At 40.2% G+C, this 288358-nt stretch overlaps 3 protein-coding genes and 4 pseudogenes across 9 annotated transcripts; 2 read left to right on the top strand and 5 right to left on the bottom strand.

Moving 5' to 3' along the window:
• Positions 1 to 49395: 49395 nt before the first annotated feature.
• Positions 49396 to 50430, bottom strand: LOC118573986 (ribosome biogenesis protein NOP53-like; the record flags this gene model as incomplete). Its single annotated transcript, XM_036174586.1, is given in 1 exon segment — positions 49396 to 50430. A coding segment is annotated over 1 exon segment (1035 nt), but the record flags the coding sequence as incomplete, so codon positions are not given.
• Positions 50431 to 68915: 18485 nt separating this feature from the next.
• On the top strand, positions 68916 to 273479 carry Slc9a7 (solute carrier family 9 member A7). 6 transcript variants are annotated; one of them, XM_036175266.1, is made up of 20 exons: positions 68918 to 69416; positions 143985 to 144184; positions 145649 to 145726; positions 154954 to 155030; positions 157854 to 157966; positions 171227 to 171332; positions 172207 to 172348; positions 174642 to 174747; positions 174913 to 175001; positions 175092 to 175205; positions 177375 to 177486; positions 178445 to 178598; positions 188969 to 189028; positions 200606 to 200669; positions 227957 to 228039; positions 232758 to 232863; positions 237326 to 238438; positions 263702 to 263796; positions 265233 to 265407; positions 272922 to 273479. In XM_036175266.1, exons 1-17 carry the CDS (start codon positions 69089 to 69091, stop codon positions 237575 to 237577), a joined length of 2184 nt encoding a protein of 727 aa, XP_036031159.1. In that variant the 5' UTR covers positions 68918 to 69088; the 3' UTR covers positions 237578 to 238438; positions 263702 to 263796; positions 265233 to 265407; positions 272922 to 273479. The 6 variants fall into 6 exon arrangements, with proteins under 6 accessions (XP_036031162.1, XP_036031160.1, XP_036031159.1 ...); XM_036175267.1 differs by lacking the exon at positions 272922 to 273479 and having other exon boundaries at positions 68917 to 69416; positions 237326 to 237526; positions 265233 to 266706; XM_036175265.1 differs by lacking the exon at positions 272922 to 273479 and having other exon boundaries at positions 265233 to 266706.
• Positions 207326 to 208704, bottom strand: LOC118573913 (annotated as a pseudogene).
• On the bottom strand, positions 239007 to 240048 carry LOC118574386 (annotated as a pseudogene).
• Positions 240041 to 240817, bottom strand: LOC118574388 (annotated as a pseudogene).
• Chst7 (carbohydrate sulfotransferase 7) lies at positions 246630 to 276682 on the bottom strand. 2 transcript variants are annotated; one of them, XM_036175270.1, is made up of 2 exons: positions 275050 to 276682; positions 246630 to 247183 (listed from the first exon to the last, which is right to left on the bottom strand). In XM_036175270.1, the coding sequence occupies exon 1, from the start codon at positions 276542 to 276544 to the stop codon at positions 275087 to 275089; it is 1458 nt and encodes a 485-aa protein (XP_036031163.1). In that variant the 5' UTR covers positions 276545 to 276682; the 3' UTR covers positions 246630 to 247183; positions 275050 to 275086. The 2 variants fall into 2 exon arrangements, with proteins under 2 accessions (XP_036031163.1, XP_036031164.1); XM_036175271.1 differs by lacking the exon at positions 246630 to 247183 and adding an exon at positions 264643 to 265900.
• LOC118573911 lies at positions 254848 to 257881 on the top strand (annotated as a pseudogene).
• Positions 276683 to 288358: the final 11676 nt, after the last annotated feature.

Raw genomic sequence — 288358 nt, 5'->3', positions numbered from 1 at the left:
TCCTCAGGCACCTGTACACATGTGGCACTTGCTCTGATTTAAAAAATATCTTAAAAAATATACAGATTTCTAGAACCTATCAGGGACATACTGAATCTGAATCCTTAGAAGGGGAGCCTGAAAATTACATTTTGTTCTGTACTTTTCTTCAACTCAATTTTTTTACTGCCTACCCTGTTTTGGTACCGTTTTGTACTTTGGAGATGAAGTGGTGCATGAGATAGACTAAATTTCTGTCCTTTCCCTATGGTAGGGATTGTGGTGGATTAGAGAGACAAAAAGGAACTAAATCAGCAAATGAATATCCTTTTGTATTTTATATCATTGTCATCCTCTTAAAAAAAGAAATAATCAAATACTGAATGCTATAAATACTCAGGAAACAGGTGAAGATTGGACACATGTGTAAAAGTAATTTGTTAGAGCATCGATTATAATAACACTAGATTTCTGAAAAGCAGTTTTTTAAAGTATAATTTAGGCACAATTGCAGAGGGCCATGGGAATGTACAGCAGTGACAACTAGTGTTTAACAGGTTGACCCACCAGAAACATGATTCCCTGTTGAGGGTCTCCACTTGGCAAAGCCATGGGGTTATTGACTATAAATGACTGGTTGTTTTCTGTCCATAACTTTCTCGGGTGGCACTGCTATGCCTCCCTAATAAGAACAGCTGTGGGGTTCTTTTTACAGCCTTTCAGTGGTGTGTTTTATACTTATTGGGCACACATTTAGCTGTGGATATTCTGGAAGATGATTTCTGTTCAGACTGTATAATTTTGATGTATAGAAATAATACTAGGATATTTTATGTTACTCAGACTGACATAGAATTCTCAGTCACAAAGACAGCCTTTTACACAGAGCTGATTTTGGACTTTAGAAGAAATTCAAAACAGATTAAGTTGCTCCTACAGAAAATACACAAAGACTAATTCCCAGGTGTTGTTTTTTGCTAAATGAAGGCCAGGCTGTTTACATTGAGACATAGCTCCTTGAAACAGTCCTTTTTTCTGCATGTACTCTAACTGCTCAAGGTTCAGCCAATTGTTTACTGTCTGGGACCTCTCACCAACTTAGAGCTACTAGCATGGGTCAATGTGACATTACTAAGAGAAACTATGTGACTTATCTTGTGTTTTGAGAATGGGTAAGGCTCTAAAAGTGTAACTTATAGTTGTCCAGAGTCTGACTGTAGGGCAGCAGTAGCCAGTGTGGAGAGAGACAGCTGTGTAGAGCTGAGTGAAAGAGCTGCTGCCATGAAGGTAGAGTTGTGTGAGGGAACTGTGGAAAGAACCAGGCAGTGAGTGAGTGTGTGTGTGTGTGTGTGTGTGTGTGTGTGTGTGTGTGTGTGTAGAAGGAACTGAGGAGATAACATGAATAGCTAGGCAGGAGAGAGAGTAAGAGAAATATTTAGAGAAAAGGGGGCCTGTGTAAGTGTGTGTGTAAAATGTAGCTGTATGGTAAAGAGATGTAACTGTGTGGAGACAGATATTTTCAAAGAGAGATTTTAAGAGAGAGGATTTCTTAAATAGAATTAAAATAGAAAGTTATCATCAGAAAGCATGTGTGTTCCCTTATTATTTACCCCTCAGATAGAAAAAGTCTAGCCTTCAGATATATATGCATTTTTCCTAAGCTCTCGCTGCATTCATGGATTTTCCTGCATTATCCTGAAGATGACCTTGGAGCAGGCTCTCTATAAGGCCACCAATACACAATGCATGACAACTATTTCAAGTTTACAAATCAATGACCTTTTAAAAGTTATTACATTTTAATTTTTAATTGTGCATATATGAGTACAGGTATGCAAGTGCCCTGGCCCATGTGTGCAGGTCAGGGGACAACTTTTCAGAGTTCCTTCCACCATGAGAAACAGGGACCAAACTCAGGTCACCAAACTGTAGCAAGCACTTTTACTCACTAAGCCATTTTGCCAGGTCACAAGTTCATTGACTTTTGATGAGCTTCAGATCCCTTTGGTTTCTATCTCCAATCCCAACTGAGTATTAATCTACTTTGCACATACTTGCACTATTTAGACTTTGTATGTATTGAGTTATAGAACATGTAATACCTTTAACTGATTCAAATGAACCACATGGTTCTCTTCAGGACATTTTTCCAATTAAATATGGAGCTGAATGTTGGGTGTAAGTTTTTCACTAACCATTTGTATTGTTTGATGTAATGTGTTGTGCAGAACAGCATGTAAGGGGAAAGGGAGCCAGGTGTGGTGGTGAATGCCTTTGATCCCAGCACTCAAGAGGCAGATACACGTGGATTTCTATGACTTCAAGGCCAGCCTGATCTACCCAGTCAGTTCCAGTAAAGCTAGGGATAGAGTGAGACCCTGTGTCTTAGTTAATGTTTCTATGGCTGTGATGGAACACCATAACCAAACAACTTGAGGAGGAAAGGGTTTATTTGGCTTACACTTCCACAGAACTGTTCATCAAAGGAAGTCAGGACAGGAACTCAAGCAGAGCAGGAACCTGGAAGCAGGAGCTGATGCAGAGGCCATGGAGGGGTGCTACTTACTGGCTTGTTCTCTATGGCTTGATCAGCCTGCTTTCTTATAGAACCCAGGACCATCAGCCCAGGGATGGCACCACCCACAATGGCCTGGGCCCTCCTACAGTGATCACTAATTAAGAAAAAAAGTGCCATAAAGGCTTGCCTATGTTGTGGCTGTGTAGCGAGACCCCCCAAAGCAAGACCACCACAGAGCCGAGATCTATGCAAAACACACAGGAGTTTATTACAAGTCCAGGCTTGGTATGCGTCCAACACCCTGGGTAGTCAGGTGAAGGAGAACGGCCCTGAGCTCTCAGGGTGAGAGGTTTTTTTAAGAGAAAAACTACAAACAGGGTTGTACAAGCCTTGGTGTCATATGATTTGGTGAGGGTGTGTAACCTTTGAATTTACTGGTTGGGGTTACAGTTATTATTTTGGGGGCTGTCTGGGACAACTCCCAGGCTTTGTCCTTGAGCTACCAAGGAGGCTGGCTGGCCTAGCATGTACTGACTGTGGGGGCTGACTCAGTGGCCCAGGCTCTGTCCTTGAGCTGCCACGGAGGCTGGCTGGCCTAGCATGTTCACATTGACCCATGCACGTAGCTCTAAGTTGGTGAGGAGTCCCAGAGAGTAAACAATTGGCTGAACCTTGAGCAGTCAGAGTATGTGCAAAAAGGAAGCTACTGCAAGGACTATGTCATAGCTCTCCCAGAAACGGCTTGCTCAAGTCTCAGGAAACTGAAGACTGAGCAACCTGTTATGGTGTCTGCTTGGTTTTTTCACCTAGAACCAAATCTTATGGAGGCATTTTCTTAATTGAGGTTCCTTCCTCTCAGATGACTAGCTTGTGTCAAGTTGACATAATACTATCCAGGACACCATGTCTCAAAAAGAAGGGGGTGGTGGAGGGAAAGGAAAGAATCCATGTATGTGCTACTATAAGCATAACTATCTCTGGCCAAAGCTAGCAATGTAAGTTGCTGATAATGGAAGGAGACTTGGGTTTCTGGGAGCTGGGGTAGGAAAGAGGCTTTTCATTGTAATCCTTTTTGTTCCTTTTGAATTTTGTGCCACCTGAGTTTATTACTGTCATTGTCCATTTGTAGTATTTTTAAGACAAAATACAAGAGACTGAGTAATTCATAAAGAAGAAAAATTTTTTTCATAGAGTTCTGGAGACTGAATTCCAAGATCAAGTCACAGGCATCAGCGCTTAACTGGTAAGGCTGCTGTCTTCTTTGAAGATAGAGTGTTATTGCTGTGTCCTCATATGGCAGAAGGTAGAAGGACAAGAAGAGCCTCTCCTTAACCTGGAGGCCTTCTGTCACAATGCCGGTCTCACCCAGGAGGGCAGGGCTTTGTTGACTTAACCATACTTAATATTGCTGCTTTGGGGATTAAGTTTTGAAAATTAATTTTGGAAAGGATATCATTGTTCAAACCATAGCACTCATCCAGTCAAACCATAATTTAAAATAATGTTAAAATCAAGAGGCTGGAGAGATGACTTATGAGTCTCCTTCTTTCTCTGGGATCATTGGTCAGAGCAGAGAGGGAGCAGAAGCAGCGAACAGGGTTCAGAAGGCTGTGAGCAGGACAGATTTCCGGGAATCTGCTTCAGAGTTAACAGCTAATCTTTATTCCAGAGTGAGGGGGATATATAGCATGGGAACAGCAGCTGGGCCATCACCTAATTTGCGTTTGTCAGCATGGTCCTACCATGCAGCTGGGAGCACAAACCTAATTATCCTATGGGCCTGAGGGGGAAAGCATCTGCAGGAATCTGTGTCCAAAGGTCATGCTTGAGATAGTCAGGCATCCAGGCTTACGGACAGCTTCCAGATAAGGTCAGGCTTCTGAGCCTTACAGACACTATCCAGGTAGGGAGGGAACTCTGCTGGAAAGGGAGTCTTTTACTGTCTGGACCTTAAAGATCTGTTTGGACATGGTGGACTGCAACCTTAAGTGTGGGGTACTCCAATAATGGATCAACAGTTAAGAGTACTTACTGCTCTCATATTGGGGTGCTCACAACCCGAAATGGCCTGTAACTCCAGCTCCATGTGATCCAACTCCCTCTTCTGGCTCCCACAAGCACTGTTGCATATGTACATACGCACACACAGACATACACATACATATACTTAAAAATGAAATCAAATCTTTTTTAAAAGACAAAATTCTAATATAGAATGAGAAATTTCCTACAACTTTGGTAGATAAAAGATTTTATAATACTAAAGAATTAAAAGCTTTAGTATGGAGGTGGTTGGTGTTCATAGATGTTTAGGATGTATTTGGTGCTTCATGCTTGTAATCTCAGTACTTTGGAGGGAGGTAGAAGTAGGAAGATCATGTAGATTTGAAGCAAGTCTGGGCTAGCTACATGACATCCTATTTCAAAAAGAGCTCAAACCTTCTAATATAAAGGTGAATAAAATTATAATTGAAGCCAGAAGCCACAACTAAACAAACAGATCCCAAAATGCATATGAGAACAACCTCAATACAAAAACAAAGATAGGGAGTCAGAATAAAATATTAAAGCATAAAACTTTATGAATGAAGTTAGCATGTGAATAGGCAGACCGATATATAAGAAGAGAAAACCCAGAAAGACACAGTGATGTACAATTGTTAAGCCTCTCGGGGAAAGGTGGAGTTGATGGGTTCCAATCATGGAAAGGGACAATGAGAATGACTCACCCTAGCTACAAGCAACAAGAGTGTTCATTTTCTAGAGCATTCAAAGCCATGATATGTCTGGGGAGATAGCTCAATGGGTTAAAAGCATTTGCTTTACAAGCCTGTTGATTGCGGTGATATTTTATTTGTGCTGAAATGTGGTGATATTTTATTTGTATGTTAATAAATAAAGCTGGCGTGGAGATCAGGGGGAAAAGGCCAGCTATTTTAAGTAAACAAGAAGTCAGGCAGCACATACCCTTAATCCCTTAGCCAGCAGGATCAAGGCCACACTAGGGAACGGAGCCAAGCATGATGACACATACCTTTAATCCCAGTACCAACCATAGAGGCCTGGAGGTCTGTACAGACAGACAGAAAGTGGTGATATTGTGTCCCCCAATATATTGTGCACCTTAATAATCTGGGATCAGAGAACAAAACAGCCACTATATTAGATATAGAGGTTAGGCAGTGGTAGCACATGCCTTTAATCCATCCAGATCTCTGTGAGCTCAAGGCCACACTGAAAAGTGCCAGGCATGGTGACACACACCTTTAACCTCAGGAAGTAATGGCAGGAAGCAGAAAGGCATGAGGGCTAGGAACGAAGTTTGTTAAGCTTTTAGGCTTTTAGCAGCAGTTCAGCTGAGATCTACTCGTATGAGGACTCAGAGGCTTCCAGTTTGAGGAAACAGGATCTGATGAGGAGTTGTCTAGGTGAGGTTGGCTGTAGCTTGTTCTGCTTTTCTAATCTTTCAGAATTCACCCCACTACCTGTCTCCGGGTTTGTTTTATTGGCAAGACCTTTTAAGATTCATGCTACACAGAGCTGTGTAGGAAGAGGAAGTTAGGTAGCTGGGATAAGATTGCCAAGGAGAGGGAAGAACAGCAAGGGAATAAAGGCGTGGGTAGACTGGAAGTAATGCACATTTGGAAGCTGCGGAGCTGGTGAGGTAAGGTTGGCTGGTGGCTTTCCCTATTTCCCTGATCTAAGGCTTTTACCTCTATATTTGGCTCCATGTTTTTTATTTAATAGGACCATTTAGAAATTCATCTGTAGTTGATTTGAACTCAATCTTTAGAATCCACAGTGAAAAAAGAGAAGTGACTCCTGAAAGTTGTCCTGTAATCTCTACATGTGCACCATGGCACACAAATGCCTACACACACACTAATAATAACAACAATTTTAAGTGGATGATGAGCAGTGCTTGGTGTTGCACATCTATAAATCCAGAATTCAGGAGATCACTTTAAGTTTGAGAATAGCTTGGGCTACATAGCAAGACCTTGCCTCAAAAAAGCCGTAAAAATGTTAACACTGACTAAATCAGCCTGATTTTTACTCCATCCTGCATTAGTGGTGTTAAGCAATACCAATGATATATTCCCTCCAACTTCAGCTGTTTGGTGGACTGCCCAGATCATTCTTATTTATTTATTTATTTATTTATTTTTTTACTGTCTCCTCCGGGTCTATGTCGATCTTGAAGGTCTGCTGCTGAAGGGTCTTCAGAGTGACCTGCATGGTGCCTGCATGGGCCTGGATGCCCCGAGGTGGCCGAGATCCTCACACTCTCAGGAGGAAGGCGGTGGGGGTGGGGGCTTGTCACATTCCCCGAAAAGCTCGGGCCACGCGGTGCTTCCTCATGCGCCAGCCACCGGGCCCGGCAGGAGGTGCAAAGGACTCCCCGAAAAGCCGCAGAGAATCCCCTACTTCACTACAGGATGGTGGCCGCCATCACTGTGACTCGCCGAGACCAGAAAAAACTCCCCCACCAGAAAAACCCGGAGGATGGGGCCAAACCCTCAGATCATTCTTTGGATTACTACTTGAAATGAATATTTAATATAGCATATTGGTACAAGTGGGTAGTACTAAAGAAAAAGATAAAATATTGTGAATAGACAGTTCAGGCTTTATACAGCTAGTGTACCTCAGTAATACAACATTATCCTGAGCCAAGGCAGAATTGGAATTGCCATAGGAAAGGAGAAGAAACCCACACATGACTTTGGTCTTGTCCCAGGTTGCATTTTTCTTTATTTGCAAGTGCTATAAAATTTACAGCAGGAATGAGTGCAATTAGGTATAGTTGTTTTGTTTTCTTGGTGTTGTATAGGACTATTCTCTGAGCCAAACTGCCACCACATTCAGGAGTTTGGCTGGGCCTGCTCACCAAAGATAATTACAGCTGACCTTGTTGATTGTTACTGTTCCCTCTTGGAAGGAGGGGCTCTGGAGAAACATGGGACCATCACCCGAGTAACCAGTCACCACTCCCTTCAGTTATATACAATTCTGCCCTAATTACATATCATATGAGAGAATCTGGGAAGGACTAGAGGATATAGATGGAGAAAAATGAGGGGAAGGGAAGGGAATCCATATACAAGGTGTGGATGAATCATCATCCATGCTGGATTCAGACCTTCCAGTGTGGCTGCTTTAAGGACATCTATGCTCCTTTCCCAACCCCCTCACCCACTGCTCTGTAAGTAATCCCAATAAATTCACTGGTTCTCTAGAGTGAACTTTGGTGGTGATATCATATCTTGGTTTGGTTTGTCATGGTGATAGTTGGAGGAGAGGCTAGATATTGTTTACATCTCCCCAAGTGAAGGAATTCTAGCAACACTAGGGATAGTTGGTATAAGATGCAATCTCATTTTGACAATGTGTGTGTGTGTGTGTGTGTGTGTGTGTGTGTGTGTGTGTGTGTATGTGTGTGAAAGAAAGAAAGAAAGAAAGAAAGAAAGGAAGAAAGAAAGAAAGAAAGATAGGAATAATGAGAACAAGACAGAGAGGTGAATGATGAAAGGAAGGAAGAGGAGAGAAGGAGGAGGTGGAGGGAGGGAACGCAGGAGAGGGAGAGAGAACTTTTTTCTTTTGTTTTGTTTTGTTTTTATTTTTGAGACAGAGTTTCTCTGTGTAGCCCCAGCTGTCCTGTAACTCACTCTGTAGACCAGGTTGGCCTCAAACTCAGAGATCCACCTGCCTCTGACTCCTTAGTGCTGGGATTAAAGTTGTGCACCACCATCACCAGGCTAGGAGAGAGAACTTTTAATCAAACCAAGGAGCAAATGTTCTGACAACCCTTGCGCTATTTGGGGTAAGTTTCTAAGGTAATGGTGGATTGATTAGTTTAAGTCTTGAATTTAGTAGTCACACAGCTAGTTTCAACTTTTCAAGACTTCAAGTTGACGTGACATCACCTTCACTCAAAATATAAAGGCTAAACAAACAGGGCTAAATAGACAAAATTTGAGACCCTTCAAAAAACAGGACAAAGGGTGGTAGTTACCTCAGCAGGTAGAAATGCCTGATAACCTGAGTTAGAGCCCTGGACCCCATGTGGTAACAGGAGAGAACCCACTCACACATGTTTTCCTCTGTTGCCCACACATGCATGGGAGTGCACACACACACACTACATATATGCATAAATGTAGAAAAGAAGAAAGAATTGATACTAGGTGGGTGGCCAAAAGTGTCATCATATAGTTACAGTACTTATTGAAAAGTGGGGTGAACATGTAGAAATTTCATTTTGTTGTATGAATCAAGTTGCTGAGGTGAGTCCCAAGAACCTGTGACCACAGGTAAATTAATGTTTCTGAGCTTTACTTTTCTCCTATGTAAAGCAAGGATATGTTGATGTGTTACAGACTTCATGGGATTGTTGTGAGGATTAAAAGAAACAACGTGTGCCACAGCAGAGTATCTAATAAGTACTCAAAATCACTAGTAAGGTACCCATGGATGAGTGAGTAAAGGTGCCTGCTACCAAGACTGACAAGTTTGATTCCCAGGACCCATCTGGAAGAAGGTGAGGACCAATTCTTGCAAGTTGTTCTCCAACCTCCACATGTGCATGGTGACACAGGCACACACATGTACACATACACAATAAGTAAGTAAATAAATAAATACATTGATGAATATAATTTAAAAATTACTACTAAGGTAATGATCCAGGATTAAAATGTTTTGTGATATTGAATTTCATTAATAATTGTTTTATTTTACTAAGATCTGATGGAATTTTTGGAGATGCTTTACACTGACTCAGTCTACTGGCATTTGTTTCCCTCTAGGAGTATTGACACATATTAATGAGAATTATTTAGCAATTTCATCACCAGAGGTTTTTTTTGTTCTTGTTTTTGTTTTTTGAGACAGGGTTTCTTTGCACCTTTTCTGGAACTCACTTTGTAGACCAGGCTGGCCTTGAACTCACAGAGATCCACCTGGCTCTGCCTCCTGAGTGCTGGGACTAAAGGCGTGCGCCACCACCTCCCGGCCAGAGTTCTTTAAGAGCAATAAATATGGCCTGGCACGGTGGCACATGCCTTTAACCCTAGCACTCTGGAGGTAGAGTCAGAAGGAACTCTGAGTTCAATGCCAGCCTGGTCTACATAGTGAGATTCAGGAAAGCCAGGACTCCATACAGATACAGAGACCCACCTCTCAAAAGAAAAAAAAAAAGAAAAAAAAAGAACAACAAAGACACTCACATGACATTACATGGGTTGATTTGCCTAGTCTTTCCACCTGAAAGTATCAAATGTATGCTGACATTTCTGTGGTGTTGGGATGGAACCCAGGACCTCATATGTGCTAGGGAAAGTGCTGTGCCACTGAGCTACACTTTTTGACTAAAACTGAGTCCAATTTCTGACCTCTACATCTGACCAGAGTATAATTGCGACATAATGTGGTAACCAATGAAGGAATCAAAGACACCTTATAATTTCCATCAGTTGGCCCCAGTTTTTGAATGGAGATCAACATTTGCTAGGTTTTATATAAATCATCAGGCACACACAGCTCTTACACAGGTCCCTAGAAGAATGCCTTTTACTACAAACTGCTCTATAGACCCTTCCTAGCAAAATGAATTCTGAAATCACTGACTATAATTAGACTTCTCCTGGATTTCTCATATCCCTTACCCCTAACTATAGGAAAGTTACTCACCGTCTTTACTAAGGCTGAATTCCTAGAACATTATCTGAATTATATCACCAACTTTCACAATCATCTCTCTCAAATTTTACATTTGTGATGGTTGGTCTTCACTGCCAAATTGACTAGATTTGGAATCACCTAGGAGACATATCTCTTTATGTTTCTTTAAGGATGTTTCCATAGAGGTTTAACTGAGGGGAAAGACCCATGTTGAACGTGGGAGAAACAACCCAAATGGGCTAGGATGGAAGACTAAATTAAAAGAGAAAAAAAGGAGGCAGCAAGCTTAGTACCAGCATTCCTATTTCTCTGACAAGCTGTCACATGTTCCTACTGTCTCACCTCACCATGATGTATCCCTTCTTAAATTGTGAGTCAAAAACAAATTATTCTATTAAGTTGCTTCTGTCATGTACTGTCATAGTTGTGAGAAAATAGACCAATATAACCAACTCAAAAAATAGTATTTCTAATGCCACTGACCTCTGTCGGGGACATGAGATGGAAAGAATATATTTAAAGTGAAGTGGAAAGACAAAGGATAACCCCAAGGGAAAGATAAAGGAAACATGTAATAATATATAAAGATGAGTTACCAATACCAGATTTTATTCCTTTACTTTCCAATACCCAGGCTCATTGCTTCTGTTTTTGCTGTTGTTTTGATTTGATTTTTAGTTTTGCCAATTCACAAATTCATTTAATTAATTTTGCTAGTTTGCTGATGTTGTGACAAATACATGGAATAAGTGGATTGAAAAATAGAAAGGATTTGATTAATCCATGGTCACTTTGGCCTGTTGCTTTAGGCCTGTGGTAGTACAGTAAATGCTGATGGGAGTGCATGGTAGATGGTAACTGGCAAGCAAAAGAGGGGCACAAGAATGGGCTATACTCTTTTTCATAGGCACACCCACAATGACTTAACTTCCTCTGAGAAGGCCACATTCCTTAAAGGTTCTACCATGCCCCAAGAGCATCACAGATTGTTGATCATGCATTTAATAAATGGTTTATAGGGGGCATTCCAAATTCAAGCCATAATATCTATAAGCCCTCAAATCTATTTTTTTAAAAATAAGATTTCACTCACTATGTAGTCCTGGCTTGCCTGGAATTTGCTATGTAGATCAAGTTGGCCTCAGACTCACAGAGATCAGCCCACTGTGTCACCCATGGATGTGTGATCCTGGGTGGTATAAAAAAGCAGGTTGAGCTGGGCGGTGGTGGCACACGCCTTTAGTCCCAGCACTCGGGAGGCAGAGCCAGGTGGATCTTTGTGAGTTCAAGGCCAGCCTGGGCTACCAAGTAAGTTCCAGGAAAGGCGCAAAGCTACACAGGGAAACCCTGTCTCGAAAAACAAAAACAAAAACAAAAACAAAAACAAAAACAAAAAAGGCAGGTTGAGAAAGCCATGGGAAGCATGTTAGTAAGTATCACTTCTCCATGGTTTCTGCTTCAGTTCCTTCTTCCAGGTGCCTACCTTGCTTGAGATTCTGCCTTAGTTTCCCCTTAGGATGGACTGTGATTGGGACCTGTAAGCCAATAAAACACTATCCTCTCCATTGGTCATGGTCTTTATCACAGCAAAAGCAAGCAAACTAGTAAGATTATTCAATTCATCTTGACTATAACATAACTGATATCAGAAAACAAATGAGAAGTGTTTTATATATATATATATATATATACTTATTTTGCAAATTGTGGCGTTCAAGTACAAAGAGTGGATTTTTTTCTTTATCTTTCAGTAAGTGTGATTGAGAATCTCTATGACTCACACAAGGTTTTCTAAAAGCTATTTATTTTAAAAACAGGTGGTCAAAATATTGTAAGGAAAAATTAATTATGTAGTTGGATGTCATATCCCATAATGCCATATGCCACTAAGGTCAGTGGCATTAGAAGGGGAAGGATTTCTTTGAATATGAAACAGTCCCCTTGGTGTCTGTTGCCAGCAGGTGGCAGCAGGAAGCCATATCAAGGGAATTCAGACTTAAGGCTGTAAATTGGGCCTGTGGGCTTAGGAACCAGTATCTGGAAGGTTGGTAGAGAATATGGTTCAGTTCCCAGTATAAATAAAAATGATGACAGGTTCCTCCAGAAACCTAGAATGAGAGCCCAATGTCTAAAATAAAGGGCTCCCGAGTTGAGGTGATTGATAGGGAACAGGGACGTGTGGAAGGCTAAGATAGGATAGAAGAGTGAAGCCATGCCTAATGCAAGAAGGAGAGCATAGGTCAAAGAGCAGAGGTAAATGTTAGCTTGTGGTATCCAGATAACAGTACAGAATAGGAAGCAGAACAGAAAGGGTGGAGATGCTTTTTGGATGGGCTGCTAATGGCACTGATTTTTAAAAGTCTAAGGGTAAGTGAACATTTGTTTATATGTATAATATGTGGTATATCCATATAATGACACTTTAGTTGCCTTAAAGGGGAAGAAAATTCTTATATTTGCTACAACATGGATGCACGATGAGGACATTATCTGAAATTAAATAGGCTGGTCATGAAAAGATCAACACTGTATGATCTTACACATTGAAAAACCAAAGTACCCCCATTTCAAGCAAGCCCCTCACCCCAGCTTGAAACAGGCCTGAGTTTCAAAATTCTCAGAGCTGCTGACATAGGTCCCAGGACAAAGTCAGGATGTTGGAAGAGCCATCTGGTAACAATTGATTAACCATAGAATGCCCCAATTCTGGAGATGGTCAAAAGTACAAACTCAGGATGTTTGAAGGACTATCTGGTAGCAATTGTTTAACCACAGAATGCCCTAATGCCGGAGATAATCTACAAAGTTTGACAAACAATCTGTTAAAACTACAAAGTAAGATAACACAGAAATTCTGAAAAGCCCCTCAAAGTTGAGCCAATCAGAATTGTACCCGTACTAGCACCCCTAAATGATGTAACCTTGTGGATTTTGCCTTTAAAAACTGAGCTTGCAGAGGGGCAGGCACCTCCTCCAGCCTCCACTGTGTTGGGGTGCTGGACCAAGGTCCCTGCCACAGCTTGAACTGCTTCAATAAACCTTGCTTTTGCATTTTGGTGAGTTCGTGTCTCTGGTGGTCTCTTTGGGGGTCTCATGCCCAGGGCACAACACCCATAAGAGGTGCCTAGAGTAGTTGAATTCATACAGAAAATATAGAATTGTGGTTGACAGAGAATATAGAGCAGGAGAATAGGAAGTTAGTTTTTTTGTTATTTATTATATTTGTGTTTTAATTTTACACACCAGCCATGGGTTCCCCTGTCCTCCCCTCTCCCATCTCTGCCTCCACCTTACCCCAGACCCTCCCCTCCATTCCATCTCCTCCAGGGTCAAGACTCCCCTGGGGATTCAATACAACCTGGTGGATTCAGTACGGGCAGGTCTAATCCCCTCCTTCCAGGCTGAGCAAAGTGTCCCTGTGTAAGCCCAAGGTTCCAAACAGCCAGCTCATGCACTAAGGACAGATCCTGGTCCCACAGCCTGGGTGCCTCCCAAACAGTTCAAGCGATTCAATTGTCTCACTTATCCAGAAGGCCTGATCCAGTTGGGGGCTCCACAGCCTTTGATTCATAATTCATGTGCTTCCATTAGTTTGGCTATTTGTCCCTGTGCTTTTCCAATCTTGGTCTCAACAATTCACGCTCTTACAGTCCCTCCTCTTTCTCGACAATTGGACTCCTGGAGCTCCACCTGGAGCCTGGCCTAGGATCTCTGCATCCACTTCCATCAGTTATTGGATGAGAGTTCCAGCACGACCATTAGGGTGTTTGGCCATCTGATCACCAGACTAGGTCAGATCAGGCTTTCTCTCAACCATTGACAGTAGTCAACAGTGGATGTATCATTGTGGATTTCTGGGGACCTCTCCAGCACTCTGCCTATTCCTGTTCTCATGTGGTCATCATTTATCATGGTCTGTTATTCCTTGTTCTCCCTTTCTGTTTTTGATCCAGCTGGGATCTCCTGCTCCCCTAAGCTTTCTTTCCCTCAAACCTTGCCCTTCATTACTCCCACTGTCGTCCAGGTTGTTCATGTAGATCTCATCCATTTCCCTGTCATTGGGTGATCCCTGGGTCTTTCCTAGGGTCCTGTTTTCTAGGTTGCCTCCCTGGAGTTGTGTAGCAGTCTAGTCATCTTTGTTTTACATCTGGTATCCTCCTATGAGTGAGTACATACCATGTTTGTCCTTCTGAGTCTGGGTTGCCTCACTCAGGATGATTTTTTCTATATCCATCCATTAGCCTGCAAACCTCATGATGTCATTGTTTTTCTCTGCTGAGTAGTACTCCATTGTGTATATGTACCGTATTTTCTTTATCCATTCTTCAGTTGAAGGGCATCTAGGCTGTTTCCAGGTTCTGGCTATTACAAACAATGCTGATATGAACATAGCTGAGCAAATGTCCTTGAGGTATGATTGAGCATTCCTTGGGTATATGCCCAAGAGTGCTACAGCTGGGTCTTGGGGGAGATGGGTTCCCAATTTTCTAAGGAAGCACCATATTGATTTTCAAAGTGGCTGTACAAGCTTGCATTCCCACTAGCAGTGGAGGAGAGTTCCCCTTGCTCCACATCCTCTCCAGCATAAGCTGTCTTCTGTGGTTTTGATCTTAGCCACTCTGACAGGTGTAAGGTGGTATCTCAGTGTCGTTTTGATTTGCATTTTCCGGATAATTAGGGATGTTGAGCAATTCCTTAAATGTCGTTCAGCCATTTGAACTTCCTCTGTTGAGAATTCTCTGTTTAGTTCTATAGCCCATTTCTTAATTGGACTGTTGGGCATTTTGATGTCTAATTTCTTGAGTTCTTTATATATTCTGGATATCAGCCTTCTGTCAAATATGGGGTTGGTAAAGACCTTTTCCCATTCTGTAGGCTATTGCTTTGTCTTGTTGACCTTGTCCTTTGCTCTACAAAAGCTTCTCAGTTTCAACAGGTCCCATTGTTTGATTGTTTCTCTCAGTGTCTGTGTTATTGGTGTTATATTTAGAAAGTGCTTTCCGGTGCCAATGTGTTGAAGACTACTTCCTACTTTCTCTTCTATCAGGTTCAGAGTAACTGGATTTATGTTGAGGTCTTTGATCCACTTGGACTTAAGTTTTGTGCATGGTGACAGATATGGATCTATTTGCAGCCTTCTACACGTTGACATCCAGTTATGCCACTTGTTGAAGATGCTTTCTTTTTTCCATTGTACATTTTTGGCTTCTTTGTCAAAAATTATATGTTCATAGGTGTGCGGGTTAATGTCAGGGTCTTCGATTCAATTCCATTGGTCCACATGTCAGTTTTTATGCCAGTACCAAGCTGTTTTTATTACAGTAGCTCTATAGTAGAGCTTGAGGTCGGAGATCATGATGCTTCCAGAGGTTGTTTTATTGTATAGGATTCTTTTGGCTATCCTGGGTTTTTTGTTTTTCCATATGAAGTTGAGTATTATTCTTTCCAGATCTGTGAAGAATTGTGTTGGTAATTTGATGGGGATTGCCTTGAATCTGTAGATTGCTTTTGGTAAGATCGCCATTTTACTATGTTAATCCTGCATATCAATGAGCATGGGAGATCTTTCCATTTTCTGACACCTTCTTCAATTTCTTTTTTCAGGGACTTAAAGTTCTTGTCATATAGGTCCTTCACATGCTTAGTTAGAGTAACCCCAAGCTATTTTATATCATTTGTGGCTATTGTAAAGGGCTATGTATCTCTGATTTCCTTCTCAGCCTGTTTGTCTATTGTATATAGGAAGGCTACTGATTTTTTTTTTAGTTGATCTTGTATCCTGCTATGTTGCTGAAGGTGTTTATAAGCTGTATCAGTTCCTTGGTTGAATTGTTGGGGTCACTCATGTATACTATCATGTCATCTGCAAATAGGGACAGCTTGACTTCTTCCTTTCCAATTTGTATCCCGTTAATCGCCTTATGTTGTCTTATAGCTCTGGCTAGAACTTCAAGTAATATATTGAATAAGAATGGGGAGAGGGCTTGCCTCGTTCCTGATTTTAGTGGTATTGCTTTGAGTTTCTCTCCATTTAATTTGTTGTTGGCTGTTGGTTTGCTGTAGATTGTCTTTATTATGTTTAGGTATGTTCCCTGTATTCCTGATCACTCCAAGACCTTTATCATGAAGGGGTGTTGGATTTTGTCAAATGCCTTTTCTGTGTCTAGTGAGATGATCATGTGTTTTTTTTTCTTTGAGTTTGTTTATATGGTGTATTACATTGATGGACTTTCGTATGTTGAACCATGCTTGCATCCCTGGGATGAAGCCCACTTTTATCACGGTGGATAATTGTTTTGATGTGTTCTTGGAGTCTGTTTGCCAGTATTTTATTGAGTACTTTTGCATCAATGTTCATGAGGGAGATCGGTTTGTAGTTCTCTTTCTTTGTTGCATCTTTGTTTGGTTTAGGAATCAGGGTAATTGTAGCCTCATAGAAGGAGTTTGGTAATATTCCTTCTGCTTCTATTGTGTGGAACAATTTAAAGAGTATTGGTATTAAGTCTTCTTTGAAGATCTGGTAGAATTCTAGGAGAGGGAGAACCTTCCTGGTGGGGATGGGGTGGGGGGTCCTGCCCTATGGCCAGAACCTGGGGCCCAGTTGGGAAGCTCTTTCCTGGAGTGTCTGGTGTCCAGGGCTGGGACCTAGGTGTGGGCCTCTCTGGGTGTGACCCCAGGCACTCACCTCTGGTCCAGGTGGGAGTTCCAGGGCAGGATGGAAGCTGGGGGCTGGTCTCTGAGTCTCAGGAAGTGGCTGGGATCTTGGGCAAATGGGTGTAGGGGCAGGGTGTGGAGACTGCAGGGTCTGCCTGCAGTCTTGGAAAAGGGGAGCCTTCCCGCAGGGCCCGCCTAATGGCCAGAAACTGGGGCCAAGTTGGGCAGGTACTCCTGGGATGGCTGGTGCCCAGGGGTGGGACCCAGGGGCAGTTGCCTCTCTGACTATAACCCCAGGCACTCACCTCTGGTTCAGATTGGAAGTTAGTTTTTAAGAGGTGCAGAATTTCTGGTTTTTTTTTTCCATGATCACAAAGTTCTAGAGATGGATGATGGTGATGGTTGCACAATAATATGAATATATTTAATATGACTAAACTCTGCAATTAAGTGGTTATAATAACAAATGTTATTCCAGACACATTTTGCAACAGTTTAAGGATTTTTTTTCTAAGCATATTGCATCTATTCTGTTCCTCAAGGTAGTATAGGCCATTCTACGCAGGGTGATAGAACAGGATGTGAGTCCAAGTTATCATTAAAGTAATAATGCCTCATATCTAGATGGCACATTGCAATTTACATAGTTCCCTTGTGGAAATGCATTACCTTCTGAAATTCTCTTAACTAGCGTATGGAATGGAATGAGTGTCTGAGATAAAAGTGAATGAGCTTTGTGAACGCTGAGTAGAAAGGTAGGAGATGACAGAGTTAACAAGGACAAATGGCAGGTGGATGGAAGAGAAAAGGAAGAACCAGTGGCTCTTGATCCATTTAATTCACCTGTTTTTCCTTGGGCATGCTAGGTAGTAGCCAAAGTCTCACAGGTTCAATTTTCTTTTACTGTTTTGGGCCCCATCTTTATTAAGTTTCATTCAGATAAGCAGTTCTGACTTATAATGAACGGTTTCTGCCTTTCAAATTTGGCCCTGTCCCTTCCTGATTACACAATCATAGGCAGTTACTTCTTTCCTTGTCTTTAATTTTCTATCTGACAGTAAGAGTTCCTGCCCTATTTCTTAGCTTTCTGACAAAGAAGAAAATGCTCTTCATTGACTGAAGTGACAGGGACTGCCACTGAGCTTTCTCTCCTTTCATCTTGTCTTTCCATATAATTTTAAACTTTATTTTTAATTATCACACAGTATTAGATTTCATGTTGCCATACTGTTCGTGAGAAGATTCCCAATGTCACCAAATAGAAAGAGACATTATTTATAATACAGGGGTTTTATGGTTAGTAAAACAGGATCAGGTTAGGAGAATGGCTTGTCTGGAGTGTGGAGCCAGCTGTTCCACAAAGCCCTTCAGAGGCTAAGTGGAAACCTTGAGGGATATTTTTGGAAAGTGGTCTCTAACAGTTTCTCTAAATATCTGATTACAGTAGCTGGGATGACATGGGTAATAAGGTGCACATTTCCATTATCTCAGCCTGTAGAATTTTAGGCATATTGAACGCTAAGAAAGTTTGGCTTTCAACTTTCCAGAGGCCTTCCTTATTACTGGGCATAGTCTGACCTGTAGAGAGGTAGGTTTTTTCTCACTCTTTCCTGATGTTGAGCTCTTCTAATTAAAACCTAAAGTAGAAGTCCTTACTCCTTCTGCTTCTTAACAATATAAATTATATTAGCTGTCACAAAAATAAATAAACTTCTTTAATTTGGGTTTCTCAAACACCAATATGTATGTACTGCTCTTTTGAGAGTATCTAGAAACATTATCTGAAAGAGATTATCTTATTTAGAAAAAAATTTCTTAGCTAAGATATTTACCTAAGATGACTTGATATGCTTTGTGACTCATATAACTGGGTGGACTTGTCTCTTGTGTTTGTTCAACGCAAAACCCAACAAAAACCTGTTGCCAACTAGATGAAATTGAAAAACATTCACACAGTATTTAGGCTCAGAAAGTGTGTTGAGTGACTAACTTCCCACTTTCCTAGATCTGTCTTCACTCTTGGATTCCATTCATCACATATTGGCATCTTGATTCTAAAAATGATACTTGGAATCTGGAAAATTCTCCTTGTCAAATCTCCATATGGGAGAATTTCTTTGAGCCATTTCCAGGTTCCTGCAGAGCCAGAGAATGCCTGAGAGCATACTCTGTAAGTGTGCACAGATGATCTTGAGCATTTAGCACAGTCAGGTTTGTAGTCTGTGCATTCTGCTTACTATTGCTCAGAAACAAATTAGCCCAAGCTTAGTGGCTTCCAATAACCATTTACTGTTCCCATGAATTTTGCGGATCAAGAATTCAGATGGAGCACAGTGGGAGTCATTAACTTCTATCCCACAATGTGTGCAGTGTCAGCTAGGAAGATTTGATGGCTCTGGTGATTCAAAGACTGGGGAATGGAATCTTAAGGAGAAATCATTATTTATGGATATTGCTGTTAGCTGAGTATACTGTCAGCTGGACATGTTGATCAGTTATCCTCTATGTGACCTGACCTGCCTCACAGCATGTTGGCCTCAAGATACTCAGACTTTGTGTTTGCTGAGTCTGGACCTCAAAAGTTAGTATCCCTTCAAAGTTTTCTCTACTAGGTATTTTGAAATGTATACACATTTGAAGTAGTAGCTATGCCAATGATCACTATATATTGTATACATATGTTAAAATGTCACACTATTTCTGTCCTAGTTTTCTCTATTGTTGTGATCAAACACCATGACTAAAAGCAACTTGGAGAGGAAAGAGTTTATTTGGTCTATACTTCCATATCACAGTCCATCCTCAGGGGAAGAAACTCAATCAGAGCAGAAACCTGGAGACAAGAACTGTAGCAGAGACCAAAGAAGAATGTTGCTTACTGGTTTGTTCTTCATGCTCACTCATTCTGCCCAGGGGTGATACTGCCCATAGTGGGCTGGGCCCTCACACATTAATCATTAATAAAAAATAATTTTATACAGACTTGCCTAACAGGCCAATCTGATAGAGGCATTTTCCCAGTTGATTATACACAATTATACATTATACACAATGTTCAGTATACAATATATTCCAAGATGCCCTTAATGTGTGTCAAATTTTCAAAAACTCACCAGAGCAGTATTTCATCAATATTTATAATTATTCCAACTCAATAATTTGTTTTGTTTTGTTTTTTGAGACAGGGTTTCTCTGTGTAGCTTTTGCACCTGTCCTGGATCTCGCTCTGTAGACCAGGTTAGCCTCGAACTCACAAAGATCCGCCTGCCTCTGCCTCCCGAGTGCTGGGATTAAAGGTGTACGCCACCACCACCCGGCTAATAATTTTTTTAAGTTTACATCACAGGGAGCAAAATAGAATCTGCATTAGTTCTTCTGACCTAGCTTAGGAAGCCACGAAGCATCCCATCTGCCTCATTCTGTTGCCTATAAGCCAATCATCATCTTGGACCAATTCAAAGAAATGGAAATAAGTCCTCCTTCTCCTCCTCCTCTCCTCCTCCTCCTCCTCCTCCTTCTTTTTCTTCTGTTTTTGAGATAGGGTTCCTCTCTGTAGTCCTAGCTGTCCTAGAACTCAATCCGTAGACCAGGCTGGCCTCAAAATCACAGAGATCCTCCTGCCTCTGCTTCCTGAGTGCTGGGATTAAAAGTGTGTATCACCACCACCTGACAAGCTATTCTTCTTGAGGGAAGGAAAATCAAAGAATTTGGGAACAATTGTCACAAGATGCTAGGCTCTATCTCTCTGCAGGATGATATGATTGTCAAACAATATACCAGGGTGGACAAAATGATGGAAAATAATAGAGATCCAATTTCAGAGATGAATGGAACTTCAGGAGCACAGAAGAATAATTCTCAGAGACTGGAATTGTGTTAAGGACTAAGGTAAGCTTATTGAAATAAGCACTGAAGCTTTTTAAACAGAGATTCTCAACCTGTGGGCCACAACACCTTTGGGGTTGTATTAGATAGGGATTCTATTGCTATGAAGAGATACCACATCTATGGCAACTCTTATAAGGAAAACATTTAATTGGGACTAGCTTACAGTTCAAAGGTTTAGTCCATTACGGTCATGGTGGGACATGGTGGTTGTTTGGATGGGAGCACTACCTCAACCCCTGGCACCCTGGCATCCCTATACCCAAAGAGTCAGGAAAGTTTGGAATGAGTCTGGTGGAAGATCCATCTCAACTCCTCTCCCCTATCTCTTTCCCTAAAGTCTCCCCTTCAAAGCCCACCAAATGCAGCTCCTCCCCAAACCTGCCCCTTCAAAGCCATCCAAATAGAACTCCTCCCCAAACCCACCCCTTCAAAGCCCGCCAAACACAGCTTCTCCCCCAGAGAGGCTCAAGACCACTCCCACAGGGTATATAAGCGGCATTCCCCCAATCAGACATGTGGTTCTTCCAGTCTCATCCCTTCTCCTCTCTGTGGGCCAGACCTGGAGAGGCCTTCTGGAGGCCTAAAACTTATCAGTGATATGCAGGCAGACATGGTGCTGGAGCTGAGAGTTCTTACATTTTGATCTCACAGGCAACAGGAAGTGGACTGTCTCAACTGGTGTGGCTTGAGCATATATGAGACCTCAAAGCCTGCCTCCGCAGTGACACACTTCCTCCAACAAGGCCATACCTACTCCAACAAAGCCACACCTCCTGACACTTGCTATGGGAGCCATTTTCTTTCAAACCACCACATATATTTACTGGACCCCATAGGCTTGTGGTCATATCATAATGCAAAAATGCATTCAATCCAACTTCAAAAGTTCATAGTTTATAATAGTTTCAAACGTATTTAAAAGCATAAAGTTCAAAGTCTCTTCTGAGATTCATTCAGTCTCTTAACAGTAATACCCTGTAAAATCAAAATCAAAAAGCAGATCACATACTTCCAACATACAATGGCACAGGATAAACATTATCATTCCAAAATATAGGGGATAGAGAATAGTGAGGAAATCCTGGACCAAAGCAACACTGAAAACCAGCTGGACAAATTCCAAACTCTGCATCTACATGTCTGATGTCAAAATGCTCTTCAGATCTTCAACTCCTTTCAGCTCTGCCGGCTATAACACATGTCTTTCTCTTAGGCTGGTTCCACTTCCTGTTAGCAGCTCTTCTCAGCAGGTATCTCATAGCTCTGACATCTCTAATATCTTGGTGTCTCCAAGGCAATCCAGGTTTCCCCTTCACAGGTTCACACAATGGCATCTCTAGGCCTCCATTCAGGGACACACCTGATACATGCCTGGCCTCATCAGCCTTCCTTAGTTACACAGGAAGATTCCATAACCCTATCCTTCTAACCTTGACTCTAAGGCCAGAACCATGTGACCAAACTGCCATGTTCTGCTGCTTGCTGGGGCTGGAACATGGTCTCCTTGTTCAATTACATCTTCATTAGCTTTCTGTTTTCCACAATTTCCTTCACTGCCTCAGCTTGGCTGTTCTGGAACTTGCTGTGTAGATCAGGCTTGCTTTAAACTCAGAGATCTTTCAATTACATCTTTACCAGCTTTCAGTTTTCAATGGTTTCCTTCACTGCCTAAGCTCAATTATTCTGGAACTTGTGCTGTAGACCAGGCTGGCCTCAAACTCAGAGTTTCACCAGCCTCTGCCTTCCAAGTGCTGGGATTAAAGGCATACACCAACACACCTGGCTCTAAGATTTTAATTCTTTTTCATGAGTTGGAAACTAAGCTAAGTAGGATCTTTCCCTGAGGTCACAACTCCCTTTATTCCATCTCTTAATCTGGTTATCTCCTTGAACACAGGACATAGTTTCATTCTACTTCTTGGAACCTCTTTTCTCCTCATATTGTATATTTTGTATTTTTCCTTGCTCAACTTTAACCTGCAATCCAAGATTAAAAAAAAATAACAAAAGTGGATATCAGCTATGATGTGAAAGAAGAAGAGGTGAATATTGAGAGTTAAAAGTTTAAGTGGGTATGGGAATATGGGTTGAGGGACAGGAATCCTTCTCTAGCTCCACTAGTTTGCAAGCTAATTAAAAATCTATTTTTAAAAGATTTTGAATAGAAGTACACATTAGTGAACAATGCTGCTCCCAGAGATACTAGCTATTAAATGAAAATCTCAATGCTGGGTATAGGTTACTTCCCTGCAAGTTATTGGACAAAGAGGTCCCAAAGGCATCCCAAACAGGCTATTGTTATTTCTCTTGGTTGTCCACCATAATTAGAAGGTAAGACCAGTTGCTGAAGACACTACACACTTTGGCTGCAGAATAAAGATAAATCCATTTGAACTGACAAGGAAACTCTCCATGCTGGCTAGCTTTCATAATGCTTGAAGATGCTAAGTAGGTTATTGTGGGGAGAAAAAATGTCAGTGGTCTTACACAGTGCTGGACCCTGCATACTACAATACTGGCCTGCTAGGCAAGATGTGCCCACTAGTGTAATCATGGTAAAATTGTTTATTGGAGTGACAAATTGCTCTCTTGATTGGATTTGAAGCCTATTGTACAGGAGGAATTTCATACCTGGTGCTGTAAACATAGTAGAAACCCATGCCTAGGGAAGTCATAGGCCCTGAAGGAGAGCCTATTGATATTGTTTTTCTAAATAGCCAGAATTATCTGCCTTCTAAATGTTTATATTTATAGCCATAGATTTGTGCTGCTCACAACCTTGGTCAGAGAAGCTTCTTATTGTCACAAGTAGTGTTTAATGAGGAGATACATTACTATTCAAGGTACTGATAGTGACTATGAGTTTTTAGTCATAGATGAGACTTCTACATCAAGCACTTCCCCAAGACTCAGAAAACATTGTGGAGAGGGAGCAGAAAAAAAATGTAAAAGCTGGAAAATGAAGAGGAGTATTGTGAAATGGTGTCCTCTGAATATGACATGGCAACAGTCTCCACCATAAGTATCCCACTGCAGAGTGGAATATTGTTACCATAAATGACCCTATGTCATTGTCATCACCCCAACTCCATAGTACAACACCATAGTTCACATTAGAGTTCTTTTGTATATATTTTAAGGCTTTAGAAAAATGCTTAATGTTATATATCCACCACTACTATTCAGAAAGAGGTTTTTACTGTACTCAAATCCTCTGCCTGCTCTCTGTTCATTTTTCTTCCTTGAACAAACAGGGAGGTTTTGTTGTCATCATAGTTTTCTATTTTCAGAATGTCATATTGCTGGAACCAAACCTATGTAATCTTTTTAGACTGGCCCCTTCCATGTGCATTTAAGCTTCCTGTGTGTCTTTTGGTGGCTTGGTAACTCATTTCTCTTTATCACTGAATGATATTCTGTTATTTGTATATACCATAGTTTATTTATCCACTCACCTACTGAAGGGTATTTTGGTGACTTCTAAGTTTTGGCAATGATAAATAAACCTACTATAAATGTCTATGTGTAGGTATTTGTGTGTATAGGGATGTTCACTTCTTCCTTCCTTCCTTTCATTCATTCTTTCTTTTTTTTTCTGAGATAGGGTTTCTTTGTATAACCTTGGCTGTCCTGGAACTAGCTCTGTAGACCAGGCTGGCCTTAACTCACAGAGATTTGCCTACCTCTACATCCCAAATACTGGGGATTAAAGGCATGTGCCACCACTGCCTGGGTGAGATGTTTATGGTGATATTTTATTTGTGCTGAAATGTGATTTTATTTGTATGTTAATAAATGAAAGTGCCTGGGGGTCAGAGCTAATAGAAAGCCATAGCAGAAGTCTGGCAGTGGTAGCACACGCCCTTAATCCCGATCACATGACAGGCAGATCTCTGTGTGTTCGAGGATACAGCCATGGAGCATGGAGACACACGCCTTTAATCTCAGTACCAACCAAAGAAGACCTGGACGTCTGTATAGACAGGCAGTGATGAGGAGGTCATATGGTTGAGTTTACAACCAATGAGAAGGCAGAACAGAAAGTCAATAAAAAGTCAGACACACAGGAAGTAGGTCTCTTTCTCAGGGGAAGGATGGCAGCAGCAGCAGATGGTAAGAAGGCAGTTTTAGTCTCAGCTCTTAGCTACTGCTCTGACCTCTTGGGCTTTTAACTCTGCTTTTGGCTCTGTGTTTCTTATTTAATAAGACCATTACATCTACAGATGTTCACTTCTTAACCGTTTGATAAGCTATGTCCTACATCTACAGATGTTTACTTCTTAACCATTTGATAAGCTATGCCTATAACATATTTTTGTGTATTAATAATTACCATACCGTATTTTACTTAATATTATTTTTGTTTTATTATATGTATTACACATGTAATGAGAGACAGTCTCATTGATGTAGCTCAGCCTATCCTAGAACTCTCTATGCAGCATGAAACTCAGGGTAGTCTTGAGCTCACAAACTTCCTCAGTGATAGCATTGCAGGAATGTGCCACCATGCCTACCTTTATTATACACACAGACACAGACACAGACACAGACACAGACACAGACACACACACACACACACACACACACACACACACACACAGACACACACACACAGAAAGTGATCAACAGAGATTATAGTATTATAGTTTGAATATAAAATATCCCCCACAGACTCATGTATTTGAATACGTGGTCCCCTTCTGGTAGCATTGGTTTTGGTGACATTGTTCTGGTAGCATTGGTTTTGGTGACATTGTTCTGGTAGCATTTGGACGTTGGGACCTAATTGGAAGATGTACGGCCATAGGAGTCAGGATTGAGAATTATACTTCAACTCTGCTTCTGGCCCAGAATCTGGGCTTCTTGATCCACTTAGACAAAACAAATCATGCTGTAAACTCCTGCTGCTGTGGACAGTGCCACCCTCTACTGATACCTGACGTGATTATATTTTTTAAACTGGAAGAGTTTAAGGAGCACTCTACTCCTTTAAGTTGATTTTGTCTGGTGTTTTGTCAGAATAAAAAGAGTAGCTAATACAAACAGTATGTATTTATCATGTACAAAATAGAATTTTGAAGCATATACACATTGTGCACATCTAAATATACTCCATGAATATATGAACTATGTTATATATACATAGCATTTTGCATTTAAATGTGAATTTAATTCAGTGTTTAAATATTTTTTAATTTAATTAATTTATTTATCTTAAGTCAGACCTCAGAATCCAGTCCTTCCTCTCCTCCCATTCCATCCCTCCACCTCCTCTCCCCCTGCTCCATCCTCTCCTTCTCTGTTTCTATTCAGAAAGGGTAGGCCATCCATGGTTATCAACAAAGCATGGCATATTAAGTTGTGGTAAGACTAAGTACTTCCCCTTGTATTTGGGCTGGGCAAGGCAATCCTGTATGAGGAATAGGTCCCCAAGAGCTAGCCAAAGCATTAGGAACATCCCCCTGATCCCATTGTTAGCAGTCCTACAAATAGATCAACATACACAACTGTCACATGTATGTAGAGGTCAGTCCCATGCAGGCTCCCTGGTTGTTGGTTTAAACTCTATGAGTTACAATAGCAGATTAGTTGTTTCTGTGAGTTTTCTTGTGATGTCCTTGACCCCTCCAGCTCCTACAATCCTTCCTCTCTTCAACATGATTCCCCAAGCTTGGCCTAATGTTTGACTATGGGGCTCTGTATCTGTTTCCATAAGTTATCAGATGAAGGCAATCTGATGACAATTGGAGTAGTCACCAATCTGATCACAGGAGAAGGCCAGTTCCGGCTATGTATCCACTATTTCTAGGAGTATTAGTTGGGGTCATGCTTGTAGATTCCTGAGAGTTTCCTTTGAACTAGGTTTCTACTTGACCCCCCAAAACCTCCACTTTCCAGTCATCTCTTTTAATACTTCCCCCCTCCACCACCCAAACCTTATCCTCAAGTTCCCATGCCTACCTGCCCCAAGTCCACCCAGGAGATCTCTTCTATTTTCCCTTCCCAGGGAGATGGGCATTCCCCCTTGGACCCTCTCTGTTACCTAGCCTCTCTGAGTCTAAGGATTGTAGCATGGTTATCCTTACTTTATAGTTAATATCCACTTATGAGTGAGTACATACCATGTTTATCTGTCTGACTATGGGCTACCTAACTCAGGATGATTTTTTTCTAGTGTTATTTATTTGCCTTCAAATTTTCCGATGTCATTGTTTTTTAACATCTGAGCAATGCTCCATTGTGTAAATGTACACATTTTCTTTATCCATTCTTTGGTTGAGGGGCATCTAGGTTGTTTCCAGTTTCTGGCTATTACAAATAAAGCTACTATGAACATAGTTTAACAAAGTGTCCTTGTGGTATGTTTGAGCATCCTTTGATTATACGCCTAAGAGTGGTATAGCTGGATATTGAAGTAGATTGATTCCCAATTTTCTGAGAAACCTCCATATTGATTTCCAAAGTGGCTGAACAAGTTTGCACTCCCACCACAGTGGAGGAGTGTTCCCCTTATTCCACGTTCTTTCCAACATAAGCCATTTTCAGTGTTTTTTGTCTTAGCCATTCTGACAGGTGTAAGATGGTATCTCAGAGTTGTTTTGATTTGCATTTCTCTGATGGCTAAGGATGTTGAACATTTCCTTAAGTGTTTCTCTGCCATTTGAGATTCTTCTGTTGAAAATTCTCTGTTTAGGTCCCCATTTTTAAATTGAAGTATTTGGCTTTTTGATGTTCTAGTTTCTTGAGTTCTTTATATGTTTTGGAGATCAGCGAGATATGGGGTTGGTGAAGATCTTTTCCATTCTGTAGGCTGCTAGTGGCCTTGGCCTTTCAGAAGTTTCTCAGCCTCATAAGGTCCCATTTATTAATTTTCAATCTTAGTGTCTGTGCTACTGGTGTTCTATTCAGGAAGTCGTCTCCTGTATCAATGCATTCAAAGATATTCCATACTTTCTCATCATGTTCAGTGAATCTGGTTTTATGTTGAGGTATTTAAATCACATGGTGTTGAGTTTTGGCAGGTATTAAATATGGATCTCTTTGCATTCTTCTACATGCAGCCATCCAGTTAGACCACCACCATTTGTTAAAGAAGTTTTCTTTATTCCATTGTATGATTTTGGCTTCTTTGTCAAAAATCAAGTGTCTATAGGTGTGTAGATTTAGGTCTTGGGCTTTGATTTGATTCTATTGATCAATGTGTCTGTTTTTATGCCAATATGCCTGGATTTCCTCAGTGTCTGTTGTTATATACCCCTTTTGTTTCTGATTTTGTTAATTTGACATTCTCTCTCCATCTTTTAGTTAGTTTTGGATAAGGGTTTGTCTATCTTGTTGATTTTCTTGAAGAACCAACTCTTTGCTTTATTGATTCTTTGTATTGTTCTCTTGGTTTCTATTTTATTGATTTCAGCCCTCAGTTTGATTATTTACTGCTCTCTTCTTGAGTTTGCTTGCTTCTAGAGCTTTCAGGTGTGCTGTTAAATTGCTCATATGAAATATCTTCATTTCTTTATGTAGGCACTTATTGCTATGAATTTTTCTCTTAACACTGTTTTCATTGTGTGCCATAAGTTTGGGCGTGTTATTCATTCATTTTCACTGAATTCTAGGAAGTCTTTAATTTTTTTCTTTATTTCTTCCTTGACTCAGTGGTAATTCAGTTGGGAGTTGTTCAGTTTCTGTGAGTTTGTAGGCTTTCTGCAGTTTGTGTTGTTGAACTCCAACTTTAATCCATGGTGATCTGGTAAGATACAGCGGGTTATTTCAATTTTTTAAGAATTGCTTTGTGGTTGAGTATGTGGTCAGTTTTGGAAAAGTTTCCATGAGGGGCTGAGAAGGTATATTCTTTAGTGTTTGGGTGAAACATTCTGTAGCTATCTGTTAGGTCCATTTGAGTCATAACATGTGTTAGTTCTGTTATTGCTCTGTTTAGTTTCTGTATTGATGACCTGTCCATTGGTGAGAGTAGGGTGTTGAAATCTCCCAGTATTAATATGTTGGGTTCAATATGTGATTTAAGCTTCAGTAATGTTTCTTTTACAAATGTGGGTGCCCTTGTATTTGGGGCAAAGATGTTCAGAATTGAATTATTATCTTGGTGGATATTTCCTTTGATGAATATAAAATGTCCTTCTCCATCTCTTTTGATTAATTTTAGTTTGAAGTCTATTTTTTAAAATATTAGGATAGCTATCCGTTTGATTGGAAAATCTTTTTTCTAACCCTTTACTCTGAGGTAATGTCTGTCTTTGATGTTGAGTTATGCAGCAGAAGGATGGATCCTGTTTTCATATCCATTCTGTTAGCCTGTGTCTTTTTATTAGCGAATTGTTTCCATTGATAGAGAGATATTAATGACCAGTGATTGTTAATTCCTGTTGTTTGTTGTTGTTGTTATTGGTGGTGGTGGTGGTGGGGTGTGTGTGTGTGTGTGTGTGTGTGTGTGTGTGGTGTGTTTCCCTTCTTTTGTTTTTGCTGTTATTTTCATGGGAGCAATTAACCTCATTGGGTTGGGGTTTTCCTTCTAGTACCTTCTGTAGGGCTGGATTTGTGGATAGATATAGATTAAATTTGACTTTGTCATGAAATATCTTGTTTTCTCCATCTATGGTAATTGAAAGTTTTGCTAGGTATAGTAGTCTAGGCTGACATCCATGGTCTCTTAGAGTCTGCAAGACATCAGTCCAGGCCCTTCTGGATTTTAGGGTTTCTATTCAGAAGTTGGGTATAATTCTGATAGGTCTGCCTTTATATGTAACTTGGCCTTTTTGCTTTGCTGCTTTTAATATTCTTTCTTTGTTCTGTATGTTTAGTGTTTTGATTATTATGTGGCAATGGGACTTTTTTGTGTTATGTAAGCTTCTGACACCTTTATAGTTATGTCTTGTTTTAGTTTGGGAAAATTTTCTTCTTCTATTCCTATTATTCTTAGGTTTGGTCTTTTCATAGTGTCCCAGATTTCTTGGATGTTTTGTGTTAGGAATGTTTTAGATGTAACATTTTCTTTGACTAATGAATCTATTTCCTCTATTGTATCTTCAGTGCCTGAGATTCTCTTTTCCATCACTTGTATTCTGTTGGTGATGCTTGGATCTGTAATTCCCTGTTGGCTTACTCAGGTTTTCCATTTCCAGAATTCCCTCAGTTTGTGTTTTCTTTATTGCTTCTATTTCCATTTTCAGGTCTTAAACAGTTTTGTTTCTATCAACTGTTTGTTTTTTCTTGATTTTCTTGGCAGTCTTTAAGAGATTTATTGATTTCCTCCAATTTTTTGTTGTCTTTTCCTCCATTTCTTTAAGGGATTTTTTTCCCCATTTCCTCTTTAAAGATCTCTATCATCTTCACAAAGTTATTTTTAAGGGTTTTGCCCCCTTGGGTCCCTTGATCTGGTCTGGCCTCTGGTAAAGTTGAAGTCTTCTTGGGTCTCTAGATCCAGCCTGGCCTTCATTAAGCCTGAGTTTTCTTTTGAGGTACCTAAGACTAGCCTGGCCTCCAGTAGAGCTGCTGGGTCTGTTCTTCTGACTGGTGCGGACTATCTCTGGGCGTATGGAGTCTGCTGGAGTTCTGGGGAAGTAGCTTGTTGACTGGTGAGGGCAGTTGTGGGTGGTGTGGTTTATGCCTCAGTGGTAGAAGTCTGCTGGGGTTGGGGGCAGTACTCAGCAGCAACAGGGCTTGGGACTAGCTGAGATGCCCTGGGGAAGGGTTGTGGGGGACAGAATCCCTGGAGGGGTACAGTTCTTCTGGTATGCAGGTCACTCACCCTTTCTGGCTTGTATGGCCTGGGCCTGCTAAACTGAAGTCTTCTGGGGTTGAGGGGAGGACTCACCAGCAGGGCGAGAGACTAGTTGGGTTGGTGTGGGCTTGGGGAAGGGTCTTTGGAGACAGAATCTAGGAAGGGGTACAATTATGGCAGGCTTGTCCTACATTCATTTTTTGGTGGGTTTGTTGTTGTTGTTGTTGTTGTTGTTGTTGTTTGAGACAGGGTTTCTCTGTAACTTTGGAGCCTGTCCTGGTATTTGCTCTGTAGACTCAGGACCGTTTGTCCCTGAGTGCTGGGATTAAAGGTGTGCACCACCACCACCTGGCTATATATATTTTAATAATTTATTTAAATTTATTTCATGTGCACTGGTGTGACGGTGTCAGATCTTCTGGAACTGGAGTTACAGACAGTTGTAAGCTGCCATGTGGGTTCTGGGAATTGAACCCAACCTGGAAGAGCAGCCAGTGCTCTTAACCACTGAGCCATCTCTCCAGCCCCCAATTTTTTTTTCCAAAAAAAAAACCCCAAAACAAAACAAAACAAAAAATACAAAGTTAGGGAGACAAAGTTTGACATGATGTCATTATGCAGGTCAAACTTGGAAGGTCATGTTGAGCATCTGTTCTGACTGAAAAGCATCTGATCCTTTGTGTATACATTGGTTTTATTGTAACAAAGCAACTTGTACACTTCAACATTTAAAATGAGCATTTTTTTCTTCCAGTAAAAACCAAAAAATAAAAAAATTAAAAATAAAGTCACCACAGAGAATGTCAACTCCAAATAAAACCCTACAGGTTCTGCTGATTCTCCCATTGAGTGGCAGGGCTCAAGTCATTGTTAGGAGATAATTTTATTTAAAAGTATCATTTTAAACTGCAAGGATGTCCATTAAACATCACAATCAAACATGCCAAAGGAGAAGCCATGCTGTCACCCTGCCCACTTACCCCCCCAGACACCTCAACCCACCCTTGCTGACCTTCTATACCCCCCCTTTTTGTCTTTTTATTAAACAAGAGAAAGTAGACAGATACATGTTGGTAAATGATAACTGTCTGTATTCACATAGAGACACAGTGTAATCTTTGAGCCCAATATACAGAGAAAGGAAAAAAGCTAGAATTCTATGTACTACTACCTGGAAGAGCAGCCAGTGCTCTAAACCACTGAGCCATCTCTCCAGCCCCCATTTAAAAAAATACAATTTATGTGGAGCTGGAGAGATGGCTCAGTGGTTAAGAGTGCATAGTTCTCTTGCAGACAGAGATTATAAACTCAGAGGACCTGAGTTTGGTTTCCAACACCCAAATCAGATAGCTCACAATTGCCTATAATTTTTAGTTTCAGGGGATCTGAAGCCTCTAGCCACCATGGGTCCTTGAACTTCTGAACATACCCACACATAGGCACACTCATATACACATAATTTAAAATAATAAAAATGTAAAAAGAATAGACATAGGGTTATCAATTATAATTACTATGTTGTGGAATAAATCTTTATTCTTCTGGTCTAACTGAATTGAAACATTTTAAAGTGAATTAATGCTTTAAAGTAAAGCATATTACTTGACATATGCTAGCTTTTATGACTAAATGATTTACATTCATATCCTTAACAAAACCATGTACTATTTAAATAGGATATCTAGGCTCTTCTAGAAAACATTTCTGGTAACAGTATGTTTCTGCTTCATATCAAGGTAGATTACAGCAGAAACACCTTATTCTTCTTCATCAGGTATTCCCATAATTGCACGTTCCTTTTCATGTGCTTTACACCCATCTCTTGTCCTGAAAGTGTTAACTGTGCAAACTTTTAAATTCAAATACCCAGCTTTTTGAATATTATATTGGCATTACTTTTATTTATTTTATTTTTAAAAGTATTTTAAAATAGTTATTTGTTTTTATTTTATGTGTATAAGGTGTTTTTTTTTTTAACCTACATGTGTTTATATGCACTACATTCGTGCCTGGTGCCCATGGAGGTCAGAAGGTGACATCAGATTCTGTGGAACTAGAGTTATACACTGTTATGTGGGTTCTGGGAACCAAACCCAGGTCCTCAGGAAGAGCAACAATTTTTCTTATTTCATCATTCACTTTATTTTCAAATGCTAAATCTTTGCTGACAAATGTGTGTTTGCATGTACATATATAAAACTTTTCTATTTTCTGCTTAGTGAATAAGCAAGCAGCAAGCACAAATGAGATAATACTGTTTCTGGCTATAATATTCTTATAATAAGATAACACTCTTTCAAGAAGTGACTGACTTCTGTTCTGGGACAGAAACATTCATAGTGTGTTTGCAAATGCTATTGAACCCAAAAGAAAGAAGTCTTTATGAAAATGATCATATTATTAAACACAAGAACAAGAATAAAGGAACATTCACCTGCCACATTTAAGAAAATTTGGATAATATTAATATTTGATTTAAAACATATTGGATGAACTGGTAAGTATAAAATATTAATTTCATTTTCATTGTTGTTAGTATTGTCCTTTTTTCTCCTTTTTAATTATTAAGATTATAACTTAATCTCTCCCTTCCCTTTCCTCCTTCTAAACACTCCCATATATCCTTCTCTGCTCTCCTTAAAATTTATAGCCTCTTTATTTTTACTGTTATTGCATGCATAGATGTACATGCATATACATATATATTCCTAAACATAGCCTGTTAGCCCATACAATCCTACCTGTATGTATGTGTGGTAATTTGTGTGTAATTTCCCCCATAAACTCATAGGGAATGATACTATTAGGAGGTGTGGCCTTGTTGAAGTAGATGTGCTCTTGTTGGAGGAAGTGAGTTACTATGGGGGCAGGCTTAGAGTTACAAAGAAAAAATAAATTGGGACTGGCTTAGAGTTCAGATGTTTAGTCCATTATTTTTATGGCCGCATGCAGGCAGACATAGTGCTGGAGAGGTAGCTGATAGTCCTACATCTGGATTGGAAGGCAGCAGGAATAGAGAGAGATCCTGGACTTGGCTTGGGCATTTGAAACCTCAAAGTAGGTTATTGGAGGAAGTATTTCAGTGGGCTTTGAGGGTTGTTTCTTCACCATGGCCCTCCCATGTATACCTGTAATGTTTTACTTACTTACAGAACTCAACTTACGTCTTTGAGTGCCAAACATTTTTCTTTAATATTTATTTTCTTTGTGGTGGTGGAAATGGAACCCAGAATCTCATCTCATGCATGCAAAATACAGGCTTTACATATGAACTATGCCTCCAACTCCTAAGACACTATATTTTAAATGAAGACTTTTGAAATAGGTTATGAAATTACCTGTCGTCTTTCAATATGTTTAAGCATGTATATACACATACATATCATACTTTTGAAGGTTTATGTTATATATATAAAACTTTTCTTAGGTATTCTATGGTTTTTATGGCTACTAGGATATGGAGATCTGGTGGGGCATGTTGGGGCCATGTTTTTAATCTCAGCACTGGGAAGGCAGAGTAAGGCAGATTTCTGTGAGTTTGAGGCCAGTATGAACTACATAGTGAATTCCAGGACAGCTGAGGCTACATAGTGAGTTTCTCTTTCTTTCTCTGTCTCTGTCTGTCTGTCTGTCTGTCTGTCTGTCTCTGACACACACACACATGCACACGCACACACGCACACGTGCACATGTACACACACACACACACACACACACACACACACACACACACACACACAAAGATATTTAGATCTGCTTGTCCTGTAGCATATTCATAGCCTCCATTTATAGTTCTAGAAGCTAGGTTTTAAAGTAACATTTGCTGTTTATCTATGATAAATGCATTGTTTCTTTATTATAGAAAATTTGAAAAAAATTAAAAGCAGAAAGAAATTTACTCATTTATATGTAGAAATGTTTTGTTGTTTCTTTTTTTCAGAATGTAGGGAGAAAAGCTCTTTGTCATTACCCTTTTGTTAAAGATTAATTTTTAAAAATTATATTTATTTAGGTGTGTCTTTGTGTAAGGGTGAGGGCACCTGAGTGTAGGTGTCTGCAGAGGTCAGAAGAGGGCATCGGATTCCCTGGAGTTGTAGTTACAGCTACTTGACATAGGTGCTGGGAACCAAATTAGGGTCTTCTGCAAAAGCAGTAAGTGCTCTTAACTGCTGAGTTACCTCTCTCTAGTCCTAGGTTAATATTATTGATTATTTGAGAATAGAGACTTTGTCCTCCATCAAACTGAGAAATAGTTCCCAGAAATCTGTTGTTGGGCTGCATAGTATATTAAATATGGCCAAGAATTCTGCTGGAATTTGTCTTCCCTTCAGTTGAATCTGAAATGGACTTGTGACTTCCTTTGTCCAGTGAAATGTGGTTAAAGTGATATTATGAGATATCTGATCCCAGGCCATAATAACTTTCCCTCTTCTTCCTCTTGAAGTCCAGCTGCTATGTTAGGAAGAAGTCTAGCTTTAACTATTGAATGAATAGAGATCCTATGGAGAGAGACTGTGGAGAGTGAGAGTCTATCTTAGAGGTAAAATTCCAATTTCCCCTTCAGGTTGAAGATCCTGAAATTAAGCTTGTGTTAATTACATTTTTCATTGTTGTAACCAAACACCTGACAAAAACAACTGAAGGAAGGAAATATTTATTTTGGCTCATAATTTCAGAGGGGTCTGTTGAGAGTCACTTGGTTCCATGGTTTTTGGGCTTGTTGTGAAGTAGACATCATGGAGGAGGAGAGCTATTTATCTCATGAGAGATGAAGGACAGGAGAAGGAGAGGGGGGTGAGGGAGATATGGTTAGAGATAGAGATGGATAGATAGATAGATAGATAGATAGATAGATAGACAGACAGACAGAATGAACACTTGGGACTATAAATAAAGGCATACTCCCACAACCTACTTCCTCTAGCTAGACCCTATCTCCTAAAGTCTTCAGAATCTCTCCAAGTAACACTGTCATATGGGGATCAGCTCTAAGTCCCCAAAGGAAGAAAATTACTCTGTTCACTTTCTCTGCTACTTAAAAAAAAACAGTAAAAGTTTATGTTTTTTTAAATTGGTACAGCAACAGAAAACTGCTACCCAGAGGTATCTCTTTCACTTATTTTTTCCTTCATGAGAAGGTAATGTTTCATAATTATAGCAAATATAAAGGCTGTATATTCAAGAATGAGTGCTTACAACTGTAATAGATTAACCTGAACACATTTAATCATATCATGTTGTCAGGCTGACAATCAGCACTGCTTCTAATACTCATTTTGTAAACTGATGTCACCAACCTCTTCATTGCCTAAATCAGAACCAGAAGACCCAGTCAATTCGCCAAGTAATTAATGACTTCTCCAAGTCTATCTCTCATCTATGTGCATTACCATTAATTTGGCTCTGTTCTTATTATTTTCTTCTGAGTTACAAAACAAGACCTCATAGCTGGTATAAACTACAGAGACTGTAACAAATAATTGTAGTTTTAATAGGTGGAAAAAAATCTTTCTTTAGCCTCTTAATTCAGACTGGTCTTGAGAGTTGCTTTGTAATGCAAACAATACTGTGTGAGCCTCATGAGCTCTTCCATTCTTCCAACATTGTTCTGAGCACTCCTACCTAAAAAAGGATGACAGATTATGTGGAATAGAGATGAGTTGTCCCATCTGAGCCATGCTAGAGCAGCCTGTCCTTAATTGACTTGGCCATTGACAACAAATGCATGAACAATTCCAGTCAAGTTCAGCTAAGCTTGACATAGTATGTGTGTGTGTGGGTTATCCACCACCCCCACATTTTCCCAGAGTGCTCTTGAGTGGCAGTGGCAGGAAATATTAGATAGAAGGATTTAGAGTGTGGAGATAAAACAGATAGAAAATACAGGACAACCTTGAGAGGGCCTGGAACCTGTTCCAACAGGCCCAGACTGTCTCTGTTCTAGGGTATTTATAGAAATGTCAAGGGGTGGAGCAAAAGACCTCTACCCCAGCACATTCAAGTGCAGAACATCTCAGACACCTGCAATCAGGCCCATGGTATAATCATCCTCTCTATGCAGACCTGCTGGGTAAAGCCACTAGGAAACCTGAAAATGGGCTCCCACAACATAGATCAGTAGAATTGCCTAGTTGAGCCCAACTCAGATTGTCAAACCATAACATTTTGAGATATATGAGTATGACTGTTTTGTAAGTCACTAAGTTTAGGGAGTAATTCCTATCACAGCATAATCCAATTGATATAGTGGGTATTGTCTTCTGGTTTTGGCTCTACTTCATTCTGCTGTTCTCACTGACACCACAAGTGGACTTTCTGAAGCACAACCCAATCACAATAAGACAGCTCCACCCTTATAGCTTTGTTAGTTATAGTCCACCTAGTCATTCTATAAACTATAGTTTAGATCTTAAATGTCATTGAAGGAATATGTATTAAAGGATTAGTTCTGGCTGGGAAGTGATGGTATACACCTCTAATCCCAGCACTTGGGAAGCAGAAGCAGATGGATCTCTGAGTTTGAGGCCATTCTGGTCTACAGAATAAATTTCAGGACAACCAGGGCTACACAGAGAAATCCTGTCTTGAAAATCAAAACATAAAAGGTGAAGGGGATTGTTTCTGAGGCTGTTTTGCTAGTGGGAGGATTAGTGGAAGGAAGATGGGCTATTGGGGGAGAGCTCTTGGAGGGGATTGTGAGACTCTTGCCCTTCTTCTTCCTCTCTTTTGTATCCCATACGGTTAACTTTGCTTTACAAGATTCCTTGTGTGAGGCAGTGCCTTACCACAGTCCCCAAAGCAATAGGACCATCCATGGACTAAAACCTTCAAAATTGTGAGCCCAAATATATCTTTTCTTAAGTTGTTCATCTCAGGTATTTGTTACAGTAATGGACAGCAGGACAAAAAAAAAAAGCCCAGATAAAAGGAAACACTACCTCTGACACTGTTGGAAGTAAAGCTCAATGGGACCAAGACAAAATGATTTTTCTAATCACATTCTAAGAGATTATTTTAAATGGAGAGAAATTAGAAGTTAACATTTGAGCTGGGCATGGTGGTGTATACCTTTAATAGGCAGAGGCAGAGGCAGAGGCAGGACAGATGTCTCTGAGTTTGAGGCCAGCCTGGTTTGAGTTCCAGGATAGCCAGGGCTACACAGAGTAGCCCTGTCTCAAAAACAGAAACAAAAAAACAAAAAACAAATAAGGTTAAATTTTGAGTCACAAGAGTATATTATTTACTGTTTGTTATTAATAAATTCATAACAGTTAAATGTCAATGAAGCACTTTACAGTGTGAGCTCAGACACTTCTTAACTAGATTCTGTTTAGTTTATCTACCTGACAGTGGGAACTTGATGGAGAAAAGATTTTTTTTTTGTCTCATGGTTTCATGGACTTTCAGTCCGTGGGGAAAGAATGGTGGCAGGAATGGTGACCCATGGTGGTTGGCACACAAGGCAGATGGTCATATTGTGCCAGCCAATCAGGAAATAGAGAGCTGAACTGGAGGTGAATATAATGATCAACGCTCCCAGTGACCTACATCCACCATCTAGGTCCCAGGTCCCAAATGTTTCACAACCTTCATCACCACCATCTGGGGAGTTTATGGGGACATTTCTCATTCAAGCCATGATAAAGTAATAGTTCTCACTAATCTCTTCAGGAGACCAGTAAGCCCTGAACACTTATAAAATAGTGATGCATCATTGCTCTGTTAAAAAAAATGAAAACAGTTCTTTGATTTGTGAAGTGTTCCAAATTAAACAAAGCAAAATAAAACAATAACAACCCCCCCCAAAAAAAACCCAATTCTTCCTCTTGGAGTAGTTTAGACCAAGAGCAGGCCAAATTTGAATTTCCCACCTCTCTACCTGTGTCGTGGTCTGTGTTCTGTCTGTTGGTGTGTGTCTGATATCTGTCCCTAACAAAGAACTTTGTTTTATATTTATTGAACAGCACAGAAAACATAGTATTGGAAAGGAATGAGGGATTCTTTGTTAGAGAGATCTTTAACAAGTTTATAATAGAAGAAGTTGCTCTATTGACCTCAACTGATCCAGGATAGCACTTGGATCTTATCAACTTGTATCTGCATATTGTTTCTGTTTCCAACATTTATGGTGGATACTTGTTTTGTTTAAGGTTGCTTTCAATCTGTTGGCTGCTTTCAGAAAATGATTACTGTATAAAGTGAGGACATGAATGCTCCAAGATATGGTTGAAGGGAAGGTTTTTATTGTAGATATGAGGAAGAGTACAGTCAGAGGCATATGGAAGAGTCCAGGGCAGGGAGAGAAAGTAGTCCACTGAAAATGGCCAGCGGAGTAGAATTGGCCCTGAGGGGAAGGGTAAATGAGAGAGGAAGAAAAGAGATGACCAAGAGAGAGGGGCAAGACAGAGGGGCCTAAGAGAGGAAGACAAAAGAGAGGACCAAGAGAGCACATGGCCAGGTTATATAGGAATGAGAAACTGTGGAAGCCCATGAGCTGGTGAAGCTTAGAGTAGGGGATGGGCTGAGAAGAGGCACCGGTACTGAGTGAGCTTGGAGGCCCGTATGTGCTTGGTATATTAATAGGCACCACACATAGCCATTTGTCCCTTTTGACAATGATGAGGAATGGTTACTTTGGTAGAGGAAAGTAGGCATCAGGATTTGAGTTAGTGGAGTTTCTTTTGGACCTGACAATTATCATCACACACACACACACACACACACACACACAAAAAAAAAAAAAAAAAAAAAAAAAAAAAAAAAAAAAAAAAAAAAAAAAAAACAACAAAAACAACAACAACAAAAAAAACATACATTATTCTGGGTCAGTGTCATGGAAGAGAACATGGTTTAAGATTAGAGCTATGTGGCTTTCTGGATCCCATTACCTATGGTCAGACACCTTGCTCACCCTTGATGCAGTGGCGGGGGGGGGGGGGGGGGGCAGGGCTTGATCCTGCCTCAACTGAATGTATCAGGCTTTCTTGTCCCCCCATGGGAGGACTTATCCTTTTGTAGGAGGGGATGGGAAGTGGGTCGGGAGGGAAGGCAGAGGGGATGCTGGGGTGGGGGAGCAGAAGGAGGGTTGAGAGGGGGATCTGTGGTTGGTATGTAAAATGAATAAAAAATGTTTTTTTTTAAAAAAAGATTAGAGCTATGTATTTGGTTTAGGTTGTAATGCTGATTTATAGGAAGTCCAAGGAATAGTAAGGTTGGTTACATTGTTTTCTTGAAAGCAAGTTAAATAGCCTGAGCACATGATAGGAAAACAGGTTAAGTACATAGTTTTGAATGGTCTCCAAGGATATTATTAACTTGGTTGCAAGGTCTGGCAAAAGTTGATGTATTGTCACTAAAAGCTATTCCCAGAGCATGAGAAAATACAGAGTGGGAAGATCACAAGAAGCGAGAGAGTGCATGTCCACTAATTGTATTCAAGTGAGAATAGTAATAAAAAGTAATTATAACAGTATCAATAATATAATAAATAAGCATGCTAGCTAAACAAAACATGCTTATATAATGGTTTTGGCCAATTTTTGACTCTTAGGTATGTTGATAGAAATCTGTACTTGATACATCCACCAGACAGACCAAATAAATGGCTGTGGCACATAGTATAGAACAACCTGTAGATAGGTCGATTTTACCTGGAAGTGGAATATATGTCTCATGCTCTGGCTTGACTATTGTAAATAAATTGATGAATGATGACTAATATAAAGAGTTATGTTGCTTTATCAGCTATGAGCAAGCTTGGCTGTAAACAATATCATCCCTACAGCTGATAACAAGAGAATTTTTCTCTCATTTCTCTCAGGTAAAGGAAATCTGGAGGTGCACTGCATGAACTCTAAAGTGTCATCATTAAGTTCTAACTGGTGACCCATCTCTTATCTTTTTACTTTATAATGTTTAGCTAATGACTTCTTTCTTCATGATTACTTTATGGTCCAAGTGGTTAGGTGGTGCTCCAGGCCTCACATCTGTTTTTCAAGCTGGAAGAAAAGAAAAAAGGGGGAGAGAATTAAAATGTTCTTTTTAAGCTAAGGTCTTACCTGGAAGATTCATCCAATACCTGCACTCACATTTCCTGCAATGGAACTTTAAATCATGGCCATGCCTTGTTGAAAGGGAGACTGAGAAATGCAGAGGGTTGTTTGCTTTTGTTGTTCTTTTTAAGGTTTATTTTATTTGTGTGTGTATATATCTGCAAGAATATTTTCATGCACGCATACGTGTATGTGTGGGCGTGCTCACATGTGCCCTCAGAGGCTAGCTAAAGTTACAGTTGTGAACTGCTCCCATGGGTTTTGGTCTTCTGGAAGGGCATCAAGAACACTTAATCACTGAAGCATCTCTCTAGGCCTTTTTTATTATGTATTTATTCTATTCTATTCTCTCTCTCTCTCTCTCTCTCTCTCTCTCTGTGTCTCTCTGTCTCTGTCTCTCTGTCTCTCTCTGTCTCTCTCTGTCTCTCTCTCTGTCTCTTTCTCTCTCGGCACATTAGTTAAGTTTCAGTTACTAAGGAAGAAAGAAATAGAAGATGCTGAATGTTCACTAATTGTCTCTGCCTTAGTTGCAGATAAGAGGTTCTTACTGAAATCACTACTGCCACAATGAGTTTCTGTGAGACCAAAACAGGAACAATATACCTTGCAAGTTAATGGTTCTGTTTGCACTCAAGACAGTTAAGAATAATTTCCTGTTTGTCCTGTGTTAAGTCCTTGCAAGTTAAGGTTTCAATTTATAGTTAAAAATAAGTTCCTGTTTCTTAGATGTGATGTCAACTGCAAAATATGTTTTCAATCTACACTAAACTTGTTACCCCATTCACATGATGTATATCCTTACCCTTGGTCCTTTCCTTTCATTGTATCTTTCTAACAATGTATAACAGCCAACACTCTAGCCCCTGTAAAGTTTATCTTCTATAAAAGAGACTGCAAGAGGTCAGCACGGGCTGTTCTCTCAAATCCTGATTTAGGGTGAGACAACCAGCTGGCCAGTCCCAGGTGCACCCCCAAATACAGCTTGATTTAATTGGACAAATGTGGATTTGGTCTTTTCTCCTTGAGATTCTTAGGTTTGACATTTATAGGAAGTGAAGTATAAATGCTGCTCAAAAAATGATTTGCATAAAGCTGCTCTTAGGTGTTGTTTTTTTTTTTTTTTACCAAGAGAAGTGAATGCTTTTTACTGAGGTGAAATTTATGTAACAAAATTCACCATTGAAAGTGTATAATTTAGTGGTAACAATCATCTCTATCTAGATCCAAAACACTTTCAAGGTAACATAAGAAAACCCCAAACCCATTAAGTAGCTATTTCCTTTCCCTCCTGCCTCTTACAAGAACCAATCTATATTATCTCTATATAGCCAAATATGAGAGTAGGATCTAAATGAAAATGAGGACATGACTGCTTTAAGGTTTGGTTGAGAAGACAGTCTTTATTGTAGATATGGGAGAAAGTACAGCCATGGGCATCTGGAAGACTACAGAACATAGAGAGAAAGTAGTAGGCTAGACATAACCAGTAGACTGAACTGGGCCATGAGAGGAGAAGGTGCAGGGGAGAGTGAGAGAGGCAGAGAAGAAAGAGAGAAGAGGAAGACCAAGAAAGGCGCTGAGGACCAAGAGAAGAACCGAGAGGACAAAGAGAACCAAGGGAGTGCATGGCTTACATGGCAAGGTCATATAGGAAAGAGAACCTGGGGGAAGGGAAGCTAAGCTGCAAGGCTTGCAAGGTTTAGGGTAGGGGGCAGGAGTGAGAAGAGCAGAGAGGAGTCACAGGTATTGAGTGAGCTTGGTGGCCAACTTGGGTTTTGGTATGTTAATAGGCACTCCAGTTAGCCATTTGTCTTGGGTTTCTTTGGGATCTGACAGTATCTTAGCAAGTGCAGTGGACCATCTCACATTCCAAACAAGGGTGCCAGCTACCTTATAAATCACTGTACTTCCCCTGAACATTGAGGAGGCAGACCTTATCAATTGCCTTCACAGCTAATAGTTTCTTGACTTTCTTTGAAGCAGCAATGGCCTCTACCCAGACAATGGCTCCCAACTCTACTAAGCTCTGTGTGACAAACCTACTCCTTGCTGTCTCAGATTCTCTTATAGCCAGAGGTACCCACTTAACTAGCTCTGAACAGTGAGATCTATGCACAAGTTGACTGGGTTCCTGAGAGGTAGGCTGGAGGAAATTTTGCTTTCTTGATTAAAGGAGAGAGATTACATGAGTCCTTTCTGCTTCTTCCTGCTCTGAAATTGGACCTCAAGCTTCTAGCTTTAGTACTTGTCAGTCAATTATAACATATCAAGAGGTGTGGTTCTTACATCCTCAAGTCACTGAGTATATACCGGCAGCTTCTTCAAGAGAGAGAATGCCTGCTAAATGAGCAAGAAGTCTCCTATTCATTTTAGCCATGGGATGCAAGCTCCTACTACTTATAGTATAAGTACATCTAGGTTCTTTTTCAGTGATCACTTTGCCCATACATAATAGATTAGAAAATGTACAGCCATCCTGGCAAGAAGGATAACTTAAGAAGAGACCTCTAAGATAGTCTAGCCCTGAATAGGGTCTGAGGTACTGCTTCTCTAGCATGGCTACTAAAATTTAAATGTGCAGGCTGTATACTTTTTGTATAGGCATGAAGGCAACAGTGTTTGGGGCTTCTCTGTATCTTTCTATCTTGTTTCTTCTTCTTTTCTTTTTTAAAAATTTTTTTAAAATTATGGTCTCATACATTACATCCCAAATGCAGTTTCCCCTTCCTCCATTTCTCCCCAGCCCCTCCCTCTATCTTACTTCCCATCCATTCCTCCTCTGTTTCCCTTTAGAAAAGAACAGACCTCCCACGGTTAGCAATTGAACACAGCATAACAATTTACAATAAGACTAGGCACAAACCCTCATATCAAGGCTGGGCCAGGAAACCTATAGGAGGAAAAGGGTCCCAAGAGCAGACAAAAGAGTCAGAGATAACCCTCACTTTCAGGTTAGGAGTCCCACAAGAACACCAAGCTATATAACCATAACATATAAGCAGAGGACCTAGCTCAGACCCATACAGGCTCCATAACTGTTGCTTCAGTCTCTGTGAGGCCCAATGAGCCCCACTTACTTGATTCTGTGGTCTGTATTCTCCTGGTGTCCTCCACCCCTCTGGTTCCTGCAAACCATCCCTCCCTCTTCCACTGGATTTCTAAAGTTCTGCATAATGTTTGGCTCTGGGTCTTTGCATCTACTGCCATCAGTGGCTAGATGTCACTCCTCTGATGACAATTTGGCGAGGCTCCAGTCTATGAGTATAGCAGAATATCATTATTAATAATTTCATTGATTTCCCCCCTAGTCATGTTTGCTTCTATCCTGCATCTCTTGGCTGTCCAGCCTCTGGTTCCTAGCCATCTAGGCAGTATCAGGCATGGGCTCCCTTTCTGTGCTGTAAGCCTCAAGTTGGGCCAGTCATTGGTTGGCCACTCCCACAAATTCTGCTCCACCATTACTGAAGCACATCTTGCAGGCAGGATAGTTTGTAGGTTGAAGGTTTTGTAGCTGGGTTGGTGTCCTAGTCCCACTTCTGGAAGCCTTGCCTAGTTATAGAGGATGGTCAGTTCAGGCTCCATATCCAACATTATTAGGAGTCTCCCCTAGGGTCACTCTTGTAGATTTCAGAGAGATTCCACTGCACTAGTTTTCCACATCAACCCCCAAATGCACCCAATTCCAGTCATTTCTCCCAGTACTCTCTCCCTCCACCCCCATCTGATCCATTCTGCTCCCATCCCCACCAGCCCCGAGTCCAACCACAAAATCTATTTTATTTCCCCTTCCCAGGAAGATCCATGCTTTCCCCTCTTTGGGCACTCCATGTTACCTACCCTATCTGGGTCTGTGGATTGTAACAGTTTACTTTACTTTTACTTTACAGTTAATATCCATTTATGAGTGAGTACACACCATGTTTGTCCTTCTGTGTCTGGGTTTCCTCACGCAGGATGATTTTTTTCTAGTTCCATCCATTTGCCTGGAAACGTCATGATGACATTGTTCTAAGAGCTGAGAAATGCTCCATTGTGTAGATGTACCACATTTTTAAAATCCATTCTTTGGTTGAGGGACATTTAGGTTGTTTCCAGGTTCTGGCTATTATAAATAAAGCCATTATGAACACAGTTTAGCAAGTATCCTATTGTAAGATGGAGTGTCCTTTGGGTATATGCCCAAGTATGGTATAGCTTGGTCTTGAGGTAGGTGAATTCCCGATTTTCTGAGGAACTGCCATGTTGATTTCCAAAATGGCTGTACAATTTTGCAGTCCCACCAGCAATGGAGGAGTGTTCCCCTTTCTTCACAACCTTGCCAGCATGAGCTTTCACTTACATTTTTTTTTTATCTTGGCCATTCTGACAAGTGTAAGATGAAATCTCAGAGTTGTTTTGATTTGTAACCCTGTAATGGCTCAGGATGTTGAACATTTCTTTGGGTGTTTCTCAGCCATTTGAGATTTCTTTGTTGAGAATTCTCTGTTTAGGTCGTTATCCCATTTTTTAATTGTATTATTTTTTGTTGCTGTCTAGTTTCTTGAGTTCTTTATATATTTTGGATGTGGAGTTGGTGAAAACCTTTTTCCATTCTGTAAGGTGCTGTTTTGTCCTATTTATGGTGTCCTTTGCCTTACAGAAGGTTTTCAGTTTCATGAGGTCCATTTATTAATTATTGATCTTAGTGCCTGAGGTACTGGTGTTCTGTTCAGGAAGTTGTCTCCTGTGCCTTCAAGGCTATTTCCCACTTTCTCTTCTATCAGGTTCAGTGTATCTGGTTTTATGTTGAAGTCTTTGATGCACTTAGACTTGAATTTTGTGCATGGTGATGAATAAGGATCTATTTGTGTTCTACATGCTGACATTCAGTTAGACCAACACCATTTATTGAAGATGCTTTTTTTTCATTGTGTATTTCTGGTTTCTTTATTAACAAAACAAAACAAAACAAAACAAAACAGGTATCCATAGGTGTGTGGGTTTATTTCTGGGTCTTTGATTCGATTCCATTGATCAACCTGTCTGTTTCTATGCCAATACCATGTGGTTTTTATTGCAGTGTGGTGGTATTGTGTTCCCCAAAGTATTGTGTACCCTAATAAACTTATCTGGGGTCAGAGAACAGAACAGCCACAATATTAAACATAGAGGATAGGCTGTGGTAGCACATGCCTTTAATCCTAGCATTTCAGAGGCGGAAATCCATCTGTTGAATATGTGTTGGATACAGCCAAGCATGGTGACTCATGCCTTTAATCCCAGAAAGCAATCCTTTAATCCCAGGGAGTGATGGTAGAAAGGAGAAAGATATATAAGGCGTGAAGACCAGAAACTAGAAGCATTTGGCTGGTTAAGCTTTTAGGCTTGGATTTTTAGGCTGAGATTCATTCTGGATAAGGACTCAGGGGCTTCCAGTCTGACGAAACAGAATCAGCTGAGGAATTGACCAGGTGAGGTAGCTGTGGCTTGTTCTGCTTCTCTGATCTTCCAGCATTCACCCCAACAACCGGCCTCAGGTTTGATTTTATTAATAAGACCACTTAAGATTCATGCTACAGTACAGCTTGAAATCAGGGATGGAGATACCTCTGGAAGTTCTTTTTTTGTGCAGGATTGTTTTACTTATCTTATGTGTCTTAGCCTTCCTATTGCTGAGAAGAGACCTTAGGACCATGACAACTGTTATAAAGAAAACATTTAATTAGGTGGCTCACTTACAGTTCAGAGGTTCAGTCCATTATCATCATGGTGGGGAGCATGGTAGAATGCAGGCAGATGTGGTTCTGGCTACATCTTGATTGGAGGGTAACAGGAAATGGACAGTCTGTCACATTGAGTGAAGCTTGAGCAAAAGAGACCTCAAAGCCCACCCCCATGATGACACATTTCCTAAAACAAGGCCACACCTCCTAATAGTGCCACTCCCTTTGAGATTATGGGGGCCAATTACATTCAAAATACCCCACTACATTTTTTGTTTTCCATATGAAGTTGAGTAATATTCTTTTAAGGACTGTAAGGAATTGTGTTGGAATTTTGATAGGGATTGCACTGAATCTGTAGATTGCTTTTGGTAAGATAGTCATTTTTACTATGTTAATCCTACTGATCCATGAGCATGGGAGATCTTTTTGTCTTCTGATATCTTCTTCAATTTCTTTCTTCAAAGAGTTGAAGTTTTTGCCATACAAGTCTTTTACTTGCTTGGTTAGAGTTACCCCAAGGTATTATTGGAGGTGATTGTGAAAGGTGTTGTTTCCATGATTTCTTTCCAAGTCTATTTGTCATTGTGTAGGAGGGCTACTGATTTTTTTTTTTTTGAGTTACTCTTGTATTCAGCCACCTCAATAAAGTATTTATCTGCCAAATCTTTGTGTGGTTTGGGCATCAGGGTGACTATGGCCTTATAAAAAGAATTTGGCAACTTTCTTTCTGTTTCTGTTTTGTGGAATAATTTGAGGAGTATTGGCATTAGCTCTTCTTTGAACCCCTGGTAGAATTCTGTGCTAAATCCATCTGGCTCTGTGAATTTTCAATGACTGTTTCTATTTCCTTGTAGGTTATAGATCTACTTAAATTGTTTATCTTATCTTGATTTAATTTTGGCAAGTGGTATTTATTGAGAATGTTATTCCTTTTTTTTTTTTTTTTTTTTTTTTAGATTTTCCAATGTTGTTGAGTATAGATTTTTAAAGGATTACCTAATGATTCTTTGGATTACCTTGGTGTCTGTTTTTATGCCTCCCTTTTCATTTCAGATTTTGTTATTTTGGATATTCCCTTCCATCTTTTAGTTAGTTTGGAAAAGGGTTTGTCTATCTTGTTGATTTTCCTCAAAGATCTAACTCTTTGTTTCATGGATTCTTTGTATTGTTCTCTTTGTTTCTATTTCATTGATTTCAGCCATTAGTTTTTATATCCTGCTGTCTACTCCTCTTGGATGTGCTTGCTTCTTTTTGTTCTAGCTCTTTCAGGTGTGCTTTTAGGTGGCTAGTATGGGAACTCTCCAGTTTCTTTTTGAAGGCACTTAGTGCTATAAACTTTCCTCTTAGCACTGCTTTCAATGTGTCCCATAAGTTTGGGTATGTTGTGCCTTCATTTTCATTGAATTCTAGGAAGTCTTTAATTACTTTATTTCTGCCTTGACCAGTAGTCATTCAATATAGAGTTGTTCAGTTTCCATGAGTTTGTATACTTTCAGTTGTTTCTGTTGTTGAAACCCAGCTTTAATCCATGGTCTGATAAGATGCAGGGGATTATTTCTATTTTCTTGTACATGTTGAGACTTGCTTTGTGACTGAGTGCTGCTGGAGTTATCTCCAGTCCTGCCCAGGCTCTCCACCACTCAGAGCCAAATGAACACACAGACACTTGTATTATTTAAACTGGTTGGTCTTATGGCTCAGGCTTCTTGTTATCAAGTTCTTATATCTTAAATTAACCCATTTCTATAAATCTATACCTTGCCATGTGGCTCGTGGCTTACTGGTACTTTACATCTTACTTCTTATGGCAGCAGTGGCTAGCAGTGTCTCCTGACTCAGCCTTTCTGTTCCCATAATTCTCCTCTCTGCTTGTCCCGCCTATACTATACTTGCTGGCCAATACTATACTATATACTATACTATACTTGGTTACTGGCCAATCAGCATTTTATTTATCAACCAAATCAGAGCAACACATTTACAACATCCCCAGCAACTGAGTTTGTGGTCAATTTTGGAGAATGTTCTTTGAGGCACGGAGAAGAAGGTATATTCTTTTGTGTTTAGGTAGAATGTTCTGTAGATATCAGCCAGGCCCATTTGGTTCAAAACATCTGTTCATTCTATTATTTCTTTGTTTAGTTTCTGTCTGGGTGACATGTCAATTGATGAGAATGGGGTATTGAAGTCTCCCACTCAATGTGTCAGGGTGGATGTATGATTTAAGCTTTAGTAATGTTTCTTTTACAAATGTGGGTGTTCTTGCATTTGGGACATTGATGCTGTGAATTAAAAGATCATCTTGGTGGATTTTTCTTTTGTTGAGTATGAAGTGTCCTTCCCTACCTATTTTGATGTCTATTTTGTTAGATATTAGAATGACTACACTAGCTTGTTTCTTAGGTTCATTTGATTGGAAAATCTTTTCCAACCATTGACTCTGAGGTAATGTTTGTCTTTGGTGTTAAGGTGTGTTTCTAGTATGTGGCAGAAGGATGGATTCTGTTTTTGCATCCATTCTGTTAGTTTGTGTCTTTTTATAGGGGAATTGACTCCATTGATAATTGAGATATATCAATGACCAATGATTGTTAGTTTTTGTTGTTGTTGTTGTTGGTGTGTGTTCCTTCTTTTGGTTTTGCTGGTCTGAGATTATTTCCTGTGTTTTCATGGGTGTAATTAACCTCCTTGGTATGGAGTTTTCCTTCTAGTAGTTTCTCTAGGGCTGGGTTTGTGGATAGATGTTGATTAAATTTGACTTTTTTTTTCTCTACCTATGGTAATTGAAAGTTTTGCTAGGTGTCTCTTAGAGTCTACAAGACATCAGTCCAGGCCCTTCTGGACTTTAGGGTTTCCATTGAGAAGTTGGGTGTAATTATGATAGGTCTGCCTTTATATGTTACTTGACCTTTTCCCGTTGCATCTTTTAATATTGTCTTTATTCTGTATGTTTAGTGTTTTGATTATTATGTACCAAGGAGACTTTCTCTTCTGTTCCAATCTATTTGGTGTTCTGTATGCTTCTTTTACCTCTATAGGCACGTCCTTCTTTAGGTTAGGAAAATTTTCTTTCATGATTTTGTTGAAAATATTTTCTGAGCCTTGGAGCTAGGATTCTTCTCCTTCTATTCCTATTTTTCTCAGGTTTGGTCTTTTCAAAGTGTTCCAGATTTCCTGCTCTGTCTTCTTCTCCATCCTCTTCTCAGCACCAGCAGGGCCAGTGGGTGAGGTCTCATTGGCCCCATCATCAGCCTCTGGCCGCTCAACACAGCCTGGCTCATCCTCGCCATCAGACCCCTCCAGCAGGCCCTCACACATCTCCTGAAACACAGACTCCTGGGTGGCAGCTTGCTCTGTGGTGGGCAGGGCCAGCTGTCGCTCCAGCTTTTCTGCCACTTTCTCACACTGCAGCTCCACCTCATGGGTCTCTCGAAGCAGGGCCTGGTGATCTTCAAAGGTCAGGTTGTAGGAGGCTCCTGCAGGAATCACCTCTACTGCAGGCACCGGGTAGGGCTTGATGTGGAGGCGTGGTGGCCGCCTCATGCCTTCTTCTTGGTCTGCTCCAGAAAAAACCGTGTCCTGACCAACCAACAGCTTGTCCAGAGGGTTGTTTGGGTTCCAGAGTTCATAGAAGGGCCACTCAATGATGTCCTGTAGCCCAGGTTTGGCCTTTGGTGCAGGAGGGCTGAGGAGCTGGGCCTGTGCCTTGTGCACCTCCCTGGGCAGCTCACCCTGCTTTGCCAGCTTCTCCCATAGCTCCTCCTTTCGCCTGAGCTTCTAGGCATTGGGGACCTGGTGTGCAAGGATGTCTTTGGGAGCAGGGATCTTAGAATGATTCTCAAGGGCAAAGTCAACCCGTAGGGGTTTCTGGAGATGCTGTGACTTCTTCTGGACCCAGGTCCTCTTCTTGCTCCGTTCTTTTTTCTTGGATCCAGTGTCCACGAAGAAGAGCTTTTCATTTGGGGCCTTGGCCAACAAGCCACAGGTCGTGCGCTCCTGCAGTCGTACATCTTCTAGGAACCAGTCTATCTCTATCCCCAGTGGCAGCTCCTCAGCGAGCCTCCTCCAGCCGGGCTTCTTGGTTCTGGGGCCCTGCTGCCTCAGAGCCACATCCATCGAGGTGGGCTGCAGCCCCAGGAAGCCAGAGTCCGCATGGCTTTTCGAACCGCACTTCTCACCGCTGTTGTTACTTCCCGCCGCCCCAGGAATTTTTAAAATTTAACATTTAGCTCAGTGGTAGAGTGCTTGCTTAGCAAGCACAAGGCCCTGGGTTTGGTCCTCAGCTCCAGTAAAAACAAACAAACAAACAAACAAACAAACTTACCATTTTCTTAGGCCAATGTATCTATGTCTTCTAACAATCTTCAATGCCTGAGATTCTCTCTTCCATCTCTTGTATTCTGTTGGTGAAGCTTGCCCCTTGTAGTTCCTATTCACTTACCTAAATTTTCCATTTCCAGAATCCCCTGAGTTTGGGTTTTCTTTATGGCTTCTATTTCCATTTTCAGGTCTTGAACAGTTTTGTTTTCTTCAATAGTTCATTTTTTTCTTGAATTTCTTTAAAGAATTTATTCATTTCCTCTTTAAGGACCTCTATCATCTCCATAATGTTGGTTTTTATGCCTTTTTCTTTGCTTCATCTCTGTTGGAATATTCAGGGTTTGCTGTGATAGGGTGGGTGAGCTCTGGTGATGCCATACTGTATTGGCTGTCATTGATTATGTTCTTACACCAGTGTTTAGGCATCTGGATTTGGAGTGATTATAGGTCTAGGTGTGGATTTCTGAGTTTGTCTTTGTTGGATGGGTGTTTTCTTCCTTGGGTTTTGTTTCCTCTCTGGTCTTTTGGCCAGAATGGCCTGTGATTGAGTAGAGGGACTTCTGATAGCCAGTGTGACCTGTGGTAGAGCAAGGGCTTTTGGTTTGAGTTGTAGGCTGGAGTTCTGGAGGCTAGTCTGGTCTATGGTTCAGCTGGAGGTCCTCTGATTGAGTTGGGGGAGGGTATATGATGATGGAGAGGAGTGGGATGATTGGGGGTAGGCTGGGTGGGCACTGAGTGAGGATAGTTCAAGGGCAGGTGACCTACCTTCAGTTCTGGTGGCTGGTGTATCCTCTGGTGGAGGGTTGGGGGGCACTTTTGCTGGAGTTGGGGGAAAGGATACTGTGACAAGGGGAGGGGGTAGGGACAGTTCAAGGTTGTATAGGTGGTCACTGAGAGAGTAGGGGCAGTTCAAAGGCAGGCGACCTACCTGGAATTCTGCCCACTGGCTGGTTTCTTGTCCAGAAGGGTACCTTTGCTGCAGTTGGGGGCCAGGATGTGGTGACATGGAGGGGAATGCTGGTTGGGGGTAGGCTGAGCAAGCATTGAGGGAGTAGGGGAGGTCTTCCTGTAGGGTGCTTACCTGGGATTCTGCCTGCTGTTGTGGCCGCTGGTGGAGCAGGAGCTTACATGGGAGTTGTAGGTAGGAATATGGTGATGAGAGAGGATGGACGGTTGGGCAGGCACTGGAGTTGGGGTAGGCTGCGGGAATAGAGCTTTACCAGGGGTACTGGAGGCTAGCAAGGCCTCTGATGGAGCAGAGGTCTTCTGTCAGTCCACTTTGCTTCTTAAGAATTGGATTTTATATTTATACCTTAGTTAACACATCGATGAACTTTCCCCAGGGGCTATTTGATCTAGCTTGCCATCAACACAAAGTGGTGCACTGCAGTGGGACCTCTGGATGCAAGCCCAAAGCTGGAGAAGGCTGAAAGGAGTTTAAATATGCAATACTTACATTTTGCTTAATGTAGTGAGACAAGAATGGGCAGACAGAGGGAACAACGTGAACCATGTGTAAAATCTTTTATGAGTGTCTTGAACTCCTAATAGGCTCTTCTTGGTTTTAAAACATTTTGTTAATAAGGGCATTATCTCAAGCACTGAAATATTTTCCAACCACTTTAAAAAATTAAATAAGAATCTGGAGGCTTTTCTTAAATGACACACAGAGGAATTTCAGTGTGTACCATGAAACACACAAAACAGAACTACAAGTATCTGGAAGTGACTTTGCTTTTGTTCTAGAGTGTCTCAAATGACTGAATTTTACAGTTGAGTCAAAAGGGGATTTTTGTTTTTGGAAATACAAGAAAGCACGAAGAGTTCTGACTTGTGGATGATAAAGCATCTGAAAAAAACCCTTTCCTTTTATATTTTAAGGTACTTTTCACTTAATTTGGTACAGATTATAGGGCTACTATAGTACTAAATATAGAAAGATATTTAAACTCTTTCCCTTTCTCAGTACTGCCCTAAGTTGTAACAATACATATTTACCCACACACAGTCAGAAACGTAAATGTTGATAGTATGGGTATAAGAATGGGTACAGAGTATATGCTATAAAAAGCAAATGATAATTAAAAAGTCATAAATTCTAAATAAAGTCATATGTATCAGCAGTCCATATGACATATGTTGGAAAAATGTAAGAAGGCCCAAATAACTCCCAATTAAATTGTGATATATATGCAACCTCTGTTTTATATATGTATGTTTATATATGTATGGATGCTGTTCTGGGATACATGGCAGAGCTAAGTCCTTCTATACCTATAAGAAGACTGTTTTTGCATCAGAGCAGGCAGGACTTACAGGAAGGTAATTGCTGTCTCCAAGTAGGACCATTATCTCATTAGAAATTGTTAATCATAACAAAGCCCCAGTTTAGTAGTATAGTATAAGGGTGACTGTGAACCACTTATGACTCAGGGGAAGACCATCCTTGCTTCAAGGCTAGGCTGTTGCTAACCACAATAAACCTCAACTGCAAATTTTACAGGACACTGTGACATTGAAACACTGCCTGGCTGTTCATATGGAATTTTATCCACACAAAAACAACCACTTAGGATGCCTCAATGCAGAGTTTCCCTCTACTGTTTTGCCTGTTACAGCTATACTACAGTGTATCTGATGAACTTCCTTGGTGAATGCATTCAGTATCCTGACAATTCTTTCTCTGGCATGGCAATATGTTTAATCAATCTTTCAAAAAATATCTTTTGAGCATCTGCTATGTACCAGGCATTGTGCTGAGTGCATTGTTCCTCAGACTCAGGAAGCTTCTAGCAGCAGGCAGTTGGTCAAAATGATTGGCAACGTAAAAGGAGGAGTCAATGCTATTTTCCAGGTATAAGACATCTTGATACACTTAGGAAAGAGGGAGGGGGAGCAGAGATTGCTAGAAAGAGAGGTTGGCAGGGGACAAATCATAGATGTTTTAGCCAGGATAGGCTAGGCGCTAGACTATAAAATCAACCTTCCTTCATCTACAGTTCCACTTCTATGGATTCAAACAATCATGAATTTAAACACTCTTAAATAAACAATTAAAGAATAAGTAACACTTATCATTGTTTCTGACAGGTAGTTAGGCCCATGATTACTGTGCCTATTATAAATATGTGTAGTTTATTTTCATCTCTTACTCCCTAAACAATGTAGTGTAATAACTAATTACAGCATTTATGTTGTATCAGGTATTATGCATAATCTTGTGTTAGCTTTCTATCAATGGAACAAATATTTAAGCTAAACAAATTAAAGGAGGATGTGTTTACTGGGGCTCATGGTTTCACAGCAGTCAATGCTGCTTCAGGCTTGTGGTGACACATCCAAGTGGGAGAGTGTGGCACAAGAAGAGGCTGTTCACCTCAGGGTGATTAACAAGCAAAGGAGAAGAGGCTAGGATTCTAATATCCTCTTTGATGGCAAGCCCCCAACGACCTAATTTCCTCCCACTAGGCCCACATCTTAAGAATTTTACCACCTCCCAATAGTGCAATGGTGCTATAACACAGATATTGGTAGTGTGGGGCAATTCAGATCCAGATTATAGCATTTCTAGATATCAAAAGGATAGGAATGGAGGTACATACATCACACACACACACACACACACACACACACACACACACACACACACAGCCATTTTACATAAGGAACTTGGACATTTTTTTTTGTTGTTCTTAGAATCAATTCCTGTGAATATCGAGGTCAACTCTACTGTGGTAAAAACCCTAAGTAAGTCAAATTATCTCCCAGACCACTTGTCCACTTTAGAGTGCTCTCACCTCTGCCTGAGGCTTCAGGACTCACAACTGCAAGTGGAGAGAACAGAGATAATCAATCATCTAGCTGCTCTTACAAATTTCTGCCTGGAAATGACATTCCTCACATCTGCCTTCACATCAGCCATAGCAAATGACTAAGGTACCATTGTTAGAATTCCTAGCCAGGTCCCCATGACCGCGCATGTGCTGGCAAGATACTTAGTCATCCCAGGGACTTATGTCCTATGTAATCCATGTACTGTGTGATCATGTAACTTGTGCGCAGTGTGATCACATAATCTATATGCATGCATGGCATAGCTAGGTAAGCCCATAAGCGCATGTGCAGGGTAATCTATAAAAGCGGGTTCCACATAACCTCCATCCTCTTCCTGCTTGTTTTTTTTTTCATAGGCCTAAGCACTTGCTTTTATTTCCTCCCCTTAATAAAGTCTTATAGTGGGCTTTGTTGTACCTCGTGGCTTTTCTCACTTGGTAAACAGTACAGCTTAATGAATAACATTGTGCCACTAAATAAATAACAACCACAAACTTCGAAGAGGTAAAAAATTTAATTCTCTTTATGTTTGCACCACAAACATTAGGGGCTACCAGAAATGTCCACTGTAGGCCTTATGCACTATGCTTAGGAATTGAAGATTTTGTCCTCAAATGCATAAATGTGAGCACCCTAGGAACCCAGGGTGAGTTAGGTTGCCCTTGACTTTATACTTTAAGTCCACAGTCCAGGAAAGAAAACAGAATCATTAGAGGTTTAATATAGGAAATCTGTCATGTAGGCACTTATTGGTGAAATTATTAAGGCCACTCCACATAGTTAAAAGGGAGGTTTATTTTGTGGGGTAACTTACAAATGAAGGGATAGGTTGCAGGGTCTGGGAAAGGTATGGCACAGTCCGGCGGTGTTCTCTGGAGAACTCTGCTCTGTCTACCTCCAGTGTCCAGGGTCCTTGAACCAAGAGAGGCCTCTCCTCTTGATCCTGGGTCTTCAGCGTCCTCCCTCAGACTTGCCTTGTGGGTGTGACCATTACCAAAGCCTCAAGGAGGTTGGAACTTCCAAGCCAAGTCTGGAATGGCTACCCACTACATCTCCACCTTTTGTCTAAATAAGAAGGTTCTAACCTAATACAAGACTATGTACAAGGAAATGGTTATCAAATATTGTCCAGGAGTAATGAGGCATAATGACCTAGATAAGTTGGAACTACAATCAATGCAAACAATATCAAGCCAAAAACACATACTAAAATCCAGGGAAGTCTAGAGCGTGGGTAGGTGGCATGTTACAAAGATCATTCCAAAAGATGTCCTATCCTAAAGAACCTGAGTCTAGTACTTGATATATTCTATCTAAGATTATATATATGTATATATAAAGTTGTAACTATAACTGCTAGACTTCAACTTCATCAAAGACCTGAGAAGGAATATAATAATACCTGAGAAATGGGAGAAGGACACAAGCAACTTTTGGAAGTCTTGCAAGAGTAGACAGAGACAGCTGGCAGCCTGGACAGTCACCTAATGTTTCTCAGCATCGTTGGTGCATTCAAATTGGCTACAGGCCTAGAGTATCTGACAGACCATTTTAAGAAGCAGGAATTCTGAAAGACCATCTTACCCTGTCTTGGCAGAGTACAGTGGTCACTTTCCTTGTGTCCTGCTTGTCCAGAACTGTCAGCAGATGAGGCAAGGGCAGTTCTTTGCCCAGTAGGCCATTTTGTGCCAAGAAGACAAACTTCCAAATGGAAATGTCTTAGAAGCCCAACATTCTCTCAGGATCAAATTGGTGCTGCCAGGAGCAATTGTGTCTCACGTCAACAGAATTCTAAGTTATTTAAATGCCATAATCTCTAGGTCCATGAAGTGTTTGAAGATTACCTGTCCATCCAACCTATGTATTTATAAGTCTGGATAACCTAACTAACATAATTATAGAGATGACAAGCATAGATGACAATAAATCTATAAGTCTTATCTACCTAAACAACCTAAGGACTAAGGCTTCATGTAAACAAGGCAGTCTGTAAGCAAATGTACAGTAAAAGGACAATGACTTTAAATTTGTGACAATACACAAAATATCTTTAACAGAGGTAGGAATTTATAGTGCAATATGCAACATGATAATAATCCTAAATATATATCAGTATACAGAATATCTTAAACAGAAGTAGAACATACATACAGTATGACAGATATAAATTTACATTTGTATCAATATAAAACATTTCAAATAAGAGTAAAAATACGTGTACATTATAACAAACATAGTTTTGTATTTGTATGAATTTACAAATTATCTTAAACAGGAATATAAAAAGTTTATATTTGTATCAACATATAAGAATTCATAACAGTGCAAATTACAGTGCAAATTATCTAAGGCTGCTATTTTACTAAATTTGTTTACTAATGTATATGATACTCTACCATAATATCTTATACCTATCCATTCCATTTCTTCTGTTCCATTTTTTTGGAGACATATTTTCTTTCCTTAAGGAGAGTACTGAGTTTAATCGTTTCTACCACCCCCAAACCTAGAACCATCACCCATAACCTTGAGAAATATGAAACCTTAGGGAGAAGGGGCATCATTTTCTTAGAATTGCTTCCTGCTGTTTAGGGGGCGATGGTATCTCTGTTGGGTATTGTGAGAAAGCTTAGTTAGTTAAATCTCAGTTAGACTAACTGTAGATTCTGCAGCAACTCTCAGAGTAATGGGTAAGATTGTCTGAAATTCTGGCAAGAAGTATATAGTATGATGATGATTACCATGGCATAATTCTGGATTGGGTAGAGTTGTTGTTGGGGCCCCATCTTCCTTCTGGAGACTTCAGAGATTGCTATTGGAAAAACTTATTTTTTATCAAAATGGAAGGTTTGGATTTAAAGATGACATGACATGTAAGAAAGGATTCCAAGAAATCAAGAGTAAGCATGGAGAGAATTAGAATCTTGAAGACAATGGTCCCTTATTATTGGTTTCCTTCTGTCTCACATCAGAGGGCTCTTCTGATATGGGACTGAAGAGTCTCTCAACCTTTTCTTTTATCAATATTCTTGGGTTTAGAGAAGGAGTGAGCCAATTCCATCTCCAAAGCCAGCTTGGTTTATAATTGAATTGGAACCACAGCTATTCTAGATTGATAGAGATATAGATGTTAGACAGTGATATTTTACCCTGTGTAGATTGGTATCAATAGATTCTTTCTTTCTGCTGCAAACATTCAAATATCCAAGGCCTTATGATTTTTGGAAGATGGGTATTTCCATTATCCTGGAAAGACAAAAACAGAACCCTACCCCAACCTTTGATTGTTAAATTTTTCTTACAACTTGAAGAGATGTCACATTGGTGGATGATCTTTTACTTCTCATCAAGAGGTTTCTCCTGTTCGAGTCAAATTTTTATTAATTTTGTTGGTATCCATAGCTTTTCTTCTCCTGTGGAAACAAAAGTAAAACCCCTTCCCCAATGTAGGACATATCGAAGTTTCCATTCTGAAGTCAACACATCTTTGAAATAAACTGGTTGGTTTAGCTCAGGAGTTTTGTCTTTCGACCAGTGTCTCTCTGCAGCTGTTGTTTCTTTCTCATCAGCATTGAGAAAATTCAAGGTTAATAAAGCACTATGCAATCTATTTCTAGGAGTTAGTGTTACCTATTGATGTTTATTTAGCATATCCTTTAAAGTTCGATTGGATCTTTCTATGACTGCTTGGCCTGTGGGATTGTGTGGTATACCTGTAACATGCTTTATATTGTAATAAGCAAAGAACTGTCTCATTTTATTGGAAACACACGCTGGGGCATTGTCTGTCTTAATTTGTACAGGTATTCCCATGATGGCCATAACTTCTAATAGGTGTGTAATCACAGAATCAGCTTTTTCAGAACTCATAGGAGTTGCCACTGAAATCCTGAATAGGTGTCAATGGTATGTTGTACTTTCTTTAATCTTCCAAATTCTGCAAAATGAAACACCTCCATCTGCCAAATTTCATTTCTTTGTATACCTTTTGGATTCCTCCCTGCAGTAATGGAGTTTGGTTATAGAAGGAACAAGTAGGACATTTTTTTCACAATATCTTTAGCTTGTTGCCAAGTAATGGAGAAATCCTTCTTCAAACCTTTGCTATTTACATGGTGTTTCTTATGAAATTCTGAGGCTGCTACACATTACCTATTAGTAACTGATCAATATCATCATTACCTTGTGCTATAGGTCCTGGCAGACCTGTATGGGATCTGATATGTGTTATATATATAGGATGTCCCCTTTTTCTGATGATTTCCTGCAATTGTAAGAATAATGAAGTTAATTCTGCATTATCAGGAATAAATTCAGCAGTTTCAATATGTAAAACCACTCTCTCTGCATATTGAGTGTCAGTGACTATATTGAGGGGTTCTGTGAAGTCTGTCAGTACCATAAGAATTTTGTACCACTTTACTTAAGTCTCCTGATTTGTATCCTGCTTTCCCTGATTTATTTGCATCAGTATAGAATGTGAGGACTCCAGTAATAGGCTTTTGTCGTACAATGTGAGGAAGGACCCATTCAGTCTTCTTTATGAATTCTATTCTCTTGCTTTTGGGATAATGATTGTTAATCTCTCCCAAAAAGTTACTGCAGGCTCTCTTTCAGTATTCATTATCTTTCCATAGTGATGAAATTTCCTCATTAGTTAAAGGTACTACAATTTCTGCTGAGTCCATTCCTGTCAACTGGCGAAGTCTTAATTTACCTTTTTTGAATCAAATCAGAGATCTTTTCTATATAAGTCTTTAATTTCTTATTTGGTTTACGTGGTAGGAATATCCATTCAAATATACCTTCCATCTGCATCAAAATACCTGTGGGGGAATGTCTGGAGGGGAGTATGACAAGAATGCATTTATGTTCTGGATCCACATGATCCACATGTGCTTCTCGAATTGTCTTTTCTACTAGAGCCAATTCCTTCTCAGCTTTGGCTGATAATTCTCTTGGACTATTTAATTCTTTGTCCCCTTCTAGAGTATTAGCCAAATTTTGTAGTCCATTTTTGGGCATTCCCATGATACCCAATAAGTTGGAAATGCTTCCTAACAACTTTTAAAAATCATTAAGAGTCTTCAATAGATCTCTCCTCAGTTGTGTGTACCTTTTGGGGTCTAATATTTTATAGCTCTAACTTATATACTAAGTAATTAATAGAATCTCCTCTTTGTATTTTTTTTTTCAGGAGCAATTTGCAGTCCCCAGAGAGGCAAAACTTTTTTTTTACTTCTTCAAACATGCTTTCTAATGTGTCTAACTTTGGATCAGCTAATAGGATATCATCCATATAGTGATAAATTATGGATTGTGGAAACTTTACACAAATTATCTCCAATGGTTTTTGCACAAAGTATTGGCATAAGGTAGGGCTGTTTAAGATCCCCTGTGGGAGGACCTTCCATTGATATCTCTTGACTGTCTGAGAATTGTTATAATTAGGAACTATGAAGGCAAATTTTTCTTTATCATTTTTTTGTAAGGGTATGGTAAAGAAACAGTCTTTTAAGTCAATAACTGTTATAGGCCATTATTTGGGTAGCAGAGAGGGCAAGGGAGCCCATCGGCTGAATTACTTTATTAATAGCTCTCAGATCTGTCAACATTCTCCAATTACCAGACTTAAATAACATATACAGGAGAATTCCAAGGGCTGGTAGATTCTTCAATGTGTTGAGCATTTAACTGCTCCTGAACCAGCTGTTCTAAAGCTTGTAGCTTCTCTTCTGTCAAAGGCCACTGTCCAACCCAGATAGGTTTATTAGTCAGCCATTTTAAAGGTAAGGCAGTTGGTACTTCTGAGAATTCAACAGCAGTTGTGCTCTGTTTGTGTACAGCCTGAGTGGTTGGTGACTGTTTTTTTATAGCATATTATGATATGATTCCTAGAAACATGCATTGGTCTGTATTCCTTTTCTGAGAGTGTGGGAATTTTAATCTGGGTATTCCACTGTTGTAGCAGATCTCGGCCCCAAAGATTTACTGCTATATTTGCTACATATGGCTTCAGCCTTCCTCTCTGTCCTTTTGGCCCTTTGCATTCAACCCATCTCGAACTTTGTTTTATCTGAGATAGGGTGCCAATTCCTAAAATTTGAACATCTACCTCTTGAAGAGGCCAATTTGGATGCCATGATTTTTGTGTAATTATAGCCACATCTGTACCTGTGTCTACCAGGCCCTCCAGAACCAGGCCATTAATTCGAATTCTAAGCTTTGGTCTTTGTTCATTTATGGAAGTCTGCCAAAATATTTGTTTTATTGTGTTCTTTGTAAACTGTGATTCATCTATCGGAGCTGTTTTATCATCCATTGCAGTATCGGTTTTTACATTAGGCATTGGTTTATTTAGTTGTCCTGGAAAGGAATTTCTTCCATAGTTGCTGGGAATGTTTTTACCACATTTGATTTGTGGGCCTGCAAGAGGCCCCCTGAGGTGTTTTCCGCCAGTAAAGGGTCGCCTCATATATCTATTTTTGATCTGCACTCACTGGTCCAATGTTGGCCTTTGCCACATCTTCTACATAATCCAGGAGGTGGTTGGGGTCTCCTGTTTAGTAATATTTAGGAGGAATATTAGTTCTAGGATTACCCCATATACAGTTTTTACTTATATGACCTGGTGTACCACATTTAAAACTTTTGGTACCATGGGGCCTTCTTTCACCTCTGGGTTTTGTCTCTCCTATCCAAGCCTCGTTACTGTAGTAAAGAGAATCAACACCATGAGTATACTGAATTCATTCTTCCAAAGGAGCTGATCTGATCTTTAATGGTGTAAGTATTCTTTTGCATTCTGCATTAGCATTGTCAAATGCCAAGGACTCAGTTAATACTTTTCTTAATTCTTTATCTGACACAGCTTTTGTTATAGCTGTGTTCAGCCTTTGTTAAAAATCAGTAAAGGGTTCGTGTGGTCCCTGAAATATCTTTGTGTATACCTCAGTTGCTTTTCTAGGTTCTGGAATTTTTTCCCAAGCATTTAGAGCTGCCGTATGGCATAGGGATATTGTATGCTCATCGTAAGTGGCTTGTACATTCCTGTCAGCAAAACATCCCTAACCAAGTATTTGATCTTTGGAGATCACAAAACCTCTGAGTTTACCTTGTTGTTCTAAATTTCTTGCCTCTTCTCCCAATCAGCTTTTCCACTGTAACTGCTGGCTATATTCTAGAACAGCTGAAATTAACTGATGCCAGTCATCTGGAATGGCTCTATGTGAGGTAGACCATGAATTTAACATGTTTTATGTATGTGGAGTGTATCCCATATGTAACTACTGCTTCCTTTATATTTTTAAAGTCCCTTGTTGAAATTGGTTATAATGTATATGTCGTATATGGTTTGGTGTGTGTCATCTGCGGGCTTCTCATGGATTATAACAGGATAAGCCATTGTATGAGAGCCATTTGGAGATGTTACAACCTGTATGGTCTTGCCCTTCTGCTTATTAGGTCCCTTGTCATGTTTATTAAGAGTTTCCTCCAGGGCTTGTAAACGAGTACCTAGGGTCTGTTCCAGGGAGTAAACCTCCTCTCTTGTAAGGGATTCCAGATTTCTCATGGAATCATGGAAGTTTTTATGTTCTTCTGAAACACATGATTCCATGGACCTTATCTAATCAATTAAAGGTAATTTTTCTTCCTTATATAGTGTCTGAGTAGCCACAACTTCACTCTGGAGAGTTAGTGTTCTATCCATTAAATATTCATATTTATCATCAATAAAATCAATTTTGGGTACAAGCCTGTTTTGTAAATTCTGGTTAGCAGATTCCAGAGAGAGAATATTTTTTATGTAAGTCCTGGTCAGCGGATTCCAGAGAAAGAATCTTTTTTCTGTAAGCCTTCATTGCTATCTTTTAAAGCCTGTAAATCCTGGTTAGCAGATTTCAGAGAGAGAATCTTTTTGTTGTTTTTTTTGTTTTTGTTTTTGAGCTGATGATCGAACCCAGGGCCTTGCACTTGCTAGGCGAGCACTCTACTACTGAGCTAAATCCCCAACCCTGAGAGAATCTTTTTTTTTGTAAGCCTTCATTGCTACAAGCCTGTAAATCCTGGTTAGCAGATTCCAGAGAGAGAATCGGCTTCAGTCACAGCGGTTTTCGCTGGTCTGGGGGCTAAGTTAGGGAACTGAGATTGGACTAGCTGCTCCCTTTTTCAGGAATGGAACCGTGTAGACGTTCCTTGGTTAAATGGAACTGTGCAGGCGGGTTTAGGTACCTGCCAGCCGGGGAGGAGGCTGAGGGTGGGAGCCACCCAGGCCTTTGGAATTTGCCCCATGTGAGCGCCAGATATTGGTGACATTATTAAGACCACTCCACGTAGTTAAAAGGGATGTTTATTTTGTGAGGTAGCTTACAAGTGAAGGGATAGGTTGCAGGGTCTGGGCAAGGTATGGCACAATCCAGCGGTGTTCTCTGGAAAACTTTGCTCAGTCTACGTCCAGTGTCCAGGGTCCTGGAACCAAGAGAGGCCTCTCCTCTTGATCCTGGGTCTTCAGCATCCTCTCTCAGCCCTGCCTTGTAGGCATGACCATTACCAAAGCCTCAATGGGGTTTGGAACTCCAGGCCAAGGCTGGAATGGCTACCCATTACAGGCACTGGAGAACTGAGAGCACACAAAAGCAGCTGTGAGAAAACCCAGAGACAGTTATTAGTAGAAACAGCTAGCTACCGTAACTAATTTTGGGAGAACAGTAGAGAAGAGAATTGTTACAAGAAACTAGGGGTTCTGTGTAGTACGTGGGTCCTGCAGAATTGATATTTGAGCCCCTCAGGAAGGGGTGCTGCTGAGTCTGATCTGCAAGAGCTAAAATAAGTTTCACTTTGGAGCAAATTAGTGTTGTTGTAGCATAGCAGACAGGAACAATGAGAATTAAGGAAGTAAGCCCTTCTTCAATCTGCCTTCCCATAAGCCCCTCTCACAAGCTGGATAAGCTGCTGAGATGCCAACTTCTCTCATATGATCCTGTTCCTGGTTTGGAAGAAAAAGTCAATCCCAACTATCAAACTCCCTCTCTCCTTTATGGCTCCAGCTTGTGGAGTTCCAGGTGCTACTCTTGTGCCACATTGTGACCTTGTTGATATCTCAGCTCCTTTTTTCACCTATAGAACCTATTATCTGCCTTCAATTTCCTCTGGTGTGAATACCCAAAGCAGTTTTAGATTTTCTTGTTAAATTCTGAGTCAATTAGTCACTCTCTGCTCTGTGAGAGCTCTTTTTTGCCTCTTTGGTTTCCTATTTGAGAAAAGCAGGCCCCTGACCAGAGTCCTAATATTCATGTCTGTGCATTTCATAATACCCTGCTGCAGATGCATGAATTTTAGGCTTCAGTTTTCCTCCTTGCCACCTCCTGCCACACTTCATTTGTAACTGAAGTCAGGGCACCTCAGTAAAGAATTTCTTAAGTCTACCACTGTCTATTTAAACCATCCCCAAACTGGAGACTATGTAAAAGCATAATCAAAAAGAGGACTTGTTTAAATTGATCTGTAGTGAAATTCACTTATACTGCACAGTTATATCAACTTAACACATGTGCTGATTCATATTGCCACCATCACAGTTATGGTACAGAACAGTTCCACCTCCCAACCTCCCTTGACTTATATATCCCAGTTATTCCCTCCCTCCCTTTCCATTGACTCCTTAGAAACTACTGGTCTGTTCAACAGAACAATAATTTTGATTTTCAAGATTGTCCTCCTATCAGGGATGTCAAAGAGAAAAGAAGCAGTGAATATGATCAATGTATGTTATATTCATATATAAAAATGTCATAATGAAACACATTACTTTGTACAATTAATATACTACCATAGGATTCATTTAATATACAACCTCTTAAAAGAATCTTTTGAGCAGGGTGTGGTGACATACATCTTTAATCTTAACACTTGGGAGGCAGAGACGGGCAGATCTCTGTAAATTTGAAGTTATCTTGGTTTACATAGTGTGATCCTGGATCAAAAGGGAAAGAAAAATTATTCTTTTGCAAAAGCTAAGCATGGGGGCTCATGATTGTAATTACAGCACTTAACACCCTGAGACAAGTGATATCCTTAAAAAAATAAGTTCCAAAATTTTCAAGTTTGATATAGTCCAATGATCAAATTTTTCATTGACTGGACATTTTATTGGGGTTGCATTATGTATGTACATTACTGTCTGGAGAGCTCCTGTCTTTACTAAGTTTAGTTTTCCAATCCATTAACATGACATATTTCTCTATTTATTTAAGTATCCTTTGATTTATGTAATTAGTGTTTTACAGTTTTCAGCATATAGATACTAAACATGTTTTGTTACATTTATATCTAAATATTTCCTTCCCTTTTCTAATGTGAATGGTATGTTTAAAATTTTTCATCTCTGATTATACATTGCTTGCATTTGGAAATATTACTGGATTTTGTACCAATCTTATATCCTGAGATACCACTGAACTTAAATATTTAGTTCTAGGATTTTATGTATTCCTTGGGATTTTCTAAAAAAAAATTCTGTCATCTGATAAGACGAAAGAAATTCAAGTATCCATTAAAATCTCTTTATCTTACGTGCAAGTTTTGCTATATCTTTTTGCCCTTTGCTTCTTTTTATCCTGCCTTACTGCACTGATTAGGAGTTATAATATAATGCTGAACATGAGTGGCAACATGGACTTTCGTGACTTTGTTGTGATCTTACAAGGAAAGATTCTGGTTTTTTTTCACCTTAACAATGATGCTATTTTTAAAACATACTCTTTATCTGTGCTGTTTTGCTGAAGTTGTTATCATGAAAGGACATCAAATTTTGTCAAACACTCCTTTGCACAGTGAAGATATTGCAGTGTAGGTTTTCTTCTTTAGACAGTTAATATCCTAGACTGCATTGCTTGATTTCCTCATGGTGAGTCAGTCTTGCAATCCCTGAGAGGAAGAACATTGCTTGTCTACAGTATATGCTTCCTTTTATTTATTACAAGATGCAATTTGTTAAGATTTTGTTGAGAATTTTTGTGTTCATGACAGATTGTGACCTACACCTTTCTTTTCTTCAGCTTTCCAGTTCCAGTTTCAGTATCAGGGTAATGCTTCTCTCCTCAAATGAGAAATGCTTACCTTATGCTTTCACTCAGCACTCAGAAGGCAGATGCAGGTGGATCTCTGTGAGTTCAAGGCCAGCCTGGTCTACAGAGTGAGTTCCAGGACAGCCAAGGCTACACAGAGAAACCTGGTCTCAAAAACAAAACATGTTTTTGGACATTTAAAATTTTATGCTATGTAGAAATATTTTTTTTTTTGTTTTAGCTTGTAATCAACATGATTTGGTTTAGAATACAAATTCTGACCTGCACTGTGTTGATTGTAGTGCCAAAGCTAATTCAATTTTCAAAAATTATGCAGAACTGCTCAGATCTGCCTTGTATTTTTGTTTGTTTGTTTGGTTTTTTTGAGTTAGGATCTCATTGTGTAACCCAGCCTGACCTGGAACTTGCTATTAACCCAGGCGAGTCTTAAGCTCAGTATCCTCCTGCCTCAGTCTCCTAAATGCTGAGATCACACACATATTTTAACCACTAGTTTGTCTAAAATCTGGAGGTCTCTTAATTCTCACAGTCTTTGGTATGCTGTTTAGGATTCGTTCCATGTCCATTCAGGTTGGAGTGAACTTAGGAATTCACAAACAACTTTTTCTTCTGAGATTCTCCACAGTCTCCCTGGGAATTTGGAGTTCCCTGGAATGCCTTTATTGGTTTATTAGAGAGAAATGTCAGTCTTTACTCTTCTTTGCTATTACCTTCTTGCAACTCTGTCTAAGTCTGACACCAACTAGTAGAAGTAGGGACAGATGAAGAGGGAGGAGGGAAGGAGGGAGAGGGGGGAGGGAAGGAGGGAGAGGGGGGAGGAGGAAGACACAGAAACAGACAGACAGACACACAGACACAGACACACAGACACACAGACACAGACACACACACACACACACAGACACACAGACACACACACACACACACACACAGAGAGAGAGAGAGAGAGAGAGAGAGAGAGAGAGAGAGAGAGAGAGAGAGAGAGAGAGGAATATGAAGCATGGGGGATTGCATCCAATGTCTTGGAAGTACAGCCACTCTAAGCAGAGCAGAGACTGTCCCCACTCATGTCAGTAGGAGTGCTTGAGGGTACTGCTTTCTTCACAGGTGAACCTGTCACAGTGTACGAGGGAACGAAGGAAAATGCTGTGGATATCGCTCTGAGTAAATAAAGTTCTGATTGGCCAGTGGCCAGGCAGGAAGTATAGGCGGGACAAGAGAGTAGAGAATTCTGGGAAGTAGAAGACTGGAGGGAGACACTGCCAGCCGCTGCCATGAGAAGCAACATGTAAAGACACTGGTAAGCCACAAGCCATGTGGCAAAGTATAGACTAAAAGAAATGGGTTAATTTAAGATAGAAGAAGTAGATAACAAGAAGCCTGCCACAGCCATACAGTTTGTAAGCAATATAAGTTTCTGTGTGTTTACTTGGTTGGTTCTGAGTGTCTATGGGCCTGGCAGGTAAGAGAGATTTGTCCTGACTGTGGACCAGGCAGGAAAACTCTAACTACAGGAAAATATTAAATGGTATTTCTTCTACGGTTTTTGAACATTAGGAGACCTATTTCCCCCTCTTTCTGGAGCTCTTTTTGGCCATGTCAATTCACCCTTCTAGGTTGGCTTGAGTTTATTTTAGTGAAGACTGGAAGAAAAATAAATGGTGAATTCACTACTAATTCTGATTTGCTTCAATTCTGGTGTTCTTCATGAAGTTACCTGTCCATGTTTTCTTTTCAGAATGTTTAAATGGCTTCTCTATGCATCTGCTCAGGTGTGTTTTGGGCTGGGAGTGGATCTTGCTTTGTTGCTCAGGCTAGCCTTGAAATCCCTAATTCAATTCTCCTCATCTCAGCTTCTGGAGTAGCTGGGATTATAGGTGTGTGCCACCACACCTGGAGAGAATTAGTTAAATGGATTAATCTGTGCTAATTGGAACCAGAACATCTGGGTTGAATAAGCTAGATTGCAAATATAAATATGTATAGCTAGCTAATGGAGTCTTTGGTGTGTATATTTGTGAATAGTCAGGTGAGTCTTTTGTGCTTTTCCTGAGGCAACTACTTTATGTAATGATTAATCTTCTGGTTGTCTATTGCTGTAGAAGAAAACTCTCTTCAAATAGTACGGTCAATTCATTTTATTATCTCAGTTTCAGGCATTGCCTAGGCTCACCTAGGGGATTCTTGCTTGCAGTTTCTTCTATATTTATGGAGGAGTAAGGAAAGATCTGGGCCAAAATCAAGATGAGGAGATTCCGTGGTGTAAAGAAGGCACTAAGCAGTCTTGGCTAAATTCCTCACCTAAAGGAAGTGTGTGTGTGTGTGTGTGTGTGTGTGTGTGTGTGTGTGTGTGTGTGTGTTCTGAACAGATTTCCTATCTTCTTCAGTGAATATTCTTAACTGCAAACTCCTCTGGGAGAGAGAGCATGGACAGTTGGTAGGGATATAAGATTCAGTAAATGTGAATAGAGTACTCAATATCAGGCAGTAACTGATTATGTTAAGCTTTCTTTTCTTCCTTCAGTAGAGAAACAAGGTGTTTTGAAAATTTTAGTTATTAGGATTTGTTCCAAGAGGTTTTATCTCTGAAGACTTTGTCATAATTCTGAGTTGGGCTTGATCCTAAAGTTCAACCTAAAGACTTCCCTGTTTTCTGAGTTAACAGGAAGACATTAACAGGGTCGTCAGGATAAATGGCCTCTTCCACCCACCTTAGGGCAGACCATCTGCTGCTCTTCTACTCAGAATGGCAAGAGTTTTTAGTTCTTTCTAATTCAACCCTCTTTCCCCCAAGGAATTAGTTGAAGTCTAGATGATGGAGGTATTTATTTTATCGATTTCACAGGTTGCCCTTACCCACCCTTACATTGAGACAGACTAGAACATAGTTCATTTGAATGATGCCTGGAAGACTCTGGGGAGTCAAGAGACTCTGGATACAGTCCAAAAGGTGACAAAAAGAGGTGTGTGTGTGTGTGTGTGTGTGTGTGTGTGTGTGTGTGTGTGTGTGTCTGTGTGTGTGTCTGTGTGTGTAGGAACGGTAATGTGGTTTTGTAACTCCTGGGAGGCCCCAATTTACTGGACTCAGGCCACACACCCATGTGACATCAAACTCTTAACCATGGCGCTAGGGATAGGACTGGAGATCTTGCAGAGAGTCAATCTGAGCTGATGTTCCTTGCCCAGGAGCAAATGACCTCTGCAGTCCCATTTAGGTAGGGTGGCGGCTACTACCCAGAAATTGTCTAGCCAACCCCAGACAGTCTGACCAGGTACTCCTGGACAGGATGATCAGTGTGGCGCCCCGGAAGAGCTGGCCGCCTGCTTGGCGGAGGAGGATAGAGCCCGCCCCACTTGGTCAGCGGAGTGGCCATGCTCTAGGCGGAGCGGGGTGGGGAGAAAGAGGGGGAAAGAACAGGTGCGCGGGCAGGGGGCGGTGCTTGGGGATCCTGCGCACTGCGTGCGCCCCTCCCCCGCAGCTTGGTGCAGCCCAGGCGGGGCGCTAGCGGCGGGAGGTGGAGCTGCTGCTGTAGCCACCAGGGTAGGTCGGCACCGCGGGAAGCTGCAGACGACCGCGCGCGGGCTGTTGCTGGTCCCCGCGTGGAAGAGGCGTGGGAGGCCCCAGCGTCATGGAGCCTAGTGACCCGGCGCAGCCGGGTCCAGGGAGGGCTGTTTGGGCGCTGTCGCCGCGGCTGCTGCTGCTGCCACTGTTGCCGGTGCTGCTGGGTCGGGGGCTGCGGGCTGGGGCCGCGGCCTCCTCTTCTGGGGCGGCGGCTGAGGACAGTAGCGCCATGGAGGAGCTCGCCACTGAGAAGGAGGCGGAGGAGAGCCACCGACAGGATAGCGTCAGCCTGCTCACCTTCATCCTGCTGCTCACCCTCACTATCCTCACCATCTGGCTCTTCAAGCACCGCCGGGTGCGATTCCTGCACGAGACCGGGCTGGCCATGATCTATGGTGAGTTTCCTGCCTCTGCCCCGGCCCACATCCCTTGGGCGGCCCGCTGTGCTCCTCCTGGTGCTGCACACTGCTCTCGCTTCACTTCCCAATGAGTTTCTTCTTTTGCGTTTCCCGCTGAGACGCTGTGGGTTTCCAAGGTCAACTGTCAGTATTTTTCTGGCTTTTTGCTATGGTTAAAAAGCATTTTGTCCCGTTTCAACGCTTCTTTACCAGGAACCAAGATGAAAGACATCGAGAGGTGGCCCCTTGGTCCCTCTGCTTGATTATGTCTCTGTTGTGCCCCTCTCCATCAATATCCACTCCCCTTTCCACCCCATGTTAGATCTGCTAGAAAGTACAGGAGCAGGAGGTGAGTGATTTCCCAGGGACCTGTCCCACCCCAGGGGACAGGCCACAGAAGGGAGAGAAAGAGGTCTGAATATGTCTTGACCTGGGCTGCTCATCATAGTCATCCCAGGTAGGTGTCTACTTTCTGAGGTCTGTGTTCTTTTTTATCTCTTGTCAATAATGTCCGAGGACGAATGAAAGATGAGTGTGGTCTAGGACCCAGAGTGGTGACACCACCATGTCAGGCCTAACTATTGAGAAAGGTATCCTTAATGTCTCATTGGGAAGTTACACCTATTTCCTTGCTTTCTGCAAGCCAAGGGTAGCTCTTGTATCCCTAAAATGGTAATATGTAGCAACTTTGAAGACACATTTCTGAGTGTGTAGAGGGAAAAGTGATTTTAATTCTGGAGTCAGTCCCCTTTTGTTAAGGATGGGCTGATATCACTATCCTTTCTGGATTTAATAGTACACAGCATGTTACACAGACAGGGTTATGACATGGATAATAACAACCACAATCTGAGTCATCCTTTTTTCTCTGTGTGTGTCTCCTGCCATTTTCCCCTCACCCTTACCCCATTCACTCCAAACTAGAGCCAAGCATATTGATTCAGGGGTGTGAAAGCCCACAACCAGCATCCTCCAATGAAATAAAAGAGCTGCTTCAGGACTGTTTCCCAAGCCAGAGCATTATTCTTCATCACAGTATACTCCACTCAATTTCCATCCAGGGATCCCTGACAGAGAATGGAAAGCAGGCAGCTTAATCTTTAATGTGTAAATTACCCTTGGTCCTGGGCCTTTATGTCTCATGGTTCTTGATTAGTTATTAATAGCCAGGGCTTATGACCACCAAACCCTTTCAGACAAATTATATAAGGGACTAGTTGGAAGTAGTGGACTACATAGATCTTGAAACCATAAAATCAAAAACCTAGGTGGTTATTGGAAATCACAGGTCTCAGGACAGACTTTGGCCTCCATACTTGCTTAAGGAGCCTCTGTGGTTTGTGTTAGTTGGTGACAAATGAGTGACATAAGGAAAGCAGGTAAACTGAGATGTTTCCTGAGCAGATAGTGAATGAGGAATTGAAGTATGCTGCCATCTTAGATGATTGTCTCAGAGCCATGTTGGAAATGAAGACTGCCTTTGTATGTTTATACAAAGCTATGAGCATTATTTGTCTTATAGGTTTCAGAATCAACTCCTTAAAGAACAGTGTGAAATAGAAAGTATGTTTGGCAGGCTCATAAATGCATGTTTAAAGACATAGAAAATAAATGGGGATAAAAATATGTGTTTTGAGGGTAATTCTATGTTCATAGAATTCAGTAATTTTTCTTTTTCTTTTGTTTTGTTCCAGACAGGGTCTTGCATAGTAGCTTAGGCTGTCCTGAAACTCACTGTGTAGCCTTGGTTGGCCTTGAATTTAGGACAGTCCTCTTGCCTCAGCCTCCTGAGTACTAGGGTTACATTTCTGAGCTACCATACCCAGCTTCATTCATCTTTATCTTAAGGTTTAAAAACAACAGTAGGATTTCCTTTCACTGAAATATACTTTAAAAATTCACCTCAGTGTTTCAGTCATTGGGATCATATGCCAATGTGCTGTTTCATTTTGTGAATAGTCATGCTATAAATCTCATAATATACCTGTATAATTTTGTTCTATGTATTTGGGTTTTCTTGTTGCTTTTAAATATATTGAGAAATTTAGTTTGTCAATGTGTGATTTCCTGGGTTATGTCAAATATTAATGTTGATGTGGGTTGTTTGTAGTTGCGAGAAAACATTTCTTTCCAAGATATTTAACTTCTGTTTCAATTCTCAACCCAAATCTGAATTCTAATGTTATTTGATTACTAAATTTTCCATTATATACTTAAGATTATTAGAGTGAGTAGAGTCTCTTGCCTAGGAGACTAACCTCTGCACATGCACATTAGTGTGCACACTTGAACACACCTGTGCACACACATGCATCCACCCACAGACAAAGAAATCAGATTTTATTTCTCAATATCAATAGAGGAAGTGAGTAGTTGTCCTCTTGTCTCTGAGTAATAAAGGGCAGGAAGGCTTAGGGGGAAACACTTGTTGAGTATCTGCTCTGTTCTGGGTATGCATATTAATTTCAGGAAGCTATAATTTAACTTCAAAATTTTTTATGAATAAATCTTTTTTATAAATGAAAATGTTCAATTTTGAAACCCAAATCCCTTAACGTTTTTAAAAATCTCTTTCCTGTCATCTATTTTATTGGCATATATTCATTGTACATACTACTGATTTTCATAAGAACATTTGACACAAGTATTTAATATACTTTGACAGTGTTTTTCTCATACCTTGCTATCCATTTTTTTCTCTTCCTGCTATTTCCCTTTGTTCCCCTTGAATAGTGGTTCTCAACCTTTCTAATGCTGCCACCTTTTAATACAGTTCCTCATGCTATGGTGACTCCCAACCATAAAATTATTTTTTTTTGCTACTTAATAACTGTAATTTTGCTACTGTTATAAACTGTAATATATTTTTGGACATAGAGGTTTGCCAAAGGGGTCACAACCTCATAGGTTGAGAACCACTGTTCTGGACATTCAAGCTTCTATTTTCATGTCATACATATATGCATGATTTTATGTTATATCTCTGAAGTCTGGGATTTACAAATGAGAGAAAATATGCAATATTTGTCTTTTTGAGTCTGACTTTATTTACTTATTGTGATAATCTGCAGCTACACACATTTTTCTGCAAATCACATAATTTCATTCTTCATGAATGAGTAAAATTCCATTGTGTATGTATACCACATTTTCTTTATCTATTTCTCTGATGACAGACACCTAAGTTGGTTCTATAGTTTGGCTATTGTGAGTCCTGCTGCAGTAAGCATGGATGTGCAAGGACCTCTGGGATGTCTTGTCTTGGAATCCTTTGAGTAAATACCTAGGAGTCTTCCACCTTTTTCTATTGAACTGATATTTAATCTGAGATGAGTATCTTTAGTTTTAAACACATAAGCTAGTACAATTATAAATATCTATAGAAGTATATGTAACAGGCTAGTCATTGGTTTCTTTAGGAGACAGAACCTTGTTAGCTGTGACATTTGAGTGGAAGGGAGATGACATCATGTACTTTTTTGTGCATTTTGGTTTTTGAACTGTAGAAGTGTAATTACCTAGTAGCATGTCTTATGCCTTCTTTGATGTGTGTGCTTCTTATATCACTCAATGTAACACCCACTTCTCCCTATTTATATCATAGTATGTTATCCCATTGTCCCCAGGGAGAAGTTATTACATTAGGAATTTGCACAAATAAAACTTGTAGTAGTCAGTATTTGCTTCGCTACAAAGGACCTAAAGGCAATAAGAGACACATTGTGAATGTTTAGCATTTGTAGTAAAAGACAAGTACTAAAGGATAGTTATAAGCATTCTTCCCTGACAAGAGGCAAAGACAGCTACAAGGCACAGTGTACCCAGACCTGACTTTCCAGGGAGTTTGAAAGCAGCCCCCAGACCTTGATATGCCAGCTATAGACATCTGGGTGAAGCATTAGCATGACACCAGTCTAACCAGTTTCATTAGGCTAGGGAGCTAGCTCCCAGTTGGCTCTGTAGGTGATTAAGCACCATCCTGAAGTTACTGAGCCCTGCATGTATGCATAGTCGAAATAGCAAATTTTTGAGGCAGGGGAAGGTAGCATAAATAGACTGTCAGTTAATTGTGGTTCTCTCATTTTTACAGTAGTTATACTTCCTCCATAGTGTTTTTGTGACAACTGATGTGTATCTAAAATAATATCACTATAGTACACTAGTCTACCATCTGCTTTTTAATTCTCCCTTTTTCATGTCTGCCAGCTTTCTGAAGACTTATTGGTCAGCCATTGCAAGTTTTTTTAGGTTGTGGGTTCCTTGCTGCTGCTCTGTTGATGACTGGACCTGGATTGCTAAGTACAGCCTGAGAGTGGACCTTACAGACAAATTATGAAAGGGCTAAAATATGATGTAGTAATTAAACTTACATTTGGGCATCTGTGTTGGTGAGACTAATTGTTCAGATACCAGAGAGAAACGACTTAAGGGAGGGAGGATTGGTTTCATCTCGTGGTTTCAGACTGTCACAGTGTGGAGGGCTTTGTGGAGCATAGGGGTTTCCATTATGTTGTCCAGGAAACAGAGAGTGTGCCTGCTGCATGGGCTAGTTCCCCATCCCCTGTTTTTTTTTTTTTTAATCTAATGTACATCCCCATCCATGGATTAGTGTTGCCTACTTTCAGGGAAAGTCTCATTCTTAGATTATCCTCTCTGGAAGCACCTTCACAGATACATTCAAAGGTACACTTCAGTATTCTAGGTGCTTCTCAGTCCAGTCATATGATTATTGGTCATTGTTACCCCTTCTGCACAATTTTACCAGTTGAGACACAACACACAAATACATCTCTTTCACTCATAACATTGCACCACAGGCCCCTAAAGGCTCACAACTATCTCATATTGCAAATAGATTTAGTCCATCTCCAGAATCCCCCAGTTAGTTCCAGCACTGCTTAAGAGTTCAGGTCCAAAATTTATTCTGAATAATGAAATCAACTTTTAGCTGTGAGCCCCCGTAGAATAATGGCACAGAGGAGATTGCCTATTCTAAAAGGGAGGATGGAGAAATAGAAAAGAAGGATCAGACAAGAGCAAGACTGAAACCCTACAAGGAAAAATGAAGTCCTGTAGCTTTATGTCTAGCATCTGTGGCATGTGGTGATGTGACATGAGGTCTGAGGGATTGGCAGCTCCACCCCTATAGCCTTGCTGGTTGTAGTCCACATGGGTTTTCTCTTGGGCTGGCTCTATTTCCTGCTTCCAGCCTTCCTTGGTATCTCCAATATTCTGGGCTCTGCATTACATCTTTGAATTAATTTTCCCAGTTTCATACATTGCCCTCTTGGGGGCTGCCTGCTGTACATTACCCAGCTTCTCAGGTATTCTTTTGAAGTCTGAGAGGAAGTTTCAATGTCTCTGAAATGGCATGCAAAACTAGAATCACTTGAATAACACTAAATCCTGCCACCTTTGAGACTCTAAATTTGTGGGTGTATGGTTATTTCCGAAGATATCCTCTGTACTTTTTTCTTATTGTCCTGTTACAAAATACTTGGCTTCTTTTAAAAGACTTTTTTGTTTTGCTTTTAAAGACAGGGTTTCCTCTGTGTAGCCTTGTCCTGGAACTAGCTCTGTAGACCAGGATGGCCTCAAACTCACAGAGATCTCCCTGTCTCTGCCTTCAGAGTGCTGGGATTAAAGATGTGTGCCACCACTGCTTGTCTTGAAAGACTTTTAAAAATAGGTTTTTAAAAAGATTTTTTAAGTATATTTGTGCGGTGCAATGTTATGAGTGAAAGAGATGTATTTGTGTGTTGTGTCTCAACTGGTAAAGTTGTGTGGAAGGGGTAATAATGATCAATAATCATATGACTGGACTGAGAAGCACCTAGAATACTGAAGTGTACCTTTGAATGTATCTGTGAAGGTGCTTCCAGAGAGGATAATCAAAGAATGAGACTTTCCCTGAAAGTAGCACCATGCACCACCACAGCCAGCTGAGAAAGGATTAATTTTGTGTGTGTGTGTGTGTGTCTGTGTGTGTGTGTGTGTACAGGTGCTAGAGGAGGCTAAAAGAGTGTGTCAGATTCAATGAAGCTGGAATTATGGCAGTTGTGAGCCACCTGACATAGGTGCTGGGAACTAAACTCAGGTCCTCTGGAAGTGCTCTTAACTACAGAGCAATCTCTTCAGCTCCTACTTTTAAATTATTTTAATATATTCAGACATCATTCCTTCCCAGGCTCTATATTTTTTCATGGATTTTTTCAGGGTTTTGTAAGGTTTTCAGACCTTTCTGGTCTTCATTTTTCTTCCAGTTCTCACTGTAAATCTGACCAAGAGCTTCCAGCAGCATTCATACTACAGCCTGAATGCTGCTAACGCTTGGAAATTTCTTCCTGCAGATTAATGTTTTGTTGTCTTTAAAGATAGTTTTCCAAGTCTCAGGACATGTATAAAAATATAGATAAGTTATTTGCCAGAATGTAACATGAATGTCTTCTGATCCAATTACTAGTAGAATCTTTGTTTCTACCCAAAACTTTGTGGCATTCTGTATCTATCCTGTTCTTCTGAGCTCCCACTGGACTCAGCCTCAATCTCTGTTTACAGGGCATCTTAGTCCACAGCTTCAGATGTTTTCATATTTCTCTCCCAAACCCATTCCAAAGGTTTCAGAACCATATTACCAGGTAGTCATGGCAACAGCCCTACTTCTAGTACCACATTTCTGTTAGTGAGACTTCCTTATTTTCTTATTGCTGATTTTGAGATAGATAGCTTAGAGGGGGAAATTTTTTTTTTTTGGTTTGTTTTTCGAGACAGTGTTTCCTTGTGTAATGCTGGCCATCCTGGAAATTGCTTTGTACACTAGGCTGACCTGGAACTCACAGAAATCCACCTGCCTTTGCCTCCTGAGTGCTGGGATTGAAGCCGTGCACCACCACGGCCAGCTGAGAAGGATTAATTTTGGACCATGGTTTCAGAAATTTTAGTTTATCATGGTAGGGAGGACATAGCCTAGTCATATCATATAAAACAGCTTACATTATTGTGGCAGGGTTGGGGGAGACACTGCACTTGTGGGATTTTTCCTTTTTCCTCTTTTTAAAAATATTTTAATTTATTTATTTTGTGTGTGTATGGATGTTTTGTCTGCATGTATATCTGTTTGCCACATGGTGTGCCTGGTGCTTGTGGAGGTCAGGAGAGGGTATCAGATCCCCTGGATCTGGAGTTATAGGTGCTTGTGTGCTGCCATGTGGGTACTGGGAATTGAATGTTGGTTCTCTTCATGAGCAGCCAGTGCTCTTAACCACTGAACCATCTCTTCAGCACCCCCTTTTCCTCTTTTATTCCATCTGGATCTCTAGCCTATGTGGTTGTGCTGCCCACGTTCAGTGTAGATCTTCGTCCCTTTTGGAAATGCATTCATAGACACAATCAGGGGTGCTCTACCAATACCCTAGGTGCTTGTCAGTCCATTCAGGCTCACAATCAAGATTAATTATCTGAATCTGTGAACAAACATGGCACACTTACCCCCCAGTTAATCAGGTATTCTCTTTAACAGAGCCTCTCACCTTGGCCCAAGTTTAGCGTAGTCTCACTTTGGTAACATATGTCCCTGGATTCAATTTCTGGTCTGCTACTTATAAAGCTATATGACTTTGGGTAAATTCTCTGAACCTTAGTTTCCTCTTTTGGGAAATGGAGATAAAATTGCTGACCTCATAGGGCTGAAGTATTCTAAAAGGTTAAGATACAGTGTCTGATACTTAACAATTTGGTAAATAGTAGTTTCCATTCTCACTTAAGAGTTTGTGATTTCCTTGGCAAGCTTTGGCTCTTGAAGTTTGGTTGTTCAAAAGAAGACATAAAATTTTAAGATCATGAAGGCACAGTTAATGGTGAGGAGAATTGCATATTATTATATTTTCTGGTGTGTTATTTGCTAATACATAGAAAAAAGTTGCAATGTGCCTATGCTTCTCTTTTATCTAGCAGTTCACTTCTTGCTCTTTATCTTCCAGAAATTTGTGTTAATATATTACATGGAATATTTGCTGCAGCAGAAGAAAAAAGAAATACCAAGAATGGAATAGTTAAATGTTGCTGCATTTCAATTAAAGAATACTATATAGCCAGTGGGAAAAAAGGTGTTTTGGGATATTCTTCTAAGGCAGCTGTTGATATAGTAGTGTTGTGGGAGAAGATAAGGTATAGAATATTATAGGTAACATTGTCTTGTTCTCCAAATAATTATATGAGGTATACACTTAAACACTATGTATAATGTGTTTATGGTTTTTTTTGAAAACATATAATTTTGGTTGTGAGCCTAGCTTTTAATGGCTGAGCCATCTCTCCAGCCTGAAAACACATATATGATAACTTAAATGTAACCTTTTACCAGGCCTGGTAGTGCCTAGTTGCAGATATTTAGGAGGCCAATGTAAGGGAATTTTAAGTTTCAAGGACTGCCTAGGCTACAGAGTGAATTCAAGACCAGACTGGGCAGCTTAATAAGACTATGTCTCAGAATACAAAAGTTAAAAGAGCTAGAGATATAGCTCAGTGGTGTAGGCCCTGTTCACCATTTGCAAGAATCTTGGTCAAACCATAGTACCACAGAAAGTTAGCCTTTTAGAAATGAGTTATCATTAGAAAATTGCTATTTTGTAGCTCCCAGTGATAACTGATTTAGATAGTGATTTTCAGTAAATTCTAGTCATAGGTAAAAGTCAGTTGTGTATCCACTGCAGAGCCTACTCATCTTCAAAGCATAGTTTCAAGCTCATGGTCACTTAGACAGTTTATCTCAGAGGGCCATAGAACAAAAGGACATGAATGTGGGAGAGGGACTTGGAAGTTAGAGGGTGTGGTATTAGGGACAGGAGAAAGATGAAAGAGGGTGAAGGGTGATGGTAATCAGAATGCATTATATATACCGATGTGTGTGTATGAAATGGTCAAAGAACAAATTTTATAAATGACAACAATTAGTAAAGTAAAAATTAAAAAAACTCCTCCTCCAAAAAGAAAAATGACAAAAATAAATTCTTTGATACATCTATATTCTTAAGAATAGTAAGTTATAGAGAGTTGACTGTACAGATTAATTAGTTGCCTGGCATCTCCTCTGCCTTGGAGTTGTGTGTGAATTGAGCAACACTTTGACAAGATGGGATATTCAGTCCTAATATTTCTTTTGAATTCTTGAGAGCATTTGGAGTTTCATGACATGTGTAGGAGCTGGGGTGATTGGATAGGTGCAAATCTCTAGTGAAGAGCAGGAAAATATGTCAGGGAGAAAGTGAATTTGTTTCCATACTTAATGAGTTAAAGCTACCTTCTGAGTAACTACATCTGGAGTTTATTTCTTAATGGAGTGAAGATAATATAAATGAATTAAGGTCTTGTGCCCATAAAAACATAAAATCTATAGCTTTAGTAAAATCACTGATATATTAACATAGTAATTTATTGTGTCCTTGATTTCTTTCATTCTTTTTTTTTTTTTATACTCAGTGCTAGTGAAGTCATGGTTATTAGAGGAGAATCCACAACCACTAATTGCTTTTAGAATGAAATTATTTCAACATGAGATTCTAGCTCTAGATCAGTGGTTCTCAGCCTTCCTCATGCTATGGCCCTTTAATACAGTTCCTCATGTTGTGGTGACCTTCAACCATAAAATTATTTTTATTGCTATTTCATAACTGTAATTTTGCTATGAATCTTAATGTAAGTGTTTTTAGAGAGAGAGGTTTGCCAAAGGGGGTTGCGATCCACAGGTTGAGAACCACTGCTCTAGGTGATACTATGTAGATAATTTTCATTTTAAAAATACATTTTATTTAGTAAAGAATTATGTGATTTCAAAAAATTAATCTGAGTCTAATCCAGGATCAGACTTCTTTCAGTTTACAAGAAATAAAGGGGCTAGAGAAGTTACAACATGGTATGAGAAAATCAGACAAATTGAGAATGTAAGCCATCTTTACATTCTGATCTCTTTAAAAAGTCACTGTTAAGGGAAACAGACAGGGTAGGGGGCTCTACATTAAGGAGGACCAAAGAAGGCTAGGTACCTATATCACAGGAAACTTGGTTAGCTCCTGGTCCATTAAAATGAATTGTAAAGGTTTGTTTTGAGAGCAGTTAGTGTTTTGTGAATGTGAATTTTTATAGATGATGTAATATGAGAAAATTATCATTTTTCTTAGGATAATTGGAACAATATGGGAGAATATACTTGTTCTATCAAGATATAGGCTAAATTGTTTAGAGGCAAAGTGAACTGGGTCCTAATACGTTCAACTTTTATAAAAGTTCAGTCAAAAACCAAACATATGTATGTATGTATAGATACAAAAAACCAAAACCAAATATGCAATATACTGGCAATTGTTAATGTAGGTGGAGGTGAAATGGTGTTCATTATATTATTGCTTAAAATTTTCTGTATGTTTTGAATTTTCAAAAAGTAAAATTTCTTGAGAAAGTGTTTGGGATGTCACTCAGATGGTAGAATGCTTGCCTAGCTGCATGGAACTCTTGATTTGATTCCCAACACTATGTAAACTAGATGTGTACATGTCTGTAACCCCAGAATTCATGAAGTCCAGGCAGGAGAAGCAGTTCGAGCAACACAGGGAGTTCAGGCTGGCCTGGGCTACATGACTTGGTCTCAAAAAATTTGAGAAAGAGTAGCCATCCTGTTAACCTGTTAGCTGTTAACCTCCCTGAAAACTAGACGCTGTACATGTGGTGCCTGTAATTCTAGTCAAGCTTTTTGATACTAACTGATATTAGTTAACAGGAGATGTTATCCCTGAGTCAAGAATCAGTAAGTTTTTAAAGTTTCACTTTCTATTTGATTTTAAATTCATGTGTCTTAAAAAAAAAATTGCCTGTGCTCTGCCAGGGTGATAGTGTATAGTTGTAATTTCAGCACTTGGAAGATGGAGACAGGGGAATGAGTTGAACAGCTACAAGCAAGTTAGAGGCCAGCTTGTACTATATGAGCCCCTATCTCAAAAACTAACAACTAACCAAACAACCAAAAACCAACAAAAAATGGGGCTGGAAAGATGGCTTAATTGGTAGTGTCTGCCACGTAAGCATGAAGACTTGAGTTTGGATCCTCAGCACCCACTTAAAAACCAGGCGTGGAGATAAGTGTCTGCAACCCTAGTATTGGGGTTGGAGTGAGACGGGCACATGTCCAGAGCTTACTGGCCAGCCAGTTTAGCCCAATTGTTGAACTCTGGGCTTGGCGAGAGACCTCTTAAAACTAGGGTGGAAAACAGTAGAGGAAGACAGCTGGCGTGAACCTCTGGTATCCATGTACATGCACATACACAAACACATTTGCACATACACAAAGATAAAAAGCATATTAAAATACAAAACAATGAAAAATTGCCTGTGTTCTTCTTGCATAAGTGTCTTCCCCATGTAATTCTCTTTTCCTTTCTCCAGTTGTCAGCTGGAGGGGGACGATTCCATGGCCCTAAAGAGTGGGAAAGGCACAAAACAGAAGGTACCTGATCCCCAAGTAACAATGTAGAGAGCCAGCCTGTCCTTCTTCTGGCTTATCATGTGTGTGAAAACGAGCTTCTCTTATGTTAGATCATGAAAACATGGGATTGGTTTGTTTTAACAATGAACATTACCCTAACACAAATACCCATACTGATTTAAAGCTAAATAGCATTCTTTAATTAAAGGAGAAAACTGCACCATAATATTGTTCCCATTTTTCAGCTGAAGAAATTGAAACTTGGTTCAAGATCTTTCTTTTTTCAAGGTCATATGTTTGTAATTGGGCAGTAGGCCTTTTTATTTATTTATTTATTTGTTTGTTTGTTTGTTTAATTTTTGAGTAGTGAGTCTTTTAAAGGATGAGATCAATATGACTTGTGATGTGTTTGCTCAAGATACAGTATAACCTGAATCCTGTCCCATTACCTGATCCAGAAAGTTTCAAGAAGATCTATACCCAGGGTATAAAACAAAGAAAAATGACCCTTTTGTAGTAGCCTACTCCCAAACTCCAATGCAGAGTTGCAAGCAGTGAGGTAGTCTAAGGTCCTTATCTAAATGGGAGCAAAATGTCTGCCCAGTTTTAGCTCAAATGTCTTTATGGTGTTAACTCCATTGATGTGACAAAGGCTACTAGTGTTTTAGGCAGGAAAACCTTTAAGAGATCTTAAAAATGAATGTACCAGGCCTTCTTTGCTTAGTATAGTGGCTTTTAATTTTTTAATTTTCTTCCTTCCTTCCTTCCTTCCTTCCTTCCTTCCTTCCTTCCTTCCTTCCTTCCTTCCTCCCTCCCTCCCTCCCTCCCTCCCTCCCTCCCTCCCTCTCTCTCTCTCTCTCTCTTTCTTTTTTTTTTGAGCTGAGGATTGAACCCAGGTCCTAGCACTTGCTACCACTGAGCTAAAACTCCAGCCCTAAATTTCTTGACTTTAGGCTTCACTGTCATAAAGGTAGGCTTCAGACAGTGTGGGGCCTGCTGTACTCTCGTGCCTCTTTCTGATAATTGTGGGCTTATCAAGAAACTCTTGGGGGAGCTTTTCCAAGATACACTGAATTGTAAGCTCTGGTGAGTGGAGAAACCTATCTTGTTTGCCACTGTTTCTTTAACTCCTAGAACATTGCCTGTCATATTGAATGTGCTCTGTAAACATTTAATCATTGTAGTCCATGGAAAACCAATATACTGTAACAGTACTTAGCATTCAATGCCTTTGTTCCAAGTTCTTGTGCTTCAGATTCATGCCAACAGGAAAGATTTAAAGACATAAATATCTGCATGAATGAGGATAGACTATTTAGGAGAATGAAAGTATATGTGTCTCCAGAAAATAGTATGTTTAATTGATAAACCACAAGGTGGTTTTCTTTTTTAATGCTAGGGAAGAACACAGGGCCTTGTACATGATACCACTGAAGTAAATCCATAGCCTTTGATTTCTTTTTTGAGAGAGTCTCACTGTGTAGCCTAGAGTAGTTTTGAACTTGTAATCTTCCTGCCTCAGTCTCTTTAGTGCTGGGCTTATAGGTGTCTGTTTTTTATTGTTTTGTTTTGTTTTTACTTTTATAAAATATATATGCCTTAAAATTACCATTTTAATCATTTTGACTTTACAATTTAGTAGCATTTATAACATGTACAAAGTCATGTGGCCATCACTACTATTTTGAAAAATTTTGTTAACATCCTGATTAGAAACTCTGTATCCCTTAAGCAGTAATGTCCCATATCTCCTTACTCTGGAGCCAACAACAGGATCTTATACTGGGAGTAAGAGTGGTTGTCTTCAGGTCTGCTGCTAAACTGAGAATAGGTTCAAGTAAAAATAGTTTTGTTTTGCTTTTGAGACAGGTCTCAATATGTAGCCCTGTCTGGCTTGGATCTCACTACATAGACCACGCTGGCCTTGAACTCACTCTCAATATTGCTTGGATTTGAGGTGTGCACCACCACACCCAGGCTGCTCTTACTTCTTAACCGTATCCTATTTTTAAAAATTAACATTCTCTGTATTTTCAGAGACATTAAAATGTCTAAAGAACAGTGTTAAGCCTTGCATTTTGTTGAACCTTTTTAACATGTTACTAAGATAGTAATTTTCCTGTGGTAAATCTATTAAGTTTACTGTTGGCTCCTATCACATGTTTTTGCTGAGGACCTGGAAAGTGAGAAACTAATAATGATGGGGGGGGGTGTAAGTTTAGGTTTATACCCAACACATTTTCTCCTATTATGCTTTTCCATATTTACCCCTAAAATATATTTTAGGCAAAGCTACATTTATTTCTATTTGTTTTGGGTTATTAAAAGGATTGGCTCCAGATTACTTTGTACTAAAAGCAGAGTTAACTAGGTGCAGAGTTGCAGTTACCTCTCAATATTGATTGTGCCTTTCCTAGTGGAATCCTGATCTTTTAGTTCAGCATGTTGCTGTGCAGTGAAAAGAACTTCTTCCAGTAGGTATAGACATGCAACTAAGTTCTGCCTAGAAGTAGAAGGCAAAGTGAAGTGTTAGGTGGGGTTGTATAAAATATCTTATTTTATACATGTTATCTGTCTGGTTCTTGGAGTATTGATGTAACTGCTAGAGCTCCCGCAGCCACATTGGATCAAGAGATGACCTTGAGAATGAGAAACACTTCTGGCAATACAGTTGCTGTGGAATAATCCTCTTGTATACTGTAAAGATTTGTCACTCCAATTGGTTTTATAAAATGCTGATTGGTCAGTAGCCAGGCATGAAGTATAGGTGACCAAACTAAGGATGATGGGAAAGAGAAGGGTGGAATCAGGAGTCACAGGCCAGATGCAGAGGGAGCAGTAGATGAATGTGCCATGCTAATAAATATACTGCCATGTGGCAAAGCATAAGTAGAAATATGGGTTAACTTAAAATGTAAGAGCTAGTTAGTAATAAGCCAGAGCTATTGGCTGAGCATTTATAATTTATAATCAACCTCTGAGTGGGTATTTGGAAATAGGTGGTTGGGACAGGAAATGTCTGTTTACATAACAGTAAAGTAGAATTTTCCAGAATCTTTGAAAGCAGAGAGCTTTCATGTTGGGCTTGAATTGCGTACTTGTGTACTCCTTGTGAGAGTAATGCATGTTTTCTATTTGCTGCTGAACCCAATTGTAATGTTTATGTCAAGCTGTTAGTGTTACTTTAATTTAAATGTGAAACATGGGGTGTTTTGAGGAGCTGATGCAGATGTTCATACCTACCATGCATATGACACTTCTTGTAGTTCTACTGGAAAATGAAGAGTAGACAGGAGTCCAGAGAAATAGTTTGAGGAAGGACTTCACATTTTAGGCACCACTTTCACTTGGTAACTGTTATTAGGCATCTGACAACCACCTGCATGTAGCACAAATCTTCATTGGTCTTAAATAATAAAAACTCGATATCAGGGTGAAAGCTGAAAGATCAGAGAAGCAGAGCCACTAGAGTTGTTACCTCAACTGAATTCTCAGCCTGAAAGGGGGTCAAGCTCCTGTCTCCTCCCTGCCTTATCACTTCCTTTCTCACCCAGTCATATCACTTTTTTTTTCCTCCTCCCAAGTGCTGGGATTAAAGGTGTGTGCCTCCACTGCCTGGCCTCTAGTGGTTAGCTCCACACTCTGATCTCTAGGCAAGCTTTATTTGTTAGATCACAAACAAAATATTACCACACCTGCATGGTAGGTGAAAAGTTCTTAGAATTAAGATACAATTTTACTCATGGCTGAGACTTATTAGAGTGAAAGGGGACACAGAAGGATCAACAAGGGAAAAACTCAAAGTGAGTGGAGTATTGAAGAATTTAGATGTGAGCTTCTCAAGTTCTTCCATAGGGGAGTTGTAACTACAACTGCACAGAACAAGCTTCATCCTCTGGCAACGTATACTTGCATTTCTGCTTAGGTAGGGTTCCTTGATCCCTGCAGGGTAGGTGGTCTAATTCAGGATCCTGCACATGCTAGGCAGGTACCCTACCATTGAGCCCTCACTCTGAAATTTCTGGCATGCAGATGGAAAACAGGTGTTTACTATAAATTACATTTGTGAAAACAACCTTGCTAGGATAGTATAACAGAGTTTAGTGTTATAGGCACACAAAATCACCTTATCTATCAACTAGCAGCATAGAGAACATTTCACAGACCACATTCCCAGGATTGCTCATATAAAGTAGTCCCTTCTAGGGATAACAACATCAAGCCTGTAGTGTGAACTTTTTTCCTGTAGACTAAGGTGATGTCAGCTTATTAGATTTTTGTGTTTATGAGACTTCCTTAGCTTTATACCTATACTCTCTTTACTTGTTATTAGTTTTTAGTTTTTAATTTTATTTTTAAAGTGATCATAAGGAAAATGAACTTTTTTACTTTGACTTGAACTTTTATGAATTTCAACATACATGTAGATATGTATAACCACAAGCAAGGCTAGTTCCATTACTCTTAAAAATAAATCATACTAAGCTAGAGAGGTGGCTCAGTGGTTAAGAACATTTGCTGATCTCCCAGTGGACCTGAGTGTGGGTCCCAGCACTCACATCTGATACCTGACAACTGCCTGTAAGTCCAGCTCTCTTCTGGACTCTTCTGATATATCTCCCTACATGTGATATTCACACACACACACACACACACACACACACACACACACACCCCACACATATACACACACACACATACAAATTACATGGAAACGGTCATACTGTGGGTTCAATTAGACTATCACTGGTGTACTGTTTTATCATTTCAGTTTTGTGTTTTCAAGTGTAATATGTAAATGGAACCAAATAGTATGTAATGTTTGGGGATTAACATTTTCAGTCGGTATAATGCCTTTGAGAATCACTCTTTTGTGTGGTTCTCTAATAAATGAATATTTATTGTCTAAAATTGGTTTTATTTATTGGAATATTTATTGTCTAAAATTGTCAAAATATTGTCTAAAATTTATTGTCTAATATTGACAAAATGAATAATTGCCTTAAATGAGTATCTAAAATAAAATATGGGATTGTATTTGGTGGATATACCATGGTTGAAGGATACTTGGTGTGGTTATGAATAGGGCTACTATACTAGTTTTTGTATGAATGAATGTAAGTTTTCATTTTTATAGTAAGGAAGAATTAATCTGCTGGGTAGTAGATTAATCATTGGTTTCACTTCACATGAAAACTGCCAAACTGTTTTCTAGAGCAGCTGTACAGCTCACCTAGCACCACCACACCCAGCATAACCATGTCCATTTTTAGAACTGAACTTTTACGTTGTGATGGCCTTGGTAACATCTGTTGGGCACATGTCTAAAAAGCTCTAGTTGACTAACCCCAGGTTTAAAGATTGTCTTTCTTGTTTTCATCTAAATGTTTTATACCTTTGCATCTAGATTTAGAATTTGTTTTTCAGTTAATTTTTGTAGATGGTATGACATTTTGGTTGAGACTCAAATTTTTTTTGTGTAGGAACACTCGGTTGTTAAAGTAATTTTGTTGAAAAGATATTATTTCTATTGAATTACATTTGCAGCATTGTCAAAAATCAGTTACCTATATTTGTGTAGCTCTGCCTCTGAATTTTCCATTATATATCTACTTATCTGTGTATTTGACTTTGCCAGAACCACATTTTTCTTATTGCTCTTTTATAATGGGTCTTCCAGTTGGGTAGTGTGAGTCTTTATTCTTCCTTTCTAAGATTGATTGGGCTGTTCAAGTTCTTTGACTTTTCCTCATCAGCTTATTTCTCTACTCTGAAAAATGTCTTGGTGGTGTTTTGATTGACATATTCAATTGGTATTTAATTTGAAGAGACTGAGCATTATCCACACAGCTCTTCATTTACGTGGGCTTTCTTTAGTTCTTTAGTTCACCTCAGCATTGTTTTCTAGGTTTTTTGTTTGTTTGTTTGTGTTTGGTTTTTCGAGACAGGGTTTCTCTGTGCAGCCCTAGTTGTCCTGTAACTAGCTCTGTAAACCAGACTGGCCTCAAATGTTTTCTAGTTTTAAATGTACAGGTCTTCACATATTTGATAAACTTTATCCTTAAGTATTTCAGGTTTGTGGTAGCATTTCAATTGCTAATGTTTTTTATAATTTTAATTTCCAGTTCTTTGTTACAAATATATATAGAAATATAATAGACTTTTTGCACTTGAATCTTGTGTCTTGTAGTGTTGCTAAATTCACATTTTAATTTCAATAGCCTTTTTGATTATTGTGTAAGATTTTGTACATATTCAACCATATCATCTGTGAGTAATGATAGTTTTACTTCTCTTTCTAATCTGCAGGATATTTCTTTTGTTGTCTTTTTTCCCTTTTTCTTTTCTATGTACCCCTAGCTACCCTAGAACTCGCTCTGTAGACCAGGCTGGCTTCAAACTCATAGAGATCTACTTTCCTCTGCCTCCCAAGTGCTGGGATTAAAGATGGCATTTCTTTTTTGTAGCCTAGTTGTGCCAGGTGGACCATATTATTATAATATTAGAGCATGTTAGAACTGGTGTGGTGAAAATGGGCATTACTGTCTTTTCTTGAACCATTCATGTTAGTTGTATGCTTATCAAATAGAGGAAACACCTTTCTATTTCTACTCTGCTAAGAGGGTTTAGCAGGAATGGCTGTGGGAGGCTTTCAAGTGCTCCTCATGCAGATGTTGAGATGGTTGTGTATTTTTCATTTCTTGTTTGTGAATACAGTATAGTATATATTTTTGAATAGCAAACTATGGATTCCTGGTATAAACTCCACTGGCTATGACATGCCACTCTTTTAATATATTATTGGAATGGTGTATTAAAATTTTGGTTAGAATTTTTGTACTTACTTTCATGTGTCAGGGTAACATTAGCTTTATAGAATGAACTGAGTCATCCTTTCTCTTCAGCTTTTATTTGCTTTTTTGTACATTTCAACACAGTATCTAAATATATAGCTCAGACTGGGCTCAAAGTTGTGGTCTTCCTGCCTTAGCCTCCCAAGTGCTACAATTATAGGCATGTGCCACCTTGCCTGTCCCTCTGTGTTTCATTTTGGACTGTGTCTGTTGCTTTGCCCTCTAGTTAGTTTTTTCTTCTGTAACTTAATTTGTCATGAGTGTTACCCAGTACATTATTTTATTTCTTAAACATTCTTGTTCTTATACTCTGAAGTTCCATTTAGATCTTTCTTATATCTCTGCTTAACTTTTTGAATATATGGGATATCTTATAATATGTTTTTAAATACCTCTCACTGCTTCACACTTCTAGCATTTGGGTCAATTTCACTTGATTACTGTTGTAGGTTTTATTTTCCTGCATTTTTAAATGCCAAGAAATCTTTATGAACTTTATTTTGTTGGATACTAGTCATTTTCTGTCTTCTATAAATCATCCTGACTTCATTCCTAGATGCAGTAAATTTGCTTAGAAATGATTTGATCCTTTATGTTAGGTGTGTCTGGAAGAATCATGGGTCACAGGCTGAGTACCCTCATTTTTGAGGCAAGATCTTGTTGGTTCTGTTGTATATTCCCTGTGAATTAAACATTGTCCCAGGTTGTTCAGTTAGAGCCACTTTTGCTGGCTCTGTGAGTTCTGGGTATTGTCCTCTTTAATCTGTGCATGTACAAATCTGCCCTTAACTTTAACCTGAAGGTTAGCTCCTCTATGGACTTCCAGAATGCTGTCCTTGTATAGCTACATCAAAATTTTCTATCCAGTGAAATTTAGGGGGCTTTGTATCTATACTCTTGGGTTTCTTGACTTGGGCAGCTTCCAGACTTCACTTACTTCCCCTCTGTCCTGTGCCTTGCAAACTCTATTGATACAGTGGGTTGGACAGTCATGACACTCACCTCATATTTTCCATCTCCCAGGAATCATTGGTATCCATTACCTGATGGTTACTGTTTTGAAAGCCACCATTTCATATACTTTGTGTAAAAAGGTATAAATCCAGTTCCATTTTCCATCTTGTCTGGAAGTGGAAGCTTTCATTTTATAAAGGAATTTTGATCTCTCAGTTTTGAAACCCTGTACACGTCCACTCTGTCATTTGATTTTATTTTCTTGAACTGTGGACTTGGTATGTGTGTTTATGTGGTTAGATATGATTATGTATACACAGACACACTTGAAACAAGCTTACCATAGACTTTTTCTAGTCTAGGACACTGTTGGCTACGGCTGTACATTTTTGCTTTGAGAGAACTAGAGAAAGAAAAGATGGCTTTCTTTCAGAGAGTAGGATATGAACTAGCCAGAATCATTCTCTTCAGTAGTATGAATAAAAGTATTGTTTTTTTCCCCAATGGCAGTACTGTGTAGTTTGCTTACAATGGCACAGAAGAGAGACAGACAAGGTGGTAATAGTGTGGTGATTTTTATCTATTACCAAGTAATTATCTAGGAAAACATTGGGCTGGAAGAGAGGGATGTGTTGTGGGAGCTTCAGCTATGAGAACATGTAGCCAGGGAGTGTCAGAGCAAGAGAGATATGGAGAGTGACAGGGAGAGGGAGAGGGAATGGAAAGAAGAAGAAGTTACCTGCCTTGACTTCTTCCCTACTACCTTCTAGTGTCTTACTCATGCCTCTCTTGGAATGAATATAACTGGCAGGCACTTGGAAGTGAACCTTAAAATGCAGTTGGCAGGAGTCCCCCTGCTGCTTTTCCTTGCAACGTGTAGCAGAGCAAGAAAAGGCAGAAAATTGGCTGGGGCTCTTAAGCCCAAGGCGAATATAAAAATCCACCCTCGAGAGCTTGGTCTGCTGTGCAATATATTCAATGTCTAGATATGTCCAGAAGAGAGGAAAAAAGTTGTGTGATCAAGGTCAAGAAGTATTATCCCTATTAGCAAACTTGGGAGAAAGGAAGTTGGGTGCTGAGGCACTAGCTGCAGCTAATGTAGAAGTTTCTCTAAAGTGTGGAGTGAGGTAATTATAACAAACAGTTGTTTGGGTTTGATTTGTTGAATCCATGCATTAAAGAAAATGCATGAGAGGCTGGGGATATGTCTCAGTCATGAAGGATGTATGCTGGGTTTGATTGCCAATACCACAAAGCAAACAAAAATCCTCACCTGAGCTATTTTGTAAACTTACCTATCAATGCTATAGTTTGAATTCCTATCTGTTATTTAGGGAGAGAATGTGGTGGTAGGTAGCACAGAAGGAAGGACCTTTTATAATATAACTAACCTTGTAATTTCTTGTTCATATTAATGTGAATAAGCAGAATGATAGCCATTTCTATTACAATGGCTTTTTGTCATGGAGCCATGCTAACAGTGATACTCTGGTACCTCCAAGACCCTTGCTGGATGAGCTCAGTCAGAGAAATTGCATTGGGAAGGTACTAATCTCTTGGAATTGGTGTTATTTGCTTTTATAGCAATGGCTCTCTCATTTCTGCAGTACAGGGACTGCTAGAATATTTCCTGATTTAAGCTGGGTTTCTGTGTGAGACATCTCTAGGGGAGAAGGGCAGCTTAGTCCCTGATGTTCTTAGATTCCCCTATTGCTATAGAGGACCTGGCTGTGCCAGTGATGCAACTTCACAATGCTAAGGTACAGGTTTGGACCATTTTGACCCCCTCAGATGCCAAATGGAAATCAAGAATTTTGTGTATTGCAATAACATTTAAGTTAATGAAAATAAATGCTGTCATTAATTGCAAGTGAAACTGATCCAAATCCTTTATTAGATATTAATGCCAGAGCTTTACAAATTTTCAGTGTCTGTCTGATTAGCAGAGGATTCAGTGAATTGTTATTTTGTATAATTTGCTTAACACACTCTTTCAGTATTGCAAATATCCAGCCCTTGTGAGGAAACCTTATTGAGAAAACCTTAATGAGACTGTGGATGTGGCTTAGTCATGTAGCATTTGTGTGTGTGTGTGTGTGTGTGTGTGTGTGTGTGTGTGTGTGTGTGTGTATATATATATATGTGTGTGTGTGTGTGTGTGTGTGTGTGTGTGTGTATGTATGTATGTATGTATGTATGTATGTATTTGAAAAACTCATACACACACACACACACACACACACACACACACACACACACACAGATATGTTGGTATGGAGAGCTCTCATCCTTACAGCTAGAAGTTGCTGGACAAGCAGCAAATTAAAGACTTTCTTGAATCCAAGCAAAGACAGGTTTCAAAGCAAATAACTAAGCCCAAATTGGGTGAGAGACACAGGTGGCACATCAGCATTTGCTTACCCAGGGCAGACACTGCTGAAAGCTGTGTAAATCATTAAGAAGGTTAAGGCAGGATTTTGAGGGCTTGCCAGAGATTGGAGGTGCATAGATTCTCATCCTTGTGCAGGCTTTTTCTCTAGGATCCCCAACAGATGCTCTTAATGAAGGACATAGAGAATCTTGAGAAAGTTTTCACTATGTGCCTACAGGAGTAGGGGAATAGCAAACATTGCCAAAATCTGCTCAGGTGTCTCTCCCAGCCCACCCCTGCCAGCTCCCAAGAACAGAAGTCTTAATCTTTGGGGGGAAGGATAACAGCATGGAGGGTATTGGTAGAAAGCCACTGGCCATAGGGCAGTACAATAGGTGAAATAATTTCTGCCTGGCTCAGCATTGCACATGGGGGATCAAGGACATGTGTGAGGGTTACCAGCCCCAAGACCCAGATTCCGTATCTGCCTAGTGTTCAGGATTTATCAGAACATCAGAGAATCCCCCCTCACCTATTACTAGGCCAACAAACATCAAGTAATAACAACAATGGAATACAACTCAGGTGGCTGCAGGAGAGAGATGGGCAACAGTGCACAGAACTCAGAGTCAAGGGGAGGTTCAAAGCCAAGGGAGGAAAAGAAGACCCTGAGAAAAGCCTTGTGGCAAATTACCCTACTACATAAAGATGAGGCATTTGAAAGCTCTTGTACTCTGAATGTAACCATGGAAACCAAGGCTTTCAAACCAAACCTACATCCTAATTGTATTAACAGAAAGATCAACAACAAAAAGGCAATCTGACATTGTTGAAATAGTCATTATAGGTTTATAATGTGTGGGTACCCCTAAATAACATATTGTTTAGTTTTGTGCCTTTCCTGGGCCTTTATTGCAATATTTTTCTTTTGGGTTGAGGTTCTTGCTGTGTTGTCCAGGCTATCCCTGAGCGCCTGGGCTCAAGAGATCCTTCTGCTTTAGACTCCTGAGTAGCTGAAAGAATCAGTATATAACAGAATGCTTTTTTTTTTTTAAAAAAAGATTGTTTTAAAAATAATACATACACATGGTCCTCATGTAAAAAGAAATTTAAAAGGGACATATCCCTTCTCAATTTCTGCTTAACACTGTCATTGGCTTGTTGTTCCAGTGGTTTTTTGATTTTGTTTTACATAAATGCAAGCAAATAGAAACATATGTGCTAATTTCCACCTGTTATGTTACAAAAGGCAGTACGCTGATGGCCACATTTAACTTGTCCTGGTGGTGTTCTATTTCATCCAAGGAGTTGTTTCTCGCCATTCTTTAAATTTGCATGGTTTTCTGTGTGGATGAGCTACAAATGAGTCCTCTGTTGGTGGCCACTAGGGTTGTTTCCAGTGTTACTGTAAATAATACCTTGTGAATAACCTCAGGTTTGTTATTCATGTTCAGGTGTATCATGTGATAGAGGTCTAGACCTTAGATTATTGGATTGAGGGGGAAATGGCTTATAATTTGGGATAATATGGTAGATGCTTCTCATTTGAAACTGAGTATTTATTTATACTCTCACTAGCTATTAGGAAAGTACCTGCTTTCCCACAGTTCTTGCTAACAGCTATGCTGTCAAACTTGTATTTTTGTCATAATGAGAGAATAGTATCATCTTATTAGGATTTGCTTTTCTTTTATTAGCAATAATGGACTTTTATAAAGTTTATAGGTGATTCATATATTTCTCTGTGAATTGCATATAGTTTTTCTGGTTTTCATATGGGCTTCTTTTTCTTGAATCTAGTAGCATTTTTGTACATTAGAGAGGTTAACTCTTTTTCTGTTATGAGTTACACTTTCTCTTCAGTTGGACCCCCCCCCCACCACCACACCACTCTGTGTTTTTTGCTCTCTTAGACTTCTTTTGTTGTTATCAGGTTGCTAGCATTTTCATGTTTTCAATGATGTCTGGACTTTGTCATTAGATGTTCCCCCAACATGGTTACTTTTTCTTCTAACACAGTAGCTGAAAAGCTCAGGTTGGCCCTACTAAAACAGCTATGTGTATTTCTAGGCTTTGTTACCGTCTTATATCACAATATCTACTCTTGAGACACTTAGATAACATTTTAAATAAGCTTGGGCCAGTGCCCTTTTCCTGCCCTTCTCTTTTTCCTCCTGAATTTTCCTGGTTCTTATTTGTTTGGCTTGGCACGTGGCTCTAGAATCAGTTTGCCTACCTCCTGGCCAAATATCTTTGGCATTTTTATTAGGAGAGCAGTGAATTTCTGAGTCAACATGGGCGGTATCATTTTTATGATTCTTCCTTGCCAGTGACCTCCTGTGCCTTCTTCTGCTCTATTCTTGAATTTTCTTAAGTTTTACACGTTTCTCAAATTTTTTCATAGATATTTTATATTTTTGTTACTTACGTTTTATTTCTTTTATATTCAATTATGAATTTTTGATACTTATAATTTTGATATTTATCATTGATGCCTTCTCATCCATTATCCTTTATTTTTTATCTATCTATCTATCTATCTATCTATCTATCTATCTATCTATCTATCTATTTATTGAGAGAGACCATTTAATATATCCCTGGCTTGTTGTACAACTGAGGGTAACCTTGAGCTTTGATTCTTTGGCCTCCACTTCTGGAATTATAAGTGTATGCGACCCCATATGGTTTATTCAATGCTGGGGATCAAACCCATGCATCCTAAGAGAGCTGGGACATACTAGCTCTACTAACTGATCTACATCTCCAGCCCATTCACAGTCCCTTTAAACTGTATGACTATTGTGATTTTTTTTTTTTTGTAAAAGTCGTTCTGGGGCAATAGAGCATGTGGGAAGTCCTGGGTTCCACCCCTAGAACCATAGAACAATTAACATAAAGAGAAAAGGCAAGAAATCAAAGTCTTGCAAATGGATTTGGGTTTCTATGTAAATGTTACCAGTGCTGGGTTGAGTACAAGTCTTTGAAAACAAGACTGAACCAAAGTATATCTTGATAGTGGTTTGGTGGAGGCTTGCCAAGCATGACCTAGAACTTGAAAGGGTTAATAGCTTGGCAACTGAATAACTATGTTAGCTAGAAGTTGAATTGGCAGGATTAAAAATCAATATTTGATCAAGGTCAAACCAAAATATTATCAACAGAAGGAATCTCTGAATTAAATAAATCAGAAATTTTATTCAGAGATCCACAATTATTCAAATGTTAATCATGTTTTTGAAGTTTGAAATTATAGAGTACAACTATTTCTCAGGATCATATTCTGTTAGATTGCATGAATTCAGTACTAAAGAGGGAACAAGTATTTAAGTCTGTGTTGTAACATCGTAAATGCAACATTACAAATGCATTAAACACTTCTGACAGAATCAGAATTAAGTTGCAATATAATATACATTATCTCCTAGTTTTATTTAAAGTTTTAGATATTTGTCAGTGTATATAGATACACTGTTTTCCTTAAGCAAGCTCCCAATTTATTGATTCATCCAACAAATATTTATTATTTGCTTATTTTTGGTGTATTGTTTAAAAAAAAAAACTTATATTTACTTACTTACTCCGTGTGTGTGTGTGTGTGTGTGTGTGTGTAATTGCTTGTGTATGTGTATACATGTATGTGTGTGGGCACATGTGCCATGGTACATATGGAAGTTTTAAGACAACTTGAGGGAATAGGTCATGTCCTTTATTTCCTTTTACCATTTGGTGTCTGGATATCAAGATAGGTAGACACCTTGCCAGCTGAACCATCTTGCTGGCCCTAAATATGTTCTTCTTAAAAAGACATGTTTATTACATAGAATGAAATTTACTCCTTTTAAATATACATTTACCTACTTGTATGACTACCACCACTATCAGGATATAGAGCATTTCAGTTCTTCTAAAAATTCTTGTACTTTTGCTGAACATGATCACTGTTATACCTGAATTCTTGGCAACTCCTGATCGCTGTGCTTTTTGCCTTTTGGGGTAACAAATAATATATCTGATAATATTGTGTGCATGACTTCTTTGATTTAGCATAGTGCTTACCAGGAATTTGTCCCCTTTTTGTTTCTGAGTTGTACTCCATTGTATGGATGTTTCACAGTTTACTTACACATTGACCATTTGCTGAACATTTTTGTTGGTTTGTTTCACTTTTGGGGTATTATAAATAAAGCTGTGATGAATACTCACAGACATTTCTTTGTGTGGGCATATGTTTGTGTTTTTCATTTCTCCTGGTATGGTAAGTGTATGCTTAATTTTGCCAAAACTTGGCAACCATTTTAAGGGTGTGAATAATTTGCATTCCCTGGAAGAGTGCAGAAGATGTCAGACCAGTCTACATCTTCACAATGTTTACTTTTTTAGAAGTTTTAATTTTACCCATTCTCATGTATCTTACTGTTTTGGTTTGCATTTCCTTACTAACAAATGACATTAAACATCTTTCTATTGCTTATTTACCACCCTCGATCTTCTTATATTTTTGCCCACTTTGACCTATTTTAGCCTTTTTTCGTAGGTTTGTATGTATTTTAAGGTACCAATTCTTTACCTGGTAATGATGTTTTGTCTATTTTCTCCGTGCCTATGGCTTATCATTTCATTTCCCTAGCAGTATTTTTTGTGGAATAGAAGTTTTAGATTTTGGTCAAGTCTGTTTCTTTCCATCTGCTGAGCCATCATCCTCTCAAACATTTGGCTATTTGTTGTATAGGGACATAGGCTCCACTTAACAAGGATGAGTATGGAAGTGCTGTGTAGAAGAGGTTATTAGTAAATTAGCTTTTTGAGACTAAGGATGTACCTCAGTGGTAGAAAGTTTGTCTAGCATGTGTGAGGCCTTAAGTTCCATTCCCAGAACTGTTTAAAAAAAGATACTGACTTAAAGATAACCTTAGTGTCTTCTTCCTCCTCCTATGGAATTGAGAGAGATTTAGTTAAATCATTTAGCATTTTCCATGTCGTATGTGTAAGGATCACTGCCATCCAGACATTGGGACTTTTAGAATCCTATAACTTTTCTTCACTGTAGCAGAATAATAGTGGTGTGAATTCATTGGTTGCTTAAATGCAATTGATATTTTGCCCAGTTTTTGTATTTAAACAAATATGCTGGATTGATGGATAATAGAAAATATAACATTTCTGCCCCCAATAAGTGACATCCTAAATGGAGTACAAATGTGTATGGTTAACCAAAGGGCAAGGCATGTTGTATGGACATATTTAGGTATATTGTGATCAGGTGTGCAAGATAAGGCAGGATTGTGGGGGCCTTCAATTGCCCTTTTGGGACCTGAAGCGCCATTCTATTAAAAAAAAAAAGTGGATTGGCTGTGGAGCCCCCAGCTGGAGCAGGCCCCCTCGATAAGTGAGACAATTAAATAGCTTGAATTGTTTGGGAGGCACCGGGCAGTGGGACCCGGACCTGTCCTTAGTGCATGAGCTGGCTGTTTGGAACCTTGGGCTTACACAGGGACACTTTGCTCAGCCTGGAAGGAGGGGACTGGACCTGCCTGTACTGAATCTACCAGGTTTAAATGAATCCCCAGGGGAGTCTTGGCCCTGGAGGAGATGGGAATGGAGGGGACGGGATGGGGGGAAGTTGGGAGTGGGGAGGACAGGGGAACCCATGGCTGATGTGTAAAATTAAAACACAAATATAATAAATAACAAAAAAGGAGAAAAAACAAGAATAAAAATACCAAACAAAGAAAAAAAAAGTGGATTGACATTCATGATTTTGGGATGATTTGTGCTTGCCTATGGATGATTTTGATCACTGAATTCTTTGAAAACAGTAGAGTTGGGGCTGGTGATCTACCTTCTTGGTGGAATGTTTGCCTAGCTTATGAAAAGCCCTTGGTTTGATATCCAACACTGTCTACAGCAGATTGGTTGATGCACAAATGCTTATACCCAGCACTAGGGAGTCAGAGGTAGAAGGGTCATAAGTTCAAGATGACCGTTGATTGCATACTGAATTCAAGGTGAATTAGGAATGCGTGAATACCATCTCAAAACACACCAAACAGAAGAGTTAAGGTATTTGGGGGGTTTGGTGTCTGCTTTGGTTTTTATATAGAGCTACCATGGGTCAGGGAGCATGTCAGTTGCCTTGTCTGAGAGTGGCAGGAAAAGAGACTGAGGCTTTTTTTGTTGTAGTTTGTTAACAAGATATACAAAAATCTTGCCTGTCCTCTCTTGCAGTCCTATGTGACCCATGTGAGTGAAGGGTGGAAGCATCTGTGTACATGGGAAACTGCTTAGCCTCCCATTGAAATGTAACTGCTGTCCCTTATTTATTTCTGTCTTGCATCCTTCTGCAAAGCAAAATAAATGTAACCAGTGACATCCTGGCTGTATCCCGGGAGTCTGTTTGCCTGCTGGACCCCACCACATCTATGCTTCTGCTACACCTTTTTAAGCTGATAAGCTAGCAGGACAAACTGGGGTTGTGTGATGGGTAAGAGATCTGAATTGGGACTAGAACAATGAGAAAGTAGGAGAATGATGAGCATCTTCTCTTAGGGAAAGCAGCAGTACTCCTGGTGGAAGTCCAAATGAGGAGGGAGGACAGAGTCCAATTTCGCCTCAGGTGAGGGGCCTAGACAGGGCCAGGGACTCTTTCTAGTTGTGTCAGCATTTTAGAAGTTTTCATTTTTAAAAATTTAAGCAAGAGCTATTAATATAGATGTTGATAAAACCATCAAATGAATTGAATCCACCTAATGTATTGCAAACCCCACCTTAGCCACCCAATGGACTGTAGGGTGCCAGGTGTTCTCTTCATGGGCTCAGAGCTGACTGGGTGATGTATCCAAGTACCCCAAGAGAGGATGTTCTGTTGCTCTGGGTAAAGATCCAAATTCAGAATACAGCACAAGAATAATTTCTGTGGGACACCATCACTTCTGTGCTATTTTGTTAAGAAATTATAAGTTGAACCATTATAAGTCAAGGAGTGTGCTAAACCCTATTCTAGGAATTTTATATTTATTAACTTACTTAATTCCTCATAGTAGCCCAACATCATTTTAATTTTTTGATGAGAAAAATGAGAGCCATTGAGGGGTTTGCCCAGGTCATCTAGCTTACTAAATGGTAAAGCAGATCTTTAAAGCAGTCTGACTCCATACTCTTTGTTCTGGGCCTTTAGAATCACTTTCCTCCATTCTTCCTCATAGTAAATGAGGAAGCTCTCATGCAGGTTGCAGCTGCACTGGGGTTGTACCACTGCTCAGCTTGTGAGGATCCTAAAGGAAGATAGCAATACCCTGTGTCTTGTATTCCTGTTCTAACCAGGCAGGGCTGCTACTATGGTTTATATACCTCCTCTCACTCATATCTGTTGACCTTTTTTGTTACTGAGTTTTTTTTCCCTAACTCCTTGTGTCCAAAGACATATTTCCCCTTCCTTTCAGCTTCCTTGGCAAGGCCCCTGCAAGCTTCTTTCTCCTTTGCTTCACTAGGAAAGTGAGCTTGCTTAGGGAGGAAATTGGGCTTGATCCATGGATGTGCACTTGTGACTTTATTGGGAAAAAGACATGCCTGGTGGCACTGTTTTCTTTCATTTTAAAATAAATCTCACTGTTAGCACCTGGGCTACTCTGCCTGGGAGCATTAGTTATCAAAAGAAAGGAAATGGTCCTTTTTCTAAGATGAACCTGGAGACACGTGCACAATTAGTTTTTATTTAAGTCCACAGACTTATTCAGTGGAGATTATTTTGTACCCATCCTTGCTAGCTGGGTAGAGTAACTTACTTTTTTATCATGATTGTCATTTCTTGCTGTAGAGGTCAGCATGGTAAGCAGCCTAATATTTTATTACAGTTCTCCAGCTCCTCCCAATTGCTAGCTGGACAGAAACTGTGGAAATAGAAAACATTTTCTCCCTCCTATTATGTTCTACACAACAAAGCAGCATGACATATTCTACTGTGAAAGAAGCTATGAGTGACAATTGGATCTTGCAGTGACTGAAAATGCCAGAATATTACCTGCTAATTAAGAAAGTGCCTCTGCTTTGAACCCGTAATTGAACTTGCATAAAGCAGGTAGTATATTGCAGACTGTGTTACAATGACTTGCAGCCACAAATGAGGACTCATTTTGTCATATGAAACATCACAAGTCTCAGATCAGCAACTTAGTGTTATTTAAACATCCAGTTCTCATTTGGTTACTTTAATACTTCAGTTCTTTATATGTAACCCAGATGTGAAACAACATAAATGGCATTAATGAAAGGCTTTTTCCCTTGCTGTACAGAATTTTAGGTTTTACAAATAACCTTAGAATAATTCAGGCAACTAAAAAGTTGGGGAAAGCATTGACTACTCATATACTAAGAGCTCTCTAACCCCTTTTAATTTTTTTCTTTTTGCAAATAGCCATATTATCTAGATTGTTTTAGCAACTGGTTTTCTTTGTTTTGAGACAGTCTCATTATATAAACTTGGCTGATCTGGAACCCACTATGCATGTTGTTTCTTTTTTCTTTTTTCCCTTAAAAAAATCAATGCACTGAGTCTAATTAATGCTGCCCATATCTGTTTGGGTGTGGGGCCTCTACTGGAGCAAGAAAACTGACTCTCTCTCCCCTAACAGCCATCAACTGTCAATAGCTTCTCAGCTAGAGGTGGGTTCTTGTGTGCCACTAAGACAGGCAGTTATTATTATGAGGACTTTTAATGGTGTTTAAACATTATGGAGGTAAAGATTTTAAAACGATGGGACTCTAGGCGAAGTTTCAAATTCATAATCACAGAATGCTTATATGTGCATTTGTGGGCAAAGTATCAGTAGGACTATTGTTGAACCTACTATCCAGTACCTCACTTCCACAAACAAAAACCAAGAAGCAGAGTTCTCAATATTTTCAGCAAAGTAGAGTAGAGTGTTTTTTAAAATTTAAATATAAGCCCTTGGAATGTGGTAGGGAGAGCCCATCATTATTCTGGTGTGTGAATTTAATAGTTCAAATGCTAAAAAAATTGTTTGGCCAGAGATGCCAGGTGCCTTCACTAACTGCACTTGCTATAGTGCATAGCTGTCTTTTTTGTTTACTTATTTATTGGTTCTTCTTCCATTCCTACACAAAATACAAGACCCTTGTTTACCTAATTCATGATTGTTTCAATAGTGGCTGCATGAGAATTGCCATAGCCTCTGATGGTGCTAGAGGTTTTTTTTTTTTTTTTTTTTTTGTGTGTGTGTGTGTATTTGTGCATGCATTATGCATGCCTTTTTAGAAGCTGTGATCATAATAATTTGAAATGTGCAGTATCTCAAGATGGCCCTAGAGGATATTGAATTTTGAAGTGATATTATTTATTTCTTGAAAGCTTAATGGCTAGATAAATTGCTCCTGCCTGGGGAAGCCAGAGAAACCAGAGGTTGAGGGGTGTGCCAGGTGTACCCTTGGTCTCTGTGTTTCACAGCTTTGATTTCTGTCCAGGGTAATAGGTCTGAGGGGGTGATGATCTGCATCTTTGAAGGTTTCAGTCCTGCTGATTGATATGAATAAAACAGTAGAAAAGCATTGCTTGTGTTCTGTGCCATTTTGAAGAATTATTATCAACATCTCTTTCTAGCAGTTTCACTAAGTGATATAATTTTAGAAGTGGAAAATCTTAGCTATTGGAGCACTTGAATCTAAATAGACTATTGTCTTGAACTCTATAAAGATTAAGAATTATTTCCTAGTCATGAAAGTAAATGATGGGATATTAGAGTTATAGAAGGGGATATGATCAAAGTACATTATATGCATGCATGCAAATGTTATAAAGAATTAGGGTTCCCTTTTGCAAGTTCTTAGTCTCATAGATAGAAGAATCTAAAAATGGATTTAGCAGGAAGGATAATTTTATTAAGAATTTGAGAGGAAAACAATGGGGCAGGCAAGCTGTAAATATTGGCAGCTGCTGAGAAGACAGACATGGATAAGAGAAAGTCATGTCTTATAAGTTAGGCTACAAGAAAGCAATCGGGCTCAGCGATGGAGGTCTGTAAGCACCTTCATGGGAAGAGGGTGATATTCAGAGAATGTTTAGAATGCCAGGTCAAACATGCTCAGGATTTTGGTTAGTAGCCAAAAAAGAGACCGCAAGAAAAGAAAAAGTACCTTTTATGCTTTTTTACTTAGAACTTGGAAAACTGAGCAGGCTTATCAGTGAGAATTTGTAAGCAGCTGCATGGATGGGGTGGTTTTGAGAGGAGAGGGAGAAGAGGAAAGGGAAAGAGAGAGGGAAAGAGAAAGTTGTGAATGAGAATGAATATTTTATGGGCCTCAACAAAGTCCTGATACTTCTGTTCTCCTTCCTCTCATCTGATACTTTAAATTGTGATGCTTCTTTCTCTGAAAACTGATGTGTTACCAGGGAAACAAATGAGATCCAAAGCTGATTGTGTGGAACCAGGTCCATCTTCAATGCCCTCTAAGCCTGCCAATACCTGTCTAGATATCTAGCAATGTTATAATGAAACCCATTTCTTTGTACAATTAATATATACTAATAGAAAAACAATTATTGACACAGTTCCCACCTGCACCCAATTGGTGGAAGAGGTGAATATCTGAATGCCTGGATAGCCCTGCTCTCTAGGTCCTACCCCCGGGGGGCACATCCTGTGGCCCTCCCCTACCCACCTCAGTCTCAGCTACTGGCAGCAGCAGCAGCAGCAGCAGCAGCAGCAGCATCTCCCATTCAACCATCCCCCACTGCATCAGCAACCACCTGAGCCACAGGTCCCACCTGCACCTGATTAGTGGAAGAGTCCCAGATTGGTAGAAGAGCAACCATCGGAGCCACAAGTCCCATCAACACCAACTGGAGGAAGATCCCCTAGCAATTGGCCAGTAGCATCCTCCCCCTCCCCCAACCATTCCCTAAAACCCCAGCAACCCCCAGAGCCACAGGCCCTACCTGCTCTGAGTGGAGGAAGAGGGACCCCCGAGGCACAGATTCTACCTGCACCAATTAGAGGAAGAGATGGGTAGATGACAGTGTCAGAATACATTAAAAAACATAAAGAGCAATATGGCAGCACCAGAAACTAGTGGCTCTACAACAGCAAAACCTGAACATCACAACACATATGAAGCAGATGAAAACGACCTTAAAAATAACTTTATGAAGATGATAGAGGCCCCTAAAGAGGAAATTAAAAATTCCCTTGGAGAAATGGAGGAAAAGTGCTCACTTTGGCAACACATGTACTAAAAAAATTGGAATGAAGAAATAGAGGAAAACACAAACAAAAAAGTGGAAGAAATCAACAAATCCCTTAAAGAAAGCCAAGAAAGCCAAGAAAAAGAAAAAAAAAACAATCAAACAGGTGAAGGAAACAGTTCAAGATTTGAAAATTGAAATAGAGGCAATAAAGAGAACACAAACTGAGGGAATTCTGGAAATGGAAAATCTGGGAATGAACAGGAACTACAGATGCAAGCATAACCAACAGAATATAAGAGATGGAAGAGAGACTCTTAGGCATTGAAGATACAATAGAGGAAATAGACTTATTGGTCAAACAAAATGTTAAATCCAAAAAATTCTTAACATAAAATATCCAGGAAATCTGGAACATCATGAAAAGACCAAACCTAAGAATAAGAGGGATAAAAGAAAGAGAAGAGTTCTAGCTCAAAGGCACAGGAAATATATTGAACAAAATCATAGGAAGAAAACTTCTCAACCTAAAGAAGGACATCATGCCTATGAAGGTACAAGAAGCTTACAGAACACAAAATAGACAGGACCAAAAAAAAAGTCCCCTCACTACATAATAATCAAAATACTAAACATGAAGAATAAAGAAATAATATTAAGAGCTGCAAAGGAAAAAGGCTAAGTAACATACAATGGCAGACCCATCAGAATTATACCTGACTTCTCAATAGAGATCCTGAAAGACAGAAGGTCCTGGGAAGACATTCTGCATACACAGAGACTACGGATGCCAGCCCACACTTTCAGTCACCATAGATGGAGAAAACAAGATATTCCAGGACAAAACCAGATTTAAATAATACCTATCCACAGATTCAGCTCTACAGAAAGTACTAGAAGGAAAACTCCAACCCAAGGAAGTTAGCTGCACCCACAAAAACACAGCTACTAGATAACCTCACACCAGCAAGGGAAACACACATTACCAACATCATTAATAAAACCAAAAATAACAGGAATTAATAATCACTGGTCATTAATATCTCTCAATATCAATGGTCTCAATTTGCCTATAAAAAGACACAAGCTAACAGAATGGTTACAAAAACAGGACCCATCCTTCTGCTGCGTACAAGAACACACCTCAACCACAAAGACAGACATTACCACAGAGTAAAGGGTTGGGAAAAGATTTTCCAATCAAATGGACCTAAGAAACAAGCTGGTGTAGCTATCCTAATAGCCAATAAAATAGACTTCAAACTAAAATCAATCAGAAGAGATGGAGAAGAACATTTCATATTTATCACAGGAAAAATCCATCAAGATGAAGTTTCAATTCTGAACATCTATGCCCCCAAAACAAGGGCACCCACATTTGTAAAAGAAACATTACTAAACATTAAATTACACATTAAACCCCACACAATAATAGTAGGAGACTTCAAAACCCCACTCTCACCACTGGACTGGTCTGCTAGACAGAAAATTAACAGAAAAATAAGGAAACGAATAGATGTTATGACTCAAATGGACTTAACAGACATCTATAGAACATTTCATCCAAACACAAAAGAATATACCTTCTTCTCAGCGCCTCATGGAACCTTCTCTAAAATTGACTACATACTCAACCACAAAGCAAACCTCTACAGATACAGGGGGTTAATCCAATTTTTTTTTTTTTGTATCTTATCATACCACCATGGCTTAAGGTTAGAATTCAACAAAAACACACATTGCAAAAAGCCTATAAACTCACGGAAATTGAACAATGCTCAACTGAATCACCACTGGATTAAGGAAGAAATAAAGAAATTAAAGACTTCCTAGAATTCAATGAAAATAAATAAATGCGCAACATACCCAAACTTATGGGACACTATGAGAGCAGTGCTAAGAGGAAAGTTCATAGCACTAAATACTACATAAAGAAGTTGGAGAAATCTCACACTAATAACAGCGCACCTTTAAAGCTCTAGAACAAAAAGAAGCAAACTCATCCAGGATGAGTAAATGACAGGAAGTAATCAAATTGAGGGCTGAAATCAATAAAATAGAAACAAAGAGAACAATACAAAGAATCAATGAAACAAAGAGTTGGTTCTTCAAGAAAATCAACAAGATAGACAAGCCCTTATCCAAACTAACCAAAAGGCAGAGAGAGAATATCCAAATTAACAAAATCAGAAATGTAAAGGGGAATATAACCACAGACACTGAAGAAATCCAGAGAAACATTAGGCCATACTTTGAAAACCTGTACTCCACAAACATTGGAAAATGTAAAAGAAATGGACAATTTTCTGGATAGGTAACACATACCAAAATTAAATCAAGACCAGATAAACAATTTTTAATAGACCTATAACCTCTAAGGAAATACAAGCAGTTATCAAAAGTCTCCCAACCAAAAAAAGCCCAGGGCCAGATGATTTTAGCACAGAATTCTACCAGAATTTCAAAGAAGAGCTAATACCAATGCTCTTCAAATTGTTCTACACAATAGAAACAAAAGGAACATTGCCAAACTCTTTTTACGAGGCTACAGTTACCCTGTTACCTAAACCATACGAAGATGCAACAAAGAAAGAGAATTACAGACCAGTCTCCCTCCTGAACATTAATGCAAGAATACTCAATCAAAATACTGGCAAATCAAATAAAAAAACATGGCAAAAAAATCATCCACATCAAAAAGATGACCAAATAGACATCATCCCAGAGATGCAGGGATGGTTCAACATAGGAAAATCAGTCAATGTGATCCACCATATAAACAACTGAAAGAAAAAAAAAAACACATGATCATCTCATTAGATGCTGAAAAAACCTTCTACAAAATCCAGCACCCCTTCATGATAAAGTTAATGTAGAGATCAGGGATACAAAGAACATACCTAAACATAATAAAGGCAATATACAACAAGCCAACAGCCAACATCAAACTAAATGGAAAGAAACTCAAAACAATTACACTAAAATCAGGAACAAGACAAGGCTGTCCACTCTCTCCATATCTATTCAGTATTTTGAATATTGAATTCAAAATTTCAGATATCAGAATTCAGATTTTTCTAAAGTTCAGGAAAGAGCAAGTTCTAGCTCAAGCAAGAAAACCAAAGATCAAGGGGATACAAATTGGAAAGGAAGAAGTCAAGCTTTCACTATTTGCAGATGCTATGATAGTATACATAAGTGACCCCCAAAATTCTACCAGGGAACTCCTACAGCTGTTAAACACCTTCAGTGTTGTGGCAGGATACAAGATGAACTAAAAAAAAAATCAGTAGTCCTCCTATATACAATTGATAAATGGGCTGAGAAAGAAATTGGAGAGACATCACCCTTTACAAATAACATGAAATATCTTGTGGTAACTCTAACTAAACAAGAGAAAGACCTATATGACAAGAAGTTTAAGTCTTTGAAGAAAGAAATTGAAGAAGATATCAGAAAATGGAAAGACCTCTCACACTCTTAGACAGGTCGGATCAACATAGTAAAAATGTCAATCCTACCAAAAGCAATTTACAGATTAAATGCAATCCCCATCAAAACCCCAACACAATTCTTCATAGACCTGGAAAGAACAATACTCGGTTTCATATGGAAAAACAAAAATCCCAGGTTAACCAAAACAGTCCTCTACAATAAAGCAGTTTCTGGAGGTATCACCATCCCTGACTTCAAGCTCTACTATAGAGCTATAGTAGTAAAAACAGCTTGGTATTGGCATAAAAACTGACATGTAGATCACTGGAATCAAATTGAAGACCCTGACGTTAATCCACACATCTATGAACACCTGATTTTTGACAAAGAAGCCAAAATTATACAATGGAAAAAAGAAAGCATCATCAACAAATGGTGCTGGCATAACTGGATGTCCACATGTAGAAGAATGCAACTAGATCCATATCTGTCACCATGCACAAAACTCAAGTCCAAATGGATTGAAGACCTCAACATAAATTCAGTTATACTGAACCTGATAGAAGATAAAGTGAGAAGTAGCCTTGAATGCATTGGCACAGGAGACCACTTCCTAAATATAACACTAGTAGCATAGACACTGAGAGCAACACTTAATAAATGGCACCTCCTGAAACTGAGAAACTTCTGTAAGGCAAAGGACATGTTCAATAAGACAAAACGGCAGCCAACAGAATGGGAAAAGATCTTCACCAACCCCACGTCTGACAGAGGGCTGATCTCCAAAATATATAAAGAACTCAAGAAACTAGATGTCAAAATACTAAATAATCTAGTTAAACAACTGGGTGCAGATCTAAGCAGAATTCTCAACAGAATCTCAAATGGCTGAAAGATATTTAAGGAATTGTTCAATATCCTTAGCCATCAGGGAAATGCAAAAAAAAAAACCAAAAAAAAACCAAAAAAACAAAAAAAACCCACTGAGATACCATCTTCCACCTGTCAGAATGGCTAAAATAAACAAACAAACAAACAAACAAAAAACACTGATGACAGCTCATGTTGGAGAGGATGTGGGGGAAGGGAAACATTCCTCCTCTATTGGTGGGAGTGAAAACTTATACAGCCACTTTGGAAATCAAAATGGTTTACCAGAAAATTGGGAATGAACCTACCTCAAGACCCAGCATATACCCAAAAGATGTTCAATCATACTGCAAGGACACTTGCTCAAATATGTTCATAGCTGCATTATTCATAATACTCAGAACCTGGAAACAACTCAGATGTTCCTCAACCAAAGAATGGATAAAGAAAATGTGGTGCATTTACACAATGGTACACATTTACTCAGCAGTAAAAAAATGACATCATGAAATTTGTAGGCAAGTGGATGGAACTAGAAAAAAATCATCCTGAGTGAGGTAACCTAGACCCAAAAAGACAAACATGGTATATACTTACTCATATGTGGATATTAGATGCAAAGCAAAGGATAACCACGATACAAACTACACCCCCAAAGAAGCTATGTAAAAAGGATATCCCCCTTTTTGTAGCCCATTACCTATGGTGGGATACCTTTCTCAGCCTTGATGGGGGTGGGGGGTAGGCCCTACTTCAACTTGGTATGCTAGACTTTGTATACTACCCAAGGGAGGCCTTACTGTCTCTGAGGAGTGGATGGGGATGGGATGGGGGAAGGTGGGGTGGAGTGGACAGGAGGGAGGGGAATTGGGGATGGTATGTAAAATGAAAAAAAATCTTCCAAATAAAAAAAGAAAAGAAAAATTATTTTCTTGAATGTTGTATTAGGCTCCAACATAAATCAAATTATGTGTTAAAATAGTACCACAATGATACTCAACTCAGAAAAAGTATATTTGAGCCAATATTATCCTTTTAAATTGTTTGAACAAGAGATGGTCCTTCTGCGGCAGTGGTTACTTGAAGTCCTTTATTCAGTCCATGTGTGCCAGGAGGTTTCACCTTGAACACCCACTCATGCAGTGATTAGACCCACTCATGCAGTGATTTATCACTTTTTAAAGGATTTTGTTTTTGGAATTGATGAGGTAGGCTTGGCAGTTTATAATATGTGGTTGGCTTTGCATTGATATATCATCTCAGAGATGCCCATGGTTTATTTGGAAGATAGGCTCCATTAGCTGGGGTCTCCTCCTTTTCCCTGGTGAGATAGAGGAGGTCAGTAAAGACTATGTAGGGCGTTCTGAAGGGTGAATATGACAAACATTTATGTATAGGGCAGATGGTGGAAGATAGTGAAAGTGGAGCCAAAGGCAATAATAAGCCTTTGTGGATTGTGGGTGCCATGTTAAAGACCTTGAATTTATTTTTACATGGATACTGAAATAATGCAAAGTAGGACCATGGCATTACTAGCTGCATTTCTGGCTTGCAACAGGATTATGGCAGTAAAGAGAAGAAAAACACTTGGAAAAGTGCTGGAGAAGTAGTGTTGGCAGGGGCAGAAAAGGGCAGGATATGGGGGTTATAAGGTGCAGTGCTGTGGTCTTGTCAGCAGCAGGAATGGAGGTACAGCTTCATTCTTTATGTGGAGCAGTTTGAGGAGCTCTCTTAGTCTTCCAGAGACCTCAACTCAGAGAATACCAGCTCCTTGAGCTCAAGGGAGAAAACGATTTCAGTATAAGCTAGAATGAGGCAGAGCTGAGGCTTATTAAAAATAATAAGTTATTCAGGAAATGAGTAAGGCACACTGAGAGCATGGATGTGAGCTTTTCAATTTATTAAAAGTTATTTTAACATAGGTTTTAAACACAGGAGTTAGAAGAAGGAGAGACTAATCATATCCAAGTGTGTGTATGGGATTTTCAAGGGAGAGTCACCCTTAAGTGTGACTTAGTCATTAGGCATATATATTATTTTGGTAGCTCTCAAGCTCCATCTGAAAGGGTTAAGAAATTTCCCCCTTTTCTCTTTTTAATAAATAAGATTATAGGATAGTTCTAGAGGATCCTTTGATGAGATTATTACAACTTGATAAATTAAAAACAGGAGCCACTAGGGGTACATGCAGGGTCAGGACATTCCCTCTTCTTGTAAATGGGGTCTTTGGTGAGATTCCTAGAAAATTACAGGTATTTGCCAGGCGGTGGTGGCACATGTCTTTAATCCCAGCACTTGGGAGGCAGAGGCAGGTGGATCTCTGTGAGTTCGAGGCCAGCCTGGTCTACAGAGTGAGTTCCAGGACAGGCTCCAAAGCTACCCTGTCTCGAAAAACCAAAAAAGAAAAAGAAAAAAGAAAATTACAGGTATTTAGCCAAGAAAGGAAAAAGTAAATATTGCTAATTATATTTTAAATTATAATTTTAACTTCTCAATTAGTAAGACGCTTCAACATCCAGATTTTTGGGTGAAGGGCTCCATACTCTTCCAGTGTACCCATGATTTTCCCTGTGTTAAACTCTTTCCACATATTCCCTTCTTCATCTTCCTCTCCCCACTTGATATTCTTGTTCCAGACCCCAACCCATGCATCTATAGCTATCTATTCTGTTTCACTTTCCTATCAAGGTCTATCCCCCTAATCCCTTACTCTATACCTAACATCTAATGTTCTAGGAATTGTAGCTTGGTTATCATTGACTTAACAGCTTATATCCACATATAGGGAATATATACCACATTTTTCTTTCTAGGTCTGAAATACCTTGTTTAGGATTCTTTTTGAGTTCCATCTATTTACCTGTGAATTTCATGATTTCATTTTTTTTTAAAGCTGAGTAATACTCCATTGTGTAAATGTATCACGTCTTTATCAGTTCTTCTGTAGAGGGATATCTGGATTATTTCCAGTTTCTGACTATTATGAACAGAGCAGCAATGAACATGGTTGAACAAGTGACTCTGGTAGAATGAATGAAATGTCCTTTGGGTGTATATATATAAAATCAAGAGTGGTATAGCTGAATCTTGAGGTAGGTCAGTTCCCATCTTTCTTAGGAACCATCACATAGATTTCCACAGTGGCTCTACAAGTTTGAATTCCCACCAGCAATGGAGGAGTTTTCCCCTTGCTTCACATCCTCTCCAGCATGAGTTGTCACTTTTACTATTGATCTTAGCTATTTTGACAGGTGTAAAAGATGAAGTCTTAATAGTAGTTTTGATTTGCTAATTCCCTGATGGCTAAGGATGTTGAATATTTCTTTAAGTGTTTCTCAGCCATTCGAGATTCCTCCATTGAGAATTATGTTTAGAAATGTACCCATTTTTAAATTGGGTTTTCTTGATATCTAGGTTTTTGAGTTCTTTATGCATTTTAGATATTAGCCCTCTATCAGATATGTAGCTGGTAAGAACATTACCCATTCTGCCAGCTGCTACTTTGTCCGAATGATGGTGCTCTTTGCCTTGTAGAAACTTTTCAGTTTCATGAGGTCCCATTTATTGTGTTGATTTTAGTGAGTGTACTAAAGTTATTCTGTTCAGAAAGTTGTCTCCTGTGCCAATGAATTTAAGGCTATTCCCCACTTTCTCTTCTATCGGGTTTAGTGTATCTGGTTTTAATGTTGTTGAGGCCTTTGATATGTTTGTAGTTGAGTTTTATGCAGGGTGATAAGTATGAATCTATTTGGATTTTTCTGTACTGCAACTTGAAAGTACAGATGGTGGTACCTCCAGCAGTTCTTTTACTACTCAGGATTGCTTTGGCTATCTTGTTTTTCTTTTTTCTGTTTGTTTTCATCTGAAGCTGAAAATTGTTCTTTCAAGATCTATAAAGAATTGTGTTGGCATTTCTTCACAGACCTGGAAAGAATAATACTCAACTTCATATGGAAAACCAAAAAACCCAGGATAGCCAAAAGAATCCTGTACAATAAAACAACCTCTGGAGGCATCATGATCCCCGACCTCAAGCTCTACTATAGAGCTACAGTAATGTAAACAGCTTGGTACTGGCATAAAAACCAGCATGTGGACCAATAGAATCGAATTGAAGACCCTGACATTAACCCGCACACCTATGAACATATAATTTTTGACAAAGAAGCCCAAAACGTACAATGGAAAAAAGAAAGCATCTTCAACAAATGGTGCTGGCATAACTGGATGTCAATGTGTAGAAGGGGCTGGTTTCTATGTCTCCGGAAGTGGCTGGGGTCTTCGGCAGATAGGTGTGGGGGCAGGGCGTGGAGGTTGTAGGGTCCACCGGAGGGTCTTGGAAAGGGGGAACTTTCCTGGTGAGGATGGGGGGAGGGTCCTGCCCTATGGCCAGAACCTGGGGCCCAGTTGTTCAGGTCTTCCCTGGAGTGGCTGGTGCCCAGGGTTGGGACCTAGGTGCTGGCCTCTGATCCAGATGGGAGTTCCGGGGCAGATGGGAGCTGGGGGCTGGTCTCTGAGTCTCAGGAAGTGGCTGGGGTCTCAGGCAGATGGGTGTGGGGACAGGGTGTGGAGATTGCAGGGTCTGCCTGCAGTCTTGGAAAAGGGGAGCCTTCCCACAGGGCCTGACTAATGGCAGGAAACTGGGGCCAAGTTGGGCAGGTCCTCCCGGGATGGCTGGTGTCCAGGGGTGGGAACCAGAGGCAGTTGCCTCTTTGACTATAACCCCAGGCACTCACCTCTGGTCCAGATGGAAGTTCCGGGCCACTTTTTATTTCTAACACACAGTGTGATCTATCTTGGTTTTGCATATGGCCACATACTACAAGTATAAATATATTCTAGCAGATCAGGAATTTTAATTTGTTTTCTTCATTTATATATGTATCCAAACACTGGAAAAGTGGCTGAGGCATAGAAGGATCTTGAAACATTCAATGACTAAATATATTTTTATGTAATTGTGGAGGCAGTGGTGAAAGTTGGCAGATAACATACTGGTGAGGATGGAGGTCTTTGTAGAGTAAGTAGTAAATAAAATTTTTGGAGGGAGTTCAGTCTGGCCAGATTATATCCACAAGCTTGCTTTCGGGGAAGACTAAGGGCTTCTACACAGTAGACACATGTATTATTTTAAAAGGTGAGTTAAATTTTAGCCATAACTTACTTGCCGTCTGAACAGCTGCAGCTACTAGAAAATTTGGAATTGGAAGTATGTGAAATTAGTTCTTAGTTCTAAGTTTGCCAGTCATGTAATTTTTACAGAGCTTTAATATCCAACTTTCTTAACTGGAAAGTGGTGTTAGTAATCCCTACATCATGAAGTTGTAGTGAGAATTAAGGGCTGCTATTATAAGTTAAATCCATAGTATAAAGTGGATGTTCAATATATTGTCCTAGCTGATTTGAAACAGTACACAAATGTGCTGATTCTCTTCAGGGGAAAATGACTTAGAGTAATAGGAAAAAGCATGAAACATAATGGGTAGTATATTGGGGTAACATATTGTAGCCATGATTTAATTTTAAAGTTTTTAAAGATTGAAGAGTCAGAAATGTTAATTTCTTTGACCAGGCCATTATGTACTGTATACATGTATTGACTGATCATATGACATCCATAAATTTTTGCATATCAAATAATAATTTAAAAATATACTGAAAGGAAAAAAAACTACCAAAATGCATGTAAAAATAGAAAGGATACTATATTTGGTTGTTTACAGTTGTGAAAAAAGAAGCTACAGAAATAACCAGTTTCTTTTCACTTCTCTAAAATGGATTGAAATCTTGAAACTGGAGAGTCAAAAAGCCTTTGACATGAAGGTGCCTAATAGTGTGATCTTGGAAAATACCAAGCTACCAGGGAATCTGGTCCATTCCTCTTAGATGACTACTTGGCAGAACTTACAGGTTAACCTGCATATGGGCATTAACCTGTCCCTATATAGAAACTTTTCTCCTTATTTTGTACTGTACTGAGTATGGAACCCAGGGTCTTGTGCATGCTAGGCAAGCTCTGTACCACTGAGCTCTACATCCTTAGCATGAAAAACTGGGAATACTAAGTCCTTTACTTGTTAAAGGTGAAATAAGAATACTCCTAGATAAGTCTTGTCCTGTTTTATACAACTGGTTGTTAATGGCGTTAACCTTTCCTACTAACTGAGCTTTGTAAAATAAGTCAGCTTTGTTTTAAAATGGGGAATTGAGCAGACATTTATCTCTCTTAGCTGTTTTATTTACCCTTATCAGATGATGAGGAACGAATGGTACACCATGCTTCCTCTTTGTTTCAGTTGTCAAGAAACACCACACAATGTTTAATTACAATAGCAGAAACTCTAGGTAGACCACAGACTTATTTCTTCTTTTTATGTAGTTCAGCATTGTCAAGTTTCTGTTTTAATCAGCTTGGTGTAGAGCACTTTAAAAGTTTTACAAAATAACAAGAGTGTACCTGAGACTGATCCATATAATTTAGCATTTAACTAATTTAGCATTTTCCCTGATGTGATTTTAAAAGTAAGTAAACATATTGTGTTTAAAAGACCCAGGTGTCTTGCAGCAGGGGCATGGTTTAATAAATTGTGGTATATTCATGCACCATATTTAGAATTAAATCCTCAATTCTAAAGCAGGCCTGTTACCCAAGCTCATATATGAAACTGCAACTGAATAGCAATGCATGTGCATGACTTTATATGTTTCAACCTGAGTAACTCTTAAAAGATTACATCCAGTAAAAAGGGAGATGCTGTGAAATTTGTCTAGTAAATGTGATTTCCATTAATGAAATTTTATTTTATTATTGTTTTTTTTTCCAGACAGGGTTTCTCTGTGCAACAGCCCAGGCTGTCTTGGAATTCACTCAGTAGACCAGGCTGGCCTCGACTCACTGAGATTTGCCTGCCTCTGCCTCCCATGTGCTTGGTTTAACCACCACCTGGCCAGTGATGTAATTTTAAAAGGATGAATGGCCTCCCAGAAAAAAGACTATTTTTTTGCTTCTCTTATAGCCAGGTGTGACCATGTGACCAAATATGACCACGTACTGGCTAATAAGATGTAAATAGAGTAGTGTATGCAAATTGGAAGTCATGCCCTTAAAAGGAAAGAGAATTCCTTTGTCCTCTCACTCCCCTTTGCCTAAATGACAATATATCCAGACATGGAGCCACAGATTCATCATAGAAATGCTTACTCCATCTTCTACATAAAGGAAAAAAAAACTGTCTGCCTTGTTTAAGTTATTGTTGTTTTGGCCTTCGTTCCACAGCCACAACCTCCTGGTTCTAGAAAGTATTATTTGTATAAATTCAAACCAGGAAAGACTGGAGAAATGGCCCAATCAGTGAAGTGCCTGCCCTGCAAACATGAGAACCTGACTTCAGATTCCTGAACCCATATAAAAAGCCAGGCAAATGATACATGCCTGAAACTGTAGCACTGAGGATAGGGATTGGGGGGGATAGTAGTAGGGAGATAGATTCCTGATACACATTGGATAGCCAGTACAACCAAATTGATGAGCTTCAGGTTCAGTGAAACCCTGTCTCAAGAAATCAATATGGAGAGTGATCAGTGAGAGAGAACAACTGCCTCTGGCCTCCATATTCAGGGCCATGCACACCCACATGCACATGTGCACACACCTATACAGTAAGTACACATGTTACACAACCACTACACAACACACACTCACAAAAGAAAGATAAATAAGGAAAAGGCTATTATATATTTATAGATATGTGTATTTAGTAATCTTAGACTAGAGATATAAACAAAAATGAATTAATGGTTTTCTCAAAGGCAGAAGGAAGGTATTAGGGTCAAGAATGGGAGGTACAGTCTGTCTTCTCATTAAGCCACAAGCAAGTCTCTCTTTACTGTGTGTAGTGCTCAGCCATGTTGAGTAGGTTAGTTAAGCAATGACTCCTGAGATTCTTTTATGATTGCTTTATGGCAAACTGTTTTCAGATGGCTTTTAATAGTGACATTTCCTCTATATGAAGTGATTGGATTATAAAAAAGGTCAGAGCCATAGGAAGCATCACAGAGCTATCTGTCAAATAAAACAAGGAAAGTAGATGTTGCAGTTAGATGTTAAGGCCTGTAGCACATGTGCTGCAAGAGGCCACACAGGCAATGTAGCACCTGCCTTGGTAGAGAATTAAAACAATGATATTGCTAGCTCAAAAGTAGAAATGCCTGGCTCTGAGGATTGGCTTGAATTAACCAGGTTCAGAGTCTGAACATAACCTGAGGCTAATTGATTTGTTTCTAATGAGATATTTGATGGGTAAGACAAGCAGAATGTAGACTTAGGTGTGGTACAGTGTTTTCTCTTGTATATCCAAGTGGCAGGGAACCCTCTGTTGGTACCAGCTTGCTAAGAAACAACAGAACAAGCACAGAAACAATGGTTATGGTGTACTTATAGATAAAGATTGATGGGTCCATCTCCTTGCTGTGATGGCTTTGCCCCTTTCACACCCCTAACCAGCCAGAGGTAGTCCCTGTATCTTTGGATGGATGGCCTCATCTGTGTATGCTGCTACACAGAGTGCTGTTTCCTTCCATGCACTTCAGGTACATTCCAGGTCAGCCACCCTGTGGTTTGGGGATTCCCAGGCCCTTAAGAGCATAGAAACAGCTAAACTCCTTCACTCCTTCATTGTGTTAATTGTTTGTCACTCATATCCAACACAAGGGAAATGGCTAGGTAGTGTTAAAGAAAGCTTTCATTTTCTTATATTTAAATCTAGGTGGGGGGATGACCCTAACTGTCCTTTCCTCTAGTTCAGGTATATTCCTCAATGCATTTACTATTCATAATTCAGAATGAGGTTCTTCTAGTCATATAAGTGTGCTTCATCTACTCAGTGTCCCAATTTCACTCTGTTTAGCTAAATGTAGATGTGCCCAAGGGGTAGTCTGCTCTGATGACTTCTGCGGTCATAATTGTGGCTTTAGATATAATTTTTGCATAGCTGGTTTCTAGTTCTTTCTATTTAGTCTTGATCTTTGACTTTTTTCTCTTACTCCTCTGTGGCAACATGTCTCATTCTTACCTTTTTAATCACCATATTCCATCACTTTACTCTTGGCTTTGCATTTTGCAGGAGACCTGTCCTTTTGTTATGCTAGACTACCATCCATACCCAGCCAGATGGTGGGATGCCTTCCCCTACCACACAACATTTAACTGCTGATAGTTCCCCTGAGAGCCTTGAGCATCCCACTGCTATAATACAAACTGGGAGAACCATAGAAAGAGACTCTTCCAATGCTTTTTTTTCTCTTTTGGCAGAATTGGCTGGCTTTCAGTGGGCTTTAGACTGTCAGAGGACAGGAGCCATTGTATACCATTTTTGGCCTGTTCCCTTTTTTGGTGCCTGGCACTGTCTTATAGAGTGGGTTCTCATATTTTTGTCAAATTGATGCAGGTAGAAAGAAGGAAATGAAAGGGACATGGGAACGGAAAGGAACACCTTCTTCCCAACTGAGTGAAGTCTCTCTCCAAATGACAGTAAAGAATTCCCAGGACAACTAACACATTTTGCTATGAATATTGCCTGTATAGAGACAATATTACTTTTTTTCTAGAGACATTTCAGATAACAATGTTTAAAAAGCAACAAGTCATGCTTAAGGCCTAAGCATTCAGGACCAGTTATGGCTTTTTCCCTTTCCCAGCTCTAAACTTGCAATATTTTAAGGATTTTCATAAGATACTTCCTTTATAGTAAAAGGTAAGCCTAAACCCACTTGTGCAACCCTTGTGACTTATAGCTTTACTTTATCAGATTGTAACCCTACCCAACTCACCTCAGGTACCACTCTTTGATCTCACTTACTAAGAAAAGCGGGAAAGGGCAGAAATAAAGAAGTTCTTTAGAAACCCTTTGAACAATGTAATTTCATCTATTGGGCTACTAACACATTTAACGGCAACTTTTTCTTGAGAAATCCATACCCATGCTTTACTATGTACCATTCTTGCCCCTGATGTCTCTCTATTGTCAATGAAAGAAACATCCCTTGCCCCAAAGGAACAAATGTGAGATGGCTTATTCTGGAGCCTTATATGGCCCAGGAATATAGATCAGGTTTACTCAAATATCATATTCCAACATGGTAACGGTTCCATGAAGTTTTTATAATAACAGAGACTTAACTCATGAGATAAGACACTTTTCAAGTATATTGGTAGGTATATCAGGTAGGTAGGTTAGAGACAAACAGGGAAATATCAGCTATAGGTCTCAGATGCTGACAGCTTTTTTGGTTGATAGAAATGGGGGTGGGGGGTGTCAGGTGGTATAGTCCAAAAGATGTACCTGGTGATTACAAAGATGGTAAGTCATATCCAGAGGTGGGTAATAAATGACAATTAAGAGGAGATAGATACCCCAGATAATTTAGCTCTTGACCTGCAACATTCCAACTTCTCTATATCACTGAAGTTCTCATTAGTTGATTAGCCTTTGTAGTCATAGCTTCTTTGCTGGAGTTCATGTTCTCACTACTAAATCTCTGTTTTAAAATCCATATTAAATCTTTTCCCACCACAAACTCTAACTCTGCTTCATACTGTCCATCCTGAAATTCATCTCTGTGGCCAAGTTAAGAATCTGGGTTTCATCTGAAGCGAAGTCTCTGTAAAGAACTCCTTAGGCTGCTGCAGGTGGCAGCATGGAACTGTGTCTCTGTGCCATGCCCCACTGCCCTTGACAAAGTGATGAGACAAACACTGAGTATTATTCAAGTAATTGATGTGGACATCTTATTTTTAAACACACTAGAAAATGTGACTGTTGGCAAAAACAACTGAATGGCAAGGAGTTGAGCAGCTAACTCATATTCTATGCTATATCCTCTCTGTTTCCATTGCAACCTAACCTCTTTTTTTGCTCTCTAGTATTTCACTGTCCTACCTTGGCACCTCCTACAACTCTCCTTGTGTTATTTTTTCCTCTATCATTTTTATCTTTCCTGCTTAACATAGATATCTTATCTGAAAGGTTCTTTCCCTGTCAGAATATGAGGCCTGTGAAGAGACAGAAGAATTTGTATATCCCTTATTGACTGCTGTATTCATATTTACTGTGTATAACATCTGGGAGGTACTGGTTGCTCAGTTGTCACTAAATGGGTTATTGTTACTGTGTTGGTCAACGTTCTATTTCTGTGAAGAGACTCCCTGACCATGGCAACTCTTATAAAGGAAAACATTTAATTAGGGCTTGCTTACAGGTTTAGAGATTTAGTCTGTTATTGTCATGGTGAAACATAGGCAGACATGTTGCTGGAGAGATAACTGAGGGTTCTGCATCTGGATCCACAGGCAGCAGGAAGAGAGAGTGAAACCTCAAAGCCCACCTTCAGTAACACACTTCCTCCAACAAGGCCATACACCCCAATCTCTCTCAAGTAGTGTTACTCCCTAATGACCACTCATTCAAATATTTGAGCCTATGGGGGCTATTCCTATTCAAACCACTACAGTCACCAATCCCAGATTTTTCTATATTCTTTTTGGAATTGCTGAATCACATGGCTTTGAAGCCAGGGAAATATTTGTCATCTTTCTTAACATAAGCTTTAGTTTGGGACTGAGCAACTGAGAGGCATGTGGAAAGAAGAAACAGACACCATAATGGATGGGGCTCTGCTTTTGGTGCTGACATATGATATACCCTCTCAACACTGTCCATTTGCATTTTGCTTACCTTATTTCAGTACCTTTAATAAGTGTGATTCATAACTCTGTAATTCTCATAGTAGAGTGTGCTGATGTTTTATTCTTTACCTTTTATGATTGACGTGCTTTTTGTTTCTTTGGCTTAGATGCTGTCTCATACTAAGGAAGATACTAATAGATTGGGTTTGACTTTGAGGCTTCATCATGTCATTTAGGCTCTGTTGTGTGGCCATAGTTTGCTCGTCCAACAACTGCCTTGGGTTCTATCTCCTGGGCACAGTACTGAGAGTATGCTGGCTGGTGATGCTGACTTTCTATAATGTCTGCCTGGCCACTTTGCCTTAAGGGGTCCTGTACTATGACTGTGGGTGTCATATGGAAGATGGTTGTATCACTCATTAATCTGATCCTTAATTAGCTCTAAAACAGCTTTCACATCTTTGTGGGAATTGAGTTCACTCAGATGGCAGTGCTTAGGAGATTCTGCTTTGCTGAGCAGTTGGGCTTTTGTCCTCTAGCTGGCAAGGAGCCACTAGAGCCTTTAAGTTATGCAGTGATGTTTCTTTTAGAATTACAATCATTGCGGTGGTTTTGAGGTAGACTGCTAAGCAGTGTGTGATGGATACAGGGGGATGAAGAGGTTTTGAAGAAAAGTTCCTGAGAGAAGAATGGCTGCCAATGTGCAGAACCTTGATGGTGCTCCTGGGTGTAAATGAGTCAAGGGTGACTCACAGGGAGCTGACTGTGGCAAGGACATGGAATAGGGAAGAGAAACAATGCTGACATGGAGGAATGAGAGGTACCTCTGGGACCTATTGAGTTTGAGGTGTTTGAGAACTGATGAACAGGCAACTGGACAGAGGTTCTAGAGCAGGGGCAGGGGAATCTGTGCTCACCTATGGCTGCTAGAATGATACAATTAAAGTTTTATACTAGTTAGGTGACTTTTATTGTGGTAAGTTTCAAATTCATAAAAGTAAAGTCAATAGTATAATACATGAAACCCATGAGTTCATTATCCTGTTTCATTTATCACCAGCTTATAGTGCATTTTATTTCATTTATGCCTTCCAACCAGCTTATCCCGTGTGTGATTTTGATCCAAATCCCACACATTATATCATTTGATTTGTAAATATTTCTAGAAGACAAGGGATCTTTTACTAATATGGCTAATACATTATTAATCTTAAAAATCCACAATGATTTTGTGATACTTCTTGTCAAATATATTTGTTTAGTTTGACTTAAAATCCAAATAAGGGCCCCCCAATAGCATTTGGCTGATATATCTTAATTTCTCATAAATCGGTAGGATTGAGTGGGTAACTATTCTGAGACATGTGTGAACCTGAACCATAACCATCAAATGAATGAAAGAAAGCAGTGGAAGGATGTAGGACAATGGGGAATCTTCAGCAGAGGAATGATTTTGACATCCCCCCACCCCACATGATGATTGGTTTTGTCAACTGGACACAGTGAAGATTTACCCAAGAAGAGAGTCTCAATGAGGGGTTGTCTATATCAAATTGGCTTGTGGGCATGTCTGTGGCATATTGTCTGGATGAACTGATACAGAGAGATCCAGCATAAAATTGGGTAGCACCATTTAATGGGGGGGAGGGTAGGCTTTTAACTGTATGAATGAAAAAAATGTGAGTTGAGCAGTTCGGGCCTGCACACGTTTATTATTCTCTACTTTTGACTTTGGATATGATGTAATTAGCTGCTTCAGGTTTCTGCCTTGACCAACCTGGAAGTGTAAGCTGAATAAATCCTTTCTCCCCTAAGTTGCTCTTTGTCAGGTTTTTTTTTTTTTGTTTTTTTTTTTGTGTTTTTTTTTTTTTAATCCCAGCAACAGAAATGAAACCAGGACACTCTGAACTGTGATATTTTTGGGAGAGCTGCTAAAGTTCTTGAACTCATAACCTGTTTCTCCTGCTGTTCATTTTCAGTATTTTTGCTATGGAACCTTCTAAAAGTCAGATTTGGTTGTATGTGCCCCTTTCTTGGCCCACAAGTTTTGATGGCCTCTGTTTCCTGTGTGGTAAATGCTGATCTTGTGATGCTGGCTCAAAGGTATGGAAGCTGCTTTCCACATGACACTTGGGGCCCCACCCTTCCCCTTTCTCCCCAGCATGAGCCAACTCAGGCCCATTTGATATTCGTTTACCAACCACATGCTGTGAGAATTTTCTCTGAAGTCTAGTTTCTAGCTTCTTTCCCTCTCTGTATATTTTCACTCCTCTTGTACTGCCCAATTGAGGAGTCACCATTTTTCTAGTTTTCCTCAACAACTTTTTTTACATGAAAGGAATATTCATTCTGTATCTTGTTGTGTCAACCTTTTGTGCCTTTCTTGTGGTGCCTGGCACGATTTGATTGGCTTTATTGTAATGAGTATCCAAGTAGCTCAGGTGTGTGTGTATGTTTCTGTGTGTCTATAGTGGGACTGTGGAGGGCAGGTTCTGTATCAGCCAGCTTCTGACTTTCCTGTGAGTACCCAGCTCAGAGTTCTCACCTCCAGGCATGCAGGGTCCAGCTATTGGGAACTACTCTTTGCAGGATGAGCAACACATTTTCTATTAAAGCTACTCCACTCTGTTTTGTTTTAAAATTATTTTATCAAGTAACCTGTTGAATCAATGTAGTTGTGAGCTAAGCTGAATTAATAGGCAGTTTGCAACTACATCTTATTCTTGCCCTTAGAAACACATAAATGATTTTGCTGGATGTATGATGTGAAGCATATCTTGTGTCATTAATATGTAACTCCTATTGTTGACTTTGGTTGTTTCCCAGATACTAATGACTCAGGCAGGAGATTACAGCAAAAATACAGAAATCTGTCATCTCAGTTAGTGATGGGAACTGGTGAGTCCCTCCCCCTTCCATACTAGAATATTGAATGGCTTGATCTTATCAAGGTCTTGTGCAGACAAACACAACTGCTGTGAGGTCATGAGTACAGTAACCCTGTTATGTCTTGAAGATGCTGTTTCACCCTGGTCCTTCCTGACCTCTGTTTCTGTAGTCTTTCCACTCTCTCATCTTTGATAGTTCCTGATATTTAGTAGCAGGAGTTGGCAGGTGCACCAGTTTTTAACAGGGAGAACAGAGATATGCTAGTTTCATGGTTAGTGCATTAAGGTAATTTTTTTTAAAGTGGAATTCATGCCAGGAGGTCCATGTGACCAACATCTCCTTTGGAGGATCAAGAAACCTCATTATGATGGTGATGCAAGAAAAGTTAAAGCAAACAGAATACCTCCCAAGTGGTAGTTAGGGACATTGTATTACATACAATTTCTCATCTATAAAGAAAATGTTTCTTATTTGGGAGGTGAGGTTTGAGTTAGCTGTGGGGGTATTGTTGTTGGTCCTGAGAAGCTACCTGCATTCTTTCCAAAGATAGCATAGTAGTTGTCTTAGTTAGGGTTTCTACTGCTCTGATGAGACACTGTGACCATGGCAATTCTTATAAAGGAAAACATTTAATTGGTGTGACTTACAGTTTCAGATGTTTAGTCAATTATTATGGCGGAGCATATGGCAGCATGCATGTTGCTGGAGAAAGAGCTGAGAGTTCTATATCTTGATCTGCAGGGAGCAGAAATGAATTGGCTTGAGCTTCTGAGACCTCAAAGCCCACCCCCCCTAGTGATGCACCTCCTCCAAGAAGGCCACACTTACTCCAACAAGGCCACACCTCCTAATAGTGCCACTCCCTATGGACCAAGCATTCACACATGAGTTTATGGGACCATTCTTATTACAACCACCAGTAGTCAAATTGGGCCATCTTGACAAAACCTAAGTTGAATATTCATTTAATTGATTGGACCAGAAGTATTTCAGCTTGAGCAATTTGTTTTAGATTTTCTAACATTTGAATAGGTTGAACTGATTGAACACCCTTTATCCTAAACCCCAAAAGTGAGATACTCCAAAATCTAGAACTTTCTGAGAGATATGTCAGTATTCAAAGAGTTTTCTATTTCAGAGCATTTTGATTTGGGATTGTTTTTGAAAGATGCTCAAGCCATACAATAGTCTGTGTGACTTAAGAGAAATATATTGTCTCGCTGTTCTGAAGGCTGGAAGTCTGAGATGCCAGCATGGCCAGCTGACTGTTAAGGAAGGACCCTCCCTCTTCCACATGATTGCTCCATTATGATTTGGATAATGTTTAACCTGGTAAAGATGGTTAGGGTACCTAGAGTAGGAAGAGGGTTCCAGGAATGGACTCAGAGGAAAGGTTGGTTTGTTTTGAAATGTAGTTGGTGTTTAGCTGAAGAACCTTTTTCCCCCTCTTTTTTCCAGACAGGGATCATTCTTCTACTTTAGCCTCCTGTGTTCTGGGATTGCAGATGTGTGTCACCATGTTTAGCTTGCTCTCTCCCTCTCTGTATGTGTGTGTTTAATCATATGAATGTCTGTCTTGAGTGTAGTCAGATGTTCACAGTTTTCTTTTTAAAGAAAAGAACTAACAATGTGCAGATTTTTTATTGTACTATCTGCAAACCTAGCCAGCTACCCATGGGAAGGAGAGGTCATAGACCTTAGAGAAAAACCTACTACTGACACTTTCCTAAGCCAGTATTATTTCCTGACTGCACCCTAAGTATACCTATGCCCACAGGTAAGTATAGCTCTCACCCCACATCAAAGAAATGTATATGTATTGTTTCTTATAGCTTACAAGTTCAAACCTTTTAAACCTTAAAAGGTCAAAGTTCTTAAAGTATATAAACATACCCACATTAGTAGCTCAAGCATCCTGCAAAATAAGTCATGGCCCAGATTAAGTACCCATATCCAGTCTCAGGCTTAAGAGAAAGAAAAGCATCTTTGAAAGCTAGTTTTTTAAAAAATAAAGAAATATTTATGTTCTATGTATTTCAACATTTTAAATTAATCAAGACTGTATCAGTAAGAATTTTTGAACACTTAATATACCAGATACTTTCATGTACTAAAGATACAGATGAAAATTCATACATTTATTGTGTAAAACTTGTTTTGTAATGTGTATACATTGTGGAATGGTAAAATTGAGCTAATTTGTGCATCACATCATACACTTGTCACTTTTTGGTGGTGAAAACACTTAAACAGTACTCTCAGTAATTTTAAACGGTATAATACACTAAGTATTTGACTCTTCAGATTGTACACTTCCTGAGAGCTGAATACTGTAGGTGGAGTTTTCTTGTCCTGCAGCCACTCTCAAATAAACACACTGAGGGTTACAGTAATTATAAATGATCAGCCAATAGCTTAGGCTTGTTGATAACTAGCTCTTACAACTTAACCCATTTCTATTAGTCTATGTGTTGCCCTGAGGCTCATGGATTTTAAGTCTACTCCATTTTGTGTGTCTGACTAGTTCTCCATCTGGCTGGTGACTCTTCTGACTCTGCCTTCCCTCATGCCATCATCCTCAGTTTGGCTTTCCCACCTAACTTTATCTTGTTTAGCTATTGGCCAGTTTGTTTATTAAACCAATCATAGTGACATATATTCACACAGTGTACAGAAGGATTATTCCACAGAAGAATACTTGTTATCTGTCCACTTTCTTAGACCTTCTACTGAAATATTTTGGATGCCTGAATGAGTGATTAAAAAATAATCATTCATCCATTTATAATAAAAGAAGGAAAAAGAGAAGGAAGACAATAGGGATTATATAAGGTATCTATTTTATTACTTTAATTTCATCATTGTACATTGTGTGTGTAAGAAAGAGACAGAGACATAGAGATAAAGAGGTGTACACACCATTGTGTGCATGTGGAGGTCAGAGAAAAATTTGGGGAGTTGGCTCTCATCTTCCACTTTGTGATGCTAGCATGGGCTTTATTGTGTGCATACTTCACTCTAGGCTAGCTGGCCTATGAGTTTCCAGGTGATTCTCCTATCTCTGCCTCCCATCTCCCTCTAGCAAGGCTGGGATTACAGATGTACACCATTGCATCTGTCTTTTTATGTGGGTTTCAGGGATCAAATCCAGGTTGTTAGACTTGAGAGGCTAGACCATTACCTGCTTAACCAACTCCCTGGTGTGTGCATGTTTTTTGTCAGAGATGGCTTTGAAGTCTTGATGTAGTCAAGGATGGCATTAAATTTTTGATTCTCCTGCTTCTACCTCCTTAGTGACTGGATATCAGACATGTACTACTACACTTGGTTTATATTAATGAACACAAGGCTTCAAGCATACTAGGTAAGCACTCTTAACAATTGATCTACAGCTCCTGAACTATGTGTAGCAGACAAAACTTGGGCTATGATATTTTTCACAGGCTGGGACTGTGGGCTTTGTGTATATGTGTGGCTCTTATGCCCCTTGCAGGTAGCAGCTTTCATGTAATGGAAAAGTTGAGCTTTCAAGGGGGTAGCAATGAGATTTTCATTTGAGAATATCTGTGATTTAAAGACACTAGTTTTCCTGGTTTATATTTGTTGTTCAGGTGGCATTGTCTTTATTTTAAATTTATAGAAATGAGTTCCAGAATTCAGAAATGTTTCCTCATGGCTCCAACTTCCTTTAATATACATTTGAGTGTAATGCTGCCTCTATCCAATTGCCACTCAACAGATTTTCAACACTGAGTACACTAGATACTTAAATGTGCAGAGGAGAATTCAGTAAATACCTCCCTCTGTCCCCCATGGAGCTGACATTTGGGCCAGCTAGGCAAACAGACTATGAAAATCTCCTAAGAAAGGGTGGTATGTTTATCAGGGAACTATGCAGCACAGCGAGAGTACAGTGCTGTGCTTTCCTAACCTAGGGAGTCAGAGAAGGCCTCCTTGAGAAAGTGACACACACAGTGACCCCGTGAAAAAATGACAGTAACATTAAATTTAAATGTACCACCTAAATAGTTAACCTTAGTCACTGCTTCAGTCATCTTTATGTCACTCTGTGTTTGTTCTAGAATTCTGAAGGATTTAGGCTTATGTAAAGTATTTGGCCTGTCAAACCTCTATTTATTGTGAAGCCTTTGAAATAAAATATGTACACTTTGCTACTCTTATATTGGTTTCACTTCCCTTCAAGAAATCTTAATGACAGTTTCAGAACTTGAGAGACTAAGGCAGGAAGAATCTGAATTTGAGACCAGCTTGAACTACATAGTAAGTTTGAGGCCAGCCCACTACCAGGCATGTCCAACATGTGGTTCAATAGCTACTTGCATCTCAGGATAACTACAAATGGGAGCTAACATAAAATCCTAAACTTACTTAAAACATGATGAGATTTTTTGGTGCAATTTTTATAACTTGATTGTACAGTTCTTGATCATGAACTTGGTAGAAGACAATGTCATGTTACAATGTCAAAAGTTTGGAGACCCCTATAAACATACAACCTTGTTTCACAGAGATTTGAATGGAAAAGCCTAGAATGGCAGCACTGGAAGGAATTGTGGCTGTATTACCAAGACTCATTATTTATACTTGTTGTCTTTTTAAAACTCACATATTATAAATGTCATTTTATGTATGCCTTTTGGTTAAATAGTAAGTCCGTGACCATAGTCCAGTTTTAGACTATTGTTCCAGCAGAATCCCTTTAGCACTAGCCTCTGACCGCCACTACACTTTCCATCTCTATGAATATGTGTTGTTGGAGTTTTTCTGCCTGGCCCAGTCAGGACAAATCTCTCTTACCCGCCAGTCCCAAAGTCGCTCAGACCCAACCAAGAAAGCACATAGAAACTTACATTGTTTACAAACTGTATGGCTGTGGCAGGCTTCTTGTTATCTACTTTTTCTATCTTAAATTAACCAATTTCTGCTTATCTATACTTTGCCACATGGCTTGTGGCTTACCAGTGTCTTTACATGTTGCTTCTCATGGCGGTGGCTGGCGGTATCTCCCTCCAACCTTCTACTTCCCAGAATTCTCTTCTCTCTTGTCCCGCCTATACTTTCTGCCTGGCCACTGGCCAATCAGAACTTTATTTACACAGAGCAATATCCACAGCACTTCCCCTTTTCTTTTTTCTTTTTTTAAGGAAGGTTTTAACTTTTACATAGTTTAATTACATATAATAAAACAATTATCAAGCAAGAATTACAGTTACAATATTAAAGAAGATATCCTATCTATCTTATATTTGTGAGTCTAAGGTTTTATATCTAACTTATCTTGTATTATAACTGAGGAAATTATAACTATCTAGTCTTCAACCACATCAAAGACCTCAGAAGGATATAATATTATCTGAGAACCGGGAAAAGGATGCAAGCAACTTTTGGGAGTCTTGCAGGGTAGACAGAGACAGCTGGCAGCCTGGACAGTCACCTAATGTTCCTTTGTAAAGTTGGGGCATTTGTTTTTAGCCCAAAGGGCTAGAGTCTCTCGGTCAATTTTCTCAGTGTCCTGTAGATGGTTTGGCAGTTTCCTCTGCGAAGCAGGAACCTGAAGGACCATTTTGTCAAGCAAAGTTTAGTGGTCACCTTTCTATGGATCCTGCATGTCCAGTCGATCAAGCAGTCCAGGAAAGAACAGTTTCTTCTCAAATGGCTATTTTTGCCAAGGTGAAGATAAACTCCATATGAAGTGTCTTTAATGCCCATCCTCCTCTCTGAAGTAAATCGGTGCTGCCAGGAGTAGACATGTCTCACTGTCCAGAAAGTCTAAATTTTAAAAATATTTTAAATGTCATATTCTGTAGACCTTTGAAATTTTTGAAGATTACCTGTCTATCTGAAATACCTCTGTGTATACCTAGAAGACTTAACTAACATGGCTATGAGTATGATTATCATAGATGACCAGTTATTAATCTATTTTTAATTATCCATTACAATTTTAAATGAGCTGTACAAACATAATACCTTAAACAAGAGTAGAAATATATACACAGTATAACAAAATTAACTTTAAGTTTGTATCAATAGACTAAAATCTATACCAATGTAAAACATTTTAAATGAGTTGTTGCTCTTTAGAAGTAAGTTCATTAATCTACCCTTTCATCCTATCATATCTATATCATATCCCCTTTTTATCTTTAGAAATAGATTGCATTTATAATCAACCTGTTTTAAATAAAATATTGGTTTTGCTCTGTCCCACACCAGAGGGCTCTTCTGATTTGGGACACAAGAATCTCTTAACCTTTTTTTTTTTTTTTTTTAACAATGTGCTTGGGTTTAGAGAAGGAGTGAGCCAATTCCATCTCCAAAACCAGCTTGATAATTTTGGGAAATTGGGCGCAGTTTTTCTTACTACTTCCTGCTGGAGGGGGGCGCTGTATCTTATGGGGACATAAAGAAAATTTTAGGATTATGGAGTAGTCCGTGAGGGTAAACCTCTGAGCCAGTTGCCTTGAAACCATTCTGGATGTCGGATCATCTGGGCCATTGTGTCATCGGAGACCTTTCAGGTGGTCTTGGCTGATCAAACCTGATGTATCTTAATCTGGAACAAATCCACAGCCTCTGGCTTTCTGTGGAAACAAAAGCAGAGACTCTTTTCCAAAGCAACATATCCTTATATCCAAATTTTGAAGTCAAGTTACCTTTAAAATTTACATATTTATTTAACTCAACAGCTTTTAAGATAAAATCTTTTTCTGCAGTTAAAAGTCCCAAAGACAAGACAAATCAGATTTTCTGTGTAATATCCATCTTTGTAAGATTGAAATGCCTCTGTGGCTGCTGGCTCCACCCACCTCAGCTTCCCAACATGGTGGTGGTTCAGTTTACTACCAGCTCTGTGTCTGGAGCCATGTGTACCATCAACTATCAGAAGCAGTTTTATTAAAGCAGCGCATAGCCCAGAAATCTTTTTTTTTTTTTTTTTTTAACTACCAAAGGCTAAATCCACCATGCAGCAGAGTAAAGTGTCGCTTATAGAGTCCTCATTCCTGCCACAGTGCAGGTCAGACACACACGCCAGGAACCTGCCATAGTAGCTCAAACCGGCAGGCTGCCACTAACTTGAGGGAGACAACTAGGAAGCTGTTTTTAGCTCTGTTTAGAATCTTTTTTTCCTCAGGTTTTAGGTGGAAATTCTTGCCCCACGTTGGGCGCCATTTGTTGTTGGAGTTTTTCTGCCTGGCCCAGTCAGGACAAATCTCTCTTACCCGCCAGTCCCAAAGTCGCTCAGACCCAACCAAGAAAGCACATAAAAACTTACATTGTTTACAAACTGTATGGCTGTGGCAGGCTTCTTGTTATCTACTTCTTCTATCTTAAATCAACCAATTTCTGCTTATCTATACTTTGCCACATGGCTTGTGGCTTACCAGTGTCTTTACATGTTGCTTCTCATGGCGGCGGCTGGCGGTATCTCCCTCTAACCTTCTACTTCCCAGAATTCTCTTCTCTCTTGTCCCGCCTATACTTTCTGCCTGGCCACTGGCCAATCAGAACTTTATTTACACAGAGCAATATCCACAGCAAATATGCTTATCCTAGGCACTTCATAGAAGTGGAATTACACAGCATGTTTTCATTGATGGGTTTCTCTCACTGAACTTAAGCACTCAGTTCCATTCATGTTGTAGCATATGTCAATAGTCCACCCCCTTTCCTGCTAAATGAATATACCATATTTTGCATATTCATTCCATCAGTGATGGACATTTAGATTGTTTCCATTTTGGGAGCTACCATTTTATATAAGGGATTTGAGAACTCTGAGATTTTGGTATCTGTAGCCATGTCCTGGAATCAATCTCTCATGATACCAAGGGTGTGATTTCATGATAAAAGGATTAGAAAAGAGCTGTTCTCCAAGGTCTACCTAATGTTTGGCTGTGGGTCTCTGCATCTGTTTCCATCAGTTGCTGGGTGAAGCCTCTCTGATGACAGATAAGGCTATGAGTATAGCAGAGTAACATTAGGAATCATTTCATTGATTTTTTTTTTTTTTTTGCCAGTCATGTTTGGTTTTATCCTAGGTCTCTGGGCTATACCACCTCTGGGGAATCCTGTGGAAGACAGGAAGGAAGGATTGTAGGAGACAAAGGGGTCAAGGGCAGCACAAGAAAACCCAGTGAATCAACTAACCTGGGCTCATGGGAGCTCACAGCGACTGAATAGACAACCAGGGAGCCTACATGGGACTGAACCTAGGCTTTCTCCCATATATGTTACAGTTGTGTAGCTTGGTCTTCTTGTGAGACTCCAATTAATGGGAGCAGGGGCTGTCTCTGACTTTGTTGCCTGTTTTTGGGATCTTTTCGTCCTACCAGTCTCCTATTAGATGTAACTTGATATACCATGGCTGGTTGACATCTATGGGAGACCTGCCCTTTAAAAGAAAAACAGAGGAGGAGGAATGGATGGGAGGGGGGAAGAGGGGAGGTGGGTGAAAGGTAGTGGGAAGAGGAGGGAGGGGAAACTGTGGTTGGGGTGTAAAAATGAAAAAATAAAGAACAAAGGAAAGCAACAGTTCTCATTTCTAGATGTGCATAGGAGCTGGACTAAAAACCCAAACAAGCAAAAACCCCACCCAGACCAAAAGATCAGAAGCTATATGGAAGACCTTGGGGTCTGTATTCTAGCTGATTCCCCAGGTGATTCTGAATACCACAGCTTAAGGCAGTATTTTATAAATGTGATGGATAATTACACTTATATTATCTCTTGTAATTGTGATATGAGATCTGGATAAAATGATTGTGGGGACATCATAGCTATTCCTTAGGTGTGTAGGAAACAAAAAGCAAAGGACTTTTCAGTGGACAAGTTGTTAAGGATCTATGGCCCTGTTCATGATGGGTTTCAGATCTGATGGCCAAAACTAGATCTCAAGCAATTCTGAAATACCACCTGAATTTAAGTGAGCCGAACATTTTGCATAAACCAAATAATAAAACCAATGGTGTGTGACTCTTATATCAGGTTAAACCTTTTAAAAATAGAATGGACAATTATTTACTATTTAAATGGGATTTTTTATGTTGAATATTTTATTTTTTTAAATTTTCAAAATATTTTGTCATATTCTTTCTCCTTTCCCAACTCATCCCAGATCTTCCCCACCTCCCTACCAACCCAACTAACTTAGTGTTCCTAATGACTCTTTTTTTAAGTATTTTTTTTATTATATTTGTGTTTTAATTATACACATCAGCCATGGGTTCCCCTGTCCTCCCCCCTCCTGCCCCAGGCCCCACCTTCCCCCCATCCCCTCTCTTCCATTCCCATCTCCTCCAGGGCCAAGACTCCCCTGGGGATTCATTTAAACCTGATGGATTCAGTACAGGGAGGTCCAGTCCCCTCTTTCCAGGCTGAGCAAAGTGTCCCTGTGTAAGCCCAAGGTTCCAAACAGCCAGCTCATGCACTGGTCCCACAGCCTGGATGCCTCCCAAACAGTTCAAGCTATTTAATTGTCTCACTTATCCAGAGGGCCTGATCCAGCTGGGGGCTCCACAGCCTTTGGTTCATAACTCATGTGCGTTCCTTCGTTTGGCTATTTGTCCCTGTGCCTCTCCAATCTTGGTCTCAACAATTCACACTCTTACAGTCCCTCCTCATTCTCGACAATTGGCCTCCTGGAGCTCTACCTGGGGCCTGGCTGAGGATCTCTGCATCTACTTCCATCAGTTACTGGATGGGAGTTCCAGCACGACAGTTAGGGTGTTTGGCCATCTGATCACCAGACTAGGTCAGATCAGGCTTTCTCTCAGCCATTGACAGTAGTCTACAGAGTATGTAACAGTGTGGATTTCTGGGGACCTCTCGAGCACTCTACCTATTCCTGTTCTCATGTGGTCATCATTTATCATGGTCTGTTATTCCTTGTTCTCCCTTTCTGTTCTTGATGTAGCAGGGATCTCCTGCTCCCCTAAGCTTTCTTTCCCTCAAACCTTGTCCTTCATTACTCCCACTGTCCTCCAGGTTGTTCATGTAGATATCATTCATTTCGCTGTCATTGGGCGATCCCTGTGTCTTTCCTAGGGTCCTGTTTTCTAGGTAGCCTCCCTGGAGTTGTATACCAGTCTAGACATCTTTGTTTTACATCTAGTTTCCTCCTATGAGTGAGTACATATCATGTTTGTCCTTCTGAGTCTGGGTTACCTCACTCAGGATGATTTTTTCTATATCCATCCATTAGCCTGCAAACCTCATGATGTCATTGTTTTTCTCTGCTGAGTAGTACTCCATTGTGTTTATGTACCATATTTCTTTATCCATTCTTCAGTTGAAGGGCATCTAGGTTGTTTCCAGGTTCTGGCTATTACAAACAATGCTGATATGAACATTGCTGAGCAAATGCCCTTGTGGTATGATTAAGCATTCCTTGGGTATATGCCCAAGAGTGCTACAGCTGGGTCTTGGGGGGGATTGATTCCCAATTTTCTAAGGAAGCCCCATATTGATTTCAAAAGTGGCTGTACAAGCTTGCATTCCCACCAGCAGTGGAGGAGAGTTCCCCTTGCTCCACGTCCTCTCCAGCATAAGCTGTCTTCTGTGTTTTAGATCTTAGCCATTCTGACAGGTGTAAGGTGGTATTTCAGAGTCGTTTTGATTTGCATTTCTCGGATAATTAGGGATATTGAGCAATTCCTTAAATGTGTTTCAGCCATTTGAACTTCCTCTGTTGAGAATTCTCTGTTTACTTCTATAGCCCATTTCTTTATTGGACTGTTGGGCATTTTGATGTCTAATTTCTTGAGTTCTTTATATATTCTGGATATCTGCCCTCTGTCAGATGTGGGGTTGGTGAAGACCTTTTCCCATTCTGTAGGCTGTTGCTTTGTCTTGTTGACTGTGTCCTTTGCTCTACAAAAGCTTCTCAGTTTCAACAGATCTCATTGATTCATTGTTACTCTCAGTGTCTGTGCTAGTGGTGTTATATTGAGAAAGTGCTCTCCAGTGCCAATGCATTCAAGACTACTTTCTACTTTCTCTTCTATCAGGTTCAGAGTAACTGGATTTATGTTGTGGTCTTTGATCTACTTGGACTTAAGTTTTGTGCATGGTGACAGATATGGATCTATTTGCAGCCTTCTACACATTGACATCCAGTTATGCCAGCATCATTTGTTGAAGATGCTTTCTTTTTTCCATTGTACATTTTTGGCTTTTTTCTCAAAAATTATATGTTCATAGGTGTGCAGGTTAGTGTCAGGGTCTTCAATTCGATTCCATTGGTCCACTTGTTAGTTTTTATGCCAGTACCAAGTTGTTTTTATTACTGTAGCTTTATAGTAGAGCTTGAGGTCGGGGATCATGATGCCTTCTGAGGTTGTTTTATTGTACAGGATTCTTTTGGCTATCCTGGGTTTTTTGTTTTTGCATATGAAGTTGAGTATTATTCTTTCCAGATCTGTGAAGAATTGTGTTGGTAATTTGATGGGGATTGCATTGAATCTGTAGATTGCTTTTGGTAAGATTGCCATTTTTACTATGTTAATCCTGCCTATCCAAGAGTATGGGAGATATTTCCATTTTCTGACATCTTCTTCAATTTCTTTTTTCAGGGACTTAAAGTTCTTGTCATATAAGTCCTTCACATGCTTAGTTAGAGTAACCCCAAGGTATTTTATATCATTTGTGGCTATTGTAAAGGGTGATGTATCTCTGATTTCCTTCTCAGCCTGTTTGTCTATTGTATATAGGAGGGCTACTGATTTTTTTGAGTTGATCTTGTATCCTGCTATGTTGCTGAAGGTTTTTATAAGCTGTATCAGTTCCCTGGTTGAATTTTTGGGGTCACTCATGTGTACTATCATGTCATCTGCAAATAGGGAAAGCTTGACTTCTTCCTTTCCAATTTGTATCCCCTTATTCTCCTTATGTTGTCTTATAGCTCTGGCTAGAACTTCAAGTACTGTATTGAGTAAGTATGGGGAGAGGGGACAGCCTTGCCTTGTTCCTGATTTTAGTGGTATTGCTTTGAGTTTCTCTCCATTTAATTTGATTTTGGCTGTTGGCTTGTTGTAGATTGTCTTTATTATGTTTAGGTATGTTCCCTGTATTGCTGATCACTCCGAGACCTTTATCATGAAGGGGTGTTGGATTTTGTCAAATGCCTTTTCTGCATCTAGTAAGATGATCATGTGTTTTTTTTCTTTGAGTTTGTTTATATGTTGTATTACATTGATGGACTTTCGTATGTTAAACCACCCTTGCATCCCTGGGATGAAGCCTACTTGATCATGGTGGATAATTGTTTTGATGTATTCTTGGAGTCTATTTGCCAGTATTTTATTGAGTATTTTTGCATCAATGTTCATGAGGGAGATCAGTCTGTAGTTCTCTTTCTTTGTTGAATCTTTGTTTGGTTTAGGAATCAGGTTAATTGTAGCCTCATAGAAGGAGTTTGGTAATATACCTTCTGCTTCTATTGTGTGGAACAATTTAAAGAGTATTGGTATTAAGTCTTCTGTGAAGATCTGGTAGAATTCTGCAGTGAAACCATCTGGTCCAGGGCTTTTTTTGGTTGGGAGACTTTTAATGACTGATTCTATTTCCTTAGCGATTATTGGACTATTTAAATGGTTTATCTGCTCTTGATTTAACTTAGGTATGTAGTACCTATCCAGAAAATTATACATTTCTTTTAGATTTTCCAGTTTTGTGGAGTAGACATTTTTGAAGTATGACCTGATGATTCTCTGGATTTCCTCATTGTCTGTTGTTATGTCCCCCTTTTCATTTCTGATTTTGTTAATTTGGGTGCTCTCTCTCTGTCTTTCCATTAGTTTGGATAAGGGCTTATCTATCTTGTTGATCTTCTCAAAGAACCAACTCTTTGTTTCATTAATCCTTTGTATTGATCTCTTTATTTCTATTTTATTGATTTCATCTCTCAATTTGATAATTTCCTGGCATCTGTTCCTCCTGGGAGACTTGCTTCTTCCTGTTCAAGAGCTTTAAGGTGTGCTGTCAAGTCACTAGTGTGAGATTTCTCTAGCTTCTTTATGTGGGCATTTAGTGCTGTGAATTTCCCTCTTAGCACTGCTTTCATAGTTTCCCATAAGTTTGGGTATGTGGTGTATTCATTTTCATTGATCTCTAGGAAGTCTTTAATTTCTTTCTTTATTTCTTCCTTAACCCATTGGTGATTCAGTTGAGCATTATTCAGTTTCCATGAGATTGTAGGTTTTGTGTAGTTTTTTCTGTTGTTGAAATCTAACTTTAAACCATGGCAGTCTTATAGAACACAGGAGGTTATTCCAATTGTTTTGTATCTGTTGAGATTTGTTGTATCTTTGTGGCCAAGTATGTGGTCGATTTTAGAGAAGGTTCCATGGGGTGCTGAGAAGAAGGCATATTCTTTTTTGTTTGGGTGGAATATTCTGTAGATATTGATTAAGTCCATTTGCGCCATAACATCAGTTAACACCATTATTTTTCTGCTAAGTTTCACTTTGGTCGATCTGTCCAGAGGTGAAAGTGGGGTGTTGAAGTCTCCCACTATTAATGGGTGGGGTTTTATATGTGATTTAAGCTTCATTAATGTTTCTTTCACATATGTGGGTGCCCTTGTGTTTGGGGCATAAATGTTCAGAATTGAGACTTCATCTTGGTGGATCTTTCCTGCGATGAGTATGTAATGTCCTTCATCATCTCTCTTGATTGATTTTAGTTTGAAGTCTATTTTGCTGGATATTAGGATGGCTACACCAGCTCGCTTCTTAAGACCATTTGATTGGAAAGTCTTTTCCCAGCCTTTTATTCTTAGGAGGTGTCTATCTTTGAATTTGAGGTGTGTTTCTTGTGTGCAGCAGAAAGATGGGTCCTGTTTTCGTATCCATTCTGTTAGTCTGTGTCGTTTTATAGATGAATTAAGCCCATTGATATTAAGGGATATTAATGACCAGTGATTGTTTGTTCCTGTTGTTATTTTTATTTTTTGGTGGTAGTGTGTGTGTACTTTGGTTCTTTGGGGTTTACAGCTGTGGTGTTATCTATTGCCTATGTTTTAATGGGTGTATCTGCCTTCCTTAGGTTGGAATTTTCCTTCTAGTGCTTTCTGTAGGGCTTGGTTTGTGGATAAGTATTGTTTAAATCTGGTTTTGTCTTAGAAGGTCTTGTTCACTCCATCTATGATGATTGAAAGTTTTGCTGGCATCCATTTTCTCTTAGTGTCTGCATTATATCTGTCCAGGTCCTTGTGGCTTTCAAAGTCTCCATCAAGAAATCGGGTGTTATTCTGATGGGTTTGCCTTTATAAGTCACTTGGCCTTTTTCCTTTGCTGCCCTTAATATTCTTTCTTTATTCTGTATGTTTAGTTGTTTAATTATTATGTGGCGAGGATTCTTTTTTGGGGGGAATCTAGTATGTTTGGTGTTCTATAGGCTTCTTCTATCTTCATAGGCATTTCCTTCTTTAAGTTGGGAAAGTTTTCTTCTATGATATTATTAAATATATTTCTGTGCCTTTGAGTTGGTATTCTTCTCCTCCTTCATCTATCCCTATTATTCGTAGGTTTGGTCTTTTCATGGTGTCCCCAATTTCTTGGATATTTTGGGTCATGACTTTGTTGGTTTTAGTGTTTTCTTTGACTGATGAATCTATTTCTTCTACCGTATCTTCAACACCAGAGATCCTCTCTTTTATCTCTTTCATTCTCTTTCATTCTGTTGGTTATACTTGCATCTGAAGTTCCTGTTCATTTACTCAGATTTTCTATTTCCAGCATTCCTTCTGCTAGTGTCTTCTTCATTTTTTCTATTTCCCTCTTCAGGTCTTGGACTATTTCCCTCATCTGTTTCCCTTGCTTTTTCATGATTTTCTTTCAGGGACTTATTGTTTTCTTCTGCTTTAATTGTCCTTTCCTCTAGTTTTTTTATAGCGTTCTTGCCATTTTTTTGTCTGTTCCTCTACTTTATTTGTGTTTTCTTCTATATAAGGCTCTAGCCTCTTCATGATGTTACTTATAAGGTTGTTTCTTCTTATTCTTCCATTTCATGATGTTCAGGTCTAGCTGTTGGAGAAGGGCTAGGTTCTGGTAATGCTCTATTGCTCTTTATTTTGTTGTATGTACTTCTGCCTTGGCGTCTGCCCATCTCCTCTTGGGTTCGTTCTTGGTCTTATCAGTGTACTTGGTCCAGAGAGAGCTGACAGATTTAGAGAGCCTCTCTCTGGTCCAGATGGAAGCTCTGGGCCTGATGGGCACTCTGGTCTAGATGAGAGTGCTGGCCAGATAGGAGCTGGGGGGCTGGACTCTGAGTCTCAGGAAGTCCCTGGGGTCTCCTTATCTTGTCCAGATGGGAGCTCCTCTTGTTCAGATGGGAGTTCCGGGGCAGGATGGAATACTATATGCTGGTCTCTAAGTCTCCGGAAGTGGCTGGGGTCTCCGGCAGATGGGTGTGGGAGCAAGACGTTGAGGTTGTAGTGTCCACTAGAGGGTCTCTCTGGTCCAGATGGGAGTTCCAGGGCGGATGGGAGCTGGGGGCTGGTCTCTGAGTCTCAGGAAGTGGCTGGGATCTTGAGCAAATGGGTGTGGGGGCAGAGGGTGGAGACTGCAGGGTCTGCCTGCAGTCTTTGAAAAGGGGAGCCTTCCCGCAGGGCCTGCTGAATGGCTGGAAACCTGGGCCAAGTTGGGCAGGTCCTCCTCGGATGGCTGGTGCCCAAGGATGGGACCCAGAGGCGGTTGCCTCTGATTATAACCCCAGGCACTCCCCTAATGACTCTTAAATGGGAATTTTTAATAGTATATTATTGACTTCATGCCGCCCACCTTCCTTATAGTCTTTAATTCTGTGGGTGTATGTATACATGCATGTTCCTCATATGCGTGTGTGCACATGTACACGTGGGTGTATGTGAAGACAGCAGAGGTGGTTATCAGGTGTTTTTCTCAATTGCTCTCCACATTTGAGACAAGGTCTCACTGAACCTGTAGCTCATCAGTTGCTAGGCTGGCTGTATGGCCAATGAGCTCCAAGGATTCACCTGTTTGTTCCTCTCTCCTTTCCTGCCTCAGTTCTGGTATTACAGACACTTGCTGTTCCACTTGCCTTTTACATGCCTGTTAGGGGATCTAAACTCAGGTCCTCATGCTTGCACATAAAGCAATTTACTGACTGAGCCACAGCCTGACAGTCTTCTAGTTCTTCTATAGAGAATAACCTTACTTGTAGGAAAACTGGTAGAGTTCCTTATTTTCTGTTTGTTTACCATGTCAGAGTGCTGCATGCTGATGCATCATATGGCTGTATCATTTTGTTACTGACTTTTGCCTGCATGTATGTCTGTGTGAGGGTGTCAGGTCCCCTGAAACTCAAGTTATAGACAGTTGTGAGCTCCCTGCCATGTGGGTGCTGGGAATTGAACCCAGGTCCTCTGGAAGAGTAGTCACTGCTCTTAACCACTGAATCATCTCTCCAGCCCTATTACTGACTTTTATGTGTTTTGATGAATCCCTAGGACAATCTTCTAAAGTAAAGATCAGCATCTATAGAGACTTATGCCTATTCTCAAAATTCTCCTCTGACCAAAACCCTTTAGAATGGTAAATTCTTATACAAATGTTCTTTGTATTAACACTCATGAAGCTGCTTGGGGGCAGGCAAATAAATTATGACACCTGGCCCCTCTATTGGACAGGATGACTTCAATAAGGGAGAACTCTACTCTGCTCTAGCCCACACATCAACTCTCCTTCCAAATTCGTGATTCTCTAATATGTGGTATCTTTATAACAATTGAGATAATGTAAGGAAAGTGATTCATCCAAAAGATTTGTGGAAATGCAGCACTGGGACAGCAGTTTGTACTTCGCAAAGGATTTGCATGGCAACTGAGGCTTAAGTGTTGCAACACACCTAGGACTCCTGTGGAGCCCACAAAATTCTCCTTTCTGCTGCCAGGTAGAGCATGTTGTTAGGGTGGGTGATCCATAGCAACAAAATTGGACAAAACTGTTAAAAATAACAATGTAAAATCTATTGAAGTGGACAAATAACAAATTGGGGAACATGTATTTTTAAAAAATCTGCTGAACCTTAGCAAGTACAATGGTTGCCTGTAGCTTTTAGCCTAGAGATGACATCCATCTCCCCAGATATGTGTAACAAAAGACTTACTCTGGGCAAGTGGAGGAAACTGTGATGACTTTCAGTTACTACTTCCCCCTCTCCCAACCCATATCAGTGATTAGTATAGCTGTTTAAGTAGCAGAGTGAATAGAAGATGACATTGAAAAGAGCTATAACAATCCATTCTCAAACCAAAGCCTTGCCAACCACCCCTAACTCTGAAAAGTGATGGCTACTGCTGGAATTCATTGGGTTCTTTTTTGTTGAATTTGACATGTAGGTTGAGCATACCTAAATTGAAAACCTGAAATCTAAGATCTTTTGAGTGCTGACACGACAGGTAAAAATGATTTGGATTTGGAACATAGTAAGCTTTGGATTCCAGATTAGGGATACTCAATTGGTAAAGTCTGTGCAAGAATCCCCAGTCAAATGACTCTGAAATCAAAGACACCTCTAGTCCCAAGCATTTCAGGTAACACATTCTCAACCTATAGTTATTTCTACTCCCCTCCTCTGTGTATGTGTGTGTGTGTGTGTGTGTGTGTGTGTGTGTAAGTACATGAGAGAACACATGTGTGTGAGTATAGACACGTGTGCATGGTGTACACATGGACAACCTAGGGTGTGGTTCTTTGCTTTCTACCTTGTCTGTGGCAAGGTCTCTTGATTGCCACCATATATTCCGGATTAGCTGGCCCATTAGCTTTTTGGAATTTTCCTTGTCTTTTCCATCTCATTGTAAGAACATTGGATGTCACTATTTTCAAATGCTTTGTGATTTGATGCTTTCTTACTGTCTCAAATGAAGCTTTAGAACTTGGAACAACCCTTATTATATTCTACATAGTTAAATGGTAGTGGCCAAACCAAGTTGGTGATCCTTTACCCTCAGTAGCATGCATAAGGGATGTTCTCATTCACTAGAGAAAAATATATTCATGTACTTGTTCCCATCCTGCTTTTAATAAAGTCCTTTTTTTTGGAGACAGGGTTCCTCTGTGTAACCCTGGCTGTCTTGGAACTTGCTCTGTAGACCAGGTTGGCATTGAACTTGGAGATCTACTTGCCTCTGCCTCCCAAGTGCTGGGTTTAAAGGTATGTACCACCACCACTACCAGCCCAGTTAATAAAGTCTTATTAATATCGACATTTTTATAATGCAGCTGGTGGATGGCTGTCTATAATTACACTTCTCCCCATGTCTACTTGTTCACTTATTCTCTTAACAGCCTCAGTCACAAAATAGAAACTGGCTCCACACTAATGGGGGTTGGCATCTTTATGACCTTCTGGAATTTGCACTCACACTTGGCTCATATTCCTTCCTCATTCCACCAAATTTTAGATGAGCACATATTTAAATATCCATCCATATATATGTCTGTCTATACATGTTCACAGTCCTTTGGTTATATCTTAAAATTGGAAGAACTGGCAGTTGTATAACATTGATAGAGTTGGGAAGTAGGTTTTGCTCATACCCACAAGTTAAAGTCTTGAGTTTTTGTTCTTTTGAGTTCACCATTTGCTTTCAGTGACATAAAATGTCAAAGTAATTCTATCCATATTTGCTTTCTGTAAAAGTTGAAATTAAATTATTTCCTGAAGTTTGTCATATGCCTGTAAAATCAGTAACCATCCATTTCTCCTCAGCTGGTGTTAGTCATATGCCTGTGAAATCAGTGACCGTCCATTTCTCCTCAGCTGGTGTCTACTGTGCTGTTTTTCCACAGATGTATTTATTATTTCTGTAATCTGGAGCACTGTGTTGTTGAGCCAGTCAGATCAGTGCCTTTGTAGCTCTCTGCATTGTTTGGTGTGTATGTGTACCGAACTTTCTGAGCTTTAAACAGAATCCCTTACATGTTTTAACTCTTTGCAGTTCTGGTCTTTCACACTTTTATATAAGAGGATGTCTTCTGATCCAGCAAATGAATTACGCTGTTCATGTTGTCTCCAGATTTTTAAAAAAGTAATTTCTTCAAACACAAAGCAAAGCAACAACAAAACATCCTCTATCGTCCTTTTATCCTGTTCTTTCTTCAATCGAAAAATGCTCATTGTGAACTTAGTATCATGGCATAGAGTGTGGTGGTGGTAGATAGAAATCTAAACTGAGAGTTACTCAGAGTGTAGCATGAGTTAGCAGTGTACTGTGGGGCTTGCTTAGGTCAAAATCTCAGGATGGGGCTAACCATTTACATTTGCTGTGGTTGTTTATGCTGCTATGTTTAAGCATAACATCATTTCTTTTACTGTTTCTCTGTGTTCATATGGGTGCATTGAGCCCAGAGCAGAGAAAGTAAGATTTTCTAAATTTAAACACCAACATTCAGCATCTGCTAATGAATGTAGACATTTCCTGGAATTAAAGAATTTGTACAAAATGTATGCCTCTTTTTTTAAAAGGTTTGTTTTATACACTCATACACACACACACACACACACACACACACACACACGAGAGAGAGAGAGAGAGAGAGAGAGAGAGAGAGAGAGAGAGAGAGAGAGAGAAAAGTACTTGTGGAGGCCAGAAGAGGTCACTGAATACCTGGGGCTGAAGTTATGTTGTGAGCTGCCTGAAGACAATATGGGTTTTTGGATCTTCTGGAAGAGTAGAATGTGCTCTTAATCACTTGGCCATCTCTCCAGACTGTAGACCCCTTCCTTTGTCAGTATTCATTGTGAGGATCTAGGAGAGTGCAGCTTACTTTCTTCATTAGCTCAGCTAATGAAATTAATGAAGTCAAGAAACAGTAATGTAAAGCAAGTTTTAATGGAAGCAGTTTCTGTAAATACTGTGTTTTGGTTTTTCTTTATGAACATGTTTAATATAAACTGTGACAGGTCACTTTTTTAAGGCAGTATAGTTGTGTATCATGACACATGCTGAAGAGCTTTCTCAAGTAAAACTTCATCAGAACGTAACTGTCAGATAAAGGACTGAAATGAGGCTAAAAGACACTATAAAGATCTGGATGGTAAAGCCCTGAGAGCACCAAGCAGTCCCCACCTACTGCCCTCAGTGCTACCAGCAGCCTTGGAAGGAAGTGCTGTTGCCATAGCTCATCTTAGTCATTTTCAGCATGACCTCAACCATGAGCAACATGATTGAGGCACTTAGTATGGCACGATGGGCACAGAAATGTCACTGTAATGAAAGTTTGGAAACAACAAGATGGTTCCAGGGAGGTGGCTCAGTGGGCAAAGCAAGTGTCAGGATCTGAGTTCAAACCCCCAGAATCCACATAAAAGCTGACTGTGGTGGTATATCTGTAATTCTAGTGCTTCTGGAGATGAGAGGTGGAAACAACAAATTTCCCAGAATCTTACAGGCCAGCTAGCCTGGAGAATGCAGGAACAAAAAGAGGTCTCATCTCAAAGTAGAAGGCAAGGACTGATACCTGAAGTTGTTCTCTGATCTCCATGCATTCACACAGACACCCACAGACACACAGACTTAGACACAGACACAGACACAGACACAGACAGACACACACACACACACACACACACAGAGAGAGAGAGAGAGAGAGAGAGAGAGAGAGAGAGAGAGAGAGAGAGAGAGAGAGAGAGAGACATATATGGTTTTACTCACAGGATACCAATAGATGTAACTTGTTGACCAGATTGTCACAGAGAAGAATAACCCCCAAGGAACATCCTTGCAACAAAGAGGATAGAACATTCGTGGAGTTCTGCATTGTTAGAGAAAAGAGTGCACAGGCAGCAAAGATGCAGGCCCTGGTGGAGTTCTAATGGTGGGATATAAATACATAGCACATTGTAACCATAAGAGAGATTATCTGTGGTGTGGGACCTTGCATACAGTCATCAGAAGAAGGAGCAGAATAATGTAAATGGGGCTATGTGACTTTTCTTCTCCTTAGATAAGGCTCTGGTAACAGGCCAAAAATACAGTTCTATTGGTATAGCTTAGTGAACCAATGAGTTTAATTGGGGGTTATTTATAGGATCATAAATGAAAGGGTTACCTATATGAGCATGGGCAACTTGGAGACAACTGTACCACTGAAGAAGAGTGTCCCCCGCTAGAAATTATTATAGATATCCTGGTGGGGGAGCAGCTTCCACAAGGGTGTGTTTGTTGGCCTAATCTTGTGAGGGTCTTGTATGAGTAATCACAGCTGCTCTGATTTCAAGTTGGCAATATCCATATCACACCTGGAGGACAGAGTTCCACTGCAAAGGGATTGTTCATTGCCCCTAGGACTGACTAGGAAGCACTAGGACCAACTCTGCACATGACTTACTTCCTGGTTCATGCAAAGGACCCCTAGATGTTTATCAGGGTTCTCAAGGCCTCCTTATGAGGGAGAATTGATAGAGACTGATAATGTTATCAGACCTTCCTTGCCGGAGCAGCAATGAAGATAATAAAAATATGTGACTAGCAGCCACCGTGCTGTAGGTAACTCATAACTTCACTTACCAGCAGATACCCAGAAAGCCTGAACCAAGATAGCATGATAGTGCCAGCTGAGGAGCATGTTCCCAAGGCTGAGCAGAGCAGAGCTGAGCAAATTCTGGCTGGCCATCCCTGCCATCATCTGATTTGGCACTGGATGTGAAGAAACAAATGGAAATTCATCTATAAGACCTGGCTAGAAGATTAACAATGAAGAAGTACTTGTCTTTTGCCTGTTTTCCATATAATTTGAAGCATTTGCATTATGGACTTCTTCATTTTCTTTAGATGTCTCTTTTTGGTAATGATAAACATGCTTTTTAAAATAAGTATGGCATTTCTTATTCCTTTAAGGTTTTAAGGTTGTTTCACAGTTGGTCAGAATGAGATCATTAAGAACACCATTTTAAATGTGTAGACTCAAAAAGCAGCTCCTTGGCCCCAGAATCATGACTACTTAAGCTTACACTGCAACATTTAGCCTCCCAGCGGGTGTAATTACTTTCTCCATGATCCTTAGTGCTTGGAATGACCTAAGAAAAACTATTTCTTTTTCCCTCTTTTCCCTCTGGTGTATGGCAAAGCATGTTACATTTATAGCAACTAAAAATTCCAGTGGTTTTGTCCTCCCTAGCAGATGGCAGCAGGACTGGTTTGAGGGATGCTCTGGGGAAAACAAAGGCTTAGTAGTTCTTCCTTATTTTGTTCAGGGCAGAAAATGTTACACTTTTTCTCCATCTCATACTTCTCCACTAAAAGCCTGAGAAATGAGACATGAAACACAAGCAGGTATTAAGTCTGTTCATGGGGCCATATTAACCACTGTTCTCTTTAATCCTTCCAGTGACTTAGGGACTTAAATCAGAAGGGTTATCACTTCTATACTTTATGTTCTGCCACATGACTGGATTTTGTAAAGTTCAACTATGATTTTTATTAATGTTTAAAACTCTAGGATAGGCAATCTGGAAATCTCAGCATCTGCCCAGAGGTGGTAGATTGAGAAGGGGAAGAGAGAAAGCCATGCCTTTTTGAGTTAGGCATGGAAGTTGGGCAAACAGCCACATGGCAAAAGGGAGGTAGGTTCAGAGTGAAAAAGAATACCAGAGAAAGCATACTTAGGCTCACGCCAGCATCTGAAGGAGAAAAACAAAACAAAACAAAACAAAAAAAGGAGAAATGGCTTTTCTGAATTATTCAGAAAAGTGGGCAGGTTTAGCCCAGCTGCATGGCTGCACCTCCATAAATGACTGTATAGTAAATCAGGACTGATTTTTCTTTTTATATGTGACACCCTATTTCAGGGCTCATTGTCGGAGTGATCCTGAGATATGGAACCCCTGCTACCAACAGTCATGATAAGTCACTCAGCTGTACTCAGGAAGACAGAGCCTTTAGCACCTTATTAGTGAATGTCAGTGGGAAGTTCTTTGAATACACTCTGAAAGGAGAAATCAGCCCTGGCAAGATCAACAATGTGGAGCAGAATGACATGCTGCGGAAGGTGAGCTGGTACGACAGCAGTCTGGGACAAGGTTGTTGATTCCCTGGCTTCATCTTGACCTTGAGAGAAATCCTTCCCAACTGTTGGAACATTAGTTACATTCTTGGCTCACAGTTTTCTAGGGTGCTTGTGTGTCAGGATGAGGAGAAGGAAGAGCCAGATTGTACCTTTGTTGCTTCAGCCTTCTGACTGTCTTAACTGGCTAGGATCTATAGACATGGGCTATTGATTGCACAACATGTTTGCATATCCCTCCTGCCTTGTTTTCTCTTAACCTTGCTGTGGCTTAGAAATGAATTATAAAATAATATTAATTTCCCTTTTAGCCTAGTCAGTATTCTGAACTGCAATCCTTAGTTCTTCGTGGCTTTCTTCACATAGTCTGCAAATATTTGAATGCTTAAACTTATCAGTGACTGATGCCAAAGACTTACCTAATCTTCAAAGGAAGAAAGGCTTGGTTTAGAATTGAAGTCCAAGCACTTTTTTCTAATTTTAAAAAATCCATTTTATTTTCTTTTGTGATAGTGTCTTAAAATGTAGCTCAGACTGATCTCAAATTTACAGTCTTCCTGCCTCAGCCTCCTGAATGCTAGAATTGTAGGCATTCTTCACTATGCATGGCTCAAGCATTGTTTTTCATTTGACTATGGAGCAGCAAAAATGCTCCAGGGGGAAAAAAAAGATTATGTGTCTCTCATGTGGGTGATTTCTGGGATAGGCAAGAAATCAGTATTAAAAGATTTATTCATGTTGGGTAGATTAATTGACTTTTATTTCAGTTAATCATTTTAAATATTTAGCCTACCCCCTCTTCCTCCTAAAAAGGTTAGCATGTTTAGAAATGCTTAGTTCCTTTGACTGTACTATAATTGGCTATGTAGAAATGTCAGTGTGAGTTCCTTATATCAACAACTGATTTCAGTCTCTGTAGAGTTACTGAACTTCTGTTGATGATCAGGAAGCTGCTGGCCTTATTGGTAACTTTGTCTAGGCCACATAAAATATTTCAGAAGGCTATTCACTTAAAAGAGACTTATGTAGTAGAATTACAGCTATAAAGGATCACATGAATGGGAAGTTAATAAAAACTCATGACAGCTTTTTTTTTTTTTTGCAATTAAGCCTTCATGAATGTGTGATAAAAATCAAGATGTTTTTATTTTCTGTTGAAAAACATTGGCAGCAGCTTTCTGTGAATTTCTGAAATTGCCTCAAACTGTTGTGACTTAATATGTATTAAGATAGAACACTGGAATCTTATTTAGAAGTGCTGGGGAGGGGGAGATGGAGAGGGAGAACATGCCAGTCAGTAGGGAAATTATGGCTTCACTGCTGTAATTATTTAACACATTAGTGGCTTTTGTTCTAAATAGGCACTTTAGTCAATGGCTTTCAATATTAAATAAATATTACCAGTTTATCTTTATCTAAAATTTGACTTTTTTCTTTTTAAACTTTCAGGTAACATTTGATCCAGAGGTATTTTTCAACATTCTGCTGCCTCCAATTATTTTCCATGCTGGATACAGTTTAAAGAAGGTATGAACATTTTGCCAATAATTTAAGAGATTTCTTAAGAATCTCAGTGTTAATTGACCTAGATAATTTTCTAGTTTTCCCCTTAAATGCTTAGATTTCTGTGTTTTGTACCCACTCAGAGACCTTAGGTGGCTCATCATCAGGGACTTGTTCCAGTTTTAAAACCTAGAGCTCTTCCATACCACCAGTAGAAATATAACATTGTATAGCCACTTTGGCAAGCAAAGTGATAGTTTCTTGTAAAACTGAAGTCAAACTTGTCTTAAGGCCTAAATACTTCACTGCTGAGGATTTCTTGAAGAGAAAGTAAATTTATGTTCACACAAAAATCTATGTCTCATTCTTCATACTATCTTATTTATAAGACAAAACCAAAAAACAACCAAAATGCCTTCCTGTAGGTAATGGTTAAACAAACTGTAGTGAATACACACCATAGAAAAATGGTCAGCTTTCACATGGAAAAATGTTTGATATACAAACTGGATAGACTTATAAAGAATTATGCTGAGTCACACAATCCAGATTCAAGGTTATATGTTGTACTACTTTATTGATGTAGCATTACAGAAATGACAAAATTATATAGCTAGAGAACAAGTTCATGGTTGCCTGGATTAGGCATGATGGAAAAATAGAGTTTGGGGAGAGAGACCACAAGGAACATTTTTGTAGTCATGGATTATTTTTGTATGTTAAACAGTATTTTTGTGGTGCCTAGGATAGGATGCAGAGCCTTGCATAGATGCTAGATGAGTGGTATACCCCAGGCCAGTTCTGTATCTTGACTGTGGCAGTAGTTACACAATCTGCACATGTGATAAAATTACATTGACGTTGCTCAGGCTAGGTGTAAGGGCCACTCTCCTGAGTGCTGCAGCTGGTGAGGGACAGGGACAGCTCTCCAACCTACCACAGGCCTTGTAGGGGAAAGGGGGTGGGGCATGTCTCCTCAGTCTATGCCTCCATATGGTAGATGAGGGCCAGATCTCCCACACTAATGTTCTCGGGGCCAACTCATCTGTGCCCCTGTCAACAGGGTCAGCTCTGCTGTGTTGCTCAGATGAGGTGCAGGGCCCACTTTCTCAAGTGTTGCAGCTGGTAAAGGGGAGGGTCAGTTCCCTTGCCAGCTGGAGGTAGTTAGGGGCATGGGGGGAGAGCATCTTTCCCTCACCCCCGCTGCAGAGGAAGGAGGCCAACTCTGCCCCTCTTATGCCTCAGGCCTGGCTTATCCATGCCCCTGCTTACAGGGTCAACTCTAATGTGCTGCCCATGAAAGGTGCAGGGCTTGGAGTGCAGCAGATGGTGAGGGGTTGGGTCACCACCAGCCCCCCCATCCTGTGCAGGTGGAGATGGTCGAGGGGAGGCTTCTTTACCTTACCACATGGCAGGGGTGACCTGCTCTCCTGTTCTCACACTCTTGGGCCTAGCTTGTCCATGCTCCTGTAAACAGGGTCAGCTCTGTTGTGCTGCTCAAGTGAGGTGTAGAATCATCCCTCCTGAGCTTCAGCTGGTGAGGGACAGAACCAATTCTCTCTAGTGTTTCAGCCACTGAGGGGGTGGGGCCAACTCTGTACAGCCCCATCCTCTCAGCTTTTGGTGGTATCAAGAACCATGTACATCAACAGAGACCTGGGCTGCATCAGGGCCATGAACCCAGACATGGGCCCAAGCAGCAGCCAGGCCCAGACATCAACTCATAACCCTGGTTCTGGACCTGCACAGTTGCAGGGTTGCTCAGCCTACCAGCTCTCCCTTGTCCTCACCTCCAGAGTGATCTCTTCAGCATTGTCTGGCTATGTGGCTGGATGAGCAAGGGGCGGGACCAGTTCTCCTGCTTTCACATCGTCAGAGTCAGTTCTCCCACACACACCCCCGCCCCCACTCTCTCTCATTGTGGGAATATTGTGTGAAGATTATCTCCCCAAAGGCTTTCTTAGGACAACAGCCTATTTCAGCTCCAAAGGAGGACTAGAGACAAACCTTTCAGGCCTACAGAACAGAGATCTTGGCTGACAGTAAACATAGCATCTTTATGAACTAGAAAATGACTTCTAAATGGAAAAACTCTGGATAGATAATTGGGAAAACTATATTAGGAACATAAGAGAGGGTATCACTATAGAATTTCAATCAATAATAAAGGAGTACTCAGAACAATTTTGTGCCAGTAAATTGTATGGGGAAGGAGAAGTCAATCTCAGGTGTGATTCTTCAGGCACCATACACTTCATTTATTTTTGAGACATGGTCTTTTACTGGCCTGAAACTCTCCAAGTAGGCTAGACTGGCTGATTAGGGAGTTCCAGGCATCTGCTTTTATCAACCTCCTCAGCACTGGGATTACAAGTGTGCACCACCATGCCCACCTGTTTTTCGTGTGTGTGTGTGTGTGTGTGTGTGTGTGTGTGTGTGTGTGTGTGTGTGTGTGTGTGTGTGTGTACACATGAATGTACAGGTATATGTACCTGGTTTGCACACATGCAGAGGCCAGAAGAGGATGTCCAATGTTTTCTTCTGTTGCTCCCTGTCTTGTTGCATTGAGATAGGGTTTTGCATGTAACCAGAAACTTACTGTTTGGCTAGGGTGGCTGACCCGCAAGATCTCATGAGCCACTTGTCTTCTGCCTCCCAATGCTGGGGTTGCAGGAACACACAGCTGTGCCCAGATTTTTCATGTTTGTTCTAGGGATTCAAATTCAGGTACTTATACTAGCAAAGCAAGAGATTTTACCCCTGAGCCATCTTCCCTGCCACCCTACAGCCTTTTGTTTTATGTGGACATTGCTGATCAAATCCAGATCTTCATGCTTGCATCAGGAAACACTTTATAGACTAAGATGTCTTCCTAGCTCTTGTACTAGTAAATTTGACAAGTGACATGGACAGATTCACAAATAAATAAACCTGACTAGAGATAATATAGAAAACCTAGACAGCTCTATATTAAACAAAAAACTGAATTAAGAATTAAAAATCTACTACTAACCTTACATGGCTTTAATAGTGAACTCTACCAAGCATTTAAGGAAGAAATAAAACTGTCCCTGCAGAAGTCCTTTCAGAAAATAGAAGATAGAATACTTCTCAATTCCCTTTAGGAGAGGATGCCTGCCCAACAGACTAGATTTTTCTGTCAAAGCCACTCCTTGGTTTTAAACCATTTATGGAGCATCAGCTAGGTACAGTTAACTCAATATACTTATTTCTGTTTATATATCTATATGAATTTTCATGGGAACTATAAGAAAATAACGATGGTTGAATATAGACACAGGAGTTAACTCATGATTCAATAATTAATTTATGATTCAAAGTCCCTGGCAAACATATTAGAGTATGAAGTATAGATAGAGTTTTTATCTCTGGGTCCCGCCAAGCCCCGGCAGTCCCATAGCCTACTTATAAAATAAACATATAGACACTTATATTATTTAAACTGCTCGGCCATTAGCTCAGGCTTGCCATTGTCTAGCTCTTACTCTTATACTCAGCCCATTTCTGTTCATCTATATGTTGCCACGTGTTCCGTGGCTTTACCTGTAGCCTTTACATGCTGCTACCTGGACAGCAAGCTGGCGTCTTTCCCAGACTTCCACCTCCCAGCCTCTCCTCTCTGTTTGTTCTGCCTATCCTGTACTTCATGCCTGGCTACTGGCCAATCAGCGTTTTATTTATTCACAACATACAGGACATCCCACAGCAATGAAGTTTAGCTCTTAGTAATGGTACTCCATAAGTACTTCATGAATTGAAGACAGAGACAGTGGCTGTTTAGCTACTAGTCCAGTCAGTCAGAGGTAAGGAGGCTGAAATGGAGAGATCCTAGAAACTGTTGTGTAGGACAAGGGCTGCCTCATTCACTCACAGTATGGAGACTGGAAGAACAAGTGTAGTGGGTAGCCATTCCAGCCTTGGCCTGGAAGTTCCAACCCCCATTGAGGCTTCGGTAATGGTCATGCCTACAAGGCAGGGCTGAGAGAGGACACTGAAGACCCAGGATCAAGAGGAGAGGCGGTGGTGGCTCACACCTTTAATCCCAGCACTTAGGAGGCAGAGCCAGGCGGATGGATCTCTGTGAGTTCGAGGCCAACCTGGGCTACCAAGTGAGTTCCAGGAAAGGCACAAAGCTACACAGGGAAACCCTGTCTTGAAAAACCAAAAAAAAAAAAAAGGAGGAGAGGCCTCTCTTGGTTCCAGGAACCTGGACCTGGAGGTAGACTGAGCAGAGTTTTCCAGAGAACACCACTGGACTGTGCCATACCTTTCCCAGACCCTGCAACCTATCCCTTCACTTGTAAGCTCACCCACAAAATAAACCTCCCTTTTAACTATGCTGAGTGGCCTTAATAATTTCATCAATAAACAAGAACAGTTATATGCTAGTACAAAAGGACTAAGGTCAAGGTCAAACAAGTGTTCCTTTCATAGATCGAGTGAGCCCTCCTTACTGCATCACTCTTGGGACAAGAGAGGAACATCAGAGGGCTGGGCTGCTGGATATCAGAGGAACAGGAGGCTCTCTGTTTCTACACTCACATTTCAGAATGTAGGAAGGTCCTGCAATTCACTGGTGTTGAAAACACTCAGAATGATTAGTGCTGTAGGTGAGGGTATGCAGTATATATAGAACTGAATCAAAGCTAGGCCTTCTCGGTCGAACTCCAGATCCAGAGTTGCCCCTTTGTGCTACATTGCCTCTAGATGCAGGTTTTCCATCTAAAACATCCCAAACATACAAATTTTCCAAATTGTTTATACAGTTGTTAAAGTAATCCGAATCTTTGCATCATTTATTGACCCATAATAAATTGGAAATGGTTATTATAGGTATAATATCATTTTTTCCCTCAGTGGAAAATTTGGGAATTTTTCTTTGGATCAAATGGGTGATGAATAATTTATTTTAAATAACTAATCTTAGCATATAATCAAAGTCATAGTTGCTTTAAAATGAAAGCAGATCATAGGTTATGAAAGCCTCTCTAATGGTTGAAAACATTTTGGAAGAACCTTCCCTTCATCAGCTCTGTTTTCTTAAAGGAAACCCAAATAACAAGCTTTGCCTGTTACTATTTTAACTTGTTTTTGACACTATAGTCTTCTGTATTACCAACCATTAGTGTCTTTCTTAAATAGTCCTTATAAAGTCACCAGGTAAGTGGTTGATATTGTGCTTGCCATCTCTGATTGTATCTATTATTGATTAAATGGGTAATAAATATTTTTACCATTTAATTGATGGTATATGAGTAGATAATTTGGATCATTTGATACATGTCTGCTCTATATACCTCTGCAGACACTCATCTTTTTTCTACCTTGAAAAAGTTACTATTGGATTTGCCCTTGATTTTGTGCCACTGTTTGTGTTTGTAGGGCACTTGTATTGGAAAAATCATCTAGACAACTTTTTTGTGACCATCTTACACACACATATGCACACATGAAACACACACACACACACACACACACACACACACACACACACACACACACCACAGATGATGAGGCTTGGGAGAGAACTGCTTCCCCAGAAGTAGGAATATAAGGTTGAGAATGGTACATTACTAACTGGGATGTCCAATGGATTTCTCCAAAAGTGAACCTCATTCTGGTCTTCGCTGGGCTTAGATTCTTGAAAGCTTTACTTGGGTATGCGACTATCTCCTTTTGTTCCCTCTGCTTGTCATTCTGTGCCTGAGAGAGAAGAGTAGGGACCAATCATGACTATATTGTAGACACATAAAAAATAGGAAGAAAGGTCTAGTGTTTAATTCAGTAACTCATGTCCTTCCTTTTTCTTCACAAAGCAGAGTGGTGGAAATTGAGAAAGTCATGCAAGTGAAGAGACTGGGTCTCCAGTTCTTGGTCATAGTTTTGTAAACCATGTCATAGAACCTTACATTTTTCTCATGTAAGATGATTCAAGAGCTGGATATGGCAGCTCATGCCTATAATCCCAGCACTCAGGAGGCTAAAGCAAGGGGACTTCCACTAGTTTAATGCCAGCCTGAGCTACAGGGTGAATCCCCCTGTCTAAAGAACAAATAGCAACTGATAATTTAGCTCATTGATAAAGCACTTATCTAACATGCAGAAGATCCAAAGTCAATCTCCAGTATGGCACAAACAAACAAACAAACAAACAACAAACAAATTAGAATGAAATCCCACTGGGTTGCTGTGAGAATTGGATGAGCTTGTATGTATGAAAATACTTTGTGTATTATGAAATGTGCATTTAAGTGCTTATATAATATGTGAGCCAAGTGGCATATCTTTTCAAAATAAAAATTTAGTTCAGTAGGTTTGAATAAGAAATGAACAATTTGTGTGTGGTGAAGAGAGGAAAGAAAGAGATTCTGTAATATATTATGAATGCATTTTTGTAGATTTACATTTCTGATTTTTGTGCTTTAGCTAATATTATAAATGTCAATTTAGCTAATCTGTGTTTCTATTAGCCCTGGGAATAATTGCCCATAGAAAAGCTCAGAGTTCCTACTCTAGTTGGCAATGTGAACCTGGGAGAATGGAGCCTAGAAATGAGATAGACTAAAGTCTCATGCAATATTCAACTTTATTTAGAGCATCAGATAATTTATATTCTGAGGGTTAACATGCTGGCTAATATGCTAACTTGACATAAGCTAGAGTTACCTAAATGGAGGCAACCTCGATTAAGAAAATGCCTCCATAAGATCCAGCATAAGGCATTTTCTAAAGTAGTGATCAATGGCAGGAGGGCCCAGTCCATTGTGGGAGGGGCCACCCCTGGGCTGGTGGTCCTGGGCTCTATAAGAAAGCAAGCAGAGCAAGCCAGGGGAAGCAAACCAGTAAGCAGCATCCCTCCATGGCCTCTGCATCAGCACTTGCCTCCAGGTTCTTGCCCTGTGTGAGTTTCTGCCCTCAATCCTTTTGATGATGAACTGTTAATATGGAACAGTGAACAAAATAAACCCTTTCCTCTCCAATTTACTTTGGTCATGGTGTTTCATTGCAGCAGTAGTAACCTTAACTAAGACAGTTAAGCAAGGTTACATGAACAAAGTTTACATGACTTCAAGCTATATACAAATTCAAGGATAGGCCATGCTCGGAAAAATTTTTTGAATAACAAAAGTAAGATAATGGATAATCTGAAGTAAACCCACTCCTGTTTACTACACCTGGGAGGGGCACAAAAGCACATTCCAAGAACAAACCAATGTTTAGAAGGAACAGAGGTCACAAGACTCTTGTCCTGTTTTCTTGGAGTTATCTCACTAGCTCTCAGAATTCTTCTCACACAGCTCCATTCTTAGTCCATAGTCCAACACTGAGTACAAAGCACAAGTGTGCAAGTGAGATTGCAATTTATATATGGATATGTCATCTGAATGACATTGGTCCTAGCATTTCCTCATATAAGCCCTTAATGGAACTTAAAAAAATCATTATAGCTTGGTGGTGGTGGTGATGCATGCCTTTCATCCCAGCACTTGGAGGAAGAGGCAGGTGGATCTCTGTGACTTTAAGGCTATCCTGGTCTACAAAGCTAGTTCCAGGACAGCTAAGGCTGTCACACAGAGAAATCCAGTCTTGGAAAAAACCAAAAGAAAAAAATCATTATACTTTTACTTACTTTGGATGCCTGCATGTGTGTATGTGAATGCATGTATGCTGTGATGTAGAAGTCAGAGGACAACTTGTAGGGAGGGTGATGGTATCAGTTCTCCTTCCACAGTGGAGGTCTCAGAGATGGTGACTCAAGTCATCAGGATGGTGAAAAGTGCCAAAACCTACTGAGCTATCTTACCAGCCTCTTTAATGGTGGTTTAATGGGAATTACAGTTGTTGTTTTTGAAATCTAACCTTTACCCCCAAATCCTGCTGTATAAATGCAATAGCTTAAAAAATGACTTAAGACAGAGTCAAGTAAAATATGTTCATGCTCTGTTCAGGCAGCATCTTCACATGGTGAAGGTGACATGACATGCCCTTGAAGGATTCTCTTCTGAGTAGTTCACTTACTGAGCAGGTCATTTATGAGTAGTAAATGTTCTTTTTGACATCTGAGCCTCAGAGGGGCAAGCAGTGTGGAAAGATGAGAAACAGGGTCTTGGACCCTCTGAGACACAGGGCAGATGACAATTGCAGTCCTTTGCTCATATGTCCTGATGCCACTGTGCTCTCTTTTCCTGATGTTGCTCAGCTGGCATACTGAGTCTTTGTTACCTATAAAAATAGTGGGTAAGATTTTGATGATCCTTGTTTAATTAGGGTGTTTGGAGGATTTTGTTTGTCTGTTTTTTATTAAGTAGTCCTGAATCTCAAATAGGAATTGCTTTTGCCTGTTGGTAAAAGATCTTAAGAACAGGCATAACCTTCCTCTGCCCTCATCAGGAGACCCCATGGACCTGATGACTTGTAAGAAGTGAGTGTATGTGCATATGTGTTTGTGGTGTTCATTTTGAAGGTGACTTTTGCATATGCAGAACCCCATCAAAGGGATATTGTAGTCTTGCAACTTTCTGAATAATCACTAAATTTTAACATTGGTTGTAAGGTTTTTTTCTATACAAACTTGACCATCTTGAATTGAATTCATTACCATTCTCATTTCTCCATTCCCATCTCTATTGTCTGTCTTTTTCAGGCTCTGAAGAGTAAACCAGATGAATATAAGGAAATAGCTCAAGTTCCATGAGCATGTATTTAGGAGTCTGTTTTCTGCTATCAAATTAAGTAGAAAGTTTCTCAGATGACACTTTCCCATTTATTTGTTTCATACTTACATCTTTAATGATCTAAGATTCCACTAGAGCAGGAAGTAACTGGCAGGACTGTGGAATAAGCTGGTTTGTGTCCAGTCTCAAAAAATAATTGGGTTACATATGTGTGTGTGTATATGTATGTATGTATGTATGTATGTATGTATGTAATGTATATGTATGTATATGTGTGTGCATATAGATACACTTAATACAGTTCATTATAATTAGCCAGAATTGTTTTGTTTCTTGGTAACTTGCTCAGTGATTGAAAGTGCAAAGGATATTTTAAAATCATATTGTTTTAGGCTGAATAGCATTATTTATGATTGACTACTGATATTACTAGATATGTAAACAGTATAGCATACTAGGTTTTAGAGTCTTTTAATGTGAAGTTTTTGTCTATATGTTTGGTATTTTTGGTTTGCTGACAAGAATTACTATAATCCCTATTCTTGTTTCATTCAGAGACACTTTTTCAGAAATCTTGGATCGATTCTGGCCTATGCCTTTTTGGGGACAGCTGTTTCCTGCTTCATTATTGGGTAAGTGATTCTTTGTTGTATAACCAGTCTAACATACTACCCAAAGGAATGAGATCCACCAATCTGGTGTACAAAGCAGGATTTTAATGTTGTGTGGGGATGGCAGGTAGGAGACAGAGTTATCCTGTCTAGTATGGTAGTTGTTAGCTACATGTGTGCATTAAATTTAAATTAAGAATGATTAAACTGAACTAAAATTACTAGATCATAATTTTTTTTTTTTGTTTTTTGAGACAGGGTTTCTCTATGTAGCTTTGCACCTTTCCTGGAACTCACTTTGGAGACCAGGCTGGCCTCGAACTCACAGAGATCCGCCTGCCTCTGCCTCCCAAGTGCTGGTATTAAAGGCGTGCGCCACCACTGCCTGGCTAAGATCATAATTTCTTATAGCATTCTCTGATTAAAAAAAAAAGAACCAGTGTCTCTTATTCTAGGGCTGTAACAGGAAACTTACATGAAGATAGATCATCTTTTAATACCAGAAAGTAAGCAAATGCTCAAAAGACAGACAACCATAAGGATACAAGACATGTCAAAGGAACCCAAAAGCCAACCTGGAAGTTCTCACCATAGACAGAGCCCATAAATGGCTGAAACATAACAAAATAAATAACTTTCTATTATATTATCATGTAGAATATAAAATAAATATTCCCGAGCCACACATAGATGATTTAATGAAGAAATAAATGAGAGACACATTTCATGTGCCAAATTGTAGAACGTGTTATAGATACATACCTTCAAAGTGGTAGAACTTAGTCACACCATCTCCAGATCTTCATCCCAACCTAGCTTTGAGTGTGGGCTCTATGTTGTAGTTTCTTATAAAAAGTATGGTGCAGAAAGTAGGGGAAGAAGAGAGTAGCTGAAAAGTAGAGAATATGGAAGATACTACAAGCCTTGTTATTATTATATATCCTTGAGATTTGTGCTAAGAAGGGCACTTTACCTCCCTGGTCATTTACACCAAACCTATCAGCTTTGTCTGGAGAAAAAAGCCAAAGAAATCTCAACTTTCTGGTCAGCATTGCTCAAAATTGCCAGCGTCATCAAAAACAAGCCGTGGATGAGAAACTGTCACAACCAAAAGGAGACCAGAAGATTTAATGACTAAATGCCATGTGGTACCTTAGATGGGATCTTGTAGTAGAAAGGTGATATTTTAAAAAAATGCCCAAGCAAATCTGAATGTAGTAAGAACTTTAACTTTAAAAAATTAGTTGGAAAGCTGAGATAAAGGCAAGGCAAGGACCTTCTATTCTATTCTTTTAAAAGAAGGGTCTTTGGAGTTTCTCTTTAATGAGGTGACAGATCACTAAAGAATACCAGGTTCCATGGCACGCATTAATGATGATGGGAAGCAAGATGGAGGTAAGGCTGTCAGATGAAAATGTACCACCTACGTCTAGGATTTTAGTAAAAAGAAATGGAGAAGAAAGTCTACTTTCAGGAAATATTTGCAAGGTATGGCCATGAAAGGAACCTTTGATAAGCAGTGAAGAGCAAATCAGATCTGTTCCATAGAGCTGTCATGGACTGAAGTTGAGCTGATTGGAGCAACACCTGAGCACATACTAGGCCGGCATTAAGTTCTAGCTAATTCTTCTCATAAGGATTCCATTCTGCAGTGCAAACAATTCTTTCACCCCTAGCTTAGCCAATCCACTGCTCTAGTCACTAAATACATAAAGGAAGGCAGTGACATGGTCCTTACCACCATAAATCTCATTAAATGGTTGGCTTTAGTGTACATGGAGTTAATTCTGTTATTTTTATTCTTTTAACCCTTGCAATTGCTGTTATTTACTGGTACATGCACACAGATACATACACACATGTGTAATACACGGTAGGCTGTTTTTCAACACTCATTGCTGTTTCTCATTATAATCTGCCACATAGGTAGTTTGCTCCAGGGAGGCTGAAATATTGAACTTGATGGTCCCTGTTAGGCCATGCCACATTCTGTCCACTGTGAGGGAGGCTATATAGCCAGCCTGCCTCACCCAAGGAGGGCAAGAGGCCAGGTATTTCAGTGGGGACACTGGTGATCTACTAGGACATTTCAATAAGGTTGTATCTTTACCTTCTTTGCACTAGTTCTTGATGGAGGTATTAGTAATATCAGTCTCTGCAGCTTCACCCAGACCCCTAATTTTTATGGTTTGAGAATCTTGCAATTCTACGTTTGTAGTGATTTATTATACATTATTTTAGGCTCTATCTTCCACTCTCCTCTATCATCCAGTTGCTTAAGATCCTTTAACTTCATGACTCATCAAAGACCATACCTCACAGCTGATATAGTTGTTAATGAGAACAACTTTTAAGAATGAGATCTTCAGGGGCTGGAAATGTAACTCAGTCAGTACAGTTTACCCAACATGCACAAACTTTGTGTGTAGGTGGTTTATATCTGTAATTCCACAACTTGGAAGGCAGAGGCAAGACAATCAGAAGTTCAGGGCCATAATTGAGTGGATCAGAAGTTGAGGGTCATCCTCTGCTACATAGCAAGTCAAGACCAGATTAGTTTACATACATGAGACTCTCTCTCAGCGCTCCACCCCCATGCACACACACAAAAGCAACAATAGCAAAAGAAATATTCAGATGCTTCTGCACGATAATAACTACAAAAATCATTCCTTACTGCCAAAGTTCTATTTGCCTAGGTTTCTGGTAAGTGTCCAACCATAAAAGCTGCCTATTGCTTTCCTGAATCTCCCTTAAAGTACGATCTTCTAATAGCGCTCTGTTATTATGTTTATATGTCATCAAGATTTTTTTCCCTGACACTGTTTGCCTATCATCTTACAGAAATCTTATGTATGGGGTGGTGAAACTCATGAAGATTGTGGGCCAGCTCTCTGATAAATTTTACTACACGGATTGTCTCTTTTTTGGAGCAATTATCTCTGCCACTGACCCAGGTAATTAGACATTTGGCTTGATCATTATTGTTATTTAAATCTTATGAAGTTCAGAGCAGTCATTGACTTTATTTTGTAGTAGAGAGACTGTGGCATTAATAGATGATGGAGGAAGTAAATAGTGGTTAGATCTAACAGACTTAGGCTTTCTAAGAGAAGTATATGTTTACTTTTTGTGGTGGTTTGAATAAGATGTCCCCCACAGTCTCAGACACTTGAATACGAGGTCCTCATTTGGTGGTGCTGTTTGGAAGAGCTGAGGAGGTGTGGCCTTGTTTGAGGAAGTACATCACTGGAGGTGGGCTGTGAGAGTTTTAAAAGCCTCATGTCCTTATTAGTTCACTCTTTTCTGTGCTTGGGGTTTAAAATGTGAGTTTTCAGTTTTCTCTAGCTACCATATCTAGTACTTGCGGCCATATGGAGAAGCCATAATGGTAGTGGACTCTTATCCCTCTGGAACCTTAAGCCCTAATAGACCCTTCCTTCTACAAGTTGCCTTGGTCATTTGTTTATCATAGTGTTAGAAAATTAACTAATATACCGTCTTACTGTTTTTATTTTGATAAAATGGACAGCATGCAATTTAGCATCTTAATTTCTGAGCATATGGTTCAGTAGTATTAAGTATTGTATCATTCAGCAACTAATTTCTTGAACTTTTTCATCTTTTATAACTGAAACTCTAAACTCATATAGCAACAATTGCCCTTTTTCCTTTCTATCCAGCTTCTTTCAACAATCATTCTCCTTTCCCCTCTATGAATTTGACTACTGTAATTTCCTTGTGTATGTAAAATCTTACAGTATTTATCATTTTGTCACTGTCCCATTTCACTTAGCATCCTGCCCTGTCAGTTCATCCATGGTGCAGCATATGCCATGATTTCCTCCCTTTTGAGGTTGAATACTATTTCACATTTTGCTTATTGAATCATCTGTTCAAGGACACTTGAGTTATCTCTATCTGTATTTCCCTCTTGTCTTTCACTTTAGAATGACTAATGTAGACATACTTTCAGACTGGGTTCTTTTTCAGCATTGTGCCTTCACCTTCCATTAGGAAACATACCATTTGGCTTGAATAGTGATTTTCCTCTTTGGAAACAGTTGTATTTGTAAACATTTTTGTGCAGAGTTTGTACATAACTACCATACTGTGATGTAATTTTTGTAAATCTCTTATATTCTAATTTTCAACTGTAGATGAACCATTTCCTGAAAGTGGAGTTAATGTATAGCCCTTCTTCCCCACACCTCAAAAACAAACAAGATGGCTTGACTGCAAGTTAGAATGTATAAAGCAGAGCAGGGGGCTGGAGAGATGACTCAGTGGTTAAGAGCATTTGCTGCTCATGTAGAGGACCCAGGTTCAATTCCCAGTACTTACATGGTGGCTTACAACCATCTGTAACTCCAGTTCTAGGAGACCCACATATAGGGAAAATACCCATACACATAAATTTTTAAAGTCCCCCAAAGTATCAGCTGCTTCTTTATCTAATGCCAGTTATTACAAGTCTTCTCTCCATGTCTATAGATTCAACTAACTGCAGATCAAATGCAGTTTTAAAAAAAACTCCACATGCATATATGTATTCATGTGTATACATATATTCATAAATATAATCACCTGGGTCCATATAATGTTACTCATATATATGTTTTCAGGGCTATGAAAAAAGAGACCATAAATTTGAAGGAAAGTAGGGACTGGTATTTGGAAGGAGGAAAAGGAATGGAGAAATGGTGTAATTAAGTTGCAATCTCAAAAATAAACAAAAACAATTGCACATGTATTGAATGTGTACTTTTTTTCATCTTATTCCCTAACCAATATAGTATAACAACTATTTACATAGCATTTACCTTGTACTATTACAACCAATTTAGCTATGCTTTCAAATGCAACATGGTACACATAGGTTTTATATACACACATCATTTTACATAAGGGACTTCAGCATCTATGGATTTTGGTATTTGTGTGAGGAAGTTCCTGGAACTGATTCCCTTCAGATAATGAGGATTGACTGACCATACATCTTAGAAATAATTTAAGAAGAAAGGATTGGTCTAGTCCTTAAAATGGTGGTATAAAAATCTTCATGTTTCTGTTGTTGCTTAGATGTACAGAAGCATACTTGTGTAAAATACTCTCTAATATTCTGAACAGTAATAATCTTAAAGATAGTGATAGTTCCCACTTGACCATGCCTCTTAGGGGTCCTCTAGATTAGTGTTATTCCACAGATCTTTCTGCAAATAATGTTCTATAGTCTGCTTGCTCAGTCCATTATGATAGCCACTGATCATGTACTGCTATTGAGTATTTGAAATGTGGGGTACTGCAAACTGAAGAACTGAGCTTTAGCTTTCATTTAATATTAAACAATTTAAATTAAGTGACTTCATATTACTAGTGATCACCACATTGAACAGCATAGTGATAGACAGTTGTGTAGTTCTGAAGAATCTCAGTGTTCTAAAATACAGTAACCTTTCTTATTACCATATATCATCATAGACACTCTAAATTAGTATTGAATGATTGGCTGCTTGAGGCAAATTGGTTTGTGAAAAGAAGATGATGAGATTGTGGAGTCTTAGCCTTTGGGTTCAGCTTTCACTGATCAGTCACTGATCAGCTGGCTTGGGCCCACTTTCCCTTCTCCCATTAGCATCCTCATCTATAAAAGTTCCTGTATTGGTGAAATTATTAAGGCCACTCCACTTAGTTAAAAGGGAGGTTTATTTTGTGGGGTAACTTACAAATGAAGGGATAGGTTGCAGGGTCTGGGAAAGGTATGGCACAGTCCGGCAGTGTTCTCTGGAGAACTGTGCTTGGTCTACCTCCAGCGTCCAGGGTCTGGAACCAAGAGAAGCCTCTCCTCTTGATCCTGGGTCTTCAGTGTCCTCTCTCAGCCCCGCCTTGTCGGCGTGACCATTACCGAAGCCTCAATGGGGGTTGGAACTTCCAGGCCAAGGCTGGAATGGCTACCCACTACATTCATGTTTCTAATGCTATTATGAGAATTAAATGCAACCAGACATGCAAAGCACTGAGCATAACATTTGCTGATTATGTTGGTCTCTGTGCACATCTGACTCAGGCAGAGAGTTCTGCTTTCCTAATGTTTGTTTAAAAGATAAATAATAGATCCTCATTACTCAAGCATGCTTCTAAAAAACACTCTGAAAGGTAGTTTTATTTAAATGCTAAGCTGTCTGTGACTGTGTTTAGAGGAGAATCTGTTGAGTAATAGATTCTTCAGAAGCCTGAGAAAGCTGTTTATCCTGTCTGAACATATATTACCATTTATGTTTGTGTGTAGCTTTATTACTACCATCTTGTTAGTACTATCACCAGTAATATGAGGTGAGTGTGATGAAGATTACAGATGCTGTTTTCTGAACTATTAGTGTTGCTTTAGTTAATTGGATAAAAGCCCATTTTTCCAGATTACCTATATAACTGTTTATTTCCATATAATGTGTCTATGCTATGTTATAAAATAATGGAAGGCATTGCCATGTTATATCATTTTTATTTGGACTCTGAAGATTGTCATAGTAAGAGTTCCATGTAAATAAAAGTTCAGGAAACTTAGAAGTTTAAACTTGTTAGACATTAGAACATTAACTTTAACTGCTTTTTGAATGGATAGCTTTTAAATGTAGGATGTTTTAAGTGTTTTACTAGCCTCCTAAAAATCTGCTGTTGGAAAACTGTCATAAAAGAGATTGAAACTTGAGTACAGAGTTAGAGGATGGTACTAGAAAACAAATAACAGACAAACTAAAAAGAGGCTTGTTTATGCTTACAGTGAAGTATGACAGTTAACCTACGCATTTTACAAAACAGAAGGTTATTCACTGGGCAGCTGAGGATGGAGGTGAGAGAACCAAGTCTCAAATCCTCTTCCCTGAGGATAGGGTGGGGCTGTTTATAGAATGATGGAGCAGGATAATTTAAGATGTGGGGAAATGTGGCTGGAGATGAAATAATCAGTGGTCTAAATACATGTATAATCAATCTTCATGGGTCTTCATGGAACACATGTTCAGAAAATGGTAATGCTAATATGATGTGAATGAAGACTAGGCACCTGCAAAGGCCCAAGTGAAGACTTGGTGGTATCAACAAAAATGGTCTTGAAGTTATCGCTTAAGCTGCTGCGATTATTGTAACCCTCACATAAGAGATATTAGCTACACAAAACTAGCGTGGGGGTGACTCACTTATAATAATATAATTTAGTTGTATGAATTCTAAAATTAGTCATTTTAAAACTCAACTGAGCCAGTAGCGGTGGTGGTGCATGCCTTTAATCCCAGTACTCAAGAGGCAGGCAGAGGCAGGAAGATCTCTTAGTTCTAGGCCAGCCTGGTCTACAGAGCAAGTTCTAGGATAGCTAGGACTTCACAGAGAGACCATGTCTTGAAAAAAATCAAAAAAGAAAAAAGTGGGAGTGTGGAAGGGCAAAATCACAGAAACCAGAGTAAAGTGTTGGTGGCGATAAATGGGACTAGGCCAGTTGTACTTGCTTGATTGTTTGCTTTTGGAGACAGGGTCTCATTGTAGACCAGGATGGCTTAGAACTCATTGTGTAGCACAGGCTGACCTCATTACTGCCTTGACCTTCTGAATGCTGGGATTACAGGTTTGAGCTACCACATCTAGCTGTTTTTTTAATGATCAGATTTGGGAGTTTGTTCTCCTGTGGAGTCTTGGAGACTTATTCTTTTGATAGTCCTCAGAATGGCTCGCAGGAGAGCATTGAAATGCTTTGTGAGCAGCAAAACACACATATTTACAACTTTATCACTCTTTTGATAAATGCCCAACTGATGATTATGGCCCATTGACCAAGGAGTTGGTTTTAAGGGGATCAGATTGGCTTCTTTTTTTTTTTTTTTTAAAGATTTATTTATTATGTATACAGTGTTCTGCTTGCATGTATGTCTGCAGGCCAGAAGAGGGCACCCGATCTCATTATGGATGGTTGTGAGCCACCATGTGGTTGCTGGGAGTTGAACTCCGGACCTCTGAAAGAGCAGTCAGTGCTCTCAACCTCTGAGCCATCTCTCCAGTCCCCAGATTGGCTTCTTGTTCCTAAGCTATCAAACACAATTCTAGTATGGAGTGGTATTGACTGACAGGGAAAAAAAGAGCTTCTTATCCCTGATTATACTGTACTTAAGATATCAATCTTTGGTTTTCTCATTGAAGATGGCACCATATAGGTGGGGGCAGAGCCCTCTCCACTTGTGGTTGGTAACATGGTAATATTTCATCTCTTTAGATGGTCATTTTAGATTGATCTGCCATTGAGGAAAGAAAATGTAGGATTCCATCTTCTACTGTATCTGTAGGCAGCTTCCAGAGAAAATGAGTGCTATTTCTTCCTGTGACTCATTATGAAATGGTTCCCCTAGTCTTGATTTGTATGTCCATGCATGTATGTAGGGGGTTATGGAGAACCAAACTCAGAGCACACTAGGCAAGTGCTCTACAATTGAGATGCACTCCTAACCCTGGTACCCTTCATTTTAATACTGTTTCTTATGTACGCTCCCAGAGTCAATCAGCATAGCAGATTTTTAAAATCTGTGATCCAAATTAGTTGTCCAAAACTAATTGTCTAGTTGTACCACCAAGTTGCTCACCCTTTGAGATGTATTTCCAATATGCCACCTACCTGGTCATACTTCCTAAGACTCCTTTATAACTCTTTGAATTAAGTCCATTTTGTATATAGTGTTATGGGTACTTTATAGTGAGCATTCACAAATATTAAATGGTATTTCATATACAAGTGATGTGTTCAAGAAAAGTCAGTTGAATGAACTGATCAGGTTATTAAGATGTTTTTTCTTCTTCCTATGTATGCCAGCTATTCTGTGATTTTTAAAGGGTCTTGCTGAGGTGGGATAGTCTTATTGCATGCTGTATCAGTCAGCTTTGCATCATTATAGTAAAATGCTGGAGACAGTAACTTACTAAAGAGAAATGTTTTTTGTTTGTTTGTTTGTTTTGTTTTACTTTTTCTTGAAACAGAGGTTCTCTCTGTAGCCTTGGCTGTCCTGAACTTGCTTTATAGACCAGGCTGGCCTCCTACTCAGAGATCTGCCTGCCTCTGCCTCCTGAGTGCTGGGACTAAAGGCATGTACAACCACACCCAGCTAAGAAATGGTTGATTTAGCTCACAGTTGGGGAGGTTTGGATGGAAAATCAGGTATTCCCAATTGGTTTGGCCATCTGGTAAGTGTCTGGGATGGCAGTGGTGGGGGTGCATGCTTTAGCAGGTGGTCGTATCTCAAGCCAAAGCTCAGAAATGGTGAGAGACTAGGGTCCCCCCACAACAATAATTGAAGTCCCACCTTTCAAAGATCCTCAGCATCTACTAATGCTGCTTCTTAGAGGACCCACCCATTTTATGTGAAAGTTTGAGGGGCATTCAGATTACATTCAAACAAGGGCAAATCCCTTTCTTTAAAGGTGACTTTCCCAGCCTGTTATCCTTATACCATTCTCTCTTGGATGCTGCCATTTCCTGTGGATATTTCCCCACTATGGTCAAGCATAGCCTTGCACCACAGAGTTCCTGACATGCTTTATAAGGTAATAGCAGGAATAAAGAGGAGTTAAGATTCATGTGAGTTCTATGTAACTGTCTGTTGTTAAAGATTTTAGACATGCTTTCATTGTCGTGAGCAATTAATGATGTATTGTTTTTACTATTAATAACTATAGCATTTTAGGCAAACCGTGTTTAAAAGTCTAAAAAGCTTTTTGAAGTTATATAGTATAATCCTCCACTTTGTCAAATGTGATAGTTACTTTAACTGTTAACTGATTGTTTTAAGAAACACGAGGGCGGGGCAGTGGTAGCACACGCCTTTAAACCCAACACTCTGGGAGGCAGAGGCAGGCGGATCTCCATGAATTCAAGGCCAGCCTGCTCTACAGAGTGAGTTCCAGGACAACCCTATAGAGAAACCCTGTCTTGAAAAACAAAACAAAATGAAAGAAAGAATAAAGAAAGAAAGGAACAAACAAATACTAGGACATTAATAAGGAATACCTTTGAGTATGCCTGTGAGGGTGTTTCCAGAGTAGATTAACGGAGGGGATTAAGACATGCCCTGAATGTGGGTGGCACCACTCTGTTGACTGGAGTTCTAGACTGATTAGTCAGGGAAAAGAGGCACAGTCAGCTAACAACAGCATTCATCTCTCTTTGCTTCCTGATTGTGGGCACAATATGACTAGCCACCTTATGCTCTTGGTAACATTCCTTCCCAGCAATGATGGACTATATTCCATCAAACCATGGGCCAAAATAAATCCTTCCTTCAGTTGTGCTTTTCAGGTCACAAGTATGAGAAAAGTAACCAGTCCACCAAATCTTTGCTGTGTGCTGAATTCTTCAACAGTTGATGGCTGTTTCATGTCTTCTGTTTGCCCCTTCACATTTACCTGCTGCCTTTTCCTCTTTCTTAGCCACAGAGACTGACTTATATGAAACATGTCAAAGGTTCCTTTGCTTTCTGGTCTCCCACTGGATTTGTCTATAGTGAATGCCACTGGAAGGAAAATGGAGGTACAAGAGTACTTCAGACCAGTTGTACCTCTTCATCTAAAATAACAGCTCCTATCAGGGGATCCAGTCCATACAACTCCAGGTTCTGATAACTAATCCTTGCTCTTGAGCCTTCAGAACTATGGATGAAAGTTCCCTGGTTTGGGCTTCAAGTACTATCTTCTTCCTTCTGTTTTCCCTGTACTCTTCCCACACTTTTATAAATAACCTCCTTATAAGGCTCTTTTTCTTGTTGTTGGTTTTTTTTTGGGGGGGGGCGGTTGTTGTTGTTGTTTTGTTTGTTTTTTTGAGACAGGGTTTTTCTGTATAACAGCACTTGCTGTTCTGGAACTCCCTTTGTAGACCAGACTGGCCTTGAACTCACAGAGATCTGCTTGCCTCTGCCTCCTGGTGTGCTGGGATTAAAGGTGTATGTTACTACCACCCAGCTAAAGCTCTTCTTAGTTTGCTGTTAGAGTGTGCCATTTGTTTCCTTCCAAGACCCTCTCTGACTGATAGAGTCTGATGCCCTGGATCTTCTGCTTCTAGATTGCCAAGCTTAGATATTGTTCATTTTTATTTGCTTCCATCTGTCTTGAGTCCTGAATTCCCATGCAGCTGATGTGGAGAGAGCCCCACCCACAGCAGTCCACAGTGGGCACATGATATGACTGAGGAATGAAACTTCTCTTGTGTCATCACTGAGATTTGGGTGATTTCAATACTGAAGTACAGAGCAGCCCATGCATTGCAGAGTTTGTTTTCTTACCCTTCACTGAGAGAAATGGTAATATTAGTCTCCTCACAGGGTATTATAAGAACTGAATTAAATTACAAAATGCTTAGCATGGTATCTGCTTTTTGGTAAGTCATCAGCATTCATGATTATTATTTGTAGATGTAACTGTCTTGTTAAATAAGAAACACAGGGCCAAATACAGAGTTAATAGCCAAGAGGTCAGAGCAATAGCTGAGAGCTGAAAACCTTACCCTTCACTGCTGCTGCTGTCTTTCCTCTTCACAAGAGGCCTACTTCCTGTGCCCTGTCTTTCTTATAGACTTTCTGTTTTGCCTTCTCATTGGTTGTAAACCCAACCACATGACCTCCTCATCACTGCCTGTCTGTACAGACCTCCAGGTCTATGGTTGGTATTGAGATTAAAGGCGTGTGTCTGCCATGCTGGCTGTATCCTTGAACACAGAGATCCTGCCTAGCTCTGCCTCCCAAGTGCTGGGATTAAAGGCATGCAACCACCACCGCCCAGTTTCTGCTATAGCTTGCTCTGACCCCAAGGCAACTTTATTAACATACAAATAAAATCACATTTCAGTACAAATAAAATATCACCATAATTACTTTTTCTCCAACAGCTGGATTTTTTTTAAAAAAAGCAATTCTTATACTATATAATGGTAAAGTACTAGAGTCAAAGTTTTGCATGAGGAGCTGCCCTGGCCAGTGGGGTTTCAATGGGGGCAACCCACCTGTGGGAGAGAATGAAAGAGACAGGGGACATGAAAGACGACAGCAAGACAGGATTCTGATCAAGCTGCAAATTTTATTTTCCTCAGCAAGGCTTATATAGCACAGGATGGGGAAGGGGCAGGAAGGAGGGAAGGGAGAAGGGACATGCAGAACGTGGAAGGGGTGCAGGACATGGGAGACGTGCAGATCGTGTAACTGCAGGATGTTGGCTAAGGTCACTGGTCAGGGCCCATTTGTTCTGTTGCTAGGCTACCTGACCATGGAATGCTCTTATATTCAGTTGTCATGGCACCTGACTGTAGAATGTTCTCTTATCTTTGGGAGCCACTGGTTAGTAAACAGGTGTTACTGCTCTGGGAAGGGACAGTGGGCTTATGACTTATTCTCTGGCCTAGCTAGTACTTTTCCATGGTTCATGTTTGGTTCCTGACATTTTGGTCCCTGACAAGGAGCCATAAATGTAATTCATGTAATAAGTTAACACAGAACAACTTTTTAAAAGTCCTGTCCCTAAAGATTTCCCTATTGTGTAACCTGTTGCATCAGGTTTAATGGAAGAAATTGACTTTGTGTTTTGAGATAACATCAGTGTTGTAAGAATATGTCCTCTAGGAAGCATTGCTGGCAGACATGTAGCCTGTTCCTACATGTATCATGCATGATACAGAGGATATTCTCCACATCTAAATTCATTTTTATTTTTGTAAATGAATTAAAATTTTTGAAAAGGAAAACATGTTAGAGGGAGTGTCACTTTGAGATGTCCTTTAGTCCCTAACAAGAATAGAGAAAGCAGGACAGCAAAATAAAAAAACACTCATAAAGGAAATAACAGACTATTCCAGCAGGAGCAATAAGGCTTGGACACAAAAATAGCATCTCTGCAAAGGATAAGAGGGGGTGCTGCTCATATTGACTGCTGTGAAACCCAGAAATTTCTCTCCAGTGTTTACACACTAAGGATCCCCACTTGGAATAAATATTGTTAGCCTATACAGTGACACTTGAAACTTGAGAGGGACATTTAATGTTCAGATCTATTGCTGAGTACAAGGAGACTGAAGGAGGGCAGAGGCTGTGCAAGTGATCTAGGTTATGAGGGCTCTCAGAAATACCCAGAAAATGACCATCAAGGTGATGCTGTGGGTAAAGGCTCTTGTACAAGTTTGGCAACCTGAGTTCAAACCTGGAATCCTTGTAAAGGTGGAAGGGGAAAACTGACTCCATAAAATTGCCTCCAACTTCTACATATTTGTGTGACACACAATAATAGTAATTTTTTGAGACAGAGTCTTACTATGTAGTCTTGGCTGGCCTGAAACTCATTGTATAGACCAGATTGGCCTCTAACCCACAGAGGTCCACCTGCCTCTGCCTCTCAAGTGCTGGGATTAATGGCATATGACACTATACTCAACTAATAATACTTTAAAAAATACCCAGAAATGATATTCCTGGAAGAATTGATCCATCCTCCAAAGAGGAACTGCTAGGACTTGATTGACAGGTCATTAAGAGGAAGACAGATTAAATTCTAGTTGGAGTGGGATGGAAGATGCTGGAGTCAGTGGATCTCAGAAAGTACTGGAGAAAGTGGCCATATTTAACAGTTTCAGGCAAAACTAGATTTATTAGTTGTTTGTGGTTGCTGTGAAATAATTTCATGGCTGAAGGTAAAATAAGAAAGACAGAGTTTATTTTAGTGCATGATTCTAGAGTGATAAGAGTCTGTTGATGGTGGGGAATGCATGACATGATAGCAGGAACAGGAAGCTCGATAATCACATTTTAATATACACACAGGAAGTTGAGGAAGTGGAACAAGCCTGCAAACCCTGAAAGCTTGCTGCCTCCAGTGATGTACTTTGACACACCTTCATTAAGTATAAACAACACAATCAAGTTGAGGTTGAACAACATGTAAGCATAAGGAAAAATGGAGTTAACCCCTTGCATAAGAAGCTATCATAATGAGGTCAGACTAGGAAAATATGCCTCCTTCCCAAAGGATATAACTTTCTTCATATTCCAAAAGATGCTAAGGTAAACTAAGAAAGTGATTGACAACCTGTTGTAGTGGTGCATGTCTTTATCCCAGCACTCGGGAGACAGGGGCAGGTGGATTTCTGTGAGATCAAGGTCAGTCAGGTATACACAGTGAGACCCTATCTCAAAGTGGTGGTGATGATGATGATGATGATGATGATGATGATGATAAAATAAAGGCCAGGAAGTAATGGTACACACCTTTAATCCCAGCACTCAGGAGGCAAACTCTGTGAGTTTGAGGACAGCCTGGTCTTCCGATAGCTAGTGCTATACAGAGAAACCCTGTCTGGAAATCCAAAAGAAAAAAGAAAGAAAGTGATAGGCACTACAAAAGAGCTGTATATGCCCCAGGCTTGGAAAGTTCCAACACTAGAGAACTAAACCATAAGGCACCTTGAAAAAAGAGCTCACACAAGGGCAGGGGGAGGAACATAGCAGAGTGAAAGAGGTATTTTTTTAAGTCCATTTTCTTTAAAATGGGCAGAATGAGATGATACTGTCAGAGAGTGTATATTTGGGTTATTAATCTATAAAGAAAGGGAAAAAGGTCACTATAAAATTCACACAGTGGTTATTTTTGAGTGAAGGGAGCTTTAGATTGGGATGGCACATGTGCATGAAGGGGGCTGGCAAATTCTTGAATTGGTTGGTAGTAAGAAAATTGACTTGCTTATAGTTACTCACTAAACTAAGCATTTGGTTTGGTGTTCTATTCCGTAAGTAGTTATACTTTTGGATACAAATACCAGAAAAACCTGGTTGTTACCAGCTTAAACGAAATGTTTATCTTGAATTCCCACCTGTGGTGTGGTACCTTGACTTCTGTCCTAGCCGGTCATCTAGGACCTTCAGTGGTACCTCTGCTGCCTTATGGGGGTAAGCTGGCTGCATGTGCCTGGCCTCTCTCTCTGTCCTCTTTTGCAGATAGGGTCCAGGGGTATGGCTAACCATTTTGTGGTACACAGGTCAACCCCCACAGAAAAGCCATTATCTAGTCCCAAACACCAGTAAAACTCAAGTTGAGAAACCATATTCTAGCAGTAAGTCTCAGTACATATGGTCTGGGAGTACTTGGGGGTCTCCCAAACACTTCCAGGGGCCCATCAGGTCAAAACTGATTTCATAATAACAGCAATACCTTATTTGTCTTTTTTGCTTTCATCTCTTCCACATGTAAGGTGGGGTCTTCCAGAGGCTGCATAAGAACATGGTATTATCTGTCCCTTAGATATAGAAACAATTGTGAGAAACATCTGCCTTTTGTTAATCCAAGACTTTAAAGGGGTTTATAAAAATGTACAACAATGTCCTCCTTTTCAGGTTTTTATTTCAGAAATTGTAGTTTTTTATTAAAATATTTCATGTTAGTACATTAAAAGTTAATTATTATTTTAAATGCACAAATACTTATTTTTCTGTTGTATTCAATAAAATATATATCAGTATTAGGAGCACAGGTCTTCAAATATAAAGGGGTTTAGAGATTAAAAGTTTCAGAACTACTGATCCAGAGAATCATCAGTTTTTAAATGCTTCAGAAATGTGAAAATAGGGAGAAGTGTAACTAGGGACTGGGCATGGCAATGCTTGTCTGTAATCCCAACATTCAGGGGACTGAGGCAGGAAGACTGTGAGTTGTGGGCAGCCCAGGCTATATAAGAGACCCTTTCTTAGTTATTTATTCCCTAACAAGTATAATTACAGGTAATTTGTCGTGGACAAAACCTTTATCAATCTTTTCTGCGTCTCGACTCTGTGCTGGGTTCTGGCAACACAGGGGTAAAAAAAATAGGATTTCTGTCTTTAAAATTTGCTAACCCACAAAAAGAGACAAATCATATAAATGGCTCTCCACCCCCATTTTCTATACAAAGTATTTTCAGTATATGGTGGCATTAGGGCAGACAGCAGTGTACTTAGGTGCAGGGTCATCAGACTCAGTGATCACATCAAACTTCATCTAGATTAGAAGCTTATCATTTTCCCTTTTATCATTTACTAGACAGACCATCTGTCCTTGAATTTGCTGGTTAATAAGCCACCTTGTCCCATCTAATATGCAAATAGCCTCTATAAGTCTGGAATCAGTGGTTTAAGGGCAGAAGCCAAAACTAATTTCTGTGCTTTGGGCCTACATTTCAGTGACTGTGTTGGCAATCTTTAATGAACTGCATGCAGATGTGGATCTTTATGCTCTTCTGTTTGGAGAGAGTGTCCTCAATGATGCTGTTGCCATTGTACTGTCCTCGTAAGTAACTGTTTCTGCAGGGGTGTTGGATAATGTTTCTGGCTTTGTCCTTCAGCAGAATTCAGGATGCTGATACCAGCACAGCATGGTGGCTGCAACTTAAATTAAATGTATTTGTTCTGGGCAGTGCTTGGTAGACTATATGTTTGTTGATATTTTCAGTTACAGTGAGCTTCCTTATCCTAGAGATATAGTTTAAGACCCCCAAGTGGATGCTTGAAACCATACTGAAACTTGTTTATGATTTTCACATACATACAACTACATATCTATAATAAAGTTCAGTATATATAAATATACTAGACATGTAGAAAGTTATCAATAACTAATAATAAAGTATAACAATTAAAATAATGTTTTAAGTGTAATAAAATTATGCAACAAGCTAGCTCTCTGTCTCAAATTATTATTGTACTTTTCACTAACCTGTAACATTTTATGGCTTTTCTTTGGCAGATCCAAATTTTCAGCAACACTACTCTTTTTCCTTGGAAATATTATAAAGTAAAATAATGGTTGTTTGAACATAAGTGCTGTAGTCTGATAACCTCAATGGTTTCTAAGGGACTAATAGTCAAGTAGCATATACTATGTGGATACATTAGTCCAAGTAGTGATTCATGTCATGGACAGGATCCAGCTGGATGGTTTGAGATTTCATCATGCTGTTGAGAACAATTTACAGTATACAATTTATAAATAGTTTATTTCTAGATTTTTCTACTTAATATTTTTAGATTGAGGTTGACCTCAGGTAACTAAAACTGTAGAAAGTGAAATAGTCAAGGAGGGGGCTGTTTAGTGTGTTGTGGTATAAAAGAACGGTGGTCTTTTGAAAAACAAAACTTTCTCTCTCTCTCTTTTTAAACTCCAGGTCTATTGTTGCCTATCAGCCAGCAGGACTAAATACTCACGCTTTTGATGCTGCTGCCTTTTTTAAATCAGTAGGCATTTTTCTAGGTATATTTAGTGGCTCTTTTACCATGGGAGCTGTAACTGGTGTTGTGACTGCTCTAATATCCTTTTTTAAAGTTTTGGCGCCTGCCTGGATACACATATATGATATTAAGTTTGCAAAGAAAGAGTTCTTGGTTCCTCCTTTCAGATCAGAATCTTAAATTGGTTGTTCTCCTGAAATGTGGTACTTCCTCAGCTGGGTCAGGTACAGTGATTGGGCCCCTAAGTAAGACTCTGAGAAAAAGACTGGGAAACTGGACTTACAAAAGAAGTAATGAAATGGGTGTGGGGATATGTTGAGGTGTCTGAAGTGAGATGTAGGGGTGCATATGATCAAAATACATTGTTAAAGAATAAGTAAAACAAATTCTGTCAAATGAGAATGTGAAAAAAGGAAGGAAATAAATCAATGAAACACAAAATATACTAAATAAAATTTTTAAAATGGTGAGTTCAACTCTAGATTTCGAGTTGTCCTTACTGTTGCTGCTTCTCTCCCTTTCTTATATATAGCCCAGTTGGAACACTAATTATGGGGATGAAGAGACTGAGGAACCCAGAGGAGGCTTGCAGTCAGTGGCATTACTAATGAATGTAATACAAACCACATCCATTTTATTTGTAACCAGTATAGATAATATGGGAAATTATTAGTGAGATTTTTTTTTGCTATTCGATTTCTGTTCTAGTCTTTGAGATGTCTATCTTTTGCTCTTTGCAAAATCCCAGCTATGCCTAACTATATTTTAAATGTTGAGAAGCCAAAAGTAGCTAGCAGCTACTGTGTCAGACAGCACAAATCAAGATAGCTTTGTTTAAAGGCTCTAATACTGAGGGTTTAACTGCTCAGTGAACTTATTTGTGAGTTGGATCTATGTTGATGGTGTATTAAATGGCAGTGGTGGGAGGAAGATTCCCTATGTTCTCAAAAGGAGACCCCAGCACTTTGTTGTTGTTCTAGGAGTTATAGATTTCTTTTCTTTTTCCTGTCCCATACATGGGTCAGGCCTTAATGATCCATAGGGATCAGAGCCTTAAGAGTCTGTCTTCCCAGGCCTGCCTACGGCCTTCCCAGCCCTATAAGAACTAACTTGTCAGTCAAGCCTGCAGCCAGAGATTTACTCATAGAATCACAGTAATTCATTTACTATACAATTCACCCATTTAGAGCATATAATTCACCCATTTAGAGCGTGCAGTTCAATTGCTTTGCATTCCTTATGGTATTAATTTAAAAAATCATGATAATATAATAAAATTTGCCTCAGTACACAATTTAAAATTAGTAAGTATAAGAACCAATAAGATGGCTCAACAGGTAAGTATTTTTACCACCAAGCCTGATGACCTGAGCTTGATCCCTAGAACCAACATGGTAGAAGAAAACTACTCCCTTACAAGTTTGTCCTCTGACCTTCACATGCTTGCTTATTAGCAGGCACATGTGTAACACACACACACACACACACACACAAACCATTTTAAGTTATTAAATACATTCATGGTGTTGTTTAGCCATTCCTACTACCTGTTCCCAGAATGCTATTCCTTATCTCAGACAGACACTCTGTGCCAATTCAATAACTCTGCACTCCAGCTCTGGCTCTCGTAACTGTAACCTGTATTCTACTGTAAAGTTTCTTTTATTTTGTGTGGTGGTGGGGTGATCAAACCCAGGACTGCAAACATGGTAGGCAAGCACTTACCACTGAGCTACATCGCCAGCCCCTGGAAAGCTTAATTATTTTTTTAAAATTTTTGTTACTTGAAAATTGGAGTTTGGGGCTGGAGAGATGGCTCAGTGGTTATGAGCACTGGCTGCTCTTCAGAGGACCCAGGTTCAATTCCCAGCACCCTACATGGTAGCTCACAACTGTCTGTAATCCCATTTCATTTCTAGGGGATCTGACACCCTTACACAGACATACACATAAGCAGAACACATACAATAAAAATAAATAATTGAAAGAAAGAAAGAAAATTAAGCTGTGTGTGGTGGTGCATACTTTTAAACCCCACACTTGGGAGGTAGAGGCTGGTGGATCTCTGTGAGTTTGAGTCCAGCCTGATCTACATAGTGAGTTCCAGGACATCCAAGGCTACATTAAAAAACAAAAATGTCTCAAAAAGCAAGAAAGAAACAACAAAGAGTGGTAGAGTACTAGCCCAGCATGTTCAGGGCTCTTAAGTTCCATCCAGACACTATAACATTTCAAAAGAGAGATAAGACCCCCCCCCCAGGAGGTATAGGGAATGAATAGCCCTTAGAGAGGGGCTCAGGTTAAAAGAATGGGGATTTCAAGTGTCCCTGCTGCCCATGTCCAGAGCTGCTGTCCTTAACCTGGTGCTGACGTGACCAAGTTTACTAAGCTGCACTGCTTCCCCCTGCTGGAGACGGCGCTTTTCTTCCTGATGTCCTGGAGCACATTTCTTTTGGCTGAAGCCTGTGGATTTACAGGTAGGTTTACTGCTGGGCTCAGCAGGGCCTGTAAGAGAGGAAGGGAAGGAGGGAGGGGTGAGGGAGGAGGGGTAATGCAAGGCTCACCTGCCATAAATTTTCTTGTCAGTCGAATTTTTTTCTTGCCTCTTCTTTCCCACTGATTTTTAGAAACTCTTTTGACAGGTGTTGTAGCTGTCCTTTTCTGTGGGATTACACAAGCTCATTATACATATAACAATCTGTCAGTAGAATCGAGAAGTCGAAGCAAGCAGGTAAGAGAGGCCCTTGAGCCTGCTGAGCTGCCAAGTATCACAGCAAGAGGTGTGCAGAGCTTACAGCCTCCTCTTCCCTTCTTCATGCAGCTTTTTGAGGTGTTACACTTTCTGGCAGAGAACTTCATCTTCTCCTATATGGGCCTGGCACTATTCACCTTCCAGAAGCATGTTTTCAGCCCAGTTTTCATCATTGGTGCTTTTGTATCCTTTTCTTATTCCACATTGTAGACTGAGAGGTAACCTCTGCTGGGAAAGCTGTCTAACCACTAAGAATAATCATTTGATTACTGTCTCTGTTCTGAATTGGTCAGCTCTAGTTCAGGATATTTGCAGGGAAGCTTCTTAAAGCTTGATTTCCAGGACTGGCATTTTAATGGTATTTTCTGTTTTAAGCTAGTGCTGGATAGGCTATTATTTGTTTTGTAGAGCTCTGTCCTGAGTAGATTTGAAAGTCAGTAACCATGTCAGTCCCCAGAATTATTTTTGACATGCCATTGCCATGTCACCTGTAACACAGGAAGTTTCCTGATTTTAAAGACTAGAAGGTTCCAACCCCCCCTCCCCCTCTCTCCCAGCTGCATAGTCCAGCTTGGCCAGCCATACCCCATGCTGCCCTTGTGTGTGTGTGGACAGTGACCATGCTTTCACTCAGGCTGCCCTGCTGCTGTGGATTATGTTGGCAGAGACACCTTTGATTTTCTAAAACAAGAAGGAAGGGGGCTTTGGAAGAGGGGAGAGGAGAGAAGAGGAACAGATAAGATTAGAGGGAAGGAAGAAGAAAGGAGAAGAAAAGACAAAATGCCTAGTTCTTTGACTTCAGCGACTGGGAATACAGTATTTGGAGAGGGGAAACTTTGGGTGCTTGGCTTAGAAAGGATGGATGTGAGTGCCTAGCAGTGGCTCAGTGGCTGAGGGTTTGGCTCACTTGGTCTTAGGTACTAATATTTTTATTAAAGTAAACTTTTTTGGCCCTGGATTTCAAGATCCTATCCCTATTGCTGGACATTTGCTTGTTTATTGTTGCTTATTTGTTTTGTTTTGCCTTTTTGAGACCTCATGGGAATCCTTAACTCTTAAAACGTTATCTAAAAAACAGTATTTTTCTCTTCTGGGATTTTTGTTTCATGTGCAAGAATGCAGGGGGCTACCCCTTCTTAGCTGCTAGATAGTGACAGTGCTGGAATCTTACCTAGTTCCTACTAGTGGCTTCACACATTCACTAGAGGAGCAGCTTAGAATCTGTTGGGTTAGGTTTTCTTCACTCAGACTTAGCATGTTGCTCTGATTTGTATTTCCTGCACAGCATCCTGGAAGAGATAGTGGGAGGAAGGCCTTGTTTACAGAACAGGGCCTGTTGTCTGAGTGAGCCACATCCTCTGGGAATCCTAAAAGGCTGCTGACCACTTAAGGATTTTCCCTTCACCTCTGAGATAGAATATGCATTACAAGGACTACCCATTTCCTTTTTTAAAAAACAAAATCAAACAAGGAAAGGAAGAAACACAAAAAGAGCAGGAAAACAGTTTACACTTTACCCTGGAGGAAATAGAAGATAGTTTGGCCCTGGTTTCTGTCTGAAACAGCTGTGTCTCCTGCAGCTGGTGCATTGCTTGGCGGAAGCTCTCTGTTTGCTGGCTCCTGCCTGAGTTTCCTTTTCTGACCAGGGAATTGTGCAGCTCTCTGTTGGGTGCTGTTTAAACTTGGCAAGGGAAAGATGACTGGTTTCCCTGAATTCTTTGCTTTTCACAGTAGAGTTCCTTTTTCACATTCATCCTTTTCTACTTCTTACATCCCCAAAGGACATTTAAGCTACATAGGCAGAGATTTCTCTGAGTTCATTTGTGTGAGTGAATGTCTCTTTGTGGTAAGACTACTGGAGGTTTCTTCTCTTCTATTTTTGGGTGCTCCCTGAGAATTGATTGAAGTCCCTAATGCTTTCTTGCAAATGAAGCTTGCTGGCTTTTTCCCAGCAAAGTTTCTACATTTTGACTCCAGAATTATTTTTCTTTCTTGTCGTTTTCCTTCCAGTGGACCCCAACATAGTGCATGTGTTGTTCAGTCCCCATTCTTGCTATGGTACTTTATATTAGTTCTGGATCAGTTTTAGAGAAGTCAAGGAATCTGTCAATACCAGCTCAAAAGCTACAACAATGTGTTTATAAGCTGCAAATTAATGAGCTTAAACGTGGAAAGTTGGTCGAATGATTTCCATTTTGTTGCTGGGACATTGTTCCATGGGGAATCCAGGCATTCTGATTTCTTTGGGCAGCTGCCTGCATCACAGCATTCCTAAAATCCTGTGATCAACCAGAGTGTTTTGAAGTGCCATTCTGGAATCTTGTTGGGTCCTTAACCTCACCTGGTGGTCAGGTTGCCATCTTCTTGGGCAGAGCTGCACATATCTACCCACTCTCCTTCTTCCTCAACTTGGGCAGAAGGCATAAGATTGGCTGGAATTTTCAGCACATGATGATGTTTTCAGGTAATATATACATTATATAATATATATAAAGGAAATATATATAAAGAATAAATTTTATTTAGCAAGTAATGATAATATGACTAAAATATAATAAACGGGGCTTATAGCACACATCTGTAATCACAAACTAGGAAGGGGGAGGCAAAAGGATAAGGAGTTCAAGGCCACACTTGGATGCATATTGAGTTTGAGGCCAGCCTGGGCTAAATAAGACCCTGTCTCAAAAATCCTGTTATAGGTCAACCTGTCTTTTTACTTTTCCATGAGGTACTCCCTCCTTTGCTAAGAAAAATACTGCCCTGCTTTCCACAAATGTGCATTTGAACATATTAATACTCAGCCAATGTGTCTGTTGACTATGTATTATTTAGTTAGAAGACTTAGAGAGCTTGTTATTTTGCAAGTTTCTTTTTCTTTTAGCTCACTAGCAGGAGAATCATTTAAATAGTAAGAGTAGTTAGTACTCTAGAGTGTGCTGTACAAAGTGGTGCTGTGTTTTTCTTCTCATGCTGGGAATTCTGTGAAAGCCAGTTTCAAAGGGAAGTAGTAATAAGTAAAATATCTCCTGGTAGTGGGTAACTCTGCTGATGCAATAAGCCAATCAAGCCAAATAAAAGTCCAGGTTTAATCTGAGCAAAGCATTCAGGGGAAGAGGGGAAATCATGAGGCTGCTCCCAGGGAGGGAGCCTTAAATACCCTCTAGGGCGAGGAGCAGCTGCTTGGCAGGCTTTCTTTGGCCAGAGTCTGGAATGGGAGTAGCTGGCTGAGCCCTTAGCAGAACATCTAGGTGGGGCTCGAAATGGGGCCTGAGCTAGAGACTCCCAACTAGAAGACCATCCATACCTTTAAGGAGCTTCTACCTGGGTTAAGGAGCCAGGCTCTCAAGCAGTGGCAGTGCAATTTGAGGAATTGTCATTAGGTTCCCTCATCAACAGCTCTCCCTGTTTGGTCCCCACAGGCCTGAGGGGAGCAATGGCATTTGCACTTGCCATCCGTGACACAGCATCCTATGCTCGCCAGATGATGTTCACAACCACGCTGCTCATTGTCTTCTTCACTGTATGGGTCATTGGTGGAGGCACCACACCCATGTTGTCATGGCTCAATATAAGGTCAGTTTGTAACCAAGCCAATTTTGTGTCTAAATATGTCAGTTGTCACAGTTCTTGAGAATGCTCAAAGTGCTGTGCAGGCTGTGCTTGTGAAAGGTTTTTATTCTTTTGGTTTAAGTAGTGCATGTGTGTATGTGTAGGGGGTGCATTTTAGATTTTTTTAAATTAAAATTTGGACTATTGAGTTTTTTAGGATATAAAAGTGTCAATGAATTCTAAAAAAAAATATTTAAATAGAATTATCAATATACACAGGAAACTAGGATGAGCTGGCTCTTACTAGGGCAGAAGAAGCTCCTTAGCCAGAAATCAAAAGAGGCAAATAGAGTTTTGCTTTCTTAGGAATTTGTATGCCATGTGTCTTCTTGCTTCTGTATTAAAAAAAAAAAAAAGATGGTATTTTCTATGTAACCCTCATCAGTTATAGCTCCATGACATCTTTTGTGTGTGGTCTGTAGCTTTGCCAGGATAGAGGATTGTTGACCTGAGTTTGATTTTTCTTTTATTTTTCCTTGATCCTTCTGCATCTACTACTCAAGCATTGGAATTACAGGCATGTGTCCTCACACCCAGACTGTTTTAGTTAGGGTTTCTATTGCTGTGAAGAGACATCATGACCACAGAAATTCTAATTAAGGAAAACATTTAATTGGCTTGCTTACAGTTTCAAATGTTTAATCCATTGTCAACATGCCACCATGCATGGTACCATGCAGGTAGACATAGTGCTGGAGAAGGAGCTGAGAGTAGAGAGGGGCTATATCTTGATTGCTCAGGCACCAGGAAGTGGTCTGGCACACTGGGCATGGCTTGAGCATATATAAGACCTCAAAACCCACTCCTCCAACAAGACCATACCTACTCCAATAAAGCCACACTTCCTAATAGTGACACTCCCTGTGAGCTTGTGGGGGCTAATTACATTCAAACTACCACACAGACTCAGGAATTTTCTTTTTTAAAGAACATTTGGATTTTATACTGTGATTTACAACACCATCTAATCAAAAAGACATTGACTGGAGCAGGAGTCCAGATACCCATAGCCCAGTAATGACTGATCTCTGACCCCTCAGGTCTTTGATCTCCAGTTTTCCTCAGGTTAAATGAAGCCTTATGCCAGAGTACTTCCAGGGCCTTCCACATCCAAGTGTGAAGCTCTGCCTCTGTATTCTGTGTCACTGGAGGTTCTCTGGCCACCTGTTGTAGTTTCATGTCTGCACAGAGTGACTGCAACCCATCAAGGAGGCACTTGGGTAATGTAAATGCCTGAAGAGTCACTCTCTAAAGAACCACAAGGGGGCAGTATATCTTTCTCTATTGGTCTTTAGTTTATTTTCCCTCTGGACTGTAGAATACCAAAGACAGTTGGAGCTCTTACACACTTCAGAGGAGAGAAACAGGATTTGAGAGACTAGCCTCTTCTACCTGAGGCTTTTATACTGATGGTAGGCAGGGATTCCTAGGTTTGGCCACTGCCAGTTATGCCATTTCTGAGCTAGTATGTCTCAGACTGCAGATCAAGGCAGGGGCTTCTTGGTGACCATCAGGGTCCTCACTCATGTTTGCATTGCAGGTGCCATTTGCATTTTCATGCATACATATTAAGATATGGTTCTCACAACATTTCCACAGTTGAGATAATACCACAATCTCTATTTTAGAATTGGAGAAATGAGACACAGAACAATGGTTTTGCTCTAGGTTACAGAGTTTTAAGAGGATGAGGTGGGATTGGAATTCAGGAAATCTTGCCAAGGCTTGTCCACTGTGCCATCTATCTGTAAGAAGGGTTGTGGTGCTAAAGACTAATCTCCTCATAAAATTTGTGGTGTTTAGAATTTCAACTTCCTAGCATTAATACTAAGGGTTGGATTAAAAAAAAGCACAGTCCATCCTTGGTAATATAAACCTGAAGAAAGAAATTATAGTCATGTGGCATTCAAGTTGAGACATCAGATGATACTGTCTCTGTTCTTTGTAGTAGCATGAGGATAAGACAGGTGGTTGATCCTGTGTACGATCGAGAGTCTTTGCATTCAGTGACCTGTGAAGTTACTTTCTGACAGACTTTTGGAATAGGGGTGTTCATCTTGTACAGAGTATTGTTAGACTGCTAGCAAACAAAGTTTTGTAACTTCTTCAGACTCCTTGATATTTGTATTTATCATGGGCTTTTGAAATATTGAGCACTACTATATAGCTTACCATGAAATTTTGGAAACTTGGAAGTCTATTATGATTTATTTCTCATTCCATTCATAAAAATTCACTTTATGTATTCAGAAAATATTCACACTTATGCCTAATTTTGTGAGTAATTTAAAGCAGCCCCCTAAACGCATAAAAGTTCCAGGCTTCTCATTTTTTGCTATTCTCAGGAATTGTAGTAAGCTGCATAAGAACATAGACTTCAAAGATGCGTTAAAAACTGTAACCCACCATCATGTAACTAAGAACAAATGCAAGATATCTGGCTTTTTAATTGTGATGCTAGTGATAGAGCTCAAGGCTTCAAGCATGCTAGGCAAGAACTGTACCAGTAAGACACATCCTCATCGTCTAACCTCTTTAATCCTTTCCTTACCTACAGAACACTTACAACATCACAATATAGGCACAACTATATAATTGGTTCTTTGAAAATGTTGTTCCAAGACTCCCTGTGGATAATAAACTCTGCAGATGCTCAAGGCCCTTATAAAAATGGGGTAGTGTTTGTCCAGAACCCATGCCCATCGTCTTAAATATTTTAAATGGTTTCTAAAAGCCTTTGCTACTTCCTACAATGTAAATACTATGTCAGCAACTGTAGTGCCATATTGTTTGGGGAATCATGACAAGAGAAAAGGTCTATATGCTCAGTATAGAAGCAGTTTGGGGGATTTTTTAATCTGAGATTGATGGAATTCCCCCACACAGAGCTTGCACATGTGGAGGGCCAACTGAGTACACAAAGCAAAGAGGGCATCACCCCCTGGACACAGTTGTTGGATATCAGGCAACTAATAAACTTTTGTAATGTTCTCAGACTCTGTGATATTTGTATTTATCATGTACTTTTGAAAATGTTGAATAATATTATATAACTTGTCAGGAGTTTCTGAAAACATTGAAGTCTATCATAATTAATTTCTCATCCTATTCATAACTCACTTTTATGTATTCAGAAAACATTCTCATTTATGCTTGACTTTATATGAGTAATTTAAAACAACTCCCTAAATTGTATAAAAGTTCCAGGCCCCTCAGGAATCGTCTGGTCTCCCAGGTCCCTACTGTTCAGGGCCAGATTAAATCATGTGCATTTTCATTCTATTTCATAAGTGCTTTTCTTTTTACAACCCCAAAACATATTTAGTACAAATAGAATGAAATGATTTTCCACTGAGAGTAGAGAGTTGACTGTTTTGCACTTCCTCATGATCTTTTCAAAAAGAGGGCTATTAAAATAGTCTTACCCAGAGCAGAATATGTGGGCAGCTTTCTGAGAAGCATGTGATGGCTCAACTAGGCAGGAGCTGGTAAAGAGTGAGCCGAAAACCAACAGTTCCTGTAATACTTCTTTTGTGCTTTGTGATGTGTCTACTTTTTGGTCCCTTCACTATGTAATTTTGTCATGTTGTCCATAGATAACATAGAGAAATAAAAATGAGTCTTTGGAGCATGGGTGATCAAAATTTGCTATTATTAGTATTCTAGAAAAGACTCAGTTTCACTGTTCTTCATTGTTAATGCCATGTGAGTTTTTTGAATTGTCAAATTCGGGGAAACCTCTCTCAAGTTTCTTTGATATGTGAGCCAGAATATTTCAGAGCATAAAAGCTATGCAGCATAATTTTTATTCTGAAATAGTTATAGAACATTATGGAATACATTATGCATATTTCCCTGTGCTTCCATCTTGCATAATTGTACCATTTCACACCAGGAGCTGATGTGGGTTTGTGTGTGTGGTTCTCTACCATTTTATTACATATAATGTTTTTGCAAGCACCACTGTATTCAAGGTAAAGAATTGTTCCAACAGAAATATGTCTTTAGCTCCATCCTTTATCATACTTACCTTCTACACTCACCAGTCCCTTACTCCAGCAGCCTCGAATTTTTTCTGCATCTCTATAGTTTTGTCATTTTGATAACTAAGGAGCTCAGATCTTATAGCATATGATCTTTTGAGATTGGCTTTTTCTTCCATTCAACACAGTGCCTTGGAGATCCACATAGGCCATTGTACATGTCAGTAGTCTCTCTGTTCCTTTTTATTTCTGGATAATACTCCATGACATGAATGTATGAGGGTTTGTTTAACCATTCACACCTTGAAGAACATTTGGCTAGTTTCCAGTTTATGACTATTATAAATAAAGCTACTGTCAACATTTCTGGGTAAGTTTTTATATCAGTGTAGGCTTCCATATATCTAAGATACATATCCAGGACTATGCTTGCCAGATGAGATAGAAAATGAGTATTTAATTTTCTAAGGAACTGCTGAATAGTTTCCCAGAGTTGCTGTGTTAGTGACATATGAGGATCTGCGTTCCTGGTATCCTCAGTAGTGCTGCTTTGCATTCTCTAGCTGTTCTAATAGGTGTGTGGTGCTGTCTCTTCCTGATCTTAATTTGCATCTCTTTTTTGTGGCTAATGATGCTGAGTATCTCTTCATGTGCTTATCTATTACTTACATCCTTTTCTTTCATGACTGTCTATTCAAGTCTTTTGGTTTATAATTGGAGTTATTTGTTGTTATTGATTTTTGAAATGTTTTTATTCTAGATATAATGTTTTGAAAGTTAACATGGTTTGTAAGTGTTTTTTCACTTTATTGTAGCTTGGTCTTGAAGTGTTTTTGGTAGGGTCTTTCGTAGATTAGAAGTCATAATTTGAAGAGTTGTAATCTGTCTTTTTTGGCTCATATATTTGGTGCTATGTCTGAAAATTCACCAAACCCTCTTGAAACTTTTTACTTTGTTGTTAAACACTTAGTTTTATAGCTTACATTTATGTCTATGAGCTGTCCTTTTCAACCAACCAGTGTACCTTCAGCTTTCTTTTCATATGTTATTGCTCTGGCTGACTTTCAGTCCTATGTTTAATAAAAGTAGTGTTAATGGATATCTTCACACAGCTCCTAAAATTAAAAGGGACATATTGCTTTTCATCATTGGGTGTCATAACAACTTATAAGGATTTTGTAGATATTCATCATCAGATTGAGTAAATTTCTATCTCATGTTTAGTTTAATTTCTTTTTTAAATTATGTTCCATTTATTTTGTGGCAGGACACACATACCATTACACATATGTGTAGACTGTAGACCAGGTGACAGTTTTTGGGAGTCAGTTCTTCTACCATGTGTGTCCTGGGGATGGAACTCAGGTCATCAGGCTTGGCAAAAAATGCCTTTACCCACTGAGCCAACTTGTTGGTCCTCATATTTATTTTCTCAGAGTTTTTGTCTTGGCTGGGCATGGATTTTAACAAGTGCATTTTCTGCATCAGTTGGTGTGATCATATACTTTTTCTTGTTTAGCTCTTTACTCTCATCAATTCCAAATACTGAACCAGTCTAGCTTTTCTGAAATAAACCCTACTTGGTTATGGTATATTATTTTAATATATGCATTAATACTGCTTAACTCTATGAGCAAATACTTGCTTAAGAATTTTTCTGTGTTCACAGGGTTATATAGTCTGTAGTTCTTTTTTTTGCATGCATTTGTCTGCTTTAGGTATCAGGGTAATATGGCTTTACAACATGAATTGGAATGTGTTCTCTATTCTTCATTATACTTGGTGTTATTTTCTTTTATTTTTGGTAGACTTCCCCAGTGGAACCATATAGGTCTGAAGACTACTTTTTCTTTCTTTCTTTCTTTTTATTATTAGGTGTTTTAATTTTATACATCAGCCATGGGTTCCCCTGTCCTCCTCCCTCCCGCCCCCCCCCCCACCTTCCCCCCAGCCCCTCCCCTCCATTCCCATCTCCTCCAGGGCCAAGACTCCCCTGGGGATTCATTTAAACCTGGTGGATTCAGTACAGGCAGGTCCAGTCCCCTCCTTCCAGGCTGAGCATGTGTCCCTGTGTAAGCCCAAGGTTCTGAACTCTCATCTTGGCTGAAGACTACTTTTTCAGAAATCTTTAAACTACGTAATTGATGAGGCTATTCAGATTATATATTTTATATTGAGTGAACTTTGATAGTTTGTGAAATTTATCAGTTTGATCTAGATTGTCAAGTTATTGTTATTCATAGTGTTTTGGCTAGTTTTATGTCAACTTGACACAAGCTAGAATCATCATCAGAGAGGAGGGAACCTCAATTGAGAAAATACCTCCATAAAATCCAGCTGTAAGAGATTTTCTTAATTAATGATCATTGGAGGAGGGCCCAGCCCATTGTGGGTGGTGTCACCCTTGGGCTAGTGGTCCTGTGTTCAATAAGAAAGCAGGATAAGCAAGTCATAGGAAGCAAGCCAGTAAGCAGCACTCTTCCATGACCTCTGCATTAGCTCCTGTCCTCAGGATCCTGCCCTGCATGAATTCCTGCCCTAAAGCTTTTTAAAAAATATTTTTTTATAATTAACTTAATTTCACAGATCAGCAAAGGATTCCCCCATCCTCCCTTCTCCCTCCCCCCAGCCCACCCCCCAATCCATCCCCCATTCCCACCTCCTCCAAGGCAAGGTCTCCCCTGGGGAGTCAGCCCAGCATCATAGACTCAGCCTATCTGGGATACTTTGCTCAGCCCTAAAGCTTTTGATGATGAAGTGTTAAATGGAACTGTGATAGAAATAAACCCTTTCCACCTCAAGTTGCTTTGGTCATGGTTTTTTGTCATAGCAATGGTAAATCTAACTAAGACATATAGTGACTGTTCTTTAGATATTTCTGGGCCTACTGTTTTTTGTTTTTTTAAATTTTTTTGTTTGACATAGGGTCTCATTATGCAGCCCTAGCTGTTCTGGAACTCACTATGTAGACCAGGCTGGCATAGGACTCACAAACTTTGCCTCTGTCTCTCCAGTGCTGGATTTAAATGTGTGTGCTACCAAGCCCAGCTATTAGATTTTTTTATGTAATCATTTTTTGTTGCTTTTTAAAAAATTCCTTGTTTATTCCATTTATTTTACTATACTGTTTATCTGATTTTCATTTTACTGATTTCTGCTCCTATATTTTATTTCCATCTTTATTGTTTGTGCCCAGCTCTACCTAGACACCCGAGTGAAGCAACATGTACTGTTGTTGAAAAATACATATGATGCCAGCTCATTGTATCTGGAAAAAAACACATTTTTCCAAATGTGTTTAAGTAATGATTATTTAAGTATAGACACTGACATTTACAGAAATTGCATCAAAATAAGTTCCTTCCAAAATAAGGTAATGAGAGTGATTGGTTTCTCTTGGCTTGTGGCTTATGATGTTACTTGGTGGCCTCACATAATTTCTGTAACCAGTTTCTTATTTTAAACTGACTCAGAAATCCCCTGATACTCATTGTGGGCTTTTGAACCCTGTGAACTCAGTAGAATCAGAGCTTACTTTCTTACTTGTTCCTTATTTCTTCAACTGCTGATGAGTGAGTGGTTAGGTAGCTGCTCAGAAGTAGGACCAAGGCAGGTCTTGGAGTTCTACTGTAAATAACTAGAGGTTAGCTGTGACTCCCTCCCTCCTTCCCTCCCTCCCTTCCTTCCTTCGACAGTGTCTCTCTACATAGCTCTGGCTGACCTGCAAATCGCTATACAGACCAGGCTGGTCCTCAAACTCAGAGAGATCCACCCACCCCTGCCTCCAGAATGCTGGGTGGAAGTAAAGGTAAAGATGTATGCCACCATGCCTGGCTAGCTGTGATTTCTTGACCAGGACTAACTTCAAGTCTGTTCATGAAGAAAAAAATAAATACAACTACAATTCCAAGGCCAGGTCACTTTGGTTCATAAGTCTAAATTTTATTTTTAAATTAATTTTTTATGATTGATATTTTAAGATATGGGAAATGCTCCAACATTTTAGTTAATATACAAACTGTATATTTTTCTGTCTCTTGAATAAGTGCTGTTATTCACAAAGGACATAATTTTGGCAACTTGGAGGGATTATGAAATTATATCAACAGATGAACATATATAGCCCAAAAAAATGTTATGTTGGCATGATGACTGTTCTCTTGGAGTACACACATGAAGTGGTAGTGAGGACTGGGTAGGGACATAATAGAAAGACATACATCCAGCTAGCCAAATGAACAGATAACCTTTGCATCCCACAGGGAAGTAATACAATTATTCAAAGGCAAGTAAGAATACTCTGGTATTAATTCTATTAGACTGAGATTTATGGTAAAATTCTCTTCAAGATAGCATAAAGTATAAAGATGAGAAGAAATCCTGGGCTCTTTATGTAACAGTGTTTGTAAGTTGGTATTTAAAAAGATGCAACCTTATACTTAGAAGTAGTATTTTAGCAGGAATAATGGGTCCCTGAGTCTACAGGTCTAGGAGTTGTGCCTCTACCATTTTGACCCTTTTTGGTTTTTGGTTTTTGGTTTATTGAGACAGGGTGTCTCTGTGTAACAGTCCTGGCTATCCTGGAACTCCTTCTGTAGACCAGGCTGGCCTCAAACTCACAGAGATCTGCCTGCCTCTGCCTCCCAAGTGCTGGGACTAAAGGTGTGTGTTACCACTACTTGGCCTATTTCTACCTTTGTGATTGTAGGCAAGTCATTTTATCTCTAACTCTCAATTTTCTCCCCAATTAAATAGTGACAATCATACTGTGCTGATAAAATGTGATTACAGTAAATATGATGAGAAATTCTTGCACTAGGGGCTATAGGGTACAACTCAATGACAGAATGTTAGCCTAGTGTGTGCAAGGCCCTCATTTCTATCCCTGGTTTCACCACTACTTCCAGAACCCCCCCCCCAATTCTCTCATTAAATATGCTGTTTGATACATGGCACTCACTTACTAAATTTTAGCTGTTTATAATATTACAGTCACCCAAGCAACAATAAATCTTACATTAAAGAAACCCTGGCTTGTTTTCCTGGTATTTGTTACAGCTTTTCAATATGCTATAGTAATTTAGAGAGTATGGCTTAAGGCATATTCTTATTCTGACCATGCAACTAATTGAAAGTATCACCTTACAAGGAGTTATGATCTCTTGCATTTTTCAAGGGATACAATGAAATGAGAATTTTGAGCATTGCCTATCATAATATTTCTCAATTTTTCCAATTAACTGCAGTGAAAATTTAATCAGATGTTTGCTATATCTCTTTATATTTTATGCTTTTGGATGATTTCAAACTTACCAATATGTGTTTTAGGGGGTTATTTTTGTATATGTCCCACAGGAACGAGTTTTCACATCCATAGGGATGACATTACTCCATCTAGAGTACATGATTTAGTGCAGTGTTCTCAACTAAGGGTGATTTTGCTGCCTGGAAGACATCTGTGAACATCTTTTTGGTTACCATATCCTGGGGCAGATGGGGTTGTTGCTGTTGGCATCCTGTAAGTAGAACGCAGGATCCCACAGTGCACAGGAGAATGGCTCCCCATGACAAATAGTTATTGTGGATTCAAAAGCCCATAATGCTGAGTTTGTAAAACCATATTATAGCATGATGGTAAGGTTTAATATTGTCTGAATAATCCAGAAATCATTAAGGAAAGTGAAAGGCCACTTCAAGCCAGAGACTTCAAAGGAAAAAGAAGAGTCGGAGTTTGGTCCCTGGCCTTCAGAATGAAGCAGTGAACAATGTTGTTTGCTTATATAGAAAAAAGTGGCTGTCTTTGTCTTCTAAGTATTGGATATTTTTTTGGTAATATAGTGGGTTTTGTTCTTCCTGTTAACTATGTATAAAATATACAAATACTCCAAAATATATGTTCATTGTTTAGGAACAGTTTTCTGTTTTCTTTTTTATGAACACATCTTGCTTTATGAAACAGATGAACTCCTGAAATTTTTGTAGATTAATTTTATATACTGTACATTTATTCATCTGATCTTATTGTGTTATATTTTGAGAGGTTTAACATCATTGTCAATTGTTCCTCATTTGATCTAGCTCTTAACATTACTACTTTAAATTTAGCAACTTCACTGCCTCTTGGGTTTTAGAGAACGGAGACAAGCAAAGTTGTTATGCAGCTCCAAGGTTGACACTTACATAGTGTTTTTAAGACTTTAGGTTCCATCCCAGAACTGACCAAAACAGGGACTAAGAATTTCTCTTGAAGGTGAGATAGCCTTTCTTCATGGACATGGTCCAGGTCAGATGCCAGAGCTCCTGTACTTGTGTTGTTCTATCATATTCACATTTCCTTCTTCTGCTGCCCAGAGTTGGTGTGGAGGAGCTCTCCGAAGAGGACCAGAATGAACACCGCTGGCAGTACTTCAGGTGATACAGACACTACTAAGAAAATAACTCACTGGGCTTTGATTTTCTCTTCTAACTCGAATGGTTTCTCTTTGCTGTTTGCTTTTTCCTTCCTGAGTGTGCCAATCCTCACTCCATGGGCAACATGGAAATCAGTTCTAATCATTCTTTCTGTTTTCTCTCCATGTTGATTGGTGTGTCAGTGTTATTGAGATTCTGTGCTTCCCACCCACATTTTGGACCATGTGTTTTCAACCCCAAAGCCTGAATTAATGTCTTCATTTGGTACAGCTGAGTTTAGTGTTAAGGACAGCTTATTTTTAGAGGCATCTATACTTTCTCCTGAAAACCCTGCTTCTGATCTAGTTAAGTAAGGCTTGTAATTAATACAGATAACTAGAATTTTGAATTTCAGCCTTGATTAGAGCATAGCTCACTTGATCTTAATTAAATGCTAGTGTTGTGTATTTTTAAGTATGTATTTGTATATCTATACTTTCTCATGATGGTCCAGACGACATGAAGAACATTGGTTTTTATAAATGAAACTTGATCCAAGTTTCCACTAACACAGTTTGTTTCTTAGTCTACATCCAACGGTCTATGATAAAATTGTGTTTAAGCATGATGATATAGGAGCAAAGCAAAAACTTGCAGTGTTTGTTCTTGCCTTTCTGGATCTCCAATTGATATGTTTACTTCCTGGTCTGATCTGTAGATACATTAAATGCAAAATCAGCTTGAACTCAGATCTTGTGAAAATATTTTGCTCCCTGAAGACAGGGTGAAAGAAACAATATCTATAAATGGAGTGTGGATAACCCAGCTATGTGCTGTAATGGCATGCATGAAGTTCATGAAAGTGTTGAAATGTCTCACTGGGTTCCCGCTTATTACTGTTGAAATGTGTGTGTGTAAACTAAAATGTTTACTTGTGGAGTTTCTACTGAAGTGTCCCGCCTTCAAGGAAGAAGGTCTTTTAGGCCAGTACTAAGTTATCACACTTGGGACACAAGAGAAATCTGATTATAATCTGATGCTCAAGATTTCTATGAAGATCCATGTCTCATATTCCTTAAATCATCTAGAACCTTGATTATTCATATATTTTTCAATTATTTATGCCTTAGTGGTAAAATACATGCTTAATGTACTTGAGGCCCTGGATTTTATTCAAGTCACTAACCAAAAAGTACTGGTTAAAGTAGAATGCTTCTAATTTTTCTGAGATGTCATGGTATTTTATCCATTAACCACATATCTTTGTTAGGGTTTCTACTGTTGCAGTGAAACAGTATGACCGAAAAGCAAGTTGGGAAAGAAAGGGTTTGGCTTACACTTCCAATATTGATGTTCATCACCAAAGGAAGTCAGGACAGGAACTCAAACAGGAAAGGAACCTGGAGGCAGGAGCTGATGCAGAGGTCACGAAGGGGAGCTGCTTACTGGCTTGCTTCCCCTGGCTTGCTCAGCCTGCTTTCTTATAGAACTCAAGAACAGCAGCCCAGAGATGGCACCACCCACCATGGGCCAGACACTCCCCCATCAATCACTAATTAAAAAATGTCCTACAGTCTTGCCTACCACCTGATCTTATGGAGGTATTTTCTTAATTGAGGTTCCCTCCTCCCAGATGACTAAAATTTTTGTCAAATTGACGTAATCTAGCCAGCACAACTGACCCTTTGTCAACTTGACACACAAACATATCAGGTTTAACACACTGTTAAACCATAACCTTTCTTTTCTTGTTCATCCTCAAGATCACACTTAATATAAATCATCACAATATTTGTCCCCTGGTGTGCCATCCCCTCCCCTCCCTTCATTCACTGTCAGCAATGCTTAGTGGAAATTTCCATGCAACCCTAAGACAGGCCTGTGGGATTCCATGACCAGTTTGTTTTCTTATGTCTTTCCAAGCTAGCAGGTATTTGGAACTAGGGAAAAATTCCCACCAACGGTTGCTGTTACAGTTAAATAAAAACCTTGAATATTGAAAAAAAAAAAAGTCCCATAGCCTTACAAATTCAAATATTTTAAAAGTTGTCTTTTTAAAAATATCTAGTCTCTTTTAAAATCCAAATTCTCTATAAAACCCTAAATTTCTCTCTCTTTTTAAATTTAAAGTCTTTCAACTGTGGACTCCAGTTAAATAAAAAAAATACTTTATTTTTTTATTTTAAACATAATTCTTTATTGATTCTTTGGAAATTTCACATCATGCACCCCAATCCTACTCACCTTCCAGACCCTCCATATCTGCCCTCATCCTTGCAATATGACCCCCCAAATTAATTAAAAACAAAACAAACAAAAAAAACCACTTCACTCCTTCATCTTTCCAACACCTCTTCATTCATCTTAGTGGCATTGGGAAGCTTCAGTGTGTCATGAAGTATACCCTTTTGTCCAATCAGCTCCACCTACAAAATGTTCATTGCAGTCAGTCATTGGTCTGGTTCAAGGCCTCTGGTTTCTGGTACACCATCATCATTGGGCCCTCATCGAAACTCCTGTCGGACATCCTGTTGTTGCCCTGAATCATGGAGATCCTGTGGGATCAGTCCCTTCACATACTCCAGCAGGTCATAGATGGGGCATCTGTTAGGGTGGGCCAACCCAAGGCTCAGGATGTGGGTGTGAGTGGTAGCTGAGCTGGTTGATCTGGGCCATGGGGAGCAGCCCCTCTAGCGAAGGGCAGAGTTGGCTCTCCTAGGCCCATGCCTGTGGTGAGGGGTGACGCCATTTCTCCCAAGTGCTGGGGTTAGCTCTCCCATGGTAGGGGAATGAAGTACTTTCTTAATTGAGGTTCCCTCCTTTCAGATAATTCTAGTTTGTGTATCAAGTTGACATAAGACTACTACTACATTAGACCACTTCCTCCTTGGAATGGACAAGGCTTTGTCCTTACTAGAGTAGACACTTATTCTGGTTATGGGATTGCCTTTCCTGTACATATGCTTCTGCCAAAACCATCATCCATAGACTTACAGAATGCTCGATCCACCATCATGATATTCTGCATAGTATTGCTTCTGACCAAGGAACTCACTTCACAGCCAGAGTATGGCAGTGAAGTGAAGTATGGCAGTGGGCCCACAATCATGGAATCCACTGGTCTTACCATGTTCCCTACCATCAGGAAGAAGCTGGGCTGATAGAAAGATGTGATGGGCTTTTGAAGACATAGTTGCAGCTCCAATTAGGGGGCAGCAGCCTGGAGGACTAGGGCAGGGTTTTCCAGAAGGCAGTAAATGCTTTGAATCAGTGTCCAATATATGGTATGGTTTCTCCCATAGCCAGGATCCACGGGTCCACTCACTAACACCCCTACTTATCTACTAGGAAAATTTTTGCTTCCTGTTTCTGCAACCTAGAAGTTTTGGTTCCAGAGAGTGAGCACTCCTGCCAAGAGCCACAGCACATATTCTATAGAACTAGAAACAAGCTTCCTCCTGGCCACTTTGGACTTCAGATTCCCTTAAGTCAACAAGCTAATAAAGAAATAACAGGGTTAGGAGGGGTAATTGATCCAGATTACCATGGAGAAATTGGATTGCTGCTCCACAATGGAGGTAAAAAAGTTTATGTCTGGAGTGCAGGAGATCTTTTAAGGCATCTCTTGGTGCTACCATGTCCTGTGATTAAAGTAAATGGGAAACTACAACAGCCTAATCTGGGCAACATTACAGAGCTCACAGACCCTTTAGGAATGAAGTAGGGATCACTCTTCTAGGAAGAGTCAAGACCTGCTGAAGTGCTTGCAGAGGGTGGAAGGAAAAATGGAATGGGTAGTAGAGGAAGGTAGTTCTAAATAGCAGCTAAGGCCATGAGACCAGTTACAGAAATGAGGATTATAATTGACATGAGTGTTTCTGCCATATTTTGTTAAGAATGTATTTTTATGGATATTTGTTTTCTTTCCTTGATTACTTCATCACATGCTGTAACATCAACTAAGAGAATATCAATGGCTATCATATTTAAGACACTAAAAAAGATGTCCCCCAAGGGACAATGCCACCTATCATAAATTTACAATACAGTTGTGATTGTATGAGGGATAGTTGCATTATGTTAGGCATAATTATGACCTGGTTAAATATATAATGCATTTGTGACTGTATGTGAGATAGTTATGCTTAGATGTTATTATAACCTGCTTATTGTTTTCATCTGGAAATTAGTCACAATATAAGGAGATATGTTTGACAAGGGATGGATTGTGATGGCTATTCTTGGTTGTCAACTTGACTATATCTGGACTGTACTATAATCTAAAAATGGAGGGCACACCTGTGAGAGATTTTCTGCTTGGTTTGAAGTAGTTTAATCCTGGACCTTTGAGGTAGAAAGATACACACCTTTGATCTGGATCTTGAGGCGGGAAGACATACATCTTAGATCCCGATCTTAAGGCTGGAAAACACAGGCCTTTAATTCAGATCTTGAGTCAAGAAGATACATACATGCCTTTAATCCAAATCTTGAGGCAAGAAGGCATACCTTTAATATGGGCCACACCTTCTGCTGGAAGTCTATATAAGGACATAGAAGAAGGAAGCTTTTGCTCTTTGCCTGCTTGCTCTTGCCTTGCTAGAAAGTCACTGGCATTGGAGCCTACTTCTTCCAGCACATACAGAAGATCAACTGAAACATCCAGCCTGTGGGAAAGAGCAACTACTAGATTCTTGGACTTTCTGTTCATAGCTAGCCAATGTTGGATTAGCTGGACTGCAGCCTGTAAGTTGTTACAATAAATCTCATATATATATATATATATATATATATATATATATATATATATATATATATATATATATAGTGTGTGTGTGTGTGTGTGTGTGTAGAGAGAGAGATTCATTTCATAAGTTCTGTAACTCTAGAGAATGCTGGAATGCTGACTAATATACACTATGGTAGGCAAATTATTGTTCTAGAATGAAAGTTAATAATTTTGGGGTATTTATCCATTCCTGAAAAAGCACATCCATTTGACTTCTTTGTGTTCTCATTTGGTATGGGATTTCCACATTTGTCTCATTCTTAATGAAACTAAGGATAATTCAGTTCATTCTGGAAGAAAAGACTTCTATGTCTGTTACAGTGTGCTCTGCATAGGTCTGTCTGAACGCTGAAATGTGATGTAATAAAACTCCATGTTTTTGTAATGTCCCATATGTAACAATCAGGAGATAAATACATTATAAACAGTTGCCAAACCGAGGAATTTTAGAAAGCTAAGGCTCATGGGGCTCTGAATCTGCAATCAAAAGTCTATGTCTGGTCTTTCTTGTTGTTTAGCATTACTCCAAATGTCCTGGCCCATTGCTTTACTCTTGTTTACACAGGACAGTTTGATTCTGGGCTGTGATCCAAGGGCGGACCCCGTTATAGGAATCCCAGCATACTCTGTATCATCCTTGGGGATTGGTCCAAGGGCACATCCAGATGCCAGAAAAGTAATTATTAAATCACTCCAAAGGAAACATTCTCAAATGGGAAAAAATTTACAGAATAACCTTCATTTGCATGCCCCTGTCTGCCTTCTGAGGGGTCATTTATAAAGCCATGGCAAGCTGGAAAGTAGGTATTTATTTCCCTTCTTTAATTCTCCTACCTAAGTCAGTAGTTGGTACTTCCATGAGACCCCATGAGTTAGACTGGGGGAGCCAGGCAGTCTCCATAGTCTCTGTGCATCTCAGACATATGGTTGATAGCAAGTGGCTCCAGTGAAGACCGGACCTTCCACACAGAAGATTGATACAAGTAAGGAAAGCAGGTGTTGAGTAGGACTGTCTCCAGAACTTCAAGTCTCCAGGGAGTGACACAACCAGATCTGAACATGGCTGCATTGCTTAGCACTTCATTGACTGTGTCTGAGTAAACTTGAGACTTTCTCCATGTTCATTACTTTTAGGAGAAAGAATTTCAGCAAAACATTTCTGAAATTATCAAGAAGAAAATCTTGCATAATTATGAGAATCTTTAGTTTCCCATTACCTGTACTTACAAATTCTAGTATCTTACATTATGAATCTTTACAATTTGTAGTTTTCAGACCCTGAAATGTAGTGAGCTTATAAATCATCAGTGTTAATTAATTAGAGATAGGAAATAGGCTGGTATGTTTTTTAAGTATCTTTACCAAAGGTATCATTAAGTATTCTTAACTGTGACATTTAAAATTTTCCCCTCAAAAGGAAAGAATGGAACAGTGAATACCCAGGTACTAACATGTACTCACCACTTAACTAACATTTGTCACGTTTTTTCCTACTTCACAGTTTACTCCTAAAAACAGTCTCCTCTGTAACCACCATCTGAGAAAAGCAACATGAATTTTACACACATAGGACCCAACAAAAGTTTATGTTTACTGGCACGTCTGTTTACTCTCTTTCCACAATCCACTCCATTTCCATGGTCTCTTATAACATTGATTTTTAAGTATTCAGGATAGTTATTTAACAGAATGTCTTATCATTGGGATTTTTCTGATATTTCATTATGACAAGAGGCAAATAATCATTTTTGTCAGAATGTAAAAGTATTGTTACACATTTCTTGTTGTATCCTTTAAGGTGGCCCATGTTGTCAAGCTGTTCATTTATTAGTGATGTCCCATTTGGTCAGTTAGCTAGCATCGAATTCTGACCCTAGGTCTTTTTAGTGTCCAAGTGCCACTTTATGCAGTTAAAAACTTACCAATAGAGTGATCTTTTGTCACCATATGAGTGACCAGATTCCTGAAGAGCCAGCAATGAAATCATTTACTAGTGATTACTGAGGACAGAGCATTAAGACTTTTCTTATTCTCCCATATCTTTTGTTTTTCTAAGATAATGAGTATTCCCCATAAAGGACTTTAGAGGATTTTGGAACTTATTTCACATACTGATGAAGTTAACAATCTTTTCATTGTCTAGGTATTCAGTTCAAGAGAGTTTAACTTATTGTGTGGAATTGGAGTTGTGTCCCTATAGGACCCTAACAGGAGTCTGGGTATTAGCACTGACAAAGCAGAGAGTTAGCAAAAAGAAGAAAAAAAGTGATGACAGTATGAAAACCTGGGTGGAATTGGGGTTTATTCTAAAATCTACACTTCATTCTCCACATATGATTATTTAAAGTTTCAATTAGTTAAAAGTAAGGCATAAAATGTAGCCCCTCACTCATACTACCTGTGGGTGCTCAATGACCACATATGGCCAACAGGTGCTATAACTGGATATTGCAGGTAGAGAACTGCAGAAAGTCGTACAGTATTGACTGCAGAAATTGTAGAGCACTGACTTAGACTCAGGTTTCCCCATAACAAATTGTGAACATCATGAGCTTGTGGTCAAGTTAAGATGGTTCTAATTTCATGAGTTCACCATAAAATGTTTTGAATGCAATATTTTAAGCTCTGTTTGGAATTCTGGCCCAGCCACATGGGCCTAATGTAAATGGATGAGTCTCATTAGTATTTCTATCCTTTAAGTGAAAATAGATCAATATTAGCCATTATAAGTAGTTCTTTTAAAATAGAATCAATTTAAAGTTTTGCTAGAACTCTGGGCACAGAGGCAGGAGGATTGCTACAGGTTCAGTGTATGGTATATATAGTAATTCCAGGCCAACCAAGGCTACATAGACTACCCTGTGCCCACAAACCAAAATGATTTTGTTAAACATATTTTTTTTTTTTTTTGGTTTTTCAAGACAAGGTTTCTCTGTAGCTTTGGAGCCTTTCCTGGACTAGCTCTATAGACCAGGCTGGCCTTGAACTCACAGAGATCCACCTGCCTCTGCCTCCCGAGTGCTGGGATTACAGGCATGCGCCACCACCGCCCGGCTGTATTTTCTTCTTATAGTAAAGATTTGAGGACTATAGCTAAATTTCCTCTGGTAGCTCTTACTATGTTTAATTTTATTTTCTTCATTATGTTACAGTGTTCCTGTAGGCCTCCTGTTACATCTGGGCTGATATACATTCAATTTGCTTTACCAGTACTGATACAGAAGCCTTTTAAGAAGCAGACTTCTGCTGGGCGATGGTGGTGCATGTCTTTAATCCCAGCACTCAGGAGGCAGAGGCAGAGGCAGGTAGATCGCTCTGAGTTAAAGGCCAGCCTGGTCTACAGAGCAAGTTCTAGGACAGCCAGGGCTGTTACACAGAGAAACCCTGTCTTGAAAAACAAACAACAACAAAACAAAAAAAGAAAGCAAAAGAAGCAGCAGCAAACTTCTTGCACAGTCCTCAGTGCAGAGAGGAGGGATTCTTTTTTTTAAAATATAATTCATTTAATTTTACATATCAGCCATGGATTCCCCTGTCCTCCCACCTCCCAGCCTTCACCCCCAATCCACTTGCCCATTCCCACCTCCTCCAAGGCAAGGTCTCCCCTGGGGATTCACCTCAGCCTGGTAGATTCAGTTGAGGCAGGTCCAGTCTCCTCCACCCTCCACCAAGGCTGAGCAGAATGTCTCAGCATATGCCCTAAGTTCCAAAAAGCCAGCTCATGCACTAAGGACAGGTCCCGGTCCCACTGCCTGAGGGTCTCCTAAATAGTTCAAGCTAATCAACTGTCTCACTTATGCAGAGGGCCTGATCCAGTGGATACTAGATGTAAAGCAAAGGATAACCAGACTGCAACTCACAATTCCAGGGAGGCTACCTAGTAAAGAGGACCCTAAGAAAGACACAGAGCTTGCCCAATGACAGAGAAATGGATGAGCTCTACATGAGCAAACTGGACGTGAGGGGGAGTAATGGAGGGCAGGGGTGGGGGAAAGAGCTTAGGGGAGCAGGAGGTCCCAGATGGATCAGGAACAGAGTGGGAAAACAAGGAAAGAGATACCATGATAAATGAAGACCCCATGGGAATAGGAAGAAAGAGAGGAGGGATTCTTAATGGCAAATCTGAAGTGCCATATTCTCAGTTACCCTATGTTCTTTAGCAGCCTGTCTGTGGTTTGACTGAGGACACCGTGACACCTGCTATTCTGAGAGGTACTGTACTGCGCCTCTGAGTCTTCATCCAGCAGCCCTCTTTCAGTAGATTTGTCTGGCACAAAGTATTTTTGTGCTGCTTCATAAAGTATATAATAATATATTCTTGTCCATTGGCCTTATAAATGCTATCATGGATACCTTACAGAACACCATCTAGATGTTTCTGTATGGAATGTATGTTAAGAGGCTCTAAAAACAGGTGAGAGTTGAAAAACAGCTAAGAGTTCTGAATGCAATTGCCTCCAGCCACGTTCATACATTAGATTATTTATGTGCCCTAAGGATCTTAGGTGAACCTTTGGGGCAGCTGTTGAGCCCCTGAAGTAAATGGTTTTCATGTCAAAATATAGTTCTTTGAGATTTGATATTCAGACATTACTGGATAAGGTCTAGTTGTAAGATCTCAGATGCCAGAATTCTCTGCCTGGAAATAGCCTCTAGCATAGAGCAAAGTCTGTCTAATTCAGTGCAAACAATTCATCTGGTCTCAGGTCCAGTATGGGATTTTATCAAGTGTCCAGAACACTGCCTGGCCCTGGGTGCAAACATGTACTGTGTATGTGAATTTATCTTGTGGCTAAAACTTTGCCTCTAACACAAAATGAGGTAGCTGCTTCCTTTTATTCTGTCCCCATTTCCAGGGGCACATACCTTGTACAAATGGTTAACAAGCTTGAGATAAGACAGAATAAAGGTTGGCTTTGAGAAGCTCGGTCTATCTGTGTTATTATTACCCTTACTTACATGTAGTCTCTTTTCTGTAGAAAGATCCCAGGTATTATAGATGATGGGGAAGAAGAAGAAAAATAAGTATGTACTTAGGGCTTTGTATGTCCAGTCCAGTGTCTGCTTGATGGACTAAGACATTCTTGTACTGGACAGCAAAGCATCCCTCTTCAAGCTTATAATGGCCTAATCTGCTGAAAGCCTGATGCTCCATTACATTTTATGACCCTGTCCATATATTGTCTATTTTTCTTTAGCCTCCCATTGCTCCATGTTATATGTTATTTGTGCCACAATGCTCTGTCTCAGAATGGGAGAAGGTATGGATATAAACTATTAACAGATGCATGCAGCAATAGGTAGGGCATGACAAAGCTAAGACAACTGTCCTCCTAGTGCTTCTCAGGAATTTATTGTAAGTGGATTTTTGCTACTTGGTCTGTTTTATTTTATTTTCAGTTGCTCTCAAATGTGTATGTTCTCTCAAATGTGTGAGTTCTCTGCTCATCTTTGATAATGAGAATGTGGGGACACAAGGACTAAAAGCATACCAGGACTCCAGTTAATGATACTGATCAAGAAAGCATTGTGATACTTGTTAAAACTACAGAGAGAGTTGCAGGACAGCCAGAGCTACACAGAGAAACCCTGTCTCAAAAACCACACTCTCCTCCCCACAAAAAATGCAAAGCAGACTTTAGTGAGGATTACTATGACTGACATAGAGTCTATTGTGATATGGTTTTGCAGTGTGAAAGAGTGATAGGGATTGATGGATGAAATTTCCCAAGAGGGATAAGGGGATATTCTTGCTAAAGGCAGGCCATGGAGATCAGATATCACTTGAAAGGTGACAGGGACGTCAGCTATTGAGAGGGATCAGATATCAAAGTTGGGAGTTCTGTCTAAACTAGTTTAAGAAGGTTCTTGATAAAATTTGGTGATGCAATAGGAAGAAGCCCAAAAGTTAAGTACTAGTTGGAAGGACGATTCAAAAAAGCCTGACTCAAGTTTAGAAGAAGGAGAGATTCTGTCATTTATGCATACTAAAGAAGTCAGGGGAAGGGAGGCTTGGGAGATGGCTGTCAGTGAAGTGTTTGCTGTGCAAGTATGAGGACCTGAGTTTAATTTCCAGAACCTATGTCAAAAGCTGGACATGGTGGTGCATGTTTATAATGTCAGCACTGGGGAGATAGGCACATCCCTTGGGCTTGCTGAGCAGCCAGCAAAATCTAATTGGTGATTTCTAGGCCAAATGAGAGTCCCAATCTCGAAAAACAAGGTGGATGGCTTCTGAAGAATGACACCTAAGTTTGACTTCTGGCCTACACTCACATATATATTTGCACATTGTAAGCACATGTACAAGTATACACACAAGAAGTTAGAAGAAAGGTATTGATGTCACTGCTTCATTTGTATCACAAAATAAGATGTGGGATGGAAAAATGGAAAGATGGTAATAAAGAAGCTATAATAAATGTTAATGATAGACTCTTGGTGGCCATGCAGATGTTTACTACAGATTCATAAAAATAATATTGTGAGCATCAAAGCAGTTCATGGCAGAAGTGAGGAAGCAGCGAAACAGAAGGGACCCATGGTTTAGTAGTGAGGACTGCTTGCTACAGGAAAGCAGATGGAAAGCTGCCAGCATATTTCTCAGAGGCCTTGCTAAGGGCATGAGTACTTCTGACACTTTTGGATCTGCTGTGGTATGGACCTGACTTCTGTATGATGGCCTTTCTTTCCTTGAAGTTAACCACTTCTGCTTTGGGAAGAAGTTGCTGATTAAGCCAGCAAGGCTGCCATGGGCCAAGCTAATGCTTTTTGTTTTTCTCCTTGTCTCCTTCCCCGGTGACTTTTAGAGTTGGTGTTGACCCAGACCAAGACCCACCACCTAACAATGACAGCTTTCAAGTCTTACAAGGGGTAAGTCACAAGTTGTTACATTCTGGGAAAGATATGATTTGAAAATTGTTAAAATTGAGCATTTGCTCCATGCTGTGCATTGTATCTGGCTCCCCTCATTGTCATCTTGACAACAACCTTTTAGATTGCCACCGTAAACTCTGGTTTATAGGTTAGAAAATGAAAATTGAGAGTCTTAAGTGAGTCAGTCACCTAAGGTCAGATGATGAGAAAGTGGTACATTTTGTAAGTAAAACAGGCCAGGAACAGCTGACTACTAGGATGAGAAGAGATTTCATCTAGATAGTTCCATACTAGTCAAAACAGTTCCATTCTCCATGTTTCACATTGCTTCTCCCTCTGCACTCAAGCATCTGCCAAAAGAATTAAATGAGATGCTTGGATTGGTTTCATGCAGCATTGCTTACTGTATGTCTCTTAAGACCTGCAGGCTGATATATTAACAAGAGGTACAAGTCAACTTTGCTGGCAGTGTGGCCCTAGGAGTCCCCATCAAGTCTTGGGGCCTCTACTCAGGTGCTTGACATCTACCATAGAAAAGAACTTGAGGCTGAGTCATAGCAAAGTTAGCAGGTTTGTTGATTGAGCAGAAGATAGAATGGGCTAGAAGGGAGTCAAATGTGAATGGTAGGAGCTGAATATACTCAAGTGTCTCAGCAATAGCCACATGTGTTATTTGGGGGTTTTGAAGCTGCTTCATCTGAAACTGAGTTTAGCTATTGGAGACAGTATATACTTGGATACTCAGTTTTATTTTCCATAGAATTCTGTCCTTGAAGTAGAAAATTCTTTGTAAATCTCACTGGCTTGCAGGTGGAGAAAGGAGTATGGGTGGAGAGAAAATAATCATCAAGGAATCCTTATACATATAGGCTACAAAGGGATTAGACCTGAATCACAAGTAATACATAATAAGGCACAGTTTTAACAATCCCATGTGTGATATTTCTCAGGTGGCCTGGGCAGTTACATGGAAATCCTGGGTGCCAATGAATGAGAAGTGGAAATCAGAACTGGAGAATTAAAGGGTCTCTTTCCCCTCTCACTCCCCTCTGCTTTCTAATTAGCTGTCTTGCCATGGTAACACTGCATTTGCAGTTAGACTTAGTGATGAACTTGCTGCCACTTTTCCATGGAAAGATTTGAGAAGTAGTAGTCTTACGTGTTGGTACTGGCATTTCATGTGCAGTGAGGCTAAAACGGCTTTTTCTCCAGGTGGGGTGAATGACTTGACACTCAGGACAGGTAAGCACTGGATTACTGGCAGCTCCAAGATGACATTAATGGGGCTAGCAGTGACTTGTGCTGCTTTCTTAAGCATCTGGTTTGCCTGACTGGAACTGGGTATGTGTCACAGCTTCCCTTGACTTCCTCCTCCCAAGTTTCACATTAAGTCATGGAGGTATTTTCAGAGTCAGTTCTGCTGGCCTTTTAAAGCATTCAAGATTACTGTCAGGATGGAAAAAAATAGGCAGACTTCCAGTGTGGTTCCTAAAGTGCCCTGCTACAATTCAATCCCCACACAGAAAGGGCTTCCTACACATCTTCCTGGCTTTCTTGGTCCAGGGAACCACTAACAGCATTTCCTGGAGCATTCAATGACCTTGAGCAACCAGAGAAATCAGTGGGCCTCTAATCTGTAGATGAAACCCTAGGTTCTTGTGATTTTCCTGATATACCTTCCATGCTTGGTGATGTCATGAAACTTGAGTTATATGAGAGGAATCCAGATATTTGTCCTCTTCTAGAAAGGACAGTTTTCTTTACCTTGTTTCCTAAATGGTCGATTACAAGTAAAGACAGTGATGTGATACATGACGGAAAACCATTTTTTTTTTTTTTTTTGCAATAAAGACAGTTTCTTTACTGGCTCTAAAAGCAAAGGGAACAATACAGCAAATCAGTAAAACGAAGTTGGTTCTTTGAGAAAATCAACAAGATGGACAAAAACAACAACAACAACAACAACAAAAAAAACCCTTATCCAAACTAACCAAAAGGCAGAAAAGAGAATACCCAAATTAACAAAATCAGAAACATAAAGAGGGACATAACAATAGAAACTGAGGAAATCCAGATAACCATTAAGTCATATTTCAAAAACCTATATTCCACAAAATTGAAAAATCTAAAAGAAATGGACAAATTTCTTGATAGATACTATTTACCAAAGTTAAATCAAGATTGGATAAATAATTCAAATAGACCTATAACCCCAAAAGAAATAGAGGTAGTTATTAAAAATTTCTAGTACAGAATTCTACCAGACTTTCAAAGAAGAGCTAATACAAATACTCCTCAAATTACTCCACAATATAGAAACAGAAGGAACATTGCCCAATTCATTTATGAGGCCACAGTCGCCCTGATACACAAACTATACAAATATTCAACAAATCAATTTCCCCCATGAACATTAATGCAAAAATACTCAATAAAAGACTCACAAACTGAATCCAAGAATACATCAAAAAGATCATCTACCATGATCAAATAGGCTTCATTCCAGAGATGCAGGGATGGTTCAACATAGAAAAATCAGTCAATGTAATCTACCATATAAACAAATTTAAAGAAAAAACCCACATGATCTTGTATGATTGAGCATCCTTTGGGTATATGCCCAAGAATAGTAGCTTGATCCTTTTGTGGGACTCCTAACAATGGGAATAGGGGCAGTCTTCAAATCTTGTACTAGATTTTGGGACCCTACTCCTCATACTTGGTCACCTTGCCCAGCACATGGGGAGGTGCTTATTCTTACTGCAACTTGATATGCCGTGTTTTGTTGATACCCAGGGGAGACCTGCCCTTTCCTAAACAAAATGGAGGAAGAGTGGACTATGGGGGGTAGGAACAGAGGAGGGGGTGAAGGCTAGGGACTGGGAGGAGAGGAGGGAGGGGACACTACCAATAGCATAGACACTAAGAAATTGTGGCCAGTATATAAAATAAATAAATTATAAAACAACAGCAATAATAAAAACTGTACATGATCATCTTATTAGATCCTGGAAAAGCCTTTAACAACATTCAATGTTCCTTTGTGATAAAAGTCTTATAGAGATTAGGGATACAAGGAATATACCTAAATATAATAAGGCAATATACAGCAAGCTGATTGCCAGAATCAAATTAAATGGAGAGAAACTCAAAGCAATTTGACTAAAATAAAGACAAAAACAAGACAGGGCTGTCTACTCTCTCCATATCTATTTATAATATTTGAAGTTCTAGCTAGAGCAATAAGACAACTGAAGGAGATCAAGGGGATACAAATTGGAAAGGAAGAAGTCAAAAGTATCACTATTCACAGATGATGTGTTAGTATACAATAGCAACCCCAAAAATTCTATCAGGGAACTCTTACAGCTGATAAACTCCTTTAGTGAAGTGGCATGATACAAGATTAACTAAAGAAAATCAATAGCCTTCTTATATACAAATGATAAACAAGTTGAGAAAGAAATCAGGGAAATAACACTGTTCACAATAGCCACAAATAATATAAAATATTATGATGTAACTCTAACTAAGCAAGTGAAAGACCTGTATGTCAAGAACTTCAAGTCTATGAAGAAAGAAATGGAAGAAGATATCAGAAAATGGAAAGATCTCCCATGCTCATTGATTGGTAGGATTATCATAGTAAAAATGGCCATCTTACCATAAGCAATCTACAGATTCAATGTAATCCCCATAAAATCCCAACACAATTCTTTATAGGCCTTGAAACAACAATATTCAACTTACTATAGAAAAACAAAACAAAACAAAAAAACCACAGATAGCTAAAACAATCCTGTACAATAAAAGAACTGTGAGAGGTTTTACAATCCCAGGTTTCAAGATCTACTACAGAACTATAGTAATAAGAATTGTGTGGTATTGGCATAAAAATTGACAGGTGGATCAGTGGAGTTGAATGGAAGACCCAGTTGTAAATCCACACACCTATGGGCACCTGAAGCCAAAATTATAAAACGGAGAAAAGAAAGCATTTTCAACAAATGATGGGGTCTAACTGGATGTCTGCATGTAGACAAATGCAAATAGATCCATATCTATCACCCTGCACAAAACTCAAGTCCAAGTGGATCAAAGACCTCAACATAAATCCAGATACACTGAACTTGATAAAAGAGAAAATGCGGAATAGCCTTGAACACAATGGCACAGGAGACCACCTCCTGAATAGAACACCAAACCAATAGCGTAGACACTAAGATTGACAATTAATAAATGGGACCACATGAAACTGAAAAGCTTCTGTAAGTCAAAGGACACTGTCAAAAGGACAAAACTGCAGCCCACAGAATGGGAAAACATCTTTTCTTTTGTGTGTGGTAATTTACACAATGGAGTATTACTGAGCTGTTAAAAACAATGACATCAGGAAATTTGCAGGCAAATGGATAGAACCAGAAAAAAATCATCCTGAGTGAGGTTACCTAGACCCAGAAAGACAAACATATACTCACTCATGAGTGAGTACAAACATGTACTCACTTATAGGTGAATATTAGCTGTAAAGTAAAGGATAACTATGTTATAAATCCCCAGACCCAGAGAATCTAGGTAACACGGAGGACTCAAGTGGGGGGAGGGGTGCTTTTATCTCTCTGGGAAGGGGAAATAGAATAGATTTTGTGGATGGACTTGGGGTGGGTATGGATGAGAACATGGTAGATCAGGACAGGGAATGGAGTGGGAGAATAGACTGAAAAGGGGCAGAGCATTTCTGGGTCATGTGGAAACCTGGTGCAAGGGAAACTCCCAGGAATCTATAAGGATGACCACAACTAAGGCTCCTGGCAATGGTGGATGAGTAGCTTGAACTGGCTGCCTCCTATGACTAGGCAAGATTACCAATGGAGGGATTGGAACACTAACCCAGCCACATAGGTCTGTCAGGCCTATGGGATGTGCTGGGGTAAGGGTGACATAGAAATTGTGAGAGTGGTCAACCAATGACTCGTCCAGCCTGAAACCTATGCCACCAGAGTGAGCCCATCTTTGGCACTGTCTGGAGTGCCAGGACCCAGGGGCTGGATAGCCCAGAGACCCAGGATAGAGCCAAATTGGACTGAAGCTAAAAATGTCAATGTAATGATGGCTGACAGTATTCTGCTATACTCATAGATGGGTGAAAACCCCAAAAGTCATCAGAGAGGCTTTATCCAGTAACTGATTTAAATAGATGCAGAGACTCATGGCTAAACATTAGGCCAAGCTTGGAGAATCCTGCTGAAGAGGGGGAGGAAGGACTGTAGGAGCCAGAGGGTTCAAGGACACCATGAGAAAACCCACAGAATCAACTAACCTCAGCTTATAGGAGCTCACAGGGACTGAAATGACAATCAGGGAGCCTGCATGGGACTGACTTAGACATTCTGCATATGTGTGACAGTTGTGTAGCTTGGTCTTCTTGTGGGACTCCTAACAGTGGGAGCAGGGCCTATCTCTGACTCTTTTGCCAGACTTTGGGACCCTACTACTCATACTGGATCACCTTGTCCAGGATTAATAGAAGGGGAGGTGCCTAGTCTCACTGTAACTTAATATGTTTTGTTGAAATTCATGGGAGGCTGTCCTTTTTTGAATAGAAATGGAGGAGGAGTTTTTGGGGGTGTGGGCAAAGAGGAGGTGTGGAGAGGGACTGGGAGGAGAGGACCGAGGGGGAAATTGCTGTTGGGATGTTAAAAAAAAAAATACAAAAAAAATCCCAAACCAATAAAGACAGTTTTCCTTGCTGTTTCTAGAAGCACAAGCTGTGAACAGTGTCCCAGCTACAAGCTACCAACCATTAGCTCATGTGAAAGATGGGAGGAACAGTTGGCTGAAACTTTTGGCTCTGTGAAGGAAGCATATGAATATTGTGGGCAGACTCCAACTTTGTGTTTCTGGCAAGTTGGACTCCTCAGAGGAAAAACAAGACCTGAAAGCACAGTTGTTTTGTTTCTCTAGAGGTCTTGGCGACTTTGCAACCAAAACAAAAACAAGCTCAGCTGGAAACAAGCTGCCTGGCCCCAGGGGTAGTAGTTTCTCATCCAATTAGAGAGGGGCTTTCATGCCAGACCAGACATAGCTGAGAGTTCTGTTGGCTAGACATGCTGACACATCATTCACTTCCTTCCTCAAGTTTTCCAGATGATCACTCATTGATGAGGCCCCTTTGGGCAATGCAGGGTGTGACTGCTACCTTTATCATATCAACAAAGCCAGCCAGCACACTAATGGATGTGCTAGTGGAGTGTGGAGGAAAGGAAAAGTGTGTGTGTGTGTGTGTGTGTGTGTGTGTGTGTGTGTGTGTGTGTGTGTATGCACTATTGAAAATCAGATGTTTAGAGTAACATTGACTGATAAATTTGTGAGGAAGTTGGATTCATTTGTCCCTTGGAACCTCTCCCTGGCTAAAATCTGATACTTTAGGCACCCAAATTTTTAACTTCAAACAGTTGCTGAAGTGACTTTCTTCAAATAACTGATCCCTTTCCCTACCCCATTTTTCATTTTTGTCTTCCTTCGTTCCTTCCTTCCTTCGTTCCTTCCTTCCTTCCTTCCTTCCTTCCTTCCTTTTTTTTTGTAGGTCCTTTTGTAATTTTTTTAAAAAACAAAACAAAACACAGCAGTTATTTTATTCTTAAGTTTGTACTTTACAAAACCCCAAGGAAGAAGTCCTTGAGGGAAAGATGTCGAGGAGATTTTAAGAAGGAAAGGGGACAGCCAGGAACAAGCCTGCTTACCCATTCCTTCAGGGTCTTCCAGGCCTGGTCCTTTTCCTTCTTCATGGGGGTGTGCTTCTTCTGTCGGGCAGCCATGTCTTGCAAAAGGCATCCATGACTCTTTGTCTGCCATGCGGACCCGCTGCCTTAGCTCCTGCCAGCTCATCTCTTCCTTTGCCAACCTCAGCAGGTCATTTTTCTTGGTTTGGTTGTGTGCACTGAGTGCCTTCAGCTCAGCCTGCCGTTTGAGTAGCTCAGCGAGGACCTCATCCTCTGAGTCCTCAGCAGGCCCATCCTCAGACTCCAGGAGGCCCTGGGCAATCAGCTCCTCCTTGATGCGGCTTTCCAGGGACTTGGTATGTGGCACACTGAAGAACGTGTTCTGATTTGGGGGAGAGGTGCTTGCTGCATCAGCCCCTGATTCTTTCTCAGACATATCAGGAATAGGAGAGCCCTCCATAGGGAAAATAATATTTTCCTCCACCAGGGCCTACAGCAAGCACTGTGTCAAGGCACCAAAGGGACACCCATCTTCTGGCTGCTTGTGCTGGGCCTCAGACTTCTTCACCAGGGCATCTACATCTTTTGTGTCCAGTTCAGTCAGCAGTCCCATGAGGCCTTTCTTGTCAGCCACAGCTGCTGCCCGAGCCCCATCCTTCTGCTCCTCTAGCAAATCTTCTTGGGCCCAGCGCTGGTAGTAGTGTTTCCCCAGTGGGGGAATCTTATAATGTTCAGCTTCATCGTCAGGGGGCTTCAGGAGCTCCTCTAGTGTTTGTACCTCCTTATTGGTGATGTCGGCACAATAGGGCTCCATACAGGCACAGAACCTGTTGGGAGCATCATTCTTGGGGATCTGAGGCATGTCGATTGGGTCATCAGTGAATTCATATTCCTGGATCTTGGGCTGAACATTTTGGATTTGGGTCATCCTGGGCCAGGGCCAGGACCATGTCCTACCTTCCCTTCCAGTTTCTGCTTCTTGGTCTTCCCATGTTTTGGGGGAGCACCAAGCTCATGGTCTCGACCCAGCTTCAGGAACCATCGGTCACCCTTCTTATCCTGCCAGTCAGTAAGGATCTGGGTTTCAGCTTCCAGTACACACAGTCGCCGGCTTGCAGAGGACAGCAAGGGTCTCAAGCTCTAGTTGCAGGGCTCCTCAATACCAATGCCATCATCCTCCGAGCGGGCCAGCACTGCTGTGTACCGGGAACAGACCTTCAGGTGGTCCACAGACTTGAAATCATGGAATTGCAGTGGGCAGTCCTTCAGCTCACTCATGGACCAGGAGATGGGACCCTGTAAAACTCCCTGGAATGTTCTGAGGATTAAGAGGTAATGCTCATCAAATGCCCAGTTCAGTGTTCAGTGCCTGGCACAGAAGTGGATCTTCCTTCCTTTCTTTTCCTTTTTCTTTTTTTTTTAAGATTCAGTCTCTCTACATAGCCCTGGCTGGCCTAGAACTCACTATGTAGACTAGGCTGGCCTCAAACTCATAGTGATCCAACTGCCTTTGCCTTCTGAGTGCTGAAATTAAAGACCTGGACCTTCGCTTTTTCTTTTTGTCTTGCAGTTGCCTCCTTTGGCACCTTGATTTCCCTTTTTGCCGTTTTGTTTGTTTTCTAGAAACTTTGAAGCGATTTGAATTTATTCATCCATTTGAAAGATGTTTATTAAATGCCTGTTACTTTGTCAGAACTTTCAGGCTCTGGAAATAGGTACAGGACAGAAAGGTAGTTTCTGTCCTGAAAGACTGGGCTTGACTGAATGATGAATCAGGGTCATGGCAGGAACCATGGTAGAGAATCTTACTTGCTCTTCCCTTAGGAGGTCAGACCTATCACTTATGGTTCAGAAGCCTGGAAGTCAAGAGAGAACTTACTAGAAATGTAGGCATCAGCCAGCTATACTGAAACCAAATCTTCATTTTCACTTTAACCCAAGGAACTTGTATATATCTTGAGACACCCTAGGCAGAGCTCTAGAAATCATCCTTGTGGTACCCAGAGGCTTGACTCCTGGTCTGTAACTTCCTTATCATCACACCAAGTGCTTAGTTGGCTTGGGTTCTTGACAGAAGAAAGGCCCAAATCAAATGACTTTATTTTCTCTTCTGCTCTCTCATAGCCTATGGGGGCTATTATAACAAGGTACCTTTAAGTTCATGCCTTAAGATGATACCATTTCATTGGCTGCAAGTTCAATAAGTCAGAAATATGGTGAGCTCAGCTGGATTATCTGCTCTTGTGATATTAGCTGATACTGGGATAGGAGGACACCTCTGGAGGGCTTCCAGATGCTTATTTGTGTTTAGTGCAGGCTTTTCTATACATGCTCTAAACATGTAGTTCTACATACAACTTTATGTATGGTATATCTCATTAGCATGTTAAATCATTGAATTTCTGCCCAGGGGTATACATTTGAGTGCTATAAGGAGTCATGGGTTACTCTGGAGTGCCTCCATGCCTCCTCCAGTGGTGCCAGCCTTTTTACTAAGCCTCAGGCAGGGAGTTTTTACCCTTCCTCTTTGTCAGCTTGTTTTTTCATATACTAATATTTGAAGGCCTTGCACGCCTTTTTCTTCCCCTGAAATTTTAAGGGGTGGGATTTGAAGGATGGTGCTAAATGTAACCATTTCTATGTTGTTGAGAGATGTAGTCCCTGCCTAAGAAGGACAATGAACTCTCTCCTACTTGTCAGAGAGGCTCCCTTTTGATACAGATTGGCTAGAATCCCTGTAGCACAAGAAGTTTAGTCTGGAACTGCTATATCCTGTTTACTGCAAACCAGCATTTCTTTTGAGACCTAGGTACCCCTTGGGGTTGAGAAAGGCTGTTGTTGGCATGTCTGGGGCAAGAAAGTCTTAGGAGACAGTTTTACTCATAAATTTAACTTTTGAGTTCTGGAATTATATCCCTCAAGCTACCAAAAAAGCTAACATTCTGTTGGTTACATATTGAGAATATGGCAAGACACAAAAGAACAATATAAGAAGAATCCAACGGTAGGATAAATTAAAAGCACAAAGTTGTTATCATTTAGTATATATCATATCAGCAATGCTGAAAGAAAAACAAAGAAGGAACCTAAAGCATAAATGAAGGCTACAACTAATGATAAATTTATATAAATAAGACCATCTTTGTACTTAAGTTAAATCAGCAAGATGATTCAGTGGGTAAGAGTGCTTGCTGGTAAGCTTGATGATCTGAGTTCAGTCTCTGCTTGTTATCAGAATTTTGAGGAATTCCATTGTGGTTATCAGATTATAGCATGGGAATCAGAGTCTCCTCTTTGGATTCTTGGTCTCATTAATAAAAAAAGTTTAAGACTCAAACAGAAGCTTAAGAACAATTTATTAGAGCCTAAAAGAAAAACTTCAGGACTGGAGAGATGGTTCAGCAGTTAGGAGCACTGGCTGCTCTTCCAGAGGACCTGGGTTCAATTCCCGGCACCTATATCGTGGCTCACAATCATCCAAACTCCAGTTCTAGGAGATCTTACAGCCTCTTCTGATCTCCTTGGGCACAAGGCACACACATGGCACACATACATGTACTAGCAGACAAAACATTCACATAATATAAATATTAAAAAGATGAAAAGAAAAATGAAAAGAAAAAATTCCAAGGCAGGCAAGCTGTAGATCTCAGCAGCTGCCCAGAAGAGGAGAATAGAGGAAAAAAGGGAAAAAATGCCATGTCATTTGAGTTACTAACACAAAGGTCTGCCACATGTCAGTCAAGGAGGGAGATTTTAGAGAAAAAACAAGACAGCCCAAAGTACCAGAAAAAAAAAAGCATCCTTAAGATCTAGCCAGCATCCAAGAAAGAGATGGTAGATGGAGGGTGAGTTGAGTGTAACCTTAACTTTCTGAAGGCCTCAACCAGCCTGTTGTACTTTCCTTTAGTAACCTCTCTGATCTTAAAATTAACATGTTTTTAATATAATTATTTTTATTGCTGCAAGCAGACTATCCATCATCCTGCATTTATAGCTCCCTAGGGTTGTTGTAACCTTAACCATTTTATTCCTGATCTGGGAGGTGGGTGTGTTCTGAGCAGTCAGTCAGTAGGATTTTTAGCAGGATTCTGTTTACATATCTTTTAGTTTCCTCCCATATCTTCTGTTTCTCCTCAGAGATCTAAGCAGGATCAAGTTTCATTCCAATCTCCCTACCACTCAGATTATATTGGAACTACAGACAATGTTACAGTAAAATAGTTGCCTCACTTATCCAGAGGGGCTGATCCAGCTGAATAGCTTGATCTGTTTGGGAGGCTCCCAGGCTGGGGGACCAGGACCTGTCCTTAGTGCATGAGCTGTCTGTTTGGAACCTTGGGCTTACACAGTGACACATGCTCAGTCTGGAAGGAGGGGACTGGACCTGTCTGTACTGAATCCACCAGGTTTAAATGAATCCCCAGGGGAGTCTTGATCCTGGAGGACATGGGAATGGAGGGGAGGATCTGGGGGGAAGGTGGGGGTGGGAGCGGGAGGGGGAAGGACAGGGGAACCCATGGCTGATGTATAAAATTTAAAACACATAATAATAAAGAAAAAAATATTTAAAAAAATAGTTGCCTCTTTGTCTTTATGTTATCAGGATCAAACTTACTCCAATTTTTCCAATGCATTGTAGTGAGGAGTCTAGGGGAAACACAAAAAATGGAAGGTCTCTTGTGTCCAGGAAGGTAACCCTTTGTCTCATGTGCAAAGTCCTCAAGAACTGGTGCATTGGTCCATCTCCCCATTCCATTATACTACCTGATGAACTTAGCATAGCCTGTCAGAGAGTTAGAAACACTTTTTTTTTGAGACAAGGTTTCTCTGTGTAGTTTTGGTGCCCTGGATCTTGCTCTGTAGACCAGACTTGCCTCGAACTCACAGAGATCCTCCTGGCTCTGCCTCCCAAGTGCTAGGATTAAAGGCTTGTGCCACCACTGCCCAGCTTAGAGACACTATTTTGAGTCCCTGACCCCTCTAGGCTTGCTCATACTTGGCCAGATTTTGAACAAAATGCTAGTGTCTCTCCAGGAACCATATCTTCTAATAACTTTCCCAGGACTGGAATATAGTGCTTACTATGGGCATCACTGAAGTTGTTCTTTTCTAATTTGGTAGAACAAAATTTTTCTCATGAGAGACTATAAAAAGGGTCAAGTGCCTAGGTTTATCAGAGAAGAAGCTTGCTAGTATAATAGCTGTGTGTAGCTGGGGTTATCTCCTGGTCCTGCCTGGCCCATGGTCAGGACAAATCTCTCTCACCCACCAGTCCCACAGCTGCTCAAACCCAAATAAACACAGATGCTTATATTATTTGTAAACTGTATGGCCGTGTGGCTCAGGCTTCTTGTTATCTAGTACTTCTATCTTAAATTAACCCATTTCTATAAATCTATACCTTGCCACATGGCTCGTGGCTTACTGGTACTTTACATGGCAGTGGCTGGCAGCGTCTCCTGACTCAGTCTTCCACTTCCCAGAATTCTCCTCTCTCCTTATCCCGCCTACACTATACTTCCTGCCTGTCTACTGGCCAATCAGCATTTTATTTATCAATCTTAGAAACACATTCACAGCATCCCCAACAGCTGTGGTCTTTTCTTTTTCCAGAATGCTATCCAAATTAAAGTGAAAATAGATAAAATAGGTAGCAGCCCCCGCCCCCAGATTTCTTGATCAAAGAAGTGTCTTACTACCTGGGAGGCTATTGTTAGAGATAGGATTGTCTACACTACATAGGAAAGCATAGAGAGCAGTTAGTGGAGAGTGCAGAGAAGGAGGAGTCTAGGGAAAGGAAGGTGAAATTCCTGCAGTGCAGATAAATCCAGAGAGGCAGTTGTGTGCAAAGGAGTAATGGTCCCTGCACCATTGATACCACATGGCTATCTGCACAACTGGTTCCTCTAATGCTTTGATGCCCAGGGATTGTAATCTGGACCAGATGTAAGTACCCAGATAGCACTCTTCCCACACTGTGCAAACTGTCCCCATCAGCCTTGGGGAAAGTGAAAGGAGCAGAAGGAAATGAGGGAAGGAGGGATTACTGAGGAAGGCAGGTTTGTTGGGGGTGGGGTGGGGAGGAAAACATTCCAGATTCCCTTAAGTTATTAGTCCTTGCCAGAGAGTTGCTGTGGAATAGTATATGATTTTACAGTGTACTTTGATAATTGAATATTTTCTTGCATTTATTGGTCTAATTTCTAACCTTGGCTTATGACCAGATTATCCTGTTATAAGAGTTTTCAAGTGGCAGGCACTGAAATGGTTCTTAACTGCCCTACCTGTGCCTATAATTTGGAGTGGCTCCTCTCAGGTGCCTCCAGAATGAGTGGAAAGTTTAGGAGATGAGTAATGTAAATCTTACCTCCCGACTAGTTTGCCAGCTGATATTATCATACCAGGGTTTAGGGGGCACTTCTAGAGGGCTTCCAGGTTTTTGCATCCCTGACCAAAGCATTGAGCAGAGACATAGTTGCAGCAGAATCAGATGGTTTATTAAGAGATACTGCACTTCCAAGGGAGGGAATGGGCTTGAAAAGGGAGGAAGTTTAACACTCAAAGGGCCTTGATCTACATAGAATTGGGGCTTGTATGATACCTTAAGGAAGGGTGCTTACATTTGCATAGTGTGGGAGTTAGAACACATTTGCATAGCACAAGTTTTTCCACACATGCTCCTTTCCATTGGCATGTCTCATTGGCATGTCATTACATGTCTCATTGGCATCTGAAATCTCCAACAGGAGTGTGCACTTTAGTATTAAATATAATTGCTATGAGTTACTTTTGGACCTTTTGGACTACTTATGTGCCTGAGCCAGTGGTGGGAACCCAATTTAGTGGGCCTCAACAAGATAGTTTTTTTCATATGTTAATTTGTAATGTTTTGTGTAAGGTCTTCTGAACCTCATTGTACACCCTATTCTGCCTTAGTGGGATTGAGGTGTGGTGTCCTTTCTGTTTGTTTGCTGGGGTTCAAGCTTAGCTTCTAGAGGCCAGTCATATTTCCTGGCTCATACCCCTCTTCCATCTTTAAAGCCAGCAACAGCAAGGCAAGGCCCCTGACATCCTCTTCCATACATACTTCTGACTTCTGGCTTTCACATTCCTTGTCCAAAAAGGGCTCATGCAGTTGCCCTTAACCACTTGGATAGCCTTAGCTCCTTCCTCAAAGCCCTTCTGCCCTGTGTATAACATACCTGCAGATTCTGAGGATTAGGATGTAGAGGAATATGCATGGCCACTGTTCTATTGCCAGTGTCTGTCCTGGGGGAACAGCAAACTGTTCTCATTAGTGCACTTTAAAATGTCTAACATTATATAAGAATAGAATAAAATATAATTCCATGAACACATTAATATGCATTAGTTCTAGAAAAATTATCTCAAAAATAGTACTGCTTGTCATTGTTTAGTTATTGAATCAGCTTTCTTTTTCTTCATGACATCCCCCCCCATGTGTGTGTGTGTGTGTGTGTGTGTGTGCGCATGCGTGTGCGTGCGTGCGTGTGTGTGTGTGTGTGTGTGTGTGTGTGTGTGTGTGTTTGCTCTTCTTTGAAAAGAAGTAGGTGCTAAGTTTTTCTTCTCTGTGTGTCTAGAACCCTGAATGATGCCTGGTACATAGTAAGCACTTAATGAATATATAAAAAGTGCTCTAAATATATAAGTGCTCTAAAATGATAATTAAACAAGGTTAAAAGATTAATAATCCCTAGTATAATAAGCTGTATGAGACAGCCCAGTGACATTAATTACTAGATAGTTTCCCCTAACAACCGTGTGCTTAAGCCTGGCGGTGATGGCGCATGCCTTTAATCCCAGCACTCAGGAGGCAGAGGCAGGTGGATCTCTGTGAGTCCAGGCTAGGCTGGTCTACAGAGTGAGTTCCAGGAAAGGAGCAAAGCTACACAGAGAAACCCTGTCTCGAAAAACCAAAAGAAACAAAACAAAACAAAAACTGTGTGCTTAAAATTGCATATTCACCCTATAGAAATAAACTCTGTATGTCCTACACTGTACTAAATATTTTACACGTGTGCACACACACACATGCACACAAAACACACATGGTTAAAAATGATGAGTATTATCACATATCAGAAAATGCCTTAGGATCTTTTTGTTTGTTGGTTGGTTGGTTGCTTTTTGATTTGTTCATAGATAGGTTCTCATTCTGTTATCCTGGATGCCTGGGACTCATTATTAGACCAGGCTGGCCTCAAAGTCAAAGATCTGCCTACCTCTGCCTCCTCAGTACTGGGACTGAAGGCATGTACCGCCTCACCCAGCCCTGTCTCGGGTTCTTTAAAGATCATGTGTGCTTCTAAAAAGAAAGACAAAATGAAACAAAAACCAAAACCTCTTTTTTATTTTGAACTTATAGTACTTCTAATGCTAAGCATGTATTTGCTTTTTCTCCACACTAATCCCCCCATTGTCAGTGGACACTAAACTGGATAGGTGGAGTGTTTGGCTTAGTACAGCAAAGGACATAGGTTCAGTTCCTCCGCACCTCTTAAACTAGTGTATGGCATGTAGACCTGTCATCCCCTTGGGAGGATCAGCAGTTTCAAGGTCCAGATTTGAGAAAGGAACTCACAGCCTAGGTGGGCCAGGCTGCCTGAGGACTAGAGGACCTTAGAACTCCTGATTGGCCTGTTAGATGCCTGCTGTTTGTCTAGCTTCTTTTCTTCAAAGCCCTTTAAGGTACCATGGAGAAATACCAGATGATGATCCTAATGGACATGTAAATTCCATTTCAAATGCCAGTTGCAAGTCCCAGGTTGTGACCTGTACTTCTGAGTGACTAGCAATAAACCAGGAGCTCCCACAACTTCTTCCTTGCGTTTCTGATTCACTACAATGGCTCACAGAGGTCAGGAGTGCACTCTGCTTACCATTACTAGTTTCCTATAAACCACACAACTAATGAATAAGCAGATGGAATAAATAGATGAATAAAGACAAGTGGGGAGGGCTACCTGGAGCGGCCATGTCCTTTGCTGGTACACCACTCTCTTAGAACTTCATCATCTCACAAAGCTCTCTAGGTTCCATCCCTTAAGGACTTTTGTTTGTTTGAGGTTCCATTACACAGACAAGGTTGATTAAATTGTTGGCTGTCAGTGACAACTAATTCTCCATTCTCCCTCCCCTTCTTGGAGGTTGGGGTTAGAACCAAAGGTTGATTCTTTTTGTTTGTTTGTTTGTTTGTTTGTTTTGGTGGGGGATAGGGGAGTAGGGAAAGGGAGCTGTCTGGTCACTGGGACTGCAATGGATAGGGCCTAGGAGTTAGAGACCTGATCTGCCAGTCTGGAGATGGGAGCTTACCTGTTTTCAGTCAATGAAGTGTATACTTACGATTCTGGCGATCTGATTCAGTGGCTGGGTGTTGTCTTCTTTTGTGTTCTCAGGTCATGTTTTGCTCATTCGTCAACTCCTCAGCTGTTCTTGTTTCCTCAGACTGCAAACTGTAGATTTCTGAATGCTCTCCCGGATGGATTTCAGCTGAGTAGGGTAGTCTCACCAACACCTCCAAGTTGTTGGGTTTCACAGGATCAGCAGCTGAGCCCTGGGTTGGCCTCAGTGTGCAGATCCATTCTGGTCTCCTCCCACCGAGATGGCTCCTTCCCCAGTGTTGGGATTAAAGGCGTCCCTGTTCAAAGCTCCTGATTAGGAGCTTGTTTTCACTAACTCCTCACCAGGTGGTAGCTCAGTTTCTGGTTTTTATTGCATCTCAGCCACCACCCCACCACTCCACCTGCTTGCCTCTGCGGCCCCCCAAAGGTTGATTCTTTTTTTTTTACATATTATTATTATTATTATTATTATGTTTGTGTTTTAATTTTACACATCAGCCATGGATTCCCCTGTCCTCCCCCCTCCCGCCCCCACCCCCACCTTCCCCCCAGCCCCTCCTCTCCATTCCCATCTCCTCCAGGGCCAAGACTCCCCTGGGGATTCAATTCAACCTGGTGGATTCAGTACAGGCAGATTCAGTCCCCTCCTTCCACGCTGAGCAAAGTGTCCCTCTGTAAGCCCAAGGTTCCAAACAGCCAGCTCATGCACTAAGGACAGGTCCCGGTCCCAAAGACTGGATGCCTCCCAAACAGTTTAAGCTATTCAACTGTCTCACTTATCCAGCAGGCCTGTTCCAGCTGGGGGCTCCACAGCCTTTGGTTCATAATTCATGTGCTTCCATTCATTTGGCTATTTGTCCCTGTGTTTTTCCAATCTTGGTCTCAACAATTCACACTCTTACAGTCCCTCCTCATTCTCAACAATTGGACACCTAGAGCTCCACCTGGGGCCTGGCTGAGGATTTCTGCATCCACTTCCATCAGTTATTGGATGAGAGTTCCAGCATGACCATTAGGGTGTTTGGCCATCTGATCACCAGACTAGGTCAGATCAGGCTTTCTCTCCCATTGCCAGCATTCTACAGAGGATGTATCATTGTGGATTTCAGGGAACCTCTCCAGCACTCTGCCTATTCCTGTTCCCATGTGGTCTTCATTTATCATAGTCTGTCTGTTATTCCTTGTTCTACCTTTCTGTTCTTGATCCAGCTGGGATCTCCTGCTCCCCTAAGCTTTCTTTCCCTCAAACCTTGTCCTTCATTACTCCCACTGTCCTCCAGATTGTTCATGTAGATCTCATCCATTTCTCTGTCATTGGGTGATCCCTGTGTCTTTCCTAGGGTCCTGTTTTCTAGGTAGCATCCCTGGAGTTGTGTAGCAGTCTAGTCATCTTTGTTTTACATCTAGTATCCTCCTATGAGTGAGTACATACCATGTTTGTCCTTCTGAGTCTGGGTTACCTCACTCAGGATGATTTTTCTAGATCCATCCATTAGCCTGCAAACCTCATGATGTCATTGTTTTTCTCTGCTGAGTAATACTCCATTGTGTGTATGTACCATATTTTCTTTAGCCATTCTTCAATTGAAGGGCATCTAGGTTGTTTCCAGGTTCTGGCTATTACAAACAATGCTGATATAAACATAGCTGAGCAAATACCCTTGTGGTATGATTGAGCATTCCTTGGGTATATGCCCAAGAGTGCTACAGCTGAGTCTTGGGGGAAATGGATTCCCAATTTTCTAAGGAAGCACCATATTGATTTCCAAAGTGGCTGTACAAGCTTGCATTCCCACCAGCAGTGGAGGAGAGTTCCCCTTGCTCCACATCCTCTCCAGCATAAGCTGTCTTCTGTGTTTTAGATCTTAGCCATTCTGACAGGTGTAAGGTGGTATCTCAGAGTTGTTTTGATTTACATTTCCTGGATAATTAGGGATGTTGAGCAATTCCTTAAATGTCTTTCAGCCATTTGAACTTCCTCTGTTGAGAATTCTCTGTTTAGTTCTATAGCCCATTTCTTAATTGGACTGTTGGGCATTATGATGTCTAATTTCTTGAGTTCTTTATATATTCTGGATATCTCTGTCAGATGTGGGGATGGTGAAGAGCTTTTCCCATTCTGTAGGCTGTTGCTTTGTCTTGTTGACCGTGTTCTTTGCTCTACAAAAGCTTCTCAGTTTTAACAGGTCCCATTGATTGATTGTTTTTCTCAGTGTCTGTGCTACTGGTGTTATATTTAGAAAGTGCTCTCCAGTGCCAATGCATTCAAGAGTACTTCCTACTTTCTCTTCTATCAGGTTCAGAGTAACTGGATTTATGTTGAGGTCTTTGATCCACTTGGACTTAAGTTTTGTGCATGGTGACAGATATGGATCTATTTGCAGCCTTCTACACGTTGACATCCAGTTATGCCAGCATCATTTGTTGAAGATGCTTTCTTTTTTCCATTGTACATTTTTGGCTTCTTTTTAAAAAATTATATATTCATAGTTGTGCGGGTTGATGTCAGGGTCTTCAATTCAATTCCATTGGTCCACATGTTGACTTTTATGCCAGTACCAAGCTGTTTTTTATTACAGTAGCTCTATAGTAGAGCTTGAGGTCAGGGATTGTGGATGCCTCCAGAGGTTGTTTTATTGTACAGGATTCTTTTGGCTATCCTGGGTTTTTTGTTTTTCCATATGAAGTTGAGTATTATTCTTTCCAGATCTGTGAAGAATTGTGTTGGTAATTTGATGGGGATTGTGTTGAATCTGTAGATTGCTTTTGGTAAGATCGCCATTTTTACTATGTTAATCCTGCCTATCCATGAGCATGGGAGATCTTTCCATTTTCTGACATCTTCTTCAATTTCTTTTTTCAGGGACTTAAAGTTCTTGTCATATAGGTCCTTCACATGCTTAGTTAGAGTAACCCCAAGGTATTTTATATCATTTGTGGCTATTGTAAAGGGTGATGTATCTCCGATTTCCTTCTCAGCCTGTTTGTCTATTGTCTATAGGAGGGCTACTGATTTTTTTGAGTTGATCTTGTATCCTGCTATGTTGCCGAAGGTTTTTATTAGCTGTATCATTTTCTTCTTTGAATTTTTGGCGTCACTCATGTATACTATCATGTCATCTGCAAATAGGGACAGCTTGACTTCTTCCTTTCCAATTTGTATCCCCTTAATCTCCTTATGTTGTCTTATAGCTCTGGCTGGAACTTCAAGTATGTATTGAATAAGTATGGGGAGAGGGGACAACCTTGCCTTTTTCCTGATTTTAGTGGTATATATTTGAATTTCTCTCCATTTAATTTGATGTTGGCTGTTGGCTTTCTGTAGATTGCCTTTATCATGGTTATGTATGTTCCCTGTATTCCTGATCGCTCCAAGACCTTTATCATGAAAGGGTGTTGGATTTTGTCAAATGCCTTTAATGTATATAGTGAGATGATCATGTGATTTTTTTCTTTGAGTTTGTTTATATGGTGTATTACATTGACGGACGGACTTTTGTATGTTGAACCACCCTTGCATCCCTGGGATGAAGCCTACTTGATCGTGGTGGATAATTGTTTTGATGTGTTCTTGGAGTCTATTTGCCAGTATTTTATTGAGTATTTTTGCTTCAATGTTCATGAGGGAGATCGGTCTGTAGTTCTCTTTCTTTGTTGGATCTTTGTTTGGTTTAGGAATCAGGGTAATTGTAGCCTCATAGAAGGAGTTTGGTAATATACCTTCTGCTTCTATTGTGTGGAACAATTTAAAGAGTATTGGTGTTAAGTCTTCTGTGAAGATCTGGTAGAATTCTGCAGTGAAACCATCTGGTCCAGGGCTTTTTCTGGTTGGGAGACTTTTAATGACTGATTCTATTCCCTTAGCAATTATTGGACTATTTAAATGGTTTATCTGGTCTTGATTTAACTTAGGTATGTGGTACCTACCCAGAAAATTATACATTTCTTTTAGATTTTCCAGTTTTGTGGAGCACAGGTTTTTGAAGTATGACCTGATGATTCTCTGGATTTCCTCATTGTCTGTTGTTATGTCCCCCTTTTCATTTCTGATTTTGTTAATTGGGATGCTCTCTCTCTGTCTTTTGGTTAGTTTGGATAAGGGCTTGTCTATCTTGTTGATCTTCTCAAAGAGCCAACTCTTTGTTTCATTAATCCTTTGTATTGTTCTCTTTATTTCTATTTTATTGATTTCAGCTCTCAATTTGATAATTTCCTGGTGTCTGTTCCTCCTGGAAGCCTTTGCTTCTTCCTATTCAAGGGCTTTCAGGTGTGCTGTCAAGTCACTAGTGTGGTATATGCAGCAGAAAGATGGGTCCTGTTTTCGTATCCATTCTGTTAGTCTGTGTCTTTGTATAGGTGAATTAAGTCCATTGACATTAAGGGATATTAATGACCAGTGATTTTTCGTTCCTGTTATTTTTATTTTTTGGTGGTAGTGTTGTGTACTTCTCTTCTTTGGGGTTTACTGCTGTGGTGTTATCTATTGCCTGTGTTTTCATGGGTGTATCTGCCTTCCTTAGGTTGGAATTTTCCTTCTAGTGCTTTCTGTAGGGCTGGGTTTGTGGATAAGTATTGTTTAAATCTGGTTTTGTCTTGGAAGGTCTTGTTCACTCCATCTATGATGATTGAAAGTTTTGCTGGGTATATTAGTCTAGGCTGGCATCCATGGTCTCTTAGTGTCTGCATTATATCTGTCCAGGTCCTTCTGGCTTTCAAAGTCTCCATTGAGAAATCAGGTGTTATTCTGATGGGTTTGCCTTTATAAGTCACTTGGCCTTTTTCCTTTGCTGCCCTTAAAATTCTTTCTTTATTCTGTATGTTTAGTTGTTTAATTATTATGTGGCGAGGGGACTATTTTTGCGGGGGTCTAGTCTGTTTGGTGTTCTATAGGCTTCTTGTATCTTTATAGGCATTTCGTTCTTTAAGGTGGGAAAGTTTTCTTCTATGATATTGTTAAATATAATTTCTTTGCCTTTGAGTTGGTATTCTTCTGCTTCCTCTATCCCTATTATTTGTAGGTTTGGTCTTTTCATGGTGTCCCCAATTTCTTGGACATTTTGGGTCATGACTTTGTTGGTTTTAGTGTTTTCTTTGACTGATGAATCTATTTCTTCTACTCTATCTTCAACACCAGAGATCCTCTCTTCCATCTCTTGTATTCTGTTGGTCATACTTGCCTCTGAAGTTCCTGTTTGTTTACTCAGATTTTCTATTTCCAGCATTCCTTTTGCTAGTGTCTTCTTCATTTTTTCTATTTTCCTCTCCAGGTCTTGGACTGTTTCCCTCATCTGTTTTCTTGCTTTTTCATGATTTTCTTTCAGGGACTTATTGTTTTCTTCTGCTTTAATTGTCCTTTCCTCTAGTTTTTTATAGTGTTCTTCCCATTTTTTGTTTGTCTGTTCCTCCACTTTATTTGTGATTTCTTGTATATAAGGCCTCTTCATGATGTTACTTATAAGGTTGTTTTCTTCTTCTTCTTCCATTCCGTAATATACAAGTCTAGCTGTTGGAGAAGGGCTAGGTTCTGGTGATGCTGTATTGCTCTTTATTTTGTTGTATGTACTTCTGCCTTGGCGTCTGCCCATCTCCTCGTGGATTTGTTCTTGGTCTTATCAGTGTACTTGGTCCAGAGAGAGCTGACAGATTTAGGGAGCCTCTGTCTGGTCTAGATGGAAGCTCTGGGCTGGATGGGAGCTCTGGTCCAGATGAGAGTGCTGGCCAGATAGGAGCTGGGGGGCTGGACTCTGAGTCTCAGGAAGTCCTTGGGGTCTCCTTATCTTGTCCAGATGGGAGTTCCAGGACAGGATGGAAGCTCCGGTCCATATGGGAGTTCCAGGGCAGGATGGAATACTGGACACTGGTCTCTAAGTCTCAGGAAGTGTCTGTGGTCTCCAGCAGATGGGTGTGGGGGCAAGGCATTGATGTTGTAGTGTCCACTGGAGGGTCTCACTGGTCCAGATGGGAGTTCTGGGGTGGATGGGATCTGGGGGCTGGTCTCTGAGTCTCAGGAAGTGGCTGGGGTCTCAGGCGAATGGGTGTGAGGGCAGGGTGTGGAGACTGCAGGGTCTGCCTGCAGTCTTGGAAAAGGGGAGCCTTCCCACAGGGCCAGCGGATTAGCCAGAAACTGGCTCCAAGTTGGGCAGCTCCTTACAGGATAGTGCCCAGGGGTGGGACCCAGGGGCGTTTGCCTCTCTGACTATAACCCCAGGCACTCACCTCTGGTCCAGATGGGAGTTTTGGGGCGGATGGTAGCTGGGGGCTGGTCTCTGAGTCTCAGGAAGTGGCTGGGGTCTCAGGCGAATGGGTGTGGGGGCAGGGTGTGGAGACTGCAGGGTCTGCCTGCAGTCTTGGAAAAGGGGAACCTTCCTGAAGGGCCTGAGGAATGGCGGGAAACTGGGGCCAGGTTGGGCAGGTCCTCCCAGGATGGCTGGAGCCCAGGGGTGGGGCTCAGGTGCGGTTGCCTCTGATTATAATCCCAGGCCTATAGGTTGATTCTTAATCACATAGTTGGTTCCTCTGGCAACCAGTTCTCAGCTTCTAAAAGTGATCTCGATAACATAAATTCAGGTATCACTAAACCCTACTTCATATAAATAACAAAAAAGGATCCTCTTTGATTAAGAAATCCCAAGGGTTTTAGGAGTTTTGTGCCTGCGAGTGGTGTGAAGACCGAATATATGTATTTCTTAGTTGTATTGCGGTAAGTATCACAACCCTATAATGATCCCACAGGGTAGATACTTATTAATATTTTCTCGTTAATATGATCCTTGAAGCACAGAAAGGTGTGGTAACTTGCCTAGAGTCACAAAGCCAGGGAACAGCACAAGTCAGGACCTACCAACTTTGATTTCACATTTATACTTCTTGGTGTACCTTATTACCTATGAAACATTTCTCAGAGAGACTTGAAAGACCATTGGCAGTTCACCAGGAAGGGGTATGTGTGTAAGAGAGGAAGAAGAAGAAAGGAGTGTGCCAGGCTCTAGAAGCTAAAGACATGATATGCAACTTCTGGTGGAAAATTGTTTAAGAGTGTGGTGACAGAATCAATGTTTGACTGTTTTATGGGCATCAAAGGAATGGGAATCCCAGTCTCCAAGTTTAGGGGAAGGAAGTCCCACCTGTCTCCACAGTGGCTACCCCCTCAGCCCTGTGGTGTTCCAAGTCCACAGGAAGGGCTCTCATGACTTCTGGTGAGCTAAAGTAGTTGAAACCTGCCCTGATTTCCTCAGAGCCACAATATGCAGACTGAAGCTCTTCTTGTCTAATCATGCCTCTGGCACCATCTCTTTAGAGCTAGAAAGTTTTAAACATCCATTTAAAAAAGTTAGCACTATTGTTTTTTTTCCCACTATATACTTGTGACTTATGACTCAGTTTTCTTCCCTTTTGAGTTTTCCTGTGGAACCTGAGATGATTTTATCTTTCTTGTGAGTTGCAGGCATATTACTTTGTGACCTGACTAGACCTTTTGTTAGTTTGAGTTGCTGCCTTGAGTTTCATACAAAAAAAAAAAAAATTACATGGATTTTGACTTTGGATTAGGTAGAATGTAACCAGAGGCTTTTCTGTCCCCCTGGTCCCACAGCCACTTTTAACATAATCACTATAAACTGTTTAGCCTGCTGCTCAGGCTTATTACTAAGTAGCTCTTACAACTTAAGTCAACCTATTTCTATTAATCTATGTTCTACCATGTGTCTTGAGGCTTTACCTGTGTTCTAATACATGTTGCTTCTTCGGCAGCAGGCTGGCATCTCTCCAACTGCCCTTCTTCATCTCCAGTTTGATTGTACCGCCTAACTTTACTCTGCCTGGCTATTGGCCAAAATAGCTTTATTTATCAACCAATGAGAGCGACACAGTGTACAGAAATACCATCCCACAGCAGTAAAATTTCCACCAATTTCTGAAATGGCCTTAAAATACTTTTTCTATTTTGTGTATATATTTATATGAGAGACAGCATTCTCTATATTAATTATATTAAAATATTGATCTGAAAAATGTTGAAGATGCTTTGTGTCCTTAAGTATCAAATAACGGCCAAGATTTATATTAAAAGAAGCAGATCCAGCTCATTAGTATGAAAATTAATTTCATCTTTAGTATTAGAAATGGTAAATTATATGTATATAAAAGAACTGTTTTAAGGTAAGTTTATGATTTACTATCAGTAAGTAGTTGATTTTTTTTCTTTTCTATTTTTTTTTTTTTGAGCTGAAGATCGAACCCAGGGCCTTGCGCTTGCAAGGCAAGCACTCTACCACTGAGCTAAATCCCCAAACCCCCGTTTTTTAAAAGATTTATTTATTTTATTATGTATACTGAAGAGGGCACCAGATCTCATTACAGATGGTTGTGAGCCACCATGTGGTTGCTGGGAATTGAACTCAGGACCTCTGGAAGAGCAGTCAGTGCTTTTAACCTCTGAGCCATCTCACCAGGCCTTAGTTGATTTTCATATGTACCCAGGGCCATGTAAAATATTCTCAGGTGAAAAGAGGTCATGAATAGAAAAAGTTTAAGAAGCTCTGGTTGTAGTGTCCTTGATGATGTTTATCATTTTCCTAGTTTTTTTTTTCTTTAGTAAAATTTTATGGGAGTGGAGAGATGTCTCAGCAGACAAGAGAACTTGCTGCTCTGAAGATCCTAGTTTAGTTCTGGGCACCCATATGGCATGGAGTTACAGTTGTCTGTAACTCCAGCCATGAAGGATCAATGGGTCCCAGTACACACACACACACACACACACACACACACACACACACACACACAGGGTGGGGGAGGGAGGGAGAGAGGGAGAGAGGGAGAGGGAAAGGGAGAGGGAGAGGGAAAGGGAAAGGGAGAAGGGGGAGATAAATCTTTTTTCAAAATTTACAAAGGAAATATTTAGGTTTTTTTTAATCCACAGAAAATCCGCCTACCACTTTTCCAACTCAGTCATATAGCATTACTCAGAGAAATAATTGTTATCAGCAAATGGAGACCATTTTCTGTCCCTTTTCTCCTACCTGTTTTTTATAAACATATAAAGTTGGTCTGTGAAGCTTCTCCTTATGTATATTTTTCATCCACAGAAGGGCATATTTAGCTAGATCATTTCCATATCCATCAGTAAGCATTCCTCAGATACCATGACAATTATTTTTTAAATGATTTTTGATGGTGAAATGTTGGAAGACATTGCTGGCTGGTCAGAGGTCACAGCCTCCCCATGACCTAGCAGTGTATTTCAATAAACTCAGCAACATGGGACTCCCTCCTTCCAGCAGAATTTCCTGCCTTTACCTGCCCTTATCTGGAGAATGTCACTGGGCCTGGATAACTGACCTTATCTAAAATCTGTCTCTAAACCAGATGCCAGATTCATCTTTAGCTTGATCCTTAGCACAGATCTCTGATAAGAAGACTTGCTCTAGAAGCTCTGCTGTAAGATCCTATTGCCACATACTAAGCCTTATGATAGGAGTGTGCCACCTAATACAAATTAGGGTTCACATCCAGGCTCCCCAATCCTATATATTCCTGATACTATGAAATAAAATTCAGCCAATTCACTGAAATCTGTCTCCTGGAGGGCTGACTCCACCTATGCTCTTGGGCCACTTGCTTTCTGTTGCCCCTTCTGCCTCTTTCCCCTCTTGACCTGGTGGCCAACAAGCCCAGGGGAAGAGAGGACACCTACAATGGAATTTAAATAGTGCTTGCTCATGCCATATAGAAGGCTATTCTATATGCTTATCTTCTCAAATATCCTTAACTTTGTTACTGCTGTAGAATTACACTCACTGTAATTTAGCATTACTTGTAATTTTGGTTCAAGTTTCAGTATATATCACTGATTGTTCCTCACTTTCAGATCTGCCTCTCTCTGTAGTATTTAAAAGGATGGCGATAAAAATAGGTGTCTTTCACCAACTGTGATTGGAGAACCTGTTATCTAGCAATATAGAATTCAAGCAGTACCCTCAAACTGCTGAAGTCAATCTAATTTTTATATTAATTGTACTGTTTATAGAGTATTTGTGTAGAAAAGACATCTTAAACCTCAAATGAATGCCTGATCTTACAGATATTGAAAATTAAGTGGTGAGGATGTTTGACAAGAATGACAAGGAACTGGCTACTTTATAGTAGATAAAGATTCCACAATTGCTAGCCTGGCTCTTATTTCCCTGGCCACTGGCCCCTAAAGCTAGTAGAGAAATATGTAGTTCTGTTACCTGGAAACTTGGGCTGGGACCACAAAGAGCCCTTGAGCTAGTTTGCCAGAAAATTTAGCATTGTCTGTCTAGGCCAAAGTTGGGAAAACCTGGAAAATTCATTTTACACAAGTTTTCTTTACTCTTGGCCGTGCACAATTTTGGCATGTCTGGCTCTAGACCACTGTATGTAACATGAATCTTAAAAGGTCTTATAATAAAAAAAATCCCAGAGCCAGATATTTGGGTGAAAGCTGAAAGATCAGAGAAGCAGAACAGCCAGCCACTAGTTCTTACCTCTACAAAATCCTCAGCCTCAAGAGAGCAAGTTCCTGTTTCCTCACGCCTTATATACCTTTCTGTGTCCTGCCACTTCTGGGATTAAAGGCGTGTGTCACCACTGCCTAGTTCTGTTTCTCACATGTAGACCAGTGTGACCTTGAACTCACAGATGGATGCAGATGGATCTCTGCCTTCTGGGTGACAGAATTAAAGGTGTGTGCCAAAATTGCCTGACCTCTATGTCTAATTTAGTGGCTGGCTCTATCCTCTGATCCCCAAACAAGCTTTATTGGGGTATACAATATATCACCACAACTGTAAGGTACTTGGAGGGAAATTAAAAATGCCAAAAGAGATTTTATGATAATATTGGCTTCATCTACCCATGAACATGACTAGACCTTTTTACTTTGGGAATTGATTTTTTTTCTTTTGTTTTTGCTTGATTTCTGTTAGAGTATTGCCTCTCAATATATCTCCATGTGTGTGTTTTGCAGCTTTGAACTTAATACCCTGTGCATGCTACATAAATCCTCTACTACAGAGCTGCAGTGGTAGTATGTCCACTGTGAGCCCATGTTGGGAGCAATTGCCTAGATTGTGCAAGGCTCTGGGTTCAATATTCAGCACTGCAAAACACAACAAGTACAGTTTCAAAACTAGCCTTTCCCCCTTCTCTCATTGTCCCTTTCTCTGGTTTGTTCTAGGATGGCCTGGATTCTGTTGGAGGAAGCCGGACAAAGCAGGAGAGTGCATGGATATTCAGGCTATGGTACAGCTTTGATCACAAGTATCCTTTTGCCTTCTCCTGGGCTCAGGAGACATTGGTGACATCCACTTGTGTCAGTGGGTGACACTCCTGATGAATAAGGAAAGGTGTGCATGGGACAGGTATACTAGTCTTCTCTTGGGACAAGTGCATTGATCTTTCAGCCATAGGTGGTCATTGTGAGCATCTCTCTAGCCAAGAGGAATGTGGATATTTCAGTAGAGTGGATGACCTATAACCTGGCAGACTCATGTGGCTCTCAAAAGCTTTGTGTCCAGGGAATGATGCCTTTGTCGGTAAACTAGTGAAAATTATATAGGAACCTGCCCTACAGTTAGGAAGGGAGGGAAGGCTTAGACCATCCCTTTGGTGAGGATGATTCCGATTGGTTAAATTTGGCCAATTATATCTAATCTTATAGTAATCTAACCTAATCTTATCCTAGCACAATAGGGCCACATGCAGGGAACACCCTATTCTTGTCAAGTCAAATTAGAGGCAAAACAGTTAAACCTTCATGGTATTTTGTATTGATATAGTGATCAAATTGGGTAGATAGTTTATTATAAATATTTTTTGAAGACATTGAAAATGTTAAAGCAATCTCTTCCTGAAGTATAAAAGATGAAGAGAAACATACGTAAATTATAAATTCTCTCAGTCAGTACACATACTAAGAGCCAACCATGGAAACATATGCCTGTAATCCCAACACTCAAGAGGTGGTGGTAGGAGGGCTGAAAGATAATGCCTAACCTGAATTACATAATGAGTTCAAACCCAGCCTGAGCTATATAAGACCCTGTCTCAAAATAAACACATTCATTTAACATTAAACTGTCAAGATACACAAAAAAACTAGCATAAAGCAGTATTCTTCTTCCCCAAGTGTAGCTACAGCCACTTTAAAAAAATCTTTTAAATTTAGTAACATCTAGCAGTTTTATCTTTTTCAGTTTTATATATAACATAAAATCATACATATATACAGTGTATACCTATTTTCATGTCTGGTTTGTATGTATGATTCATCCATGTTATGTTTATCTCTAGTTCATTTGTTCTTATTGCTGCATAGTATTTTACTGTATACCTATCCCACAATTTATCATTCTATTATTGATGAGTATCAGTTTATATCCCACTTGCAGAAAACTTCTGTGAACATTCTTATACATACATGTCTGATGTACTGTGTCTATGTTTTTAGTGGGACTGTAACTAGGAAAAATATTGCTGGGGTATAAGTCATGTGTAGGTTCAGTGTTAGAAGGCAGTTTTCCAAGGTGGTGATACTATTTCACACATTTCTAGTGTTTAAAAGTTCCAGTTGCTCCACATGTTTGCCAACGGTTGACTTTTATTATGGTATATTTTACGATGGCTTTAATTTGTATCTCTGTGACAGCTCATAGGATTGAGGACTCTCTTCAAACATTTACTCTTTGAAGAGAAACAGAGGTGAGCTCCAAAGTCCCATCTAAATCTAAATTTAGAGAATTTGGCATTTCCACTTCTTAATTCAGGGAACAGAAACTAAAGTGGTCATAGTCTAAAGAATTAGATGAGGAAGTTATCCATGATTCATTCTACCTCCACATCATCACAAATCCATTAAAAATGAGTTTCGGTGTTATCAGAAGAGAATTTGAACAGGCATGATAAGGTAGTGCACACCTGTAACCATGGCACTTACACAGAAGGAACATAAATTCAGGACCAGCCTAAGCTCCATAGCAACTTTATGGCTGGTCTGGGCTATATAGTGAGTTGGAGGCTGTCTTAGTTACTTTCTATTACTGTGATAAGACACCATGACCAAGGCAACTTATAGAAAGAAGAGTTTATTGGGAATATCAGAGGGTTAGTTAGAGCCTGTGACTATCATGGTGGGAGCATGACAGCAGGTAGGGAGGAGGCAGGCAGGCAGTGTGCTGGAGCAGTAGCTTAGAGCTTACATCTGATCCACAAACATGAGGCAGAGAATGACATGGACTTTTGAAACCTCAAAACCCACCCCCATGACACACTTCCTTCAACAAGGCCACACTTACTAAGCCTTCCCAAACATTTCTGCCAACTGGGGATCAAACATATGAGTCTATGGGGGACATTCTTATTCAAATAATCATAGACACAACCTAGGCAACATGAGACCGTATCTCAAAAAAGAAGGGAGTTGAGTTGAACATGAATGACTTCCACTGATTTCTAGGACCTCCTTCCCCCACAAGCCTTAAAATGGGGCCAACAGGCTTCCAGTTTAAGATGAAAGGCTCAGTGTCTACATACTCTCCCTTCTTTTACCAGGCCTCATATAAATCACAAAAGAGGTATTTTTGGTTACTTGAAAAGCCAAAGAAAGGTGGAAGGAATTACAGCAGACAAAATGGAGTCAAAGATAATCTTGAGTCTTAGCCAGTTTGCTTAGCTGATTTATTCAAGACTGTTGTTGGGAACAGCTGTAGCAGTTCCTTCTTGTCAACAGATTGATTAGTAGCTGTTTTTCCTCAGTCGTACATATCTAGAGAAAGTAGAAACGCTTGACAGAGAGGAGTGTTAGTAGGGAAACAGATCTTGAGGACAACAGATTTTTCTGTCCAGAGTCACCTTCTCTGTTTTTGTTTTTAAATACCATAATAGGAGTCTCCATCCTACCCGATGAACCAAGAGACTGGACACATACATGAGGAAGTGAGGGTGCTGAAATATTAAACAATTACAGATGTTTACTATTAAAAACTAGCTAGGCATGATGATATAAACCCATACATAAGTTCTGGGCCAGCACAGCATACATAATGAATTACAGGCCAGTCTGGGCTTCAGGGTGTGAGACTTTGTCCTAGAAGACAAAAAGCAAACAAAAACCATAAGAAACACCCAAAACATTTCCTGATAGAATCTTTAGAAAGAAATGGGAGATTTTTCTAGTCATGAAACAAGGGCAAGTTATTAGAAAATAGTTTTAAAAAAAGAAAAAAATCTTGGAAATTAAAAATTAGTTTTATGGCTGGGTATGGTGATGCATGCTTATAATCTCAGCACTTGAGAAGCAGGGGCAAGAGAATCAGGAGTTCAAGGCTAGCCTACCTTGATTTTATAAGACCCTGCCTCAGGCTTTTCAGAAAATACCGCACCCCACCCCACCCCAAATGTAATGAATAGTTGTACACAGCAAAGACCAAATTGTTGATTTGGAAAATAAAGTTGGACAATAAACTCAAGAATTAGCAAAAATTTAGAGACATGTTGAGAGAAGAGTGTTAGCTAGAGATGGTCCATATCACTCAGGCTCCAGAGGATCTAGTTCTAATTTGCATGGATTTTTCCAAGTTTTAATGATAGATACATGCATAAAAGCATATTCTCTAGTGAAAGTTTAAAATCCAGTGTGAAGCTCCACAAATTTGACTATTCTAACTGTGCAGAAGTTCATTCTGATGAACCGTATTTTGGTGTGTGATGTTTTTTATTTACAAGCTCTTTATAATAAAGTTTTGATTAAAGTGATTTTAAAAAAGAAATGAGCTATTTTTTAAATAGAGAATAATAAAATATATGTGACATGAAAGCAGAAGCAGGGACCATTTAGGGGAGGTAGAGAACCAACAAAAATAGGATAGGAAGGATGGGGAAAAGGCACAAATAAGAACAAAGTAAAATGACATACATACATGAAAATGCCATAGTGAAACACATTACTTTGTTTACTAACTTAAAATATAAACAGCTTTAAGAAACTGTATGCACATCTGCATACATATTTTTAAAGGAAATTGTTCCAGGCCTTCTCAGCTTGAGTCAAAAGGGCTTGTCTTTGAAATGCCCAAAGCAGGGAACAGAAAGGCAGCTTCTGGCTTGACCCTTGACATGGTAGAGATTGAAGCTCTTGTCACCTTCCTAGCTAAAGACAGGAGAGAAGTGACTGCCTTGTAGTGACCCAAATCCATCCCCAAGCCTGCTCTTTTTTTTTTCCGAGACAGGGTTTCTCTGTGTAGCTTTGTGCCTGTCCTGGATCTCACTCTGTAAACCAGGCTGGCTTCGAACTCACAAAGATCCACCTGGCTCTGCCTCCTGAGTGCTGGGATTAAAGGCGTGTGCCACCAATGCCCGGCTTTTAAAGCCAGCAATTCCACAGCAGCTTGTTTTGTTTGCAGAGAGCTCCAACAGAACCCTTGCTTCTATTTTTTAACAAACAGTCATTCCATTATTTAAAAGTGTTAAACAATTCACAACTAGAAGTATACCTCGGTGTCTCTCCTTAAAGGAACCAAATTAGGTAAGTAAGAAATATACTCTAATGAATCCAGCATTCTTTTTGCTTGCTTGTTTGCTTGGATTGGATTGTTTGTTTGGGGGTTTTATTATTTGAGACAAGCTCATAATGTTGCCCAGGTCGTGGTTAAATTCATTATCCTGTTGCCTCAGCCTCCCAAGTGCTGGGATTCCAGGTGTATACTGTTGTGCTTGATTGAATTAATTCAACATTTTTAAACTGACTGTTAGAAATCAGTACCCTGAGAGTTACCCATGTGCACTTAGACACCATGGAGGTATATCTTCATCTTTTGTTCCTATAGCTGTAAGGATTACCTGTGTTGTACTGAGAAAATGGGAAGCAGGGAGGCTTTTGGGGTAGAATGTCAGACAATTTATTGCTCTTTGGGTTTTAAAAATGCATTCTGTTTTGTATATGTTTTCATTGCAACCATTTTTCCTTAATTCCCCTTTTAAAGTTACTTGAAGCCCATTCTCACCCATAGTGGTCCCCCGCTAACCACCACTCTCCCAGCCTGGTGTGGCTTGCTAGCTCGATGTCTAACCAGTCCCCAGGTGTATGATGTAAGTACTGCATGTAGGTGCTGTGTTCCTACTCAACAGATAGTCTCTTCTTTAGGGGGAAAAAAAAAAACATACTCCAAACTCCAGATCCATAAATTTTGCTCATCTAATAAGATGATCAGAAATGGCGCGTGTGTGTGTGTGTGTGTGTGTGTGTGTGTGTGTGTGTGTGTGTGTGTGTGTATGTATGTGTGTGTGTTCATCTGTTTGGCACAGTAACAGGGAAACCTTTTAACAAGGTTAGATGGCTTCCCAGCTGGACAGCTGTGGTTGTGAATCCAAGTGACCAGATTGCAATTCAAGCCCTCACAGGCTACTGAAGTACTCTACATTTGTTTTCTTATCTGTACTATGGGCCTACTAGTGCCTGCTGTCATGAACATTAAATAAGGTTCATCAAGACATACTACAAACCACAAAGCAGCACACCAAGTTAAGGATTCCTTTGCAATTAGTTTATTTATTGGTTTGGTTAGGTCCTCTCTTCCTATTTTCTGGTGCTAGAAATGGAGTCATCACACTTAGGAAAAGAATGCTCCTGCCATGGATGTCTCAGACTTATGGCTGAACTTGAGTTCCCAATGTGGGTTGCAGGGCAGATAGGTAGAGAGAGAGCAAGCAGCTGTCTACAATTGAAGTAGTAGAAAGGAAGATAGAGCTTCCTCCTTCTTCATCTCTCTTTCACCATCCCAAGATGGGAAAAGAGCTGCTTAGGTTTGTGTTCAGCCTCATAGCTGCCAAAGGCTTGTTTCATTGTCAGCACACTGCAAAGGAGCAAATGCTGCAGCAATATAGTTGAGGAGAGTATAATAGCAGGGATAATGCAGGCTGTCCATGGCCCCATGATCAGTAATGGACAAAACTGAGACCCTAAGACAGGTCCAAATAATTATTCAGTAATTCACAGTTGATTTCATCAATGATGAGAAAGTAGAAGGCCAACCAAGATCTGAGGGAGAAGGGACCTCAACCATGGGGTTAGGAAATGTGTTACACATTCAGAAAGGAGACATGACAGGGATGTGTATGCCATAGCTAGCTAGCATAGTTGGGATAGCAGATAAGAGCAACCATACAAAAAGATCCAAGATGAAAGCAGAGTTCTTAGATGCCATATTCTTCCTTTGAGAACAAGGATTGCAGTTACCAAGTCACCATGCATCTGAAACTCAGTGCTGCTGTGCAGTGGGAGAGACCACCAGAAACTAAAGTTCTTACTCATCCACCTTAGAGGAAGGCAACCATTGAAAAGGTGACAGAGAGGCTGTCTGTAAAAGCCTGCCATACAATTATGAGGAACTGAGTTTGGATCCCCAGCACTCACGTAAAAAGCTGGGCATGATGATTGCAGGTCTATAACCTTACCCTGAAACTCACTGGCATGATGACCTAATCAATAAGTGAACTCTAGGTTCAGTGAGAGAACCTGTTTCAAAAGATAAGGTAGAGAACAGTTGAAGAAGACACCCAATATCAACCTCTGGTCTCCACATGCAGGTGCATGCACATATGCACACATCCACATGAACATTTAATGTGCATGCATGAACACAGGTGACAGAACTTTGCACCTATAAAGCAGCTAACTGGACTGTCTCTTTGGAAAAGTAGATTGTGCCATGGAAGAATGTAATTCTGCCTTGGTCTTTTTCCTCACATTTTTACCTACTATGGAGAGAGCAGCATTCCCACCTCCTTATCTTAAAGAGGTCTGAGCCTCTCAGCATCCCCAGGTCCTTCTCCCCTATACAAGTGAACCTTCTGTGACCCCTGGAATAGACTACTTCAAGTTATAAGAAAATAGGCCTTTGGGGATGTAGCTCAGTGGAAGAATACCTGCCTAGTAGTCATGAAAGCCTGGGTTCCATTCCTAGCACTGGGGGAAAAGGGGAAAAAGGCTGTGATGGGGGCATTTAAACCCAAAGCTTCAGCCACTTTTTAAAAACCTTCTCTAATCTGAAACTTTCTAATTGCCCCCTTTCTCAGAGATTAAGGATATTCAGAATAGTCTGATGACCGTATAAACTCAGTAAGGTTCTTACAGTCACGGAAATCAAGTATGTCTTTCACCACTTCAAGAGGCTACTCAGTGTTAGCTTTAGGAACAGTGTTTGGGCTCTGGGCTCCACACACTCATCAGTCTTGAACTACCAAGACAAGAGCCACCCTTGATGCTGATGCTGCCCATTTTGGCTAAGGTTCTTCTGCCCAGCATTTCAACTACCTCGAGATATGGCAAGGCCTCCTGTTGAGTGAAAGCAAAGTCTTATCAATTGTATTGTCAATTGATAAGTGTTATCAAAGTATTATTAATTGAGGATTCCAAAGGGAGGTAGAGGGCCTTCTTCTAGTTAGTTCCAGGTGAGGGTTGCTGACTGGGTGGGTCATGTCCATTTGACACCTGTTGTGTGGTCCCTACTCATCATCTTTAAGATATTTTTGTTTGGAGAACTCTGAGGTGTTCATCCTCCATTATTTACACTAACTATAACTCATGTCTCAAATATATCTTGTACACATAGCCTAAATTTAATTTTATATTTATAATTTCATACATGAAACAAAAATTGAATTGTGAGACTTGTAGCATCATGTCATAATGTCATGATAAAACCTGTTATTTTGTACAGTTACTAAAAACATGCCTGTAATTCCAGCACTCGGGAGGCAGAGGCAGGTGGATCTCTATGAGTTTGAGGCCAGCCTGGGCTACAGAGTGAGTTCCAGGACAGCCTTCAGCGCTACAGAGAAACCCTGTCTCGAAAAACAAAAAACAAAAACAAACAAACAAAAAACTAGAAAGGTGGAGATGGTACTCAAAAAGTTTGGACTACGGATCAATTTAGACATGGAATTCTTGTACTAAAGAAACTCAGCCTGTGTGAACTAAGCATCATTTAGGAAGGCAAGAAGAAAAGAAAGAGACATTGCCTTTGGGTGGTTTATCATTGAGATGGGGAGTCTACATGCCAACGTACGTACATACGTGTGTGTGTGTGTGTGTGTGTGTGTGTGTGTGTGTGTGTGTGTGTGTACGTGTATGTATGTATGTGTGTATGTATGTATGTACCCATAGCTTTGTGCAGCATGACTTGAGGGGGATGGATAGAGGAGTCTGATGTCTAGAGGATATAAGATTTCAAATGAGTTGGAAGGGCTGATGGGAAATGATAGAACAGACATCTGGGGTGTCCTGACACTGCATTTGCCATTTGAGAAAGCCTTTCATAGTATTGGACAGACATCAGTGCAGACAGGAACAAGGTTTCCTTTGCTGTACTTGTGAAACCCACTGGAGAATGCCAAAGTCTATGTGAACTCACACTGTCTCCTGACTCTTTCCCCACCATCTGGTAGCTTCAAGTAGTCATGACCTTGTTAAGCCTGCTTTATTTAATCTTACCTATTTTACTACAACCATTGCCTAGTATGAAATGCCATTCTGGGCCTTTTCCTGACCCACTGATTTCTTTCATATCTTTTTATGTGGATCAAACTAGGCTGGAGGCAACACAAATTCTAACTCTACTTCCTGTCAACTGGACAACTTTTAGGCACATTGCATGAGTTCTCAAAGCATAGGTTCCTACTGTGACCCCAGTGTTCATGCCCTTCATGGTAGGAGAGCTTACGTGTCATTTCCAGCAGGTATTTAATAGAGGGTAAATAAAGTGCGTTCTCCCCATCAATCAGTCACTTCATGCAGCTGAAGATGTGGAGACAGTAGAGGGAAAACAAAAAGGAAATCCTCACTGTGGCTTACTCCCACCCCTGCAGACTAAGGGAAAGGCTTGCTTATATATAAACAGGTAGCAGATCCACCCAGAAGACCTGCTCAGATAGGAGAGAAGCAGAGCCTATTTGAAGTGTTTATTCATGATCTTCCTGGTAACATTATTTCTATGTGCATGGGGAAGTTGAGAATGCAGCCAGCCTGCTTTCTTCTCTTAGACACTAACCCCTGAGCTATCATACATCTGAAATCTAACTGCTTCTGGTATTCTAAATCCTGGTTTAGGCAACAGTGCCTTGTTTGAAAACACTATAGTTTCTATCCAGTGACCATACCAAGGATGTAGGCAGGCAAGTTTCATAAAATCCTTAGGTGTTTTTTTTTTTTTTTAAGATTTTTTAATGTATGTATATTTGTGTATTTTTAATATATGTGTAATTTGTGTGCCTGGATATACATACATACATATATGTATGTATATGTACCAAATGTGTGTAGGTATCTACCAAGGCCAGAAGAGGGTTTTGGATCTCTTCAAACTGGAATCACAGGCAGTTATGAATTGCCTAATTTGGGTGTTAGGGATTGGACCTGGGTCTGCTGCAAGAACAGCAAGTTCTCTTAACTGCAGCCCCCAAATCCTTGGTTTTCTGATGTGAGGATTTGGGTTTCGGTTGGCCCCAGCCCTGGAAAATCTCAGGCTCCCCTTTTTTTGGTTGTACCTTTCAGAACCAAGAGCCACTGAGAGAAGATGACTCTGATTTCATCCTGACTGAGGGTGACCTCACCTTGACCTATGGAGACAGCGCTGTGCCGGCAAACGGCTCCTCGAGCTCCTACACAGCCTCCACAAGTCTTGAGGGTGGTCGGAGAACAAAAAGCAGCTCTGAGGAAGTGCTTGAGCGAGACCTGGGAATGGGAGATCAGAAGGTTTCCAGCCGGGGCACCCCCCTTGTGTTTCCACTGCAGGAAAATGCATGACTTCCCCCTAAGTCTTGGAGGATCAGGGAGACTCTCAGGAGGATGAGGATGGGCAAATGCCCCAGTGTGTTTGAGGTGTGGCATTGACTGGGTTAAACTAATGCTTCTGTTTCATTGGGTCCTGAAACTATCATCACCCAAACTTTACCCAAGACTCATATGGTGAAGCTAAAGTGTCTCTAAATTAAGACAAAGGCAGACCTCTTCCCACTTTTTCATAGTTAAACAAAATAATAGCATGCTTTAATAGTTTCTCACTTCATCTGCCTGCAGCATCTGACCATGGTGGGGCGGATAAGGGGCTTCAACTCTGTGCTGTAGTGCCAGTCTAGCTGGCTTAAGGAGCATCAAGTTGGAATGACAAGTTAGACAAAAGACAGTGAAAAAAGGAAACTGAAATCAGAATCCCGATGGTACCAGATGCTGGTGTTACCCCAAACAGTAGAGCCCCTGTCTCTGAAGACTTACACAATTGCATCCTTCTGTCAGAGTCCTAGCTGTTCTATCTGTGTTGCTCCTAGACTGAAGATTAGGAAGCTTGTCCATAGGCTGGGGCATTAGCTCAGTGGCAGAGTGCTAGAGTACTTGCCTACAATGTACAAGACCTTGGGTTCCATTCCCAGCACTGCAAAAAGTGTGTGTGAGGAGTTTCCAAGAGCATTTCAGTATGGGGAAAGAAGTCTTGTTCCTTCTCTGGAAGCCTCTATAAGAGAGTTACTGAAATGTTTAAAACCAAAAGCAAATCATGTTCTGTTCTTTTTTAATTAATCTGAGGACAGGAGGTATTGAGAAACTGATGATGATACCACTGGAACACTCACCTGACTTTGGAGGCTACTATGTGAGCCCACTGCCTGGAAGGTAACTGATAGACTGAGGTTTATCTACCACAGGGTTTGAAATAACATGGATATTGCTATTTGCTAGGGAAGAGAAGGCAGGAAGAAATGGAAGAGGCCATAGACTGTGGTTAGAGGGAAGAAATTTCAATGTGAAAAATAACCTGCAAAAAAATAGAACTCTTTATTTTTATTTTACATAAATTTCATTTTAAAATATCCAAAAGGAGTTATTTCAAAATCACACTAAATAAAATATAGAACTTGCTTTACTATAAATTATATAAATGTATATGTTCAGGTAAAGACTGAATTTCCAATACCAACTATTTTTAGGACAAAAACTTCAATACTTACAATTTATAATTACTTTTCCATTGGTACTATTTTCAGCGTCTAGAAGATGAAAATCATTCTGATGCTTTTATTTCTATCTTAACTTTTGTTACTAAAAATATATCCAAAGCCCTTTAAATGACTTAGCATTTCTCCTCTTCCAGAGAAGAAAGGGAAGTCAAAAAGGGGGGGGGCGCCTGGGGATTTAGCTCAATGGTAGAGTGCTCACCTAGCAAGTGCAAGACCCTCAGCTCCAAAAAAAAAACAAAAACAAAAACAAAACAGATTTTTTTAAAAACTATTAGATGACTGGCATTCTGACCTCTGACCACACCTTCCTTTGTGAAATTTGATAACTCCAGGAATCAAAGATGACTCATCTGTTGTGTGTGAGAGTTGGTGTTGGTCAAAGAATGTTCCCTGTAGCAATCTTCATGTGGTCCAGGTCTTGCTGCCATGCTCCACTTCTGATTTTTGAACCTTTTCTTCCAGCCTGACTTGGTTTACTTTCTTCAGGAATTATGTTTGGTATGTTTAGCTATGTTCAGATATATAGGATCATGTCTGGCTAAAGTCTGAAGTAGAAAATGAGGCAGGACCAGATTTAGTCAGATCCATCAGGCAAACTGGAGAACTTCTGGATGCACTCCTGAGTCTTCCTTTGCTGTGGCCAATGAACCTGCTCCAAGATTGTCCAAATCAAAACTTCTCCAGAAGGCACTACAGAGCTGCACATCTTCTGAGTTCTAGTGGTGAAAGGTAGTCCTATTTTAAAAAGTGTTGCTTTAACCAACTGGCTTTTTCTTCATGGGATGCCTTTTCCTCCAATCCCAGATGAAAACTGGCTCCTGTAAAGCTTCTTCATCTAAAAATTCTTTTCATGATGGTGAAGTGGTACCTGCATCACATGCAGTAGTGAGCAGCTGCTAGAAACATTGTTCTTTTGGTCATTTCTTTACATTGTTGAATCTGTAACTCCAGCTTCCTGAGTTTCTTGAAAGTTCAGTCTTATCGTGAGATTACATCTTCATCATTCAAATCTTCTCAGTGTATCTTGTGTTACTTGGTTATGATGTTTTATATGTGACTTCAATATTCTGCGCTGCTTTCTTGTGTTGTTTTAAGCTGCTCTCTCAAGGTTTTACGGGAAAGGCCCCACATACTCCCCGGTCAGCTCCCCAGTGTGATGATCTCTGTCTGCGGTAATAGTTCCTGTATCATCTACCATTTCTCTCTTTCCTTTTGGGGGGAAGAAATTTAGCATTTTCCATTAGAATTTGTTCCTGATGATCAATTTGTAACCATTCAGGTGAATAGTTTCCTCTTTGTTCCTGGCTTTTGTTTTGCCCATTCTCTGGGAGCCTATGTTTGCAGAATTTATAATGGCTGTGATTGATTTTCATTCTTCCTCTTCATAACAAGTTGATGAGAACAGGCCTTTATACATTCATGCTCTTTTCATGTAATGGTTATACTGAGTATTAGCCTACAACATTAGTTTGTAGGTTCTGTACCTCATCTTTCTCATTTTTCAATAGATTCTTATTCTTGCATCATAAGCCCCTGTCTCTTGAAGTCTAGACTTCTCTCCTGGAGGATTTGAGTTGCTCCCTGAGTTGCTTAGCAGGCCTGCAGATGGCCCATAGCACTTCCCAGTTTCAGATTCTGTTTTTATATTTTCCTAAGCTGAAAGGTTCCTCCTGTGAAGTACAAGTAGCTCACCCAGAGAGTTCAAAACAGAAACTAACTTAATTCTCTTTGTGTCTTTTTACTCTTGGATTCTTCATGTAATGAATGAAAACTAAAGGTAGTCAACTCTTGGTCAAGATGTAGAACATTTTAGTCAATATTCCCTTCTGTGCATACTTGGTGAGAAAAGCATTTGCTGTTGAGAATAAGTTTGATTGAGACATCTTTATTTCCAAGGTATATTGAGAGATACTTTTGCTTTCTGCCATCAGACCTGGTACTATCCCATCCATCCAGTTTCCAGAGTCAGGGTACCTGAGGAGCCCGTTACAGCAATGAAAGTCTTAGAATAGCTGCCATCATACAAACATCTCCATCAAGGCCTCAGAGCTGCAGAGTCAATACCACCTTCTCCAGCAGCCCTATAGGTGCACAGACAGCAAAAGAAACAAGAAGGGGCTGCCTGCTCCTTCTGCACTGTAGACTCCTGTTCTGATCAGTGAGGTCAGCTGTGCTCCATAGAAGTCTTAAGACTTAGAACTTCAGACATTGAACTGATTCATGCATGCAATATTAGCAGCTAAATGAGGATTCAGAAGCAAAGTAATGGGACATAACCCAGTAGAAAATTCTGTCTTCTATAAGTTTAGGAATTCATGTGTCTCTTGACACTGAGTGTCATGCAAAGAGAGGTTGTTTTCTTGGTGAAGAGGCTACTGCACCAGGTTAATATGAACATAGTTTGAAATATAGCATTTCAATTTAAATACTTTCTTGATGAGCTATCCTAATCTACTCTTAAAGTAGGTAAACTATAGAGAGAAATCTTAGAGTTTTTTTTCCCATGACTTACAATGCTAGATGTTTTGGTAACCTGATTTCTAAAAGATGCTTTTATAACATGGTGTTTTTTTTCTCCTCATTGCATAAAAAGCAGTGCTCATAAGCACTAGAACATCAATAGTGGCATCACCTATTTAATCTTTTTGACACCCTAGTCTTAGCCTAATCCTGTTGTGTTCCTCTTAAAGGGTCTTATAATCTTCATTATTTTGAAACTTGGCCCTGATCTTTGGTTGCAAAATGTGGAGACTCACCCTAACTTCTCAGGAGTTCTCAAAGATGAAGCTACCTGTAGAAGTGGTTCCACATTGAAGTGTTGTGCCCAGGCTGCATGAAGGAAAGTAGAGGTGCCACAAAGCCCAGAAACTTCCTGCTTCAAAGCCAGCTATCTGGAAACCAGACTGGAATTGCTGAGTAATCGTCAGGTTTGTCTGAGAAAGTAGTCCAAGTCATCTTTCAAACCTGTTCATTCTGAGTTGAGGGAGATGACAGCTCTGAGGACTGGAATATTCTAGATCAAGCATTCTAAACTCAGACTGCTTATTACCTTTGGCCTTTGATTTTAAAAATTCAAGGTTGAACTGGGCAGTGGTGGCACATGCCTTTAATCCCAGCACTTGGGAGGCAGAAGCAGGTGGATCTTTGTGAGTTCGAGGCCAGCCTGGACTACCAAGTGAGTTCCAGGAAAGGCGCAAAGCTACACAGAGAAACCCTGTCTCGGAAAAAAAAAAAAATTCAAGGTTGAGGATTTGGCTTAGCTATAGAGCACTTCCTAGCATGCCAAGGCCCTGGGTTCTATTCCCAAGCACTAAGATAAAAATGCCAATTAAAGGTGTAGTACCCTAAAGATTTGGGTTTTGCAGCTTCAGGGTGGGGCCTGGCATGTGTGGTTTGTTTTGAAACTTCTAGGATTCCTTTTGTGCAGAAGGGTTGAGACTTTTTGATAAAGCGCACAAGGAACTCTTTGGAAGCTTAGTTAAAGGAGTGACCTACTGAGTTAAGTGTTTGTTTAGTAATCATTAGTGACAAAATGAAACTGATTACTGATGCAGACTAGGCTACTGTAAAACTTTTATGCTCATTTTGCAGAATTCAAGGTTGTCTTCCATATGAAAATAAAGAGACTTGGAGGAAAGAGGAGGGTGGCTTGAGTATATGCATAGAAGAATTTCAAACTTGTCATCTTTATTCCCACTTGTGGGGAAGGGAGCTTTTGTCTTTGAGCTGCTGAGTAGTCCAACACAAAGGATTCTAGGAAGCTGTCCTTTTAATTCAGTATGGAATTAAATTAATAGTCCCTTTTTGTGGTCAAACTTTGTCTCGTTAGTCCACATACCTTATTCAACAGAATAAGTGTAGGTCTATTCACTGCCGGGGAAGGTTGTAGTCATTCTATTGTCACATGTCAGCAGTGGTACAGCTCTGATAGAAGATAAAAACCCACTCATTCCTTTTCATAATGCTCCTGTGGGAACTACCTAGAAAGCCCAAGCTTTCCTAGAGAAGGAATTCTGGCCCATAAAGAAAGTTGTGTGTTTCTTTATAGCAACACCATAGAAAGGGCATATCAACTCCAATTATCCAGGGTACTTCCTAGAATGACCATGATGCTTTGGAGCTAAACAAACCATACTATTATATCAAATGTCTCATCAAGCAAGCAGCAAGGAATAACCTGGGTTGGATCCTCTAGACCTCCAAATGCCTTGTTGTTCCATAGAAAAATAAGATCTCATTTGAAAGAAAAGAAAAAGTTCTCATCTGTATGTGAGCAAGTCCATCCAGAGCAAAGACCAGTTCTTTCCAAAACAAACACCTGCTTCACAGTTCTCCTCCACAGCCTTTCCCTTGACTTGTCTCCAGTGGAAGTGAATGTAATCATGTCAGATATTTAATGTGAACCATTGGTTCCCCGGTGCAGAAATACCACTGAGATCAGAGGACAGTTGAACAACTCACCAGAGGTGCAGACCATCCTCTTGTAAGCTGCCTGGATCCCAGTATGAGTTCTAAGATAATTAAAAGTAGCCCAGATCTGACATCACCATCCATCTAAGATGTCATCTGCAGGGAGGGCACTTGAGCCTCACATCTGCCTTTTGATATTGACTCTTAAATTGGGGCAGACCCTCTCCTTTGTGTTCAGTTAGAGCTCTTCTGTTGTTTTTTTAAGTGAGACTCTGGTTTGCTAGCATCAGCTGTTGTGTTCTGAGACAGTAAGTTTGACTTAACTCTTAAACTATACTGGCCAAGAGTTTAGTTTAGAAAGAACACATCTATTTGCTGCTTTTACATTTTTGGTACCTAAAATGACTCTATCCCTTTTTAAAACCTAGTTTGAACAATGCATAGAGAAGTATCATAGGAATGAGTGTCAATTAGATGTCAAACCAGAAAAGTATTCTTTGACAACGCTTTCAAAACAAGACCTAAAAACAAACTTTTTCATGCTTTCAGTTTTTCATAGACATTTGTCAAATTAGCAGATACATCTTATCACCAAGTGCTGGCAAATTGTAAAGAGCAAAACTAAAGTTTTGTGTTCATTTTATATTCCAAAGCAGGGGATGCTATAACTTTGACCCATTTAGAACCTATAGGCAGCCATGGTTTGGACATTCAAGCCTTGGGGATCAGTAAAAGGAGGGTCTATCTGTTGTGCTGCTTTTTGAGAAGGCCTAAAGTAGACATGAGAATACATATCTGGCCATCATCTTCTCAGAGCACCATTAAAAGGGCACAAGAGAATCTCTAAATGTACCAGTCTACATTCAAGTTTGGCCAGTGGCAAATTTGCCTGGTTATCTATGCTGTATATGCTGAAGAAACTGAGACCAAAAAAGAAGTGAAGGGTATGAAGCACTGAAGGTTTGCTGTTGGAAGCAATTTCAGAAAGTGACCTTCCCGGTATTTATGGATAGGTACCTGCAAGGGTGTTTGGGGGCTGATTATGATGATTCTACTTGCAGTCCTTGGAGGAACAGGTGATGCTTTTCAGTTTTGTGGGTATTCAATCTTTGGGTATATATATATATACACACTTATTTAAAGTGTAACTTCACAGTAGGGCTGTTTCCTCCTAGGTTTTCTTTTTTAACCTAAATCCACCTGATCCTTCATTTTTGGCATATACCCACTAAGATAATTAAATGAGAATACCATAAAGATTCATTGACTAGCTTGAAAGAAATTTTTAAAGCAGAATAGGGGGGATTTAACATGCAATGATGGGACTTTCTGGTGAACTTTTTCTAGAGAGCTGACATAGTGTATTTGGGAAGAATTTTCTAGAAAATGACATCAAAGTGTGTTTTAACTGTGAATATTAAAGACTTAGAATTATCTGCAACCTTTATGTGCAATAAGGAAAACTGCAGTAGGAACCCAAAAGTGCTTTCCCTTGCTCCCCTTTTATTTACTGTTTGCCTTCAGATAGCTGTTTAGATTGCTATTGTAAAGCTAGCCTTGTGGTTTCCTGGCCTTTACTAATATTTAACATGTTTTTCTCTAAGCTTTTTTTTTTTTTTTAACAAAACTCAAAATAAAAGGATTAACTGGCCGAGCTAATGATGTTTTGTGTTTTCAGAGTCCCCTCTCCTATATGTGATCTTATTTCCAGCATGTTTCTTTTTCTCACTGAGAAGTTACTTCTTTTTTTTTTTTAGAACTATTTCTCTTCGGGGAAATTCATTCAAACTATAGTTGGCAAGAAATACTTGGACCCTGAGCAAATCCAGCCCACAGCCTGTGTTTGTAAATGAAGTTTTATTGGCATCCATTACACTAATTGCTTGGCATGCTATCTGGAGTTTCTTTATGCTACAGTGACAGAGCTGAGGAGTTGTGATAGAGATTCTGTGGCACAGAATATTGTACAGAAAATAGCCTGAACTATTTACTAATTGACCTTTTACTTAGAAAACACTTACCAATCCCTAATTTAGGTACTTTTAAATTTTTAGCTTTGGAATAGGGTATCATGGGGACTAGAGAGATGGCTCAGTGGTTAAGAGTACTCTTGCAGAAGATCAGGAATCAGTTCCCAGAACCTATATAGGCCAGCTTATAACCATCTATAACTCCAGATCCAGGGGATTCAATGCCCTCTTCTGGCTTCTGTCAGTACTTCATGGATGTGGTAGACATAATCAAATATAGGCAAACATACATACACATAAAGCTTTAGGGGAAAAGAGAATAGGGTGTCATTTGGATATACTATTACACACCTGAAACCCAACACTTAGTAGGCAGGTGCAAGTTTGAGACCAGCTTCAGCTGAACAGACAGGTTGACATGGGGTCTGTGAAATCCATGGTAACATCTTTTTGAGACTTTTAGAGTTTAAAAAAAAAAAGTTTAAACTTGGCCTCATCCTGGGATTTCTCCTGCCCCTAAGAGTCTCACAGGCCTTGGGTGCAGAACCTTAAAGAATGCATCACCAGGAGTTGGCAACATGAATCTGTGAGACTGAAGGATGTAAACTTGACGTTGTATTTTAATAGTTTCTTACAGAATGACTGCTAAACTTTTTGAATTCAAGTGGCATAGAGATAGCTCAGTAGTTAAGAGAATTGGCTTCCGTTCCAGAGGACTGGGATTTGATTCTCAGTATTCATATGTCAGCTTACAACCATCTGTAACTCCTGTTCCAGGGGATCTAATTCCCTCTTCTGGCCTTCATAGGAACCAGGCATGTACATGGTACACAGATATACATGCAGACAAACACCCACACAGATAAAATACAATTTAAAAAGAAAATTCTTGAACTCTTTTAGCTAGAGTTTTCCTGTGTCCCACCCAGTCTGCAGCAGCACAGATCTAAGTAAACACACAGAGGCTTATATTAATTAAAACTGCTGGGCCATTAGCTCAGGCTTATGACTGACTAGCTCTTACACTTAAACTCAGCTCATTTTTGTTAATCTATATGTCACCATGTGTTCTGTGGCTTTACCTGTGTGCCATTACATGCTGCTCCCTGGATGGCAGGCTGGCCTATCCTGACTCAGTCTTCCTCTTCCCAGAATTCTCCTTGTCTGCTTATCCCACCTATACTTCCTGCCTGGCTACTGGCCAATCAGCATTTTATTCATCAACCAATCAGAACAACACATTCACCGCATACAGAATGACATTCCACAGCAAACCCTATATACAGTTTCCTTCATGGTTCTTATATTTCTTTTATATAGGCTACCTTTATTGAATTCATGCAATTGAGCCATTTCCCAAAATGGCTTAGAAAAAAAATCATGTCATTAGCATGATGCTAGAGTCATTTACAAAAACGACTAAATAGTTTAAAAAAAAAACCCCACTAAATAGAACAATTTGAAAGCAAAAGGAAGTTTCAATTTATTGCAGCTCTCCCACCCCCAGTGAAAACTGACTTTAAAAAAAATGGTTCTACAGGAGGAGGGCTAATTGAAGCAAACCTAGATGAGTCCTTTTGGAAACCATACCAGCCAGACTTTTTATTTAATATGAAGTAATTTAATCAAAATAGACACAACTGCACTTGGCCCTTGTTCACATTGATGATTTTGTCCAGACATCTGCTGATATGAAATGGAACCATCTTGCATCTTCTTTGTTGTGAGGATGCCTTGTTGAAATGTCTCCAGCAGAGCCAAGTTCAGCCTTGGAACTAAAGCTTTTCCTATTTTATGGCCATAAATATCCACATTGCACTGTTACTTCCTTTCTGGAAACTTCATCTCAGCCAATGTGTCTGTCATTACTTAACAGCTTGTGATATTCCTGACCAGCAGATTTGCACAGCAGTTGGTACCAAATTGGTCCCAGCCTCTGACAGTGTGGTAGATTGCCTCCACCTTGCAGCCTCTCCACTGTTGGTACAACATGCTGAGCTCACCTGTTTGTGGCCACTGACCTGGAAGGGAAAGAACAAAAGATGTTTGACCTTCATAGAAATCCATAGTGTGTTGAACCCTGGTGATTTAAGCTACAGTTTTCTTTATCCAAGTTATATTATCAAGTATTGAAAACGCATACCGAGTCAGTGCCTATTATTTCTGGATTGTAAAAGAGACAAGGAGAAAATGCAACTTGAGGTGTTCAGTGAAGGTGAAAAGAAGATAATACAGGCCCCTCTGCAAATATTGCTGTGCTTTATACATCTACCAAGGTGGGATGCCTGTTGAAAAGAGTTTTCTGGCACTCTGGCAGGTAGGCTAACTACAGATTTTTACCTCTCCCTCTGCTCCTCCAAATCCACTCCCCAGTTTAATCCCCAGCTATACAGTGGAACACCTGCTGCAGCCTCCCTTTCCCACCTGTTCCCACCTCCAGTGGATGTCATAGATCTTCCCCTAACTCCAGCAGGTACTCCCTTGAAACACACAGGCCACTCCTGCTGGGGAAGCAGGTAGGCTAACTGCAGATGTTCACTTCTCTCTCACTTCATCCAAGTCCAATACCCCAGTCTCTTCCCTGCTGTGGACTCTCCTTGTGGAAGGAGATTAATAAAACAGCTTGAGATATGAAAGTGGAAATAGCATCAGTAAGAGAAACCCAAACTGAGGTAAATCTGGAAGTGAAAAATTTAGGAACTTCAACAGGAACCACAGGCAAGCCTCACCCATGGGATACCAGGAGATGAAAGAGCAAATCTTGGGTGCTGAAGACATCATAGAAGAAATAGATAAATTATTCCACAAGTGCTAAATCTAAAAACTCCTGGCTCAAAAAATCCAGGAAATCAGAGACACCAATACTAATAGGAACAGAGGAAGGAGAAGCAAGATGGGCTAAAGGCACAGGAATTATTTTCAACAGAATCTTAGAAAATTTCCCTAGCCTAAAGGAGGTGCCTATCAGGGTACAAGAATCATACAGAGAAGATTGGACCAGAAAATAAAATCCCCTCAGCACATAATAATCAAAATAGTAAATGTACAGAGTGAAAAAAAATATTAAAAGCTACAATGAGAAAGACCAAGTAACATATAAAGGCAGACCTCTTAGAATTACACCTGACTTCTCTATAAACTCTAAAAATCTAGAAGGGCCTGGAGAGATGTGCTGCAGACTCTTTATGAGACCACGGATGCCAGCCCAGACTGCTATACCAATCAAAACTTTCAGTCACTATAGATGGAGAAAGTAAGATATTCCATGAAAAATCCAAATTTAAACTATCTATCTACAAATTCAGCCCTACAGAGGGACTAGAAGGAAAACTCCAACCTAAAGAGATTACACCCAAGAAAACACAGGCAATAAATAATTCCAGATCAGCTAAATGAAAAGATGTATACACACTGAACAACCACCACCACTACCAACAACAACGACATCAAAATAACAGGAAACAACAATCATTTGTCATTGATATCTCTTATCAGTGGTCTCAATTACACAATAGAGACAAAAAAAAGGGATGTGAAAACAGTATCCATCCTTCTGCTGCATCCAGGATACACACCTTAACACCAAGGAGAGATATTACCTCAGAATAGTGTTGAAAAAAGTTATTCCAAGTAAATGCAAGTGAGTGTATCCATTTTAATATCTGACAAAATAGAACAAACCAAAACTAATCAGAAGAGAGAGAGAAGGACAATGCATACATGTTAAAGGGAAAATCCACCAAGATGACATTTCAGTTCTTAGCATCTATGTACCAAACATGACACCCAAATTCATAAACACTACATGCAGCTTATGTCACATACTGACTGTCAACACACTGATTGTGGGAGACTTCAATACCCCAATCTCACCAATAGACAAGTTGTCCAGATTGCTCCCCAAAAATCTGAACAGAGAAATGCTGGAGCTAATAGACATAAACCAAATAACCTTAACATATTTACAGAACATTTCACCAAACACAAAAGAATATACCTTCTTCCAAGAACTTCATGGAATTTTTTCCAAAATTGACCACATACTGAGAAACAAACAAGTACCAACAGATACAAGAAAATCAAAACAAGGCCCCTGCAACCTACCTAACCACATGGATTAAAGCTGGATATCAACAACAGAAAGCTTACAAACTCAAGGAAAATGAACAACTCTATACTGAATGAAAAATGCAAGAGTGAAATAAAGTGAAGACTTTCTTTTTCTTCATTTTCATTCAATTCTAGAAATTAAAGACTTTCTAGAATTGAATGAAAATAAATACACAACATACCCAAACTTATGGGACACAATGAAAGTGGTTCTAAGAAGCAAGTTCATAGCACTAAGTGCCTACATGAAAAACACTGGAGGGATCTCATACTGACAGCTTAAGAGCACACCTGAAAGCTCTAGAACAAAATGGAAAAAAAAATCACCCAGGAATAGAGATGGCAAGAAATAATCAAACTCAGGGCTAAAATCAATTATATAGAAACAAAAAGACAATACAAATAATCAAGAAACAAATAGCTGATTCTTTGAGAAAAACCAACAAGACCGACAAACCCTTATCCAAATTAACTAAAAAAATCAGGAACAAAAGGGGGACCAGAACAACAGACATGAAGGACATCCAGAGAATCATAAGGCCATAAAAACCTGTACTCCACCAAATTGGAAAATATAAAAGGAATGGATAATTTGCTTGATAGGTACCACATACCAAAGTTAAATCAAGATCAGATAAGCAACTTAAATATACCTAGTGAAATAGACGCAATTGTTAAAAGTCTCCCAACCACAAAAAGCCCAGGACCAGATGGTTTTAGTGCAGAATTCTACCAGACTTCAAAGAAGAGTTAATGCCAATACTACTCAAATTATTCCACAAAATAGAAACAGAAGGGACATTGCCCAATTCATTTTATGAGGCCACAGTCACCCTATACCCAAACCACATAAACACCCAACAAATAGAATTACAGACCAATTTCCCCTATGAACATAGATGGAAAAATACTTGCAAACCGAATCCAAGAACATATCAAAAAAGATCATCTACCATGACCAAGTAGGCTTCTTCCCAGAGATGCAGAGATGGTTCAGTATATGAATATCAGTCAATGTAATCCACCATATAAATAAACTGAGAGAAAAAAAAATCACATGATCATCTCAGATGCTGAAAAAGGCTTTGACAAAATCCAATATCCCTTATGATAAAAGTCCTGGAGAGATTAGGGATACAAGGGGCCTATCTAAACATAATAAGGGCAATTTACAGCAAGCACATCACCAACATCAAATTAAATGGAGAGAAATTCAAAGCAATTGCACTAAAATCAGGAACAAGACAATGTTTTTCACTCTCTCTATACCTATTTTCCTTATTTAGGGTTTCTATTGCTGTGAAGAGACACCATGACCACAGAAACTTTTAAAGTAGCTAGATATAAAATTAACTCACAAAAGTTAGTAGCTCTCCTGTATACAATGATAAATGATATAGCCCTCCTATATACAAATGGTAAACAGACGGATAAAGAAATCAGGGAAACAAGACCTTTCACAATAATCTCAAATAATATATAGTATCTAATGAAGTAAGTGAAAGACTTGTATGATAAAACTTCAGGTCATTGAAGAAAGAAATTGAATATGGTATCAGAAATTGGAAAGATCTCCCTCCTCTCAGATAACTTTAGCTTATGTCAAGTCATAAAACTCGCTGGTACAAGAGGGAACCTCAAATAAGAAAATGCCTACATAAGATCTGGCTGTAAAGCATTTTCTTAATTAGTGATTGACTTGGGAGGTCCAGCCCATTGTGGGTGGTACATCTATGGGCTGGTGGTCCTGGGTTCTATAAGAGAGCAGGCTGAGAAAACCATGGCAGCAAAGCCAGTAAACAGCACTCTTATATGGAATCAGTTCCTGTTTCCAGGCTCTAGATCTGTTTGAGTTCCTGTCCTGACTTTCTTCAATGATGAACAGTGATGTTGAAGTGTAAGCCAAATAAACCCTTTCCTCCCTAAGTTGCTTTAGACATGGTGTTTCATCACAGCAAATAAGACTAAGCAACTAAGTTGTCTTTTCAGATAACTTTAGCTTGTGTCAAGCTGACATAAAACTAGCTAGCACAATCAGCAACCACATCCTGGCTGTAACCAAGTAGGGTGCCAATGTACTGCTAGTGGAGGCTTGCTAAAATTATTGAAATAAGATTCAGAGATAAAGAACATAATAGCCTAAATGTGCAAAATATAAAGAGTACTTGCTTCTCAAACAAAGAACCAATAATTTCACCTTGAATGAGAAAAAAAAACACCTGACAGATTGCAATACTGACAACACTATTATTAAAATAACCAGAAACAAGCTTAAAGCAGGGTTATGGCTAATCGTGGTTGTCAGCTTGACCTGGATCTGGAGTCAACTAAAAGGCAAGCTGCTGGGCACACCAGTGAAGTATTTTTCTAATTAGGTTAGCCAGATAAAAAGAAAGACTGATAAAAAAAAAAGTTTTTGCCTTCATTCCACTCTTGCGAGCAACTTCATCTGCACTACACTGCTGTTGCTGCTTCTAAGTGCATTGCTAATACTAGAACCCAACCTCTTCAGGTTTCCAACATGGAGTGAAGACCAGCCGCTCTCCAGAAAATTTCCCCTACCTTCTGCACCAGATTGGGACTGCTGAGGCATTCTGCCTCGTAGACAAAGAACCTACTGTGTCCTTAACTTCTCTGGTATGAAGCCAGTCTATTTTAGATGACTCAGACCATATAGAATAAGACAATCTAATAAATCTTTTATCTTTTTTAAAAATTACATTTGTGTTTTAATTTTACACATCAGCCATGGGTTCCCCTCCCACCCCCATCCCCACCTTTCCCCCAGCTCCTCCCCTCCATTCCCATCTCCTCCAGGGCCAAGACTGCCCTGGGGATTCAGTTCAACCTGGTGGATTCAGTACAGGCAGGTCCAGTCCCCTCCTTCCAGGCTGAGCAAAGTGTCCCTGTGTAAGCCCAAGGTTCCCAAATCTTTTATCTTTTAATATATATTCATTCTATAGGTTTTGTTGATGAATACAAGCAGTTACCATTAAAGTGCTTCAACTAGCTCTTACAGACACAATTGAAATAAAAAACGACAAATGTTCACCAAAAAAAATGTATTTTTAGGGAATCAAATGGAAAACAAATTTTTTGAAACAAGGTTTTACTATATGACTTAGGTTAGCTTTGACTTTGTAATCCTCCTGGTTTTAGACTTCTGGGTACTGGGATTACAGGTGTGTGCAACAGGAGCCTGACAAACAGCTGGACATTTTAGACCTGTAAACTACAATAACCATAAAAACCTCTCTGGATGGGCTGAACTGCTAAACATGCTGACTGAATAAAGAATTACCAAATCTAGGGGCTGGAGATATAGCTTGGTGGGTAAAAGGATTTGCTGCTCTCGTAGAGGACTAAAGTTTGGTTCCCAATTCACGTGGTGGTTGAAAACCACCTCTAATTCAAGTTCCAGAGTTAACTGATGCCCTCTTCTGGCCTCAGTGGGCAGCAGGTAGCACCCATACATACATGAAGGCACTCATACATACACATAAAATAAAAATACTTTAAGAAAAAGAATTACTGGGGCTGGAGAGATGGCTCAGAGGTTAAGAGCACTGACTTTTTCCAGAGGTCCTGAGTTCAGTTCCCAGCAACCATATGGTAAGTCACAACCATCTATAATGAGATCTGGTGCCCTCTTCTGGCCTGCAGGCAGAACACTGTATACATATTAAATTAAAAAAAAAAAAGAATTACTGAATCTGAAAGCAAAACAACAGATTACTTAATGCAAATTAAAGAAACAGAGTGAAAAAAGTTGAACAGAGGGCCAGGTGTGGTGATCCTAACACTTGGAGGCAGAGGCAGGCAGATCTCTGAATTTGCAGTCAACCTGGTCTACATAGTGAGCACCAGGCCACACAGGGCTACATAGAAAGACCTTGTCTCAAAATAAAACAAAACAATAAAAAAGTTGAATAGAGCTGCAAAGACTTGTGTTCTACAATAACTGATCTACCTTCATGCCATCAGAGTTCCAGTAAGAGGCTAAAAGAGTACTTGAAGAAATATGGTTGAAATTTCCATAAATTTGACAAAAGACATAAATCCACAGATTCAGTAAGGCCTGAGAACGTTAATCAAGAAAGACTCAAAGAAATCTTCCCCCAAACACATCAAAATCAAGTTTCAGAAAAGTAAATTCTAGCCAGGCCTGGTGGTGCACACCTATAATACCAGCACTTGAGTGGTGTAAGCAGGAAGATCATGAATTTGAAGCTATCCCGGGCTAAATAGACTCTGTTTCAATAATTTAATTAGGTTAATTGATTAATCAAATTAAGAAAGTCCAAGAAAATTCTTTCAAGTAACTAGAGAAAAATGACATTAGTTATGGGACAATGTAATGGATTTCATGCCTAAAAGCATGGAGGTTTGAAGTGTCACATATTTTCAATGATGGAAAGAAAGTAACTGTCAACCCAGATTTCTGTATCCCATAATAATATCCTTCAGAAATGATTTTTAAATAATGACTTTCTCAATGGAAAGTAAAGTTTGTTGCTGTACAATAACTGCTAAAGGAAGTTATTCCAACTGAAAGCAAATGATAAAGGAAGAGTACCACATAACACAAATAAAGACAGAACAGAGTAAGAAAATCCAAGTAAACAAAGGGACCATTTTCTCATATTTTAAAATTTATGTTTGGTGTGTGTGTATGTGTGTGTGTGTGTGCGTGCGCGCGCGTGTGCGCACTCAGGTAGAACAGCTATGTATGCTCATGAAAGCAAAAGGACAAACGAAGATGCTGGGTGTCCTGCTCTATCACTCTCCACCGTGCAAGATGAGGCTCTGAATCTGGAGCTAGGCTGGCAGCCAGCAAACTCCAGCCATCCTCCTGTCTCTACAGCACTAAGGTTGCAGATATACAAGATCATGCCCCATTTTTTATATGAGCTTTTTGTATCTATACTCAGGTTCATTTCTTGTTTGCTTGTTTGGTTGGTTGGTTTTATTTTGTCAAGACAGGGTTTCTCTGTGGAGTCTTGGCTGTCCTGGAACTCATTCTGTAGACCAGGCTGGCCTCAAACTCACAGAGATCTTCTTGTCTCTGCCTCCCAAGTGCTGGGATTAAAGATGGGCGCCACCACCACCTGGCTGCAGGTTATTTTTAAATTGTTTCATTTATTTTACATACCAACCACAGTTTCCCCTCCCTCCTCTCTCCCTGTTTCTTCCCCCACCTCCCATCTAAACCCCCCAATCCACTTTGTGCAGCAAAAGCTCTTACCTGATGATCTTCCCCAGAGCACAAGTTATATTTGATTTTAAGGAAAATTTACGTTGTATGATTTTGCTTGTAATATATACTGAGAAAATGTTTAAGAGAATCATAAAAAGAGATCATGTTAAAGATACCCCAATACAGATTTTGTATTGTATACTTCTCTAGATGCAGAAAATAGTTGACTCAAACAGGCTATGATAATTTGCATATGTACGAGCCAAAGGAACCACTGAAATAAACATAGAGGTCTGCTTGGAAATACTGCAGGGAAATTAAAGTGAAGTTTTGAAAAAACATTCAAATAAGAAAAGGCAGAAAGGGGAAACCAGAAAAATGACAGATAAACAAATTCAGTTTGAAAAACAGCAGATGTAAGCTCTAAAAATATCAATAATCGTGAATGCACTAATTCCTCAAAAGCACAAAAAATACCATAACTCTGCCAGTATGAAATGGACAATTTGAAAAATTCCATAATACTGAAAACTGGAGTTAATAGTTAAGACTCCCCCAAAGGAAATCTCCTGGCCCACATATTTTCAATGGGTAATTCTACCAAATTATTTAAAGTAGAATTGACATCAGTATGATACAATGTTTTCCATAAAATTTTAGGCCAGTTTTACCCAGATACTAAAGCCAGACAGACATGGTGAAAACTACCTATCAGTAGCTCTCATAAACTTACATGTAATTGTTTTTACATTTTTTTTGTTCTTTGAAATGGGGTTGCTTTTTTATTGAAAATAGAGTCTTCTCTCGTATAATAATCCAGACCACAGTTTCCCCTTCCTCCACTCCTCCCAGATCCCCCATACCTCCCCTCTCCTCCAGATCCACTACCCCTCCATTTCCCTTCAGAAAAGAGCAGGTCTCCAAGAGACAACAACCAAACACAACAAAACAAGCTACTATAAGACAAGGCAGAAGTCCTTATATTGAGGCTGGACAAAGTAACCCATTATGTAGCCCAGGTTGTCCTGGAAATTACTATGTATCCCAGACTGGCCTTCTACATGCTGAGATTAGCACATGCTCAGAATACAATTGTACACATCCAGCTTAGATTTTTCTTTAGGTTTTTTTTTTTTTTTTGAGACAGGGTTTCTCTGTTTAGCCCTGTCTGTCCTAGAACTCACTTTGTAGACCAGGCTGGCCTCGAACTCACAGAGATCTGCCTGCCTCTGCCTCCCAAGTACTTGGATTAAAGGTATATGCCACTGTGCCTGGCTTCCTGCTTAGTTTTTTTTTTTTTTTTAAATCAAAAGATCACCAAATCAAGTTCAACAAAATATAAATGAATTTATATATCATGACAAAATTAGGTCAATCATCAGTCCATGTAATACTCATAAGCTAAAGAAGAAAAAATACATGATTATTTCTGATTGGTTGATACAGAAAATGACTTTGACAGCTTTAGCACCCTTTCCTGATTAAAAAACCTAGCAAACTAGGCATAAAGAGCACTTCCTCAACTTGATAAAAAATATTTGCATAAACCTACGTGTAGATTCATTCTTTTTGGTTAAAGACCAAACATTTTCCTCTTAAGATCTAGAATAAGAAAAGATGTTTGCGTATTTCAATTTTTCACTCTTGGATGATAACCCACTACCACTGAAGCAGCCAGATTCTTATTCAGCACAGTACATAGTCCTAGCCAAGGCTGCAAGAATAGAAAGAGGAAAGTCATACTTTCTTGAAAGGAAAATAGATTCCTGTTTGCAGGTGACATGATTATATATGTAGAAATACCGTGAGTGTATTAAACAGCAAAATAAGTGACTTTGGTGAAGATTTAGCAAATCTTCAAAATAAAAGTTCTCTCTCTCTCTCTCTCTCTCTCTCTCTCTCTCTCTCTCTCTCTCTCTCTCTCTGTGTGTGTGTGTGTGTGTGTGTGTGTGTGTGTGTGTGTGTGTGTGTGTGTGTTTTGCATGTATGTCAGTGTACCATATACATGCCTAGTACTTGCAGAAGTCAGAAAAGAGTGTCAGATCCTCTGGGACTGGAGTTATGTACATGGTTGTGAGATGCCATGTAGGTGCTGGAAATTGAACCCTCAGTGCTCTGGAAGAACAGCTAGTGCTTGTAAATTCAGAACCATCTCTCCAGTCCCTCTGCCTTAAGAAAGGGCATCTTACTGAACCGGGAGTTCACCATTTCAACTAGGCTTGCTGGCCAAAAAAGCCTCTAGGGTCTTCCAGTTTCTGCTGTCATAGTGCTGGGTTTACAGACATGTACCACGTGCCCAACTTTTGCATGAGTGCTAGGGATCAGTGTTTTAGTATCAAGCACTTTCTCCATTGAACTATCTCCCCAGACACAAGTTCAATCATTTTTTAAAAAAATTCTTACTTCTCAACACTAGAAATGATCATGTCAAAGTCAAATTTTAAAATTAATATTATTTATAGTAACAAAGTAAATTAAGTAACTATAATTCTAATGCATTGTCTTGAAACCTATAAATACCATGGAAAGAAGTTAAACAAGAGTTAAAACAATAGAGGTGTACTGTATTGGTAGATTCAAAGACTCAGTTTCAGCTGGGTGTAGTGGTGCTCACCTATAATCCCAGCACTATGGAAATATAGACAGGGGGACTGGGAGTTCAAGGCCAGCCTGTGGTACACAGATAAATCTTATCTCAAAATAAACAAAAAGATATTTATTCATCCAAACTGATGTCTAAGATCACAAAATTCCTGTCAAATTCTATCAATGATATTACAGATACAGAGAAGTTTCTTCTAAAATACATGGAAAGGGAGGAAGCTAGAGGTTGGGGAGCTAGTTCAATTGCTAAAACTCAAGTCATAATGTTGGCTACAGTGAGACAGGATTTATAATGCCAGTGCTGAGGAGGCAGAGATGACTGGAGTTCAATGGCTAGCCAGTCTAACGTAATTGGTAAGCTCCAGGCCAATGAAAAACCACCTTTCAAAGGAGATAAACAGCATTTTTTAAGATGACACCTGATGTTTTCTCCTGGCCTTTACACACACTTGCACATGTACTTAAAACAGCAACAATAACAGCAGCAGCAGCAGCAGCAACAACAACAACAATAACAACAACAACAACAAAATCAACTTCCTAAGTCTGAACAAATTAAAGAAGTCCAGGAATGTATTTCACATAGCCAGCCAAAAAAACTGTCAAGGCTGAAAACAAAACAAAACCGGTTACTACTTAAGAAAATAAACATGTATGATGAAAAGGCTATCAGAATGAACAGAGCTTTTGTAACTATATAGAAGGAACTTGCAAAGTTTTCAAAAAGCTTCTCTCAAACCTGCATAGAAAGAGCTGATCCATCCCTCAGCAGCATCGTGAAAACGAACCAGTTTAAGTTGATCAATAGCTCAGCTGTACTGTAGTGATGATGTATGTATCAAATTTCCCCAAGGACCAATAAAATTGAATGTTTTATACAAAATAACAATAATAAGGGGGACTGAAGTGATGGCACATCAGTTATGAACACTTATGGTTCTTACAGTTCAATTCCCAGCATCCACATGGCAGCTCACAAATGCCTGTAATTCCAGTTCCAGGGGATCTGACACCCTCTCTGGCCTCAGCAGACACCAGACACCAACATAAAACACAGGCAAGCAAAACACTCATACACACAAAAAATAAAATAAACCTTTTTTTCAAAAGAGGAGGGGGGAAATGAGAAAACTCAGACAGCCAGTACATTTTTTAGAGAAATAATAAAGTAGGAAAAATCATTCTAACTAATGTTAGATACTACATAGCCGCATTAAACACTGTGTGGAGCAGAAGGGCACATTCTCAGTCAATGGAGCAGAAGGAGAACTCAGAAATAGATCTGGGGTGTATGGCTGCTTTTTTACAAAGATGCAAATGAAGAATGAAGATATCTTCTAAAAAATGATGCTGTAGCAGTTAGACACCCATATGAAAAAGCTAATCCTTCATTTAAAATGTATGTGGCATGTAAAAATCAACTCAAAATGAACTATAGAATTAAAAGCAAAAGAAAAGTATAAAACTTTTTAAAGAAAGCATGGGAGAAAATCTATAGACCCCTAGGATTAGGCAGAGTTCCTAGGCATGGTATCGGACAGATTGTCCACAAAAGCGAAAAAAAGGTAAACAGCAAAATTAAATAATTTTGGGGAGATGCAGTCTTTTTTCCCTTAAAGACAGCAATGAATAAACCTGTTTCTTTTAATCACTGTCTGTCACTTGTGTTGTTGGTAGCAGGGCTAGGAGTGTACACATGAGTGCAGACAGATTTCAGCAACAATACAACTAGCCTTTCTTAAAGTGCTTCAGCCACACTGGCCTGTTTTACTATTTTTTATGTGTATGGGTGTTTTGATTGCATATATGTCTGTGTACTTCTTTTATGTCTGGTACCTGCGGAGGTTGTTGAATCTCTTGAAACTAGCATTATAGACAATTGTGAACTGCCATGTGGGTACCTGAAACAGAATTGAGGTCCTCTGCAAGAGCAGCTAGTGCTTTTAACCACTGAGTTATCGCTCCAGGAAAGCAGCTGCACTGGTCTTTGCTCATATTCACAATGCCAAGCTCTTTCCTACCTTGGGACCTTTATAGATCCTATGCAGTCTGTTTGAAATGATCTACCTTTCCTCTCTGTCATGGCTGGATCGTTACCCTTTAAGCATAAACTTAAATTTCAGCTCCTTAGAGAGATCTTCCAAGACCCATCTAATGTTCTTATGTTCTTCACTTAAGTCCTTGTTCTCCACTGTAAACCCAATATCTAGCAGTTTTTGACATAGAGTGAGACACTTCAACTTTTATCTGCAGAATGGGTAATAAAAAATCATTACTGGGTTCTCAGCCTCTCTTGCAGGATCAGGAGAAATTACATGATTTTTAAAAGGTGTTGCAAGCCTGGCATGGTGGCTCATACCTATAAGACCAGCATTCAAGAGACTGAGGCAGGAAGATGGCCGCCAGGGCAAGAATAGCCCAGGGTGCATAGGTTCAGGACAGCAGGGTTACAAAGTGAAACTCTGCCTTAACAAACAAAGCCTTTTCAAACAGAGAAATAAAGAATGAGTAAGAACAAGCTAGGTTGAGGATGTATTAGGAGAGGTCTGGAAGTAGGAGAAAGGATTCACACATTTGAGGGACACAAAATACATTCCGTGGTAGATGACTTTCTTAGTTTGTGTGTAAGACCATGAGTTTAGTCCTCAGCACTGCAATAAATAAATAACGTTTACTTTTCAAAACATCTTAGAATGAAAAGACAAAATTGACACTGGGAGAAAATACTTATAACCACATATCTGATGAAGAACTTGTATCTAAAATATATAAATAACCCTCAACATTAAATAGTTAAAAATTCTAATTAGAAAATGGGCAAAACATCTGAACAAGCATTTCACCAAAAAGGAGAGGTAGAGATAGCAAATGAGCACTTGAAAACATGTTCCACATCACCAGCCATCAGGAAAATGCAAATGGAACTATAATGAGATGTCAGTATGTACTTTTTTTTTGGTTTTTTGAGACAGGGTTTCCGTGTGTAGTTTTGGTGCTTGTCCTGGATCTCACTCTATAGACCAGGCTGGCCTCGAACTCACAGAGATCTGCCTGGCTCTGCCTCCTGAGTACTAGGATTAAAAGCGTGTGCCACCACAGCTTGGCCCAGTATGCATTCTTTAAAACAGCTGCAGCATGGTCATAATACCAAGTGCTGATGAGAAAAACAAGTAACTTGATCCCATATATAACTGGAAGGGATGTAAATGTGAACAGCCATCCTACAAAACAGTTTGATGTATTTTCAGAAAATTGAAAGTACACTTGCCCATAATCCAATAATTGCTTTCCTGGGTATTCACTTCTAAGAATTGAGCACCTCTATCTATTAAAAACTTGCACACACTTCAATAGTCAAAGCAATCTCAAGCAAAAAGAACAATACTGAAATATCACCTATATTGTGCTGGTGCACACACACACACACACACACAAACACACACCAAACAAAAACCAACAAAAAACCTATGTAGAACAATAGAATATAATATTGGATCCAGAATAAGCCCACACTACCATAGTTGCCTGATTTTTGACAAAAGGGGTAAAAAAACACACCAGAGAAAAGAAAGCCTCTTAACCAAATGGTGCTGGGAAACTGAATATTGGCATGTGGAAGAATGAAAGTTGATCCATGCTTCTCGCCCTGCATCAAAGGCTTAACTTACAGACCTGAAATTCTGGAACTTCTGGAGGAAATACTTCAAGATATAGGTATATGCAAGAACTTTCTGAAAAATGACTCCAATAACTTAGGAAATAAAATCAAGAACTGACAAATGGGGTTGCATGAAATGTGCACAACAAGGAAAGAATCCAGTCAAAAGAGAGTCCAGTAGGTGTGTCCAACCTTTCTGCATTGCAACATTATGTTCTCATCTAAAATCATTATACTCAAAAACTTTGTAATTGAGTTACAATAAAAACTGCAAAATGAAGTCTCAGAATAGTTTATGTAAGTTTATGATGTTGTGTTATGCTGTATTTATAGCTATCCTCTGACACATGCACAGAATGGGGAAAAAATCTCTAGCTATACCCTGGACAGAGAATTAATATCTATAACATATTAAACACACAGAAAACTATTAGGAAGAAACCAAGAAATCTAATGAAGTAAAGAGACAGTACTCAAAAGAAGATGTACAGCCAGGCGGTGGTGGTGCATGCCTATAATCCCAGCACTCGGGAGGCAGAGACAGGTGGATCTCCTTGAGTTCGAGGCCAGCCTGGTCTACAAAGCCAGTTCCAAGACAGCCTCCAAAGCTACAGAGAAACCCTGTCTTGAAAAACAAACAAACAAACAAACAAACAAGATGTACAAATAACTAAGTATATAAGAAGGTGCTTAGTCTGCTTAGCCATCAGAATGCTACAAACTCAAGGTGCACTGAGATTCCATCTCCACTCAGTCATTAAGGAGTCAAGTAGCAAACACTGGCAAGTGTGAAGAGGTTGAAGGCTACTGGTAGCAATGTAAACTTGTGAAGCCACTATGGAAGTCAGAATGAAAAAAATTAAAAAAGGAAGGACATGACTGCTCCTAGGTATGGTGGAGGAGATGGTTTATTGTAGATAAAAGGGGGAGCACAGGCAGAGGCAAGAACATCTGGGAGACTCCAGAGTGAACATGACCAGACTGAGCTGGGCCATGTGAGGAGAGATGGGAGAGGAGTCTCCAACCAAGAGGGGCAGCCTGGCCAAGAAACAGGCATAGCTAAGATGGCTGAGCTATGTAGGGGCCAGAGGAACCAGGAGGAGGAAAGCCCAGCCCAATACCTGGGTTGGGGAGTTCAGGGTAGGGAGTGGGGTATATCAGCCAGGAGGGTCCTCTAATGGGTAGACTGTGGGGTACTGGGAGAATCTGGTAGCCACCTTCTGCTTTGATATGTACCCCAGTTAGCCATTTGTCTCAGGTTTGAGACCTAACAGTCAGTATGGTGGTTCCTCATAAGAAGTAAAAAGAGGGGCTGGAGATTTAATAAACTCAGCTGGTCAAGTGTTTGCCTACTAAGCAGGAAACTCTGAGTTCCATCCCCAGCACGTGGTAGTGAACACCTATAATTCTAGCACTCAGGATATGGAGGCAGGAGGACCAGGAGTTCAAATTCGTACTTGGCTGGAAGTTTGAGGCCGTCCTGGACTACATATGAGCCTGTCTCTTCCTTTTGGCCCAGCTATACTACTCCTAGGTATATACCTGTGACCATACCACAGAGATGCTTGCACATCTATACTTAACTGCAGCACTATTCATAATAGCTAACATATGGAATCAACCTCAGTGTACATAAATAGATCAATGGATAAAGAAAATGTGGTGTACATACAAAATGATTTGATCCAGCCATAAAGAAGAATGAAATTGGGCTGGAGAGATGACTCAGAAGTTAAGAGCATGGGCTGCTCTTTCAGAGGACCTAGGTTAAATTCCTGGAACCTACATGGCAGCTCACAGCTGTCTGTAACTCCAGTTACAAGGGATCTGACACCCTTACACAGACATTCTTGAAAATAAAACCATTATAGAAATGGAGAACAAATTAGTGTTTGTCATGGAAAATGGTATGATTAGATAACCAGTTGCCAGCACAATTTCTTTGTGTTGATACAATGATTCTGTCTTGGCTTCAATGGTATTTATAGAAATTTGTGAGTGATACACTTACACAGATCTCTGCATATGCATACACATAAAGTAAGTGCATGTAAAAACTTGAAAGTAGAATATCAAGCCTTTAGATTACACCAACATTAATTTCCTGGTATTGGTGTTAATCTATTTATAAGACATCCCTTTGGAGGAAAATAGGTGAAGGGTACACTGGACCTAAGTATGTTGTTTTTTTGCAACTTTCTGTGAGTCTATAATCATCCAAAGAGAAAAGTCAAGAAAATTTTCTTATCACTGTTTCTTTGTGTGGTGTGTTCAGCATGTCACTTGGGTTGCTTTAAGGACCCAGAAATAAGCTTGGCAGGAACACAGTGGAGTCTTGTCAGTGACTAACCAAGTACTAAATGTTGCCAAGTCAGATCTCATTTCCCAACACCCATTTGTGGAAAGTATTCTCCGTCCAACCCCTGGACCATAAATTCTTTGCATCTTTTTATTAAACATTTTTATGTCCAAATCTTTTATTACTTTTTACTTAGTTATTTGTAAGACAGATTCTCATATATATCAAGCTGGCCCCAAACTAGCTATGGAGCCAAGGATAACCTGCAACTCTTGCTTCTCCTTCCTCCTAAATGCAGGGATTACAGGCCTGTGCTACCACATGAAATTTACAGTTTTTGAAAAGAACGTTTTTAGCTAGCGCACAAAGTACATCGTTAACATTTTGAAAGTCTACCTGAAAAGTTGCTTTTCATTCAACTTCAATTGTTATTTTTGGCAGTGCTTTAGGTTGAGTCCAGGGCCTTATGCATGCTAAGCGTGGATTCCACCCCTGAGCTGTATAACTAGAGCCTCAAGGTCAGACTTTTGATCAAAGTGAGAGAGGGGAAGAGGAGAGAGTGCTGGAAAAACTGTTGCAGCCTTCAGGGTATTGTGCAGGTGGTATTCTACCAAAGGTTCTTTCTTTCTGCACACTAGAAATGGGCTCCTATCCTTTTGTATTATCCTCAGGTTCTGCATGTCACTGAGCTACAATAAGCATGCTTCGAAGACTTATACCTGCATGAATTCGACAGTTCCCCAAGTAGATGCTAATCAACTATCAGGTAATTTCCTACTAGTGGTTGTGTTTAAAACATAAATATGCCCAGGAATTCCTGTTCTGATGTTCCCCAAAATCTTTTAAGCCCAACGTACCTTAGATATAGATATTAAGAATTTAAATAGCTCCAGATTCCAATTGTTTTCTTTAAAATTTCATTTTATATGTATGGGTATTTTGCCTGCGTGTATACTGTATACCATATTCATAACATGTATTACACATGTAAGCCAGAAGACATGTCGGATCCCCTGGGGCTGGAATTACAAGTAGTTGTGAGCTGCCATATGGGTTCTGGGAATCAAACCTGGGTCCTCTAAAGATGAGCCAGTGCTCTTAACCACTGGGTCATCTCTCCAGCTCCTAGACTCCAATTTAAGAAAATTATGGGGCTATGTTCATACAGAGCAATGAAATATGAAATTTGGTGTACATTTCTAAATGAAACACTTCACTTATCAACAAGCTACACTGACCCTCAGTAATTCACTTTGTCTTGTTTTCCAGCCAGCAGATGGGAAACATCGAAAGTTCAATGCTAAGCTCCTAAATTTCTTGACCTTGAGACTAGGGAGCATGAAAACATTTGGCACATTGTCTGAAATGAGTATAGACACTCTGGCTGTGCATAGGTTTTTGTTTTTTATTTTAAATATATTTAGTTATTTATTTTTTCATTTAACATACCAACCCCAGTTCCCCCTCCCTCCCCTTCTCCCACCTCCTCACCTCCCTTTCGCTCTACCCCCATCCACTCCTCAGAGTGGGTAAGGCCTCCCCTGGTAGTCAACAAAGTCTGGCATACCAAGTTGAAGGAGAGCCTAGCCCCTCCCCATTATATCAAAGCTGAGCAAGGTATCCCACCACAGGGAATGGGTTCCAAAAAGTCAGTTCAGTGCATAGGTTTAAACTATTAGAAATCTAGCTTCTATGGTAACAGAATAAGAACCATTAATAAAAGACAGAGCAACTAGTGTAAAAAAAATCAAAGAGGTTTCTACATTTCATTGTTTTGAGAAGTACATATTAAGAGGATTGGTTTTAATACATGGCATTGACGTGTGAGGTCACTCCTTAATATTCAATGAAATGGCAAATTGGCTTTCACTTTCTAAAATGGATTGTTTAAAAATCAGTCATATTCCAATGAGCTGACCTACTAATAGCCTTAGTGCCACCAAAGAGAGACTTCCTTCTGGGTGTGCTGCAGTTTGTGTATCCTGAACTGCAGGTTTTGGGCCCTGCTGAGGCCCTCCTGGCTGTAGTAGACTAACTCAGGAAGGCAGGCTTAGTGTTTCAATGGTACCAATTCCAACCTTTGAAGCTAGGACAGGGAGGGGCAAGAATCAAAGTCCCGCTGGTTTTCAAGTTTGAGAACAGAGGCTCAAACAACTGAACTTGCTGCTCCATCTTTCTCTATGGCCTTTCTGTCCCTTTCAGGTCAGACAAGGAGCCACAGTCCTGCCAAGTAGATCTCCATCTCCATGCTCCTACAGATGCTTAGAACTTTTGACCTGCCTCCCTTCCTTTCAAATTTTCTGGTCTTGCCTGGAGAGTGGAGGTTATGTGCTGAAGATACTTCTTTATCCTGTTCTTCTTCACCTACTCATGCCAGGTGAGGAACCATGGAGAGAGACTACCCAAAGCTACTTAACAGATGCTCAAAATAAGAGTTGGCACTTAGCACTTGGGCTGAGAGCTGAGATTTCCCGGTATTCAGCAAGTTCAATCCTCATGGCTATGTTAATATTTCCCAGCTTATTGTCACAGCCTTCCTCCAGGACCACTTCCAGAGCAAATGGGCTGGCACATGTGGTAGTCTCCTTTTCAATGGACATGACTTCTGGTGGAGGCTTCTCTTAGCTACTCAACTGGGAACCACACTGTAAATGACACTAACATCTGAGGCTTATCTGATAGCCCAGGTTAAGCTTTCTTGACCTTCCTGATTGCACTTCAAATCAGTGAAATACTGAGCCAAGGAAAAAGGAAATGACTGATAGTGTTGACAATGGAGCCATTAAGTTGTTTTGTTGTAAGGGACTCTTAGAGGCAATGGTAAGATAATTCTCAAAATGTGGGAGTGCCAGCATCTCTTCATTGTGGCTCTGAAACAAAGTATAATTAGAAATGGTTAGTTTGCTCATTGAAGCATGGCGCGTGCACACACACACACACACACACACACACACACACACACACACACACACCCCTCCCTGAAAATGGACTTCATTTATGAAACATAAATGTCAAACATAATTTCCAGACTTGCAATCTAAAGTATTAAGTGGCACTGGCAAGGAATTGCTATAGTCTCAGCCTTATTTAGCTTGAAACAACTCTCAAGTCAAAAAATGGGTCGAATTGAAAAATCAAAGCAGAAAACTCTTACCTAGGAAGCGTATATGGAAGTTTGGGGAAAAGCTAAGAACCCAGATAGCCTCAGAGAATGGCTGAGAAGACCTTGGTCTGGCTATTCCTACCATCTAGCCATCGTGGGAGGAATTCAGACTGAAACTTCAATGTACTTGATAATTCAAGTCCTAGGATTGACCAATGCCAAAATTAAATGCCCATTAGATCTCCTCCAATAGAGTAGAATGAAATAATAACATTCTCAATCTTATTATAATCTCCACAACTAAAAATCCCCCAAATTTCTGATCTTACTTGAGAATAAATGAATGCACACTAAACCAGTATTAATAAAACTGACATTGTTGCATACAATTATAGTTTAAACATTTTTAATGTATGTGTACATGCCTGCATGAGTTTATGTGCACCACACATGTGCAGAGCATAGATGTCCAAGAAGGTCATCAGATCCCGTGGAACTGGAGTTACAGTGGATTCAAGCTGCCTGTTATAGGATGTTGGGAACTGAATCTGGGTCTTCTGCAAGAGCTCTGAAATTTAGAGCCATCTCTTCAGTCACCAATCCTTATGTTTTTATGTATTTTTGTTAGCCTCACACATGCTAAGCAAATACTCTACAACTGTGACAAATCCCCAATCACTATGCATCAATTTTAAAACTAAAACTAAAACTTAAAAAAATAAAAACAACAACAACAACAAAACAATAAAAGTGGGAAATAGCTGAGCTTGCCTGTTTGAGATTTTTTCCTTTTGTTGAACAATTCTGAGATATCATTTCTGTTGTGCCCATTTCCATTGGCATATGTAGTTGCTTTTTTTTTTTTTTTTTTTTTTTTTTTTTAGTAAAATTGCTCTCAACTGAAGTAAAGGAATGGAGCCAGTATTTTATAGTATCTATTCAGATGAGCTATCTGCAGATGTTGCCCAGCCACCACTAAGGATGAAAAGGCTTAAGAGGGCATAATAGGTCTGGGAAGTGACCAGAGTTTAGACCTATTCAGGGAGCCATTTGGTTCCCACATAGTTGTGAACTAAAGTTCCCAGGGGAAAAAAAGTAGCACCTGTGTGTTAAAGGCTGATTAACTGATCAGAACTTCAGTAGTTGTGGAGAGCCAAAATTTTACACAGCCAGAGGCAAATTACCTTGTTATCTTTACTTCCCTTAATAGCCATTCACTGCATACCTTTCTGTTTGGTGTTTGAACTAACATCCATACTGTGATCATTAGGTAACAGAGTTTTAGAGTGTGCAAACAGACCATTAGTTTCCACCAAATCAATTGCAAAGAATGTTATGTTAGAGTATTTGAGGCCTATAACAGATTTCTCCACTTGGCTATAACCTACCTATTCAATATTTCCACCAATGTATCTTGAAATTGCTTCAATTTATATTTTGTTACTGTTGTTTTGTTACCATAAAAACTGCATAAACTGCTATCACACTGGTACTTGAGGTAAGCCTGAATCTGGTGCCATGATCACACATATTTAGCTCCAAAATAAACCATCTCTCATCTCCTTTAAGGCAAGTGCTATGTGTTGGCATTGACAGATTTTGGCATCCATTGTGATTAGATTTTATCCAAATGCTAAGTTTGTCTGTTTTCCCACTGGGTCGAAGTTTTCCCTCACAAATAGTCACTGCCTTAACAGTAGAAAAGTTCCTTTAAGAAGAATTATTAAGTTTGGGTGGTGGTGATGCTTGCCTTTAATACTAGCACTTGGGAGTCAGAGACAGGCAGATTTCTGTGAGTTTGAGACCAGCCTGGTCTACAGAGCTAGTTCCAGGACAGCCAGAGCTACACAGAGAAACCCTGTCTTGAAAAACAAAAACAACAAAAAAAGAATTATTCCTCCCTGTGACATTCCTGCTATACTGCATAGCAATTGTAGAAAATTTTAATGGATAATATGTACATATTGGCCTATAATACAATTTCCATTGTGCCTATCATCATTTAGATTGATGATTAAATGAACAAATGGCCCTAGTGGTCAAAACTGAATAAAGCTTTTGGATTTCTTAGCAAAACACACTCCCATTAGTTTTTCTAAATCTAAAGCCTGCTGTTTTTGGAAAACATCCATTATCTCCTAATGTCCTGGTTAGTTTTTTCTGTTAACTTGACACACACTAGAGTTATGTGGGAAGAAGAACTTCAATTGAGAAAGTGCCTTGCCTTCCCAGCACCTTGACACCCCAGCTGTAAGGTAATGCTTTACAGAAAAGGCTTCAAATCTATAAATAAAAATATGTCACCTCCGTGACTATTTTGGGATGTGATTCTACAAAGCAGTCTTTACTATCCTGTTCAGGAGGATATCCTTTGGCTCAGAATATAGTCAGTTAAGTACTTACGTTGAATTGTAGTAGTCCTCTTCCCTAGCCTCTTACCCTCTGCACTTCAAAATATTCACCACTGGCTGACATTCTAATTTATTCTCAGTCTCTAGGAGAATGGTCTTTAATATGAACAAAGCCAGCTGCAGAAATATCAGGCTAGCTTGTTGGCTTTGTGCCTGTCCATTGAAGGGGAAGGGAGCAAAGCTGAAGGGTTCTAATTCTCATGGAGACATCACTGAGCTCTGCAACTTTTCTCCAACTGAAATGGCTTCCTGTTCAGCTTCCAAACAATTCTCCACTTCCCAGTGTTCTTGAACTTGGGCCAGAACTGTTTCTTAGTCTCTACTGTTCTTATTCTATACTGCACTCAAGCAGACACACTGCTTTCAGCAGGGTTAGTTCCTTAAGTTCCACTTGGAAGCATGAGGATGGGGAGCCAGAAGACATGACAAATTGAGCTTTGCTTGGGAGCGACCTCATTGGACCAGAATGTCAGACACACATAGCAAGACCAGAGAGTGTCTTTAGTTACATTCCTTCTGGACTGCTCATGCTGGGAACAGACTAAGAAGAGGCATATTTAAAGAATTCTAAACAAGCTGCTTGGGAGTTTTTAAAAAGAATCACTTCCAATTATTTATATTGCATTTGTATTCACAAGAAAAATAACCTCAGCCAAAACTAAAAACAAACTTTTAGGGAATATTCTGAATGCTGCCTTAAAAAATAGCAAGGAGCTGGGAGTGTGGTAAGTGATAGAGGGCTTGCCTAGCTTGGGAAAGGCTCTGGGTTCCATCCCTAGCACGTGGGGAGGGGTGTAGAATGGATTCCTAAAGGATTCCAAAGTGATACTCATTAAGTGCCTATTTTGTGTACAGCCTTACTTGCTGAACATGTTATCTCCTTTCTCATCTCAGCTCCCTATATCGAGGTGATAAAACAAGCTCACACTAGTTTAAAAACTAGTGTCTGTTAAATGTATAGAAATCATGGAAGCATGTAGTAAGGAAAAGAGTTTGATAGCACAAAAGGGTATGAACACCCACCAGTCTCCATTCCTAGAATCAGGCACTGTAGTTCTTATAGATGTGTTTCATGCAAATTCATGAAATTTCATGCAAATTCAAATAAATATAATGGCATCTTAATGCACAAGTAAGACTAAACTATATTGTCCTATACTTTCCCCTCATACTGAGTGTTTTGGTAATCTTTATTATTTCCTTTTCTGTGGTTATGTTATGTTTTATTATAGTATTATGACATATTCGCCTAGTTCCACACTGTAGGTAGGACATTTAAGTTGTTCTAGGCTTGTTTTTTTGTTTTTTTGTTTGTTTTGTTTTGTTTTTCATTGCATGATGACTGAGCCACATCTTCAGCCAATAACCTCTTATACTTACTTAATCAAGTACCAACCAAGAGACCCAGGCCCCAAAGCCTGGATTCCTGTGTCCTAGTGTAACAACTGACTTCATATAAGTCAAGGAATGACTGTTAGTACTTTTGGCTTATACCTCACTTTGGAGGACTAGTTTTCTCCCAGTCTTCACTCACCAGACTTAAGGAGTATTACTGTTTCCTAAACAACCAAACCCACCATCAACTGAGGGGTCTTGCCAAAGAAGGCGGGCCCAGAAGGAACTCAGACAATGTCTTAATCAAAAATAAGTACAAATCTCACTCACAAGGGGTAGGAATGATTTGGACATGGGTACATTTTAGAAAATTGTCTCTGTGCTACTGAAGCCCTGTCATTCATATCTATGTATTGGTGTGCACAGACAATCATAACCTATCTGTTTGTACATTCATACAAATATACACCCCACCATCGCCATCTCAACCCATCATCTTAATGTCCTGGCCTCTGCCTCAAACACAGTACACAGCTTAATTTGCTATTGAAAGTCAGAATAAATAAAGGTTCTATATAGAAGCAGTGTTTTTAAAATGCTTGTTATTCAGTTGTCTGTGTTTAAACCGAATGTGGACATTCCAATGATAATTATACATAATTGGGTTCAATTCACTGATTTAAATGGAATTAATTCCAAAATGGTGGTGGCTGGTCTTTTGTTTAGAATGATTTCCCAGGAAAGTTTCCTAATTGTTAGGATTTAAGCTATAGGGCACTGCCTGTCTCTAGTTTCTTTCAAAGGCAGCATATATCCTATCAAGAACAAAGACCTAAAAATCTTAAGGCCTTGTGGGAATAGTTTGGTGGTAAAACATATTTCAACATGCTTAAGGCTCTGGGTCTATCATCAACATGTGTATGTATGCACAAACATGCACATGCACACATACATAATACACACATATAAGAGCAGTATGGACAGAGTCTTGTATGCTGGCTAGTTTATGACAACTCGATACAAGGTAGAGTTATCTGAAAGGAGGTTAACCTCAGTTGAGAAAAATGCCTCCATTAGCTCTGTCTGTAAGGCATTTTCTTAATTAGTGATTGATGGGGGAGGGCCCAGCCCACTGTGGGTGGTGCCATCCCTGGGATCATAATCCTTGGTTCTATAAGAAAACAGGTTGAGCAAGCCATGAGGAGCAAGCCAGTAAGCAGCACCCATCTATAGCCTCTGCATCAGCTCTTGCCTCTAGGTTCCTGCCCTGTTTGAGTTCCTGTTATGACTACCTTCAGTGATGAACAGCAATGCTGAAGTATAAGCAAAATAAACCCTTTTCTCTCCAACTTGCTTTAGATCATGATGTTTCATTGCAGCAATAGTAACTCTAAGACATCTTGCATCCTACCAGGGGTAGAGGGCAAAGGGGAACATGCTGAACAAGACGGCACAGCAGATCAGTCTGTACAGAACAGGAGAAGATAGTGTTTGCGCAATGATGGACTCTTAGATGTGAAGCTAAAGACAACAAAACATCTGAAGACATATACAAATGATAAACAGCCCTATGTATAATTTACCTTCCCATAATAACACCCTTTATCTGCAAAGAACTTCATAGTTTCAAGTTCTTTCACATAAAACACTGTGCCAGAGTTTGCTGCTTATTAACAGCCCATGAGTCCCTATTTTGACCTTGCTTCATGCCAGAGAATGAATCTTTGGTCCAAGTCAAGTGGTTTGCAGTTTGGACTGTACAGTAGAGTCACCTTGGGAGTTTTGAAAACCCTAAGGCTTGGGTCTGGAGACCTCACCATAGGCTGAATGGATCCGATCTCCTGGGCTTGAGGTGAAGCTCAATAGCAGAGTGACTTCTGTGGGATGGTCTTTCTGTATGCTGTGAATATGTGTTGCTCTCATTGGTTGATGAAGTTGTTTGGCCATGGCAAGGCAGAATAAAGTTAGGTAGTACTATCAAACTGAAGTTGGAGATGAAGAAGGGTGGAGTCAGGCAGATGCCAGCCTGCTGCCAAGGAAGCAAGATGTATAGAAAATGAGGTAATAAGCCACAAACCATGTGGCAGAGCATAGATAATAATTATGGGTTAATTTAAATGTAAGAGCTAGCTAATGATAAGCTTGAGCCATTGGCCAAATATTTATAACTAATAAGCCTCTGAGTGATTATTTGGAAATGGCTGTGGGACAAGGTGGGACAGAGAAAAGCCTCTGGTTACATATAACATGTGTTAGACTATGGGTTTTATCTCCAACACCAAGCTCTGTCTCACAAACATCTCTGGTGGGGAATGGGGGGACTCAGGCATGGGCATTTTTCTAAAAGCTCCTCAGTTGGATGTATAGTAATGATTCTCTCCCACCCATATGGTTTTCCTTTCTCAGGCTCCAATTACCTACTATCAACCACAGCCTTAATAATACAAAATTGCAGAAATTATTTATAAGCTTTACTATGCTGCTCTGAGTAGCACAATGAACTGTCACACAGGCCTGCTCTATTCTATCGAGATGGAAACCATCCTTTGTCCAGAATATTCACATTGATCCATACTGTATACACTACCTGCCTCATGGCAGCCTAGAAACAATACACTGAGACAACTTTTATTATAATCCATTATTATAATCATTCTATTTTATTATTACTGTTAATATTTTAATGTACCTAATATAAAAATTAAATTTTCTTATAGGTATGTATGAATAGGGAAGATCATGGTACATATAAGGTACAGTAGTATCCAAGGGCTTCAGATGTACTCACCAAATAAGGCAACTGTAATTTTCACAGAACTGAGGACTGCTGCTAAGAGCCACTCAATATGCTTCCAATCCCTTATGCCAATTATTGGCCTAGGGCAGGCCATATGAGCTAGTTCTAGCCAGTGAGAAGTTAGCTAGTAGGTCTAGTAGGTGGTGAGTTCTGAGAAAGATGTTTATAACCAGATTATCTTCCTAGGAGCCAGGAATACAAACATTTTAATAACTCCACACATTGATATTAAATGTCCATTGCAGGAGGAAGAGCTCAGTCACAAGGCTACAGGAGCAGAGACTCAGGATCAAAAGCTACAAGAGCCTGAAACTTCTACCCAGATGTCCCTGTAGTTCTCCAGAGCAGCCTTCCAAATAGCAGCACCAGCATTCTCCATTCACAGTCACTATCACCCACACAGACTTACATTCCCTAGAGTACAAAATCCTATACCCTCATCTCTATTTCCCTGCCCCAGACATCATTCAGTGTGTCAAAACAAATTAGGGAAAGAGGTGAAAAAATGTTCCTAGGAGATTGTCATGTCTTAAAAGCATAAAACACTTCAGCTTTTGCCCACAGGAGGCATTTCCTGTGGTTTGTGAAAGTGAGTTAGGACCATTATATTCCATTCGTAAATATGGTGTAACTGATGATAGGATGTTTTTGTTAAGACGTGGGGAGTTAAAAAAAAAGATGTGAGGAGTCTAACGCTCTGGCTGGCTTTCAGGAACCTATTCCTCAGTTGCCTTGCCCAGCTTTAATACAAGGGGAGATGCAACCTAAAATGCCATGCTTTGTTGATATCCATGGGAGGATATGGAAAAGAAGCAGAGGAGGAGTGGATGGGGGGGGGGGGGGGGAAAGAGGGGGGAGAAAATGGGAGGAGAGAAGGGAGGGGAAACTGTAGTCGGGATGTAAAATAAATAAATTTAATTAAAAAAAAAAAGATGTGAGGAGTCACCTTGTGCCTTACCTTCCTTCACTCTAGAAATCAGGAAAGAACAGAGACTTCCTAGCAATTATACAAACTGACTTGATTACTGGGAGAAACAAATTCAGTTAGCCAGCTTCCTGAAACCACTCTGAAACCCTAGGTCTATTAACCAAAAAAAAAAAAAAAAAAAAAATCCATCTTCATTAACATCTTCAAACTTGGTCCCTCCATCCCATCCCAGGGGAATACTGAATTACACCATAAAATAATGAATAGAAACTTAAGTCATTTCCGGGTCTTTTTTTCCTCCTCTGGTCTGCACTGTACAGATGGCAGCAGGCACTCTTCCAATTTACAGTGCTTGGGGAAATGCATTCCCATGCCGCTGACTAGATTCCTATGGTGAGCATCATGAAGAACAAGCTTTCTGTCAGCCCAATGTTACACAGCATCTATTAAATCAACACCGGACACATACAGAGACTGTTCCAGGCCATTTTAGCAACCACTTTATAGAGAATGAATAAAAAGAGGGAGAGATTTACTTGATAAATTGTTAACTGCCAATCTAAGATCCCATCTATCAAAACCGACAGAATGGAGGTGGGGAAAGTCCCACCCAGCCTTCTTAGAGCACTAGAGGAAGCTGACCAAGCAGCTTTTGTGACCTGATATAAACGGGATATGGTCAGATATCCTGCAAACTGCAGTCAGCCTCTAGAGAGGGGGGAAAGGAGAGACAGGAAGGCAGAAGGGCATACACAAGCCAGGGAAAAGAAATGTCAGTTGTACTTGTTTAAAATAGGGTTGGAGACACACAACTGTGCATAAACTGTCACAAGAGCTGCCTGACAGTGCTCACATGCTCAGTACTCAGGAAGAATGCTCTAGAGCCTGCGGAGAAGAGAGGCAAAATATCAGGCAGAAAAATTATGAATAAGTAGGGGCAGAATTCACACTTTTTTGTGATACCTTGTTTTGGGTTTTGTTGTCCTCCTCTGGAGGCAGACACCATGACAAAAGGCTGCTCCACAGGACAAAGCCATCAACTTCAGAACCGTCAGTCTCGAAGGGTTCTCTAAATCCTATGCTCCACTCTGCATGTCAGTTCCCAGTCTCAAGTTGCATTAGGATGCTTTAAGCTTTCTCTACTGTCTTTGGACCTCTGATGTCTTAAAAGGGGGTATGGGAGAGCAGCGCTCTGGATGATGCTTCAGCTACACTTACACATCTCTCACTTCCAAGTCCTCCTCTGAGAAGGGAGGTAGCTAAACAGGTGAACCATTGAAACAATTCTACCAAGCAGGACTTTCTTGGACATGTTCTGACAGCATGCGATTCAGGGCAGCACTGTCCCCTCTAGCCACCCTCCAACTCCCTCTTCCCTCTGCTGGTCATTTCAGGATCCCTCAAACGCCATTCTTTATAATCTGCTCTGTCCCGAGTCACCTTACCTGGATCAGCCCCGGGGCAGGGTTCAGGATCAGGGTGTTATGTGGCCCAGTTGGCCTTGGTCTTCAGGGGTGTCTCCCCTTCCCCAACGGTCTCCACATCGCCCTTGTCTCTGCTGCGAGGGTAGGCCAGCAGTCGCATAGCGGGGGCGCAGGCGGCCTCCACCTGGCGCACTTGCTCTTGGCTCAGACGCTCTCGCCAGGCATACACAGCCTCTCGGGCATCCCGAGCAGACAAGTGGAAAGGCCGATCGGCGCCGTAGGCCGAGCCGCGTGTCATGTTGAACGCGAAGGCATCAAGCGCCGCGAGCGCCCGCAGCCCGGAGAAGCGCAGCAGGCGGCGCAGCTGGGCTTGCGGCTGCCACACCAGGTCCTCATAGCGCAGCCTCAGGTAGCGACGCCTCAGCCAAGTGGGCGCGCCACGCGCGAATAGCAGGTCGCGTAGCCAGGCCTCACAGATCACCTCCAGCGCGCTGGTTAGGAAGAAATCGGCTCGTGGCGTGGAGGGCAGCGCTCGGGTCTGGCCTCCCGGACGGGCACCCACGCCATGCGCCAGAAGCACCCGGTGGAAGCGGTCCCCCCTCTGGCGCGTGCGTAGCACCTGGATGCTCTCGCGCAGCAGCCCATGCCTCGACTTGAGACGAGAGTTGTGCACCGCCCGCGGGTCACGGAAGAGTTGCACCACCTTCAGGTTGAGGCCGGGGTCACGGAGCAGGGGCACTAGTACACCCAGGTCGAGCAGCCGGACGTCCTTGATGACCACCACCGGGTACTTGCGGCACTCGGCCTCCAGGGCGCGGAGAGGCACGGGCGGGCAGCTACTTTCGCAGGCTTTGTCCTCGACGAGGCCCACATCGGAGCGAGCGCGGGGCGCGGCGGGGCACAGCGGCGGTGAGCAGATGACCTTGTTGGTCCGCCAGCGGAAGAGCATGGCTGTGGTGAGGTTAGCGGAGTCCGGTGCTCCCGCTGTGGGGTCCCCGGGCTGCGCGTACAGCCGCAGCACGGAGAAGTCACAGCGGAAGAGGGAGCGCAGCATGTCTCTCAGCGCGCCTTGCAGGCTCTCAGCGTCGCCCGGATACAGCGCCTGCCACAGATGCCACATAGGCTCGTACAAGTAGAAAACGTCCGGGTGCTGGTTGAAGAGTTCGCCCAGAAAGGACGAGCCGGTACGCCAGGTGGCATGCACATAGATGTGTTGCTTCTCCTGGGCCACCGCCTCACCGATGTAGCTGAGGTTGCCTGTGGACCCAGGGGATCGACCCGCGACTTCTTCAGCTCGGGACCGCACCTCCGCGCCCTGCTCACGCTCTCCAGCTGCCGCCGCCTCCAGGCTCCACACGCCCAAGCTGTGCTGCAGGCCGGGGCAGTGCCTGACGCCCTTGTCCTGCTCGCTGCCACTGTCCAGTACGGAGGGGACAAGTAGTAGCAGAAGCGTGTACAGCACCAAGAGCAGCGTGAACTTGCAGTACTCTCGGCGCCGCCGCCGCCGGCCCTTCATAGTTCACCGAGCCCCCCTCCCCTCCACCTCGCCTAGCGGTCCTCTCCTCTGCCTTTGAAATCCCACCCAGAGTCCGCGGCTCCCGCGTCTTCGGGTCGCTCTGAGCGGGGTGGAGTGGAGCGCCCGGCGGTAAGTCCACTAGAGGAAACTTGGGAGGCGGTGGTGCCGGCTCACTCTGCTGGCTCAGCCTCTTGAGAGCGTTCATTGGCTGGTTCAGCAGCTGCCCGTCCTGTACAGTACCCACAGCTTCTCCCCGCCCTCTTATCCTCCCGGGTTTGCTCTCTGCCTAGACAGATCCTGACCTGGCTGCCACAGGCCAGGGACCCCCTCTGGGCTGCACTTAGCCATACTCCACCTCTCCTCAACTACTTCAAAACGAAGTTAAGTCTTCGTTAACAAACTGACTATAGGTGAGGGAGGGTCACATCTGTAGAGAAAGCATCCAGTGACTGGACATGAACTCCACCCAGGAGAACACCACTGTTTTGTTGTTGTTGGCTTGTTTTGTGTCCTTTGCCTTGCCATCCTGGTCATAAGCAGATGATCACTCGCCATGATCTACACATGCCCTCATCAGCCCCGCAGTGAGTGCTGTGGCATTCTGGATAGAGCACTCAGTGAAGACAAAAGATACCCACCTGCAGCTTATGTGGTGGTTGATGGGGGCGGGGAGACACTGTTAGATTTGTGCAACAAATGTAGTGGATAAAGACCTAGTAGCCTTCGTGAAATTCTAAATGTTCTGTTCTGCACATTTTACAAGCATTCAGTTTGCTCATTTGCACTATGATTAATTTTCAGCACCAGTTATCCTAAGGTTCTAAACCTTAGGGGTTGATACTACAGTTTAATCCACATGTACACAAGGATAGTTGCAGGACCAGAGTGGCAAAATGGTGAATTTCCCCCAAGAAATGGGTGCTTAAAAGAACACATAGAGATGTGTACCAAATAACAGATGAAAACGTAACAGGAAAAAATCCAAGAGGCAGATTAAGCTTAGAATTACTAAAATTTAAAAGAGAACTGAAAATTGTTGTTTCCCTCTGTTTCAACTAGGTGTGAACAGGGAAAAGAGAGCTAGCTCTCATCCACCTTGATAAGATGTGGAAAGGTTAGCAAAAACCCTGAAAGCAAATGTATTCATCTCCACCAAGGGGAGGTGTTTAGACTGAGAGGAGAGCATCTGTCAAGATCTTTGATCTTCCTTTTCATCAAAGCTGCCCCATTTGTCAAACAACTGACTCAAGAGTTGATTTCTGTCCATAATTCTCTTACTTTTCAGCCTCATGTATATATCTTTTATTTCTGACCTGCCTTGCCCACCCCCCTTACTTTGTTCTCAAATCTTCATGTTCAGCTAAAAGACTCTGGGTCATTCTTTTTCTTTTTTTAATTTTAAAATTTTGTTTATATGTGTGCACGTGCATTTGGGAGTCGTTGGCTACCCCAAGGGAGTTGGTTCTCTTCTTCTGCCATGTGTATCCTGGGGATATGGGGATGGAAATCAGGTTGTTAGGATCAGCTCAGGCTGGTGCTCTCAGAGCCATCTCACTAGTTCTGGGCCCTTATTTTAATGACACTGGTGCCAATAAATTAAACTTCCTTACCCTCTGTCATTTCATTACTCATCTAGCAAAGCCACTCTCACCAAAAACCTGCTTTTGGCTTTCTCTGGACCCACAGGCACCATTGCAAAAAGTTTCCATAAAGGTCTATTGGCATCCAGAGAAATTTAACACCATCAACCTCAGATAGTCTCTGGAATCCCTTATTCATCATGTCAATTCCAAAATTCAAGCCACGAATACTATCAAATTCTCTGCTCTTCTTCAACCAGGTTTCCTTATTTCCTACTTTTTTGTCTGAAGAAACCATGTTGAACCTCTTCATTTTCCACCAGTAACACGTGTATCCACTTGTGGATTAATCTCCTTTGTAGCAAGGATATTATTTTGCAACATAAAATTCATAGCTTCTGGTATGGTTTTTCCCTTTTCATTTTTAAGCAAATAATGGGGTTCTGGGCTCACTTGGGCGAAGGATATGGCTGAGCAGAATGTAAATAACTTTTGGTGTTTCTTTCCAAAAACCTCAAGCCCAGTAGTGAAGACATTAAAAATATAATTATCCCACACCAACTCTGAGCTAGGCCTGGAGTCCTAGCTCAGTTGATAGACTGCTTGTTTCCTATGCATGAGACCCTGGGTTCCTCCACCCACAGCACTGGGGACAGAGGGGATGGGAGGGAGAAGGAAGGCAGTATTGTTAGACAAAAGGATTTACAGGGGACACAGATGACAGGTGCTAGGTAGGATTGGCAAGGATCATGCTCAAGCTACCCCTCTTGAGTGCAATGCTTATCAACAAACCTGCTAGTAAAGACAAAGATGAAGGTAGGCATCCTCTTGACCTGTCCAAGGCCTAGTTCCAAAGACCTTGCTACAGCCAGAACCTTGGCTGAAAACCCCACAAGAGCTTTGGCAGGAGTTTTGGAATGAATGGGATTCCTTAAGTACATTGTGGCTTTATCACACTCTGGCCTAGTCATTATAGGTAATAAAGATGATATCCATGAGAAGTGGGAATGTTGGAATTGATTTAGAGATGACCTGGAAGCCTCCTCATTGAGGAATAGTTCTCATTACAGGAAGCAGTTATGCAAGCTACCAACAAATAAAAACAATCAGTAGTCCCACCCAGCTACAAAACCTAAGAACCACAGAGACCAGCAAGGCAAGATATTTAAAAGGAGAAAATAGTTGCACTTATACCCTGGGACATCTACTTCAAGATAGTCACCTGTGAAAAGCAAATATGAACAAATAGCATATGAAGTGGGGGGCAGAGATAAGGAGATGGAGGTGAATCTGGAAGGGATTGCAGGGGAGGGAGTGAGTGGTGAACCTGATCAAGATATGTTGTATAAAATTCTCAAAGAATTAATAAAATATTTTATGGTTAAAATATAAGAGATTCCAGCAGTAAAGTGGGTAAGATAACTGCATATATTCTCCTTTCCCTCCATTTCTCTAAGTCCAATCTACCAGTCTCATCCCCAACTCTTTAAAAGAGAGGGAATGCAGGGAAACACAGGTAACATTAAGGACACTTTGAAGAGTAGTATTGAAATAATACAGTAGAATTGTCCTAAATTATATACATATATAAATGCAATTTAATGGAAATTGCCAAATAATGGCAACAACAGAACCCCAACTAGCCATCTCTTGTCACCAAATGAAGCTTCTAGTCCTGAGATTGGGTTACATCTGATTGAGTTGTTGGCCAAATGGGTCCCATGGGAATCCCCAAGCAACCCAGGGTATTGCCAAGAATGTGGGTTTCTCTCCAAAAACTGATGACATGGCTCAATTGCTGAAGACAACACCAGTACCACTCATTGAACATGAAGAAGTACAGCTAGTGCCTGCATAGAGCCTTCACCTCTATGTTCTAGCATCTCTACATGCTACCAAAAAAGGAAGGTATTCTACATGCTACAACAAAAAAGAAATGTAAATACCAAGCCAGCCACACACCCTTTGTTTTACAATGGTGTCCTTCCTGCAAGATATGCTAGAGCAATGATGGCACAAAGCTGGTGGGAGTAACCAATCGATATCTGATTTGACCTAAGGCTCACTTCATAAGATAGAACCCATACCCAACATTGCTTGGGTGACCTAGGACCTGAGACTAAATAGTCCAGAGATCTAGGGCAAAATAAAATACTGTTTGTCCTAAAAAATGTAGCATGAAATGACTCCTAACAACATTCTGCCATACTCATAGATCAGTGCCTTGCTCAGTCATCATAAGAGAGGTTTCCTCCTGCAGCATATGGGAACATATACAGAGACCTATAGCTAGTCAATATGCAGAGAGACCTTGGAACACTCAGCTCTAAAGGGTATGTCTGCATCAAATCCTTCCCCTCATGGATCAGGGAATTCTATGAAAGAGGAGGCAGAAAGAATGTAAGATCCAGAAGGGGTAGAGGATACAAAGAAAACAAGTAGTAGCTGAGAGCTTTATATTATGGATATGCAGGGAGAGAGAGAGAGAGAGAGAGAGAGAGAGAGAGAGAGAGAGAGAGAAGAAGAAGAAGAAGAAGAAGAAGAAGAAGAAGAAGAAGAAGAAGAAGAAGAAGAAGAACCAACCTGGTGTGGGCTTTTGAAACCCCAAAGCCCCCAGTGACACACTTCCTCCAACAAAGCCACACCTTCTAATCATTCTCAAACAGTTTCACTCACTGGTGGCTAAGCATTCAAATATATGAGCCTATGGGAACCATTCTTATTCAAACCACCACAGTTGGGTTGAAATTCAAGTCCAAAACCTCTCTTGCTTTACTGAAAGGTGATCTTAGAAAATAAAATAATTTTTCAGAGTTATCCTAAATCAAGGAGAGAGACATGGGTCCATGTCACTTAGATATGAGATACAAACTGACTTGTAGAAAAATGTAACTTCAGGCAAAGCAGCTCTTGTTGGACAAGATGGTCCTAAAAGGAGCTTGCACCACTGCTAGCATATGGGAAATATTTTTTTTTTGTTCTTAAAAGAGAATCTGGACCACATTTACTATACTCCATGATCTCTTCTAAAGGGAGCAGAAATGTTGACTTCATACTTGCCAGGGAGTTTTGGGTTTTCAAATAGAAATTCAAATGAACAAAGAGCTTTCTGGCCAAAAAAATGACTTTGCCTGGGATTTTTAATTATTTTTTATAGTTCTACACAGTTTTCTTCCTTATTGTAATACATGTAATTTATCTGGTTAAAAGGAAAACCTAAAGTTTAATGAAACTTACTTTGTTTGGTGTATTCCTTTCAACGCTTTTCTTAGCAGAAAAGAATAATGATAATTACATAGTATAGGCCAGGACATTTCTGTAATGCTTTCAGTCTTTCACATGCAGAAGATGTTGGCTTTCTTGTGTGGGGAGTAATAGACAGGTTCTTCAGCACTGGCCCAAATGTGGTGGTTTTAATAGGAATGGCTCCCATAGACTCATATGTTTGAATGCTTGGCCCATAGGAAGTGGAACTATTAAAAGGTGTGACCTTGTGGGATGAGGTATGACCTTGTTGGAGGAAGTATGTCACTGTGGGGGTAGGCTTTGAGGTCTCATAAGCTCAAGATATACCCAGTGTGGCAAACAGTCTCTTTCTATTGCCTACAGATCCACATGTAGGACTCTCAGCTCCTCCTCCAGCATTATGTCTACCTGAATGCTGCCATGTTCCGCCATGATGATAATGGACTAAATCTCTGGAACTGTAAGTAAGATCAATTAAATGTTTTCCTTTATGAGAGTTGCTGTGGTCATAGTGTCTCTTCATATCAGTAGAAATCCTAAATAAAGCAGAAGTTGGTACCAGGGACTGGGGTATTGCTGTGATAGGCTGGACCATGATTTTTCTTTGGAGGAGTATGGGTTTTGGGATTGTGGATTAGAAAAGCAGTTGAATGTTTTAAGTGGGGCTTAATGGGCCATCCTAGTAGGAACATGGAAAACAGTGGTACTGGGGGTGATTTGAACTGTTTGGACCTGGCTCAAGAGGTTTCAGAGGAGAAGAATATTGGTATGTGGCCTAAAGACTGGTCTTGTGATATTTTGGTGAAGAATGTGGCTTCTTTTTCCCTTGTCTAAAAAGTCTGCCTGAGGCTAAAGTGAAGAGTCTTCCATTGGCAGGGGAAATTTCAAAAGAGCCTAGTATTGACTCTGTCACATGGTTATTAGTGCTCAAACTTACAAAGATCTATAATGAAAAGGAGCAAGCTTGACAAGGAAAAACACAAAATGTACAATTTGAAAAGAAAAGGGCACCAGGAAGTAGAATGGAGCTAAATCCTGTGTTGAAAGAGCTAGATTAAAGAAAAACCTGACATTAAATGGAATAAAGGAAGTGGAGAACTCAGGGTAAGACCTCACCCAAATAAGCTCCCAACTTGTGAAAAAGAATTAAAGAATAGCTTAGGTGAAGGCATTATGGTATGTGCCTTTAATCACAGCATTCATAAAACACAGGTATACATATCTCTGAGTTCAAGACTAGCCTAGTCTACAGAGCAAGTTCCAGGACAGTCAAGCTCAGGCAGTGAAGGAAACCATGGAAAACAGAAAGCTGATGAAGATGTAATTGAGTGAAGGGTCATGTTCCAGCCTCAGCAAGCAGTAGGACTTGGCAGCTTCAGCCACATGGTTCTGGCTTTAGAGTGAAGGGTAGAAGAAATGGATTCTGAAATCACCTTCTGAGACTAAGGGAAGCTCCTGAGGCCAGGCATATATCAGGGGTGTCCCTGCATGGAGGCCCAGAGAGGCCATTGTGTGAAGCTGTGAAGGTGAAGCCTGGATTGTCTTGGAGACTCCAAGATTTTGGAGATGTCAGAGCCATGAGATACAAGCCAAGGAAAGATGATAATAGAGAATGGAACCTGCCCAAGAGAAAGAGGTGTGTTTCACTCAACAAAGCTGAAAGGAGTTGGAGATCTGAAGAGCACTTTGACATCAGACATGGGGATGCAGAGTTTGGAGTTTGCTCAGCTGGTTTTCAGTCTTGCTTTGGTCTAGTGTTTCCTTACTATGTTCCCATTCCTCCATTTTGGAATGGTAATGCATATCCTCTTATAATGATATGTTGCAAGTATGTGATCTGCTTTTTCATTTTGATTTTACATTAAGAGATTGTGTGAGTCTCAAGAGAGACTTTGAACTTTGAACTTTTAAACAGTGCTAATACTGTGATAGACTATGGGGACTTTTGAAGTTGGATTAAATGCATTTTGTATTATGTCATACTACAAGCCTATGGGGGCCAGGGAGTAGAATGTGGTGGTTTGGATGGGTATGGCTCCCATAGACTCATGTGCTTGAATGCTTGGCCCATATGAATTGGCACTATTAAGAGAAGTGGCCTTGTTGGAGGAGGTGTAGTGTTGTTAGAGGAAGAGTGTTGCTGTGGGGATGGGCTTTGCAGTCTCATATGCTCAAGCTGTGCCTAATGTGGCACAGTCTCCCGCTGCCTGTGGATCAAGACATAGAACTCTCAGTTCCTTCCCCAGCACCATGTCTGCCTGCATGCTGCCGTGTTTCCTGCCATGATGATAAAGGACTAAACCTCTGAACTGTAAACCAGCCCCAATTCATTTCTAAGAATTGCCATGGTCATGTGTCTCTTCACAGCAATAGAAACCCTAACTAAAACAGATAGATTATTTTAGTTTTGGCAGGTGGTGCTGTCTATGTGCTTAGTTTTACGGCCTGAATGGTACTTCTATTGTATCAGTTGTGCTTAGGTCTGGGGGCCTGTTACAGTTAGGTTCTCCTCCAATATCCATGACTTCAATGAGTAGTCAGTTAAGTTTCAAGTATGAGGCACAGTTTCTCTCTTGTTAAAAGAGTCTTATACCAAGCAATGGTGGCACACACCTTTTATTCCAGCACTCAGGATGCAGAGCCAGGAGAATCTCTGAGAGTTTGAGGCCATCCTGGTCTACAGAGTGAGATCCAGGACAGGCACCAAAACTACACATAGAAACTGTGTCTCAAAAAAACGAGAGAGAGAGAGAGAGAGAGAGAGAGAGAGAGACAGAGAGAGAGACAGAGAGAGACAGAGAGAGAGAGAGAGAGAGAGAGAGAGACAGAGAGAGACACACACACACACACACACAGAGAGAGAGAGAGAGAGAGAGAGAGAGAGAGAGAGAGAGAGAGAGAGAGAGGCTTATGTCCATTTTGAGAGCTATTGGTTACTGTCAATGTATGAACGCCACTGTTGCACCCTTGACGTTATTGTGACATGTTGGTCATTGATATGATTTTAGGTGTCAGACTGGGTAAGAATATTGATTTCCTCCCTCCTTTGGAAGCTTGTGTGGTGCCTTCTAGTAACATGAAAGCTAGTCTTCAGTGAGGGGGCATTCAAGGACAGTTCCAGCTCAGGGGCCTCTGGGGCCTGTTTCTGAAGGGCACAGTGTCTTCAGCAATAGGACTTACGTTTTCCTCTGAGGGACAACCAAGAACAATAATAGCAATAAGCTGTATGTTTTGGGGCATCTCTTGGACAGCCTAGGCTAACAGCTCAAAAGAGGACCTCTTATGGTGTTGGGGTTTTGTTAGGGTGTCTTTGGCTCTTGGAGGGAGCATAATAAACTCAGATTAGGAAATGTCATTAAAATGATACATGTATGTTTATACACAAAATTATATGTATTATAGGGACTCTTAGGTAAATAGATATGAAATCTTATTATTATTTTACTTTTTCCCTCCTTTTTCTGTATTTACCTTCCTTACCCTTCCTAAAGAGCCCCCCTTCCATTTCCTAGCAGTGGTCCCATTTTACTTTCCATGCTTCTGCAGTTACTCATGGATATGTACTCACATCTGAAGATTTAGAGCTAGGAGCTTCCAATTAGAGAGAACATGTGACATTTGTCTTTCTAGCTCTGGGTTACCTCACTCAATATGATCTTTTCTAGTTCCATCCATTTGTCTGCATAGTTCTTGATTCATTCTTCTTTACAGTGCAATAGTATTTCATAGTGTATATGTACCACATTTTCATTATCTATTCATTGGTTTAAGAACATTTAGGTTGTTTCCATTTCCCAGTTATTGTGAATAGAGCAGCAGTGAATATGGCTGAGAAAAAAATATCTGTAGAGTAGAATGCTGAATCTTTTGGGTATAACTGGGTCATGTAGTAGGTTTATTTCTAGCTTTTTTAGAATTTTCCACACTGACAGTCTTTTAGACACTATACTTTAATATATAGGCTTTTTGGAGGCTTCACATTGTGTGCAATATCTAAACCTTTGTCTCCTTTCAGTGGCCTCATGTAAGCAGCAAAAGACTTTTTATAATGGTTGAATCACTTTATTTCTTCAGCATGTGTATGGAACTGTAAAACACTTGGCAAGATGCTGCCATATTCCCACCTGAGTGTTCTAATTCAAAGCAACTGGTCTCTGTGCAGAGGGCAGAATGTTATAGTGCAGAGCCCATTTATTAATAAAGACCAATGCTAAAATTTGGTAGTTGATATCAAATCATCTCATCCATCCACCTTTGCTTCATTCACATCAAACTTATTTTGTTCATATGAAGTTTTCATCTCCTCCAGAACCTGCCTGAGTCCATCTTCCTTGAAAGCTAGCAGCTGTCCTCAGGGCTTTTTTGCTTGGGCATGCCCAAATCCAGCTATCCTGTGAATGCCAGGTGTTCTGCCAAAAGATCACTAGGCCTCTAGCTATATTGCTAATATTGTTCAATTTTCCACATTACTAGCTCCCCTAATGTTTCTTAAAGGCCTCCATCATTAATGCTTCCCATCCTAAGACACTACTGTTCATCAACTCACACTGTGTCTTATCTCTACTTTGCATTTACCTCACTTTTTTGTTTGAGACAATGTCTTACTGGTAGCTTAGTCTGGTCTTCAACTTGTAACAATTGTCCTGCCTCAATTTTCCAAGATTACAGATATGGGCCACCAGCAGAGCATCCATCATCTCTTCTTTTAAAAAATATTTTAGATTTATCTATTCTATTTTATGTGTATAAATGTTTTGTCTGTCTGTCTGTGTGTGTATGTATATGCCTAGTGCTCATAGAGATCATAAGAAGGTATCAATCAGATCATCTGGAATTGGAATTCTAAGTTACAGATGACTATGAGCCACCATGTACATGCTAGGAATTGTACACAGCTCCTCTGTAACAGCAATGAGTGCCCCATCTATCTTCTCTTAATTAATCTCTCTGCTTCTGTCTTCTACAGCCTCCATACTTGCATACAATGGCTTTTACATCAACAGGATGATGGCATAGCTTTACAGTACTGTCCTTATTTCTTAGTACTTCTTGTAAGGCTTATAATAATGGTGTGCCCCTACTGTCTCACTTCCCATTATTTCTCTACTCCACATTTTGGCTCTCTTGGCACACATTGTAGCCAGGGCATTGTGGATTCCATAAAAAAGTGCAAGATGGTTTGATACTTTTAAATCTGAGCTCAAGTAATTCACTCCTCCTGAATTACTTTCTGCTCATGTCTCAGTCTGTGCTATTCCACACAGATTTAAAAGTCCACACATGAAATCACTTTAATATAACTAATGAATCATTTTATGTATGAGTGTTTTGCATGAATGTACATATGTGTATTGCATGCATGCCTGGTACCTGTGGAGGTCAGAGAACAGCATTGGATTCTCTGGGACTGGTATAAGATGCCACTTGAGTGCTGTGAATTAAACCCCAGTTTTCTCTAAGAGCAATAAGTACTCTCTTTTTTTTTCAGAGCTGAGGACCGAACCCAGGGCCTTGTGCTTGCTAGGCAAGCACTCTACCGCTGAGCTAAATCCCCAACTGAGCAACAAGTACTCTTAACAGCTGTGCCACAACAATTTTTTTCAATAAAAATTATGTGTGTGGGCTGGAGATATGGCTCCGTGGGTAAGAGTGCTTGTTGCAGAAGCATGAGGATTTGAGTTCATATTTCAGCATTCATGTTAAAAACCAAGCAAAAGGCTGAAGAGATGGATAAGAGCACTGGCTACTCTTCCAAAGGATTCAGGTTCAATTCCCTACAGCCACATGGCAGCTCACACCCACCTGTGACTCTAGTTCCAGGGAATTCTTCACCCTCTTCTGACCTCTGCAGGCACCAGGCATTTATATGGTACACAGACATACATGCAGATAAAACACTCATACACACAAAATAAAACTGAAAAATGTTTTAGCCAGGCGGTGGTGGTGCATGCCTTTAATCCCAGCACTCGGGAGGCAGAGCCAGGCGGATCTCTGTGAGTTCGAGGCCAGCCTGGGCTACCAAGTGAGTTCCAGGAAAGGTTCAAAGCTTCACAGAGAAACCCTGTCTTGAAAAACCAAAAAAAAAAAAATGTTTTAAAGTGCTGAGCATGGTCCTGTATGTACCTGTAACACCAGAGCTGTGGGGAAGCAGAGATGGGAGGCTTGGTGAAGTTTCCTGACTACCAGCCAACTCCAGGTTCAGTGAGAGACACTATCTCAAATGAATACCTCAGTGTACAATTTTTCTTGCCTTAAGTCAAGAATTTTCTCCTTTTCATATAAGCGAAATACTTTCCAGTTTTTTTTTTGGGGGGGGGGTTGTTTGTTTGTCTTTCTTCCATTTCTCTTTGGTACAGGTGAACTGCCAGCATTACTTTTGCCCTCTGTACCCAAGTGTTGCTTGAACACAAACACTGTGATATTGTAGTAGTTGATCTGATAACCAAGAAGGTTAGGAAGAAACTAGCTGGCAGGTAGGACAGTCATTATGAATACAACTAGACTAAACTAATGATGATTTATGTCTAGGGCATGACAGAGCAGGAAGACCTGGGATTTAATCCTAGCAGTACTCAGAATGTAATGCAATCTAGGCGTCATGAGTTATTTATTTATGAAATTTTCTAGTCAACGTTTTTGGACAGTGGTTGACTGAGTGAAACTGAAATTGTAGGTAGTGAAAACTTACTTGGTAGTGGTGTAGTATAAGTCTAAAGCACTAACTCAGGGGACAAAGAAGAGTGAGGAAACTGCTGAAGAAAGTAGTGAGAAGTAACAGAGGGATCAATTTTGAAAGCTAGATTTGCCATTTTTATTTTATTTTATAATTTAATTTAATTTTACATATCAGCCATGGATTCCCCTGTCCTCACCCTTCCACCCCTGCCTTCCCCCTAGCCCACCTCCCCATTCCCATCTCCTCCAGGGCAAAGACTCCCCTGGGGATTCAGCTCAACCTGGTACATTCAGTACAGGCAGGTCCAGT

Source organism: Onychomys torridus, chromosome X (assembly GCF_903995425.1).
Source record: "Onychomys torridus chromosome X, mOncTor1.1, whole genome shotgun sequence".
Classification (NCBI taxonomy): domain Eukaryota; kingdom Metazoa; phylum Chordata; class Mammalia; order Rodentia; family Cricetidae; genus Onychomys; species Onychomys torridus.
This window is presented reverse-complemented; position numbering and strand designations above follow the sequence as displayed.

Bases quoted from the DNA above. Each gene is read 5' to 3' on its own strand.
- Slc9a7 (XM_036175266.1), top strand. From the start codon at position 69,089: ATGGAGCCTAGTGACCCGGCGCAGCCGGGTCCAGGGAGGGCTGTTTGG. The intron at 178,599-188,968 runs GTCAGTTTGTAA...TCTGCTGCCCAG, and splicing joins TTGTCATGGCTCAATATAAG to AGTTGGTGTGGAGGAGCTCT. The intron at 228,040-232,757 runs GTATCCTTTTGC...CCCCTTTTAAAG, and splicing joins TGGTACAGCTTTGATCACAA to TTACTTGAAGCCCATTCTCA.
- Chst7 (XM_036175270.1), bottom strand. From the start codon at position 276,544: ATGAAGGGCCGGCGGCGGCGGCGCCGAGAGTACTGCAAGTTCACGCTG.